Genomic DNA, 288,358 nt, shown 5'->3' on the forward strand with positions numbered 1-288,358 from the left:
CGTAACTGAGGGAGGGATGGCCCTCTCTCCCTTCCCCACCAAGAACTCAAGTGTTATAAAAGCACCACACTAGTTGGGCCTGCTTGGTTTGTGGTCCTGTAATTACGGGGTGGTGCTGGTGGTAATGCTTAAGCCGATGGAAACTAGTTTGGAAATGACTGATCTTTAGAAGAGAAAAAGAATGACCAGACTTTACTAATGATGCTAAGTAGCTTCTGTGTTACCAAAAGCAGCCCCGAAACAGTCCATATTGCAGTTTGCATGACAAGGAATGGGGAGGGGCATGAGGATGAGCTTAGTAAAGGGCCCCCCAAAGAAAGAAGGAGCTCTCTCTCACCCTCCATAAAACCTGGTAGAAACGTAGCCACGGATGCCCAAAGGGGAAGGACTGGGGTGCATTAGCTAAAGCTGGTCTAACTCACAGCTCTTCTTCCCACCACTTCCCAAAGCCCCAGATCTTCCAGGCTGAATTCTCCCCTCTTCTTCTCAACTCTTCTGGTCTTCTAAGAGCTAACTCCAATCCCTTCAGCACGGAAAAGTGGGGGACTGAACCACTTTCCCTCTTCACACACCCCCACCCCCCCACCCCTCGACACTAGACAATGGGTAGGGCCTGGTACCAATGTTTGTGAGTCAGGAAAACGTCCATTTTTGTCCCGGTACCGCAGGGAAACTCCCAGTTCAGACTCCCAGGGACAAGGGTGGCTGGAGGAGATCCAAGCTGCGCCAGGGGGTCAAAGCGACCCACCTCCAGTAGTCGGCAATCACCAAATCCCGCCTGGGCGGCAGGCCTAAGGTTTTCCTCCACTTTTCACTCAGATGTGGCACCGGCCCGTCTTCCGTGTAACCCACGCAATCACCCAGGCAGGAAGGCCTGTCCCAACTCCATCCCCACCCCTCTTTATCCCCATCCCCGGGGAGATTCGGCCCTTTTCGCAGCACTTGAGAAAGCTCCTGCAGTGGCCTTCCCTCGCGCAGGCCCTTCCCCAGACCCCTTAAGGGGAGGCTCCTTCGGACTGTCCCCCAACAGCGCGGGCCCAGCCCTGTCCTTGTTCAACTTGTCTTTTGAGGACCCCGGGCCGCCACCTCCAGCCCAGCCCTCGGCCAGGGGGCAGCGGTGCGGGGGGAAACAGCGCGACCCTGCTCGGAGCGCGGCCGCCCCATTCTCTTCCCCGGGACCCAGTGGGTCCCGGCCCGAGGAGCCCCCGGCCGCTATGAGCGCACAAAGCCCGCGGCTGCCGGAACCCTCGGCCCCGCCGCGTTCGGCCGCTGGATCCTGACACCCCTGGGGCCCCGGGGCCCGAGCCGCTCGGCGCGCTGCGCTCCGGCCACCAGGTGCGGGGAGGACGCGCCGCAGCGCCCGCCTCGGGGCCGCGCTGGTTAGGTAGCTGGGGGGACCGGAAGGATGGCGAGGAAGTAGGAGAGGGTTTCCTGAGATGAAAGATTACTTCCGTCCGGGCTCTGGCCTCTTTCTGGAGCCGGCTCGTTGGGGGCTGGGGAGCGGGGTGCGCGGGGCTCGGGGGCCGCGCGTTGCCACCTGCAGCGCCCGGGGCCGGCGGGACGCGCTTGGCCCTGTCGGGGGCTCACGTGGGGGGGGAATCCTTGCAGGTGGGAGTCGAGAGCATTTCCTAGCGCCCGAGCCATGGTGGCCAAACAGCGCATCCGGATGGCTAACGAGAAGCACAGCAAAAACATCACCCAGAGGGGGAATGTAGCCAAAACCCTGGTAAGGCGGGGGCGGCGCTGACCGGGTGGCGTGGGGCCGGGCCTGGGCTGGGCGGGCGCGGGGCCAGCCCCCCCCTCCTCAGCGCCCCGGGCTGCCCCTCCCGCGGGGTCCCGCACGGTGGGCGCTGAGGCCGGGCTCCCCGCGGCGCAGACTTGTGCTCGCTTGAGCGGAGAGGGCCCTGGTTGGCCGTGGCCCCTCTGGGAGCGTCTGCTGGGGCTACCGCGGAGGCGCAGAAGGCCCTCCCCAGAAGAGAACTGGGCCTTTGTCTCCGGGAAAGACGAAAGTCACATCCTTCAGGGAACAGTTAAACCAACTGCTTGACGCCGGGGCCTGGAACCTAGTTGGTGCTAGCTTGGTTTTGTTGAATGAATGAATGAATGAATGAATGAGTAAAGGGAGGCCCTTTGCCACGTCTCCCTCCTAGGCTTCATCCCCTGCCCTCCATCCCCAACAAACACACCAAGATAAGGTTTTCTTTCCTGCCCCTTTGTAATGGTCTCCGTGTATAAATTGGGGATTCGGAATGCTATTCAGCCCGTATTTCCCTCCATCCTCCTCTTTGGCCTCTCCTGTGAGGCCCCGCACCACTCGGCGAAAGTTTAAAAGCAACATTCCCCTTGTTCACCTCGTCAGTTCCGGCTCATCCTGATAGTATGTCCCAGAACTTTAGAGACTAGCTTGTTGCCAGGCATTCTGCACCTTCAAAACCGTAGACTAAAGCTTTATAACAATGCTTACGTAAAATCTCTGCCTTAAGTACAGGGTTTTGTGTGTGTGTGTGTGTGTGTGTGTGTGTGTGTGTGTGTTGTTTGTTTGTTTGTTTTTAGGAAAGCAAATGATCTTCAACAGACATTGCCAGGCCCGTGGTCCTGGACATTCAGAGGCAGCCCTCGGATGAGTTGTTGAGTCATGCTGGTCTCCAAGTGTATGAGCAAAGGCGCATGGAATCTATTATCCCAGACACTTCAGTGGAAGTTCAGCTGAAACTTGAGGTTTGGCTGGAAGAGCTTGCAGACTTGCTGAGGCGGTTGCCTTTAGCCAAAGGCATGAAGCTGGTTTGCTTAACTGAGCACAAAGCTGGATCTGCAATCTCTACTGCAGAATTCTTGTAGAACCAAGCAGTTTTATGGAAGAGAAACAGCATCAAATTTAGGTCTTTATAGGCAGCTACAAGCTTAAGTTGTGCTGGAAGTTCTGTCATTTGGGAGTTAGATCATTTAGCTGTTCTTGGGCAGTAAAACGCCAATATGCCATTGAATTGGAACTATTTTTCACGTAGAGCTCTGTTTTCCCTATTTTTACTCAGAAAAAAAAAAAAACCTTGCTGTCCAAATTGACATCGAAAAACAATTTTTAATGGATGTTAAAGTATTCGGGGATTATATCCCTAGGAGATCACTTCTTCCCAGGATATCATACAGACTAGCTGATTTACTGAAAATTTCTAGTTGTGTGGTTCCTTTTAGTGAACTGAAAAAACAGAGGTCACTTAATTCTCCTCAGTTGACAACTGATCTGACTGCAGAAGTAACGACAAAACAGAAACCGCTTTGCAGAGCTGTTTTACCCATTAGGCTTGATAAAGTCAGTGTCTGCCACTTCTAGCTTCTCAAGACCACTAGAAAATGTTTGGTACCTGAAACAAAAATGATTGGCTCCAAACTAAGAAAAGAAAATGGAAAAATTGGAGGAAAAGCTGTTTAAATATCTAGGAAATGTAGTCAACTTGACTGCAGTTCAACTTAACTTTCAGGGATATTTTCAAATTATGTTTAATGTATGGTCTGAATGGATTTTTAATAGGTTCTGATATACCATGGAGTGGGCCCTTCAGACGTGCCTGGCGCCTATGAGTGTTTCTAAATGGTCCGACTAACTTTGTAATGAAAGGTTTCCAAACCAAGCCACAATGTATGTTTATTTTCCCTTGGTTAGAAAGGCTTTTTGGTTAACTTTATTGTAAATAGATCAGTATCCAAGAAGAAAAATGAAATTCTCTTTCAAAAAGAAACACTTTAAATCTTAAATCTCATTTTCCTAATTAGAGATCAAATATGATTATACTTTGAAGGAAGTAACTTGTAAGGGGTAACTTGTTCAGAACGAAATTCAATAAATGCAGACACATTAACAGATTCTAACAGAAAATTCAGACGAATTGTTCAGAAATAAACTCCTTTAATTGTATATAGATGCTTGGGTATTTCATTATCAGCTTACAGCTGTGGAGTGGATCAGTACTGTTCTCCCAGATAACAGAAATGGAATAATCATTGCATGATTATACAGTAGTAAAATCTTCAGAATGAAAGGGCAATTTAAATGTCAGAGTTCCGAGTTACCCTGCTGGTATCTTATCACAGGGAAAGCCACCCTCTGCATTTTGGAGCCCAGGGAGTGACAAATTCCTCTGGGAAACGAACCATGTCATTTGCAGGATTCTACTGCTTTTCTTACCTTTCCCAGCAATAGATTCAGGCCTAGGTGAATTGTCCCAGCAGATCTGTGCCGGGCACTGCTTCCCCAAAAAAGTAACTCAAAGCTCTCCAAAAACGATATATTGGTATCATGACCAGCCAACGAGTTCTTGAGCTCTGAACGTCCACAAATAATATTGATTCACTGTGGAATGTCATCAAAAAGGATTTTGTGTTATCGGGATGCAAGCTCTGTATCCTGATAATTTGGGTTTTTCTGCAAAGGAAAAACTAAATGACTCCGTTTGGTATCTGCATGAGACCAAAACTCCACCTACAGGCTCCTGGATTCACTTATTGACTCTGCTGGAGATAGAACTAGATGAATTTTTTCGCTTAGCATCAGTGGGATGACCGCAACAGAATTTGTTTCTGGTCAACCCTCACAAGTGATTAGGAAGTTGGCAAAGGGGCAGAGGGGTGAATGTCACACTCTGTTCAGGTAACTTTATTTAATACCTCTATTATTTACTTGCTCTGATCTTGACCTGGTCATAAGTGCCAAAGAATGACACAGTACAAATGCTGATTAAGGTTATCCTATGCAATTATTTAAGACTGAGTTTGTCTTTCTTCTAGTCAAAAGAAACCATCTATTCCCTTGCAGTGAGATTTGCCACCGTACAAGAGTGTTGGTAGATACAAGTGGTCAAGGTCGGAGAAGTGAGTGGTCTTAATCCTTAGATGCTACCTGCCACTAATCCATACTTCTCTAGTTAGAGAAATGCTGGAATAACCCTGTCACCAATTGGGGAGTTTTAAAAGAGCCAATATCCTTCCTAGACCCTTTCTTTACTCTAGCAGACCTAAGACATGGTATTTAGTGGGGCTTGTATGCTTATTCATTCTTCGAAGAACATTTATTAAGCATCTATTGTGTTTAAGTTCTGGGCCAGACGTTGCTGTACATTGATATATGAAAGAGACACAGTGCCTGCCATTGCAGGGCTTGCAGTCTGTGGAAAGACAGACATCAAACACGGTATCACAGGAATAAACATCGAGATACAAACTGTGATACATGCTGTCTAAAAAAAGTACTTGGTGATTTAAGTGCCAAGTGAACTCCACTGAGGTAGAAGAGAGAAGGTTCTCTAAGAACGGAACAGGGAAGCTGAGAACCGAAGAACTGTTGCCTTGTCTATGATAAAATAAGTTCTTTAACCTATGTTGGCCACAGCCTATTTTGGGCTCATGTCAGTGAGGGAATATTTAGTGAGTTCTTCATTTTTCTTCACTCTACCTTCTCCCTTTTCACTTGAGAAATTCCCCACATTTTCAGATGCCTTTCTCAGAAAATCATGGTTTTCCATTGATTGATTTGCTTGTAAGGACCAAGCCTTACCTGCACACAGACCCAGAGGAGGTGCAGAGGGACCTTCCTCTGACATCTGTGCTTTTGGCTTGAGAAGAGCCGGCGGTACGCAGGGCTGGTCCGTGTGGGAACCACAGTCCCCTTATGCTTCCCGGAGATGCTGAGATTTCTCCCAAGCATAAGCGTCACTAAGAATTAGGAGGTTTATTACAAAACGCCGCTCCCCTCATCTCCATACACAGCTGCTGCGGTGCGTCTACTGTTCCCAGGGTTTCCACTGCAGGGGCTTCCCAGGTTTTTAGCGCTTAGAAAGTTTTGAGAAAATGGCTGTGCTCTGTAACCCTGCTTGGAAGCCACGGATGCAGGAATTCAAGATGAATCTGTTGGAGGAAAATCCCCTGGCTCCGTAAAGAGGGAGACCTAAATGTGAATCCCAGCTGTTGTCCCAGTTAGCAAACCTTGAGCCTCAGGTGGAGGCCCCTTGATGGAGATGATAATACTGGCCTTGCGTGGAGTTGTGAGTGCTAGAGATTGCGGTTGCTGGCTGTTTTCTAGAGCGCCTGGCATGAAGTGTGCTTTCAGCCGACAGAAGCAATGATTAGTAATATCATTTTTGGCTTCCCAAATCACTGTATTGGTTTGTGTATTTATACCTCATCGGTCCCCAGAATATTTAAGAACCACCCAGTTCATTGAATTACAGGGGTGTAAGTAAGGTTATTGATGAATTTTTCCAAACCCATCTTGATCCCTTAAAATTGACTTTGTTCGTCTAGATCTGCCCGCTGGCATTGAGACTGGGTCTGTCTCATTCACAGAGGTGTCTAGTGACTAGCCATACTCAGTAAATGCTTCTTGAATGAATGAAGCTAATCTTACTTTCTCCCATTCCCTTTCAGAGGCCGCAAGAAGAGAAATATCCTGTGGGACCATGGCTGTTGGCACTGTTTGTTTTTGTTGTCTGCGGCTCAGGTATGGGTTTCTCACTGCCCTTATATCCCATGGTCTCCTTTGTCCTATAAAAACACATGTTTTATTCTCAAGGTAAATAGACAAAAACTATATTGGTCTGGGATTCAAGTTAATTGCTGCCCGAAGCCTTCATCTTAATAGGTTTTGATTTCATTGCCATCCCAGCAAACAGAGTAGAGACAGAACTGATGTGCTATCAAATCATACTCATAAAATGATTACAGTGAGCAATTAAATTGGCTGGCTACACTTCAGAGTTCAGTTAAAGCTTTCTCTGAAGACCTAACCTAAAAAGGGCATTTGGAACAGAAAGCGGAGCACCTGTCTGCCTGAGATAATCCACATTCCAGAGAGAAGGAGAGGCCTTATGCCTTAAGGGAAGCTCTGCGGAGGTGCTGGGTGAAACAGAGCCGTTGACCTAAGCCTCAAGGTGCAGTCACCTGATGCTGGAAGGTGGCAAGTTAAGAGAGCTTTACTCACACACACACACACACACACACACACACACACACACACACACAGTGCAGACTTGACCAGAAGGATCATGCAGTTGTTTCTAGTCGACTTCTGTAATTGGGAGCCTTGACTTAATTCCTGGTCCCCATGGGTCGGGTCTCTGAAGTACTGATGAGTGGAGGTCACTTCTATCAACAAGGTAGGTCTTTAGATGTTCCCATCCTCCATCTCCTCACTGTTGCTGAGGGCAGGGAAGGCGAGGAGTACACATCTTCCTGCAAAGATCTAAAACTCCCAGGAAGACGTCATTCCTCCCCAATGGCAAGAGACGCCCATGACTAAAGGTGCCTCTGACCTTTAGGAGACCACTCTTCCGAGGAAATGAAAGCTCTTAGGAGGAAGGAGGGATCCGATGGTCTTGGCACTATTGCCAAACAAGCCTTTGTGTTAGGCTCAGTTTTTTGTTTTTTGCGGTACGTGGGTCTCTCACTGTTGTGGCCTCTCCCATTGCGGAGCACAGGCTGCGGACGCACAGGCTCAGCGGCCATGGCTCACGGGCCCAGCCGCTCCGCGGCATGTGGGATCTTCCCGGACCGGGGCACGAACCCGTGTCCCCTGCAAAGGCAGGCGGACTCTCAACCACTGTGCCACCAGGGAAGCCCCAAGGCTCAATTTTTTAAAGTTGATTCCAAGATGAGAGAAGATCTTCCACTCCAAGAAACGAAAGTGTACACCATCCCTAAAGATGTGTCCTCAAAGGGAGTCTTTTGTCCAATACAGAGATCCCTCATCTTTAATAGAGTTTACCCAGCCACTGCTGGAATACTTCAGGAGCGCTCACTCCTTCAAAAAGCCTATCCCAGGGCTTCCCTGGTGGCGCAGTGGTTGAGAGTCCGCCTGCCGATGCAGGGGACACGGGTTCGTGCCCCAGTCCGGGAAGATCCCACATGCCGCAGAGAGGCTAGGCCCGTGAGCCATGGCCGCTGAGCCTGCGCGTCCGGAGCCTGTGCTCCGCAACGGGAGAGGCCACAACAGTGAGAGGCCCACGTACCGAAAAAATAAAAAAAAAGCCTATCCCATTTCTGTGCAGCTCTGATTCTATTGGAAACATCTCCCCTCCTTTGAACCACACTGTGCTGTCTTCTCGGTAGTTCAGGTGTGGACGCCGAAAATCACACAGCTTAGACTCTTCTGCTTCTGAACGTCTTGACTCTTCGGATATTTTCAAGATGACTGCCTAGTGACTCCTTCTACAAACTCAACTTCCCTAGTTCTCTCAACCTTGTCCTCATAAGATGTAGTTTCTAGACCCTTCTGTACATGCCATGACTCTCTTAAAGTATTGCATTTGCAACTGCAGAAGTTGGTCTAGAAATGGTGCAACTGCTACAGAGATAGTAGGTCTGTCCCTGCTTTTTGTCTCATAACCCTGCTTTTATTAATATGCCCCAAACAGTTTATTTATTTATTTGTTTAACATCTTTATTGGAGTATAATTGCTTTACAATCTATGTTAGTTTCTGCCGTATAACAATGTGAATCAGCTATATGTACACATATATCCCCATATCCCCTCCCTCTTGCATCTCCCTCCCACCCTCCCTATCCCACCCCTCTAGGTGGTCACAAAGCACCGAGCTGATCTCCCTGTTCTGTGCGGCTGCTTCCCACTAGCTATCTATTTTACATTTGGTAGTGTATATAAACCCATGCCACTCTCGCATTTTGTCCCAGCTTACCCTTCCCCCTCCCCGTGTCCTCAAGCCCATTCTCTACGTCTGTCTTTATTCCTATCCTGCCCCTAGGTTCTTCAGAACCAATTTTTTTTTTGGATTCCATATATATGTGTTAGCATACGGTATTTGTTTTTCTCTTTCTGACTTACTTCACTCTGTATGACAGACTCTAGGTCCACCCACTTCACTACAAATAACTCAATTTCATTTCTTTTTATGGCTGAGTAATATATTCTGTATATGTGCCACATCTTCTTTAACCATTCATCTGTCTATGGACATTTAGGTTGCTTCCATGTCCTGGCTATTGTAAATACAGCTGCAGTGAACATTTTGGTACATGACTCTTTTTGAATTATGGTTTTCTCAGGGTGTATGCCCAGTAGTGGGATTGCTGGGTCGTATGGTAGTTCTATTTTTAGTTTTTTAAGGAACCTCCATACTGTTCTCCATAGTGACTGTATCAATTTACATTCCCACCAACAGTGCAAGAGGGTTCCCTTTTCTCCACACCCTCTCCAGCATTTATTGCTTATAGATTTTTTGATGATGGTCATTCTGACTGGTGTGAGGTGATACCTCATTGCAGTTTTGATTTGCATTTCTCTAATGATTAGTGATGTTGAGCATCCTTTCATGTGTTTGTTGGCCATCTGTATATCTTCTTTGGAGAAATGTCTGTTTAGGTCTTCTGCCCATTTTTGGATTGGGTTGTTGTTTTGATACTGAGCTGCATGAGCTGCTTGTATATTTTGGAGATTAATCCTTTGTCTTACAGTTTATTTTTAATAATCACAGCACCTCCTAGACTTACAGAGAGCTAATGGCCAGCGAGGCCCCACCAAGCTCTTCTTCACGTCAACTTCCTGCAAGCTTCAGAGATGCATGTCCGTACCCTCCCATCTAAAGTTGTCCCCTATCTGCATCACACATTGTTTTATTTTATTCATGGCCCTCATCGACATTTGAAATTATTTAATTTGCTTACTTATTATCCATTTCTCTCTACTAGGATATAAGCTTAGGGAAGACAGTATTTAACTTCCACTAAATTTTTAGATACTAGCACAGTTTTTAGCACATAAGGAGTGGTTAATCTCATTGGCTAGATGGATGGATGGATGGATGGATAAAACCAAATATTCCCCATGCTGTAGATATTAAATAGACTTTTTTTTAGACCTAATATAAAGCTCCATGAACATTTCTATTTTAATTTCATTGTTGGTTGTTAAGCTGTTTTTCTACAGAGTAGCCATAAAGTATGGAAACGTAGAAGAACATAAATAATAAATGGCTTACTGATACTGCATAATAATGTACAGTATGGTTAGTGATGTTACATGATGCAGTCAGTGTATTGCCCTGCATTAGCAGTGCATAGTTCAGAGCACTGTGAAAAATTGCAATGGGGCTTCCCTGGTGGCGCAGTGGTTGAGAGTCCGCCTGCCGATGCAGGGGACATGGGTTCGTGCCCCGGTCTGGGAAGATCCCACATGCCGCGGAGTGGCTGGGCCTGTGAGCCATGGCCGCTGGGCCTGTGTGTCCGGAGCCTGTGCTCCACAACGGGAGAGGCCACAGCAGTGAGAGGCCCGCGTAACGCAAAAAAAAAAAAGAAATGAAATTGAGTCATTTGTAGTGAGGTAGATGGACCTAGAGACTGTCATACACAGTGAAGTAAGTCAGAAAGAGAAAAACAAATACTGTATCTTAACACATATATATGGAATCTAAAAAAAAAAAAAAAAAAAAAGGGTTCTGAAGAACCTAGGGGCAGGACAGGAATAAAGACACAGACTTAGAGAATGGACTTGAGGACACAGGGAGGGGCAAGGGTAAGCTGGGACAAAGTGAGAGAGTGGCATGGACATATATACACTACCAAATGTAAAATAGATAGCTAGTGGGAAGCAGCCGCATAGCACAGGGAGATCAGCTCCGTACTTTGCAATCACCTAGAAGGGTGGGATAAGGAGGGTGGGAGGGAGACGCAAGAGGGAAGGGATATGGGGATATACAGGGATATACGTATGCATATAGCTGATTCACTTTGTTATACAGCAGAAACTAACACAACACTGTAATTCAATTTTCTCCAATAAAGATGTTAAAAAAAAAAGTTATCTACGTTTTCAGGCTTTATGGCCAAACTGTAGATTGTTAGATCTTGAACCTTGAGCCTTTCATCTAATTATCTCTCTCTCCCAGCTTTATGGTTTCTTGAAAGTATATTATTCGTCCAAGGCACTGATAAAAGTCTAGATTTGGAGAAGCCCACAGAAAACAATTAGAGACAACTCTCCTCAGGTTGACTTTGAACCTCTCAGCAAAACTCCTGCAAGCAGCCCTCGTGTCTTGAGGGTCGCTGGTGTGCCTGGCGCTGTGCGGGCTTTGGAGATACAAACTCCTTCAGGGGGCAGCTGGCACTGGGGAGACAGATAAGGAACATGTCGTTGCTCCCAGGAAAAGAACACTCTGACAGCAGAGCACCCGGAGGGTTTGGCAAGCGTGGACAAGGGACCGTCTTAGTGCGTTCGGGCTGCTATAACAAACTACCATAGACTGGGTGGCTTGAAACAGCAGAAATTTATTGCTCACAGTTCTGGAGCCTGGAAGTCACATTGGGGTACCAGTGTGGTCGGTTGGGGACCCCTTTCCCAATCTCAGACTTCTCCTTGTATCCTCAGGTGGCATCCACACGTGGTAGAAGGGGCTAGGGAGCTCAGTAGGGTCTCTCTTATAAGAGCAGTAATCCAACTCATGAGGCCTCCGCCCTCAGGACCTAATCACCTCCCAAAGCCCTCGCCTTTCTACCACCATCGCATTGGGCATTAGGATTCCAACATGTGGAGCTCAGAAAACACAGTCAGACTATATCAGGGCCTTCTAACTCATACTGAGCAGAAGAGAAAGTTTCCCAGAGAAGGCGCCATTTGAGCTGAGTTTTGAAGGACAAACAGCCAGACAAAGGGAAGGTTATTCCACATGAGGGAACACAGCATGACAAAGGCACAGAGGCCTGAGATAGTAGGACAGGCTCAAGACTGGCCAAAGCCCAGTCACAGGGATCTGTGAGCCTCGGTCATCACGTAGCCCTTGTTGTCAGGAACTAAATAGATACAGAGCTGGTGGGGTTTTTTTATTTTTTTTCTTTTTGGGCTTCAAGATACACAGTAACTGGGGCCCTCTCCGGTCTGTGCCCTTAGGTAGCATATAGGAGAGGGGGAAAAGCCAATAAGTCATTTAGTCTGGCTTGTTTTTCTCCAACCTGTTCTAGTTCTCAATATCCATCCTTTCCAAAGGGATTAAAAACCTTCCCTAAATTACATCTTAATTAAAATTTTGCCAGGCTTATTGGTTCACATAGTAGGAACTGTATCTTTCCCCCCGTTTGGGTAAATTGGGACATTTGCTGACAACAATCTTTTGGAATCTTCCCAGTCTCCATTAGTTTTTTCAGGGATCGAGTACATTGTCTCTGCTATCCTCTCTGTTGGTTTGTCCAGGGGCGTGAGATGGGAGCCTGCAGGGCCTGGAGATTTGGACTTAAAGTGGCCAAAAGGACACACCCCTTACTGGCATACTACATCCCCTGCCTGCATGTCTGGTGCTCTTCTAAAGACGCTTCTTTAAATCTAGTTTTAAGACCACTAGCTTCTATGGAAAGGCTAGACATCAAACGGGGAGTTGGGTCCTCTTAACTTTATCCTCTGTTAACATGCCACCATGATCCCCAAGAAATGGACCTCCTCCTTTTTAAAATCATATCTAAAAATAATCCACCACCAGCTCCCTTTTTGTCTTATTTTCTTTCCTTTCCTTTTTTTTTTGCCAACTTTAGCATTTTTTTTGCAAGCTTCAGCTCAGGCCAAGCTCTGTTCTCACAGAAATGTGTCACTCTTCTCAGTTCGTCCTTGGTACTGTGCCCTTCCTTCTATCTTTGTCCGTGTCCTTTTCTAAACCAAACACGTCACGAAAAACACAATAGCTCCTTTAGATTCATACCCGTTGCCACGTCTCTGGGATTAGTCAAGATTCAGTTCTTGCAGCTCCTACTCTCCCTCCTGAGTTCCTCCCTTTTCAGAGTCGCAGACCATAGGCTCCTACCTATCTTTTTTATTTAATTTATTTTATTGAAGTATAGTTGATTTACGGTGTTGTGTTAATTTCTGCTGTACAGCTAAGTGATTCAGCTATCTGCCTATCTCTTCTCTTCGTTTAAAAGAATGCGATTATGACCACCTAGAGGGGTGGGATAGGGAGGGTGGGAGGGAGACGCAAGAGGGAGGAGATATGGGGATATATGTATATGTATAGCTGATTCACTTTGTTATACAGCAGAAACTAACACAGCACTGTAAAGCATTTATACTCCAATAAAGATGTTTAAAAAAAATGCGATTTCCTCAAATCTAACTCTTCCCTTTATCAGTTCCTCTGCTTTACGTAATGAGCCTCTCGGTGCCTGGATGATTGATCCCCTTACCACTGCTCTCTCTCGCTTCTGTTCCACTTTTGTAGCACAAAGTAGGAGAGATCCGCCCCATCTAGCGTCCTGCCATCATCTGCAGTGTGCACAACAGCACCTTCACCCCTGCCCTTGCCTGTCACGCTCGCACAAAATGCACTGGAGTCTGTGGTGGGATTTCCATACCTCTGCAGACATACCCCTTCCTGTCCCTGTCCAGCGAGTCCCTTTCCTTTGAACAGGATATACCCGTGTGCCAGGCTTAAGTTCCATTTCACCAAGTCCCTGGGATCCCTCTGAGGTCATTCGCCCTCTCTGAGTTCATGTGCTTAGTTATTCATACTTTGTAGATCTTTATACAGACAGGAAAAATATGAAATCTTCTAATAGTAGTGAAGATGTTGATCACTGATCTGATTCTCTTGCTTTCGTGACCTCACTCTATTAAACCCACTTTTCTAATCGACGGTGGGCTGGGCAAAGTGTTCTTTTTTAGAAATAGTGTCACATAGAAAACAAACTTATGGTTACCAAAGTGGAGTGGGGAGAGGGGGAAGGCATAAATTAGGAGTTGGGGATTAACAGATACACACTACTGTGTATAAGAAGGATAAACAACGAGGACCTACTGTATAGCACAGGGAACTATATTCAGTATCTTCTAATAACCTATAAAGGAAGAGAATCTGAAAAAGAATATATATATATATGTATATATATACTGAATCATTTTGCTGTACACACCTGAAACATTGTAAATCAACTACACTTCAGTTTAAAAAATTATAGAGGGCTCCCCTGGTGGTGCAGTGGTTAAGAATCCGCCTGCCAATGCAGGGGACACGGGTTCAAGCCCTGGTCCAGGAAGATCCCACATGCCGCAGAGCAACTAAGCCCGTGCGCCACAACTACTGAGCCTGCGCTCTAGAGCCCGCGAGCCACAACTACTGAGCCCACGTGCTGCAACTGCTAAAGCCCGCACGCCTAGAGCCCGTGCTCCCCAACAAGAGAAGCCACCGCCGCAATGAGAAGCCCGTGCACCGCAACGAAGAGTAGCCCCCGCTCGCCGCAACTAGAGAAAGCCTGCGCGCAGCAACGGAGACCCGATGCAGCCAAGAATTAATTAATTAATTTTAAAAAATAAAAATTATAGAAATACTGTCAGTGTACCTAGGGTAAATAAATTTTCAGGTGAGGCAAGTCACAAGGAATGCAGGTTTTATCTGTTTTCCTAGTATCTTTGGGGAAAAAATGCAGAATGGTAAAAATGTTGACCTTTAAGTATAGTTTCACTTATGGGTCACCCTTACTCCATTTTACGTGGCAAAACAAGTTAACAAACCTCCAAGAGGTTACGGGACCCCATTATTATGGGGAGTGATGTGTCACAGCAGACTCTTGACCCCTTCCTTCTCGGCTTCTTTCCTCGGCCTTCCTTGTTCTCCACACATGCCTTTTGTGCCAGCAGTGGTGGTGCTGATAAGAGCCAGATAACGAAAAGGAAGGAAGAGGAACCAGGGCAGCAGTGAGGGCCCAGCACACAGGCACCCAGAGCCCCCTGGCACAAAAACACATGTCCAGGGAATGCCCACCCCTCACCAGGGAGACCCCCCGAGATCCCAGTCCAGCCCAAGTCCATGGTTGTAACCAGTCAGAGGACATTATCTAAATACTAAATACACCCCCCTTCAGAGGAAGGAAATTCCCACTTTCCAGGATTGCAAAAGGTCTCTTAGGCAAGACGCTTCTTTGAAAACTGACCAACTGGCAGAAAATGGATAAGAGGCTTCAGAGGGGAGGATAGTTTGGGGCTCCGCCAGATGTGGGTTCAAAGCCTGGATTCGCTAGGTTTCTGCTGAATAACCTTGGACAAGTTCATTACTCTCTCTGTATTGATTTCCTTATCCATCCAATGGGGATAGGGGGAGCCCCTCCAGAGGTTGTCCTGATACTGAATAGTTCCAGGGACGTAAGTGCTGGCCCACAGCACGCTTGAAACCTGCAGCTTCAGTCACCACCATCTCTGTCCCCATCGCCCTCACGTAAATAGTGGCACCATGAATGGGACTGGTGTGTCATGGACGCTTTAAGCTCCCATTGCCTTCCATCCTCCCAGGCCACGCCTTCACCTGGCAGGCTCAGCCACTCATGTTGGTCTTGACCTTCCAGAGAGCTGCAGACCCCGCCTCTTCACTCCCAGGAGAAGTGTGAGCAATTTCAGTGATAACACTCCCAGTGGGTGAGACCATGTTCCCATGATAAAGCATCAGAATCTTTCAGACCGACCCAGGCAGGAAAAAGGAAGCGCCCAGAGGTACACTAAAATCAATGAATAGGGGTTTGTACTTTAAGTTGAATATGAGAAATAAACTAAGTTTTATTCGCTTAAAGCAACCCAAATACACCACCATTTTGCTATTTAAAAAAAAAAGTTTTCTTTGTGAGATGCAAAAGCTTTTGAGACATGGAATTGTCCAGATAGGACATCTCAGGGCCATATCTTGCTTTGTCTGGTTTAATTTGGAAACTAGCCTTATTGTTGTTAGCATTATATACATTTCATCAGAAATCTAAAACCTGTTTCTTAGTCAGATACCTCTTCTGGGTCCCCTCAGTGATTATTGCAAACAGGCCAGAAACTTTTCTTGTTCAGATCCTGACCCAGGACTTTTGCTTGGGCCTTTTTAACTGGTTGCATTTGTCTTTATTTGATCTCCTAGGACCCCAGATTCACACTGAAGCCCCAAGGGTTTAAACACCCGCCTCTTAGAGACTTGGCCGTTTTTATAAAAATATTATCTTCCATTTCTGCAGGCGGTGGGGCCTCTTTCCAGATAAGCAGCTCGTCCTGACTCTCAGTCCCCGGTTTCAAAGCCTGCCTCTTTAGAGAACTGTTGGATAGCTTCTGAAGAGTACTTGTTTTTATCTTGAGACTCAGAGACAAGCGTGACCCGGAATGTCCGTCTGAGGCGGCAGAGATGCCGTCGCACTGATACGCCAGCTGCTATCTGCGCGAGACACTTGCTGTCTGCGTGTGCTTCCCCGGACCGTGGATGAAGCCCGTCCTGCTGGTTGTGCCCACAGCCCTCGGCCCTGGGTTTCCCTCTCCCTTTTGTCCTCATCTCTTTCAGGAGCCTTGTGGAGAAGGGTTCGGAGGCCTCCCCAGAGCTCTGTGATGAGTATGCCGCTGTACATCAGTAATGTTTGACCCGAACACGGCAGTGACAGCAGGGTCCCAACGCTGGCCTACCCATCTTATAGTGTCAGTGCCACAGTGTTCACAGGACAACTGTCTTCAGCATTTTTGACTTTCCTCTTGGACTAGAAGTTTCACCTGGACTCAGTGACAGTAGTTCTTTCCCTTCACATGCAGTTGACCAGACAGTATGTTAGCGCTTACATGTGTCTCGTGATCCTGTTGCATCATTCACCTCTCCTGAGCCCAGGTGTGTCCCTGAGTGTGGACAGGAGGCAGCAAGCTGAGAGCCGTCTTCTCTGTCCTCGCCCCTCACTGAGGTTCCAACCGGGGTCAATGGAACCACCATTTAATCCCCATGATGCTGTGATTCTCAGAGGGAAACTCTTACACACCAGCCACACCCCACCTCCCTCCCTCAGACTGCTTCTCCCTCACCCGTCCCTCATTTCAATTGCATTTCTCTCTCTCTGGCCGAATCTGATACTCACTTCCTAATTAGAGATTATGTGAATTTTAGTCATTCTTGAAGTCTGGCTTTTCTTGAAACTGATGAGCTTATATCCCCCATCAAAGGGAAACCTCTAGGGGAAAAGGATTAACCAGTGACTTATTTCCTTCCTAATTTTCTATAGTTTCCAATTTTGTCAATAAGCATATATTACTTGTATAATCAGAAAAAAATAAGTGTATTTTGAGAGCAAAATTGCTAAACTCTTGGTTTTAGCCTTTTCTTTTTTTCTTCTTTAAAGCAGTAGACTTTTCTTTCTTTTTTTTTTTTTAGAGTAGTAGACCTCTTTGTTCAAATCTTAGAGGGAAACAAAAGAAAAGCTGTTCTGGCTGAAGCAGGATCTGTCATGTGTCTGTGTTTATGTCTGTGTCTGTGTGTGTCTTTGTATGTATGATGTCTGTGTGTGTTTGTGTATGTGTATGTTTGCGTGTATCTGTGTGTGTGTTCATGTGTCTCTGTTTGCATGTGTGTGTCTGTGTGTATTTTTGTATGTGTGTTTGTGTGTGTGTGTGTGTGTGTGTGTATAGGGGTGCCTCCTGTGTTGCTGGATATACTGATTTTTTATCATCCCCAGAAGGGAATACACATCTGGACCCTCTTTGCCCATCAAATAGGAAACTGTGTCCGGCCCGGCGCTGGCCTCTGTGATTCCAGAGTTAAGGCCTTTCCCAAAGAGCCTACTAGGTTCCTTTGGCACCATCAGTTGTGAGTAGCTGCACTGTTTCTGGGCAGGGACGTTCCCTTTGTCTGGCAGTTAACAGACTGTACTCTTCTCCTGTATCTGGTAGGCATTCTGCCTGCCGGGGCAGGACTGGGGAGAGATAACGTGTCACAGCCTGGACCGTTTTTCAGGACAACCTATTCAGAACAGATAAGGAAAGTGATTCCCTGAGACGTTCTAAGCTGGGCCTGAATGCCTCCTGTCCTCACGGCCTCCTGTTTCGGGTGGTCCAGTGGTCTCCGTTTATGTTTGCACTGGAGGCCTCTCCGTTTCTGGAAGAGCCCACAGCCCCACCCTCCCTAGGACGGGCTGTTTTGTTAAGGATGCTGTGGAGGAGGGACAGGACTAAGTGCTGTGTGAACCAGCTCCAGGGACAGCCTCCTTGGGTTGGAAACCCGGCTCTGCCACCTACTAGCCGTGCAGCCTTGTCCAAGCTACTCACCCACACGCCCACTCCAAGCCTCAGTGTCGTCCATTCTTAAAAGGGATAGGTTCCTACCCGAAAACTCCTAGGATCCTCATGAAAATCAATCCTGAGGATGAAATGAGACAACGCATGCCACACGTTTAGTGGAGTCCTGGTAATAGTTTTACAAATGTTTGTCGTTATTGTCATTATGTTGACGGCCCTTAGTTGCACTGTCGCCTTGCCTCTCAACCCGCCTGGCGAGGTGCCGACCAAGATTCTGAATGCTTGCAAGGAAAGAAAGCTAACATTTTGTCCTTTGTGATGGGGAGAAAACTTGGGGGAGCAGAGCTCTGAGATACTGGGGAAGCTGCAGGAACCCCAGCTCCCACCTGGACAGGGAGAGGGCAGGGTTTGCCGGCCAGAGGTCAGTGGTGTCACCTCTGCAGGGACAGCTAGAGCTGGAGCCTCTTCTCTCCTTCTAGAAAGAACTCTTTAAAAACTAGCCAATGGGGGCGAGCAGAATCTATTCATACAACTATTTTGGCTACCGTTTCTTGAGTACCTATTCTAATGCCAGGTCCTACACTTATATTTTCTTTTCTCATCACACAGTCCCTACAAAGAAGCTATGGTACTCATTTTTCCAAATCACAAAACAGAGGTTCAAAGAGGAAATCAACCAGCATCCCGTAGCTAAAAAGAGAGCTAACACCCAAACCTAAACTCCAAACCCATCTGCCTTCTATTATCCTATTATCCTTCTCTCTTACCATTTCCCCCAAAATACCATGGAGCAGATTTTCCACCAACTTCAGGCCTCTAGCATATGACTGTGTATTGAAAAGAACTCATGTTAAAACATCTCCTACTTTCCCTGCCAGAAAATGTGCAACGTCCAGAGATTCCAGCTGGACGGCCATTCTCGGTCTGCTCGCAGGTGGACAAAGCCCTGACCCAGCCACGGGCTGCTTCTTGACTGGGCCACCGGGGTACTCCATCACCTTGCTCTGTCCTGGACGCTTGCTCCAGGACAAATTTGAATTCACCGTGTTTGCAGGTCGACCACATAAGCACTGGCCTTTCCTGGAGACTGCCTGAACTATCTTGAAATTGTGACACCCAGAGGGAGTCACAGCCCCAAGATGCAAGTTTGAGGAACTCAGCAGCCCTGGAGCAACCTTTCCATTCCACCACAAAGGAAAGCTTGAGGACATGCGTCTGCTCTGGAACTCCTGCCTCAGGATCTGAGATGCACGGTCTGGAAAAGATGTCTCATCAGCCATTGGCTCCCTCAAGGTGACCTGCGGCCTCGCTTGTCATGTGCTTCCCTCTGCCCTGGGGCCCTGCGCCCCTGGGGCCCTTTGGGTTTGTGTATGGTTTCCTTCTCGGAAGAGTGCTCTGCTGTCTGCCATCTTAATGTGGAGAGAGCATCCCATTCTTTGCTAATACGATCTCTCTTTCCACAGTGCCCTGCTGCCCTCACCTATCCCTGGCTTCCCTCTCTTTACCCTCTTCTCCATCTCTGGAGAAGCCATGGGGAAGTGACATCTTGCCTTTGACTATCTTTGTGCTAATTCTTTCAGGGAGCTTAATGACCCACCTTGGCGATGTCTTGTCTCCTAACATCTCTGCTTTTTTTTCTCAAGGCCCAGACTTTTCTTACCAATGCTTTCATTTTTTTTAAATGAAAAATAATCAAAGTTGTGTGAATTCTAGAGTCGGCTTATCCTCCTAAAGGATGTTCCTCTGGCCTGTCTTGATCTCTCTTCTCAGCAACTCCCTTGATCTCGCTTATCGTCCACCATTTACTTTCAATAAAGGTGGTTTTCGGAAGGCCCCATTGTCTGGCAGGGTTCCAGCTTTCTGACAGTCTCCTAGGGGATCCACTTGTGTCATCTCTGTGTCCTTTGGGCACTCTCAGTTAGCTGGGGTGGGGCAGTCCCCAGGGAAGCGTGGATTGGGCTGGCCCAGCTCCCGGCCTTAAGGGGTTTATGTTCTCGACTTGTGACTGGACTTCCCCTCAAGAACTGAGCTCTTGGAGCAATTGAATCTCAAGGTCGCCATTTGATGCTGATTCTTTAGGTCTGAAGAGTAATCAGTTGAGGTTTTTAAAATGTATCTTCCTCCACGCTGTTTGCAATTTTTCACCGTTCAGTCCTTCAGTAAATTTTTACTGAGGACCTACTATGTGCCCAGTGCTGAGCTTAGGCCCAGGGGTAGAGCTGGGGGCAAAATCATCCCTGCTCTCCTGGAGCTTGTGGTCTCGTGGGGAAGAAAGATGAGTCAAACAAATAATTATGCTGCAACATGTAAAATTTCAGGCATGAAAATGTTTGAAGGAGAGGAACATAGGGCTGCGAAAGCATAGACAGGCCAACCTTGGAAACATTGCGGGTTCGGGTCCAGACCACTGCAATGAAGCTAATATCGCGATAAAGCAAGTCACGTGAGTTTTCGGTTTCCCAGTGCACATAAAAGTTCTGTTTACATTATACTGTAGTCTATTAAGCATGCAGTAAATAGCATTATGTCTAAAAAAAAGGTATACATACCTTAATTTAAAAATGCTTTATTGCTGAAAAGCGCTAACCATCATCTGAGCCTTTCAGTGAGTCCTAATCTTTTTGTAACAGTAACATCGAAGATCACTGATCCCAGATCGCTGTAACAAATATAAAAATAATGAAAACGTTTGAAATATTGTGAGAATTACCAGAATGTGACACAGAGGCACGAAGTGAGCAAATGCTGGTGGAAAAAGTGTTGCCCATAGACTTGTCACACACAGGGTTGCCACAAACCTTCAATTTGTAAAAAAAAAAACAAAACAAAATGCAATATCGGCAAAGCGCAATAAAACGAGGTGTGCCTGTAATGCAAAGGGCTGGTGTGCTCTAGGGAAGTGGTTCTCAAAGTGTGGTCCCTGGACCAGCAGCCTCAGCATCAACTATGAACTTGTTAGAAATATACATTCTCAGTTCCCACCCCAGACCCACTGGATTAGAAACTCTAGGGATGGGGCCCAGTGCCTGTTTTCAAACATTTTCAGGGGATTGTGAGACATAAGTTTGAGAACTCCTGCTTCAGATGGTCAAAGACGGCTTCTCTGAAGAAATAACTTCTGAATTTTGAAGTAAAACTAGGCAATAGGGTAGGGTGGGGAAAGTATTTCAGAAAGAAAGAATGGCGTGTGTAAAAGCCCAGTAGTAAGAGCAGGGAGCTTTTAAAAACAGGAGGGCTTCCCGTAAGAGAGGAGGAGAGTGGAGAAGGTGAATCTGGACAGGTTGCCAGGGGCCAGGAGATGCAGGTCATGGAGGCTTCACCAGCGATTGGGCAATAGAATGCTTCTGGTGTGTTAGAAACTCAAGGAGGGCACGATCTCACTTGTTTTTATTTAAAGAATAATTCTAGCTACAGCATGGAGAAAGGATTGAAGGCGTAGCAAGAGTAGACCAGTGGAGGTCACCGCAGGAACCAGGGGAAAGATGACGGTGGTTTCGGGAAGGATGGAGCGAAAGACACACAATCACGCGATTATTAGGTAACGCCCACAGGTCTTGGGCATCCATCAGAGGTATCAAGGATGACTCTGGCATTTTTGGTGTACGTGCAACATGGAGGAGGACGATGCCAAGCTTGGCAACGGGAAGAGATCATGAGAAGGTCCTGTTGCATTTGACGTGCCTTTGAGCCACTTGTGTGTAGGTATCAATTAGGTGGTGGAAGGTGTAGGTCTGGAGCTCCGAGGAGAGGTCGGGGCTGGCAACACACATTGGTGAGTCATCAAAAGCTAAGTGGCAACTGAAATTGTGGGCCGGGATGAGATCACTTGGGAGAAGGAATGTAATGAAGAGAAGAAAGCCAGCCATGCTCACTGCAGAACTTCAACATGCTTGTTCACTGGTCAGGAGGAGTTAGGATGGCCCCCATAAACCACGTTTAGTGTAAAGAGCCAAAGACGGAAAACTAGAAACTAGGAGAGTGGTGTGTCACAAAGGCCAAGGGAAGAGAGTTTCCAGGAGGGAGCGCTCAGCGAGGGTAAGTAGGGGTGTATGACAAGAGGCAGCGTCCTTCAGGACGCTAGTTGGATTAAGTGACATGGAAGGTCATTTGTATCTTTAGCAAGAGCTATTTCGCTGGAGTGAAGAGAGAAGCTAGAATGCAGTGGAATGAGGTGGAACCCAAAGGTAAGGAAATGGAGAAAGTGAGGACGTAGACAACGTTTTTGGAAATGGCTATAAAGAGGAAGAGGACAACTGTGGATGGGAGACATGGAGTCAGGAGGGTTGTTCTGGTTGATTTTTGAGTTGCAAGTGCTTCTTTCATGTTAAACCCTAAGAATTTCATTGAAAGGGAACGGCTGAATAAAAGATGTGATCGTCTCAGGTTACCAAGGACCAGGATCCTGTACAGGTGGGAGAGTGCGGAAGCTCCCAGATTCTGTAGTTCCCACTCTAGCCTGGATTTTCCTGAACCTCTGACCTGCCCAAGGCCAGATCCCCTGACCTTGAATGCCTGCCCTCCTTCCCTTTCTTGGCATCCGTCCTCCCTGCTGACTCGCCTGCCCACAGCCCCTTTCCTGCAGCCCGCTCGGCTGTTTTCTCTGCTTTGTTCACCCTCTGTTAAGTTATTAACTTGTCAGGGTCCAGACTCCCCGCTTCCTTTCCCACTTTGAACCCACTCTTGGCTGCCTTCCCGTTCACCGCCTCAGAAAGTCAGCATCGGGGAGGCCAGGGTCGTAGGGCTGGTCATTACTGGCGGGCACATAGAAGTACAGTTAATATAATTGGTATAGGATGGTGAAGGCTTCTTAAAGACACTGACATTGATATAAGCCTTCTTAAAGACAGGGATACAATTCTTAAAGACATTGAAAAAGGAATCATATCTCTCCATTATCTTAGAGGTGGAGGCAAATGGTGAACTTAAAATAGACTTTATTCAAAGTAATTTCTCCAAGAGGGTTCAGTTTTAAAGGGTCACCTGTACACGTGTTAAAGACCATCAGATTTTTACCTGTTAATTCATGGATTCAATTAGGGTCAGGAATGATCTTTCATTAGTTTTTAAAGCAGACTCAGAAATAGGTACATTGTTTTAATATGTGTTGCTACTCTGAGGCCAGCAAACTTTGTCTAAGATTCTTAAGAGAAATTTGCAGCAGTTCCTTAAAAAGAATTGAGTGGTTTCATCGTTACCCAGCACTTTTGAAGTCATGAATTAACTTAATAGGGTCTGATGGACTAAGGGACAGCCTGTTTCGTATTCATTAACTTATATCCTGCTGATAATGATTCCTTGTCTACGAATAAATCTCAGAGAAATAACATTTTGGAGCATCTATTATGGGCAGATATTTTACATATTATCTACAGTTTTATAAATAGAGAAATCAGGGCTCAGAACTATTTAGTGAATTCCGAAAATTCACACCTCTAGAGGGTGGCAGGTAGCACCTGAGCTCTGGTATTCATGCTCATGCAGGGAGGCAGCAGCCATCCTTGTAGTAATAGGAACAGTAATAATAGCAATGATTCCCACGCACCGAAACCTTGACGTGGGAGGAGCCTCATGTATGTCAGATCATTTAATCCCTGTATTAGCGCTGCAAGCAGCGCGGTCCTCACTTCACAGCGGAGGAGACAGAATTGAAGAGGTTGAATTATTCATGCAGTCACACAGCTATTCAGTGAAGAGATGGGATTCAAACCCAGTTCCCTCTGACCCTAACATTCCCCTCTAAAGTAAGCCTGTTTGTCCAAATTAGGGATGTTTTCCTGATCCGAAGAACAAAGCCTGAGGCACGGTAGATGTAAATATTTTTTTCCTAATGTGCTTGAATATACAGCTGTCTTCCAGCACTCCTGTGGAGCCGGAACACAGGAATGTTTATTTAATTTTTATTCCTTGTTAGCTTTGGTAGAGGAGGGTGGAAACATCCGTGTTCCGGCAAGCTTATACCTTTGGGTAAGGTACTTTCTCATCCATCTAGCAACTTCTCCCGTTAAGAGCCACCCCCCAGATGAGAATAAGACAAGAAAACCTCTGAGCACAACCAGAGTTAAATATCACAACTTGTTGAATTAACTCCTTTATCTAGAGAAGACTCTTTCCGACCTTCGCACACAACTGGTTGACTCTTAATTTTATACATAGTTCTAACAGTCTTTGTTTTGGGCTTGGTCTACAGTAGCATAATAATAGAAGAGGGCCCACTGCAGATTGGTGTAGTAGCGCCAGAGATGTGACCAGAGCTAAGAGTCATTGAGACCAAATAACTGCTAAGAAGCAGAAATGAGATCCCAAGAAGTACAGCCAACCGGAGCTATTTTGGGATCACATCAAACACTGCATCCTCTATAACCATATTACAGCAGAGTCTTAGCAGTTATCACTTTTTATTATGGTCACACTGAACATTCATGAAACCTTAATATATTAAATCATGTTGGGTGTATATCCAATTTAGGAAAGTCGTGATGATGCCCACAGTGATTTTTTTAGTTTATGAAAAACCAACTACATTAGTGCTTTATCTACCCTTCAAATCTAACTGTCCAAGAAAGAGTCCCCGGGGCCCTCGGTCTGAATTATCTCTGGATCCCCAAAGCACAATGCCTGACACGTAGTACGTGCTCACTAACGTTGGTTGATAAAATATCAAACACTTTGTTTCTCGAGGGTTCTGGGGTTACTTAGGAAGCAGCATTCCTGGGTATATTCCAGGATGACTTTATGAAGGAGAGAAGGGGTAAGCCCCCTGAATGTTCTGTGCTTGTTCTGTTTTCGCACTTGATTACATGATACCCAGCTGCCCCTCAAAAAAAAAAAAAATCATTCTATATGTGTTCATTGCTATTATTATCATGATTGTCTCCATCACGATTGACCAATATTGTATATGTCCCATCTGGAGAGGATGTGAAAAAGAAGTTGGACCTTCCTCTCCTGGAACATATTTAAACCCTATAAACAAAACCAGGCTGGGTGCTATCCAACCAGCTCTTACCAGAATAAGGGGAGGGAGTCCCAGGAATTGTCTGTGGACGTTCAGGCTACCCACCCCTTCATGAAGGAGTTCGGTCCACTTAGTGAAGACGGTGCCCTGAATAAATCAGTGCTGCTCTCGGTGCATTTCAAGTCGAATTTCAGAAAGTTCCAGGCCGCCTGAAGATGCACTTGTATCAAAGGTTGTCAGCAGCCGGGGGCCCAGCTCCACGTGTCTGCTCCCAGCACCTGGCCTTCCTTCCAGTTCAAGGGCAGCTTCTTTTCCAGGTCACAGCCATTTTGAAGAGGCAGCGTCGGCTGACCTGTTAAATGAGTGCCCTGCGTGCACGAAAGCGCTGTCCGCCGCTGCCCGGCAGCATCAGAACGTTCTGGGGAAGAGGGCCAAACCTCTCAGTGCCTGAGGGATTTCTGGCCTTCACTCCTGGTGGAATTAGCAGAAGTTATCCATAAATCCCCGAGGCATCCATCAGCAGACAGAGCAAGGCTGCCTTTTTAAAGAAGTTCACTGACCTCTTGTTAACTTAACTCCTTGTTAGGAAATATCTAATCAGCTGTGTGCTAACAGGTCCAGGGCCCGGGGTCAGCAGAAGCAGGGCTCGCAGTGGGGCTGGGTTTCCAGCTGTGCGCTGTCTGGTGTCTGAGCCGTCTGTTTTGTTTTCCTCCTTCAGCTATCTTCCAGATCATTCAGAGCATAAGGATGGGCATGTGAGCGGGCTGGGCTTTGACACGGCCCCCTGCCGCTGGAGGGTGGAGGACCGCTTCAGCTCTTAGCCGGGTATCTGTGGGAAGCTTACAAGCCACCCAGAAGAGAAAAAAAAGGCTCCCTCAACTGTTCCCTGATCGCTTCATCGTGGATGTCAGACCAAATTCCTTTCTCACAGGACATCTCGGTACATCCGTGTTCTCAAGCGGAAAGGACATTTTGCTTTGCAGTTGGCAGGATTGGTAGCTCTCCGGGTGTCTGCAGCAGAGCTGTCTGTCTGCTTTTGCCCTGGGTTTCGCTGATGTCTGCATGCGGGCTTCTGAATGATCACCGCTTTACTTTCTATGGATACGATCTCTGCTCCATTGGGAATTGCTTTTACAAATAAATGTCTTTGTTCAACCTTATACACTGTGTGGGTTCCAGTGAGAAAAACCAAAGTGAAGATGATGTCAGGAAAGCTCCGGAGGGATGGGTAGGGTAGGGGACTTGATTACGTAACTGGGGAAGGTCAGGGAATCTGTGGCCGGGGAACCAGGGCTAAGTCTGCCCAGCCGGGCGCTGGCCACCCTCAAGGTCTTTGCCTGGAATGAAGCCCTGGGCAGCTCTGAGGACCTTGGGTTTTTCAAGCATTTGACACAGTGTGGCTCTTCTGGGGTTCTTTCTTTTTTTGGTTCGCTTTTTGTTGTTCTTTTTTTTCAATCCAGAAAAGGTACCTACAATGTGTGTTAAAGTCCAATTAGCCATTATCTCTTCTGGGGGCTGCATCAGGGCTTCCTGCGTCACAGAGGCCTCTTTGGAAAAACCATCCAACCTCAGGCCCAGCCCTGCCCTAACGTAGAGCACCGGGCAGGCAGGAGTCCTGCCGGCTGGGTGGGTGAGGTTCAAGTGTGGTGGGTGAGACCCTCTCCCCAGCCAGCCTTCCCCACAGCGTCTCAAAGCGTGGACGGCCTGCATCCCGTCTCCGTGTGTGGGGGGGCGTAGGAGGATGCATCTCAAAATGCAGATTCTGGGTTCCACCTCAAGTCTGCTAACTCCAAATCCCCACCACTGGGGCTAAGAACAAGTGTTTGGTACCAGCTCCCAGGGTGAGGCTCGTGTCCGCTACGCCGAGATCCTGAAAGAGCCCCGCTGAGGAGCGAATGAAGTTCTGTCCCGTTCCGAGCAGCAAAGGCAGCCGCGCTTGCTCTTAAGCAAAGCATCTCCTGGCAGGGACTGCGTGACATTTGGCCTGCCCCCTGGTTGGGACTTCTCATCTTGCCTAAGGAAGTCCTAGGGACAGCCACTCAGATGACCTGCAGGATTAAAGACGCTCACCGTGCAACTTCAAACAGGCCTTCACTATTTTTTTTTAAAATTCCATCTTTACATCCTTAACCGTTTTTTTCCAGCCCTTAACACTGTGATAGCTTTAAAAACAGAAGCGGCAGAAGGGGCAGGACCTCTTGCCACCGCGTCAGGGGCTTTGTTGTAAGTGGCCCTTTGGAATGGGGGGGGGACGCTTTTTGTCCCCGAGAGTCTTTCACCCCAGACCTTTTAGTGATATTCTTGAAAGCTTTCTTTTCTCCCATACTCTGAGTTCCCCTCCTTCCCCTTTCTTTCCCACTGAGAAGAGGATGACAGAGCTGTTCTGAAATTAGCTGCCCCAGGGACAGGCTACCATCCTTAGGCTTCCCCACTCCCCCTTCCAACCCCAAACCTCTCCTGAGACGGCAGAAGATATTCCCCACCACCTGAGGGCTGCACTGAGCAGATGCTTCGTGAGCTGGTCTGCTCATCGTCCTGGCTCTGTCTGGCCGTCCTCTTCTTGGGGACTAAGATCCGTGTGAGATCAGACCCCAGTGCTGCCTGCCAATAAGCCAGCATAAGGAAGCCCCCTTGATATAAACGTTCCCTGGTCTGTGCTCCCACAAACACCCTCTCTGACACCCACGGGGCCTGGACTTGATCTAAGGGCCTTCCCCTTCCTTTCCTAATGCCAATGACAGTACACCTACCAGACCACTGTGAAAAGCCATCACTGGGCCTGAGCTTTGAAATTCATCCCTTATTGGAGAGAGTCTTTTCCTTCCCTAATTTGGTCTTTCCCACAACAGTAATAGCCAATGGGGTGATATCCCCATTTCAAGCAAAAGGACACTGAAATTTGGCCTCCAGATAAACCCAGCTGTCGCCAGGTGACAGGTGTGGTGGGCTGAGTCGCTTGTCACCCGTAAAACTTCCCATGTTGGATTTATCTCCCCAGAAGATGCAATCATCCACAAATTGGTTTTCTATTAGTTTCCAGGTAGCCTCCCTGGAAGCACTTGTATAGGACAGTCTGCCCACCCTGGTGACTTCTGTCAGCCCTCTGCAAGCGGAGATGGGAGCTGCCCTAAGTAAATTAGGTTCATGGCTGATTTATACTGTACAGTGGAGACTTTTTGCCATGACACATAGTAAGAAACACATGGCAACCCTATGCACAGCACACCCACCAAAGCAACTATAACAGAACAACACATCCTTAACACATGTGATGCGCCCTGATTTTGTTTTCCCCTAGTCTTTTTTTTTTTTTTTTTTTAATGCCGGTTGCACGCTCCTTAAATGACTTTATAACCCACGAGTAGATTGCAACCTACAGTGTGAAAACACTTCTCTTTCTGGAGAAAAAGCAAGCCCTTCATGGGAGACAGATAAGCAGGGCTCACAAGGTAAGAAAGTCTGAATCCCACACTGAGCTCTGATGAGAACCAGACCTCACATCTCAATCACAGTCAGTACCTCCAGGGGCACATTAAGCCGCTTCTTTGGGGACTCAAGGTGCAGATCCTGCAGAGAAAGAACGAGCACCTCCTGAATCCTTTGAAACGTTGTGAGATAAACACCAGATTCCGTTTGTCAGCGTTCACTTGCTGTGCGTCACGGTTATTGGGGGGGATGGGGGCTTTTAAAAGCAGGAATCCACCCCAGGCCTATTGAAAATCAAACTCACCGAGGAAGACGTTCATGCATATTTTTTTTAATATGCAGATGATTTCAATGTTGCCCATCCACTAATTAGTCTTTGGGAACAAGTTCACCAGCAGACTTGCTTTAATTAAATGAAACAGGGACCCAGAGGTAATACCCCTAAACCTAACACTGCATCAACCCAGATGCACAAGAGTTCCTCCCTCCTCTGACATGTTAAGCACCGGGGGTGCTCTGCAGAGCTCAGCGAACATGAGACACCGTGTCTTGTTTTGCTCCGGGTCTTGTGTGTCTTTGTCAAGAACAGCACAGACCGGGGCACAGAGTGCTGAATACTTGGCCCTCAAAAGCTCCGTAAGAGGAAAGCCATCTGCAGTGGGAAGGCAGAGAGCTCTTTCCAGGTCCTCGCCCTCCAGGGCATCATTACAGACCAAACACTCTTTCTGAGAAGGCTGTGCACAGGGAGTGTGCTCGCTGCTTCAGAAGGGAGGGAACGCACACACAGATATGCAGACACTTTGCTGTAAGACAATTCTCATCCCATCCAGACACAAGAACATCCTGACGTAACATCCCTGCAGTTACTCCACACTTGGTCCCCACACGTGGTCACATTTGCTTTGGAGGCAAATTATCATTTGGGTGATATCCTTTATCGTACACGTAGTGATGGCTCTCAGCCATGGGCCCCTTTCCTTGAAAATCTTTAAATCCTCAGGCTTCCATCTGCTGGCTGTGGGTCTACCTTCCACCCTGGCGATCAGCAGACTTTCTCAGTAGAGGCCAGAGAGTAAATATTTTTGGCTTGGTGGACCATAGCGCCTTGAGACGACTCAGCGTAGCTTGGAAGCAGCCCTAGGTAGTACATACACAAGTGGACAGGCTTTGTTCCGATAAAACTTTATTTAACAGGGTTTCCCTGGTGGCGCAGTGGTTGAGAGTCCGCCTGCCGATGCAGGGGACGCGGGTTCGTGCCCCGGTCCGGGAAGATCCCACGTGCCGCGGAGCGGCTGGGCCCGTGAGCCATGGCCGCTGAGCCTGCGCGTCCGGAGCCTGTGCTCCGCAACGGGAGAGGCCACAACAGTGAGAGGCCCGCGTACTGCAAAAAAAAACAAAACAAAGAAAAACAACTTTATTTAACAAACAAGTGGGTCCTGCCAAGACCTGCTCTTGAGTGGCAGTTCTCAGATTGTGACTCACAAGCCCTCACTCAAGAAGCACTGGATCAAGTTGGAAGGTTCTGCACATCCACCAGCCCCTTGTTCATGACAGAAGGCAGACTCTACTAAGAAGGAATTTAGAATTTAAATAATAGAAGTGAAATAGACAATGATCTGCCTTGGCAGAGCTGTGAGGAAATCTTTCAGGATGAATACAAAGGATTTTAATTCTATCGGTGCCAAGGTATGTGTGGGAAGTCGGGGTGGGAGGCTGGGACCTTGAAGGCAAAGTAAACTTGAAGGTTGGGCTGGGAAGTCAAGCTCTTTCTGAGAAGTAACTGGAGAGTGTCAGCCTTGAATGTTCAACACAGAAGCACAGACTGTTACATCATGAAAGCCCCCAAGACACAAGCCTGTACGCAGAGACGTCTATTTTATCTCACTGTGACAGATACAAACTTTAAATATTGCATTAGGAACACAGAGAGATCTGAGCAAAGTTGCACAGAGCTCTGGAAGAGAAGTCCAAATGAATAGTTTAAAAATTGGCCCTGAGGGCTTCCCTGGTGGCGCAGTGGTTAAGAATCTGCCTGCCAACGCAGGGGACACGGGTTCGAGCCCTGGTCCAGGAAGATCCCACGTGCTGCGGAGCAACTAAGCCCGTGCGCCACAACTACTGAGCCTGCGCTCTAGAGCCCGTGAGCCACAACTACTGAAGCCCGTGCACCTAGAGCCTGTGCTCCACAACAAGAGAAGCCACCACAATGAGAAGGCCGCACACCGTGACAATGAGTACCCCCAACTTGCAGCACCTAGAGAAAGCCCACGCACAGCAACGAAGACCCAAAGCAGCCAAAAATTAAAAAAAAAAAAAAAAAAAAAAGTGGCCCTGAGACGTTTATAACTCATCCATTACTTCTTGGTGGGAGCAAGATGGAGGTCGTGTATGAGGGAGAGAAAATACGTTACTACTTAAGAAAAAAGGGCCAGAAAGAAATCAGCATTTGGAGTCATCACCCCAAATTTGCTTCAAAGCATTCTTAAGCATTTAACAAGCTTGCGCACACATTTGTTGTTTTTTATTTCAGTCTCCGCTTAAGGTAGGTTAGACTCACTACTGACACTTATGGCAGGCTTACTCTGGGCCAGATCCTATTCTAGTACCTATGAGTATCTGCTCATTGAAGCCTCATAAAATGCTCCTCAGTGGGGGGCCATAATTACCTCTGTCTTACCGATGAAGAAACAGGCCAGAGGGTTTGAAATGCCAGAGGTCATGCTGCAAGTAGACAGATGAGCTGGGCTGCAGACCCAAGCAGGCTGGCCCTGCATCTGTGCTTTTCCACACTGCACTGACCTTAGCCAGCGCCTGATCCTACGCTACAGGAAGGGCTGATTTTGTTTTGATTTTGTTTTGGTTTTCGCTGCTATGCCTCCAAGACCTAGAACAGTGCCTGGAGCTCAATACCTATTCATGAAATGAATGAACAAATGAGTCAGCAAACAATAACCTCTTGGTGAAGACATAGCTTCGGCAAGGCTGGAAGGCAGAACTGAATCATAGAAACAGCTCCGCACCAGAAGCCAGGCCCCTGGGTTCCTGGCCTCTGCTCATCACTTTGTTCTCTGGTTTGATTTCCTCCTTCATCCATTTGAAGATAACCTGCCCTTCCACATCACAGGGCTGTTGTGGGAAGCAAGTGAGATGATGTATGTGACATCGCTTTGAAAAAATTGTAGAATGCTATACAAATTATATATATAATTATATATATGTACACAACTATATGTGGAATTATTGTTGGCAATCATACAATAATATAATAGTAATTGCTACTCAGGACAGGTGAGGACTACACAGAGAACTGTTGCTATGTATTCAAAATCCTACCTCTGCCAGGGCCCTATCTTAGAACAACATGTTCTCAACAGCAAGAATGCCCTGAAGGAAAAGTGTGGTTGGATCAACACAGTCCATCCCAGATGATGAAGAAAGAATTCAAAATGTATACACTACTGTCAGTGCCATGGTTTTCTCTATTATTACTGTTCCTTGTAGTAATTCCTGAAGGTGGAGTTTTAGGCAAGATTCTAAATTAATCTGGGCTAGGGAAGACAACTGGTATCTGTGAAGAGGCTGACCTATGGCTAGTTTCGTTCTGATTATGTGTTTGTTATCTTCAAACCTCCAAATATGTTAGAATGGAGATAGGACATGCAGTCAGTTCCCACAGCACTGGAGAACTGGAATTCCAAACAGATGGGGAAAGGCGGGAGACGAGGGGGTGGGTAGATGGAGGGAGGGAGAGAAGGAGGAAAGAAGGAAGGAAAGAAGGGAGGAAGGAAGAAGGAAATGGAGGGAGGAAAGGGATCTTCTGTCATTTTAGTGATTCACCTTATCATTCACACGAAGTCACCGGATCTGCTGTGCCTAGGCCAGGTGACAGGGTCCTGCATGTGACCCCTCCCACACTCCCAATCTCCGCTCTCAGAACCACACCCCACAAGGGAATTTGTTTTAGGAGGGATGCTAGAAATTGGTCCAATTCCAAGACCTGTATTACTTTTATATGAGAAAAGCGTTCAGTTTTTCCCTGTTTTTCATCTGACTAGTGTTATTTTGATAAACCATCTTCAGACCAGATAGCTGGGGATGGCAGGGGATGGAGAGTAGAATAAAGATACATTTCCAGTGACAAGGTGTGAATAGGATAGTCAGGGAGCAAGACACACACAGGAGAAGCGCCCTTGGTCCCGTGGACTGGGTATGTCTTAGGAGCCCAGGAGGAGCAGAGAGCAGGGTGGGTTGGGGGCTGCCAGCCCCTTCCTGGGCTCCCAGCCTCCTAAAGGCTCAGGGGGCGTTCTCGGCCCCCTTCCTTTCACACGGGGGCTTGATGCACAATCTAATTTTCCTCTGGGGATGCAAGGTGGCTGCCGGAACACGCCAACGTCCACTATGACAGTGACACAGAAAGTATCTGTATATTGGAGATACGTCCACAAAACTGGCGTTTGCGCTCTCTTCTGGAAGGTAATTTGGGGAAATAAAAGAAAGATGAAAGGTGGATGCCATTGTTCTGTGCTCTGCCTGTGGGAAAATGTGAGCTCTTTACACAATAGGAAAACATTTCATTTGTTCCCTGCCTTTAGGGCAGGAGATCCTGGCTGGGTGTTTCTAGTTTACGGCAAATACTGCAAATTTGCAAAGATGGCAAAGAAGCAGGACGTTCCCCCTGTGAATTAAGGCCACTTACTGTCAGAAGTCACCAAACCTGTATTTCAAGGGCCATATCTGCAGCTCTCCGCAGCCCAGATTGGCCCACAGCCCTGAAACAGACTGAGCTTGGCTCCCATCCCTTTCCATCTGAGTGAAACCCATAAGACGTCTCTCCCTGTTTTCTAATATCAGCGCTGCTACCTGAGATCATCATGTATTTGTGTTGGAAAATGTTCCTGCTGCTTTCCAACCTGGCTGGGCTCCCCAGGGGCCGAGGAGGGGAGAAGTCATTGATGTAATAACCCAGCTTGGGTTTTGCTGCCAGTGGCAACGGGGACCTGGGGGAAGCCGGCGCATAGCCTTGCTGCCCAGCATTGCTGCACAGGGAGGCTGGGCACGGCCCTCTGAGGACCAGCCTTTAAAATAGCCTTGAGTCTTCTCAGGGAGGGCTCAGACTTTTCCCTAGGAAGCTACCCTCAACAACACATCCCTAGGGGATGTCGGGCTGCCTCCTTACGCCTTGGTGTCAGTGTGTCTCTCAAAGGACCAGCAATTTCTACTCTGTATCTAACAAAACGGCATATTCTATGCACTGGCTTTGGGATGTTTCATAGCATTGCCTCTTCACGCTTCTCTAGCTGTGCCCCCCGTGTCCTGTCCTCAGTCCTGCCCTGGGCTGCACACCTCCTTCCCCTGGCCAGGCCAGCCCTTTCATTCTCTCACCAGAGAAGCCCCTTCCCTTTTCCCTCTCCCTGGCTGCAGCCCAGTGATGTCTGCCCACCGGCTGAGAGGGTGTGGGCAAATGGAAGCAATCATTGGGTCTGCCTCTGCTCTTTTCTTGGTGCAAAGGTGAAGGAGAAGGCCGGGTCCATGGACAGAGCCCAGCCTGCCAGCCCTGGGAGGGAACTCTCCTGCAGGCTTCTTGTCAGTCTTCATGGAGAAACAAAATGACTTTTTTTAAACGTGAACCAAAAAAAGTCCCCCTGTGATGACCTGGATTGTAAATCAACGTAGACATCCTGGGGGTCCCACCAGCCTTGTCTGCTCTAAGCCATTCACGAGGGAGTGGGTGCTTTCCAGTCGCAGGTGGGAGATGGTCTCAGCAGAGTTGCACTGGAGAAGCCTTCCCAGGGCTTGGAGGGACCCAGGACCTATCCCAATCCAGGGCCTGGAGGCTGTGGGACCCACCTTTAATCCTACACATCTGGGAAGCAATTTCTTCCTGCCAAAGGTGGGTTGAAGCCCAAACAGTTTGTGGAGGGGAGGGGCAGGCAGGCAGCGAGGGCTGAGGCCTGGGGGTGTTCTTACAGCCCAGGGAGCCGGGGACCAGGGCTGTGACGGACCCCACCGCCCTGTCCCCTCCACCTCCATGCTTGCTGCCAGGGGGGTGAGCATAGCCAGCGTTATGGGAGAACAACCGGGCAAAGGAGCGCTGACCGGATTCTACCTTTTGTTAGATTTCAAGGACCCGTCCTTCCTCCATGCCTCCCACCTTCCCTTCCGCTCCCCGCCTCCCTCCCTCCCTCTCTCTCTCTCTCTCTCTCTCTCTCTCTCTCTGGCCTTCTGCGATAATGAAAATCACCCCCAGAGCCCTTGCTGTTCACCAGGTCCTGTTCCAAGTGCTTTTCAGATCATTTAACCCTATGAGGGAGGTTCTGATTCTCAGTTGAGCTACCTCTGCCAGGGTGGCCCTGAGGTGCCTTGGTGCTGAGACCCCCTCCCTGAACTTGATTAAAGCACTTGGGAGAGGAAAGCTCACCTCCCTGCATATGGGGGCCCTGCTCACTCCATGTTGGGTTGCCCAACCCGGCAGGGGACCAGGGCCAAGGCTGGGTCTAGTGAGGGGTCTGTCCTTTCTTCTGTGCTTGGCACGGCTCTGCCCTTTGAAGTGAGGGACAGAGTCAGGCAGAGGGCGAGGGAGAAAGCAACAGAAGACAATTGCCTTTCCTGGCAAAGGCCATGGTGGCAGTAGCTCTGAACAGAGAACAGGAGAGCGTGGAGTTGGATCCTGGCCAAGCCACTAACTGCACCTGGATGCCTGGCCGGTCACTTCCCCTCTGTGGGTTTCCACTTCTCCCACAGGAAGTTGATTTATACCCGTTTTTATTTTAGGGGCAGTGCCCTCCCTTCAAACAAAATCAGAGAAGCCCGATATATTAAAATACATGCTCAGTCCAACCCACCCTTCGCCCTCCTCCCGGCAGCAGCCCTGTCCAGATTTGGGCATTTAATAAATCCTTCTGGAGGCAAGCTGTGTGCTTTCCATGGCCTCAGGGTGCGGGAATGTTGAATACAGACTCCCAGCCACCAGGAACCTACAGTCCAGAGAGGAGAGGAAGCGCTGGTGCATAATTACCAGGGGCCACCTGCAAAGAAAAGTAGATCAACTCAAGGGGAAAAATGTTCTCAAATGGTGGATCCAGTTCTGGGTATATTCCAGAAGAAATGAAAGCAGGGACTGGAAGAGATCTCTGCTCACCTGTGTTGAAGGCAGCATTATTCACCACAGCCAAGAGGTGGCTAAACAAGCTAGTGTCCATGGATGGGTGAATGGATAGATAAAATGTGGTCTATAGGGGCTTCCCTGGTGGCGCAGTGGTTGGGAGTCCGCCTGCCGATGCAGGGGACGCGGGTTCGTGCCCCGGTCCGGGAAGATCCCACATGCCGCGGAGCGGCTGGGCCCATGAGCCATGGCCGCTGAGCCTGCGCGTCCGGAGCCTGTGCTCCGCAACGGGAGAGGCCACAACAGTGAGAGGCCTGCGTGCCGGAAAAAAAAAAAAATGTGGTCTATACGTACAACAGAATGTTATTCAGCCTTTAAAAAGGAAGGCTGATATATGCTATGACATGGATGAAACTTGAGGACAAGCTCATGGTCAAATGGTCAAATTCCTAGAGACAGAAAGTAGAGCAGTGGTTCCCAGGGGCTGGGCAGTGGGGCACAGATGAGAATGGAGCATTGCTGAATGGATATAGAGTTTCAGTTTTGCAAGATGAAAAGAGTTCTAGAGATGATGGTGGTGATGGTAGCACAACTGTGAATATACTTAATGCCACTAAACTTTACACTTAAACATGGTTAGGAGGGTATATTTTGTGTTATGTATAATTTATCATAATTAAAAATAATTTTTAAAAATCCTTGAGTCTAGGCGTTAAAATAGTGGCCAAGGTTTGGTGCGGTCTAGGGTGCAGAAACTTTCCCCCTAAATATTTCCTTGGCTCAAATCCACTCGGCTCTCTCCTCAGATGTCACCTCCTCAAAGAGCCCTCACTGACACCACTAACTAAAATGATGCTCCCACGTGCACACACACACACACACACTCACCGCCTGGCACGTGCCTTAGCTGTGCCCTCGCTTACCACCATTGCCTGTGCTGGTATCTACATCTTGGTTTATTTGTTCCTTTTCTGATTCCCCCACCAGGACATCAGCTTCACCAGGACAAGGACTCTGTTCACTGTTCTCTCCCTTGTGCCTGACATGTCATAGGCGCTGATAGGAATTTTTGGAAAAACTGACGATGAGAAAACAAATGAACAACAGCTCACCTGTACAGCGGGCCAAACCTCCACTCTGGAGCCATCTGGGTTTGTCGTCTTTGCATTTTTCTCTCTCAAGAAACTTGCAGGGAGGCAATGGCCGGTGGAAGATGGGGTTTAAGGATTTGATTCCGAATCACAGCTAACTAACATCTCTTACCATCTTCTACCCTTCCAAGTTGGCTTCAGACACCAGGAGAATGACAGACGGTGAATTGGGAGGGGAGAGTCAATTTTAGAGAACATAAAAATCAGTTTTTAAAATAGAATCATACAATTTTTGAGGTAGAGAGGACCACAGACTTGGGCTGAGTTTGAAACGGGGAGAAAATATCCAGTTGCAAGTAGATGGCAAGGCCTACCATCTGGTGACACCAGCCCCTGGTGACACGGACTGGCCAGCAGTGTCGTCTTGGTCAAGCTTTACATATAACCAGGGCACTAAGACGTACTTTTGCTGAGGCAGAGACAGAGCTGCTGATGGCAGCGGGTCGCGGAAGAGAGGCCCAGGGATCCGCAGGCAGACACACAAGATTAGCCTTCCTGTTCACTTTGCTCTGAATTCCCAGGCCTGTGATCCCCACACTGACTTTTATGAACCCGATGCTTAAAATTGCTCACATATATCGGTGTGTTTTTTTGTTCTTGTTTTTTTTTTTTTGCGGTACGCGGGCCTCTCACTGTTGTGGCCTCTCCCGTTGCGGAGCACAGGCTCTGGACGCGCAGGCTCAGCGGCCATGGCTCACGGGCCCAGCCGCTCCACGGCATGTGGGATCTTCCCGGACCGGGGCACGCACCCGTGTCCCCTGCATCGGCAGGCGGACTCTCAACCACTGCGCCCCCAGGGAAGCCCCATCGGTGTGTTTTAAGAACTCTCATCTACCCCTTCCTCCAAATTAGTCTAAACCTAAAAAGGCCAACTTTGAGTAAGAGTTCTACGGAAAACGGAAGACAGAATATGGCAATTTTGTTTGATTTTTCAAGGCAATGAAGGCAACTCCCACTCAGTGCATCATCCCTGTGACGCTATTACATTGTCCCTCGTTGTGCGTTAGAATTCTCCACTGGAATCCCAGACTCTCCAGCGGGGAGGAAACGTGAAAGGTCGCTGGGCTGGAGCTTCTTAAGCCGTGGTTGCAACCATTTTGGGGGGCATAAGACAATTTAACAGACCAAAATGAGAATTTGAACTTGAAACAGAGCACAATTAAATACAAGATACCACAGTGCGTTGCAAATAGTAAAATTAAGCATTGCTTCACCAAACTCCTCACTCAGTTATATATAAATATGTATGTGTCTACTGCACTGCAATTTGAGCTGGGTTTCTTACTATGAGTCTTGACCAAAAACTATTTGAAGCCTATTGCCCTGGTCCATTTTCCATACAGAGCTCAACACTCCTAGATGCAGCTGATGCTCAGTCATTCCTTCATTCCTGAATTTGTTAAGTGCCCGTGGTGTGGAAGGCTCAGTGCTGGGTCCTGGGGAAACAAAGATGAATAGAGGACTAGGTCAGGCACGGTCTGGCAGGAACCAGGTGGCACGCTCTAATTGGGTAATACGAGGAGAGTTTAATAAAGGAGCTATTTATCTGGTGTGGAAAAGGTACAGGGAAACCTAAAGAGATAGTGCAGAACCCGCGACTGTGAACAGCGGTGCAAGGCGCCAGAGGGACGAATATCTCAGCCTGACTTTCCTCTCTCCCTCTCGTCTCCTCCTGATGAGCCCCGCTGGCCAAGCAAGGCCCCGGGGCCCGGTTATGCTGTCCCTATGGGCAGGCAGGGGGAAGAGGGTGGAGAGTAAACATGGACGGCAGACAGAAGATGACCAGTACAGACAAAATCCCTGCTCTCCAGGAATTTACGTCTGATGGGTGAGAAGGCATATAACCCAGAAAACCACAGTGATGTAACCCATGCTGGGAGAGAGGCGTTCGTGAGGACTTCTGGATACACCTGGGAAGAAGCACTTGACTCTTCAGGGAAGGTTAGGGAGGGCCTGAAAGAGAGAAGACATAGTGGTGCATCTCCCCAGCATCCTTTCCTTTGGGAACTCCTCTGCTTCCCTCCCTGCGGAAGGTTCCCTGGTCCCAGACACTGTGCCCCGCCCCTCTCTGCTGCAGGGACCAATCAGAGTGAGCCCCTATCCCCTGGTCACAGTGATTGGCTCAGGGAAGGTCCAAAGCTCAGCCCCGAGAGTTTTCCCTGGGGATCTTCGTCAAGGGAGGAAAACTGTCTCTTGCCTCTGAATTCAGGATGCTGGGTGGTTCTAACGTTAGAACTATTGGCTGCCATCTCCCCCTTCTCCCCAATAAGTGTAAATATTCAACATAGGGGAAAATAATCAAGTCAGGGAGGAGAATCTTCTTACTGGAACATGTTTTATATTCAGGGTTACTTTATATTCAGGTATATATTATATTGATCAGGTAATATATTGTTTGTTAGCTGGAGTTGAATTTGTGTTTCAGCACATACGTGGAGAAACCGTATGTGCAAAAGTGGGAGGTGAGAAAGTGCATGGCGTATTGGAGGACCTGTTGGGTTTGTGGCCTGGCCAGAGCTGAGGGTGCTTGTGACGGGGAGGGAATAGGATAAAGCTGGTAACAGTGGGCTTAAGTCAGAGGCTGGATGTATGAGCATTTATTAAGGATTTTCAGCAAGGAGTGGCACGAAATGATGTACATTTGAGAAAGTTCACCCTGAGAGCCCTGCTCAGGCCCAGAAGAAGGGGGCTGCTACAGAGCGTTGGGGAGACACAAGGGGCACCAGAACTCAGCTGGGGACAAGGGGGAACGCAGGGCAGTGCTGGCATCCAAGAGGGATTGGGGGAGGCGAAAGAGTCTAGAATTAGTACCAAGGTTCCCGTTCTTGTGAGTAGGTGAATGAAAGCATAAGTGGAATCTTCCTTCGGTTGTTTCCTTCGTCTCATAGCTTTGAGGGTCTTTTCTCTCCTGGTCACCGTTTCCTGGATCTGTTCTGGGTTCGTCCATCTCATTTGGCAGACATGAGCCCAGAACAGAACTTATTACTCCAGATGTGGTTTGACTGACGGAGGAGAGAAGCATCATGCCCTTATGAATGCAGCCCGTGGGTCCTGAGGATTTCCTTGGAAGTCATTTCACAGTGATGACTTGCATAGAATATATTACTGTGTAAAATCCCTGAAGCCTGTTTTTCATGGAGGCTCCGGGTCATTTTTAATGGGACAGTGAATATTTTTACAAACGAGTGATCCTTTCGAAGCCGTCTGAAGTACCAGCCTCTACTATTAAGCGGAGTGTGCCGTCCCTACATCTGAGAACCTTGCTCTCCAGTCCTCTGAATTCAATTTAATTCAACAAGCAAGTATGATGTGAAGATTCTACGACAGATACTGCGGGAAATGTAAGAAAAGGAAATGTTCTTACTCTTTTCAGGTAGCTTAGATTCCAGTGAGATATAAAATGAAGCTTCTATATATAACATGATTAAAGATCTTTGGACCAATGTCTACTTGTGAAATGTCAGTGTGGACTCCCCTCTATGACTTTTTCCATGAAGTTCACCACAGCCTCTTCACAGCTCAGCGAGTCCAAAAGGTTTCACCATGTGAACTTCTCATTGCCTGGATAATTCAGATTAGTCACTGGCCTTTCACCTCTGTGACCTTTGCCCTAGAATATGTGCCCTGGGGCTGTGGGTTTGTACCATCCTCTGCCTTCTCTTTTCTGGGGTTGATTTTTTGTTTATTTTCAAAAATCTCACTAACGTCTACAGATCTGCCCTGCAAAGGGTGGTAATAGAAAGCAGGCTTCCTAAAATGTCCTTTGTAGGTTTTCTGTCTCCCCTCTCCTTCCCTCCCTTGCAGGAAACTCCTACCTCAGTTCTCATCACCTGAGATTATTTTCTTTAGTGAGTCCTGCTGGAACCACCACACCATCAGCCTCTTTCCATTTCTCCTAGATGACCACTTACTCAGTCCAACCGGCCAGGCTGTGGGCCATGCAGTGTGTCCCCTGCACCGCATGAGGCCCCCTTTCTGAAGATCCATGGGGGAGCCTGACACAGAGATCTCAGGACCAGAAAAGCTGTGCAACTTTCAGTAGATCCATTCATTCTACTGATAATTACTGAGCAACTACCGCGTGTCCAGCACTCTAGGAGGGAGGGCGGGAGCCGTGGGGAAGGAGGTGTGTAACCGGAGAGAAGACAGACCAGCAATTACAGGCAGGAGGTGCAGGATTCTTGGGGAGCAGAGAGCAGCGCTCTCTCACCAGCCTCGGGGTCAGGAAAGTTTCCTAGAGGAAGAGACAGCGAGCTGAGCCTGGAAAGAAAGACTACGAGAGCAGGAAAATGGCTAGCCCAAGAAAGGGAGAAGGTGGGCTGCTCTTGGCCATAGAATGTGAGCGGCTGGTGGCAGCAGAGGAAGCTGTGAGATGCTAAAAGGCACCTGGCTTCTATCTAAGGGCAATAGGAGGCCACTGAAAAATTCTCACCAGGAGTGATATGATCAAACTGATCACATTTTCTGTTTTCTTTGATAGCTTCGAAGCTCAGAACTGAATTTGCAGCCCACTGCTGGCAACTACAGGAGGCCATCCCTGTGCCATTTGGAGATTAATTTACCTTTCTTTCATCTTATTGTCCCTTCGTCCCCACATCCTCATTTATTTACTTCCGTTATACTCTATGCATCTCTGCAAGTCCCATCAAAAATCAAGGAAACAACCATGCTAGGGCAGTTATTCTCGTAACACCCCTTGAGTGAAACGTTTGTATCCCCATCTTATGGGGAAGCTTGAAGAGATTCAGAAACTTGCCTGTGGTCTTAGCATCATTTCATTCATTATTGGGACTTGTTCACTAGCTCACTTTCCCGACAGATTGTAAATACAACGGAGGCAGAGATGCTGTCTGCTGTGGTCGCTGGAGGGGGTCGGCCTCTAGCCCACACAGGGGCCCCAGGCTGGGCTGCCGAGCCTCCCCTCCGGGGCTGTGGGATTCCCAGACCTCCCTCCCACTGTCCTCTCCCCACCTGCTTTGGTCTCTCACCTACTGTGGACGAAGCCTCCCCCGCCCCACATATACGTGAAGATCTACCATGTAACTCTCAAGTACATCAAGTAACTAAAACCAGCCCAATAATTGGTTGCCTTTAGAACTAAACTTTTAGGACTGGAAGAAACCTGAGTGATGACTATGATCTGAGTGACTCATTTTACAGTGAATTAACTCAGATTCAGAAATGGTGGAGGACTCCCCAAGGTCCCACCGCTGGTTAAGAGCAAGTTTGGGATCAACCGTGGTTCCCACGTACCTTAAAAATGTCCTGTATGGTATTCACTGTGTCACTTTGTTCTTTCCGAAATATAAAGAGAAGGGTTTAATTTGGCTTGTTCATAACACTAAATGGTTTGATATATTTAGAAGATCTGATGAGAACTTGTTTTTAAAAGATTTTAAACCACAGCCCCGTGATTTGTTCTGGCCACCATTCTGACTCAGTGACTCAGAAACAGGGGTGGAATGAGAAAACATCCTACGTGCTCAGGGTCACGGCTGTCCTCAGCCTCACAACTCTCTCTCCCTGGCCATCTCGTCCATTCATAAGGGTTCAACCACCACTTAAAACCTGAGGGGTCCCAAACAGTCCTAAGGACAGTAGCTACAAGCTTTGGGCACGTCTGTGCGGCGGGCATTGTTCTAAGCCCAACAGGTAGGTTATGTCATCACATCCGCACCACCACTGCATCCAGTGCAGAGGAGGAAGCTGAGGCCCGAGAGGGAAAGGGCTTGCCCATGGTCCCAGGTGGTAGCACCAGTGGCCCCCAGCTGCCTGGCTCTGCAGCAGGTCCTGTTTACCAGGACAGGACTGTGCGAAGCGAAGCTCCAGCCCAGGGTCCTCTTCTCTCCCGAGCTCCAAATTCCAGCAAACAGCCGTGCCCAGGCTCCCCCCCAAGCATCCCAGAAGCCACTCAAAACTGAGCCTAGCTTCCTGCGACCAAACGTGCGGGTAGCCCGGCACAGCGCCAGTAATTGCTGGCCCTCCCTCCCGTGGTTTCCTTCCCCCCTCCCCCTGCCTACTACCAGCCCATTTTATTCCTAGATATTTCTCAGATCGGGCCCCTCCTCCCAGGATCATCACCACTGCGTGTAGCTGTAGGTTCCCAGATGATCTCAGTGCCACAGCATCAGTCCCACCCCAGCCCAGCCCTTCACCCCCAACCTGCCTTCCCCATGAATGTCAGCTCAGGATTTCCAAAAGTGAATCTCAGTACATTACCTCGGGCCTCAGCCCTTAGTGGCCCCAAGTGTGACGATGATACTCCCAGCCACTAAGCCGGCCACCTCTGGTGCGAGCAGCCTGTCTCTGGCGACAAGACCTGGTTCTGGGCCAGGCGGTCCTGCTTCACACCTCTCTGCTCTTGCTTCCTTGGAATCCCCTCTTCTCTCCTCCTCGCCCCTCCGGGCAGACCTGGTCATTTCCTCCTTTGTTCCAAGCCAGACCCTTTCACTGACGCTCACCTAGCCCTTTTCTAGATCCCAACCATTGACTTTCCTGTCTCTCTTCCCAGGCATCAGGGGCTGTATTTGGTGCCCATAGCTGTATAGAACCTAGAGAAGGTACAAACATAGAGAAGATCTCTTTAGATGTAAGTGGATGGATGCATCTGAGGAAGGGGTGCATGGCATAAAGGCTGCCAATCTGCACCGCGTATAAAGCAGCGCCCTCCTTCAGGGCCGCAGCCCGCCCTCTCCACCGCCTCCGCCAATGGACCCTGCACCGACTACTGGTCACTGGGCCCACATCAATCCCACCAACCCCACCCTCATCCACCCCGGCGCCCTCTGGCCTGCCAGCGGCCCCCCAGTGAGGCCCCACCAGCCCAGGACGTCGGCCACTCCCCTCAGCTCTCCTCTTCCCCACCCCAAGGGCCTCCCTTAACCAAACTGGGAAGAACGGCTGGAATCTGCCCGGATGGCAGACAGAGGGGCCCCGCGGTCTTGGAGGGAGCACGGATGGTTTGCTCTCGCTCACACGAGCACTCAGTAAATATTTGTGGGTCAAAGGCATGCACGGACTCTAAATATTCATTACAATGGAGATGCAATCGATCTCTGAAAGAAAACGTTTGTAAGGACAGAGCAAAGCATCAGGATGTTCAGACATTTGAAGTTAGCAGATTCTAGAAGCGCAGGTTTTCGCCAAAGGGGTGTGTGTTCCTTGCCCGGAGTCACCTGGATCCCTGCCTCTTCTAAGTGACAAGAGGAAGTGAGGGCTCAGGAGTGAGGAGGGGTCCACTGAGCCCGGTGGCCCGTAAGCCCATGAGACACTCGCCACTCCCAGGCCCACGTCCCAGCACGCCTGGCAGTTTGATAGTAACAACACACTGGCTTTTGAGTGGCCGAGGCAGCGTGAACCCTGTCTAACCGCCAGGATTACTGCTTCATGTTGGGGGTCCTCAAGGGGAGGGCCGTGAGGCCAGCTCCCTGCCAGAGAGTCTCGCTTTGGATGATGAGACCGACAAATGCTTCAGACATTTCCTTTTCCTTTTTTTCCCTTCCCTTCCTTTTCTTTTCTTTTTTTTTTTTTTTTTAAGTTGACCTCATTGAATTCACACTGCTAGGAGATTTTGAGTTGCACTGTTGTTTCTGCAAGTTCTTTTTGAAACAAATGCAGTGGTCATTAAAATAAACAGGACAAAAAGAATTCATCTATCCCCTGACAGAAAAACAAAAACTTTGTTCTGAGAAGGGCTCACCAGACACCAAAGAGATCCAAGGAGCAAAAAAAGATTCAGAACCCTGGGGGCGGAAGCCAAGATTTGGGTCCTCTGGGTAAATGACATCTTCTGTTTTATAATCCCAGAATTTCAAAAGATGTCCCTAGTAGTGGAAGGGGAGAGGCCCTTCTGAACCTTTCCTCATCACTCTTTTCCATTTATTCAACAGATATTTATCTAGCATCTAAGTGCCAGACAAATTGAAAGAAAAATGGCCCCTGGTAAGAGCATCACTGACCCCGGCAGGTGAGAGGAGGAGGGCCGGGCAGACACGAGGGATCAGGTCTCTGAGAAAACACAGATTCCAGCTGTTCATTGCTTTGAAATCCACGGAGGCTCCTCCGTAAGGTCGAAATTCCATCGGAATCATTCACGGTTCCCCCAGTATAGCTCTCCTCACCCTATGCCTCTCCACCCACTCTATCAAAATCTTGTTCATTCCTCCAGATCCTACCTCTGCTGCCCCCACCAAGCTGGAGTTAATACCCCTCCCCCAACACTCTCTCATGGATTCCAGCACTGTCACTTTTTATTTGTGTTATTTATGGTCGGCCTCGCCTCCAGGATCCTGGCCCTCAGCGCGGTGTCTGGTGGCTTGCGGTGCAGTGGAGCCGATCCCCGGAGCCAAGAGGTCTGCTTCTGAGCTCTGCCCTCTCCGGTTCTTAGCTGAGTGACGGGTGCAACTTACTCCCCGCTCCACTGGCCAATGTGCACTAGCCAGGGCTCCGAGGGGCAAGGCTGTAACACGTGCTACCCCGAGACCTCGCTCTCTGACGTTGCCTCCAAATTCCCCCACCGATCAAAACATGATTTCCAAGGAGAAGCACTTGCTTTTCCAACCCGAGGGCTGCTTTAGAGCACAGCTTGCTTTCTGACCCGGTGTCCGCTTCCTTTACCGACACATCCTTTCCACTCGTCCACCTCATCTTTTAAGACTGTCAAGTTGCTCCTTTTGGAAGCCTTTCGTGATACTTGTCATCCACCCACTCCAACAACCCAGCCACAAACGGCTCCTCCTTCCTGACCCACTGTAACCTGCACACTTTATTCCAACAGCTGTCTGGGTCTCCTCCCTGGCTAGAAGCTCTTAAAGGCAGGTACCAGGTCGTATTCATATTTGTGACCCCAGCATTTAAAGGCAATACTTATTTGCTGAATGAAGACGTGACTGAAGGAATGAATGGGTGTATGAATGAATGCCCATCCTCTCTTCCTCTCCCACCTCTCACCAACTTTTCCCTTTCCCTCGCAATTGCTTTTGGGTCCAGGGCTGTCTTGGTCACTAACTCCGTGATCATGGAGAAGTGACTTCATATCCCTGGGACTCAGTCCCCTCTGGAAGAGGAGGGAGGGGGTAGAGCCAGAGGCTGCATAGGAACCCCCTCCCCTGTCTCCTGTGTAAGGTAATTCTGTTGTGTAACTTCGTAGGTGTCAGTACTGCCGGGATAGAAGAACCTCCCACGGCCATGCTCTCTGTCCCAAGCATCCCTCCAGGACCAATGTCCTAACTCTGGTATCTAGTTGGTCATGTCATCCTCTCAGTTCTATAGCTTTCATGTCTTTAAGTCCCCCAACCACCCCCCGCCTTTCCCTTAAACCACTGCTCAAATCCAGACCTGCATTTTCTCTCGTGTTTACTCTCTTTGTCACTGTCCCAAGGATCTCCTGTCTCATCCGAGTCCATCTCCTACACAGCCCCAGACCACCAGTCCCAGAGCCCGGTCCCCAGGCCACCTGATCTGGGGGCAGAGGCTTCTTCAGAGACCACCAGGATCCTGCAAGATCTGGATTTGCTATTGGAACCAAAAGTGGTTCTCACTGACAGCTTCCTTCCACAAATCTGTGTGATACTACCTTCATTGTTTTTCTCAAACTCCCAGCCGCTGCTGTCTGAACTTTCTGCGCAGACCCCCACTTCCTAATTCACAGGGGACAAGTTTGGTTAGTAGGAGGGACATTCAGCTTCCCAACACCTGCAAATGCATCTGTATTTGCCTCCACCTTCACTCTCCTGCCCTTTCTCTGAGAAGACCTGATTCCTCCACCTGTGTCGTGCTCCTATAACAGAGGAGAACAAACCTGACTCCATATCGGATCTATCCCTTTAGCTGCCGGCTCTGTACCTTTGTAAAAGATTGTTGCCAACAGCCTGAAATATACAGGAGAGCCCATTCTCAAGTCTCTGACCTTTAAAGGTATGACAGTTTCCCATTCATGCAGAGATAAAAAAGTGGTAGAACAGAGAATAACATTTGTCTTCTTGGAGGTTTATAGGAACGTTGTGACCAGACCTACGTGGACAGCTGCAAGAACGAAGGATACCTGCACCAAGAAGTTAGCAACAAGCCGCCACACCCCCTCCCCTTTTAGTATAAAAGAGCCCTGAATTCTAACTCGGGTAAGATGGTTCTTTGGACACTAGTCCACCATCTCCTCGGCCTGCTGGCTTTCTGAATAAAGTCACTATTCCTCGTCCCAACACCTCATCTCTCGATTCATTGACCTGTGTGGTGAGCAGTACAGGCTTGGACTGGGTAAAAAAATGACACTCAACTCACTTCCTTCAGCTGCGTTACAAACACTCCCCCAAACGCCTGGGGCTCAGCACAAGCCCAGGTCACTCTTCACTCTCCTCGGGGCTCACTCTGAGTTGGGAGGGTGTGGGGGGAGGAGGTGCCCTGCCCCACACGGTCACGCAGGGAGCCCGGCTCCTGCAGTTTGTAGCTCTGCCCTCCCCACATCCTCACAGCCCGCCCCCTCAGCTCGGGGATGGACGCCGAGAGAGCGTGGGCAGGACCCTCGGGGCCATGGCTGCAGGTGGCACACATCCCCTCTACTCACCATCCGTGGGCAGGACGTAGTGCACTCTACTGCAGGGAGGTTGGGAAGGTCGTCTGGCTGTGCCCTGGAAGAAGAGAAAAGCATGGACATCATGAACCTGAGAATCTCTGCCAGCTAGCCCAGATCGCCCCCAGTCCCGGAGCCAGAGGCTGGTCTGGCTAGAGGAAATCTCCACTTGGATTCCTTACAGCCCCTCACTCTGCACATTCAAAACTGAACTCTGGGGGCTTCCCTGGTGGCGCAGTGGTTGAGAGTCCGCCTGCCGATGCAGGGGACACGGGTTCGTGCTCCGGTCTGGGAAGATCCCACATGCTGCGGAGCAGCTGGGCCCGTGAGCCATGGCCGCTGAGCCTGCGCGTCCGGAGCCTGTGCTCCGCAACGGGAGAGGCCACAGCAGTGAGAGGCCCGCGTACCGCAAAAAAAAAAAAAAAAAAAAAAAAAAAAAAAAAAAAACTGAACTCTGTTAGGCTGCCAGACAGGCTCTACCTTCCTATTCCTGCCCTGGGGGTGGCACTATCGCCCACCCACCCAATTCCCTGAGCCAGAGGCTCCCACACTCCTCCCCCGCCCCACCCTGACAAGACTCTACATCCTGGTGTGTTTCTTAGATTCCTCTCTCGCACCTAATCTATTTCAACAGCTCAATAACAGATTTCTCTGTGTACAATCTCACCCCTCCTAAATTCTTCCTAAAATGGACTTTAGAATGTGTTCCTTCCCTGCAATTCCTTAGCGTGATTACAGGGCCCTCCAGGACCTCCCCTCCCCCTCCTGCCTCATACCCCACCAGCCTGCGCTCCAGTTAGAGGAAACCAGCCTGAAGTTTCCGTTCCTCTCGTTCACAAGATTCCTCCCTCCCCTCTTGGCAATTTACCCTAGAAGGCATAGCTCAAGTATCACGTTCTCGGGGAGCCTTCGAGGACCTTCCCAGATATAGTTGAACAACACCTCCATGGAGATTACTGTTGGTCATTTACAGAATGGTCTCAACCATGTGGACCAGTTAAATATGATGTCCTTCATCTACAGTATTAGTAAAAATTTCACACACTAATGGACTCAATTGGAAACCACGGGAGGTGGTTCTCTTTCTTCTTTCTTTCTTTCTCTGTCTTTCTTCTTTAGTTTTTCTTTCTTCTTTCCTTCCTTCCTCCCTTCCTTCTTTCTTTCTTTCCTTTCATTCTTCCTCTTTCTCTCCCTCTCTCTCTCTCCCTCTCTCTCCCCCCCCCCCCCTTCCTTCCTTTATCATGAGACAGACTTATCACTCCTATAGAACTTTGGGAACTCAAAGTATACAGCAAGAATTATTTCTTCCAAAATTCAAAGTATGCAATAGTAATTATTCCTATAGAAAAAAAACCAAACAAACAGAATTCCAATCTGTTGACAAGGAAACAGAGGAAAGATCTGTGCGAGTTAGGGATCCTCTAGTTCACCAGCCACAGAAAACCTAACTTAAATCAGCTTCGGGGAAAAGAGCAATGTCGGGGGATAGATCTGGCTTCAGATCTAGTTGAAAGCAGGGTTCAAATGATGTCACAAAGGTTCACATCTCAGCCCGGCTTTCTTCAGGCTGCCTCATCTTCAGGACCCACACAACGGCTCCTGCAGGTGCCACGAGCTTTCTGCTCATCATGGCTGTGGCACTTGTGAGCGTTTCATTTTCAAACTGCCAATCCCAGCAGAGAGAGACCGGGGCAAGATTCTGAGTCCTTTGAAGGCTAAAGTTCATTCTGACTCAACCAGGTTGGGTCGCCGTGGCCGGGGGGAAGGGCAGATGTCAAACAGGGCCATTTCTGTAGTCACCTTGGGGTTTCCCAAAGGAAGGATGAAAAATGAATTCTGGGCAGCCAACAGCAGACGGTATTCCAACACCTCTTCCCAAAACAAGCATGGAGTGAGACCAAAATATCCTCTCCAAACTGTGTCTCTTCCCACCCTCAGTTACTTCCCAGACAGAATTGATTCTCCCTGCCACTTTGTTCCACGATGCTTCAGTGTGCAATGATTTTGAGAGAGAGAGTCTTTTGCATTATAATAATCCTTTATATGATCTGTCTTTGCTGCTGGACTTGAGCACCTCAAAAGCAGAAGTGTTTCCATTGTTGTACCTACAGGACGTAGGGGGCTCCCTAAGGTTGGTACCTTGTGGGCGCTTAATAAATGCGGTGTGTTTTATGAATGAATGAATGATTGCCTGCTCTAGAGGATCATTTCATTCTCCAGTGATGGCTTTTCTGGGTCAAGTGGCGGGGACACTGGTGTGGGAAAGGTAACTGTCTCCTCTATGCTGTGGGTCCATCTGGTGCTATGATGGACAGGAGAAAGTGGAGGTCTACTTGCCCTGGTGCTGTACATTCCCCTATGGCTCCTCAATCCATACCTAGTCTTGCCTTTGCGCTGTAAAATTCCCTTACAAGGACATAGAATCCCACTGGACCCTGCTAGCCAAGCAGCTTGACACGGCAGGAAGAGTTTGGGGCAGGGTGTTGTGTATTATTGTTTTCTGGAAGAAACAGGATTCACAGGCCAGCCCTGACCTGTGCCACCACATGCACCCCTCTTTGGTGTACACATGGAGGGATAGACAGATTGCCAGCACTGGGGCTGCCACTGGCCCCAGACGTGCTCCACTGGATGAGGCTACCTGGCTTTGGAGAGGGCCAAAATGGTGGCTAAGGGCACTGACCTTGGTGTCAGTCACAAGTGGTTTGCATGACACTTATCACCTCTTTACACTTGACCTGGCAATTCACTTCTGCTCTCTTCTCCTATAACGTGGGATGACACCTTCCTCACGGGGCTGGCGCGAAGAATAAATGAGATACTGTATTTCAAGTGCTTAGCACACAGTAAGCTCAAGAACATGTAATAATAATAATAACAAATGAGTTCCATTTTCTTTTCCCCAAAAGGACGCTGCCAGGCTTCATGCTCTGGCCCAGTTCAATCATGTCTCATCCGTGAAGGAAAAAGCACAACTCTTCTCCTTTCCAACAGCTTGGATCAACAAAGCAAAATAAAACCCAAGAGGTAATAGAACAAGTTCTAGTTCTTTTCTTCTTTAAGGGTTCATACCCTGTGAATCTTAAAAACAGGGTTAAGATGAATTAAGCCACCAAAGTTTAGGAATCAGATGTTAGAGTCTGGGTTTGGAACACAACCTCAAATGCCTACCTGGGCCAGGTATGCAACCAGATGAGTGAGGCATGATGGCAACTGACAGCGTGGGCCATCCCAGAGTGGTGCGCTCTGGCGGCTGGAGGCCCACATCCCAGCTAAAGTCAACAGCAGCTCAACTCAGCAGCAGGTGGAGACTGTCATGCAGGAATTGACAGACTCAAGGTCGCCAGAACTTGGAACGATATCCGCGTTTCAGAAGGGATGTCACTAATTCACTTTTTTGCCCCAAACACTATGTAGATACGTGTCTGAGAGCCAGCTCTGGTCAGGAGGCTTGATACAGCCCAGGGACCATCCGATGGTGACCTCTGAGCCTAGCTGACTCCTTTTGCTCTCTGGGAGGAAATCCTTGGCCCATTACTCTCCAAAGCTCCAGGCTCCTGCGTCTGGGAGGTTTCCTTGCCTGGAATCCTCCTTGTGTGAAGTGGGTGCTGGAGAAGGGTGATCTCCTTGGGAGCCGGACAGCTTTAGATGCCCGCTGCCCCCACTTCCAGCTCCTGTCACTTCTAAGGCCTCCTGGTTATTTGAAGGTTTCAGCAACGTTTTGCTGTTGTCCTTGTTATTATTGAAGTCTGGGCTGGCTGGTGTTTTCCTTGGCGATAGCAGTTCCTCAAAAACGTAGCAGGCGGCTTCCCTGGTGGCGCAGTGGTTGAGAGTCCGCCAGCCGAGGCGGGGGACACGGGTTCGTGCCCCGGTCCGGGAAGATCCCACATGCCGCGGAGCGGCTGGGCCCGTGAGCCATGGCCGCTGAGCCTGCGTGTCCGGAGCCTGTGCTCCGCAACGGGAGAGGCCGCAACAGTGAGAGGCCCGCGTACCGCAAAAAAAAACAAACAAACTTAGCAGGCTTCTCCCTTATTTGTATCCAATCAATTCAATGTGTCAATAACATGACCAAAAATATTTTTCTGGACAAGATGGTGTCATGATTTAGTACTTGGTCTCGCCCACCTCTATCAGCTGAACGGTCAGCACCCGGAAGCCATTTGAAACCAAAGGCATCTACGGAGAGTCCATACCCTTTATCCCATATTTGCTGAACGGGTAGATCATCTTGTTTAACTGAAAGGTCCTAATGGGCCTTAATGGCTTTTTAGTCTTATTTCCAACTCTTTGGGCTCTAGAAGCAACAGGCTTTTCCAACACCAGACCACCCCAAATTTCTTACCTTTTCTCCCCCTTCCTTTCTACTTACAAACTGAGCTCATTCTTTCCTGAGCTCACCTTTTTCTTGAAAGCCTTTGCCAAACACAGCAAAGAACCGGTTACTCACTTTCTGACCCCTTAGAGCTACAGGCTCACTGGGCACTTGGGCGGCTTCTAAGGCAGCACAGGCAACAGTTTTACAGAACGTGTTGCCGCTTCACAGTTCGGGTCTCAACCTCAAGCCTCTGACAGTTTCATCACCCAGCCATAGTCGACGCCACACATTTTGGTTCTGACGGCAGCACCCCAGTTCAGCGTCTTCATTTCCATGTTAGTTGGAGTCAGTCCCTGAGGCAAGCAGTTTCTCAGATGCCTTAAGACTGACACACTCCAGAAAATGGCACTGTGCTGGCCAGTCCCAGGTTAGTGGGGTAGGACGGTCCAGTCTCACACACACACACACACACACACACACACACACACACACACACACACGCTGACAGAGCCTCTGTCACGTCCAAGGGCCCAAGGTCTTTCCCATCAGGTCCGCAGAAGGAGCACAGCAGACTGGGTTTCTCATGGCCAGGTGTTCATCACTTCAGCTCTCAATCCATTGACTAAAACTGAGTCCCATGTCACACCCAACTTCAAGGGGCTGGGAGGTGTGATTCAGCTGTGTGTCCAAGTACAAGAGGAAATGGGATCTAGGGAGACCCATTTGTCCCAATTTGCCTGGGACTTTGCTGGTTTTAGCACTGAAAGTCCCACTTCCCGGAAACGCCCTCAATCCCTGGGCAAACCAGTACAGTGGGTCACCCTAATGTCTCCACCTCTCTCGCCTCTTAAGGAGAGAAACTCAGTCTTCTGTTTTCTTGGTCCCCTAGTCTGCATTGACTATAAACCACTGTCAGGGGATGCTTGAGTGTACTTGATACAACAGGGCAGATTGTTTTCCTGAAATACATGTTATTCCTGGAAATTTGGGGCATGTGCGACATAAGCCTGAAGCACACACATCTGCAAACACCATCTTTGTCCTTAAGTGAGTCAGTTATAAAATGTAGCGGAGGGGTTATACTACCCTAAGGAATTGCTACCAATTTAACAACAGTTCTTAAAAGAACTCCCAGAACTATTTTTGCTGAAGGATTCATCTGAAAAGGAATAGAGAAGGAGTGGTTCAGGTATTATGTCACGTAAGGCAAATTTTGCCAGAAAACAAAGTGCCTCACTTCTCTTACAGGCAATACTTGAGCTGCTCTTCAGGGCAGGGGCTCTATACTACCTTCTAGTAAAACGAACAAGCCACAGAAGGTACTCAGGAAACGTTCTCTGAGTAAATTCACACAGAGCTTACCAGACAGCCTGTTCCCATTTTCTCTACTCAAGAAAGAGGAGGTTTGGTTTTGTTTTATCTTGTGCTGAAGGGATGAGCTGCCATGTAGGGCAGGAGTCTAGTTCTTGAGGCAGATCTAGATAGTAGGGGGCGGAAACTCGCAGCCCGTGGGCCAAATCAGCAGAGTAGCTGTGCTTTTGTTTGGTCTGCACAGTGTCCAAAAATTGGGAATCTTCAGAGCGAGCCTGGGTTTCTGGATCTTGAAAGAGGCGAAGGTCTGGCAACACAGCGCCTGAGCTCCCACACAGCAACAAGTGCATGGAGCTGAGAAGCACAGGCCCTGTGTGTGTGGATGGAGCACACTCTCCAAGGCCACGGTCACTACCACTTCCTATGGTCCCATCTCACTCCACTCAGGGGGCTTCTCTGTCATATCCTACAGACATCTGTGTCCAAAACACCTGGATTAAAGCACAGATGTATATTGTAACAGTGTAGTCATTTTTGCACTCTTTAAAATGGCCACTGAGGGCTTCCCTGGTGGCGCAGTGGTTAAGAATCCGTCTGCCAATGCAGGGGGAGACGGGTTCGAGCCCTGGTCCGGGAAGATCCCACATGCCACGGAGCAACTGAGCCCGTGTGCCACTGAGCCTGCGCTCTAGAGCCTGAGCCACAACTACTGAGCCCGCGAGCCACAACTACTGAAGCCAGTGTACGTAGAGCCCATGTTCCGCAACAAGAGAAGCCACCGCAATGAGAAGCCCGTGCACCAAAACGAAGAGTAGCCCCCGCTCACTGCAACTAGAGAAAGCCCGCACGCAGCAACAAAGACCCAACACAGCCAAAAATAAATAAATAAATAATAAATTAAAATGGCCACTGAACCTTTTAAAACAGCTGTTGATAAAGCCTGATTACTAATCTCAGTGACTTTGGTCTGCCTGGCCTTCCATAGCACTGTTTTACCTAGAACTTTTTTCCATAAGGAAATTAATAATTTAAGATATACATTCCACCTGCAAGTGTGTATTTACTTCTACCAATATGACTTTCAAACATGAACAATTCCCAGTAAATTCTTTCTGACTTATGTAAATCAAATAGTTGCCTTAAGTATTATTTTTCAGATACAGAAGAAATGGTCCATTTCCATCCATATTCTAAACGGCATTTTTTAATGTGTGTTTTTGTAATAAAATTTTAACAGCCACCACTATTATCCATGCTAAATAAAAGCTATTAGAAAATAAAACTGCCACAACTTTATTCCTGAAAAAAATACAAAATTAAATATATATATATAAACATAAGAGGATGAATGACTCAAAAATATGAGAAAGGCTAACATTTCTTGAAACTTTGCTCTGAACCCATGTCTCTGTTTATGGCTTTCCAGCATTACACTTACAAAAAACCCTATGGAGATAGCATGCCCCCATTTTAACATGAGGAAACAGACCAGTAACTGGCAAAGCTAGGATTAAAACCAAATTAATTTTAGCCCAAGAAGTTAAACGAACAAACAAAACAGCACACTCTCCCCAAAAAGTTCCAATGAAATAAAGTCATTGGAAAAAGCAGAGGGCTGTAGCATCTTACGGCAGGACAGAATCTTTGTGATCTGATCCAACTCCATATTTTATAGATGAGAAAGTGGGTCTGAGGTCCCATTCAAAAGGTCAAAGAGCTAGTTACTGCAGGGCCAGGTCTGGCAGCCAGAAGTCTTCATCCTCGGCTCCGTGGCAGGCAATTTTATCTAAGAAGGAGGAAACTTCATTTTCTCTGCCTCCGTTTCTAATCTTTAGGCCATGACTGCTGTGGGAACGCAAGTTGACGGCTAAAAGCAGTCAGGCTCCTGATAGTTTCAACTACTTATTTTACATAAAGTAAGGGCAGAGCAGTGTCTGAGGAAATTAAGTTTTCATTTCTAATTTCAGTTATAATGCACTTTTATACATTTCTTGTGTCAATTAAAATTGATTCTGGCATTATGTATTTATCACATAATGAAAAATAGATGTTTGCTTTTAAACTATGCAAAAAAAAAAAGCACAGAATTACTGAGTTATGAGCATTGTTAATTTGAAACAAAAAGCAAATATTCATTAAAATCACGTAAAATTTCTTCTGTCTCTCCTTCCCCGAAGGGCGGTCTCTCCTGCTGCAATTGCTGATGTCAGGAACACCCAGTGCTGGACAACATTCTGTCCCCCTTAAAAATCTCTCGTGCTCCACATAAGTATGATATAATCAATTACATAACAACCCACAGGCCAACAAAGGCCTAATCAGGCCTGTAAGCAGATAGTAAAATGCCTTTTAAAATGACCTTAAATATCCTTAAATATAAGTCAATCACTTAAAATGTGTTTAGTAATTACTAAAGTGAACATGTACGGAAAAACATCTTTTGATTCTAATCATTCATTCATATTTCACATACAATATTCAGCCCCCAAAATGTCATGGGAGTCTCACATTTTTAATATAAAGGCCCCAAATTCCTTTAAATAATGAAGAAAGTTCTCCCTTATCTTAATAATACATTGACATGACACTTGTCAAATTTCCTCAATTACCACCTTTGCTCTGGAGGATATTAAAAACCTAAAAGATGAAATGGTTAAAGATTTCGATTCAGTAGTTTTTTTTTTTTAAAGGAAATGGAATTACTATATTAATTATCTCTTTATTTAAGTCAAAGTTATATAACCTTCAAACCAATACGACAAAGATTGTTTTAAATCTTCTCCAAATTCCCCAAACCATCTTCATGGCAACCGCCACCTCCCAAGGCAGTCGGCCGTTTACTGCTTCAGCAGGAGATGGGTCGCCCCACCAGTTACTTTGAGCTTCGTAACACATGCACCCAGTCCAGTTCTTTTCGGGGAGCTCTGATGTTCCCTCCATCCACCCATCAATCTCTCAGCAGTTCTACATTAGAGAAGGACTCAGAAGAGTTGAGTCCTGTCCTGCAAGGGCTTCCGTAAGCCTTAGAGCTGGGGAATACCTGACTCCCACTGGGTGGAGTGGCAGATTGCAGAGCTGAAAATCTACCGTTCACCTGCTCACTGGCAGGGTTCCTGCAGCAGAGTGGGACCCCTCAGGCTCACTTCTCAGGGGCCAATTTGCTTTAGGATTCCTTCATGTTTCGAATCTTGACCTATTTTATAGTCTTAGGGAATCAACTGGGAGGGACTCCCTTATCTGGTCCTTCCTTCCTCAAACCCAGAAGAGGAAACCTCTAGAATTATCCTATCTTTTGCTTGGAAATTCCCAGGAGCTGGGAACTCAATCCACACTAGGAAAGACACCCCAACTTAGGGTGACAGAGTTCTTAAAGTGGAAATCAGCTTCTCTAACTCCCATCTTCTGATCCTAGAGCTGCTTGCTGGAATTATACACAGAGTAAGGTTCATTCCCCTAAGCTGGTAAACATTGAGAGATTAAAACTTCCACGGGCTCCTAGAATTCTAAAGCCACAGAGGAACTCAGAGATTCTCTCTTTCAACAATACCCCACATTAGCCCTGAGTGGGGGAAGCCACTTGACTGGGTCACACAACTAGTCTGAAGAGCTAAGCTCTTGCCTCTTTCGTTATGTCTCTTCCCTTACTGCCTGACAGAACGCAACGTCTGATTCGTTTTACTCCTCCAGTCAAACCACTAGCACCACTGCTTTGCCCAACCCTTTCATCCCCCTTCAGGATTTTACTAGTCGAACTGTTTTAACTTTATCTGGAAATAGTTGTGGAAAAGACTGCGATTACGTTAACACTATAACATGGAAACACTGGTTTATCAACATTTTATATGCTTTATTGAAAGTTGACAAGTGCAACAGTTAAATACAGTGACACCTTACAACTGTGTAGAGAACATGCACAGAAACATATGCAGGTAACTACTATACAGGTAATATGCAGAAACCCCTACTGGGAAATCCATTTCATTAGCTAGAACTGATCATATTTCAAAGTATTCAACCAGCTCAATCGAAAGACTTCGGTGAACCGGGACTGACTTCAAGATATTCAGCAGCTGGAAGATTTCAGATTACACAAAGTGACCAACTGTGCCAAATTCTTAAAATCTCTTTAGGTAGGTGTGTTTTTCTTCATGTATTATTTTTTACGTAGATCTCTATATAAAAGACAACCCACACCTCTTCAGACAGCCAATGAAACATCTAAATTGCAATCTGTACAACCTAAATAGTACAGTCCTCTATTGTACAAAAGTTACACTACATACACAAATATACAATAAGCAAAACAACCTTCAGGGTAAGATAGCCTAGATCCCAGCTACCTGTCACCGTTCAGTCACGCTAATAGTTTTGTGTCATCCACTGTTTTGGAAAGAGGCACAGTACTATTGGTTTTTATGAGTGTTGGTGACAGTCGTCATTTGTACAATGAACTATGTTCCTCCTCATCTGAGGTGAGACTAAGCTTCACTCTTGACTTTCACCTCCCCTTCCAGTTCCTGCGGGGGGAGAGGAGAGAGAGGAGAGTCCAGTGGTGCTGCACTGCTTCGGAACCCCATGGAGCACACCACGTGCAAGCAGGAAGAACTCTTGTAAGTGGGGGTGGGGAGCAGGGGAGGGATGGAAAGGCACACAGCTCCTCAGCATGAATGAAACCGTTTCTCACGGATCTGCCAAGCTGCATGAGGTCCCAGTATATCCATGCTAATTCTCTCATTAACCTTTAATTCACCCAACTTAAGAAATTTCTTCAAGCCGAAAGCATATGAGTGTTTAACACTGGAAAAAAGAGATAATGGCATATGTCAGTCTCACGTCTCTTTTGCAGCGAGCAATGAAATGGGTGACGGTGGACGCGGACGCCCCCCAGTCCATCTTCTCCGGTCGGTTCAGTTCAGACAGCAGCAGCCAGTTCCGCGGCGGCACAGGAGGCTACGCGGTTGGTCCTGAGCCCTGGGACGCTGCCTGGGCTGGGGGCTGTGTGGTCCCCTGTGGCTGTGTGCTGGCAGCGGGGGAGCCAGTCTGCAGCTGAGCCTGGAACTGGGCAAGCTGCTCGGGACTGGCCAGTGTCTTCAGCAGATTGTTCTCCTGCTCCAGCTGGGAATTTTTCTCTATTAGTTCTTTGATTTGCTCTTTGAGGACCTCCACTTCCTCTCTAACCGCATACATCAAATGGCTTTTCACCAGATCCTGAAAGGGAGAGAGAGAAGAGGAAAAAAAAAGGTTTAACTTTCTCTTTACTGTTCCCCGGACTCTGAATTTCTAAAGCATCATTTTGCGGGGCTCTCCCTAACCATTTACATATCCAGCCTTTAGAGCTCATTTAACAGGCCCTAGGGGAAATCTACGGAATACAACCACAACTGTACAATACTTCACTTTAACGTCTAAGTCATCAAGCCTTTTTATAAGCCTTTGCTTTCCTTGCAGCCATTGGCCAGGAATGCCTACGCTCAAGTTTCCTATTCGAGATGGCAAAATGCACTGGGGCTCTGGGGCTCCGTGCAAAAGCCCGGCCCAGGGATGTCCAGCCCCGGAGCAACGGTAGCCGCGTCCCCGCCCCCGAGTCCCTCCCTCCGCCCGCCAGACCGCCTCCCTCAGCACCGGCTGCAGCCAGTTCCTACAGAGCGTGTTGCCGCATTTTCCTCCCTCCCCCCATCCCCCCCTCTTTCGTGATTAAGCTGACATCACAGAAACCTGGGCAGCCGTTGCAGCCAATGGGCGCTCGAGTTATTTATAGCTCCGAATTAAAGGTTCGGAGTTTGCCTAGCAACAGTGGGCAGAGAATCCCGTGAGAAGAGCCACAGGCGCTGCTCCAATAACAAAGAACGGCCAAGGCGGAAATAAAAAATAGGAGAAAACCAGGCGCAGGCTGAGAAGGCGAAACTTTTCTCCGGTTCTTTTTCATTGTGCAGTAGCCTCCATCACTGGGGATCCGTTTGGACCCGGTGTAGGAGGCCCCTTCCGGAGATCCCCACTTCTGTGGCCCTCCCCCCTCCCGGCTCCCCGGTAAACCTTAGGATTCCTAGTAAAGCCACATCACTAGAGAGGAGCCCACGACCTGAGGACACGCCGGGCCAGCGCTTTCCTAGCAATTCCCCAGCAAAAAGGGGGACCTCCGCCAAAATCCCGATGGCTGTGTGAAATCGGTCCCGGAAAGAACATCGAATACCCTCAGGGCCCCTTTCTCTCTCCTGAGCAGCTGTGGTATGTGGCTTCACGCTAGCAGAATGGAGACAGTGCCGGCATTTCTAGATGTATGGAGAGCCACCATCAGTTTAACTACGGATGCGCTTGTTCCATCCCAAGACACCTCGCTTTTTGTACTGTGCCCACGTTTAGTACAAACGATTTTTAATCAGTACATACCATAGCTTGCTCGATTTTGTTGTCAATAGCTACCACACTTGCACCAGAAGAGCTGAAAAGGAAAAAAAAAAATCGATCAATGGAATCTATCTTAAACATCCAAGACAAAAAGGATTTCCCAATTCCGTGATGTTACTAGCATCATTTTTTCAATATTCTTTAATGCTATGTAATATATCACCCTCCAGAACACACCAGCCACTCTTTTACTAATGAATATCCAGACATTTCCCAATTTTAGTGAGCCACAAAGGCTAAATTACATAATGTGGTAAAAGCCTGTTCTCTGGCCAGACCTGCAAAAAGAAGGCTATTCTGAACATTTCAAAAAGCAACATCCATGTCACCGTAGCCTCTCAGCAATGGACAAAGGAATTCGCCAGGCTATCTTTCACCTGCATTATTACAAGTATCTCACGAGTAAATTTTTAAAAAACTATCCCAGCCGACATTTACCTATTGTCAAGTCTCACAGAGGCGTTTTCAGTCCCGAGCAAGGATGACAAGAAAGAAATAGAAAAATGTCTCAGTTGGTAAACTCCTAGATCCATCGCCACTGGTCTACACCATTGGGATTTCATGCAATTGCAGCCAAAAACACCCTCGCAGGAAAAAAAAAAAAAGAGGGAATACGAGCAGCCTTGTTTGAGCTAGATAAAAATCTTCTAGCTTTATGTAGCTCAGGGAGAAGTAGAAAACAGCAGCCCTAATTGAAAGAAACCCAGCTTCTGGGGCTTGGCGATTCCGGGAAGATGTAGATCCCACTACCGTGCGGAGAAGGCTCCCACGTCGGCAGCCGGGCTCCACCAGGCTCTAGACTAGGACTCCCAGTCTCCGTGCAAAATATATGCAGGGAAGAGCCGCGCCAATTGGCCAGCACGCCGCTGGAACCGCCCCCTTCTCCCTTCCCCGCCCTCCTCCTCTCTTCCCCGCCTTCCTCACCACCCCCACCCCGCCCCCAGCCCGGCGATCCGCTCCTCGGGTGGGCTGGCCCAGGCCGCAGTCTAAGGGGCCGGGGTGCGGGCCGCCAAAGCCTACGTGATCAAGGAAAGATGGAGCAGTGCTCCGGCAGAAAACGCCGAGGGGCTCCGAAAAATACGATTGGGAACCCGCACGTGCTTACGTTTAAGGGCGCCAGACCCCGTCTCTGGAGCTGCCTGTTCCCGTGGCTGCCGAACGGCGAAAGCTGCTTATTTGCAACCAGACCCGTCTGAGCTACTGAGCATGCCCAGTCCCACCACTAAAGACTTGCAGGAGCCCGAGTGTCTCGATTTCAATTATCTCGTTCTTACAGGCAGCAGTAACTGGAGGATTTTCTAGGCAGTTTTATTTATAAGGATAACACCATACTGTAATAATACTTTTTTTCCCCTTAGCCAGTGAATTTTAGAGGAAAAAAAATCACATTTCCTTTTTGAGAGACTCTACCTTTCCATGAATTTATCAATTACGTGTAGAAACAAAAAACAGTACATATTCTTTGCTAGGCATATACAAATTGAGGCCAAAAGGAAACCACCAAATGTAATCAGGTAGATCTCAAAATGTCCCTAGAGCCATAAACCTTAAAATTGCACCTCCTTCTTCCATTTATAGCTAGGAAAAAAAAAAAAATCAATCCACAGGTTGAATCCTACTCACATGGATCTATTTTCACTAAGTCCGTAAGGCAAGTTTTTGGATGTTAAGTGCAATTCCTATAAGCCTCAATCCTTTGAGCCTTCTTACATCAGAGGAACTGAAATACTGTAGGTATATATGTCACCCTGATGGCCACACTGACCAAATAATTCCCTTCTCTAAACTAAAATTAAGAGATCTGGGTGTAAAATAGCTTAACCCGTTACATAATTTCTTCTATTAATTTAAAATATTTGCAAGGATGTATCAATTGAGGTTGCAGTTTAATATACTATAAGTCTAAGGCCTTAAATTCACTTGATTATTACAGGTTATAAACACTTTGCAATTCAATACATTTAAGAAGGTACATTTAAACCTCTACAATACTGCCCTCTAATGGTATAATCCTATAAAAACAGAAAACAAAAAAACTACAAATACTAAAGACTAATCCATAAACAAGTTGTATCATCACAAATAATTCCAACATAAAATCTGACCATAGAACATGTATATGTACATATTCGATTTACACACATATACAAACACACACACATGGAGTCTTTTCTCTCAACCAAGCATTCTCCCTCAAGCAGCATCCTTTAATTTAGGAAATTTTAGTTGCCAGTGGAGCCTCTTAGACATTCTTTGAAGGTGACCCAATGTTGGCAGAGTGCATTTGGCTTTGGAAATTGTCTGAAGTCATTAGGAACCAAATCTGGTGAATGTGGTAGCTAATGAAAGGGCAATTCTCTGTTGGGTTAAAAAAACCAAGGCAGTATCATCCTTTTTCTACTGTAAGGTTCGTATCGTTCTCTAAATTTTAAGGCTTTGCTTTTGAATAACAAGTGATATTCAAATATGTGTTGGCATATTTATAATTTACAAAAATTAAATATATATTATCTCATGATACAAATTTTGGAAAGGCACCCATTTTTAGTAAAAGGAAACAGAGTAAATGGAACCTCAAAAATCATAATTTGGGAAGCAGACACGTGGTCTCCATGTCTATGAATGCTAGGCACAATTATTACTTACTACACGGTAGTTTCTATATTTTGAAAGTTACAGTGATCACTAAAACTGTCTATGTGATTAAGTCGTTTATATGTTTAAACGGAATGCCAACTGCACAGGAAAAATTAAAGCATCGCTTAAGCTGCAATTAAGAGCTTACAAAAACAAAACTCTAAGGTCATATAAAGAAATGAATTTTAAATTCCCACTGAAGTTTAAGAAGATTACTAAATTAACTGGATTTTATTTATTGGAAGAAAAGCACATGTTGCTGAATTAGCATACGTGCTACCAATATGCAGAAGTGATTGAACTGGAATCCAGGTAAAAAGGCTCTTAGGCAAAACAGAGCAGAATAGAAAAATAAAATCAATAGCAAAGAACCACCACAATCTCAAATGTCCAGGCTTTTTCCTGTGCTCCAGATTCTTGAAAACAAAGATACAAGTTGGCTATGTTTTCATTTCATTCATTTCAACTGATCATCCAAGTATTAAGCTACAGAAGCCAATATCTGAACCACAGTCTGTTTACACCATATCTCCACAGCAGGACGTTATGGTCATCATCAATACTTCGCTATTTTAGATACACTTACAGGGAACATCCTTGTACATATATCCTTGAATGTCTGTAATCTATTTCTGGAGAATTTGCTGGGCTAAAAGATATACAAGCAAAAATATGATTAGAAATCTATTTCTCTTCCTAATCTTTCACATAAATGGGCTAGATTCCTTTAAGATGGATTTTTATATGAAAACTGAAAAGACATAATTTCAAAAAGAAGGTAAAGAAATCGGAGGAAATCTCTATAGAGGAAAACCCATGGGTCAGAAACGTCTGAGGCCCAAATAGCTAAAATTACTTTCTAGCCATTACAAAAGTTTCTTCCATTTCCAAAATAGAACATCTGTGAGTCTAGTGCCCTGAGCTTAACCAAGACCAGCTGATAGGACAGGATAAATACTCCCATGCCTCTAGGAGAGACCCCTAAAGGCATGGATAATACTGGTCACCTTCAGGCACTGGGCAGAGATCAGGAGGTCTCACTCTGCTGGGGAATCCGGAGTACAGGAAAAAGCCTGGACATTTGAGATCAGGGTGGTTCTTTGAGGTGGATTTTGTTCTATTCTGTTCTGTTTTGCCTAAGAGCCTTTTTACCTGGACTCCAATTCAATCACTTCTGCATATTGGTAGCATGTATGCTGGTTCAGTAACATCTGCTTTTCTTCCAAACTTGATCTGTCTTGGCCAATATAGGTACAGTTGGGGATCCACCACTCAAATAGGATAACCTGTTTCTCCCTCTGTCCAAACTCCTTGCAAATCTAAAGTGACTGCCCGGGAAGAGGCTAAACACTGCGAGCCTGACCAAATCACTGCTGCCTAGGGACCCCCTTTCCTGGTTTATTCTTACTAGGCGCTGGGATTAGGGTCACCAGGGTTAGCAAATGAAACTTCAGGACTCCCAGTTAAAGCTGAGTTGCAGATAAGCAACAAATAATGTTTTAGTGTTTGGGTCCCACACACTGTTGGAACAAGAAAGAATGCCAAAGAAATCCAAACAGAAAAATTCAACCATATTTTAAATTTCCTTCATTTCCAAAGAAAAGGTGGAAGATAAAGTTCAGAAAATCTTCCCCAAAGTAGAACAGAAAAGAGATGGAATTGTGAGATACAAGAGACTTAAAAGGATCAATCTAGGAGGTCCGACATCAAAATAGCATGAACTCCAAAAATAGAGAACAGAGGGAAGAAAATTATCAAAGAAATAATTTAAGAATTTTTCCAGAACGGAAGGGCACAAGTCTCCAGATTAAATCAGATGACCAGACGGCTACCACAATCAGTGAAGAGAGCTCTACCCCAAAGCACATCATCACAAGACTAAAGATCACTCAGGACAGAGAAGATCCTAAGAGCGTCCAAACAGAAAAAAACAAGGTACAAACACAGGTACTAGTATCAGAATCTGCTGGCTGCCAGGAAACAATGGAGAAAATGTCTATAAAATTCTAGGAGAGAAAGGTTTTTCACTTGGCCAAATCATTTACGTGTAAATGTAGACCAAGAACATTTTCAGACATTTCAGACACCAGTATGGAGGAGCAAATCAAGGAAAAAGGGTTTACAGCAAGATGAATAAGTTCTAGAGATCTGCTGTACAATCTTGAACCTGAAGTCAACAATACTGTGTTGGTATTTGTTAAACTTTTAGAGGGTGGGTCTCAGGTTAAGTCTTCTTACCACAATAAAATAAAATTTAAAAAATATAAGAAATATTGTATATTCCAAAAGAAAAAAAAAAAAAAGAAGAAGGGAAACATGAACCAGGGACTCAAATGCTGGAGAGAAGGAAGGGAATTAACAGGATGATGGGGGGAATTCCCTGGTGGTCTAGTCGTTAGGATTCCGTGCTTCCACTGCACGGGGCACAGGTTCGATCCCTGGTTGTGGAAGGAAGATCCCGCATGCTGTGCAGCACAGCCAAAAAAAAAAAAAGCAGGATGATGGGGGAAGGAAATCTGGGGATGACAGGTGCTAATAAGCAAGCCTTAGCAGCAACAGGTATGTAACCATGTGGGAAGTGGGAACCTTTGGGAGGCAGCACTTTGGTGGGAATAATCAGAGACAGGATCTAATACATTTGAGCATTTGCAGGGGCAGGGGGTGGTACAGCCAGGTATGGGACAGAACTAATGGAGCAACTAGATAAGTTCAAAGACAGTTTTACAGAAAACAAAAAAAGAAAGAAAGAAAAAGTTACGCTCATAAATAAAATTTACGTGACTATATTCGTTCTTAACACTTTTTACTTATTTAACTTTAAAAAGTTAAATTAACTTTATTGGGAAGCTGGTGGGAAGAAGAAATGTGTGGAGGGAAGAAAAAAACTGTGGTAAGAATGGTTTAAAAATGCTAAATCCTGGGCTTCCCTGGTGGCGCAGTGGTTGAGAGTCCGCCTGCCGATGCAGAGGACATGGGTTTGTGCCCTGGTCTGGAAAGATCCCACGTGCCGCGGAGCGGCTGGGCCCGTGAGCCATGGCCGTTGAGCCTGCGCGTCCAGAGCCTGTGCTCTGCAACGGGAAAGGCCACAACAGCGAGAGGCTGTGTACCGCAAAATAAACAAATAAATAAATAAATGCTAAATCCTTATCTACCATGGCTTGATTATAAAATATCTACAATTGAAAAAGCAAGAATAACTATATCAATATGACATGGACATCTGTGGGTAAATACGAGAAAGCAAAAAAATTAAAAGTGGCTGCCTCAGGAATAGACTGGGAGACGGGAAAACAGGAAACTGCTAATATATTTTTTTCTATTCACTCTATCTTTAGGTATGTACAATTTTTTAAAGTAAAAGAGAGAGGATGGAGAGGGCAGACAGCAGAAGCAAGAAGAACTACAATCCTGCAGCCTGTGGACCAAAAATCACATTCACAGAAAGACAGACAAGATGAAAAGGCAGAGGGCTATGTACCAGATGAAGGACAAGATAAAACTCCAGAAAAACAACTAAATGAAGTGGAGATAGGCAACCTTCCAGAAAAAGAATTCAGAATAATGATAGTGAAGATGATCCAGGACCTCGGAAAAAGAATGGAGGCAAAGATCCAGAAGATGCAAAAAATGTTTAACAAAGACCTAGAAGAATTAAAGAACAAACAAACAGAGATGAACAATACAATAACTGAAATGAAAACTATACTAGAAGGAATCAATAGCAGAATAACTGAGGCACAAGAACGGATAAGTGACCTGGATGACAGCATGGTGGAATTCACTGCTGTGGAAAAGAATAAAGAAAAAAGAATGAAAAGAAATGAAGACAGCCTAAGAGACCTCTGCGACAACATTAAACGCAACAACATTTGCATTATAGGGGTCCCAGAAGGAGAAGAGAAAGGACCAGAGAAAATATCTGAAGAGATTAGAGTTGAAAACTTCCCAAACCTGGGATAGGAAATAGCCACCCAAGTCCAGGAAGCGCAGCAAGTCCCATACAGGATAAACCCAAGCAGAAACACGCCGAGACACATAGTAATCAAATTGCCAAAAATTAAAGACAAAGAAACATTATTGAAAGCAGCAAGGGAAAAACAACAATATACAAGGGAACTCCCATAAGGTTAACAGCTGATTTCTCAGCAGAAACTCTACAAGCCAGAAGGGAGTGACATGATATACTTAAAGTGATGAAAGGGAAGAACCTACAACCAAGATTACTCTACCCGAGAAGGATCTCATTCAGATTCGACACAGAAATCAAAAGCTTTACAGACAAGCAAAAGCTAAGAGAACTCAGCACCACCAAACCAGCTCTACAACAAATGCTAAAGGAAATTCTCTAAGTGGGAAACACAAGAGAAGAAAAGGACCTACAAAAACAAACCCAAAACAATTAAGAAAATGGTCATAGGAACATACATATCGATAATTACCTTAAATGTGAATGGATTAAATGCTCCAACTAAAAGAAACAGGCTTGCTGAATGGATACAAAAACAAGACCCACATATATGCTGTCTACAAGAGACCCACTTCAGACCTAGGGACACATACAGACTGAAAGTGAGGGTATGGAAAAAGATATTCCATGCAAATGGAAATCAAAAGAAAGCTGGAGTAGCAATACTCATATCAGATAAAATAGACTTTAAAATAAAGAATGTTACAAGAGACAAGGAAGGACACTACATAATGATCAATGGATCAATCCAAGAGAAGATATAACGATTATAAATATATATGCACCCTACATAGGAGCACCATAATACATAAGGCAACTGCTAACAGCTATAAAAGAGAAAATCGACAGTAACACAATAATAGTGAGGAACTTTAACACCTCACTTACACCAATGGACAGATCATCCAAAATGAAAACAAATAAGGCAACAGAAGCTTTAAATGACACAATAGACCAGATAGATTTAACTGATATTTACAGGACATTCCATCCAAAAACAGCAGATTACACTTTCTTCTCAAGTGCGCACAGAACATTCTCCAGGATAGATCACATCTTGGGTCACAAATCAAGCCTCAGTAAATTTAAGGAAATTGAAATCATATCAACTATCTTTTCTGACCACAACGCTATGAGATTAGAAATGAATTACAGTGAAGAAAACGTAAAAAACAAAAAAAACATGGAAGCTAAACAATATGTTACTAAATAACCAAGAGATCACTGAAGAAATCAGAGAGGAAATCAAAAAATACCGAGACAAATGACAATGAAAACACGATGATCCAAAACCTATAGGAGGCAGCAAAGCAGTTCTAAGAAGGAAGTTTATAGCTATACAAGCCTACCTCAAGAAACAAGAAAAATCTCAAATAAACAATCTAACCTTACAGCTAAAGGAACTAGAGAAAGAAGAGCAAACAAAACCCAAAGTTAGCAGAAGGAAAGAAATCATAAAGATCAGAGCAGAAATAAATGAAATAGAAACAAAGAAAACAATAGCAAAGATCAATAAAACTAAAAGCTGGTTCTTTGAGAAGATAAGCAAAATTGATAAACCATTAGCCAGACTCATCAAGAAAAAGAGGGAGAGGACTCAAATCAATAAAATTAGAAATGAAAAAGGAGAAGTTACAACAGACACCGCAGAAATACAAAGCATCATAAGAGACTACTAGAAGCAACTCTATGCCATTAAAATGGACAACCTGGAAGAAATGGACAAATTCTTAGAACCTTCCAAGACTGAACCAGGAAGAAATAGAATATATGAACAGACCAATCACAAGTAATGAAATTGAAACTGTGATAAAAAATCTTCCAACAAACAAAAGTCCAGGACCAGATGGCTTCACAGGTGAATTCTATCAAACATTTAGAGAAGAGCTAACACCCATGCTTCTCAAACTCTTCCAAACAATTGCAGAGGAAGGAACACTCCCAAACTCACTCTATTAGGCCACCATCACCCTGATACCAAAACCAGACAAAGATACTCCAAAAAAAGAAAATTACAGACCAATATCACTGATGAATATAGATGCAAACATCCTCAACAAAATACTAGCAAACAGAATCCAACAACACATTAAAAGGATCATACACCATCATCAAGGGGGATTTATCCCAGGGATGCAAGGATTCTTCAATATATACAAATCCATCAATGTGATACACCATATTAACAAATTGAAGAAGAAAAACCATATGATCATCTCAATAGATGCCGAAAAAGCTTCTGACAAAATTCAACATCCATTTATGATAAAAACTCTCCAGAAAGTGGGCATAGAGGGAACCTCCTTCAACATAATAAAGGCCATATACGACAAACCCACAACAAACATCATTCTCAATGATGAAAAACTGAAAGCATTTCCTCTAAGATCAGGAACAAGACAAGGATGTCCACTCTCACCACTATTATTCAACATAGTTTTGGAAGTCCTAGCCATGGCAATCAGAGAAGAAAAAGAAATAAAGGAATACAAATTGGAAAAGAAGAAGTAAAGCTGTCACTGTTTGCAGATGACATGATACTATACATAGAGAATCCTTAAAACACCACCAGAAAACTACTAGAGCTAATCAATGAATTTAGTTAAGTTTCAGGACACAAAATTAATGCACAGAAATCTCTGGCATTCCTATACACTAATGATGAAAAATCTGAAAGAGAAATTAAGGAAACACTCCCATTTACTACTGCAACAAAAAGAATAAAATACCTAGGAATAAACCTACCTAGGGAGACAAAAGACCTGTATGCAGAAAACTATAAGACACTGATGAAAGAAATTAAAGATGATACCAACAGATGGAGAGATATACCATATTCTTGGATTGGAAGAATCAACATTGTGAAAATGACTATACTACCCAAAGAAATCTACAGATTCAATGCAATCCCTATCAAATCACCACTGGCATTTTTTACAGAACTAGAACAAAAAATCTTAAAATTTGTATGGAGACACAAAAGACCCCAAATAGCCAAAGCAGTCTTGAGGGAAAAACATGTAGCTGGAGGAATCAGACTCTCTGACTTCAGACTATTATACAAAGCTACAGTAATCAAGACAATATGGTACTGGCACAAAAACAGACACAAAGATCAACGGAAAAAGAAAGCCCAGAGATAAACCCACGCACCTATGGTCAACTAATCTATGCCAATGGAGGCAAGCATATACAATGGAGAAAAGACAGTCTCTTCAATAAATGGTGCTGGGAAAACTGGACAGCTACATGTAAAAGAATGAAATTAGAATACTCCTTAACACCATACACAAAAATAAACCCCAAATGGATTAGAGACCTAAATGTATGACCGGACACTATAAAACTCTTAGAGGAAAACACAGGAAGAATACTCTTTGATATAAATCACAGCAAGATCTTTTTTGACCCACCTCCTAGAGTAATGGAAATGAAAACAAAAATAAACAAATGGGACCTAATGAAACTTCAAAGCTTTTGCACAGCAAAGGAAACCATAAACAAGACCAAAAGACAACCCTCAGAATGGGGGAAAATATTTGCAAACGAATCAACGGACAAAGGATTAATCTCCAAAATATATAAACAGCTCATGCAGCTCAATATTGAAGAAACAAACAACCCAATCCAAAAATGGGCAGAAGACCTAAATAGACATTTCTCCAAAGGAGACATACAGATGCCAAGAAGCACATGAAAAGCTGCTCAACATCACTAATTATTAGAGAAATGCAAATCAAAACTACAATGAGGTATCACCTCACACCAGTTAGAATGGGCATCATCAGAAAATCTACAAACAACAAATGCTGGAGAGGGTGTGGAGAAAAGGGAACCCTCTTGCACTGTTGGTGGGAGTGTAAATTGATACAGCCACTATGGAGAACAGTATGGAGGTTCCTTAAAAAACTGAAAATAGAATTACCATATGACCCAGAAATCCCACTACTGGGCATACACTCAGAGAAAACCATAATTCAAAAAGACACATGCACCCCAATGTTCATTGCAGCACTATTTACAATAGCCAGGTCATGGAAGCAACCTAAATGCCCATTGACAGACGAATGGATAAAGAAAATGTGGTACATATATACAATGGAATATTACTCAGCCATAAAAAGGAACGAAATTGTGTCACTTGTTGTAACGTGGATGGATCTAGAGACTCTCCTACAGAGTGAAGTAAGTCAGAAAGAGAAAAACAAATATCGTATATTAAGCATGTATGTGGAAACTAGAAAAATGGTACAGATGAACCGGTTTGCAGGGCAGAAGTTGAGACACAGATGTGGAGAACAAACGTATGGACACCAAGGGGGGAAGCCACAGGCGGGGGTGGGGATGGTGGTGTGATAAACTAGGTGATTGGAATTGACATGTATACACTGATGTGTACAAAATGGATGACTAATAAGAACCTGCTGTATAAAAAAATAAATAAAATGCAAAAATTAAAACAAAATAACTAATACTAAACTTTCTTTGGGTTATTTGTATGGAAATATGTTAATATAAATGTTTCAGACATTACATGAAATTCCTAAAAATCTTATATGTTCTGGTATAATGTTATGTCATAATTCTAGTTATTATTTTAAAATGTATATCTCAGAAATAACTACATTTCCTAGTCAACTGCATTATTATGAACTTTCATCAATCTTTACCTGTGGTCATTTTTAAGTCTTTCGTCATTTACAGGCAGTACTGGGTGTACTCTGATGCTTTTGCAAAAATGTTCCTATAAAAGGGTTTCATCTTCAAGGAATTCATGGAAATGACTCTGACAAGTACAGGTTTCTGGTAACTGACTACACTGCTGAACTGAATGAATAAACATTTTCAGAACTCTAATGGAAAACTGATGAATTCATAAAAGTGCTAACAAAAGATCAAGATGAAAAAAAATTAATTACATGGGACTGAGTGAACTGATGAGAATCATTATAATTTTTGTGACTTTCTGTTTGAAAAAAGATAAAAAAAGAGAGAGGGTGGGACCTGCAGGGACTGTGCTCCTCTCCTCCCAGGCTTCCGTGGAGTACTTAGCAGCACACGTGAGGAGACTACCCAAGGCTGGGGAAAGAGCCACCCGAAAGAAGCAGGAAGAACAATTTTTGGAAATCACACAGGGCTGGGAATAGTTGGTCTTACTACCAGCCTGGGTTAAAAAAAAAACAACAAAAACCTTGTAAACGCAGGGCACCAGATATTCAAGGAGGAAAGTCATGAGGAAAAGTTAGTTCTAGACTGAATGGTGTTTTGGTCTTGTGTAAAGCAGTTTAAAAGGAAGCCTTGAAAAGATCAAACTGTTTCCAAGTAACTTATTTTTTTCCCAAAACAAGCCTCGAGGATATTAAATAAAATGCAGCTAGCAACCAATAATTCACAATGTCTGGCATCCAATGAAAAGTACCAGGCATACAAATAAACAGGGAAATATGACTCATAATGAGGAAAATCAATCAATCAAAATGACCCAGATATGACAAAGACAATATAATTTGTAGACAAAGACACTCAAATAATTATTATAACCATATTTTATTTGTTCAAGAAAGTAGAGGTAAACAGCAGCATATTAAATAGAGGTATGAAAGGTATAGAGAAAACCCAAATTAGATTTATGAGGATTAAAAATACAATTTGAGAAGAAAGATATACTGCAGGCGATTAACAGCAGATTAGACAGGGCAGGAGAAATATTAGTGATATATCAGCAATAGAAACTACGCAAAACAAAAGAGAGAGGAAAAAAAGCTGAAAAAAGAAACAAAACAAAAAAAGAAGAAAGTATCATTAAACTCTGAAGCAATTTCAAACAACCAAGTAAATCTTTAGTGAAGTCCCTAAAGAAGAGAAGAGGGAAAGGGAGGGGAAAGAATATTTGAAGTGATAACGGCAATTTTCTCCAAATTTTATTTAAAAACAATAAATTCACAGATCCAAGAAGCTAAACAAACTTCAAGCAAGAGAACTGTGAAGAAAATTGCAGCAAGGTGTATCATAATCAAATGGCTTACAACGAGTGATAAAGAGATCATCTTAAAAGCAGCCCAGAGAAAAGAACTAGATCATACACAGAGAAACAAAGATAAGATTGGGAGCAGACTTCTGGTTGACAGAAGACGGTGCAGCAATATCTTTCAAGTGCTGAAAGGAAATTCTGAAAAGCCTGTCTACTTATAAGTCTATGCCCAGTGAAAATATCTGTCAAAAATGAAGATGAAATTCTTTTTCAGACACACGAAAGCTACAAGGATTCAATCACTGGCAGACCTGCACTATAAGAAATTGTGAAGTCAGTCTTGCAGGCAGAAGGAAAATGATACCAGATGGAAGTTGAGGTGTACACAAAAGAATGAAGAGCATCAGAAATGGTAACTACGTAGTTAAATACAAAAGATATTTCTCTTAACTATTTAAATCTCTTTTAAAAGATAAATGACTATTTAAAGCAAAAATAATAACAATATATGAGTGAAGAGGGGATATATCATATGTAGAAGTAAAATGTATGACAAACAACACAGGCCAGGACGGGAGAAGGGAAGGATAGTGCTGTAGGTTCTTATATTACTTGCAAGTAGATGCGGTAAGTTAAAAATGTATGCTACAGACTCTAAGGTAATAACTGAAATAACAATACAAAGAGTTACAGCTAATAAGCCAATACAGAAGATATCATGGAATCATTAGAAAAAATACAATCTAAAAGAAGTAGAACGGAAGAAAAGAGGAATAAAGAACAAAATAAAAAGTGAATAGTAAGACAGTCATTCAAACCAACTATAGCAATAATCACATTAAATGTAAATGTTCTCAATTAAGCACCTTAATTAAAAGGTACAGATTGTCAGATCAAATAAGAAAAAAACCCAAGACACAACCATTGCTGACTTTAAGAAATAATACTTTAGGACTTCCTGGTGGTGCAGTGGTTAAGAATCCGCCTGCCAATGCAGGGGGACACGGGTTCCAGCCCTGGTCCAGGAAGATCCCACATGCCGTGGAGCAACTAAGCCCGCGTGACACAACTACTGAGCCTGTGCTCTAGAGCCCACGTGCCACAACTACTGAAGCCCGCATGCCTAGAGCCTGTGCTCCACAACAAGAGAAGCCACCGCAATGAGAAGCCTACGCACCGCAACATAGAGTAGCCCCTGCTCTCCGCAACCAGCGAAAGCCCGGGCGCAGCAACAAAGACCCAACAGAGCCAAAAATAAACAAATAAATAAATAAATTTATTTTAAAAAAAGAAATATAAAGGCATAATTAGGTAAAATAAGAGGATGGAAGAAGATCCTCCATGTTCAAATAATCAAAAGAACACTGAAGTGGCTATATGATTCAGAGAAAGTGGACTGCAGAGCTAAAATCATTTCATAATGAATAAAAGGGTCAATTCATCATGAGGTCATAAAAATCCTAAATGTTTATACCCTGATAACAGAGCTTCAAATTATATGAAGCAACAAACCGATAGAATTATAAGGAGAAATAGAAAAATCCAAAATTGAAGTTAGAGTTTTCAACGATCCTCCCTCAGTAATTGAAAGACAGTAAGCAGAAAATAAGTAAGGGTACTGCATACTGGAATAACTCTGTCAACCACTTGACCTAACTGTTTTTTGTAGAACATTCCATCCAATAACAGCAGAATACACATTCATTTCAAGGACACACGGCATTTTTACCATGATAGGCCGTATTCTGAGCCACAAAACAAGTCTCAATAAATTTAAAAGGGTTCAAATCATACAAAGCATGTTCCATAAGCACAATGGAATTAAATTAGAAACCAATTACAGAAAATCAATTACAGAAAATTATCTGGAAAATCTCCAAATACTTGGAAATAACACATACCTAAATAACCCACGGGGGTCAAATAAAAGGGAAATTGGGAAGTATTTTGAACTGAGTAAAAAGAAAACATGGCATATCAAATTTATTTCAGTAAATATAACAACTTAGATGTAATGGACAAATTCCTAGAAAAATACAAACTACGAAAACTCACTCAAGGAGAAATAGGTAACTTTAAAAATAGTCCATTTTTAAAATTAATTTGTAATTTAAATCTTCCTACCCCAAAAAACTCAGGCCCAGATGGTTTCACTGGTGAATCCTACTAAATATTTAAGGAAGAAACTATTCCGATTCTACACAAACTCTCTTCGAGAAAATTGAAGAGACAACACTTCCCACCTCATTCTACAAGGCCAGCATGACCCTAATACTAAAATCAGGCAGACATTATTTTAAAAAAAGGGAAAAAAAATTACAGACCAATAGCCCTAATGAACAGAGACGCAAAAGTTCTTTAAAAATTTTTGGCAACTTGAATCCAACTATATATAATAAGAGTAATAAATACATCAGGACCAAATGGCATTTATCCTGAGAATGCAAGGTAAACATTCAAAAGTCAATGTGATTCACTATATCAACAGACTAAAGAAGAAAAAGTACAGGGTCATCTCAATAGTTGCAGAAAAAGCAATGTGACAAAATACAACGTCCATTCATGATAAAAACTCTCAGCAAAACAGGAATTGAAGTTCTTCAACCTGATAAAGGGCATATACAAAAACTATTCAGCTGACATCACACTTAATGGCAAAAGAATGAATGTTTTCCCCCTAAGATTGGAAAAAAGGCAAGAATGTCCACTCTCAGCAATACTGTTCAATATACTGGAGGTAACAGTAATAGGAAGGCAATAAGGCAAAAAAAAAAAAAAAAAAAAAAAAAAAGAAAGGAAGGAAGGGACAAAAGAAAGGGCATCCAGAGTAAAAGAAAAAAATAAAACTATCCTATTAACAGATAATGTGATTGCCTACACAGAAAATCCCAAAGAATGCACAAAAAAAACTACAGGAACTAACAATAAGAATGTTTATCAAGGTCACAGGATATAAGTTCAATCAAAAAATCAATTATATTCCTACGTATTGGCATGAACAATTAAAAGGTGACATCATAAAAATTTATTTATTTATTTATTTTTGGCCGCGTTGGGTCTTCGTTGCTGTGCGCGGGCTTTCTCTAGTTGTGGCTAGTGGGGGCTACTCTTCATTGAGGTGTGTGGGCTTCTCATTGCGGTGGCTTCTCTTGTTGTGGAGCACAGGCTCTAGGTGCGCTGGCTTCAGTAGTTGTGGCACTCTGGCTCAGCAGTTGTGGCTCACAGGCTCTAGAGCGCAAGCTCAGTAGCTGTGGCGCACAGGCTTAGCTGCTCCATGGCATGTGGGATCTTCCCGGACCAGGGATAGAACCTATGTCCCCTGCATTGGCAGGTGGATTCTTAACCACTGCGCCACCAGGGAAGTCCAAAAGCTGACATTTTTTTTAAGTTCCATTTATCTCATAAAAATACATGAAATAGATATAAATTTAACAAAAGATGTATGAAATCTGTATGCTGAAAACTATAAAACACTGAAGAAAGAAATCCAAGAGAACCAAATAAATGGTGAGATACACTGTGTTCAATTGAAAGACTCAATATTGTTAATATGTCAATTCCCCCTCCCCCAACTAATGTAAAGATTCAACGTAATCCCAATCAAAATTCCAGCAAGACTTCTTATTAAAAAATGACAAAGTGATTCTAAAATGTGTACATAAAAGTAAAAGAAGTGGAATAAGCAAAACAATTTTAGAAGAATAGAGCTGAAGGGCTCCCACTCAAGACTTTCTGTAAAGTAACTCTCATCAAGATAGTGTGGTATTGGTAAAGGGACAGATATGTAGAGCAACGGAACAGAATAGAGAGGTAAGAAACAGGCCCACGCATATATGGCAAATTGATTTAACAAAGAGGTAAAAGTGATTCAGTGCAGAAAGATAATCTTTTCAACAAATAGTCTTGAAACAGCTAGATAGAATATAGAAAACAAAACCCAATTTGATCCATTCCTCCCACCATATGGAACACTGACTTAAAATGGATCAGACTTATATGCAAAATCCAAAACCATAATTCCTTCAGACCTTGGGTTAGGCAAAGACTCCTTGAATGTGACATGAAAAGCACCAACCATAAAAGAGAAAAAAAAATATCAATAAACTGGACTTTATCAAAATGAAGAATTTCTGTTGTTTGAAAGACACTGTTACAAGAATGAAAACACAAACTATAGACTGTAATTAAATATTGCAAGTCACACATCTGATAAAGGACCTATATCGAGAATATATAAAGAACTCTTAAAACTCAATAACAAGAAAACAAACAACCCAATTTTTAAAAAAATGGGCAACAGACACTTTACCAAAGAAGATACATGCTTGGTAAATAGCACATGGAAAAATGGTAAACATCATTAATCATTTCAGAAGTGCAAACTAAAACCATAATGAGATACAGCAACACATCTACTAGAGGGGCTAAAATCTTTCATTTAAAGATTAAACCTAAAAATGTCAACTGTTGACAAGATTGCAGAACAGTTGGAATGCTCATATACTGATGGTGGGAATGCAAAATGGTACAACCACTCTGCACAACAGTTTAGCAGCTGCTTATAAAGTTTGACTCTCCATAAAACCCAATGATCCCAGTCTAAGTCAATAACTTAAGTGAAATGAAATTTATGTTCTCACAGAAATATGTACATAAATGTTTGTGGCTTTATCATAATCACTCAAAACTGGAAACAACCCCAATGTCCTTCAACTGGAGAATGGATTAACAAACCGTGGTACACCTATACCATTTCTTTTTCAGCTATAAAAAGAAATGAACTACTGATACACCTAAGAACATGAATGAATCTCCGATATATTATGGTTAAATGAAAGAAGCCAGACTTAGGCTGCAAACGATGATTCCATTTACAGTGACATTCCAGAAAAGGTAAATCTATAGGCACAAAAAGCAGGTCAGAAGTTGCCAGAGCCCTGGGGCAAGGGAGGGGAGGTTTTTGTAGGCGATGGAACTGTTTCATTTCTTGATTGTGGTGGTGGTACAACCACTGTTTGTTTGTCAAAACCTGAAGAACTGTATACTGAACAGAGAAACTTCACTGAGTTACACTTTAAAAAAATGAAAGAAAAAACGTGGCTGCCTCTAGGTAGCAGGTAAGAGGATGAAAAAAAAAAAAGGAACTGCTAATATTTTTTTTCTATTAATTCTACTTGATCTTTATAAATGCACATGTATTTTCTATTGTGGTAAAACACATATAACCTAAAATTTATCAATTTAACCATTTTAAGTGTACAGTTCAGTAGTGTTAAGTATATGCACCTTGTTGTGAAACAGATCTCTAGAACTTTTTCATCTTGCAAATCTGAAACCATACCTATCAAACAATTCCCCGTACCCCTTCCCCACCTCTAGCCCCAGTAGTCATCATTCTACTTTCTGTTTCTATGAATTTACTACTTTAGATACCTATACATGTATTATTTTGATTAAAAATATTTTAAAGTAAAAGCAAAGAGGAAAAATAAGCTACTAAAAAAGTTATAGGGACCTCCCTGGTGGCACAGTGTCTAAGGGTCCGCCTGCCGATACAGGGAACACGGCTTCGATCCCTGATCCAGGAGGATCTCACATACCGTGTAACAACTAAGCCCGGGCGCCACAGCTACTGAGCCTGCGCTCTAGAGCCCGCGAGCCACAACCACTGAAGCCTGTGTGCCACAACTGCTGAAGCCCACGCGCCTGGAGCCCGTGCTCCGCAACGAGAGAGGCCGCCGCAGCGAGAAAGCCATGCACTGCAGCGAGGAGTGGCCCCCTCTCGCCTCAACTGGAGAGGGCCCGCGCGCAGCAGCGAGGACCCAACGCAGCCAAAAATAAATACGTAAATAAGTAAGTAAATGAAAACATAAATAAATAAATAAAAAGAAGTTAGTTATAATCTAAGGACTTGAATACTTTAATTGATAAGACCTAAAAATGTCTACTTTAGACTAATTAACTGCTCTATAATCATTTGAAATGTATTATTGAGTTTGATTTTTTTTTTTTTCGATACGCGGGCCTCTCATTATTGTGGCCTCTCCCGTTGCGGAGCACAGGCTCCAGATGCGCAGGCTCAGCGGCCATGGCTCACGGGCCCAGCCGCTCCGCGGCATGTGGGATCTTCCCGGACCGGGGCACGAACCCGTGTCCCCTGCATCGGCAGGCGGACTCTCAACCACTGCGCCACCAGGGAAGCCCAAGTTTGAATTTTAAACTATAATTTTGCTTTGTCTTAAAGCTGCCGAATTTGTTGGTAATTAACCTGCAGGAGAACTAACTCAGGTATATTGATACTACAGGTTCCCTAAATCCCACATGAGGATTAAAAGACTTAACAAATTACTTGCTCACGGTGAGAATTTCAAAAATCCTAACAAAATACTAGCAAATTTAAATATAACCTTTTATTTATTTATACACAGACACATATATATATATAGCATATAAGGCTCTCTATAAATATATTTTTCCTATATCTTTCTGTAGATTTTCTCTCTAAACATTTACTATTACTTTTAAATTATTTTACAATTCTAGAAACAATCTCTGGTTCTTCCATACTTGTCTGCACATGCCTCTGTTTCTCTGCTTTATTTAACATAACTATAATTCCAAAAGAATGCCCCTATTCTCAAAGAGTAAACAGGATTCAAAGGGTTAACATTCTCCCTTTTCCTTTATATCTTCATGAAAATAAGCTCCTCAAAGCTAGGTTTCTTCATAAATCACCGCTTTTGCTAAATCATGGTAGATTATGAAAATCAGAAGCCACGGGCAAAAGGGCATCATAGATTTTGAAACCAAATGATAGCCTACATAAAACATCTGAAGAAGTGACAAGTCGTCCTGATTATGATTTGCTATTTCAAGAACCTCGTGAAAGTCTATCAGAAATGAATACTATTTCTATTTCACTTTTGCACAGCTACGCAAGACAGATGCCTCAAACTCTTCTTTCGCTTTTGAAAAGTAACTAGTTACTTTAAGCTATTTTTTCACGTTAAATTCCATAAGATAACAACAATGATAACCGACAGAGAAAGAAGAGCCAGTGGGAACTAGATTAACCATTATTCTCTGCACACAGAACCACTTAGGGCCATTAGAGTCGGTCCTTGGTGATCCTCAAACAATAAGACGAAGGTCAACTGTACAGTTTTATTTACAAAGGCGAAGATAAATTCTAGAGGATTACACAGCTCCTGAATTTCTAATGCAGTACAGACTTAGGTAAGCATTAACAAATTGGAAAAGATAACTCTGCGCTAGGGATACTGCATGTTTACCTTCTGCTTTGATCAAGGGACACATTTCCATATTATGGTCTCTCAGAGTCCAGGCTCTGTGACTTTACTGGGGCCCGAGGGTTTCTTTAATTGGTCTGTTCAGAATTTTAGAGCTGAAATCATCTAGTTCTCATTAGAGATCATCTAATTTAGAGATCATCTAGTTCTAATTTCCTTCATCTGTAGGTTTAGAAATTGAAGCTCAAAGACATCGTGTTCTTTTGTACAGCGTTTATCTCATTCACTGTAGGATGGGGCAGAGAACCATCTTCTGATTCAATATGCTATCCTCTAGACCAGGAATTCCAGATTCATATACAGGGATCTGAACTAAGGAATATTAGTGCGGGAAGAGTAAAGGGGAGATCCCTCCTGCCAATCTCAATGGAACCTCAGTAATCACGTAAAGTTGCCCATTTTACAGATGAAGAAACTGGCCAGGAGTCTGTGTGGAGACCAAAGCCAGAGCCCCAGGTGGCATATGGGCCCGGCAGCCTGGATGCAGAGTTTCCAGGCATAGTCCTGAGTAGAGATGTTGAACTCTTGGTGAAAGCTGGCCCTTACCCGCTTAGTATTATCACCCACTTAGTAGTATTAGATTATGGCGCTGGAGAGGCTGACGGGCACCCAGGCTAGTCCCAGTGCCAATGAGTTCCACAGTCTGAGGAGGTGCTTTCCAACCACTGGGAAGAGGTCCCAGGGTGATGGGGGCCGCCGCAGACACACAGACACAGCCTGCTGACAGGCACGTTACTTTGCAAACGTGCCCAAGATTGATTTTCCAATACCTTTTTCATAAGCCCTGGTAGTTCCTTGGAGAGCCCTCAAGAGCTGTGAGAAGGATCAAAAGGAACCCAAGTGGACCACAGAGAACAATGTACACTCATAAAGAAGGCAGGCAGGGAATTCCCTGGAGGTTCAGTGGTTAGGACTCGGCGTTCTCACTGCTGCGACCCCGGGTTTGATCCCTGGTTGGGGAACTAAGATCCCGCAAGCCACCTGGAACGGCCAAAAATAAAATAAAATAAAAAAGAAGGCAGGCAGGCTGTGTCCCCAAGGCTTGTGGCCGAGGCCAAGACTAGTAGGAGGAAGCGGCCTTGTCAGCACATCACGCCCAGACCGTCCAGCTTCCCATCACAGCCCCACGGATCTTTACTCTTTGTGGACATCACCTGGGATGCCCTTCCCATCTCTCTGCCAGAACGTGACTCTGACGCTGCTACATTCTCCTTCATTCACAAGGAAGAGTGAGAAGACAACATAATGAAAATAACAAAGTACTGCGTGGGCTGCCAAGGCCAGTGGAGTGGGAAATATAAATCCGCAGTGATCATTAGGGTCACTTCTTAGTATCTCAACTCAGTGCCAACCACCGTTAAGGAAATGGTTACTACAACACATCTTAGCTAGGATACGAACTAGAAGAAAAATTTTCTACACATTAGCTCTTCAGGTGTGCCTTTATTCGTTATTCATACTTATTCAGCACTGAGCACCCACAAAAGGCCAGGAACTTTCGGCTTGGCCCTAAAATTATCAAGATGTATAAGGCATAGTCTCTGCTTTCAGTGACCCAGGGGCACTTGGGGGGTGGGGAGAGGAAGATGTGCGATGCCTGGGACCATGTGGGTAGGATGATTAGCAAAAAGAAGCCAGAGGATGTTTCTGAGAGCAGAAGACTCCCTCTGGGCCTTGAAAAGCAAGGGGAAGTGTCCGGTTGGACCACAGGTACAAAGAGAATGAGGACCCTCCATGAACGGGGACAGGGCAGGGAAAGCTTGGGTCTCGGAGCATCACGCCGCGTCCCCCGGCCTCTATCAGTGGTTGACCGCGGCTACGGAGCAGGGAAGTCAGGGTCAGTGGTGGGGCGTAAAGAGAAGCAGTAGAAGGAAAAAAAGGCTGCTCCCAGGCTGGGGCCTCAGAGGCCATGGGGTGGAGACTGGACTTTGGTCCGAAGGCAGCAGGGGTCCCCATAAAAGAGTTGTAAGCAGTCAGGTGATGTGACGGGATTTGTGTCTTAGCGAGACCACCCTGACCGCAGTGTACAAGTCTAAAGGAGATGGGATTTGGAGTAAAAGGAAGGAAATAATGAGGACCAGAACCAAGAAGGGGCGGGGACACAGAGAAAAGGGGGAGGGATTCACACGATGTTTTAATCTGCTGATATCTTACTAGTAATGAGGCTGAACATACTTGCTTACTTCTGTTGACCGTTTACTTTTCTCTTCTGTATGATTGCTGTTGATTTATTTTGCCCATATTTATAATTTTTTCTGAGTCATTTTCTTATTTGTAGATAGTCTTTGAACCTTACAAATTTTAACATCTTTCTTTTAAACATTTGATCCAGGAATAACTTTTACAATGTAAATATGAACTAGTATAAACTAGTATAAATTAGAATTGAAATGTCTTCGTAATAGATACTGTTCTTGGGGCAAAGATATGCAGTGAAAAATTGCTGTACATGGTGACAGTCCCCTCCAACAGTTCTTTGGTTTTCTGGAGTTTTATACCATGAATATTATCGTGCTCTTTGTGACTACTTTTAGCATCCAGATTTTTCCGTTTCCTGTATCTGGTCATTACCTAAAGTGAGTGCTTTACTTGAAATGAGTGGGTATTTGAATTGAGGCAAAAGAGCCTACCAGTGAGTAGTGATTGTATATTTTATTGTTCAGAAAATTAAATCTAATTGCTTCCTCAATCTTTAAAAAAAAAAGAAGAAGATATTTGGGAGACAGGACTGGCTTACGGGGAGCTAAGGGGGGCTGGAGGACCCCCAGGCTCCTGGGTTACATGAATGGGAGGAGGCAATGCCGTTAACCAGGATGATGCTTAAGTCATGGGGAGGAACTGGATCCGGGAAATAATGGTGAGAGGACACCCTAGGCTATGGGAAATGTGGTCTGGGAACTTAGGAGAGATCTGGCTTGAGAGAAAGATTTGGAAGTTGTTAGGTAACAGTAAACAGTCGTCGGGGGGCGGATGAGAATGCACACAGTAATGCATGCAGGAAAGGGACGGCGGAGCTGACGGCCGCAAACATCGGGGCAGTCATCCGTCTTGGCAAAGACACCTCGGTTTTCTGTGGGTCTAGGGGACACCACAAAGGCAGCGAGGCTTGAGTCGTTTTGCAAGAACTTTGCCCAGGAGAGCAGCCTACTAGATGCGGAGACCAAGAAGCAAGAGGACGAAGGTGATTTGACTGTGGAGCAGGGGAATGAGGAGATCACGTCAGATCTCCAATGCCAAGGGTTCCCCAAAGAGCTGCCAGATGTGTTTTACGAGAGCCCACATGTGAATGGCTGCCTCACAGAAGAAGCCAGCAGTCCAGACAGGGAGACAGGGAAGCAGCTGCCACTCACACAGAGGAGTGGGCCACTGTAACTGCCTCTGCTCTTTCCACCCACCCACCCAGCCACGCTGGCCACTGCCTGGGAGACGAGGGGGCAGGGGGCACGCATGTGAGAGCCAAGCGGTACCCACTCCCCCAACGCGCCAGGATCCAGACTAAGGGTTTTTTTTTCTTTGGGGGGTGAGAGTGGGCAGAGTAGAGAGCTTTGATTCCAACATGAAAGTCAGGTTTCGAAATGAGAAAAAGTGTACTTTTAAAAACTGTGACTGTTTCATGGGACTTCCCTGGTGGCGCAGTGGTTAAGAATCCGCCTACCAATGCAGTGGACACGGGTTCAAACCCTGGTCCGGGAAGATCCCACACGCCGCGGAGCAACTAAGCCCGTGAGCCACAACTACTGAGCCCGCGAGCCACAACTACTGAAGCCCGCACGCCTAGAGCCCATGCTCCACAACAAGAGAAGTCACCGCACCACAACGAAGAGTAGCCCCCACTGGTCGGAACTAGAGAAAGCCCACGTACAGCAACGAAGACCCAACGCAGCCAAAAATTAATTAATTAATTTTAAAAAAATGCCGCACATTCATACCCCTGAAAAATTAAGACTTCTCAATTAACTGGTTGTACATGCATTTTCTTATGGAATACTTCTAACAACTCTGGGGTGGTAGGTACTGTTATTTTCTTCATTTAAAGAAAAGAAAACGGAGGCTTACAGTGGCCAAACACAGCCCAAGGTAACATAATGCTTAAACACAGCAGAGCCAAGATCCAAACTCAAGCCAGCTGACTCTCACATGCAGCAAGATGCAACCATCCCACAGAACTGAGAGGTGCCGAGCTGTTTCTAGATGTCTCAGAAATGCCCAATTCAATGAACTTAGTGAAAAACTGATGCCTGTCCTTAAAATAGCACCTGTACTTATAGCCATTACGGTTAGACAAGTTGGAACAATTTATATCTTAAATCTACTATTTATCAGATTATTAGATATGTGTTTCTAATAAAAAAGAAATACTATTAATTGAATATGCTTTAATTTTAATAGGTTCATAATTGGTTTGAAGGTAGTTAAAACATAAAATGATTAATTTAGTCTAATGTAGAAAAATTAAATCCTTCTCTCCATTACACAAATACTACATATATTTGAAAATCGAATCTTATTATGTGGACTAAAACAAGACATTATGCTAAAGTCATTAAAATGGTGTCAGTGACAAAGCATAAATCTCATCACCCTTTTACCCCACGTTAGGATAATCCTGCACAAATTACATAAAATTGAATACTTCAAATACATATTGTGGAAAAGAAACAGAGCCAATTAAAAACAACTATGACTGCCTTTAATAAATGGGGGGCAGGGATGGGGCCAATTAGGTTATATTAAGGGATTTTCTTAAGTCAAGTATCTTACCTAATCAGGATAACTAAATTAAATGAATAATTAAGCTGTTTCAGCACTGAAGTATGCTTGAGACAGAAGCGATTTTTTTAATGAAGCATATAAATACGTGTACCATATATGTAAGTTATGAAGAATAACAGTAGAACAAACACCCCGAAACCCACCACTAAACTAAGAAGGTGACCACCACCACTGAAACCCCTGTACACCCCCTCCCTCCTCCCCCAGTCTCCTACCAAGGGCAGCGCTTCCCTGGCCAGAAAGTGTTAAAAGCCATTCCCGTTTATTTAGTTACTACTATATTTATTGTCTGCCTCCCTCAGCTAGAAACGGTTGGGGCGTGGAGTGGAGTGTTAACTGTTATTTACAGGCGTGTCCTAAACACCTAGATCTGAGCCTGATATATGGTAAATGCTCAATACGGTGCCACTGAAAGAAGGAAAATGAACAGTAATAATAATCATAGTGACGACAATAGCAGCAAACACTTAATTACACTTAGTACTTGCCAGTCCCTAGTCTAAGCCTGTTACATATATTTACTCTCAGTAACCTGCTCATCTAGGTACCATTACTATCCTCATTTATGTAGATGAGGAAACCGAGGCACAAACGAGTTATGTGACTGGATCAAGGCCATACTCATCATCACTATGAACAGCAAAAAATATTTCTGCAATCTTCACATAACGGATGCCGTCATATTGTATATTGGTAACCCTAAGTCTGCTGAAAGACTGGTTATGACTAGAATATACTGAAATCGTTGGAAAATTGATGGAAACCCAACACCTATATATTGAGCACCTGTTCTTTGCCAGGCACTGAGGATTCAGTAATGAACAAAAAGCCCTGCCCTCGTGGAACCTACATTCAAGTGGGATTAAAAAACTAAACAAGACAAACATGCAAATACACAGTATGTGAGATAGGGACAATACTGAGGAGACAAAGAATGGAAGCAGGAATATGCAAGATCAGAGGGGATAAAATTTCAGATAAAGTCATCAAGGAAGGCCTCCCTGAGAAAGTGAATTTTGAGTAAAAACCTGAAAGAAATGAAGGAATCAGTCACGGAAGAGCTTATCAAACAGGGAGAATAGGAAGAAACAATGCTCCTCTGATATTCAAGAGTCTGTACAAAGTCAAGCCATCATGAAGCATCCCAGGAACATGCAGTAAGCAGTATATGATGTAAGAGATGGCCCTGGCTTTCTTGGTATTTCGAAAGACTCCTCTCTTCTCTGGTAGAGAAGAGTATTTACTGAGATCAGCATTATGACACACGGTGCATTTAAGAAACACTGCTGTGCATTTAACAGCAATAGAGCCACTTGGTATGCTCCTAAACTAGTCTCTTCAAAGATTATTTTGGGGTGCTTTTCACCTTCCAATGAAACTCAAAAATTTTTCCTGCCTGGAAGTATGAACAAGTGATATCCTTTTGTGGAATCACCTGCCTACAAAGTTCAAGCACTAGAAATGCAATGACAGCTCTCTTCTGAATCTTGGTTTGGGCAGTTTCATGAAACCATGAGAATCTCACAGGGTTTATTTTCTTCAGCTACGAAGCTGTTTAAAGCTACTTCTGAGTGAATATGGCAGATTGAATACATTCATTTATATTATCTCTCTTGCTATCTACAGACCACTAAAGAGATAAGAGAATCCAATTTTAAACATCCAAGGATAGAGTAAATGGGAGAGATGTCAATTTCAACAGCCTGGAGAAAAGATGGTAATTCATCAAGCTGAAACCCAAGCAAGCCCTAAAGAAGGTCCAGAAGATAGTTGATATGCATTGAAGAATCCAATACTTCTAAAGCACAGGCTTCTCAAAGTACAAGGTGCAGGCAAAATGAGAGTCTGTAGAAAACAAAACAGACCCTTACCTATCCTCACCAACTGAATAACTGAGCAAGGGCTAACCATTCTCTAATAGAACCATCACCCAGGAAAAAAAGGAACCTGGAGGAAACAGAGACAGTATAGGGGAATGAAGAAACTTTAAAGATCCTAAAAGATTACATGGATAAAATAATGAGGATGGGGGGAGTAGACAACAACAAAACACTACAAAAAGCTCTTGGTAATTGAAAAACTGATATGATGAGAGCACAGGTGAAAATTCCCTAGAATGAATGGAAAGTAAAGTTGAAGAAATATCTCAGAACTAGAACAAATACCAAAGAGGGAAAAATAGGAAAGGAGAGAGCAGTTTAGAAGGACGAACATCTGCACAACAGAAGCTTGGAAACAGGACAGAGATTATGGAGGAGAAGAAAGTATCATAAAATAATTCAAGAACATTTCCTAGAACTACAGATCATGCTTTTAGAAATTAAAAGAGCCTATCGAGCACAATCTGTTCTGTTATAAAGCTTGTTGGGAAAACACAAATTTGTTCCAACACAGTCTATATGATAGAGAACAATTAGAGCATAATTCATATTTCACGTTTTGCTTATGCTATGTCTTCAAGAAATACTAGCTGAACACAGGAAACTGCACCCAGCTGAATGAGGCTACCTGGAAAAATACAAACACACACATCTCAAGCACATACCAGCTACTCCGTTCACGTTTGTTATCCTACAAGATTGCTTTGCTATTCTTTTGCAAATGTTAACTTTTCTATATGGAAAAAAGCACTCAATCAAATCCCAAACACATCTAACCACCTGGTTCAAAAATACCAAGCAGTAGTTTGGGATTAACATATACACACTACGATCTATAAAATAGATAAACAAAAGGACCTACTGTATAGCACAGGGAACGATATTCAATATCCTATAATAACCTATAATGGTAAAGAATCTGAAAAAGAATATATTCTATATCTATATCTATATGAATCACTTTGCTGTACACCTGAAACTAACACAACTTTGTAAATCAACTATACTTCAATTTAAAAAAAATACCAAGCAGTGCATAAAAACTTTTAACCATTGAGGAAGAAGCTAAGAATAGGGTGTTTTGAAAAACATGAGAGAACATGTGATATCTCCAGAGCAACAAGCATAAAGGAATCCATGTTGCGGACCACCAAAGATAACACATGAAAATAAAAGAAACCTCTATAGCTAGAGTAACTTCAAGCGCTGTGAAGCCAGTAAGAACAAGCTCTTAAGAAACAGAAGGAATGGAAAGATTGATGGATTGAATGGATTGAAGAACAAATAGCAAAACAAAACAAAAAACCGAGAACAATCTGTTTCACAATCAAAGAGAAAGCACTGTCTATACACAAAGACCTTAAATGGAAATCTCCAGGTTGTCCTGCATAACATAAGTTGCTTCTTTTAGTGCTAGTAATGACTAGGTTAGTAGTCTCAAAAATCTCTATAATTTCAAAGCTTTCAGCTGTCATTCTCTGTGAAGCAGATAAGAAAACGGCTGAAGAATTTCCAGCAATGATATACAAGTTAATTGAAGAAGGAGGTTTTATATATACATTGGATCAAATTTCCAATTCTGATGAAACAGGTATCTATTATAAATGCATGCATTTGGTCTAAGATCTAAGGCTATTGACACTGTTTTATATTATTGGATGGACTTAGAAAACTAAGTTTCCAAGGATTTCAAAGTCTGCTTATATCAAAATGGAAAAGTTCTAGGATCTATTTTCACTTTTCAAATGGATCGGTGAAGACTTTGATTATTTCCAAGTCACTATATTCTATCAAATGTGAGCCTTCTAATGTTTCTCACAAAGATTCTGATAGCAACGAACACTCATCCTCTTAATGGCACACATGATTCTATGTGGCCTAAGGGAGGTAAACCAAAATGGTGCTGACATCCTTTTTAATTCCAATTAAAATATCGCTTCTGAACAACCCTTAAAAGCAACTCTGATGTTATTTTAGTCATTTGACTCCAGATATGTTATGGCAAAACTTCAAGTCTGTTTTGTTTTTTGTTTTTTGCGGTACGCGGGCCTCTCACTGTTGTGGCCTCTCCCGTTGCGGAGCACAGGCTCTGGACGCACAGGCTCAGCGGCCATGGCTCACGGGCCCAGACGCTCCGCGGCATGTGGGATCTTCCCGGGCTGGGGCACGAACCCGTGTCCCTTGCATCGGCAGGCGGACTCTCAACCACTGCGCCACCAGGGAAGCCCTCAAGTCTGTTTTGCTCCCTGATCAGTAATGACTTTTTAATGCTGCTTTAAAGAGGAAATGTCAGATTTTATGCTTTGGAGTTAGACTTTAATCCAAATTTCCAAAAATCATTTCTTTCTATATAAAATGGGGAGATAACACAAGAAAAGACCTGGCATTTCCCACATCAGTCAGATGAGCAATTAAGGTTATGACCTCGTACTCTGAACTACTTGGTTTCAGCCATACCAGGGGTTAATCAAAAGAGGTTATTAGCGGGCTTCCCTGGTGGCGCAGTGGTTGAGAATCTGCCTGCCAATGCAGAGGACACGGGTTCGAGCCCTAGTCTGGGAAGGTCCCACATGACGCGGAGCAACTAGGCCCATGAGCCACAACTACTGAGCCTGCGCGTCTGGAGCTTGTGCTCCGCAACAAGAGAGGCCGCGACAGTGAGAGGCCCGTGCACCGCGATGAAGAGTGGCCCCCACTCGCCACAACTAGAGAAGGCCCTCGCACAGAAACATAGACCCAACACAGCCAAAAGTAAATAAATAAATAAATAATTTTTTAAAAGAGGTTATTAGCACATTTCTCCACTTTTTAAAATAGAAAGTTGCCTGAGAATAGCCTAATTAATAAACGGTATTGTTATAGGTTATATCCAAAAGAAATTTTTTCAACTCTGAGAATCCCTAACACATAAAGATTATCCCAAGAACCAATTCATAATAATATCCCAAGAAAGACGTCACTGAGTTGGTGAAAGGGCAATGAAAGTTTTGCTTTAATCTCTTGTGATATGATGAAATAGTTCAGAGGGTGATTCCTAATATTTTTGTTTTATATCTTTAGAGAGAATCCCCTCTTTTTTCCCTCACCTATTTACTTGACGTCCCAAACTATGTTCCAGTCCTGGTCAGCCTCCTTCATAGAGCCCAGAAATAAACCCACCCATATACAGTTAATCAATCTACAATAAAGGAGGCAAGAATATACAATGGGGAAAAGACAATCTCTTCAATAAGTGGTGTTGGGAAGACTGGACAACTACCTGTAAAAGAATGAAACTAGACCATTTTCTCATACTATATACAAAAGTAAACCCAAAATGGATTAAAGACTTAAATGTAAACCTGAAACCATAAAACTCCTAGAAGAAAATACAGGCAGTACACTCTTTGAAATCAGTCTTAGCAGTATTATTTTGGACCTCTCTCCTCAGGCAAGGGCAACAAAAGCAAAAATAAACAGATGAAACTACATCAAACTCAAAAACTTTTGCACAGCAAAGAAACTATCAACAAAATGAAAAGGCAACCTACTTGAGAAGACATTTGCAAATGACACATCCAATAAGGGGTTAAAAAGAATTCATACAATTCAATATCAAAAAAAAAAATAACCCAATTTAAAAATGGGAAGAGGACTTAAATGGGCATTTTTCCAAAGAAAACATACAGATGGCCAACAGGCACATGGCAAGAAGCTCAACATCACTAAGCATCAGAGAAATGCAAATCAAAACCACAATGAGGTTATCACCTCACACCTGTCAGAATGGCCATCATCAAAAGGACAAGAAATAACAAGTGGCAAAGATTTGGAGAAAAGGGAACCCTAGTACACAGTTGGTGGGAATGTAAATGGGTAGAGCCACTATGGAAAATAGTACGAAGTTTCCTCAAAAAATTCTAAATAGAACTACCATACAACCCAGCATACCATCTGGTATTTATCTGGGTTGTGTGTATTAGTGTTTTCATTTTCGGGAAGAAAATGAAAACACTAATTCAAGAAGAAATATGCACCCTACTGTTCACAGTAGCATCATTTACAACAGCCAAGATACGGGAGCAATCTAAGTGCCCACTGACAGATAAACAGATAAAGAAGATGTGATACACACACACACACACACACACACACACGCACACGCACACACAGGAATATTACTCAGCCATAAAAAAACAATGAAATCTTGCCATTTGCAACAACATGGATGGATGCGGAGGGTATTAAGCTTAGTGAAATAAGTCAGACAGAAAGACAGATACTGTATGTTTTCACTTACATGTGGAATCTAAAACCAAACAAATGAACAAATATAACAAAATAGATTTACATATACAGAGAACAAACTAGTGGTTACAGGGAGAGGGGGTGGTGAAGGGGTAGGGATGGGCAAAATAGGAGAAAGGGATTAAAAGGTACAAAATACCAGTTAAAAAATAAGTCACAGGGTTGTAATGTACAGCACAGGGAATATAATCAACAATACTATAACTTTGTATGGTATGTAATCTGTAAAAATAATCAAATCACTATAGTATACACTAAAAACTAATGTAATATTATAAGTCAACTATATTTCAATTTAAAAAAAGATGGTGAATGTGTCTGGAAATATTTAATATTTAAATATTTAATATTTAAAATACTCTGAAAAGTAAAGCTTATGTTGACATAATATATAAAAATTAAGTTAATGTACATAATTATAAACAAGATTTTAGATGTATGTTACACTTATTGAAGGCTTAAGAAATTTGGAAAATAATTCAAATCACGCCACTCTTCAATAAAAAGGATCCACTTAACAATTTTAGTCCTTATCCCTGCTAATCCTAATTCTGAAAAAACAAAAACAAAACTAAAATTGATCATAAAAAAATATTATACATAAGTTTCTCAAGTGTTTGATCAAAGGGATCAATTTTACTTGACAAAGTAATAAAAACAGACATAATCATCTATGTATAAACATAAGGAAAAAGGTATAAATAGATATAAAAACTACATATATGTGATTTCCTAAAATTATGGAATGTCAGTTTAAAAGTCCATGGAAATTTCTTTGAAGTGCAGTAATAACCTAACATCTGTAAATCGCATTCAACTCATTTGACATGTTCACAAACTTCTCACGTACCTGTATTAACCTTCAGTCTACCCAGAATTACCGAAACAGTAGCTTTGGCTAAACTGCAGCTCAGTGACTGGCTGCACTCTTGACTCTGAACTAGAAGTTAAGGTAACACACTATGGGTAACACACAACGGGTTAGCCCATGGGTAACACACTATGCACTTGAAGTCAGAGACGGGTCAGTGGGAATAAATTCAGATTAACTATTGAATTTCATAAGGAAGTTTATATAAAGAGAATAGTTCTCTCTTTGAAGATGGCTTTTTGAAAGAAATGTCTAAATCCTTAAATCCTTAAATGTCTAAATCCTTAAATTCAAGGATTTCATTAAAAACTTATATTTGCAAATTTATATTCATTTGCTCTTAAGATATACTAAAAGAGAAAAAGTTTAAAAGAATCCTTACCTGCAATCCAATCACAGTAATTGTCAAAGAACAACGCCAGGTAAGTAGATCAAACCATGAAAGAAAAAAGAAAAGAAAAATCAGTCATTTTCCTAACTGTTTACCGTATCCATAATTCAGTTATTTATATTCAGGGATATAGTGGCAAATTTTAAAGGCTTAGCTATGTCCACAGAGGGTTCTCAATGCCTGCTGAATTGAATTTTAGAGAAAATTAAGTATAACTATTACATTTTATAATCTCATGTTTAGAAACAAAAGAAACTAGGGAGTTATAGACACCAAAAATAATAGAAACTAAGTATGAAAATACTTCTATGTTAAGAGAATAAAAAGATGTAGACTATACCCACCCTATGGTGACAGCTATCAACATGAATGCATAGATGTGGTACCCGGCCTTCAAGATGGCCTCCAGTGACCCTCCCCTATTCACACTCTTGTACAGACCCCTTCCACAGTGAAGAGTGCTGACCTGGGGAAAAAGTGCTGCACAAATGATGGTGTGTGACTTCTAAGACTATTTGATCACTCCCTCTGGGAGAAGCCAGCTGTCATGTCATGAAGAGCCTCATGTGGCCCTATGGAGAAGAGGTCCACATGGCAAGGAACTAAGTGGCATGCTGCCAACACCCAACATCAACTTTCCAACCGTGTGCACGAGCCATCTTGGAAGTGGATCCTCCAGCCTAGCGTCGAGCCTTCAGGTGACTGTAGCCCTGGCTGACATCTTGACCATAACCTCCTGAGAGACCCTGCACTAGAACCATGCAGCAAAGCCACTCCTGACCCTCAGAAGCTGAGCAAGATAATAAATGTTTATTGTTATTTTAAGCCACTACATTTTAGGGTAATTTGTTACAGCAATAGAGAACTGACAGAATGTATATTTCAAAAGGCCATGTAATAATAATAATAACAATAATAATAGTACTAGAGTATGATTGTAGAAGAGCAGGAATGATTTCTTCCTCTGCTTTCTAAGCTTTCTGTAAGGTTATGTCACTTTCACTGTTCCATTTTCTGAAAGTATACATTCAATGGGCCTATCTCTAATTGCTCCCACCACTTTCATTAGAGAAGTTCTAAGTCATTCATTCATTCCGCAAATGCCTCCTAGGAGGGATGGGAAGTCAAAACAGTCACAGTCCCTGACCTCAGGGAGCTCACATTCTAGAGGGAAAGAGGGACCTTAATCAACTCATGTCACAAGTTAGTCCGGGATTACAAAGTATGATACAGTCTTTTTTGCTATCACATGTGTTTCTGGAAGGCAAATGAATTCCGAAGTGATTAGTAAATGGAAAAATGATGTCAGTCTAACACAAAAGTTGTGTTGATTCACAAGGGGTTTTCCTACACAAGAGGAGCCAGAACAGCCAGTGAATTACAACCTTTGGCAAGAAAGGAGACAGCGCTAGGCTCTGCTGCTGTAGCAGCAGGAGGAGGCCTTTCATGTGTATTTAACAAAACCTGAAAGCAAGCGCTTCCCCAGGAGTGCCCACTCTGCAGCTTCAGCTTCTGCCAGGGGTGCTGCTTCCTCCTCCCAGCCTCAGGCAGCCCCCCTGGCTTGGAGCTCCATTTCCTTCTGCCTTGTCTTAGCACCTGCCGCCTCTGCTCTAATTAAAATGTTGCCGGCATTTCACTCTACTTTTCTGTGTGTATTTTTAGTATCAACCGTGAGAGCTTCCAGCTCTATATGGAGCTGGTACCAATTTTTTTTGTTTTCTTGGTGCTCTGGTTACAAAAGCCGCCTAAGTGTTGAGTGATCGGCCCCAACTCTGTTTTCTCCATAAGCTGTCTTATTTTTTGCATGCAATTTTGAAAAAATGAAAAGGTCTTGAGAAACATACGTATTGTGGTACAGAAGAAATGCCGGCACTATGAAGGACAGTTTTTACAGTTCTAGAAGACCTTGATCGAATATGGGAATGGCATGTGCGAAGGTCTGAAGCACAGAGACAGGAATACAAGGAGAGTCCATCCGGAAAAACACAGGCTTCGGAAAGCTTTCCCTTTATCACCTCAAATTCTCTGCCAGTCTAGGAGAGCTATGTTCACTTTAGATGGTTGAAGCATTCGCTTGTCCAACAGAACTGCACCCGGGCGGGGTAGATGAGACAGACTAATTCAGGGCTTCTCAACCTCAGCTGAACCTTAGATTCAACTGGGGAAGCTTTTCACAGATCCAGATGCTCAGATCCATCCTGATTTAATTGCTCTTGTGCAAGTCCTGAGCATCGGTAGGTTTTAAAAGTTCCCCAGGTGACTTCAAAGTGAGGTCAGGGCTTAAGAACCACTAGACCAGAGCAAGACACCAGCAACAATCAGAGGATTGGAGAAAAGGTCTTAGGAGGAATTTTTAAAAAACAAAAACCAAAACCTGATATTATTTATGCATTAAAAAAAAAACTTTGCAGTTGTAATTAGTCAATAAGACTGTATATTCATTTTCCCCAACAAAGTTTATAAGGCTATTTCTGAGGGCACAGGTAGGGCTGGAAATAGGCAGAGTTGAAACGTGAGGGCCCAGATCAGGGAGCTCTAATCTAGGCTTCCAGGTGAAGCAGCATGTAGGTCTGGCACCTAAGGGCTAGGATCCTCAATTCCACTGGGTGACCAAGGGGAGAGGAATGGGGGTGGGGAAGGTTTGAAGGAATTTCCAGAGGGATTTAGATAAGCTATTCAAAAGGAGTTCCTGACCTAGCGCATTAAAACTACTGCACATACCATTTAAAAACATGGCCATCCTAGGAATGTCAAAATAAAGGGAAAAAAACGGATAGAGAGGTTTAAATACAGTCCCATTATATGGAGGTAGAAAAGCAGGTTTCAACAAAAGTTTTCAAACTTGGTGATCAGAGCTGCAAGAAGGGATATTTTTAAATATACAGATTTCTGAGCCCAGTGTCAAAGGTATGAATTAGAATCTCCAGAGGTAAGAAATGACAAATTAATAACAACAGTGGCTACCATTTTTTCAGCATTTACAATGTATCGGGCAATCTTCTAAGCACTTTCTAGGTATCATCCGAGTTAGTGCCCATAACAACCCTAATAGTTAACTGGGACACAGAGAAGATAAGTAACTTGCCCATGGTAAACGGTGGATACAGGCTTCAAACCTGTAGACCTGCATAGAGCCTGTGCTCTTAACCATGACATTCTGCATTCTTTAAAACACCCTCCCCCTCCCCAAGAAACCAAGTGATTTTGAGGCTGCTAGCATTTTGAGAACCACCGGACTATGATCTTTCAAAGTCAATTGTAGCACATCGTTCTGTGAAATCAGACTCAGTAACAGCACTGTCTTCCATTATTGGGCTTTATATCAAGTAGCAATATCTCCTTTATTATGAAGAATCTGCAATATGCTAAATGTACAGAAATAGTTTTCCTATAGAAGATGGGCTTGTGTCTAAGACTTGCCTGACAAAAACAGAAATTTTATACAACGTACCTTTTTCTTAACTGCACTTAGCAATTTGCTGTCTTGTCAACTCCTCCCTGCTAATACCTCTGCCTTTAATTCTTTTTCTATTTCTATCACCAACACCCTAATCCAGACCCATATCATAAGACTTCTGGATTATTGCCGAATTATCCCCACTGGTCAATCTGGCTCTAATCTCTATCCAGCTGGATCCAAGCAAATCCATCTTGTATACTGCCTCCAGGCCAATAGTCTTAACTTTCTTGCCTGTCACTCATTCAATTACAAGTCTTTTAATGATTACACACGACCTGTAGGATAAAACCCCAATCTTCAGCTTGACATTCAAAATCTGTAACTAACGGCCCTTACCCATCATTAACTTCTTTTTTAAAAAATTCAACTACAATGTATTTTTAATCCAAAATTCCTTCATCGAAACAAGAATTAAATATATCTTAAAACTACATTTAAAATGAGAAAAATACTTACATTGTGGGCTAACACTTTTAATGAGATTCTATCTTGGGGTTAAATGTTCAAACGTGGTACCACTTCAAATGAGCTTTTACTCACAGTTCTTAAATTTTTTGCAGAACGTGCAGGAGGAGGTTCTTAACACAGCTAACCTCTGGCATCTCACCTTTCAGGTAATCTCAAAGTTACAGTTAATTTCGTTTCAGAGTGTACAGTTACACAAAAACTGCCCCCAGGCAACAGGGAGAGTTCGAGCTGTTTCTTAAGGCATGAATCTTTTAAATAATCCACAAAACCCATCTGCAAATCTTGAAGAAGATCACTTTTACTTAAAAACCTATAATACCTTGCCAGGAGGAAAGTGTACACATCCTTAAATGACAAGCTAGGGAAGTTTATCCATATATTTCAGTCATGAAATGCTTACCTCCTCATCTACTGTAAGTTAAAAAAAAAAAAAAAAAAAAGTACCACTGAGGAGAACCAAGAAGACAGGATCAAGTGTCTAGGCTCTGATATCCATTTCAGATGGAGCTAACTTAGCAATCATTTCCTGGGGCTTCTCTGGAGCCCTTACAAAGTTCTCTAATTACCCCAGAAGGGCTGAATGAAAGATGAGGGGAAAAAAACCAAACCCGCCATAAGTTGATGATCACTAGGGAGAGTAGGGAAGTGGCAGGCAGGTAGAGGAACATTCCAGAGAGCCAGAGGAACACAGGGGTGCTGCTGGAAGCCACGTCCTCTTCCTCTCCCCTTCATCAACTTTACCCGTGCTTATGGGAGGCTAAATGGATTCCTTCTGAAATTTGGTCCAATGAATTCTATACATGATATCTTTTCAAAGATTAGAAAAATATGCAAATAATTAATGAAGGAAACAAATCCAGAAGAAAACCTATCTTTAGTCCAAAACTATTCTGTAACAGGTTCACAGAACAACTCGAGCTGGAAGTGTACAGGAGGGGAAAGAAAGTTTCTGGCAGAAATGCAGCCTCCAAGAGACTGAAGATTTTACCCAACGCTTGTTGTATCGCCAATAAAGACACAGACTGCCTTGAAACAGCTCTCCCGTGACCAGGACAGGAAAACAGAGTCACCATGGAAATACATCCATCCCTAAATACGTCTTTTATAATCAATATTATCTTTCATACAAAGTATGTACAACTCAGAGTCTAAAATATTATCATAGGAAACGTTTCTGAAAGTTGCTCCACAAGCAGCTACATTAGTTTCTAATAACACTCATAGCTACAGAACCCTAGTCCTCAAGGTCTGGGGCTGCCTTTACCAGAGCGGCCTTTGATGAAGACTTTCTAAAGCCTCATAGTTTATTTTCCTCCCCCCCCCCCCCCCCCCCGCCGGGAGAAGGCAATGACTGCCTTCATTTGCTGTTTAATTTTGCAGAAAGCAATTATGTTCTACCACACCGGAGTCTGGCACTTGACATGACTCACTTCACCTTACTAGGAAAAAATGTAGATAAGCAAAAGGCAAGCTAACGCAAACACACGTTTTAAGAGCACAAGTTCTAGAGTCTCTGCTGGGACCAGTCCTCATTCCTCGCACACCATCTTTATCTCTCACTTCATCTTAACCTCGATCCAATATCTGGTATTCAAATGGCTTATTGTAAAGGCTGAGTTATATGTTTCTGCTTAAGAGTTCAGGAAAGCATGGAATGTACTTTAGAAGGTTTTCCATCAGAAAAGTTAAAATTTAAAAGTTCGGGTATACAAAACGCTTAACAGTTAACCACATGGAAAACTTTGATTTTAGATAACCAAGAATTTTCAGTACATCAAAGCAAAAAGGATCTACAAAAATACAATCCTGCCACCTTGTGGTACCTATTCAAAAGCCCTTCACCACTTCCTACTTTAAAACAAATTCTGAGTTTTAAAAAATGTGCTTATGTAAAAAAAAATTCATCAATATAAGACTTATTTTTAAATCTTAAATACTGATTTTAATGATCATAAAATTCGTAAAAATTTATTAAATCGTCAATGTTTAGCTTAAATGAAACTGTTTCTAAGGTAAAAACTAAAATTGTCTCTTCGAATATAAGATGTAGAAATGCAACTGTGAGCACTTGGAGCTCTCAATAAATTCTTCACATCGATTATGGATCATGCTTTCCTTTCTGGTAATTAAATAACCATCTGGTTAAATAAATGGAGCTGCAAAATTTTTATTGCCCACTAGATAGCATTGCTTGATCAACTTTAAATGATGAAGTAGGCATAAAGGAAGTACAGTAAATTTCTGTAGTACCTTGACTTACATACATTCGATAATTCTTAAATTGTTCAGACTCCTTGATGAATCTAAATAATAAATTACGAAATTTCTAAACATCATGTTGACATAAAAAGACTAGTTTTAAAATAGTGGATAAAAATACAGGAGCACGGACATTTTCAGAGCACCATCTGTATTAATTCGTTTTAAGAATATTATTCAATGAGGACTAAGTCTCTTTTGACATATAAAGGATTGGACGTTTATTCTGTGAAAATATGAACACCAATTACAGAAAAATATGATGACGGCAAGATTAGGTTGAAGCATATGAAATTCTATTTATGTAGGTCAAAAATCGTTGAATATTGCTCAACTGTAATTTAGTTTATTGTAATAAGTAACATTTATTGAGTTTCCTATAAATCTGTGCTATGTACTTCACCTGCTCTAGCTCATTTAATAATCCTCATGTTAACCTTGTGAAGGAGTAACCACTCTTATCCCCAAGTTACCAAGAAGGTCGTTGAGGCTTAGAGGTCAAATAACCTGTCCTAAGTGACAGAGCCTGTCTGCTTCTAGTTTCCAAGCGCCCTGACCAATAGACTAGATATTTACATAGATAAAAGTAGAACATCTGCTTAAAATGTATCTGAAAAGATAATGCACTAGATCTTTTTGTTTTCTGTCTTTATGTTAATGATGACTCTGAAGAGCACTTATGTTTCCTTCTAACTACTGAAACTTTCAGGAGAGAGGGCAAAGAGAGACTGTTGCATTTTTCTGTCCTACGGCATCATTGGAATTTTTTTTTTTTTTAAGAGGATTTTTTTTTTTTGGCTGCGTTGGGTCTTCATTGCTGTGCGCAGGCTTTCTCTAGTTGCGGCGAGCAGGGGCTACCTTTCATCGCGGTGCGTGGGCTTCTCATAGCAGTGGCTTCTCTTGTTGCGGAGCACAGGCTCTAGGCACGTGGGCTTCAGTAGTTGTGGCACGTGGGCTCAGTAGTTGTGGCTCGTGGGCTCAGTAGTTGTGGCTCGTGGGCTCTAGAGCACAGGCTAAGTAGTTGTGGCGTACGGGCTTAGTTGCTCCGCGGCATGTGTGATCTTCCCAGACCAGGGCTCGAACCCCGTGTCCCCTGCACTGCCAGGAAGATTCTTAACCACTGCGCCACCAGGGAAGCCCCTGGAATTTACTTCTTTAACAACAGCCGGCCATCTCTTTTATCTCACAGCCCAGGAACTATGCCTTCTCTTTTTTCATAAAAACTAGCAGTTTTTACCTTGCATACTGGTATCAGTCCCTCAGATACTTAAAACCACTGGCATATCTGATTTCTCTCTCCCCTCTCACCCAATCATCCACCCAACAAATACCTGAGAACCTGCTATGTGTACCAGGTACTGAGGACAAAAACATGAAAAAGCATAGTCTTTACTATTAAAAATTTATCTTTTAGTAGGAGAGGCAATGAGACAGTAATGATACGTTTTTCAAGACAAGTATGAAGAGAGTATAATGGAATTGGGGAAGAATGGTAGCTAATTTTGTTCTGAGGTATCTATTTTTGTCCATTCCTTCCTCGTTCAAAGTCATTCTCCAAATAAGCTTCACATTTAATTGTACAGCTTTGCTAAGTGTTTCTTTTTATAGTAGAAAGTCTCATACTATGTTAATAGAAAAAAGTGCAAAACGAAAAGTTTTATCAGGGATTATGATTATGAAATAAATGTTTTCACAATCTTTTTATCTTTTCTGTCGATAAGTTACAATGTCCAAAGAACCCACTGAATGGCTACAGGAGAAACAAGGACACCAGTATTACCTATAAATTCCATAAGTAAACACATAAAACAAACAGCTTTTCTTAACTTTCTTCCTAAATGTCCCTAAAATTGGACATAAATTCCTCTAGAAACACTTCTTCGCTCACACCAGATCAACTTTTTTTTTTTTTTTGTGGTACGCGGGCCTCTCACTGTTGTGGCCTCTCCCGTTGTGGAGCACAGGCTCCGGACGCGCAGGCTCAGCGGCCATGGCTCACGGGCCCAGCCGCTCCGCAGCATGTGGGATCTTCCCGGACCGGGGCACGAACCCACGTCCCCTGCATCGGCAGGCGGACTCTCAACCACTGCGCCACCAGGGAAGCCCACAACTAACAGATTTTAAATTGCCAATAAAATATCAGTTAAATACATGTACCTATGTAAGTGTATATACACACATATGTATATATACACACACACCATAATATACACTATAATTATATATTCTTACTGTACATAGAGATATATAATTATACTTTTATATGTCACAATCACATACAAATGATATCTGTGAGATAATCTTTTTATCTCTCATCAAATGCAATGTCGATGAATTTGAAGATGGCTCTTCCCTTCCAATTTCTTGTATCTTCCAAATTTCTTAAAGTAATTTCTAAGTAAATCATGAATAAGTACAATATATATTGCTTTATGATAAAAATTATTTATCATAAAAATCACTCAACAAATCTTTATTAAGCATACTTTACATGTACTACTACATATATATAAAAAGTACCAACTCAGGAGCTGAAAGACTGGGACTTAGTCTGACTACTTATGCTTCCATAAGTAGCAATCTCTTGACTGCAGTTTCTTCACTTGTAAAATAAGGATGAGGGTAGTTGCCTTACCTCCCTCACAAGTTATTCTAAAGATCCAAATGAGACAATACATGCGAAAACACTTATAAAGTATTAAATAAGCTACTTCTAAAGCCAGTAATCAGATAAGCAAGTCATTAAAAACAGCTGGGCAAATAAGATCACTTAATGCTGTAATTGAGATGAAAGTTATCCTATATATCCAAAATATTTTCAATTAACCATGAATTTCAGTGAGCTATTCATTTGTAAATCATAAGTTCTATTTGGTTTAACAAAAGTGTGTCTTTTTTAAAATCATCACAAGCCAGTTCCTAAAAAATCATATCATAAACTGGTGGTTGTCTATTTAAGCAATAACTAAAGTGATTCTAAGTTACTTCAGTGATTTTTTAAAAAACAATTTTTCCATCTGTATCTATATTGTTATGAAAACAATGGCAATCAGGTACTGAGCATCGACAATTAGTCAGATACTAAATGATCTCTTAGTTCCCTCACGACTTTAAAATTATGGGACTATTTTATTACAAAGTTTACAAACACCTCAGGAATCCATAAATCAAACATAAATTAGAATTTTAAAAAACAGATTCATTAGTTTTTCACTAAAAATAACTACAAAATTTTGCTATCGTATGCAAGAGTTAATTTAGGCAAAAAGCTTGTTTCTCCTTTAAGATTCAAGACATTTATGCTAAGCAGAAAAATTCCCATTTGCAGTTTCAGCTCTAATGTATAATATAACTTTTCTTCAAACTGTTAGTATTGATGAAATCTACAGATTTAATTTTAAAAGACTTAAGAGTTTATTTGTCCATTATCTTTTTGGTTCACCTCTCTTTAAATAAAACTATCGGGCAGCGTGAACACAGCCTGACGGGGCTAGTGCGCCACGGCTAGCCGGGAGGGAGTCCGGAGAAAAGTCTGCAGCTGCCAAAGAAGCAACAGACTTTTTCTTCCCTCTTTGTTTCCTGGTGCGCGAGGAGAGGGGATTAAGAGCGCTGCTTAAAGGAGCCCCAGAGACGGGCGCGAGCCGCGGCTGAAAGCGCGGACCCCAGAGACGGGCATGAGACGCTAAGGCTGCTGCTGCCGCCTCCAAGAAGCCTGTGTGCGAGCACAGGTCACTACCCACACCTCCTTTCCAGGGAGCCTGTGCACCCGCCACTGCCAGGGTCCCGGGATGCAGGGACAACTTCCCTGGGAGACCGCACGGCGCGCCTCAGGCTGATGCAACGTCACGGTGGCCTCTGCCGCCGGAGGCTCGCCCCGCACTCCGTGCCCCTCCCTCCCCCGCCCACCCCGGCCTGAGTGAGCCAGAGCCCCCGAATCAGCGGCTCCTTTAACCCCGTCCTGTCTGAGCGGAGAACCTCCGGCGACCGACACGCAGAGGCGGGGCCAAATCCAAAGCTGAGCCCCAGGAGCTCTGCGAACAAAGAAGAGAAAGGGAAATCTCTCCCAGCAGCCTCAGGAGCAGCAGATTAAATCTCCACAATCAACTTGATGTACCCTGCATCTGTCGAATACCTGAATAGACAACGAACCATCCCAAAATTGAGGCGGTGGACTTTGGGAGCAAGATTTATTACTTTTTCCCCTTTTCCTCTTTTTGTGAGTGTGTATGTGTATGCTTCTGTGTGAGATTTTGTCTGTATAGCTTTGCTATCACCATTTGTCCTAGGGTTCTATCCATCCGTTTTTGTTTTTACTTTTTAAAAAAAGTTTTTTTAATAATTATTTTTTATTTTAATAACTTTATTTTATTTTATCTTACTTTATTTTATCCTCTTTCTTTCTTTCTACTTTTTCTCCCTTTTATTCTGAGCCGTGTGGATGAAAGGCTCTTGGAGCTACAGCCAGGAGTCAGTGCTGTGCCTCTGAGGTGGGAGAGCCAACTTCACGACACTGGTCCACAAGAGACCTCCCAGCTCCACGTAATATCAAACAGCAAAAATCTCCCAGGGATCTCCATCTCAACACCAACACCCAGCTTCACTCAACGACCAGCAAGCTACAGTGCTGGACACCCTATGCCAAACAACTAGCAAGACAGGAACACAACCCCATGCATTAGCAGAGAGGCTGCCTAAAATCATAATAAGTCCACAGATACCCCAAAACACACCACCAGACGTGGACCTGCCTACCAGAAAGACAAGATCCAGCCTCATCCACCAAAACACAGGCACTAGTCCCCTCCACCAGGAAGCCTACACAACCCACTGAAACATCTTTAGCCACTGGGGACAGATACCAAAAACAACGGGAACTACCAACCTGCAGCCTGCAAAAAGGAGACACCAAACACAGTAAGATAAGCAAAATGAGAAGACAGAAAAACACACAGCAGATGAAGGAGCAAGATAAAAACCCACCAGACCTAACAAATGAAGAGGAAATAGGCAGTCTACCTGAAAAAGAATTCAGAATAATGATAGTAAAGATGATCCAAAATCTTGGAAATAGAAAGAGAAAATGCAAGAAACATTTAACAAGGACCTAGAAGAACTAAAGATGAAACAAGCAACGATGAACAACACAATAAATGAAATTAAAAACACTCTAGAAGGGATCAATAGCAGAATAACTGAGGCAGAAGAATGGATAAGTGACCTGGAAGATAAGATAGTGGAAATAACTACTGCAGAGCAGAATAAAGAAAAAGACTGAAAAGAACTGAGGACAGTCTCAGAGACCTCTGGGACAACATTAAATGCACCAACATTCGAATCATAGGGGTTCCAGAAGAAGAAGAGAAAAAGAAAGGGACCGAGAAAATATTTGAAGAGATTATAGTTGAAAACTTCCCTAATATGGGAAAGGAAATAGTCAAGTCCAGGAAGCACAGAGAGTCCCATACAGGGTAAATCCAAGGAGAAACATGCCAAGACACATATTAATCAAACTGTCAAAAATTAAATACAAAGAAAACATATTAAAAGCAGCAAGGGAAAAACAACAAATAACACACAAGGGAATCCCCATAAGGTTAACAGCTGATCTTTCAGCAGAATCTCTGCAAGCCAGAAGGGACTGGCAGGACATATTTAAAGTGATGAAGGAGAAAAACCTACAACCAAGATTACTCTACCCAGCAAGGATCTCATTCAGATTTGATGGAGAAATTAAAACCTTTACAGACAAGCAAAAGCTGAGAGAGTCCAGCACCACCAAACCAGCTTTACAACAAATGCTAAAGGACCTTCTCTAGGCAAGAAACACAAGAAAAGGAAAAGACCTACAATAACAAACCCAAAACAATTAAGAAAATGGGAATAAGAACATACATATCAATAATTACCTTAAATGTAAATGGATTAAATGCTCCCACCAAAAGACACAGACTGGCTGAATGGATACAAAAGCAAGACCCATATATATGCTGTCTACAAGAGACCCACTTCAGACCTAGAGACACATACAGACTGAAAATGAGGGGATGGAAAAAGATATTCCATGCAAATGGAAACCAAAAGAAAGCTGGAGTAGCAATTCTCATATCAGACAAAATAGACTTTAAAATAAAGACTATTAGAAGAGACAAAGAAGGACACTATATAAAGATCAAGGGATTGATCCAAGAAGAAGATATAACAATTGTAAATATTTATGCACCCAACATAGGAGCACCTCAATACATACTTAAATACTAACATCCATAAAAGGGGAAATCGACAGTAACACATTCATAGTAGGGGACTTTAACACCCCACTTTCACCAATGAACAGATCATCCAAAATGAAAATAAATAACGAAACACAAGCTTTATATGCTACATTAAACAAGATGGACTTAATTGATATTTATAGGACATTCCATCCAAAAACAACAGAATACACATTTTTTTCAAGTGCTCATGGAACATTCTCCAGGATAGATCATATCTTGCGTCACAAATCAAGCCTTGGTAAATTTAAGAAAATTGAAATTGTATCAAGTATCTTTTCCGACCACAATGCTATGAGACTAGATATCAATTACAGGAAAAGGTCTGTAAAATATACAAACACATGGAGGCTAAACAATACACTACTTAATAACGAAGTGATCACTGAAGAAATCAAAGAGGAAATTAAAAAATACCTAGAAACAAATGACAATGGAGACACAATGACCCAAAACCTATGGGATGCAGCAAAAGCAGTTCTAAGAGGGAAGTTTATAGCAATACAATCCTACCTTAAGAAACAGGAAACATCTCGAATAAACAACCTAACCTTGCACCTAAAGCAATTAGAGAAAGAAGAACAAAAAAACCCCAAAGTTAGCAGAAGGAAAGAAATCATAAAGATCAGATCAGAAATAAATGAAAAAGAAATGAAGGAAACGACAGCAAAGATCAATAAAACTAAAAGCTGATTCTTCGAGAAGATAAACAAAATAGATAAACCACTAGCCAGACTCATCAAGAAAAAAAGGGAGAAGACTCAAATCAATAGAATTAGAAATGAAAAAGGAGAGGTAACAACTGACACTGCAGAAATAAAAGAGATCATGAGAGATTACTACAAGCAACTCTATGCCAATAAAATGGACAATCTGGAAGAAATGGACAAATTCTTAGAAATGCACAACCTGCCAAGACTGAATCAGGAAGAAATAGAAAATATGAACAGACCAATCACAAGCACAGAAATTGAAACTGTGATTAAAAATCTTCCAATAAACAAAAGCCCAGGACCAGATGGCTTCACCGGCGAATTCTATCAAACATTTAGAGAAGAGCTAACACACATCCTTCTCAAACTCTTCCAAAATATAGCAGAGGGAGGAACACTCCCAAACTCATTCTACGAGGCCACCATCACCCTGATACCAAAACCAGACAAGGATGTCACAAAGAAAGAAAACTGCAGGCCAATATCACTGATGAACATAGATGCAAAAATCCTCAACAAAATACTAGCAAGCAGAATCCAGCAGCACATTAAGAGGATCATACACCATGATCAGGTGGGGTTTATTCCAGGAATGCAAGGATTCTTCAATATATGCAATTCAATCAATGTGTTATACCATATTAACAAATTGAAGGAGAAAAGCAATATGGTCATTTCAATAGATGCAGAGAAAGCTTTCGACAAAATTCAACACCATTTATGATAAAAACCTTCAAGAAAGTAGGCATAGAGGGAACTTTCCTCAACATAATAAAGGCCATATATGACAAACCCACAGCCAACATCGTCCTCAATGGTGAAACACTGAAACCATTTCCACTAAGATCGGTAACAAGACAAGGTTGCCCACTCTCACCACTCTTATTCAACATAGTTTTGGAAGTTTTAGCCACAGCAATCAGAGAAGAAAAGGAAATAAAAGGAATCCAAATCGGAAAAGAAGAAGTAAAGCTGTCACTGTTTGCAGATGACATGATACTATACATAGAGAATCCTAAAGATGCTGCCAGAAAACTACTAGAGCTCATCAATGAATTTGGTAAAGTAGCAGGATACAAAATTAATGCACAGAAATCTCTGGCATTCCTATACACTAATGATGAAAAATCTGAAAGTGAAATCAAGAAAACACTCCCATTTACCACTGCAACAAAAAGAATAAAATATCTAGGAATAAACCTACCTAAGGAAACAAAAGACCTGTATGCAGAAAAGTATAAGACACTGATGAAAGAAATTAAAGATGATACAAATAGATGGAGCGATATACCATGTTCTTGGATAGGAAGAATCAACATTGTGAAAATGACTCTACTACCCAAAGCAATCTACAGATTCAATGCAATCCCTATCAAACTACCACTGGCATTTTTCACAGAACTAGAACAAAAAAATTTCACAATTTGTATGGAAACACAAAAGACCCCGAATAGCCAAAGCAATCTTGAGAACGAAAAACGGAGCTGGAGGAATCAGGCTCCTTGACTTCAGACTACACTACAAAGCTACAGTAATCAAGACAGTATGGTACTGGTACAAAAACAGAAATATAGATCAGTGGAACAGGATAGAAAGCCCAGAGATAAACCCACGCAAATATGGTCACCTTATCTTTGATAAAGGAAGCAGGAATGTACAGTGGAGAAAGGACAGCCTCTTCAGTAAGTGGTGCTGGGAAAACTGGACAGGTACATGTAAAAGTATGAGATTAGAACATTGCCTAACACCATACACAAAAATAAGCTCAAAATGGATTAAAGACCTAAATGTAAAGCCAGAAACTATCAAACTCTTAGAGGAAAACATAGGCAGAACACTCTATGACATAAATCACAGCAAGATCCTTTTTGACCCACCTCCTAGAGAAATGGAAATGAAAACAAAAATAAACAAATGGGACCTAATGAAACTTCAAAGCTTTTGCACAGCAAAGGAACCATAAACAAGACCAAAAGACAACCCTCAGAATGGGAGAAAATATTTGCAAATGAAGCAACTGACAAAGGATTAATCTCCAAAATTTACAAGCAGCTCATGCAGCTCAATAACAAAAAAACAAACAACCCAATCCAAAAATAGGCAGAAGACCTAAATAGACATTTCTCCAAAGAAGATATACAGAGTGCCAACAAACACATGAAAGAATGCTCAACATCATTAATCATTAGAGAAATGCAAATCAAATCTACAATGAGATATCATCTCACACCGGTTAGAATGGCCATCATCACAAAATCTAGAAACAATAAATGCTGGACAGGGTTTGGAGAAAAGGGAACACTCTTACACTGCTGGTGGGAATGTGAATTGGTACAGCCACTATGGAGAACAGTATGGAGGTTCCTTAAAAAACTACAAATAGAACTACCATATGACCCAGCAATCCCACTACTGGGCATATACCCTGAGAAAACCATAATTCAAAAAGAGTCATATACCAAAATGTTCATTGCAGCTCTATTTACAATAGCCAGAAGATGGAAACAATCTAAGTGTCCATCATCGGATGAATGGATAAAGAAGATGTGGCACATATATACAATGGAATATTACTCAGCCATAAAAAGAAACGAAATTGAGTTATTTGTAGTAAGGTGGATGGACCTAGAGTCTGTCATACAGAATGAAGTCAGAAAGAGAAAGACAAATACCGTATGCTAACACATATATATGGAATCTAAGGAAAAAAAAAAAGTCATGAAGAACCTAGGGGTAAGACAGGAATAAAGACACAGACCTACTAGAGAATGGACTTGAGGATATGGGGAGGGGGAAGGGTAAGATGTGACAAAGCGAGAGAGTGGCATGGACATACATACACTACCAAACGTAAGATAGATAGCTAGTGGGAAGCAGTCGCATAGCACAGGGAGATCAGCTCGGTGCTTTGTGACCACCTAGAGGGGTGGGATAGGGAGGGTGGGAGGGAGGGAGACGCAAGAGGTAAGAGATATGGGAACATATATATATATGTATAACTGATTCACTTTGTTACAAAGCAGAAACTAACACACCATTGTAAAGCAATTATACGCCAATAAAGATGTAAAAATAATAAAAAATAATAAACTATTGATATAATCTGTCTTTTTATAGTAAGCCAACTGCAAAATTCCTATAATTATTTTCTCTAATTTTAAGCTAGTGAACAAAACTCTTTTTTGAAACTTAAATGGTTTTAAAATTGTAATTCTTATTTTTAAGAGTTAATACCAACTACTCTGAAGTACTTTAAATTTATGTGGAACTATACAATTGGATGAGCACTTTTCCCAGCATTCAAATCAGCTTAAGTTACAGAAACAGTAATATATATACTGTTATAAAATATACATAACATTATATTTAAATTAAGCTAGGATCCACCAGCTCTTAAGATGCATTCACAAAAATTTTGAACAATTCAAAAGAACCATGCAACTGATGCTTTACCTATGAATCTAAAGACCTCTATTTTGAAAATATACTATAAAGTACAGCCAGCATCATTTTCAAGTATGGATAAATGAAGGCCATATTTTCTGATAGAAAAGCTCAACATAAAATTCTAAGTCATCTACAATTTTAAGTCAATTCACAATAGCTTCACCTGGGGAATCAAAGAAATTAGAAAGCTGTTACACAACTAAGTTTTTAAAGCTCTTAAACTAAAAAAGGACTTTATACAATTCATCTCAGTAAACAAGAGAAGGAAAAACTTCTTCCCTTGATAATCTCCAAATAATCCTCCAAGTGGTTTAAAAAAATATCTTCCAATTAGGGGGGAAAAAAAAGGCTGACCTGAACCTTATTTCCCGCTCCAAGACGAGTATTTAGAAGCCAACTGCCTTTCAAGGTAATAAGCAATGTATAGGACCACTGAGGGGCAATTCTTTCCACAGTTAACTGAATTACAGTTAAGTACTCACAGATCTCTACCAGACTACAGAAAAAGTTGCACGGTACACACACCAGTGTGGCTTTCCTAGGGCCTCTCTTCCCACCCAGGCCCAACTGACACTCCCGGTGGACCAAGGGCTTCCGGAAGCATCCCAAGTTCTGTCCCTCCGCCAGGGCCGTTTCTATTTAAAGGGGCAGTGACCCAATTTCTTTATGATGGCTGGCTTCAGAGAGAACAAAAACACTATCAATTCAGTGACTTGCTCTGTTTCAAGGATTTTTAAAAGGGCATACGAGATTTCCTTTAGGTTTTCTTAGAAGGTAACAAGTCAATGTCATATGGCTCCCATGGATCTCCTTGATCCCAAACTCAGGAGGATCTAACGGGGAAATTTTCCAACTTTTGAAACATACTTGTGTATTGCGCATGAGGGGAGTTTGGGGGCAGACGATGAGGATTTAAGAATGGAAGGAAGATTCGAAGAAGGGAAAAGATGAAGGAAGGGATGAAGAGAGGAAAGAAGGGGGTGGGGAGGAAGGGAGAGAGGCAGGGAGGGAGAGGCAGGGAGAAAGGGAGAGAAAGACGGAACAAAGGAGGGAAGGAAGGAGAGAGCGAGGGAAGAGAGGAAAAATGAAGAGGCCAAGCAAAGCAAAGCTGAAACCAGCAGACATGGAGGTCTCAGAGAGAGATGGAGAAACCTACTGCCCAGCAGCTTTTCCATTCCCAAGAGGCCCCATAGTACTTCCTGCACTTTGCGACCAAGATATTCTACTCTAGTCCTATAAATATACCATTTTACTGGAGCAGAGGTGGGGATGGGATGGGAAATAAAGAGAAACACATAGTTCTTCATTTGTTTTTCTCCTACACAGTCTGCAATGCTACTCCAGAAAGTAGAAAAAGACTGATAAAATCAACCAAAGTGAAAGGAACTAACATCAGCAACAGCGGGATGGATTTCTGTTTTTATCGATTAAAAAAGAGAAAAGAACCCAGTAAATGTCCAAGTTGGAGATTTTTTAAAAAATAGATTAAACTTTAGAAAATCAAGGAAAATTTGTAATAGAAAAATATAATGCAAAGGGATCAACATCACAGATTTTCTATTCAGTTATGAGATTAAAATGAATAACAAATCGTCAAAATTGCAGGATGCAACTAAAGTAACGGGAAATGTATAGTCTTGAACATAAGAATAAAGATTAGTGGGATAAGGCTTTATCAAGAAAACTGGGGGGAAACCCAGCAAAATAAAAGAAAGGAGATAAAGATAACAGCAAAAGCGATTAAAATGGAAAACATACATGAGATCAACAAAGCCAAAAATTGGCTCTGTGAAAAAGACTGTAAAATAAACTGTCAACCCCCCAGTATGATTAATTAAGAAAAAAGAGAAGGCAGAAATAAGCAATATCAGGAATGAAAAAGGAATATAACAATAATTTTTAAAATATAGATTAAATGGGCAAATCGTTAGAAAAATATATTTTACTGAAACAGACTGATGAAGAGATATGAGATCTGAACAGTCCTATATTGCCACTAAATGAAATTAAATCAATAGTGAAAAACCTTTTCACAAAGATTTTTGTAACCAGACAGCTTCACCAGCGAGTCCTAGAAATCATTCAGTGACCCAGCCCTGGGAGGTCCCCGAAACGGCCAAGAAAAGGATCAGCAACAAAAACCACCAAAAGAGGCACTGCCTCGTGATCAGGACAGAACATTAGTGGGTGGCCCGAAGAGATGGAGAAAATTAAAAGGAATGCCATGTGGCTGACACTAGATAAGGTACATAAGCCCATGTGAGATACTCTGTTGGACACTAAAACACACTTGGAGGTGGGGCATCAGCAGGTGAAGGCATAGATTGTACAAACATCACAAACTATGATTCTAACAAGACATGCTGAAGTCCTAAGAGATATGGAGTTTCTAAAAGTTAGCTGAAATGGCATTGCTGACAGAACATGTAAATTAGGTATCACTCAAAGTCTGTTCAACTTTCTACTTTAACAGTTACATAAACTACAAACTACAGAACAACTTGTGTAATTTATTTCTGGGAATATAAGTACAGAAAAAATACACTGGAATTATTATAAAACAGAATGGTTAGTTCTAAATCAGTCCAAAAAAAATCAATTATTTGTAACTTGAAATAAACTTAGAATAATTGATGAAGTGATTCTCCTCCTTCTTTTGATTATCATCTAATAAATGGTGCAATTTACAAAAACAGGGATAATGTGCTCTATTTTTAAAAAAGAAAGTGATAAAAAAAAAAAAGTGATGAAAATTATTCATTAACTACATGATCTGACCCCGACATTATCAAGAATAAATATCTTATACTTGAAATAATCTTTAATATTAAAAGCATTGAATCAAATTTTGATTGTTTTCAATATTTAATGTAATTACAATTTACATTAAAAATCATTTTTTTACATTTTCTTAAACATATTTTATTAAGAAAAGAATAGTTATTGATTAAATAACCATAGTTATTGATTAAAATAAAAGTTTTAGGACTGTTAAACGGATCTTCCTAGATAGAATACATTTAACAGTAAAATACCATAACTGCAAAAAAATAAGAATTCATTAATTTTTAAAAAATACACATTCTTCATATATAATGGTTCCCTTCCATCTCAGGGCACTTAATCAACCATCTCTGCCTGAAATGCATGCCCCGCCATGTCCACTCTGTTTCTAGTTAAAGACACTGATCAGTCTCTAGACTTCATTCTCAAGCTCCTTCCTAAAGGGAGTCAGGTGAAGTCTCCCTGTCAGATGCTCTCATGGATCTGAATACCACTGCTTCAAAGAATTTAATCACCTGTATAACAGAATGTAAGACAGTCTGAGGCCCCTGTATGCTCCATGTATAGAGGACAGGGAACACGTGTGCTTTTCTCACTGTTGTACCCCGCCGGTGCCTAACACTGGCTGGAGGTCAGATGTGTGTGAAGGAGAGAAAAGAGGGGACCATGAAGAATAGAGCAAGTACTGCACCTATTTTTAAATAAAGTCCTTATGTAAGAGGTAAAAGAATTTCACCAGATTCTTTGTGGAAGCTGGGACAGAACTTAAAATTTGAACTACTTTTAGTTTGCTTGAATAGTTAAATCACAACATTCTCTTGGAGATGCCGGAAGATTCCAGAAGTCTTAAGTTTGAAAAAATTTTTAAATTTACCTGAAAAATTACATTTCAAATGCTTGCCACAGGAAAAATAATATAGAAAGAATAACTGTATTACCACTATTGAGTGACTAGCATCCACACACTATTCTAAGTACTTTACATATATAGTATAATCCCCATAATGACTATTTTACAGGCAGGAAAACTGAGCCACAGAAAGGCTAAGAAACATGCCCAAGTTCATAGGCATAAGTGAATGATTTCTGAGTTAGGCTTAGAATCTGGCAGCCTGATGCCAGAATGTACAGCCCTATTGCCTCTACAAAGAACAAATATGACAGTTTAAAATTTGAAAAAAAATAAAATAATGGGGTATGGAAATTTTTTCCCTATTTTTAATACACAGCAATTCTTTATATAATTAAAATAAGGCAATGATAGTAAATTCACATCACATCCCAAAACATAAGCTAGCATCAAACTACTTATGGAAAACTCACACTCAGCTTGTTTCCCACATTCTGTCGGAGTATCTAGTCTTTCCTGCTATGCCCATCACCCAGCAAGAAAGCCCAGTACGCACACACGAACACTGATCTTTATAAAATACAGCACTAGGAGGGGGACTCCGGCCATGAAATAACAGCAACAAGGTTAATGAATACATGCTATGAGTGTATTAAACACAAACACACACATGTACTGTGTGTATGTGTGCAAGTGTTTGTGTATATAGACTTCCACTCAGGCCCTCCATCACCCAAGATTCAAGCCCTCTGAATATTACTGAAAGAAAAGAAATTAAGCCTCTTGCTCTGTCCCAAATGGCTCTATGAGCAGATGCAATGAAATAAACTATCCAAGACTGACTGATTACATTTCAGAAAACACCAGAACTAGGTGAACCATAAATGAACGGGAGGTGCACCCAGGTATCTAGAATCAGCAACCCTAACTAACCTTCAGTACACAGTCTAGAAACTCAAAGAACAAAGACTAACTGAACAATGGAAGAAGCTCCTGTAAAGCCACTACACCAAAGAAATACGCTCTGTTCCTTAGATCCTGTTTGAGAATTACTGAGTCCTGTTCATCATACAATTCTTAAAACCTGATTATCAGGCTCCCTGGGCCTCAGGAGATTAAAAACAACCACATGAAAAGGGCAAACTGTTACCAGTCACACACAGTCTCAAGAAGAGATCACTTTTCTGTCTTGTTAGGCTGAGAGCTTAGTAGTAGCCTCCATGCAGACAAGTCATCAGCCTGGAGCTGAACCTGAGGCATCATCAAACCTGTAACCATCTCAGAAGGTTAAAATAAGGTTAGGAATTTAAAAGTTTGTTTCAGTGAGCCCCATACTTCTCTTAACTAAACACTAGAACCACTGGAAAAACTACGTAAATAAGTTGTAACCATTTAGAATCTGGAACACACCATCCTCTCTTACGCTATTTATTTAGGACTGAAATGGAAAAAGTCTACCCCTCCAAGAGTGGCCCTGAAAGGATAATGCGAACAGTTTATTTCAAAAATGACAACAAACGGAGGGTACAGTATGCATTTAACAAAAATGTAACTATCAAACCACCATTTGAGAGCATCCAAGGAACAAAAATAGTACTGAGAAATATTATTAAACAAGAAAAATTGGATTAATGACATAAGACTGAAGCAATTAGAAGTGTACGAGTTCCAAAATGTATCGATGGCATATAAAAAACTCTCTTGAAAATTGAGAAACTACAAAAGAAAACAACATTTCACTTTAATATAACAAGTTAACGTTCTTTAATATAACATTTTTTCAAATGAAGAGCAGAAGACCTATCGTTTTATAGTACTTTGGTATTTTTTAGTATAATAGGTGATGCTATTCATTCCTTGGGGTCTAGGGATTGTTGCTAAATTTGTTTCTACATATAAAAATATTATCATATAAAATTATGACAGGTACTTGGGACATATTCTAGTGAAAGAAAAAGACATTAATCAGAAAAACATAATATAACGGAGTAAATTGCATCGTAAATGAAAGATACTAAGGCAGTAGTTATCCCAGGACTGGCTTGTTACATAAGATAAGAGAGAAGCAGCAGAGTTTAGGGTGATTAAGGGTTTGGCTCTGATAGAGCGCACGCCTTGGTACTGTTAACTGGCACAACACAGGAGGAGCAGACTGTCTGAAAGGAATGATAAATGAGGAACCCAGCTTGGATGGGACATGCAAGGAGATAGGTTCACAGGGAAACTGAGGCCACTCAAGGGCAGCTCCAGAATTTCCACAGAGGAGCAGTTCAGGGGCAGAAAGGGTTAGAGATACTTCTTGAGGCTGAGTTTCCATAACAAACGTACTACTTCTGCATGATTTTGTGTTTCTCAGTTGTTTGTTTTACACAGATTGTGTTTACTCAGGGAAGCTTTTGTGTGTTGACAGGTGATGGAAGTTATGAGGGGCTAAAGCCCATGCCCTCTGCCCCTGCACTACCAGGGTGAACCTAGGGTCCCACAGATATCATCTCATCTAGGCAGGGTCTCTGCAGTGCAAAGAAAACCTGTAGAGTGAAGAAGGGGAGGCCAACGATATAACCTAAGGAAACACTAACAGTTTAGAGGACTGGGGGAGGAAAAATAAACCAGTAAATGAGACTAAAAAACAGCAGGTCGAGAGACGAAAACTAGGAGAGCTTGGCGCACTGAAGCTGAGGGAGGAGGGCATCAGGCAACGACATCAAAGACAGAGATCAAAGGAGGTTAAGACCGAAAAGCGTTCCTCCGACTTGAGACTGGACAGTTAGGAAGTCACTGGTCGTATCTGCGAAAGAACAATTTCAGGAGCTTGGGTTGCAGGGGGGTGAGGAAGAGGGAACAGCCACCCCGCAGCCCCACTGATGGATGGGGAGTGAGGAAGACGGGGTCTGGGGTGGGGGCACTGGGGGCTTGCTGGTCCACACAAGCTGCCAGTAAAGAGGAAAAGATGAAAGAGATGATGCAGTATCCTGATGAGGTAAAGACCCAGAGGACATGGGGTGGGGGTGGGGGGGAATTAGCTCTTTATACTTATAAGCAGAAATTTAAAGTAGCATGTGAGAAGAACACCGGTTTCAGCTGGTGTTAATACTGTGATGCAGAGGCTTTCATTTGCTTGTTCATGGATTTACAAGCGTGTACCATGTTCAGTGTTGATCAGTTACTACCACGTACAACCCCTGCCCAATCTTGAAGACTTGGTCCATAATGCTGGTAGATAACATGTAATCGGGAAATATTTCTATCAGTCCATGAGTGGATTTTATCTTCTTTATGTCCTCCTAGGATACCCAAGGGGTCACAATTACTAAAATGATGATGATGATGATGGTGATGATGGTGATGATGGTGATGGTGATGAGGGAGGGGGGAAGTAAGCTGGGTCCAGTATATAAAGTATTCCTCCTTTGAATTCCTAAAAACTATTTCTTATATAATTTATTTAACAATCATGTACAAATATTACATTACTCAAATTAAAAAAAAAAACCTTCCTATATTTAGATCCTATCTCCACAATTATACTCCTCCAAGATGTAACAATTTCTTTGTATCCTCTCAAATTCCATGTCGTTCAAACATAAAGATACTTAATATCTTCTTATTTTAGCATGAGCAACATAAAGCAAAATTATAGAAAATGTGCATGTTAGTAAACTTGTAGTATGTTGTTATTGAAAGAGAGAATTAACATTTATGTTCTGTTAGTCTACAAAATGCCAAGAATAATGGCTCTATACATACACTATATCATTTAATCCTCCAAAAACTCCACTTTTCCGATGAAGAAACTAAGCTTTAGAGAGGTTAAATCATTTACTGCAAGTCACACTGCTAGTAACTGACAGATCCAGGACCAGAGACCCAAAAGGCCTTGTACTTTCCACCTACCATACAACATCCTCCACTCTAAATGATGTGCAGAAACAAACAGTAAACATTTTGAACATTTATATTCTTAAGCTACAATTTCATTCAAACATTATGGGTTTTTAAAAAGGTATCAGTGACTAAGATAAAAATATATTTATTAAAACATTATATTCACTTTGAATATATAAACAGTGATCAAAATATTAATGACAAATAATGATAACATTTTTTTTGCGATAACTAACATTTATTGAGTGTTTATTACTATGTGCCAGAAGCTATGCTAAGTGCTTTAGAAGGAATATTTTATTTATGCTCTATAATAGTCCCAAGAGGTAGGTACTATTATTGTATTCTCATTTACAAATGAGAAAACTGAGGCTTATGTCTCAAGGTTAATGTCTCAAGATCACAAGTGGTAAAGTGAATAATAGCATTACATGAAACTATTTTTGTAATGTCCTTTCCATTAACAAATTAAGCTCCAAGAAATTTAATATATTATTTAGACACAGGTTTTCCTTTAAATTACAAATACACTCAATACTGTGCTATTCAGATTTGGACAATTCAATTAATTAAATAACAAGCAACATATGGAAAATAGTTTTCCACGGACAGTCTTTCAACTACAAAGGGGACATTCAATTTAAATCCCAATTTTAACCCACCAGTCTTTTTATAGCAAATTTTAAAACAAGGATGCTATATGGAAAACTAGAATAATCAGCTAGCTTTATTTTAAAATCCTGCACTGTCAAAAATATTAAAGGAAATTCACCACTGCTACTTCAACAAGATTTATGAAGCAAGATCCCCAAAAACTGCCCAACTGTAAACATAGATTGGGTATCATTTGAATGTCCCAAAACACCCAGACTTTACAGAGTTGTCAACTAAGTGAGAATACCCAGAGTAATACACAGGACTTAATAGGGGCTGGGAAAAAAATCCAAGTGTACACAAAGACGTGATTATTGTTACTCAACAGTAGATGGCGCTAACACATCATATCCTATTTAAAAAAAAAATACCTGTCCATTTCCTTCTAGAAGAATATTTTTATGTACACAACCCAGGCTATATTAAATTAAGTATAGTTTTACTTATATAAGGTTGTATATAATTTGATATCTAACCTAGTTTTTTAAAGCTGAACACACAGGCATCTAATACACAAATCTGGACCATTATTTTTTTAATGTATTGCTTAAATACACAATTAAAAGCTACAAAATTTGTTAACAAATTTAATAGACATACTGTCACGAAGTTTGAAAAACTGAGAAAAAAAGAACAGATAAAAGAAACTCAAAAATAGTACATGAATGATTTGAGGTTAGAGTAGCCATAAAGTTTGAAAGTATTTCTCTAGTCAACCATAGGAATGTTCAAACAACCCTCTAAAACCCCTAGTATTTACAATAATGGATTTCCCTATCTTTCTATGAAATCCTTTAAGACTATGCAGAATATTCCAATTTCTTCAACAGGTAAAGGAACACAGTCCTTCCCCCTTCCCATACTAGTCCATTTTTATACATTATAAATAATAGTGCCAACCCAGTAGTAAATAATGTCTCTGAATGTGGGGCTTTAAGGATGTAATAAGTTATTTTAATTAGTCTGGAAGAGAAAAGACACACAGTTATTTATTATTACCTGTCATGTAAATCTAGGATGGGAGCTGGGGTAGGAGAAGGCAGGGAGTGACAGAAATTATAAGTACAAATGATACTCATTATAAACATATTTAATGATTTGGGGCATAAGATAGCTATGTCAAATCCTACAAGTAAATCTAACTGTACACCTTGAAGCAACACAAAATAACCGTACAGCACTCTTTTTAGTTGAAGTGCTCTTCTGCATGTCTAACACCAAGCTACACAGGTGGTTATCCAGTCCACCTACCGATCTGCATTAAGAGGATTGCTTACCATAGGATATCTTAACTTAAATGAGACCAGAATTGTAGAAAATAGCTGAGTATTTGTTTTGACTCCTAGTCCCAACACATATATTATGAAACCTCAGGAAGTCACTTAGATAACTTTCAAACTCAATTTCCTCATTTATAAAATGGAAGTAAGGTGGGATTACAGTGAAAGCTAAAAAGATACGTAGAGTATATAGCTTGAGTGATATACAAACATTCAGTGAATGTAAGACTACATTTCCTTCCTTTTATCATATTATAGAAGTAGCAAGGAGTAGACAGAAATAATAGTAAATCCACTTAAGGCAATAGTTAGAAAATAGGTTTTAAAAACTGAAATGCAGAGAGCCTGCCCTCTTATCACCAAGAACTAAAAATGAGTTTCTGAAAAATGGGTGCTTAGTATAAGCAAATAAAAACTCAAGATCATAAACAATATTAGTATAAATAGTGACCCTAGCTACAAACCTAAGGGCAATCACCACACATATGTGTATAGAAATTTCTATTAGTCATATTTTAATCTTTAAATGTATAGCTATTCTGCCAGTAACCTAATACAAACTTTTTACAAGGTTATTAAGAGGCTTCTTAGTAAGATTATTTTTATTGAGCCCACACATAATAAATATTAGATTTTTGATTACATTTTTCATTAGAAAGACATTTCAAAAATGTCCTGCTATTGCGGAAAGAACAAATGACAAGGATAACCCTCAACCTAGAACTGGGTACCCAAGACCTTTCAAGAACTAGAGTTAAATAAAGACCTTTTCAGATAAATATAAAATAAAAATTTATCACCATTTAACATTCACAAAAAAAACTCCCCAAAAATCTTTAGGAAGAAGAAAAATGCCCCCTTAAAAAGGTCTGAGTTAAGGGCTTCCCTGGTGGCGCCGTGGTTGAGAGTCCGCCTGCCGATGCAGGGGACACGGGTTCGTGCCCCGGTCCGGGAGGATCCCACATGCCGCGGAGCGGCTGGGCCCGTGAGCCATGGCCGCTGAGCCTGCGCGTCCAGAGCCTGTGCTCCGCAATGGGAGAGGCCACAACAGTGAGAGGCCCGCGTACCACAAAAAAAAAAGGTCTGAGTTACAAGAAAGAATAGTAAGCAAAGAAACTGGTAAACATGTACATAAAGCTAAACAAACATTGTCTATAGAAAAATAATAACATCAAATTTATGGGACTTTTTAAAAATGAAGTTAAAATGGTCAATAACGGTATTATGTAATTTGTGGGGAATGGTGCAGTTAGTAATCAGTGTTAAAATATAAGACTTGTATTTTTTCTAGAGGGAGTGGGTTTTAAGATATTGATTAACTTTGTTGACTATACATAGAAAAAAAAACACAAAAACTCTCCCTACACACAGTAAAATCCTACAATATATAGTATTTACAAGAGACACACTAAAATATAAGGGCACAGAAATACTAAAAAAGACGGAAAGTGGAAAAAAGATATCACTGGCAATACGAACTAAAAGAAGCTGGAATGACCTTGGTAAAGTAAGACAAAATAGATCTAAGCCAAAGGCATCATTAGAGATAGAGAGTCAAGACGTAACAGCTTCAATGCACCAGAAATATATACGAATTCTCAACTTGTGTTCACTGAATATACATAAAGCAAGTTTGACAGAATTATAAGGGAGAAAGTGTCAAATCACCTTTCTCTACTATTGTTAGATCAAGCAGACAAAATCAGCTGAGATATTAAAGATCTAAACAAAGCAATTAAAAAATTTTACTAAATGGACACAAAGAGAATTCCCGATTTCAAAATTAAAGAATACACATCCTCTACAAGCATGCATGGAACATCTACATAAACTATTCATGTGCTAAACCATAATTAAAAGACTAAACAAAGTTCAAAGAGTCGATATCACACAACCGAGTTGGTAGACCACTATGCAAATCGTTTATACATAATTTGCTAACAAAATGATAAAAATGTAAAAACACCTACATTTGATCATTTTAAAACACACTTCTAAAACCTTTCTGGGTCAAAAATAAAATCACAGTGAAAATTTAAAAGACTTAAAATGAAAAGAAAATGCAGACTTGTAAGATATGCTGCCAAAGTAATAACTTGGAAGAAATTTTAATAGCCTTAAATGCTTACAATGTTAAAGAAGAAAACTTGAAAATTAACGAGCTAAAATTTCAACTTAATATGATAGAATAGGAACTAGAATAAACCTAAAATGCAGAGGGAAAGAGACAATGAATATAAAGCAAAAATGAATGAAATTTTAAAACAAGATTCAATTTTTACATGTTTGGTTCTTTGAAAAGTCTAATAAAATAGGTAGAACTCTGAAAAGATTAATGAAAATGGGATGCAAATATAAAGAGCATCAGGAGTAAATAAAAGGGGGAGATAATCATATATACAGCAGAAATTAAAACATATTAGAGTACTATGAAATTTAAGGCAACACTTAGAAACATCAGACCTAGAACCTACTACATGTAAATTTTTATCAAACAGCCAAGTAACAGAAGATGACATTCTTATAAAATAAATCTAGTAGTGAATAAAAAGACATCATGTCCAAGTTGAGTTTATTCCAGCAATACAAAACTGGTTTATCCTTAGAAAATCTTAAAGTTTTACTTATCACCTTTAACAAATTAAAGGAAAAAGAAAAGATCATCTCAAGAGATTAAAAAATTGACAAAATTCAATATAAGTTTCTTATTAATAATAAAACTTAGTAACTAAAAATATAAGAAAGCCTCTTTAACCACATAAAAGATAGCTACCCAAACCTACAGACCATATCCTTCTTAACGGTGAAATGTCAGAAGCATTTGTTTCAAAGTTAGGAGCAAGATAAGTCTGCCCAGTATCAGCACTCTAGTAGAAATTCTAGTCCTATATTGACTAATATAGTAGCCACTATGAGCAGTTATGAGCATGTGGCTCTGAGCACTTGAAATATGGCTAGTCCAAAGTGAGATGTGCTGTAAAGGTTAAATGCACACTAGCTTTTGAAGATTTAGTACCAAAAAAAGTTAAATATCTCATTAATAATTTTATATTGATTACATGCTGAAATAACAATATTGGGTTAAATAAAGCATATTATTCCAATTAATTGCACCTGTTTCTTTATATGTTTTAAATGTGACTACTACAAAACCTACGTACCTCATACCTGTTAGAATGGCTATTAGCAAAAAGACAAGAAATAACGTGTTGGCAAAGATGTGTAGAAAAGGGATGTGTAGATGTGTAGAAAATGCAACCCTTGTGCATTGTTGGTGAGAATGTAAATCGGTGTAGCCACTGTGCCAAATACTGTAGAGGTTACTCAAAAAATTGAAAATAGAACTACCATATGACCCAGCCATTCCACTTCTGGGTATTTATCTGAAGGAAGTGAAAACACTGACTCAAAAAAGATATCTGCACCCCCATGTTATTTGCATCATTATTTACAATAGCCAAGACATGGAAACAACCTAAGCATCTATCGATGGATGAATAAAGAAAATGTGGTATACATATACAATGAAATATTGTTCAGCTATGAAAATGAAGAAAATCTTGCCATTTACAACAACGTGGATGGACCCTGAAGACATTATACTAAGTGAAATAAGTAGACAGAGAAAGACAAATACCGTATGATCTCACTTATATACATGGATTCTTAAAAAGCAAACAAACTCATAGATACAGAGAACAGATTAGTGGTTGTCAATCTACTGGACAAAATGAGTGAAGGAGATCAAATGGTACATACTTAAAAGTCACTGGACGTAATGTACAGCACAGTGACTATAAATAATAATACTGTATATTCGGAAGTTGCTAAGAGAGTTGTTCTTAAAAGTTCGCATCACAAGAAAAAAAAATTTTAACTATGTGTGGTGATGGATGTTAACTAGACTAATTGTGATCATTTTATAATATTATATATATAGAATCATGTAGTACACCTGAAACTAAAATAATGTTATAGGTCAATAACACCTCAATAAAAAATTCTGAATAAAAATCATAATCAAAAAGAGAACAGAATGCAGAAATGGAGATATATATATATATATATATATATATATGAGTTTAAGACAAAGACAGCATGACAAAGAAGGGAAAAGGATGGTCTTTTCAAATATTAGTGCTGAGCCAATTAATTAGCTGCCCCCAGATGGAAAAAATTACTCTTGATCTCTACCTCATACCATATTAAAAATAAATAAAGATGGATTATAGCTCTAAATGTAAATGGTAAAACAGTTTCTAGAAAATAACATAGGAGAATATCTTGAGGATAGGCAAAGATTTCTTAAACAGAACACAAAAGCATTAACTTTAAAGGAAAAAATGAACAAACTTGACCTACATCAAAACTGGAAATTTATGTTCATTAAAAGATAGCAGTAAAAGAATGAAAAGATAAATCACATTGTGAGAGATGTTTATAATACATCAAAGAGCTTATTTAAGGAATATTTAAAGAACTCCTAGAATCAATAAGAAAAAGACAGACAACTGAATAGAAAAATAGGCAAGAGACTTGAACTGGTATTTTACAAAATAATATATCCCAATAGCAGGTCTGTCTGCTTTTCTATCTATCTATGCTCAGTCTCATTGTTAACAAGGGAAATGTAATTTAAAACCACAATGAAGTAACACTACACACCCACCGAGATGGCTAAAATAAGAAAGACTGACGAGTAGATTTAAATGTAAGTGATGGATGGAATTTGGAGCAAATGGAACACTGATACATAGCTGGCAGGTGTGAAAATAGGTACAACCACTTTGGGAAACTGGTAATATCTACTAAAGATGAACATACACAAACCAACCAGCAGTTTTATTCCTAGGACTACCCTCAACAGAAATGCAAACATTTGTGCACCAAAAGGATATACATAAGAATGTTTATAGTTGAATATTACAGTCTCCAAATGAAAACAACCTAAATGTCTATCGATAGAAAAATAGAATGCCATATACTCATGCAATGAAATACTACACAGCTATGAAAATGAGCGAACTTCCATTAAACTCAACATGGATGAATCTCACAAATACAACCAGAAATAAAAGCCTACGTAGCATATAATCTCATTTATATAAAGTTCTAAATGGGCAAAAGTAACTGACACTGTTAGAAATCTATACACTAGGCGTCTTTGGGGAGAAGAATGAGGGTATAATTAGGAGGTGGTTTGAAAGGGGATTCTAGAATGCTAGTAACGTTCTATTTTTCTTTAATCTGGATGGAGGTTACTCATCCATTATTTTGTGTAATTCATCAAGTAATACAATATTTACACTTTCTCTCTGTATGCTACACTTCATTTAAAAGATTAATTCTTGGCGGTTAAAGATGTAAATGTGCAAAACGAAACTTTTATACTTTAGAAGAAATTATAGGAAATTGTCTTGATGACCTTGAGGTAATAAAAGACTCCTTAAACCCAAAAATCACAAACCGTAAAAAGAACTTTTTACATTAAGAATACATTAATGAATGTATTAAGAACTTAATGAATGAATTAAGAACTTAATGAATACATTAAGAACTTCTGTTCAAAGGACTTCATAAAGTGAAAAGGCATACTACAAACTAGGCAATAATATTGATAATATACATAGCCAATAAAAGATTAGTATGCAGAGTTCATAAAAAGCTCCAACAAATAAGTATAATACAAACAATCCAATGGAAAAATGGTAAAGGGAATTTTATAGAAGTGGTAATACGTATGACTAATAAACGTATCAAAGAGTACTCAGCTTCAAATTAAAACCACAATGAACTAACATTTACACGCACTCTAGTAGAAAAATTGAAGCAGTATGTAATATCAAATGATGACAAAAATACCGATCAGTGAGATTTTTTACATGCTGCTGGTGGGAGGGCAAATTGGAACAACTGTTGTGGAAAGTCATGGTACATCAACTTGTAAAGTTGAACATGTGTCTCTTCCATGATTCGGCCATTCCACTCCAGCGGAAATACTATACATGTCCTGTGCACATGTATAAAAATGTCCACAGTAGCACCGTTCATGCTGGCAAAAAAAAAAAAAAAATACCTGGGAACAAACCTAAATGCCTCTCGAGAGGAGACTAGGTAAACTGTAGGGCTTCACACGTCTAAATTTTATGCATTCATGAAAATGAACAACAGTTATACACAGAACATGGATACTCTTAAAACAACACTGAGTGAAAAAACATAATCCAGACAAGACTCCCTACAGGATTCCATTTTTATAAAGCTCGTAGACTAACAAAACTAACAACACATTGTTTAGGAATACGTACATATCTAGATAAGCTGATGTGGGATCTGTTTTGTTTTAAAATACAGGAATATAAGCCCCACCTCTCACCCCGCCAAAAAAAACATCACTATAGTAATTACCTCTGAGGGTAAGATGGGGAAGGTGGAGGCTGGGACTGGGGGGATACAAAACAGTTTCAAAGATACTCCAATGTTTTATTTTTAAGTTGGCTAGTAGATTCACAGGTGTCTATTTTGTTTCATAATTTGCTTAAATGTTATATAATGCTTTTACATGAATCCCATAACAAATGACCAAAAAAACTTCTTAAAATATATGAGTTCTAACATTTCCCTTGCAAACTGCTCAAGAGATACACTCTCCCTGGGGAGCTATCTACATCTGATAACTCTCAAATCCCACTTTCTCTTTAGCTCAGACCCCCTTCACCTCTCCCATCAAAGGTATTCCTCCAAAAGCCACCTAGGGAGTGACAGCAGCAAATATGTGCCCCAAGGGCACATCCCTCCAGAGAAACATGCTCCAAAATGAGCAAAACTGTCAGAATCAACTTTGTCAGAATTCCGGAGAAGAGTCAAAGGTTTATAAGCAACAAAGCAAAGAGTGAATCAAAAAAGAGGAAACGGGAAGATGGTAGGTCAACTCTGCAGCATTTTTACTTGTCCACCCAACTCTCTGGCTCTGCCGTCATCTTGGTGACGACAGCCCTCATTCCCAGTGTGGGCCTCCGGTCCCTGGCTGCGTAGGGAGCAGAGCACACCTTGTTCTCAAAGAATCGTGTTTGTGTTGACCTATCTGGGGACAAGCTGAAGGACTGACTCAGACTCACTCACTCAGGGTGGAAAAGTAGCTAAGTAGAGGACATTCCTAGAAAACAATGAAAGGCTTATGAACAACCCGCTGTCACCTGAGGCAAAAGATGACAGGTAAGGTGCACAAAAGATATGCTGGAAGTCTGGGGAGAGAGATTCTTTGGAAAACTAGTATAGTGGAAAGCTACCATACATACCGGGGAATTTAGAAAGCCAAAGTGCACACCCAGGACAGGATGTGAGAAGACCCCGAAATGTCCCCGGGGCTGATCTTCAGGTTCAGTGCAATGAGGAAGTGAAGGCTAAGGGAGACTGTAAGTAGCCTAGCTCGGCTTTAAAGGAATGTCCTAATACAGGGCCAATCTACAAAGACTGGGAGATTTGGGGTTATTTGGTGGAGGAGAAGGTGGGGTCCAGGTATTCAAGGCAACCTCTCTCCAAGTACTAGCTGACCCCAAGCTGAAGTAACAGACACTTCAGAGATCAACCACGACAAAGATACGGAAAGGAGACCCACACGACTCTGGCCAACTGATTTTAGAAAAGGATGCCAAGACCATTGAACAGGGGAAGAACAAGTATCTTCAACAAATGGTGCTGGCCCACTGGATACCGACATGCAAATGAATAAAGCTGGACTCGACTCACACCATCTACAAACTCAAAATAGACCAATGGTCAAAATATAAGAGCTAAAACTAAAAAATTCTTAGAGCAAAATATAGAATAAAATTTCATGATCTTGGATTTGGCAATAGATTCTTAGATATAACACCAAAAGCACAATCAACCACCACCACCACAACAAAAAAACAGGTAAGTTGGACTTCATGAAAATTAAAACTTTTGTGAATCAAAGGACATCATCAAGAAAGTGAAAAGATAACCTACAGAGTGGGAGAAAATATTTGGGAATCATATACCTGATAAGGGTCTAGTATATATTGAACAGACCTTTGGGGTACGTAACTAGGAGTGGAATTACAAATGGCTAACAAGCCCATGAAAGATGTTTCACATCTTTAGTCATTAAGGAACGCAAATCAAAACCATGGTAAGATATCTCTTCACACCCTCTAGGATGGCTGTAATTAAAAGTATAGAAAATAAGTGTTAGTGAGGATGTAGAGATATTAGAACCCTCGTACCTTGCTGGTGGGAATGTAAAATGCTATAGCAACTGTGGAAAATGGTTTGGTGGTTTCTCAGAAAGTTAAAGAAATACCACATGACCCAGCAATTCTACTCTTAGGTATACATCCAAAAAAATTGAAAACAGGTACTCAAACAAATACCTATACATGAATGTTCTTATCAGCACTATTCACAATAACCAAAAGGTAGAAACATTCAAATGTCCACGAACAGACGAATAAAAAAAATGGGGTACATACACCCAAGGAACATTATTCAGCCATGAAAATAAATGAAGTACTGATTCATGCTATAACATGGATCAACCTCGGAGTCATCATGCTAAGTAGCCAGACATCAGAGGTCACATGTTGTATGATGCCATTCATATGAAATATTAGGAATGGGTAAACCCACAGAAACAGAAAGCAGATTGGTGGTTGCCAGGGCCTGAGGGCAGGGGAAAATGGGAATAGCTGCTTAATGGGTGTGGAGTTTTCTCTTGGGGTGATACAAAAGTTTTGAAATTTGACAAATTACACAACATCGTAAATATACTTAATACCATATTTCAGTCGTAGTTTATTGACTTTAAAATAACTGTATGTTGTTTACATTAAATTGAATTTCACCTCAACCTGAAAACAAACCAAAAACCCGTGGCCACAAATTATCTTCAACCCCTTTTCTCCATCATCGCTCACACCCCATCTGGCACTGACTCAAAGCAGATGCTACCTCCCCTTTGGAACGTGACCCTCTCCTCCTCCTTTCCTCACCACCGTCCCTGCCTTAATTCAGGACTATCACTTCTCACTACTAATTACAAAGTGTCCCAGATAATCTCATTGCCAACAGCACTGTTCTCCACAGCTAATCTCTAAGTTGCTGCCAGATCCCTCTTTCCAAAATGCAAATCTAATCATATAATTTTTCTACTCAAAATCCTCCCATGTTTCCCTATAGTTTTTAGGACAAAGTGAAGGTCCTTATCCTAGCACAAAAGGTCTTCCCTATTCTAGCCTCTTCCTATCCCTCTGGCCTCATCTCCTGCCTCCACATCTCCACAAAAGTCTTTTCCCCAATATACAAAGGGTATACTCTTTCTATTTTAAAGACCTATGCTGCTTAAGGGGTGTCCTTTCTCTAAGCGGGAGATCCTTTCCCAAGTGAGTAACTTCCCTCAAAATTCAACTAAATGTCTCATCCTCTAGAAAGGGTTATTCCCCAGCTCCCAATTCACTACTTTCACAGCACACCAAGCATTTATCAGAGCACTTATGACTTCCCACTTAATTGGCTGACTTTCCCATAGACTAGATAACACCCTAGGGCAGGGGCCATGACTTTATCATATTTATTTCCCTGGTATCTCGCTCAGCAAATGTTCATCTATTCAGCCCTTTACTCAGTCAGGCAAACATAAAATAATTCACAGATCTGCTCACCCTTTGCTACTTGATTGTTAGGTCTTCATGGCTGGCCAATATCTGAGAAAATAATTAGCAATTTGTTTATGCAACGTTTCTGCCTAGTAATCCCTCCACAGACTAATTAAAACAAGAGCTTCTGACTTGATTAATGCGTTTAATACATGAAGGAATATTTTCTAATCCTTCTTATTAAAAAAAACTGCTCTAAGTCAATCTAAGGAAATGTAAATCTTTTTCTTATTAAATAAGGCCACCATCGAGGTAAAATCCCTTAATTAGCTTTGAGATGAACAACGTAAATATAAAAATTTAACTAATGGTTCTCTCCCTCCCTGGAAACAACAACTCGGTTTTGGCCTGTGGAGTTGGACATCGGTTATGCTCACTCTTGCACCACTAGCTACCAACTCCCCGGGCACACTGCCGTGTTCTTAGCCTCACCAAAATCACCTGGATGCCATTAGATACTATGCTAGAAACTAGATTCTTTCAGAATATTTTTCAAAGGAAGTATTCTCTACTCTTGTCTTTTACTCGTGTCTGCTGAAAACGCTTGACATCTAAGAATGTTACGACAATCTGCATTTGAAGGTACCCAGGGAAGCCCAAGATAAGCAGGGATATACCTCTAGACTGCCTTGATGATTAGGGGTAAACTGATATTTGGAAACTTACTTCCCATAAAACAGTACTTGAATGACAAACGATAATTACGTGTTTTCACTGGTAATGGGGTTTAGTTTTACTCTATGTGTTCTAATCCAATTGAATTCTGCCCACTTAACAACATCTACAGATTTCCAACACTTGAAAGAATGAGACAATGCTATGAACAGACTTATTTTCTTACGGTCAAGACTGATTTTTCCTAAAGCTACTTCTGCTGACCCAAAACATGTTCCCCATTTTCATTAGTTTATAAATTCCCAGAAAAGACTTCAGACAAATATTTTCTCAATGCCAACAAGTCTTGTGTTTTGCTTAATTAATTCATTTGTTTTACATCGTACAGAGCTGGAATTAGCAATTACTATTTCCATCTTCACATGGGCAGCTAGAAAGCCCACAGCTAATTGATGGCCCACTTCTAGGCTTCCTTATATGTTGCCTGGGTAATATTTTCATTCTGAGCCCCATCTTATCCTTTTTAATGTATATACTTTCAACATATACTTAATTTTATTTTGTCATGCTGGACATATTTTTGTAAGCTTCCTTTAACTCCTTCTGGAATATACTCCTAGAAAAACTTTATATACACACTTGACTAATTATTAGCCAGTCTGCTTCCCAAATGATACAGGAGCCAGACCTAATCAGTCTTATTCCAAAGCTGTTCAGCAAGCCACGTATACATTCTTGTTTGACTATATATCCATTCCCCATATAAACCATTCTATACCTTGTTTTTCATTCTCTTGGAGCCACTGCAATTTATCTCACTGTCAACAAGCAACATTTCTACCTAAATTTCAGAGATGAGGGCTTCCCTGGTGGCGCAGTGGTTGAGAGTCCGCCTGCCGATGCAGGGGACACGGGTTCGTGCCCCAGTCTGGGAAGATCCCACATGCCGTGGAGCAGCTGGGCCCGTGAGCCATGGCCGCTGAGCCTGCGCGTCCAGAGCCTGTGCTCCGCAACGGGAGAGGCCACAGCAGTGAGAGGCCCGCGTACCACAAAAAAAAAAAAAAAATTTCAGAGATGATAAAGCCGATCAATTAAATTCCCTCTCTCTCCTCCCCACACTGCATCCTAAAATTTCTAAATTATAATCTCAACCAAAAGAAAGAAAGGGCTTCCCTCTGGGTTCTTAATGCTAAAACTTGCTCAGTTTTTTCCTATAGCCTTACTTTATCTCATATATTTAATGGTGTCTCCTCTGCTGGCTTCTTTCTTTGCCAGAAGTTTTATTAAAGAACATCTCACCCTCTGCCACTGTCATTTTTCAGGCAGTACCAGTGGTTCCTGCAGTAGGAACCTGGAAGGGATAAGGATTTGGAACTAGAAACTGGGGGGTGGGGAACCAACAGTGGGCAGTGATGGAAAATTTAGCAGGGATAAAACAGATAAAACCCTGAGAGGCAAAGGTAATAATAAGGCAGGAGGTTAGTCTCAGGGAGTTTCAGCATCAATTAACAGATGCCCCAACTGATGGGACACTGCAAATGTTATACATCAGAGAAAGTCCGCCTCTGAGTTTCATGAATAGGCCTAGAGTTATCAAAGGACTCTGCAAAGCGAAATAAAAGTAGCCCAGGTACACAAATTGGGGCGCAAGGTGGGGAGCTGATCATAGGAACAAAGCCATACACCAATTATACATACTACTAAACAACAAAGCATCAAGTTAGCAACGAGTATCCCAACTGCTGAATCTGCCAGTATTGAACTGGACCTCTTTAAATCTGCCCTAAGGTCAGACTCAGTTCCAGAGGCTGGAATGAGGAAGGAGTGGGCATACTAGTCAGGGTTCAAATGGAACAGATGAAAGAAAATGATCACAGGTGTGACAGGCAGGATAAAATGAAGGGAAAAGGGACTCTGAATGTGAAATGATGAGTCTAGCATAGTAAAAAACAACAAACTTCTTAATAAGCATGTTAAGCGTATCAAAGCCATAGGAATTTACAAATATATTGAAACTGTGTGTGTGCCTGTGGGGGGGGGGGAGAGAAAGAGGGAGAGGGAGAGGGAGAGAGCGTGCGCTCTAACACATGCATGGTGGGGTGAACTCCATTGAAATGACTCCCAGTGTCACCAATGATCTTTATACTCAGCAGCCAACTGTTAGTACTTAACTTACCTAAAGTTTTGCTCCCACAGCCCTGTAGATCAAATGAAACAAATGTCTCTCCAATTTGCCTTTATATGCAACAAAAAATAGATATGTAACCACCCAAGAAAAGGTGTCAATTTATCTTTCTGGCATATGGTTAATTTCCATTTACCATCTCTTGCTCACTAAAAACTTTTCTCTCTCATAGTTTCAATATGATATTTATAAATTTATGTAACTTTGATACAGGTAAATGCTTATTAAGAAGCATTTTTTTTCCCTATGTACAACCCTCCTTTCAAATGCTCCATGCTTTTCTGACTGATGACTAAGTTGCTGATTTTCCAAGTCCCATCTCAGTCCCACAGACACAAGTAACTGGATACTTGTTTGAGATGGAAAACACTTTCAGATAACCTTTAACTTCTCTCAGGCTGAAAAACCCTCTACCTCTAATTAAATCCTCTCTTTTTTTCAGAGTCTAACAACAGGAATAATTAACACTTTCAAGCCCTGTTCCACATGATTTATTTCTCATTTAATCCTCAACCAGGGTTCCTTATTGGAACCACTACACACGGAAAATTGTCTGAGGCCTGTTTTCTCAAATCTCCCAAGGATGGTTCGTAACTAGTGCCATTCCAGATGTGTAGGAGAGAAGTCAAGTCAATATAGAAGTAGATGCCTGAGGTCATTAGGGCTGAATTTTCTCAAGAAACCCCTGTTTAGAAAGGCCACAAGTCAACAATCCCAGTAGGTAAGTTTCATTATCCCCATTTGACAGATGAGAAAACTGAGGCAGAAATTGCATTACTTGACCAAAGTCACATTGTAGTTAAGTAGTGGAACCAGGATTCAAATCCAGGCAGTCAAGCTCCAGAGTCCTCACTACTGCAGTAAGTCCAACCCAGTCGCTCTGAATCCACTTAGCTCTTCCTTCCTATGTAAGCAATACTTTATGACCTAATCCTTAATGATTTACTATTTTTATAATGATTTCACACACATACATACTTTTCACAACAAAACTGCAAGCTGTTTAAAATAAGGACCACAGTGAACTCCCCTTGGATTCCCACAGCCCTAGGCTCACAAAAAAAAGCATTCAGAATGTTTAACCGATCATTACAACTAAGTGTAGCCATAAGAAGTCAAGAAACAAAGAGTGAATTCAAATAGTCGAGACTAACTTACTTGACACAAGATTTGCTTGAGCCAAAGTATAGTCATCAGTCGTTAGAGATACGCTAATATGTGCATATTGAACAGAACGAAATTTGAAGATAAAAATATAGAAAAAATGCACACAGCACAGACATATCTACAATCAATAATTTTTAAATTATCATAGAATTACTAATATGAAGGTTGTTTTTTCAGCAATTTTACTTCCTAGCTCCTTTGGAGAGTTTCTAATGGACCCACACAAGATACCTTAAAGTACACAGGAAAAACAGAGGGCAGCGAGGGGATATGGTAAAAGGTGAAAGTCTCTAGAAATCTGCTGGGGCTCTATTTTGTCATATATGAATCTAGACTAGAGTTAACATGGCAGAAGAGAAAGGAAAATAAATGATTTCCAACAAACTCCAGGATGCCACACATTAATACCTTTAAATTTTCATATTGCCATTGCAACTAAGTTTGTAAAACAACTATTTTCCCAAGAATTTTCATCAATTTGGGGGGGGGGGGGGAAGAGGTGAAATCCAGAATGTAAAAATCTTTCAGTATTTACAACTCTAAAGCAGAGAGAGAAGAGTTTACAGCATAAACTCTCAGTGTTTCAACACTAAGGTTATAAAGACAAATGAGACAGAAACAGAGGGTAAGACTTGGCAAGTGGATGAGGTCACTCTACAGCTGATGAATATTTCATTACAATTACCTGATACCTTTCCTCCTTTTACTTAAATGCTGATCCATTACAAAACCTAGTTTTATAGATTCTTAAATATATCTATGTTTTTGACTAGAAATACTTACAACACTTTAACATTAAAAATTTTAAATAAGTTCATAACAAAATTAGGAGACATTAACTGAATAAATCTCACAGCATATTAACATTAAAAGATGGAAATTTAGTTTTCTACTCTATTAAATATGTAAGATAATATACCTAGATTTTATTATAAATAATGATTAGTTCATGGGAATTTAAGCCCCTGGGTTCACTGGCATTGCAAGTGGTTCTCTGGCTGGTGCTTCAAGGTCCTGTAAAATCTACACAGAAAAAAAAGCTGCTTTACCTGATCATCACCAAATATTTTAAAGTGAGGAAAATAACTTTACTTTCTTGGGGCATTTAGCCAGGTTTCTATTTACTGGTGAAAATTCAATTTTTCTTCTCTGGAGCCAGAAAAATTAAGCCCATACTTAATGGATAGTTCTTCCCTTTTTCCCATCAGAACCAAACATTACTCTGTAGTTTACCTGTGGTCTAGTTTTAGAGCTGCTTTAAGTTCCTATTAAAAGTCTCAAGCAGATTGATAAAATTTCAATGAAATGCCCAATGATAATGTTTCTTTAAAACCCTATAAATAATACTACCTGGTATGATTTCAAATATGTAAGCCTGAAACACTGATACCACAATTCACAATTATCATACAAGACCAACAGCAAATATTAGTCCTGGATATCTCTTATTCAATTCAATACTCAAAAACACTATTTAAAAAAAATTTTTTTTAAAAACACTATTAAATATATCTTGAAAAAGTCAAATGCATACATAAGTTAAAATCCCAGGATGGAGCCTAAAACTAGTGTTCTTGAAAGAAAATTATACGTAAGCGACTAGTTCTACTCTGGGGTGCTTTCACTTAGAAGGTTGTCTCTGTTGCATGCAAATTGTTGTCCAACATGATTCTTAGTTGTTGTTGTTGCTTTTTAATTTAAAACACTAAAGCTTATGTTTTAAGAGTTTTAGTGTTCAAAGGTTCACCATTTCATCATTTTTGTGTGATTCTGTTTAGAATATATTTTTTAAAAGTACAGTTGGGTTTTTTTCCAAACCATGTAATTAAACAAGGAAACAGTATACTTTACTACTAAATTATTCCAAAAAAACTCTGTGACCGCACATTATGACTGTTGAAACTCCCCTGTACAAGTTTAAACAATCTTATTTCAAAACCCAAAGTAGCTGTTATTGGACAACTGGATTTTTCAATAAATTTCCATTTCATTCAGTAAATAACTTATTAAATGCCTACTAAGTATAAGGTAACTTGATAGATTCTGTGGGGCATTCCAAATAAGAATAAGATATCCCCTACCCTTAGGGAGCTTATGGAACAGGATAAATCTTTTTTAAACATGTGATAATAGCAAACATCTATATTGTACTAGGCCGTGTTTTAAACATATAGTAATAAGTCGCTTATTCCTCACAACCACCCTGTGAGCTAGGTACTACTACTGCTCACAATTTACAGATGAGAAAAATGAGGCTCAGAGAGGTTAAGTAATCAGCTCAAGGTGTAGAACTTGTAAGAGGTGGAACTGGGATGAGAAGGCAGGCAATGTAGGTCCAGAGTCCATTCTTTTAACCATTCTGCCTGTGATGACTCAAAAAAATGATCAAGGCAGGGTGTGGATGAGTGGCAGTTTTCTTTAAAGTATAAAATACACACACACACATACATGGATTGAGTTTCCAAAAGATCACATCCAATTGGGTAGAACTTGAAATGTGGTCCCAGGAGAGGTAAGCTTCAGGGAAGAGTGAAGTGGGAATTCTAGGTAAAGAGGATGCATAAGAATATGCAGGGGGTTACGTGAAGGTAGGTAGCATTTTTAAAATATGAGTAAGTAGTCAGCTAGAAGAAAACAGTAGGAAGCCACTGAAGATTTCTGAACTGGGTTGAGAGGGAATGTTTTAGTAAGATTAAACTTATGACTGGGAAGGAGGCAGGTAGGCTTGGAGGCTACGTAGTCAATAAGGTATCTCCCACGAGTAGTCCAAAGAGCTAGTAACAGCCTGGACTACGGTGGTGACAATGGGGGTGGAAGGAAAAAGAACAAAAAAGCAAGACATATTACAGAATCAGAGATTACAGAACTGGATAACCCAGAGCGTCTGCTATGAACCAGGCATTGCGGACTCAGGGGTAAGCAGGTGGGGGGCATGAGAAACGGGAGTCAAAGTGAGTAAGCTTTGGGAGCCTAGATGATGGGAACATCAGGACCATCATTAATAGAAGCTCCAAGCTCAGGAGAAGGAGTCCATGCAGAACACGAGGCAGTCAGTCAGCCACACAGGACGGGGCAATGGGAAAGAGGCCAAGGCTGGAGATAAAGATTTGGAGTCGTCGGCAGAGTTTAGAGTTTAAGGACTGTGGCAAATGCTCCAGCAGTTAAGTTGACAGAAAGGAACAGAACTAAGGAGAAAACTTCTATGTACCTATATATAGCTCATGGGAGGAGCGGTAAATAGCCAAGAAATAAGATAAAAAAGCAGAAGTAAGGAGTAAACCAGAGTACTGCAGTGTCAAAATAAGGCAGGCTCAAAAAGGAGTGAAAGACCAAGCTTAGAGAGGCCTAAAAAGGCAACGACTCAGACTAATGTTATACCGGAGAACTAAGGATCTGAATTCCTTTCAAAATTTTACACTCAAAGTAAATATCTTATGTAGTGGTAGGGGATTAAGAGGTACAAACTACTATGTATAAAATAAATAAGCTACAAGGATATATTGTACAACACGGAGAATATAGCCAGTATTTTATAATAACTATAAATGGAACATAATCTTTAAAAATTGTGAATCACTATGTTGTACACCTGAAGCTTATATAATACTGTACAACTCTACCTCAAAAAAAAAGTAAGTATCTTATATTAAATTATTTTTTAACGCTTACAAAGTCTAATCATGTAGGTATTGATGTTATTCCCCTAAAGCCAAGATAGGAAACTTCAAGTTCACGAAATACTATAGAACTGTAACGCCTCACACTGGAGAAGATAATAGTATGCTGAAAATAGAGGAAGTCATAGCTCCGTGTGATGTCAAGCTCACTCAGTGCTCGGTAATTTAAAATACTATTTCATATAACAAAACTGTATTATGGAGTGAAACAAGACTTCACGGAAATTTCACACTTGCCTCAAGTTCATTCAGGTTTGTTTCTCCAATTCCCCCATTTGCCTTCATTCTCCCTTATCTTTATCTTTGTCCTCAAAGAGCCTTATAATTCAGTATAAGAAATGCTTAACATAGGGGAAGGCAAAAGGTGCTACAAAAGCATATAAGAGGGGCCTTCTCCCAGTCTTGGGGAATCAGAAGCAATGACACAGAGGAATCACACGACCTTTTATCTGGGACACCAAAATAATAAATGCCAAAAACATGCATAAAACTCTCAAATTTCACCTATGCCCTAAAGTTATAATGGATTTGGAAGGAATTAAACTAAAAGCATGATGTTGACAAAACGGTGCCTGCAGTCAGGAGAAACTGACAAATGTTTTGTTTTTTATTTCAGTACTTTTAATGACTGCATGTCCTACGTCCTATTCTTCACGTGTAAAATAGGCATATGAATTACCTTTCTGAATTCACTAACTCCTACATAATTAAAGTTCATTTAACCTCACTGGGATGTTCAAAGACAGTTGACAGTGAACTTTGGAGATTCACAGGCAAACTATATTTAGCCTGGGGTTAGCTAGCTTGGTTAAAGTATGATATTAATGAACCCATTGTTCTGAGGTTTATACATTCTGATAAGTCTCACTTTTCCATGGAGTAAACCTGGCAAGTTATTTTCAGTTGTGCTGCAGATGGTCACAACGTGGATTTAGTTAAAAAGAAGAGAGAGAGATTGAGAAAAAGGAAATAAATCAAGATAACAGTGCCGCCTGGATTAGACATCCAGCGTCCCAACACATCTCCCTGCTTCTACTCTTCTTCTAGAATCCATTTTTCCCCATCCAGTAGCCAGTGTTATCTTTCAAAAAACACACATAAGACTATGTTGCTCACTGCAATAGGAACCTAACTCCCATGGGCCCCACAGCATCTGGCCCCTGCGACTTCATCGCACACCAACGCCCCCTTGCCCCTCATACCCAGCCACCAGGCCTCCCTTCTGTTCCTTGAGCAAATCAAGCTCCTTTCCCAGCAGAGCCTTTGTACTTCCTGTGCCCTCTGCCAATACAGAGAGAAAGAGATAAACACACAGCCCCCATGCTCAAGGAGCAAAGTGTCTCGTTGAAAAGAACAAAGCATAGAACTATCTCATGAGGCCCCATGTGATGAGCATAAGTTGGCAGACGAGCACCAGTCTTAGCAGAACAAATTAAGTTTAGGGAAAACTGAAATTAACGCTAATAAGCCATATTCATTGAGGGACTCTAAATTATTAGTAACAACCTAAGACCCAATGTAAACTGGAAATCTCAGCTTCTGCACATAGCATGCTTCTACACCCATAGAAGCCAGCAAATCTCCACAAAGTTATTACAAAAATGGTAACCAGGGGCTTCCCTGGTGGCGCAGTGGTTGAGAGTCCGCCTGCCGATGTAGGGGACGCGGGTTCGTGCCCCGGTCCAGGAGGATACCACATGCCGCGGAGCGGCTGGGCCCGTGAGCCATGGCCGCTGAGCCTGCGCATCCGGAGCCTGTGCTCCGCAACGGGAGAGGCCACAACAGTGAGAGGCCCACGTACCGCAAAAAAAAAAAAAAAAAAAAATAGTGACCAAAAGAATGGTTCACTAAGAATGCTACATGCAACCCCAGTGAAATTTTAAAGCCAACGTTACTATGCTAGCAGAGTTGTAAAAATGACCAAGAGGGTAGGATGACAGTGTTTCACAACAATATGAGTGCACTTAATGCTACTGTACACTTAAAAATGGTTAAGGTGGTAAATTTTATGTTATGCGTAGTTTACCACAATTTCAAAGTGGGGGCAGGAGTAGGAAAGTGTCAGTGCATCTTTAACGCTAAAAAACCTGGACATCCTTGCCCTGGCAAATCATAAAAGCTAAGAGGGTTATGCTCTAAGTTTATTAACTCATGATAGAGAGAGTAAGAATTTGCAAATGCTCATTGAATTAATTACTAGAACTAAAAGAGGAAAAAAAGAAGATACTCAAAAGAACATAATTGTACTTTTAATATGTTTATCTTCATTAATAATCAAAGCACACATTAAAACAAATCAAATTAGAAAATTAGCAAAAAAAAGGTAAACAATAATAATCTGAGTGAGGGAAATGAATACACTCACACACTCCTAGTGAAAGTAGAGTCAAGGCCCTTTTGCCTCCAGTAACCTAAAAACACAACCTAGGGCTTCCCCGGTGGCGCAGTGGTTAAGAATCTCCCTGCCAATGCTGGGGACACGGGTTCGAGCCCAGGCCCGGGAAGATGCCACGTGCCACAGAGCAACTAAGTCCGTGCGCCACAACTACTGAGCCTGCGCTCTAGAGCCTGCGAGCCGCAACTACTGAGCCCATGTGCTACAACTACTGAAGCCTGCGCGCCTGGAGGCTGTGCTCTGCAACAAGAGAAGCCACCACAGTGAGAAGTCCGCGCACTGCAATGAAGAGTAGCCCCCGCTCTCTGCAACTAGAGAAAGCCCGCGCACAGCAATGAAGACCCAACACAGCCAAAAATAAAAATAAATTAAAAAAAAATAAAAACCACCTAGAATTACACTGTCTGATCTACCATGCTCCCTTCTAGTCAAGAGATCAATGAAGTATTTATACACACGTATACACATGTGTTCATGTGTTTGTGTGCTAACACAAATACATGTATATGTATAACATATAAATATAATTAGATCCAGACTGTATGTGTGTAAAATACACACTACACACACACACCACACACACACACACAGCTTTCAGTCATTAGAGGTAACAACTGAAATGGAAGCTAATTTTCAAAACTTAATTCATCATGTGCTATGGCCCATTTCACAAACTAATATTTATTTTCTTACACAGTGTGCACTTATCTATGACCATTACATCCAAAAAACAGGAGAGCAATGGTAATGTCATTGTTACTGTAACAAAAATTAAATTATTTCATACTCACTAAAATATTAAGGAAAAATTGGAGAAAATGAACAGTGAGCATAAATCAGAAGGTTTCCTGGAAGAACTTATTAAACCCTATAATTTCTAAGACACATCAATAACAGAAAATAAGCATTAAATTTGACACTGAAAATGTGCAGGAACATTAAATCTATTTTAAGTGTGCAGGATCTATCAAAACCTGAGCGTTTTAAAGTATTTTCCAGCCTAATGCTGTTATTTTCTTTAAGTGTCTACAAATTAAATCAATCTCATGAATATGTCAACATATTCAAAAGTAGTTTTGACAAAGAATGAAGTTAAATATCCCAGAAGAAAACGAATATCTTGCTCCAAAGTGGAGGTAAACAAATTATATGTTAATTCACAGAGAGTATTTCTAATTAAACAAATTGTTTCTTCCCCCTCAAAAGGGCAAAGTTAAAAACAGATTGCTTATTTAATTCATGGACAGTCCTAACTGTAACATCTAGCTATCAAAGTATCAAGGGTTCATCAAACCTTGCTTTAATATTTATCTAAGACCCTACAATGGTCTAATTCAGAAAGAGTTCAATAACCTCGGAAATGAAAAACTTTGAGGGAAATAAGGTGATGGAAAAAATCGTGAACTGTTAAATGAGGCTGACATTTATTTTAATTGACATGCAAATTAATCTTGAAGGACCATGAGAGAGAAAAACCCAATTTTTAAAACCATATTTTAAAATAGTGAACTCCATAATAGAGTATGAAAGATAATCTACTGATATCTGGTATAGGAAGAAAATATATTTAAAAAATTTTTTAATCTTAAAAAGTTAAGTAAGACACTGAGCTGTGGTGATATTTAATATGTAAATTGGCACTGGCGCCCTCGATCTATCCCTTGGTCAGATGGTCTCATCAATTAGTGCTCAAGCTGTGTTCCAGTTAAGGTTTCCTCAGTGGTAGTTCCACAAAGGTAGAGGAATTTTTAGTAGCACTTTTACTTGATCACTTTTAATGTTTTAAATTTTACCGCAGTTTATGGGCATCTGATTGAGTTTTATTAACTAAATAACCCACACCAAATGGAGAAATGGCTTTAAAATATTCCTGGCAAAGGAATATAGGATTAGGATGATATTAATAACACAAACACAAGCAAATAAAAGGAAAATGGCATAGGTGAATACTTCTTCTAGCACGAACACCCTATCAACCACAAGTTGACAAGTGCACGATGATAATCAGATCTACAAAAAAAGAAGCCCCGCAAAACTATCAAGAATTCATCTGAAATCTGTATGTCCACCACCAAACAGGGAATCACAGTCCTAAATATATATTGTGCTTTGATAATTGAGTATGAAGCCATCACTGTTAGCAAGATATCTAAAAATTGAACACCCAGAACATAAAATATATTTTTTAACGACATGTTTTAAGCCATGCAATACTCAATCCAGTTCGCTCAACATTTTACAACACTCACAAAATATTCCTAACAGATAGTCATGTCACATTAGGAAAATACTTTGCTCTTCCTCCTATGGCAAACATGAGTAAATATTAAAAAAAAAACAAAACAGCATAGTAACAAATTAAAATGCAATCCTTTATCAGTAAAACACTGGAGAATTATAGGAAAGATTGCTTAATGTTCGAAGAAAGAAGTACTGGAGCAAATGATGTAGTCCAAAAGGTTGGATATAAGATAAAAAGACACATTTCTTACACGTCTCAGCCTATGCTATTTGCTAGATTCTGTTTCCAATATAAAACATTGTGTTTTTGTGTGTATGAAGAATTAAAGAAAAGTTTTACTGGAGAAGATGTACTCTCCACAGCAAATTTCTTCTTTTATAAATTGTATGTGTAACTTCTGACGGAACAGATGCTTTCACTAGAAAAGGGATTGTCAGATAAATCAGATAGCAACTCATGTGAAAATCAGTGAGTCATTCCGTACGGGCAAGTTATTGCAGCAAAGGAGTTGAAATAAGAAGTGTGCACTAGTATCATCAATGTGGTTAATTTTATTTTTTTTAAAAAAATCCTTAAAAGTAGAATAATCATTAGGGTATTTTTAATGAGATAGGGAACAGCTAAAAATTCTTTTTCCTCTATTAGGCTTGCTAGCTATCTACTGTAAAGAACGTTAAAGAATTGTTGAACTTAAAAGATGGGCTATAATAGACCTAGAGTCTGTCATACAGAGTGAAGTAAGTCAGAAAGAGAAAGACAAATATCGTATGCTAACACATATATATGGAATTAAAAAAAAAATGTCATGAAGAACCTAGGGGTAAGACAGGAATAAAGACACAGACCTACTGGAGAATGGACTTGAGGATATGGGGAGGGGGAAGGGTGAGCTGTGACAGGGCGAGAGAGAGGCATGGACATATATATACACTAACAAACGTAAGGTAGATAGCTAGTGGGAAGCAGCCGCGTGGCACAGGGATATCGGCTGGGTGCTTTGTGACCGCCTGGAGGGGTGGGATAGGGAGGGTGGGAGGGAGGGAGTTGCAGAGGGAAGAGATATGGGAACATATGTATAACTGATTCACTTTGTTATAAAGCAGAAACTAACATACCATCGTAAAGCAATTATACCCCAATAAGGATGTTTAAAAAAAAAAAAAAAAAAAGGATGGGCTACGGATTTTTTCTTTTACAAAAGGAAAAGCATTCACAATTTGCTGAGCTTTTCTGTGATGACAAGAGGTTAAGCCACCAAGCACAATCTTCTAAACAAACACACTGAACTTGTACCTTCGATGTAAAGGGAATGTTTCAACAGTTCATGAGAGAAAGACTGCTTTTTGGGAGTAACTTCTATGGGAATTTTAAAGATGGATGTTTCAAAACAGCTCCATCATTTTGTGATTGGTACTAAAAATGTTGAGAGAGCAATTTTTAAAAACCTCTCATTTAAAAGCTTGGAACACCCAAAAGCTTGGAAACAGAATTTTCAACCCCTTTCAAAATCTTCCAGAAGAAGCACATAAGGTTTCTAATCCATTTCTTAAAATGATGGAAATTAAAATCCCTCCCATTAGGTGCAAGGTCAGACTATTAGGGGCCAGTCAAATATCACCAAAGCCTCTGCGTAACTGCTGGATGGTATTAAAATCTTAGTATCATGATTTAGGAATCATTGCCATTTGAATCTATGTATCTTTGTGAACCATCCCTGACAGCCATTTAAAAAGTATCAAAATAAACTGACCATGGAATCCGATTCATATTGCTGTCAAAGAGATTAACCAAGATTTTTAAAAATTATGAAGCATGTTACAGATGTTTAGAAACATCCTCACCATTTTGTAATTTGTACTGAAATGTTGAGAGTGATCTAAAAAACCTCTCATATCTGCACACTCAAAATACATACTTATATTAGGGGTGAGCTTAAAAAAACTTCTGATTTATAGAGGTGAACAATAAAAAACTAATTTATGTAACAAATTTGATCCCCCATTTCCTATCAAGCCAAACTTGAATAGAAAATAAAATGAAGCCCAATTGACATATATATACACTAATATGTATAAAATAGATAATAAGAACCTCCTGTATAAAACAATAAATTCAAAAAAAAAGAAAATGAAGCTCAAAAGCAGAGCCAGTAAGTAGTATCCAATTTTTCACTGAAAAATTATCAAGATAGAATTTACGTATAGATATCTCCACTCCTAGTGGAGTCTTCATGTCACAATTGAATACATTTCCAAGAATGTAAATGAGGTGTTAAATCCTTTAGGATAACTTCCTCTTCATTTTAGGTAACCTGACATATTTAGTAGACTAATGAAAAAGGTAATCTAAATTTGGCAATACCGATATAGACCTATTAAGAAACTGTATTATAGGAAGATGAATATATCTAAACAAAGGTTTCGGAATTTAGACTACTTAATTAGAAAACATGCATAAAATGTATGTTCATTCGAATAGTCCTACATCCACCACCAATACCAAGAGTTCAGAGAACAAAGAAGGTAACTGGGAGGAGGTGATTACTGGTTTGTTTTTGTCTTTAATGCACTGAATTGTGCAACTAAAACAGCAAAGCTCTGGTTCATGTGAAAAGTGGAAGCAAAGCTGATCACTGTTAAAAACGTGATAGCCATTACAAGATTGTTTTTAATGACTTTTTAAAGACGATATTGAAAAACACAAGAGTTCATTATTAAGTCATGTTTTCCACGAAGAAAAGGCTTATATTTAGAATAGTAGAAAGCCACCAACTTAAAAATTGGACGACATATTTAAAATGTTTTAAATTACTTATGAAAAAAATGACTGAGCCCTTATAGTTCAAACCAGAAATTTTAGGAAGTATTTTATAAGCTGTTTCATACAGATATATTTTAATTAATGTGATAATAGTGACTGACTTTTAAATATGAAGATTATTCTCTGCTTTCAAAGGACTATTATAAATTTAATTTTGAAAATAAAGAAATGCAGTACCATTCTTAGCGAAGAAATTTGTTTATAAGTTTTTAAGATGCCCAAGGTAATCAGTTCCCTATTATTTCAGACATATTCATTTTCTCCAACTTACCAGTACCTGAGCAAGAAAAAAAAGTTCTATACCTCGGTGTACTTTCTGCTCTACAAAGAGACAACTTGACTGGAAGGGAATAAACAGCTGTTGTCCCACAGTGTCCTTTGGCACCACTCAATTTTCCAAATAAAAATGTACGCTGAGCTCCCAAGTGGCACGGAGCTATTCTAAAGCATCTTGGGCAATTCAAGCAAGAAAAACAAAAAGAATATAATGTACATTATCTCAAAACAATGACTCACAGTTAATGAGTATTTTAAGTGATTGCAAAAGGCTGAAGGGATTAGTTTATTCCAACTACCAAATGCCAGGCTACCAGGAGTGTTTTTATTACTCAGAATCTAGAAAAACAGGCCTTAAAACTACAAAAAGGTTTTTTGGATAGATTTTTAAAGTTTCCTTTGAGAAACATACGATGTTAAATGGCAAACTGAGTTTTTCCATTCTAAATTTCTCTAACGCAAAGCGTAAACCGAGTCAAGGCAAAAATTAAGTCTTAGAGAAACGACCCCTTGGGCCCACTATAGGAACGGTGCAGAGAACCTCGTGAACTGAGGAATGGAAACAGAAACGCTGACAGGGCGTATCTTCCTTTAAGAACGAAAGTATGAGAGAAAGAGAGTAAATTAATGAAAGGAGGAGCTAGACAAACAAGATTCACTTCACATCACTGTAAATTGTTTTTTTAAGTATTGTTCTTAAACTCAAATTCTCACTAAATATCCCTTTCCCAGAGGTGATCACAAGTCAGCATCACTTGGGAGTTCAGGAAGTTATCAAACATGCATTTAAAGACAAATCAAAACTAGCTTGAATATTTTATTTCCAAAGTTAGAAACAAATCTAATTTCTCCGTTTCGGAAGCCCTGAATAATGGAACCATGATTAAGTGTCAATTATTTTCGTACAGTATCAGAGTCTAGAAATAAACTCTAGGCTATTTTTCTCAAATTACATTCTTTTATCATCCAAGAAAGGCAGGGGGCTGGGAGAAAATATAACAGTTCAAGTTAATTCAGCTTTTACAGAAAATTCTTTCAGTAACACTATTGTGAGCTTATCTTCCATTGATTACTTTCCTTCCTTTTTTTTTATTCCTTAGTAGAAGAAAAATAAAGGTGGCATCTTAAGAGTTGATGAAATGAAGGGTACAAGCCACTTACTGTGCGAAGTACTGGCAAATGGTAAGCAAAAGCAAACGAGATCCTTGGTCTCTTAAGGACTTTTAGCTAGAGGGAGAGATGGCACATCAAAATGTAAAACTGTAAGCACGGATACAAGAGGTACATGGCACTATGAGAGCAAACAGGTGGTGATCTGACCTGTTCAAGCACAACCGAGGTGTTCCTGAGGTAAGGAAATGACCACCCAGCTAAGGCAAAAAGGATGAGGGAGAGACAGAGTAAAAACAATAAGAAGTGACCAAGGATGAGAGCAGAGAGGTAAATAAGAACTTAGATTTCACAAATGATATTAAGGATTTTTGTCTCTATTCTACCCGTGGATTCTAAGAGCAATAGGAAGCAGCTGATTGTTTTAATTAAAAGTATAATATATATAAAGGTATAATGTCAATCAAACTCGTATCTTGAGACACATCACTCTGGCTGTACTGTGGAGAATGAATTTGATTAGCACAAGGATGTATATATACAAGGAGACCAATTAGAACTCTTATGGTTCAAGTTAGGAAATAATAGACGAAGCCAGGACACTGACAACAGAAGTAGGTTACTGAGGTTTCAGACACAAAAATCAACAGGACTGGATGACAGATGGGGTAAAGGAGGTGTGAGGAATACACATATGCAGAATGTTACCTAGGATCCCAGCATGCATAACTTGGATGCAGGGGGTGATAGTCACTAAACTGGGGAATGCTAAAGGAAGACCACATTTGAGGGGGGGAAAGATCATAAATTCATACAACATGTTTGAAGTGCCCTTGGGGCACACAGAAAGGAAAAGAGATGCCAAGTAGGTCGTTCGGTCTCTAAAGTTGGACCAGTATTATTGAACTTGAGTCATCAGTATAAAGGTAATTAGTCTTAAGAGTATGGATAGAAACGCAAAGAACTAAGAGGTAACGACTGAGGAAACAGCCTTAGAAACTCCAATACGTAAAGTAAAGCCTGGGTAAAGAATGGGCCTGCAATACAGACTAAGAACAGCCAGAGAGATATGAGGAAATCAGAGTGAAGACTCAGAGTCCGAAACGTCAGAAGAGGAGAATTCCATCGATCACGCTGAATGCTGAGAGCACACGTATGACAAGGTATGGAAACGGTCTGTTTGATTCAGTGATAAAGTCACCGATCACCTCAATAGTATTATTTCAATGAAGTTAATTTAAGAGGTAGAAACAAACTTGGAGTAGACTGAGAAGTGAGTGGCACTGAAAGAAACAGAGAGAATGTTATACAGAATGTTAAGTTTGCATACATACAGGAAGAGGTGGGGCAGTGCCTACAGTTAGATACCATTTTTTTTTAATTGGAGACACTTTAACATGTTTTTGTGCGTATGAGAAAGATCTAGTTGAAAGGAAGAATTATGAAAAGGAATAAAAAAATCATCTGAGATTTTTTTTAGACATCTGAGAAAGCAGAGGTAATGTAACGTACAGCACAGGCAGAGGATAAAAAGGATGGGTGCTGCAAAGGTAAGATTCATGTCTGGCATCAGAATGAAGTCTTTCTCTTTAAAGTAGGAAGGGAGGTATCTGTTGAGAAAGCTGCATATTACTCAAGGTAAGTGTATTCTAAAACAATAAAATTTTAGTTAAATGACGGAAACACTTTTACGTTTATTTCAGTATCTGGCACATGGAAAAATGCTTTATATAGTCTATTTAATCCTCATAACAACCCTGTGCAGTAAGTATGTTTATTAGCTCCTTCACAAATGAGGAAACTGATGCGCACAGAGGTTAAACAACTTGCCCAGGGTGAATGGCAGCAGTGAGTACTCAAAACCAAACACTGACTCTCTAGCCAAAGCTCAATCAGTACGCTGGACCATCTCCTGGTGGGCTTGAGACTGTCCCTAAAGCACCCATACTGTCAGTACAGATCGATGGTTTCTGGAACACTTAATATCCTAAGTCTCGTACTGCATGGATGAAAGTTACGTTGACCCCATTATTAAATAATATGAACTTTATTTATGGCCTAGGCAGCAAGGCTTCATAAATAAGCCTAGGTAGTAAGACTTCATAAATTGACCTCTGTAATCACTACTTCACACTACTGAGAAAGAATCCCACAGGTTTTTTCTGTTTTTAGTCTTCTATTGCTTACTCTCCAGGGCTGCGACAACCATGCAGCAGCATTAAAGCGGCACTGCAATTCGCCTATTTATGTGTGGATCCCCCTCACTAGATTTGGGCATCGCAAACGCTGCCTACGTCTTCCTCACTGAAATATTTGTTCAGTGCCTACTGTGTGACAGCTACTCTGCCAGGTGCAAAGAAACAGTATAAACAAGACAGACGTGATCCCTGGTCTCAGGAAGTCAGGCAATAAATCGATAAACAACATATGCTTTTAAATTGAGAAAAATACTAGAAAGGAATCAGTATCAGAGAATGGAGGTCAAGATGTAGGACTGCATGTTTAGCTACAGTGACTAGGGAAGGCATCTCTGAAAAGGAAACATTTAAGCTGAGACCTAAAAGCAGAGGAAGGGGCATTCCAGTCACTGGGAATCCCCTAAGATAGGGGATAAACAATTTAGAGACTAAATGAAATAAACCCAAGGCTGGCTGGAGAGCAGGAGTAAGGGTAAAGCTGGAGGTGAGATCATAGGCCATGATGAAGAATTTGGATTTTATAGTTTTTACAAAGAAGAGCACTGAGTATTCAGCAGGAAACAGTTACGATTTTATTTATACTTTAAAATCATTATAAATCCTATTCTATGAAGAACATAGAAGTCACGAGGTAAAACAAGGAGACCAGCGAGGCCTACTGCAATAGTTCAGGCGAGGGATGACGGCAGCCTGGAACAGAAGTTGGTAGATGGAAATGGTGAGACGTTGGACAGGTCTGAGAGAGATTTAGGAGGTAGATCTGATCTTTGAAAAAAAGAGTAAAGGCAATTCAAAGGTGAAAGGACAGTCTTTTCAATAAACGGTGTTAGAATAAACATCCACATTGGGAAAAAGATATAATCAATCTAAACACTGGCCTTATCTCAACACAGAAGAGGATATAGAGACGGAAAATAAGCATATGAAAAGATGCTCAATATCATGCCATTAGGGGACTGCAAATTAAAACAGTGAGATACCACCACACAGCTATCAAAGTGGCTACAATTCAAAACACTGGCAACACCAAACGCTGGCAAGGATGTAGAACAGGAATTCTCATTTACTGCTGGTGGGAATGCAAAATGGGACAGCCACTTTGGAATACAGTTCAGTGGTTTCTTAGAAATCTAAGCATAGGCTTACCGTTTAAGATCCAGCAGTTGCACTACTAGGTATTTTCCCAAATGCATTGAAAACTTACGTCCTCAAAACACCTGCACACAAATGTTTACAGTAGCTTTCTTTACTCATAAGTGCCAAAAAGTGGAAGCAACCAAGATGTCCTTCAATAGGTGAAGGACAAACTGGCAGATCTATACCGTAATAAAAAGAAATGTGCTATCAAGCCACACAAAGATAAGGACAATCCTTAACTACACATTGCTAAGTGAAAGAAACCGGCAGAAAAGGCTACATACTGTATGATTCCAACTATATGACATCCTGAGATGGACAAAACTAGAGAGACAGTAAAAACATCAGTAGGTGCCAGGGATTGAGGTGGTGATAAAATATCCTAATGGTGGATACATGAAATTACACATTTAGCAAAACCCATAGAACTGTTGACACAAAGAGTGAACCCGAATGTAAACTATTTAGTGTATCAAAACTGGTTCAACTACAACAAATGTACCAAACTAATGCAAGATGGTAGCAAGGGAAACAAAGGAACGGGAATTAATATAGAAACTCTCTGTACTTTCTGGTCAATTTTTCTGTAAACCTAAAACTGCTGTAAACAATAGTAACAATGTTAAAAAAAAAAAAAAAGTCCCAAAACAAACAACTGGACTAACGAAAAACAAATAGATTGTATATGGGAGGTGAGGAAGAGACCACTCCATGGTTTTTCACATGAGATGAACATCATGATTCTGCACTGAGATCAAGAGAAAAATAGTCCAAGGTTGGACATGTTTTTTAATTTAAGTAGTTTAATTAAACCACTTGATATCCAAGTGGATATCAAGACTGGAGCTTTGAGGAGGCGGCTGGGCAGGGGATAAAAATTGGGGGAGTTAAAAAAAGAACAAGTATTAAGCCATGGGAATGGATAAAATCATCTAAGTGCAAAGGAAGAAGAGGTGAGAGGAAAAACTCAAGGACTGAGAAGGGCATTTCAGAAGGTGGGAGTGTTCAACTACACTGAATTCTGCTAAGAGGTCAGAAGGCACAGGTAAGCATCCAGGGGATCTGGCAACAGGGAGGACCTGGGTAACTTTGATAAGAGCAGTCACAGTGGTCTGAGATGCAAAAGCCACATCGGGATAGACTGAGAAGTAAATAAAATTTGAGAAATTGTAACAATATGAGTAGACAATTCTTGGTAATAAATGTGAGTAGAGACTGCAGTAGAAGTTAGAGGGTGAAGAAAAGGTCAAGTTGGCTTCCTTTTTTATTTCTCTTTTTTTTCCTCTTTTGGCCACACCGCATGGCATGCGGGATCTTAGTTCCCCAACCAGGGATCGAACTCACATCCCCTGCATTGGAAGTGCAGAGTCTTAACCACGGGACTGCCATGAAAGTCCCACTTCCTTTTCTTAAGATAACATATGACAGCATAATTAGATGGTGATGGGAATGATCCAGTAGAGAGGGAAATTTGCTCATAAAAAATACTTAAAGCCACAAAATCCTTGACAAGATACAACAGATAGATCCAGGCTCTAGACAACAATGGGAAAAAGCCTTTGAAAAGAAGGGTATGGGGGTAGAAGCATCTCAATATCTCCAGTGCTTGGGAGATGCATGAAATTTGGTAAGTGGATGCTCAAGAGAATTAAATGAATCAAATTAAAGTAGTGAAATGCTTTTAGAAGGCGCCTAGCAAAGCACCACTACGTGTAATTGTTAGGACTCAAACTAAATTGGAATTATACTTAATATCAAAGAAGACAGAAATAGAGTATAAGGCAAAATAAATTTTAAAAGGACAAAGCCAATGAACAGAAAAGTTACAAACAAGATAGATATAAATCTAACTACATCAATATTGCTTTAAATGTAAATGGTTGAAATATACCAATTACAAGACAGAGGCTGTCAAATGGATTAAAAAAAAGAAAGACCTAACTGTATGTTGTCTATAAAAAACCCACATTAAATACAAAGATACAGTAGATTAAAAGTAAAGGGATAAGAAAGATACTGTGATAATACTAATTAAAAGAAAGCTAGAATAGGGCTTCTCTGGTGGCGCAGTGGTTGGGAGTCCGCCTGCCGATGCAGGGGGTCCGGGAAGATCCCACATGCCGCGGAGCGGCTGGGCCCGTGAGCCGTGGCCGCTGAGCCTGCGCGTCCGGAGCCTGTGCTCCACAACAGGAGAGGCCATGGCAGTGAGAGGCCCGCGTACCCCCCCAAAAAAAAAAAGAAAGCTAGAATAACCACATTAATTTCAGGAAAACCAGACTTCAGAACAAGGAAAAGTTATCAGGGATAAAGAGGGGCATATTACGAAACAATGAAGGAGTCAAGTCTCCATGAAGATATAACAATCCTTAATATATGTTTGCTTAACAACAGAGCATCAATATATGTGAGCCAAAAACTGACAGAACTGAAACGAGAAATTGATGAACCCACTATTATACTTAAAAGACTTCAACACCGCTCCACCAGTAACTGATGGATCCAGCAGGCAGAAAATCTGTAAAGACAGTTGAACTGAACAGCACCATCAATCAACTGGATCTAACTGACATCTAAAGATTACTTCATCCAACAACAACAAAATATACCTTCTCAAGCTCACATGGAGAATTCACCAAGATTAAGGGCCATAAAACACACCACAAAATTTTAAAAGAATAGAAAGCATACTAAAAGTACGCTCTCAGACACAAGGGAATTAAACTAAAATTAGTAAGATACCAAGTATTTACAGATAAATGAAAAACCCTTAATAGTTAGAAATTAAACAACACCTCTAAATGATACATTGGTTTCAAAAGTCTCAAAAGAAACTTTTAAATATTTCAAACTAAAAGAACATGAAAAAAGAATTTATCAAAATTCTGGGATACAGCAAAAACAGTGCTTAGAAGAGCGACATAAACCTAAGGCAAGTAGAAAAGACATAAAAATTAGAGAAGTCAATGAAACTGAAAACAGTAAAACAGAAAAATCAACAAAACCTAAGTCTGGTTATTTTATCAATAAAATTGATAAATCTCTAGCTGGGCTAACAAATAAAATGAAGGAAGACACAAACCACTAATATCACAAAGGAAAGAGGAGCCACTACTACTGATCCCATGGATATTAAAAGGATAGTAAGGAGTATTATGAACAACTCTATCTCCACAAATTTGACAACTTCGATGAAATGAACCAATTCCTTAAAAGATATAATCTACCAAAACTTACACAAGAAACAAGCTGAAAAGGCTTATATCTATTAAAGAAACTGAACTGACAATTAATAACCTTCCCAAGCAGAAAATACAAAGCCCAGATGGTTTCACTGATGAATTCTACCAAATGTTGAATAAAATGACACCAGTTGTGTACAATCTCTTTCAGAAAATAGAAACAACGAGAACAATTCCTTACTCATTCTATGAGGCAAGTCTAATATCAAAATCAGACAAGACATTACAAGAAAGGACAATTACAGACCAGTGTCTCATTAACCTTGATACAAAAATCCTTGACAAAATATCAACAAATTGAATGCAATAATATGTAAAAAGAATTATACACGGGCTTCCCTGGTGGTGCAGTGGTTAAGAATCCACCTGCCAATACAGGGGACACGGGTTCGAGCCCTGGGCCGGGAATATCCCACATGCCGCGGAGCAACTAAGCCCATGCGCCACAACTACTGAGCCTGCTCTCTAGAGCCCGGGTGACACAACTACTGAGCTCACGTGCCACAACTACTGAAGCCTGTGCACCTAGAGCCCATGCTCTGCAACAAGAGAAGCCACCGCTATGAGAAGCCTGCACACCACAACGAAGAGTAGCCCCTGCTCACCGCAACCAGAAAGCCTGCGTGCAGCAACAAAGACCCAACACAGCCAAAAAAGTAATTTAATTAATTAATTAATTTAAAAAGAAAAAAAGAATTATACACCATGGCCAAGTTCCATTTATTCTACATATGTAAAGCTGATTTAGTATTCAAAAATCAATTAGAAACATTAACAACTAAAGAAAAAACATGATCATATCAATACGTACAGAAAAAGCATTTGACAAAAGTCAACACCAATTCATGATTTTAAAAAAACCACACAAACAAAAAACCTTTGAGGAACCAGAACTAGAGGGGAACTTCCTTAATGTGATAAAGAATATCTACAAAAAACCTACAGCTAACATCATACGTATTGGTGAGAAACTAGATGCTTTCCACCCAATATCATGAACAAGACAAGCAAATCCCCTCTTACCATTCTTATTCAACATTGTTGTGGGAAGTCCTAGCTAATGGACTAGCAAAGGAAGTGAAAGGTATAAAGACTGAGAAGGAAAACATAAAACCGTCTTTGTTTCCAGAAGACATGACCATGTATACCGAAAGTCCCTAAAGCAAGGAAAAAATACCTGCAATTAGTAGGCAACTATAGCAAGGTTCCAAGATACAGGTAAAGTTAATTGTTTTCCTATATATCAGCAACAAACAACTGGAATTTAAAATACACCATTTGCACTAGCACCAAAAAAAAAAAAAAAAAAACTTAGGTATAAATCTAAGAAAATGCGTCTATGTGAGGAAACAGTACAAAACGCTGATGAAAAATCAAAAAGATCTAAATAAATGGAGAGTAACTGCATGTTCATAGATAGGAAGACTAAATATGGTTAGATGTCGGTTCTTCCCAACTTGGTCTTTAGATCCAATGCAATCCCAATAAAAACCCCAGCAAGTCATTTGTAGACAAAATGATTCTAAAGTCTATATGAAAAGGTAGAAGAGCTAGAATAGTAGGTACAATACTGAAGAACAAAGTTAGAAGTTTGACACCCAATTTTAAGACATACCGAAAAACTATGGTATTCAACACAGTGTAGTATCAGCAAAAGAACAGACCAATAGAACGGAATAAAGAACCCAGAAATAGATACATACAAATATAGTCAACTGATCTTTGAAAAAGGAGCAAAGAAAATTCAAAGGAAAAAGGACAGGCTTTTCCTAAACACTGGCCTTACACCTTTCACAAAAGTTAACTCAATGGATCACAGGCCTAAAGGTAAAACTCAAAACTGTGAAACTTCCTGAAGATAACATAGGAGAAAATCTAGGTCACCATGGGTTTGACAATGAGTTCTTAGATACTCCACTAAAAGCACAAAATAGAAAAAAAGAAAAAAAATTGATGAAGTTGGCTTCATTAAAATTTAAAACTTCTGCTCTCTAAGAGACACTGTTAAGAGAATGAAGACAAGCGACAGACTAGGGGAAAATACTTGCAAAACACTTATCTGGTATAGGACTGATATCCAAAACATTCAAAAAACTTTTAAAACTCAACAGAAAGAAAACTGATTTTTTAAATGGGCAAAAGATCTGAAAAGACACCTCCCTGAAGAGGACATACAGATGGAAAATAGTATCATTAGAGAACTGCAAATAAAACAGTAAGATGCAACTATACACCTATCAGTGGGACTACAATCCAAAACACTGACACCACCATACGCCTGCAAGGAGATAGGACAACAGGAACTCTGGTTCATTGCTGGTGGGAAGGCAAAATAGTCCAACCACTTTGGAAGACAGCTGGGCAGTTGCTCACAAAGCTAGGCATAGGCTTTACCGTAAGATCCAGCAATTTCACTACTAGGTATTTTTCCCAGTGAGTTGAAATCTGTCCTCCAAACACCTACATATAAATGTTTATAGCAACTTTGTTCATAAGTGCCAAAAATTGGAAGCAATCAAGATGTCCTTCAAAGATGAATGGATAAACAAACTGTGGTAAATCTATATGATGGAATCCCATTCAGTAATGAAAAGAAATATGTTATCAAGTCACAAAAAGACATTGTATATCGCTAAATGAAGGAAACCAGCCTGAGAAGGCTAAAAACAAAACTACAGATTGCCGGAGGTGGGGAGGGGCGGGAAGGGAAGGATGAGTATAGGTGGAACACCATTTGTAGGCAGGTGAAACTATTCTGTATGACACTGTAATCATGACACATGACATTATGTATATGGCAAAACCTGTAGAACTGTATGACACGAGTGAACCCTAAAGTAAACTATGGATTTCAACTAATAATGATGCATCAGTATTAGTTCATTAATTGTAACAAAATACACCACACAAGATGTCAACAATAGAGCAAACTATGGTAAGGAAAATTGTATAAATGGCGGGGGGAGCAGGGGGAGGACTGTACTTTCTGGTCGATTTTTCTGTAAAACTACTCTCAAAATATGCATATTAAATCAAAAATCCCTTTTATCTACTTTAAACACTGAGGTTCTATGTGAAATTTTCCTGAGAATATGCATTCTTTTTGGCAAAGATATTTGACAATCAATGGTGTGATACAATTCTTTAGATTTTGATAAATCTTTTAAACCCCATTTTCATTGCTTGATTATGTGCCCTTGGGCAGGCGTTGTAACCTCTGAGTTTCAGCATCTTTGTGTGTAAAATAAAAAATTACCTTTCTCATAGGTCAACCGGATCTAATGAGATAAATATATGTAAAGCACTTAGCAAAAGCTGCACAGAGTAGGCATGTAAATGGTTGTTCTTTTCCTTCTCCCTCATTTGTCCCCAAATTCTAACTCCGGTAAGGTAGAACACAACCTGTCTCAAACCAGTATTTCTCAAACAAAGGTACGCATACCCTAAAAGTACATGCAACCATTAAATAAACACCTTGTGTCTTCCTGGAGCTCAATTTAAAATCTGGGGGGGAAAAGCTATTTAACTGGTAACTTAAAACACTGTTATACCAAAACAACGTTGCTTGAGTATTTGCACTATATTTCAAGAAGCAACATAAGACTGTGCTTTCATTAGAATTTTGGTCACACTCTCAGACTTCCAGGGCCACTTCTCCACCATCTTCAGCTGTTTGGGGTGTATCTCAAACTTCTCCACTGAAGCACTGACTTTCCTTTCTAGTTTTAATTATGTTACTAAACACAAGTTCATTTTCTTCTCAATGTCAGTGCTGTGTCAACAGTTTAGCTCCAAAGGGCCTGGCTCCTCTTAAATTACTAAGGACAACCTGAAAAATAACATTTTACATTACACAAGCCATTTAATATGGAATTTATAGTTATATGAGTCAAAATTAAGCAATAATTGAAATGAAGATGGTACTTCTTTGATTGCTTTCTCAAGGTCTTAGCTATTACCTTGAGTGAATTTTTTTCTTTTCCTCTGAACTGTGCACATTAGTCTGTACCGGCCTAATTTTTTGAAACAAAATTTTTTGTATATCACTATGTAACTCTTTTGTCCAAGAGAATCTCGTAAAATTAAGCACCTGACTGGCTAAATACGTAAGGATAAACAAAATGGTATGAGTCACAGGGCTAAACACAAGCTGAGCGTGTACTGTGTTGGTTCAGTGTCACACGTTAAGAAGAATAAACTGAAGCATGTTCAGAGATTGACAAAACTCTTAAGGATTTCAAAACCATGCTACATGAATAAGAGCAAAAAAAAAATGGAGGTGTGCTTAATCTGTTGGGGGGCGGGAAACTTGCGCTTGGAATTGATGGAGTATAACAGCCATCTTAAGATACCTGAAGACTATCATATTTGAAGGGCATCGACTCGCTCTACGTTGCCCAGCCCAGAACTAGGACTAACATGATGAGGCAATACTCTACGTTGCCCAGAACTAGGACTAACATGATGAGGCAATAAAGTACAGTTCAGTACAGATCTCTGAGCCTGGAGTCAAGAGACTTGAATCCTACAGCAGACCTTTAATAAACTATGTGATATTAGAAATACATGTATTATTCCCAGATATCAATTATCTTGTATGTAAAATTTTACATACTTTATTTTACAGATAAGGATGCTAATCTAGCTAATTTCTAAGGTAATTTTCAAATAAAAAAATGACATGGAAGCATATTCTGGGTCAACTTCTTACCATCAGAGCATCCCTGAACATGGAATCAGCTACCTCACTGATGTAGTGAGTGCTGTCACTAGATCATAGCAATATGATCATTTGCTCTGCATAAAGGCAAATGCAGAACAGACAGCAAACTATCTTAAATAAAAGCCAAATGTCCACGAGCTGATGTCCTTATAAAAAGAATCAAAAAGATAGGATGGAAGGTTACTGTTTTCTATACTGCCATCTATTGAGTAAATTATACTAGTAATTCTAGAAAAAAATTCTAAATCATTTTTTTAGCTCACTTGTACTGAATACTGCATTTTCCTTTGTTTCTAGATATACTACATATTATGCTAACACTTGATTCTTTGAACCTATTTAATATACCTTACAGAACAACAGTATAACTTTCTTGTCTGAACAACTTTATATACTAGCCAACAATATTATTTCTTAATCCTTAATATAACAGATTCCCGAATTACAGTGTAAGTGAATGTTTATAAAACTCTAATTTCTCAAACCGAAGTTAAAATTACTCAGTACAGCTACTGTTTTCTAAATTCTAGGTTTCATTGAACAAAAACAGGCAGACACAGCAAACATGAAGCCAGGCAATAACCTCAAGGAATCTGTACTCAACTTTCCATTCGAAGTACAATATTTTAACAGTTCTCAGGGCTTAAGAAATACTAAATTAAACATTACGAGAGCAAGGGTAGGAGATGCCATGGGATATATTCAGGCCAGGTACCAAAAGGGTACAACGTCTGCAGATATTTGTTTCTAAATGCACTCCAAAGTCATGCAAAAACAAATCTGTGGTTTATCCATTGCTCTTCTCTGAGATTCTTAAGAAAAATTATCTTCCTAATTCTACATCTGTCTGAAAATCAAAGGATATCTGTTGTAGTTTACTTTATCATCAGACATTGCACTGAACACATTTTGAACACTTTTTCTACCTATGCCATACCTTACCTCTTGAGTAGAGATCCCTTTGATCGTAATTCCTGAAAACTCCGATGCGCCCTTCATAGTTCCCTAGCGTTTTTTTTACTGCAGTGATCTTATTACCTTAGATGTACATTTAGTGGGAAAAAACTTTAAAGAGCACCTATGTGCTTATTTTGGAAACACAAATCTTTCACATTTCAGGACTGCGTTAATGTGAATTTTTTTCAATGGGAAATAAAAATACCTGAATTTTTAAAAATCAAGAAATCGCTTAGGACATCTAGGCACCGACATTTTGCTCAACTGTTTCAATACAGCAAAATACAGTAAGATCTGTGCACATATTTAACAATAAGCCACAAGGTCAGTACTTTGCAGTCACACTGCTTATGTTACCTTTACCTTTTTTAAAACAGAAGCTATGTTAACAAAAACTGTTTCCACACTAAAGAACAAAACAAAACTTTTTCCTATAGCTAATTCCATGAATCATGGTGAAACAATAAGCCTACGTTCTTACACCTCGGAGATAAAGCCATGTTCAACATTCTGTAATGTTTTTATTTTGAAGCTATTGACAGTGTAGGGAAAAGTCCCTGTAATGAAAATTATTTAAAACTCTCATTTCACCATTATTTTTACAATATGTTTGAAATTTCCAGTGCAAGATTTTTATTTAACCCCCCAACCCTACCCTTCTATACACATACAGTTAAGACTTATAAATTTTTTTGTATTCAAGGAAAATACAGCCTTCCATCTTCCATAGAAATGCATTATGTCTGTAAACCTTTTAATAGCTTTAAATCTAAAAACAAAATTTTATCCACACAATCTTTACTCATCTTTCCCAAACTTACCAGACTAATAAAGCCAAGAATTTTAGCTCCTCTCCCGCCACCACCCCCCACAAATACAGTAGCTATTCTAAATCATAATTTCCTTTTATAATTCTCATTTTTCAGAGTATAATTTCTTCAGGGAGCCAAATTCTTTCATTTTAATCCGCAAATTGTCATTAATCAAACTTTTATTTCTTGCCTAGGACCCTATCATAATGTTCATTTTTAATTTTAGGAGTCCACTTCTCATGAGTTTTCTTCAAATCAAAAGGGAAATCTCCTCTTGCTTCTAGCAGACTCTGCATAGGAAAGGTAAATTGTTCCAGTGGCTTTGATTAAGTTTATGTAGATATAAAGACAAGAATCATTAAAACCCTATTTTATCCTTTTCCATGTTGTTTTGATAAGGTTAAAAGCAAGAGACTCTAAGATTTCCCCTCCTACAATTATTTGTTCAAGGAGAACATTAAAATATAAAACATTTTCTTCTCCTATTAACAGCACCCACAAATTGGGTAGCTCTCCAATCAGCCGTTATTTTCAACTATTCTTTTTCTGAATAGAGGAACTGTCTTTTGTATGCTATTTTGTGAGGGTCTTTGTTTATCAAGATCTCACTTTAAAAGATGTGACCATATTACTCCTGATATTTATGATATTAGCTCAAGAGTTTTAATGGTTTGCAAAACTGGCATATAAAAACGGCATCTAAAACAATCCAATTCTGGAAACAAAGCTAAGATGAAGCTAATCAGGAAAATGCAAAAATAGACTAAATAAATCACCTATTTCCTACATTTGGCACTGGGTGACCCAATGAGAATCATTTTAATTCAACAGTTTAAAATAATTTTTTTTCTCAAAAGAGTTCAACATATACAAGGATAGGATATATATTCAGAAATACTTAGAGGAAGACACATAAAATTAAAATACACTTAAAAATACTGTTGTAGTTTCCATTTTCTACTCCTGAAAGAAAAATAAGCCATTTATCAGTAAGTGCATTTTTTTATGGAGAAAATATTTATTAGTTTTTCAAATGATCACATAATACAAATATTACACAATTAGTCATTCTAGAAAAAAATTAGCTTATAGTAATATCCATAAAATAAACACTGAAAAATATAGGATTGCATATTGTGACACGAAATATTTAAAAATCTGAAAGGAAAATGTATCAAAATAGAAGTTTAAACACATCAGTTCACATCAATATACATCAAGTTTCACTTTTAAATAGCTTTTAGTGGCATGAGATGAATAGAAATGCACTTCATTTCTTTTGCACACTTTAAGGAACAAAGCTAAAATTTAATCAAAGCATGAGATTAATGGGATTAAGAGTTTAAATCACTTCTTCAAAACTGAAACAAAAGGCTAATAACCTCACAGGCCATAAACTCGTTTGTACTGTGGTTCAAAGAGTTCAACTAAATTTCCAAGCAAATCTCACTTTCAGTTCCCTGAGTTCTTTCTAAAATGTTGAGTAGTTGTTTTTTAATTTATATGTGTTTGTAACAACTATCTTACTAACTTTTAACAGAAACAAATCAAGAGTAAAAAGCTGTAATTGTTTATGGGAATTCAGAGCTCTCTAGGGAAATTTTAGTTCAAATTGATCTTTTAAACTTACTTTTAAGTACTGTACATACAAAAGTTTATTTATAATAAATGAGGGGAAAACAGGCCTCACAAATAGCCGAGACGACTAAAGGCCAGGCTATAGTCTAGCAAATGTGGGTTTCCAAAACCTTTAGGATTCCCTAAGACATTTAGATGCTTCCATGTTATTATCTCTAGAATTTCTATTCTTAAAATTTATACCAAATAAAACAAACTGGCAGCATTGCATAACTTTTAAAAACTTCTTTAACAGCTTTCGACTGACCAGTTAAATAGATACCAAAAGAGAAATAAAACATTTTGATCACTACCGCCATCAATTTATCGATAGTCTGGATAACTATCTTGCAACACTTACTCACACATAGAGGCTTATCCTACTACTACTAATTGCTTTTGCTCTATAAAATACCTCTTTTTTTTCAGTTATCATTCAACTTTAGAACGCCTGCAATGCAGAACGATACCTCAAGTTTAACAGGTATTTACTACTTTAGAAGACTGAACTCAAAGACGTCTCTACTCCTATGCTGGAATCTTTGTTGATTTGACAAATAAGAATAAGGCCCAAGACTAGAAAAAGTTAAAAAAGTGCATCCTAATATTAAAAGTAATTTGGGAATAATTAAGAAGTTCACCCTTTATATTTCCTAGTTCCTTTCAGTGTCAGGCAACAAAAGACAGTTTCATTACGATTTTTGGATCTCCCAGACTACTAAAAAATAAAAAGTCTGCCTGCTTCATTAAGGTGATTTTCAATCCCACAAATCTTTTAAGTGAAACAGATACAGAGAGCTGCTTTTTAAAGAAAGGTGTCTCTCATGCTTCCTCTATTTCAGTCTTCTGAATAAAAAGGAATTATTTTCATGGCCATGTAAAATTCCAATCTGAAAAAATTACGTCATTATTTGAGCCTTTCCGTTTCCAGACCAAGAGTACACCAGAGTAAATCTTAAAGTTTATCAATGGCAAGATCAGGTGGCTCTCTCATCCTTGTGTCTTCTAGATATAATGCATGGCTCCGTTCACCACTGCCTTCCAAACTGCAGCTGCTGCATGTGTGACAGATATCATCCATGAAGGCTCTGCTAGAAGAGTTCCTTTTGCTGAAGTATGATGTTTACCAGTTGAAAGAAATCTGGGCAATTAGAGAACAAATAAACCGGTCTCCCATTATCAAGATACCTGGAGTCACAGAAGGGATCCACCAAGGAGAAATGAAAACCTGCCAAAGGCACCAACTTCACGTTCTACCCACTGTAGGTGATAAGAACTTCCTGGAATCAAATCCTACCCTTGGCATCAAAGAAACTAAGAGAAAACCATCTTAATGCCATGGGGAAAATCTAGGAAAAGGCTCTTTTGCCTTGTTATATCCTGAAACTCATATTCATTCGTATGTATCTTATTAAAGAATGAAGCCTAGACTTGACAGTAAAACCGTAATGGTACTATCATTGCATCTTGTTTAAAGATCTACTTAATTTGAAGTCCTAAAGTTCGAGGTAGGAAAAAGACCAAAAAGTTCTCACTAACAGGGTAGGATAACACCTGGACATCAGACTGTGTAAATTAGGAGAATTCAGATGCCCAGCTTGCCCAAAGACGAAATAAAGAAACTTCTTAAATACTGGAATATAAAAGAGCACTTAGTACACTAATACCAGTAAAGGCTAAAATGGGCAAATATTTCCTTTTAAAAATTCCTGTGGACTACACAGGCATTCACCAAATCAAGTACCCCCAAATCACCCACTGCTTTAGTTATCTGGAGAGAAAATTAAAATAAATTTTAGGTCTCTTTTCTGAACGGGCACTAGTTAGCATTCTTAGAAAAACAAACAGATTGCAGCCCCACTTGGTTCTTCTATGAACCCAAGGAGTTTAACAGTAGGATTAAATGGGCAATGGAAGGACACTCCAATCTATAAATAAACCCAAGTAAATAATGGAAAGCACCCACTTGTTTATTATCCTTTCCCAACTCTCTCCAGAAGCTGGATATTCTGCCTCCAAGGGTTCAGTGGAGAAAGTGGACCCCTGACGTCAAAAGCTCTCCGTGGTCTTGGCTGTATCTGTGGTTCTAGGATCACTCCTTGCACCTCTGGTAGGAGAGAAGCACTGAAATAGAGAGCTGAATATAGATTTAAGAAAAAATTCTTATTAAGAAATTACATTCTCTGGTCATTTGAGCTTGTAATGACTTATCCTCAGGATAAAAAGGAGCTACATTTGGGCATACTTTCCTTAGTGCCTTCTTAATTTGAATTTTAGAAGTCTGTCACCACCAATGATTCATTCCTCAGTCACTATTAAGAAGGGACCTATCTTGGTCTAAGCCGTAACATGTTCTGTGACAAACCACCCAACTTCAAGTGGAAGACCAAATCCAAAAATGATCAATTAGGACTGGAAAACAAGATCAGTTGTCTTAAAGGGACAGGGAAAGGCACTCGACCTCAGATATATCAAGGAAGTCCCAATTAACTCTTCTGTCAAAGAGAAGAAGACGGATTGCAAAGTAGAAACAGAATAATCAATCATATTAACGGGAATACCACTAAACCTTGGGAATTGTCTAAGAAGCTGGATTTGTTCTCAGTTTTTAAGTTTTCAGTAATTTAAAGAGTTAATCAGACTACAGTCCCATATTATAGCAATATAAAACGAAACCTGAATTTTATCAAGCTATGACTACTGTCACTGAAAAAGGTTTATTCTTCAAGCACTCATATTTAAAAGCGGGAGGGCAGAATTGCGGATACAGGCAATACAGACTAAAAATCTTTTTTCAAACATATGATCATTTGGTTTGGGGTCAAGAAGGACCAGGAAATAATCATTAATGGCTACAATGCAGAAACTTAGCAGTAAGATATACCCAAATAACAGATGATGATAAAGATACTGGAAAATAGTTTACTTTATTATAGAGATTAGGTAACTAAGAGAAGGAAGTTCAAAGGACACAGCATCTCAGCAAGGAAAAGCTGAAAGGAGAATAAGACAGACAGATAGGTATTTAAAGTTACAGGGACTGCAGGATAAATTTTAACCGTAGAAAACAGATCAATTATACTTTGTGGTACAGAGTGATACATGAGTATTAAATTTCAGATCTCACTCTAAACAGAAGGGTGCTGCGTATTCCTGCTGGATGGAACACAGGCAGTCACACTATGCGACTTCAGGGACATGTTATATTTGGGGATAAATTAAGAAAAAATGCTATCAAATAATGTCTCTCTCACACCAACTGGTCATCACAAGGGTTCCTTACCTGTTAGTGGAACGAGGATTGTGCTCTCCTGTTCTCTATCAATCAACCAACAAAGGTTATAGTCTCAGCACTAAGAAGGTGGCAACCAACCAAAGTTAGTTTTTAATGCCTTCATTTCCTCCTGGCTCTGCCGGCCAGTTTGGAAATATGCCAGCAGCTGAAAAGGAATGGTTATTCCATTACCTAACAACAGTTAGACTAAATGTTGTTTTTTTTTTTAATGCCTGAAGATGAAGGAATGAGCTAATAACCCTTCTGTACTTTAGGAATATATTCAAGTCTCTACAAGTGAAAAATGTAAACAGTTTGGACTAAGAAAAGAAAACCTACAAATTTAACCATCAAATCTGTAATTTCCAGAATTTAAGCAAAGAAATGAAAAAACAAATCTAAAGAAGGCAAGGGGGTGAAACTGCCATCCAACATGAGGTACCAAACAAATAACTACAAAAGCTATGAGCCTACGTGGAGCTATTTTCCATTGTAAGTTTCCAACAGATTTTAAATCCTGAAGTCTTTAAACAGTATTCTGCAGTAGAATCACATTGAGTAGGAACATGAGGGACGGCAAGAGGAAAGGAGCACAAAAAGGAAAAAGATCTGAATACTGAATGTCTCAAGAAATACAATCTAACTAGGTACTTGCAAGGGTCCAAAACTCACAAATCGAATAGCAGAGTATTCCACAGCTGGAGTTCTTAAGAGGTGGCTTTTTAACAGATGAGAAAGAGCTTAAAATTGATACATCAGAGCTATTTTATTTATTTTCATTGGACCTATACAGTGGAAACAGGTGCTACAAAAGTGCTTTTAAAATTATTAAACAATCATCCTCCAGCCTTTTCTAATCAATTTTCTTGACAAATCATTCTTTTTCATATCTAATAATATTTCAATATAAACCGTGAAAATTATTAAAGACTCCCAAATGAACGAGATCTAAGTAAAACTTAACTACTTTGATTAAGATACAGTTTAAAATATATTCAGAAACTATAAACAAGATATGATTTTCCAAATTTCCCAGTTTTCCTTCATTTCTTAAATACTAATTAGTAACAATATATCTGATTGAAAATACAGGCAAAAGGGGAGCATTCCATTATGGAACAGAATTATTTGGTAATTTAAGTTCAGAAGCCCACTTCACTTTGAAAATGAAAAACAACTCCCAAGAAATCGTATCTTGCTCAGATTAATAATGGTCTAAGTTTACAATTTCTCCTTCAGTAGGAGCTCCAAACCCTTGACTTATTTACCAGACCCCACAGAGTATATAAATTAAAAATGCAACAAACTTAGATTTAAAAAAAAGTCCTTAGGTTAGGTTATAGGGTAAGTTAAATATGAGAGTTGGCTGAAGAAATAATAGATCCACTTATAAACTTCTCCCAAGTCAGATTACTTTCAGGATATAACTTCTTTGCTCTGCCTGAAGTATGCCAAAACTTGTGGATTCAACATATTCATACTCAAAAAAAAAATTAAACAAATTTCCCTAAATAGAAATTATTTTGAATCATTGAGGACAGCTGCATCTCTCTTGCTTCAGGAGTTAATAATCTATGAAGACTGTGGATTAGTGTATCATATCACTTATGCAGAAAAATGTAAAGGCACTTTCAAAATGAGATCATTATTCAAACAAGAAAGGACAGCCTTTGCAAGACTACTACTGATGGAGGCTCACAAGAATGACGTAGTAGGACCTACCCTAATTCTGTTTCTTCTATGTGATGTTTCAAGAGGGAAAAAAGAAATTACTCCACTGCAGGGCTTGCATTTCAACCACTAAAGAAGAAATTCCAAACCAAAGCTAATAAAATCAGCAATGCTGAAATGCCACAAAGGAACTCAAACAAGGTGTTAGAAGGTCTATTCATCTACGATTTTAATATTTTCCATTAATACTTAAAAGTTTAAAGATTCTTACTGAAAATCAAGTCACATTCAAATCAGAAACAATCTAAGTATTTTATATATAAATACCACTCTGAGAAATTCTCCCGAAATGTACAAACTAGACTATTTGCAATATTTGTTCTCAATACTAAATTACTAAATGAGCATATACTGTTTATTACTTTTAAGCGTTTCTAATATCAATGAAAGAGGGAAAGCTACACCTGATCATTTTTAAGCAATGAAATTGAAGGTAACACATTTCTACAAAGACTATGATTTCTATTCACTTGTGTTATAGAAGACCAATCTGAAGTCGGAATTATTAAGTTATAGATTTACAGATTATTTATAAAACAAAACATTCTACTACTCTAAACTGGGAGCAGGACACAGTAATACCTTTTTCTTATTCACCTTTTATCATTCACTGTTACCAGTTGTAAGGCACTTCTAAAAAGAATAAGAATTTCCCACAAATCCCTCCAAGTGTCCAGATCAGCCCCAGATGGCATTAAGAAGAAAATGAAAGAACATCCTTAAGAGAAGCAGTGAGTCTTTGCATCTCCAGCCCCTAGACTATACACCGAATTAAATAAATTCAGTAAACGTTTTACAAATGAACGGAGTCTACCGGTCAAGAAACAAAAAGTAAGCAGAATTTTGTCAAGTGGCTGGTATCTAAAGTTAAACTTTCTTATCCTAAAGGAAATAAAAACTATTGAAAGTGTATTAGTTCCATGGATTCTCTTTTGGGGCCCATCAGCTTCTAGGATTAATTTCTAAATATGATCAGCAGAAACGTCAAAGGTATTATCCTGAGGTGACACAAATTTTAGCTAAATTACAACACCCGTTATAGATTTTCTAATGTTCTTTTCCAGACCTAAAATTAGTAAAAAACAAAAAAACACACCGGATATTGCCAGAACACCCAATTTCAATTTTTCAATTTTAAAAAGTGAGAGATCTTGTCAAAAAGCAGACAGACAAACAAAACCCAGCTTGCTCAGAATTAGTTAGCCACGGTATTGTACTGACTCTGGAGGAAAAGGCTCTATCTAAACCAGAACCTTGTATATATTGTCAAACGGGATACACCTTATAAACACTAAAATAAGGAAGAAAGCCTGGAACTTTAAGGAATGCACAGCATGGAAAGCAATTACCTAACAGAGAAGAAAGTTGTAATGAAAGTGAAAAACCCTATTAGATTGTTTTAAGAAATCAATATCTAACCAAATTCCAAGATTTACCAATATATTTTCTCTTCATCCTTTTGGAAAAGATACTATCCCGAAATGTTACTGGGATTCAAGTTACTCCACTAGGTTTAAATGTCAAGTGTTTGTTCAAAGATAGAAAAGAAAAAAATAGCTAATCCTGGGCTTCCCTGGTGGCACAGTGGTTGACAGTCTGCCTGCCGATGCAGGGGACACGGGTTCGTGCCCCGGTCCGGGAAGATCCCACATGCCGCGGAGCGGCTGGGCCCATGAGCCATGGCCGCTGAGCCTGCGCGTCTGGAGCCTGTGCTCCGCAACGGGAGAGGCCACAACAGTGAGAGGCACGCATACAGCAAAAAAAAAAAAATAGCTAATCCAATTATGTCCTCATGTTCCACTGACTATAAGATGAGGAAGTAAAACAGGTAAAAAAAAGAAAATGCACAATACATTTTTAGAGTAGTTAATGCTCTATAGAATAAAAGATAAAAGGCAATCATAAAAATATATATCGACTATAAAAAAAATTCAGAATCAAGTTGCCTTTAAAAAGGCAACTTCAGGGTCAAGATGACTAAACACAGAAACATTTAAATTGACCACTGCCTCCTTTGAATGAAAAAGGCTCTGTTCTTTGAAACAAAGAAAACCTTAGTGAACATAATTTTATGTTAAAATTAGTGGACGTATTTTGAGAAACAGTATTTACACAGTCTTAAAATATCATCCCAAAGACACTTATCATTTACAAAGGGAAAAAGAGTAAATCAACAGTGTAGACACCTGGCAGTCACCTCCTTAACCAAATCATCTTTTATTGCCACCAGTAATGGGACAAATCGATATCATGTAACTCCTGATATAATGTACTGACACAGACATAACATCATTTCAGTGGAATCTTTTCCAAAAATATATAATTCTCAATCTGACCAAGAGAGAACATCAGACACACAAGTTCAGTAATATTCAAACTAGCTAGTACTCTTCAAAATTGTCAAGGTTACAAAAGGCAAAGAGAATGAAGAACTAGCCCAGATTGAAGGAGACTAAAGAGACATGACAATTAAGTACACTGTAAAATTCTAGATAGGATCGGACCAAAAAAGGGTGATTTAATGGACAATGGTCAAAATGCAAATAAGCTTACAGACTGGTTAGTATTAATGTTAACTCCTGATTTCTATATTTCTTCTATGAATATTAGGAAAAGCTGGGTGAAGGTATACGGGGACTCTATGTACTATTTTCGCAACGTTTTGTTAAGTCTAAATTTATTTTAAAATAAAGTTAAAAATATAAAACAAAAGGTTCTGAATATGTGACATACCTATTGAATGTTCACTGAGAAGAAATATAAATCTACAATTTTTATTGATAGAAAGTTCACTCCGATCTTTCTTTAAAAACTAATTCTAGTGGAAATGACAGCATTATGTTCTGTACTAATATCAGAAAAGTAATCAGATGGTGACAGTCTTGCTTATGCTTTTGTTTTTGCGGTACGCAGGCCTCTCACTGTTGTGGCCTCTCCCGTTGCGGAGCACAGGTTCCGGACGCGCAGGCTCAGCGGCCATGGCTCACGGGCCTAGCCGCTCCGCGGCATATGGGATCTTCCCGGACCGAGGCACGAACCCGTGTCCCCTGCATCGGCAGGCGGACTCTCAACCACTGCGCCACCAGGGAAGCCCTTGCTTATGCTTTTTAATTTCTTTGATAAATAGTTCTCTATACAGAGAACTTTGATTCAGAAGAAAGTATGAGAGATCAAAAAATATCTTCTCTCCTACAAAGAGAAAAACTGAATTATGTTTATGTTAAACTAGAGTGGAAATTAACTTTAGACTAAAGCAAACATATAATAGAGTAAGTAGCTTAAAAAGTCTTCAAATTTAAATTACCATGTATGTATACACACTACTATGTGCAAAATAGCTAGCTAGTGGGAACCTGCTGTATAGCACAGGGAGCTCAGCTCAGTGTTCCGTGGTGACCTAGATGGGGGGGATTGGCGGGGTTGGGAGGGGTCGGGGGTCCAACAGGGAGGGGATAGATTGTACATATAGCTGATTCACACTGCTGTACAGCAGAAACTAACACACCATTGTAAAGCAACTATACTCCAATAAAAAAATAAAAATAAATTACCATGTATGAATTTTTATTCCTGCATAATAAAAATGGAAGGAATAAAATTTTCTGCTCATTTTCCCTAAAAACTTCCATAAGAAACAATGTATAGCACCATAAATATCCCTCTAACATTTTTTTGCTAAAAGTCAAATTATAAAACTCCCAAATAATATACCTTCACTTATAAAATCAGTTACAATATTCATACATAAACTTTTGTTTAATTTTGTTAACATTTATTGAGAGCTTAGTATACAGCAATATATTATGCATTATATATATATATATCTTCATTCGATCCTCACAATAACTCAATGACATACACAGTACAATCATCACAGTTTTACCGATAAGGAAACTAAGGCACAAAGTAGTAAAGTAACTCGGCTAAGATCACACACCTAGTAGGCTGTAGAGCAGGAAACTGAAAAACCAGTTTGTCTCCAAGATCCTCAGTTTTCACTGATTTTATACTTTTCCAAATCATATTATTTTGATTAACAATTATTTTCTTTCAAAATACTTAGTATATGATAAAATGCTAGATTAAATGTTTTAAGTAGAATTCTGAAATTCTCTCCCTCTATTTCATTTAAACATAGATCAGTTGACAGTTATTTGCTTTGCCATTTCTATCAACCCAGGAAAGTTTGACAAGGCAATAAGAGTTAGAAATAAAATACAGCAAAACTCAATATCAACAACATAAATATCTAGGAACAACAGATGTTTCTATTGAAACTGAAAGACCTGTATCTAAAACTTCGTTGAAAAGGTAATCCAAAATTCCTCTCATCTTTAAAGTATCTACAAAAAAGCAAAATGCAGAATTTTAATTACTAGTTCATATGTCACATATCTATTGACCTGCCTAACAAATAAATATATAGGATACTCTCTTAAATGTATAAAAATCTCAGAGTTTAATGAGTTCAATTACCTTAATGTACTTTAAAAATTATATAAAATTCTATAATTTAAGTCATCATTTCTGTTACAAGCATGATTAGAATAATGATCTAGCAATAACAAATTGCATTTTATTCTCTACTAATTCAGAGCTCAATTCTGCTACCCAGAGAACAGTCTTCAGTTTGTCACTGAGTGTATAATATTCAGTATGGACGCTGTAGTTGTCCTCAATTTTAATATATTTTAAATATTATTTACAGATAGCTTTCACTATATCTACTCAAATTCTTCTGTACACAAAGACAAAATCAAAGGAAGGTCACTCCCTTCTTCATCCCAACCTGAGTCTAATAAAAATCAATATAAATACACTCATCTCAATGGAAGTATGGTATCAGAAGCACTCAGCACTTTATACAAGAACAGGATGCTTTCAAATTCTTTATCAATAAAATGGGGTAGGCTTTTGAAAAGACAGGACAAATGTCTAATTACAAATAACACCTTTAATCTACCCTATTCTAAGTTATATAACTTGTCTGGCCATTGAGCCTGCAGTGACAAAAAGAAAGTCATAAGGCCAACACATCCATAAGTCTCAGAGAGAGGGCATCCTGAACTTCAGGGCCCAGGTCAGTAAACCATCAGAAACTAAGAAAGCCTGTGTTTGTCAAATACTCATCAGGTAGTTAATATCTACACAGTAATGAAACTACAAACCAGAAAAATAAAAAATGCCTAACCTGATATGCTATATACTAAATTTAAATCCTGGAACAAACCTTTAATCCTGGTATTTTACCAACCATTCACAGCTTTCACAGCCGATTCTAATTTCCAAACATTTTGTAAATAAGATTTTACAGTCACAATCCAGGTCTTGAAAAGGAAAATACTGCCAAAAAGAATATGGTGAAAAGGTACGAAGGGAAAAGAATATCACCACCATCAATAATCAACAATTTAAGAAATATGATTTGATATAAAACAGATACATGAAGTTTAGTTAACATTGTATGGGCTATCAACACAACTTTGCAAAGCCATCACAGATCCTGGGTTAAGGCCTTGAAAGTGCCACTGCTACCAGAACTCAAGTTTTCAATTCAGCAAGTGAGAAAACGACAAATGTGGACATACCTCCTCAAAGAAATGAAATTCATGTATATTCCTTCACATGTTTTAATAAGGCACTCCTTTAAATTTTACTCAGAATACCAGATTACAGTATTTCTGAGTAGGAAAAAAACCTTTTTCCGTTCTTCCTTCAAAACTTGAATCAAATCTCTGATACTGCCGAATGCAGCTAGTATTAATACTCTAAAAGTTCTGACTTCCTGCAGTTTTATGGTGGTCTATCTTCAAAGACATTCCCAAAAGAGCCAAAAAGACCTTAATCTACTAATACATCTTCAGGAACATCTCCAATACCCATTCTTTTCACTCCTTTGACAAATCCTTTTAGTCCCCAGAAGACTTCAATTTTTCTCAGAATTTGACATCCCTTTCGGTACTCCTTTCTTATTCCATTGCTCAAATAAGTGTAACATGGGAAATGGATAAATGGGAGATGAGACTGTTTAATTGGCTCCTTTGTTAGCAATGTCAAGCTTTAACTCTAAAGCATAAGAAAAACAAAGTTAGTAAAATTTCTATATTTTACTAATGAAAGCATAGAACCAATTCTGATTAGCTTCCCTATCTTTGAATGTTTATGGAGTTAACTAGATTTCCCCCAGGAATATAGTAAACTCGTATGAAGGCCATCCCTAAGATCTGCAAACCATTCACAATGACAGGGCCAATTAAATGAGGCTGCAAATATGTCAGTGCTATACTTCTCAAAATATGTTCTTAAACTTCTGCCAGATGGTATATACTTGGTATATACTTTCACATGACAATTATATTTTTATTTCTAAAATAAATCAAATACTTACAGAAAAGAGGGTGGTATAGCAGAAAAAGAACTGTTCACGTAGAATAATAAATGTAGAGATGGGATCCAGTTGAGGCCTGCCATCACTTAGCTATATGACCCAGAATATTCTCACATATAAAATGAAGCAGATCAATATTTCCCGAAGTGTATTCCAAAACACACTGGGTCTATAGGACATTAACAGGTGCTGTATGTTCAAAGGAGTTGGAGTCAATAAGTAAAACTGTCTCCCTTCTGCAGAATTTCTCAATCTTCAATAAACTAAAATGCAATGTCCATCTCTAAGATGTGTAAGTCAAAAAGCATTCCCCCAAATTCTTGGGCTCTAGAACTTTTTTTTTTTTTTACTTGAAGAACTAGTATTCCCAAAACACTAGTTTTGAAACTTTTAAACTAGATTTCAAAATCCAGTTCAATGAATCTTTGAAACTTAAAAAACAGGTACTGACTCATTATCTTATTTAAAATAAACTGATTAACTCCATTCATTCTAAGGATGTAAGTGTTCAGTCCCATATGGGACCGAGCATGGAACAGATGGTCTTCAGGGCATTATGCCTGTCTAAAACAATCTTTACAATGAAAGAGTTTCAGAATCATTTGATTAGGGAAATGGTTGTATTCTGGAGTATCAACAAACTGCTACATGACACTACATTCCTTCTACATATTCCCTGCCCCCATTAAGAAAGAGGAAAGTGTGCTTTGTAACAACCTTTATTTCCGTAACTTTCAGAAGTTTGAAGCACTTCTCCAATAGTCAGATATAGTCCTAGCATCCTGGGATTCAGCAAAAGAATTAATCCCTGATGCTTCCATTATATGTAATACACTCACTACGCTTCCATTACATGTAATACATTCACTACTCACCTTATGCATCTGGAATGGTGATACTATATACATTATTCTTAAGAGAAATGAGAAAGTAGTCACTCTTTTCCTGTAGGCATTAATTCTCTTATGGAGCCCAAGGTGAGAAAGGCTACAACCAAAAATGTCACAAAGGCGCAGAATCACTTGTCTCGAAGGCTATAGTAGGGAGACAGTCTCTAAATATGTAGACAAGCTTTTAGTTTTAATTTACAGTGGGTAAGAAAGGAATGGAATCATTCTTATCCGGCACAATAAGAGCAGCCACCGTTTACAAAACTAAGAACTGAGCTAGGTGCATTACTTACTTCATCTCCTTTAATCCTCCCAACAACAGTGTAAGGATAGCTATTACTCCCATTTAACAGGTAAGGAAACTGGGCTTACACGTACATTTACAAAGGTCATACAATGAAGAGGTAGCATAAACAAGATCAGACGCCACATCTGATGCCAAGGCTAATGCTCATTAAACTCTACCTCATTATGCTCTATGCTCATTAGTCTACAGCCTAGATTAATCAACTTGTGTGAATAAAAAAGCTGTCATGCACATCACACACAGAACTAAGCATAATATAACTTGGGATAATTCGGAAGATATATCAAGATCTTAGGATATTTCTTCAGGGTACTAGATAAAACTCTTTAAAACCAAAATCATGACTTTCTTTTCTTTGCATCCTTAGTACCTTTGCTCAGTGTTAACATACATAACAAGCATTTAATAAATATTTCTTAAATAAATAAACCAACACAATACCAAAAAAGTACAGAAATACTGTAAATGTAAAAAGTCTCCTGGGCTAACAGACAATGGCTTAACTAGTTTAGGTAATTTTTCTAAAATGCTTTATATAGCTAGATTTACAGATGGAGGCAACAAAACTGTTTAATAAATTATGACTATCACCAGATCCTCCTCCTTCCCTACCATCCCCTTTAATGGTCTTCTACTACCTTTCTATTTCTCTGTTTTTTTCTCCCCTATTCATGTTTTGAGCCTCTAACTCAGACCATTGGTATCAATGGCATTTAGGTCACATATTCATAAGCCCAAATATAGCACAACTAGGTTTTTGTTAGGCCAATGTGTCTACTTGTTTTTGCTTTTGCATATTGGATCGATTTCTTAAAAAGCTAACTGAAGCTACTGGTAGATCCTCATGGGCTAAGAATCTGAATATAACTGGAAACATAACTAAACCTTTACATAAAGAAAAATCCCAAAGTGAGTCTGTTAGTTTGCCTATCCATTTCACAATGGTAACCTCACTTTAAAACACTCTCTCTTCAATGTGACCGCCTCATGGATTGGGAAGAGTGGCAGATTTTTTTTAGGCTGTTGAAAGCATGTCAATAAGTAAAATGTCTAGAAATGCAATCAACTGTACAAGATGTGAAAATTACTGACTTTCAGCAGCTTTTCGCTATTTCATCTTACTGGAAAGTAAAATTATGGAACATGTGAGTAAGATTTATACTACATTACTATTAAATGATTAAGCTACTATATCCTTTAAGATAAATCTTTACTGTTAACTACAATTCAAAAAAAATTCCAATTGCTTCTTTCTATAGTTCCAATGTTTGTAAATCAGGAAAAATATAATACAAATTAAGGAAAGTAGCTTTATAAAAACTTTGAATTAACACGTAATACAATTGTCTTAGATTTAAAAAAAAATTACACTTCCCCTTCTAGGTTAATGAGCGAAAAGACTAGATAAATCCTGTTTTTCAACTTAATATAAAAACCTTCATGTAAATTAGCATTTTCTTGTTCCAATAATAAGCATGTGATGTGAATCTAAGCTGTAACTGTACAGAATTAAAGATCTGAGTCACAATGTGCTATTATGATTGAAGTGATTAAAGTGAGTTTTCTACTTTAAAAAGTACTGGAATGTAATTTGATCACATGAAACAAAAAAAATAACCTAAATATCAACAGCTTGTAACACTTAAAGCTCACTGAGACCAATGGAAGGCGGTATACCAGTCTGATTTATTGAAATGTTCATGTCATAAAACTTTATCTCTATATCAATTTATTATTCAGAAATTGATGCCACTTAAGCAGATTTCCCAAATTAAAAGTTTATTCTTCAGCAAAAACTTGGAAAGTTTAATCATTTTGAATAGACAATGTATCGAGAAAAAAATAACTAAATTCAGATTGCGAGGATCATCAAGCCGCTGCACCACAGTGAGGAACCAACGAGAAGTGTCTAAGGCCAAATGGCTCCATGCTCGCAGGCTAAGGACTGTTGTTTACAGTTGTCCACTGTCACCTCTTGCTGCTTATCAGTGGGCCATGGCAACCTCCAAAATGCTTCAGAATACAGTCACTGCTCGGTATCCACGGGGAAATCGGTTCCAGGACCACCTGTGGATACCAAATCCACAGCAGTATCAATACTACTGGCCCTTCCCATCTGTGGATTCCGCATCCTCAGATTCAACCGACCAGAGAATGGTTGAATCCATGGACGCAGAACCCACGGATACAGAGAGCCGAGTGGTACAAGCTTGGGAATCAAACCACCTAGTAGAATACTAGCTCCATCACTTAGTAGTTACGTGACCAAGCTACTTGACAATATTTCACCCACAGTAATATATCAGCCAGTAATACACTGAAAGAAATCTTAGAATCATCTGTCGTATAATCCTCAGGCTCCCAATGAATTTATCATCAATTTTATACAAATTTACAAAAAAGAAGAGTTAAAGAGGTTGCTAACCCAAATATTATTTACCTTCAATAAGCATTAAATATACTTGTTCCTAAAAGGATTGGGATGCAGTTTCGTGGTTTATTATTATGGGATTCAAGAATGGAGGCAGAAAACTAGTTACGATACCTAGTTTGGACTTACCCTACCCTCCTCATTCTGGATCCACCCTTCTTCCCCGGAACCTCAAAATAGGTAAAATTCCTCATAATAAAATATATCCAGTGTACAAACATATAAATCCTGATGTCATATCAAAGAATAACTGGCAAATAATGTTTGGTAGATCCCCAAAGAGGAGAATAACACAATGAAGATAAAGAACAGCTTAGGAATCAGTCCAATCCCTTATTTCAAAATTCTGTGATATTATGGAACCTCCACCAAAGACAAGACACGGCACCATGCTTGACTCTGAAAGAGAAGTTAAGACAAACTGTACAGTGATCAAGCCTTTTAAAACAGGAAGAGAAGGAACAACCCAGACATGTGATGGCTCATTAGCACATGACCAGTGGACAGCACTATAGCCAAAACCAGGCATTCACTCAATTCGCCTCACCACGCTGCACCCAAAACAACACACTTGAAGAAACAAAAACCAAGCAAAAACAGTAACTACAAAGCAGCATTTCTTCCAAAATAAATTGGCTAATATAAGTTTCACTGAATACCATCTTTCAAAAGTAATTTTTAAAACATGAGTATGTCCCTCAATAGAAAGAGAATCCTTGTCATTGTTGAAAATACCAAAACAAAACTGTCTAAAAGGTCACAACCAAGCAAACAAAACTATATTAAGCATAAACAAAAACTTCCTTATGAAAGAAAGTAAGTGGTTTGGGTTATCCATTTCTAAAAAAAGAGATTAAAAACATCTGAAATGAGAAATCAGCTTTCCTAGATACAATTATTTGATTTACTGTGTTGAAAAAGGTAATAAAGATATTTCAAAGGAAAAACTCAGGGGGGATAGTATTATAGCAAAATAACTAATAAGTAGGTATCTATACAATACCTCATACAGAACAAGTAACTGTATATCACTTATTCATCAGTAATTTCACTAAAACTACAAATCATTAATAATAATTACTTCAATCTTAGCATCTATTAGGGACTTTTAATTTTACTACTGGAAATATTCTCTCTAATTTCTATCTGTAAAGGTCTAACATTTATTTATAAGACATTATGAATTTCTTACAGAATAATCTTACCAGACTGAAAGCTAGGAAAACATGAAACACTTGCCCTTACTTTAGAATAGGAAAAAAGCAACATGGAGCAGCATATTAATTTGTTGATGGTTAAATGATACAATGGAGGCAGACAACTAAAAATACTGTATCTTTATACTTATCCATAGCTCAGTAGTTAACACCATTGGGAATGCATTCGTGTTCATGCTTCCTTAAAATAATATACAAAACATAATCTAACTTTCAACTGGTGAACATTCAATACCATATCAAATTTCTTTGGGGTTTTCTTAAAATTTCTAACTCCTACCTTGCTGTCAGGCTATAAACTGCTACTTTCCCAATGTCACCTTACATGCCTCAGAATCCCCTTTTTTTTCCCTTCTCCTCCCCTCATCTGCTTTAAAATGATAAAGCTAGTAAAATATAAGACTTGAAAAAAAAAGTCTAAAAAGGACCAGAAATGCTATGCAAAAACAGTAAGGGAAAAAAACAAAACAAAACATAGCTTTACTTTGTGACGGCAATTTCAAGCAGTTTTGGAAGCCAGAGCTGTGTCTAAAGGATTAGGTTATCCACTCTGGATAAGCGGAGTGTTACCATGTGTGGACTGCGTCCTTACCTTCTTAGCTTTCTTAATGAGGCCAGGGTCACTGGTTCGAACCATTACCTCAGATTACAACCACAAAGAAAATGTGCCTCTATTTCCACCAGTGACAGAAAAGGAATCACTGAACTCCTCACACCCCATTAAGGAAGGGAGCAACTAGACATCCAAAGTAGGGTCAGCACTTTTCTAAAACACAGCACGGATCAGGCCACTCTACAAAAACAAGAAGCGTTCTCCATTCCAAGTCCAATTAAGTCCAAACTTCGCAATCCTGCCTTTAATTAAGGCTTTTCAAAGTTAGCCTTGCCTTCTACATTCCTGTATACAGACACTATCTCTTACTTATCTCTTAGACTATCTATGTCCTGTGTTCTCTTCTATAAATACTCCTCGTACCTTGAACCTTTTTGGTATGTTTTCTCCACTGAAGTGACTTACTAATCCCCATGGCTATCAAACTTCTCTCAAATGTCACCTCCTCAAAAGCATGTGATCTTTACCTTCTGTCTCCCAATACTGTTTTATTAGATCTCTCATGACACACCATATTCTACCTTGCCATACTTTTCCCATTTATTGGCTTTCTATCCCAAGTCATTCCCTAAAATGATTCAAGAAGCTTACAAAGATAGATATAAATACTCTAAGATACAATAACTTATAAATGAGTGAGAAAACTTGACACAAAGGACCAGAAACAGAAGAGTCATATAAATTGAATCTGTTACCTGTTAGCTTTTCCTTTCATGTATATGTATACGTATATATACACATACACTTATTCTTAAATTCAACGTAGGCTCTTCTTAAGGATATAAAGAGTGCTATGCATATACACAGTCAATAAATTACATCCTTTCAAATACCCAGGAGATTCCGTAATCTAAGGACATTTTCAAAACATCCCTTTAAAAAATTACATTCCTTTGTATGTGTACCCACACATACATGTATATATTCTCGAATTTTTTAAATGGCAAGCAAAATGAAACAATGCACCAAAATATAAAAGAGTAAGTTTTGTGGCACTTTAAATGTCAGTAAAATAATCAAATTACTCACATTTATTGTCAATGATAGCATTAATGCTTTTCTCATTTAAATAAATCTCTACCATTTCCTTTTTGGTACAGACCTAGGAGTGCTCAGGAGATAGGAAGAAATAATTCCACCTCTTTCCAATGCCTGGAAGAGACTGGCAATGGAACCTCGTTAGTATGAAAAGAAAGCAGCTAGATCACTAAAGTAAAGAACCAATCCTAAACACTTAGTTCACCTTCACCTGGATTTCTATTCACTACTAAATATTTTGGGGACACATCTGCTTTGGATTATAGACACAGATAAACCCTATGAAAAGATTAAATTGCCAAAAATCCTACCTGAAGGTTATAACCACTTATCCTCAGACCTTTAAAACTGCAGCTATAAATAATAGCTTTCCTGGGAAATTAGGTTATTTTTTTTCTTTTTCAACACAAGAGAAACAAAACATTGCTTCAAGGGAAGAGAAGGTAGGAAGGTGAATACAGTATTTTTATAAACTGAGAAATTTTGCTAACCAAAGCATTCCTGTACTGAATCATTTTACAATGGAAATCACTCTCCCCCTAATTTCTTTCTTTCATTCATTAACGAATAACAGAAAAACATAATTTCCTAAGTTCTCCTCCCTGTTCCAAGCATACCCCCGCTCCAATCCAGATTACGGATTCCTTTGATACTAATTTTCCCTGAACATCAGTTAGTTAGCAAGTGTTGAGGGCAAAATCACTCCCCAATTTAATCTTCAGTCACTTCCTTTCACCTCCTTAACTTACTCCATTAAGCCCAACTGTTGCCTTAATTATGCCCACACTGTTCTCCTTATTTCCTCCCATTTTTATTAACCTTCTCCTGCCTCAAACTTTCTCCTTCAACTCAAGACTTTTGAAAAGTCAGTTCAAACAACACTGCTTTCCTAACCTACCAAAGGTCAATTCTATCCCATCTGTGAACTCTGAATGCAATTTCCTGTGTCATTTTGGAGGCTAGCGTTCCAGGTACAGTCTAAGAAACGTTTTGTAGCACTATGTCAGGAATTCACGTAGCCTCTCTGAACTTGTTCCTCTACCTATAAGCCAAAAGTTGAATGGGATCCAGATTTCCAGCTCAAAATTTCTGATTCATTGATTTCGTGTTGTTTAAAAGCGTTATTTAGCTCTTATAATTTCCCCATGTATATGCAGCATACACTGCTTGAGAACAAGAACCATGTTAGATTCCATCTGTGCCCACACCATTACTAGATATAATGATTTACACCTAGTACCTACTCAATAAATATATCCATCTGATAGGCCAGTGAGGGGGAGACAGAGAACTTAATGTAATAGGTACAGTAACATATCCGAGAAGAACTGAACCTTACTCCTATCAAAACTGCTATGCAATAATGGTAACAGGATGGCAAAGTATTTGGCAATAATTATATCCCTTTCCCAGATGATTGTGGGGTATGTTTTTGCCACACGTCTGCACTCACTTATTCAACAAATATTTCAGAACATACCATGAATCAGGTTATACTGCATGCAGTGGAAATACAGAGGTAAAAACAGATGGGTGACATCCTTACTCGCAAGGAGCTTACATTCTGGAGTACAAGAACAAGAGGAGCGTCCCTACCCGAACTTCCAAGATCAAAACAAGAGTATCTGAGGATATAATGAGTTAAATATCTGCAGCTCCCAGTGCCTTCCAGTGTAGGAAACAACAGTCAGAACACCTTGGTTTTGATCATATCCTACAGAGACGGCAGAGCACAGAAGTCATTAAGAGCACAAAATCTAGACCCAGACTGACTGGATTTAAATCCCAGCTCCCACTTACTAGCTATGTGACCTTGAATAAGTTAATCATTCTATCCCTCAATTTCTTTACCTGCAAAATGCGGATAATAATGGTACTTACACCTCATAAGGTTGTTCTGAGAATTAAACAAGTTGATATATGCAAAGTGCTTAGAACAAGCATATAACGAGTACCATAATTTTCAACTACTCCTACTACAACTGTTACTACTACTATTATTACTAAATTGTTGTAGTCTGTCCATGAAAAGCTAAAAACAGCATACGACATATGGTAGGAACTCAATATTTAATTACTGACGGAATAAATGAACCCAAGACTCAGTTTCTTCCTCTGTGAAAATAGAACAAAAGCATCCTGTCCATTTTAGGACATGGGCGTCCCTGGTGGCTCAGTGGTTAAGAATCCGCCTGCCAATGCAGGGGACACGGGTTCAAGCTCTGGTCCGGGAAGATCCCACATGCCATGGAGCAACTAAGCCCGTGCACCACAACTACTGAGACTGTGCTCTAGAGTCCGCGAGCCACAACTACTGAACCTGCGTGCCACAACTACTGAAGCCCGCATGCCCAGAGCCCGTGCTCCGCAGCAAGAGAAGCCACCGCAATGAAAAGCCCGCGCACGACAATGAAGAGTAGCCCCCGCTCGCTGCAACTAGAGGAAGCCTGCAAGCAACAACGAAGACCCAACACAGCCAAAAAAAAAAAAGTCCTGAAAAAAAAAAAAATTTAGGACTGCTATGACTCAAGGGTATATAATCTATTTCAGAGTTTTGCTTAACCCCCCCCAATCATACAAGAGGCAGGTTTTATTACTATCACCACTAGAAATTTATCACAGCCATGTGTTAGCAAAAAATTAATGCTAGATAGTATTTCAATTGTACGTTTATATGTTCCTAACTAGTCAGTATGCTGTTTGTTACCATATAAATATACACTAACCCTAATAACCAAAGAAATTAGATAACTAGGTGAGCTGGGAGAGAATGAAATCTTATCAACAATGAGTAATTTTATAATCAATCCATCCATCTACAATTTACTCAAAAAAGGAATACTCAGGCATGTACACAGAGTGTCAAGAGTTCCTCAACTTAAGTAGTGACCTGATATTACAAAAATAATCTGGGATGCCTGGGAAAATAAGATGCTATCTCATCTGTCTCATCCCCATGAAGCTCAAGAGCACCCTTTACCCTATGGCTCAGTGAACGAGAAAAGGCAATACCATTCACCATGACCTAAAGTTAATTCTTTAACAAGATCAAGCCACAGTCGATCTTCTCCCCAGTCAACACAAATATGGTTTTAAGCCAAACAAGGTTTAACACTGGTATGTCCACGAAAAGAATATGACAAACGTTTAAAGACTCTCAGAACTAGCCTCTGATGATCACCCCACTACAACATCAGATTCTATATTTTCCCTTCTGTTTTTAATTACCCCAACCTTAAAAGTAAAGGCCTCATATCTTAATACTTTTTACTCCCATTTAATACCCATATATAATCAATTAAAACGATTGCTAATTCTCATCACTGCGAAATCTCTTCCATGGTTCTTTTCCCTTCATAGAATCCATAACTTACTAGTTTAGTAACAATCACTTGTTGTCACTACAACGACCATAAGTAAAACAGATCAGTCAGGAATTTTAAACAAGTAATTAACTCAATGCTTACTATACTGTCTAACAAAGAAAACTCCTTTAATACAAACAAGTGGCATTTCACCAGTTAAATGCTTATATGTTAAACAGCTGAAACTGCAAAGAACTTCCAAGGTAATACTTAGATATTTGAGAATCATTTATGCTAAACAGCTGAACCAGTCAAACGGAGATAAGAATACTGACATTCTAATTTAGAAATAAGTGGGGTTTTTTGTTTGTTTTATTCAAGTTGGAGAACTTCTACTGTCATAAACATATGTAAATACAAAATAAACATACAATGCTTGTTAAAAGCAGCAACTAAGCATTGCTTTTTTGCTCAAAATACAGCAAAAAGTAATCAATTCTCAATCATCTCTATTAAAGGAGAAAATAGTGATAACACATGATCTATAAAGAACTTATTTAACTTTCAAATATATCATAATAGTGTTTTTAAAAAGAAGCTGAACTTATGCCAATATTAAAAAATTTTTTCTTCAGTTATCCATTAAGCAGATTTTTACTGAGTACCTACTGTAAGGCACTGAAATATACTTTGGATATATAGTAGCAAACCAAACATCTCTGTTCATGAAGCTTAAAATCATCAAACAGATAATCCCCCAAAACAAAAACTAATTATGCAATACAAACTGTACTAGCACTATAAAAGAACAAGGTGATCTTAAACAGTATTAACAAAGAACCTAAGTTTAGGTTGGTATGTCACAGAAGGCCTCTCAAAGTGACAGTGAGGCTTAAGGAGGAATGGAGGGAAGGTGACACAGCGCACGCCAAAGCCTGGAGGAGAGAGCAAGAAAGGATGGCAACCCGAGGAATCGAAAGGAGGCAGCTGGGACACAGAAAGGGAGGGGGAAAGTGGCATGTGAGGCCAGAAGTGAGCAAAAGCAAAATGTAATTACCTTGCAAGAAATGGGAAGGCTTCGGGGTTTGGGGGCAAGTGAGAGACCTGAACAGCCTTCCGTTTTAAGAACATCACTCTGACTACAAGACATAAAATCAGAGAAAGGCAAGAGTGTATGCAGGAAGTTGGTGAGGAAGCTACTGCAGGGCTTTAAGAGCTGACTATGTTACCTTAGACTAGAGTGGTGGCAACACAGATGGGGAAAGAAAAGATAAATTCAAGATATATTTAGAATGTAATGGTCAGAATGCAGAGGGTGGGGGAAAGGAAGCTATCAAGAACGACTCAGGTTTCTTAAGTGAAGAATTAGAGTAAGAAATATTTATTAAAATGAGCACAACTAAAAGAGAAATTTTAGAGGGTAGGTAATGAAGAGGTTAAGCTTATGATCTGTTGAGACTGCGAGGCTGTGAGAATATAAGCAGAGATAACAGGAAGGCAGAGGACCGTAGCAGTCTAGAGCTAAGAAGAGAAGTGTGGGCTATGATGTGCATTCAGGAGTTGAGAGCATACAGACCATGGAACAGCAGATCACCTAGGGAAAAGGGAAAAGGCAGTAGGTGGGAAGAGGACTCAAACCCAAACAAACTCCAATGTTGAGAGTCTGATAGAGGAGCTGAACTGAAGGAGAATGAAAAGGAGTGGCCAGAAAGGTGGGAAGGAACTAAGCAGGATATCACTGAAAGCAAAAGAGAGTGGGTGTTTCAAGGAAGGAAAACAAAGATCAACTAGACCTATTGAGACTGAAAGGTCAAGTAAGATTTTCAGGTCAAGCTGACTAGTAAGGAAGAAGTGAAGGGTTGGGGAGAGTGGGACATTTGAATATATGTGACACTAGGAAAAAAGTCAACCTGGAATCCAAAACATTATAGATCATTCTTTTCAAATAATGTAAACATCCTTTATCATTTTTTTCCCTCATGTAATTTATTTTAATAAGCCATTAAAGCATATTCTTACCATGATATTAAAACCTAACGACACGGTGACACAGCAAAAACCAACCAGGGTTCTGATATTGTCACACCAGAACAGGGCATGCTCTGCAGTTTCATATTTTTAAATTGAACTTTCTAAATAAGAAATAAAATCTACATGTTTTGCAATTCTGAAGTCAACGTTACAAAGACAGAATTTAAATTATTAGAAAAGTAAAATGGTTTTCCTGAAGAGATAATTTTCATACAACTTGCCCCAAAAATGTTAAAATTAATTCATTTAACATGTCTGCCTACTGTATTCCAGGTACACCACTCTTACGACTTTACCCAGTTTTTTCTCACCAAGGGCTCATACGTAAATGTTGGTATGTTCTATGACAATCCCATTATTTGTACTAATACACAAGTCAATAAAGCCTGCCCTTTTTCGGGTTTTCAGCCACTCTGTTACTACTTATGGGCATCACCCTTACCTCTCTGTTGGCTTTATGAGTAGTAGAAACAGCGCCAGATTTTGAATTGGAAAAATGGCTTTTAATCCCACTGTTTACTGTTATGTATACAACTTTACTGTTATGTATATAACCTGACACAGCTTACTTGGCTTCTCTAATAAACTAAATAAGCTTCAGTCTATTCACCAGTAAATTAGAAAAAAACTTAATTCACAAGGTTGTTGAGTGGTTAAATGTGACAACAAATATTAACTGAATCTAATCCTAACATTCTTAATCACTTCTGTGAATTGAACTACCAAGTTATATGCCATTATTACTTCTGCTGAATATAAGCCAAGCAATTCCACTCAAAATTTACGTACTAGTTATAGATCAAATCTTGGAGCATGAGTTGTTAAAATTAGTAATATTCTTTACATTTAACAGTGCAATATTCTACAACTGAAATAGATATGTAATGTTAAATGCACATCTATTTTACACTCCTTTCCTAAAAACCCCACTGAAATGACAGAAAAGGAATTTCTTAAGATATAAAGCCATAAACCCACAAAAACTGAGAGAACGGGTAGAAAAGACAATAGCAACAAAAATTTGGAAGCTGGAAAGCAGATGGTTGAGTGACAAATGACTTATTTAGCAAACACTAGGAAATCAAATCTTTAGCAAACAGTGGGGAAAGCCAAGAACAAACCCAATTTAAACTGTAAAATCCCCAAAAGACTCAGGAATTGGCAGTTACCACATACATCTGAAGTGGGATGTGGGAGAGAGAGAGTGCTTAAAATAAGGAAGATTGTTTAAAAGTCTGTTTAAGAAGCAACCAGCCCTACAAATCCCAACGGCCCCTCCCCAGCCCCAACAAAAAACTGAAAATATATTGTCTGGTGAATATAAAACACAAGATCCCAGGACTGAGGAAATGAGGCACAAAAGTATGCAGGAGAACATACTGAAAACAAGCTGACTGAGTGAAGAGACATATACAGGGATGCTCCACCAGGTGACCATAAAGCAAAGCTAACGAGACTCTCAGAATTTTGAATCAGCATTTTACTCCCCTACTCTCACCCACAACCACCATCTAAGGAAAGGCTACAGCACAAAAGATGAAGACCGAACAAATAAAAACTAAGAAAGCTAAAACTGGAGGACACAGATCACACAGGGATCAGACAGCTAAGAGAAAGTACTATTGTTACTAGAACAGGACAGATATTATTTAAAAGGACCAAAGACAAAAGCTCTTGGAAATCAAATACATGATAATAGATGGAAACTCAACAGAAGTAAAGCAAAAAGAAAAAGAGATGGCAAATAGGAAAGAAAATATGAGAAAATTAGAAGACTGGTCAAGAAGGTCCATTATCCCAATAAAAGGAGTTTGAGAAAGAAAAAAGAAATTGGAAAGAAATAATCAACAACCTCATTCAAGAAAAAGTCTCAGAATTAAAAGATGTTTCCAGACTGAAAGGGGACACCAGTACTCAGCACCCTGAATGAAACGAAACCCACATAAGAACCCATCATCGTAAAATTTCAGAACACTAAAAACAGATACAATTTTAAAAGCGTTCAGAGATTTAAAAGAAAGAAGGGATGGAAAGAGAGAATAAACAAGAGTATAGGGGAAAAAAAGAAAAAACAAAACACATACACACAGGTCACATGTAATATATATAAGGAATCTGAATGGCTTCAAACTTCTCAAAAGCAAAGTGGAAGCTAGAAAGCCATGGAGCAAAATTATAAAATAATACAATTTCCAATCCAATATTCTTTACCTAACCGAAGAATCAAACAAGTAACAGGGTAAGCTAAAGCCATTTTAAAACATCAAGTGAGCCAAGAATGAATAATGACATGAGTCACTGGAAAATGGAGATCCAACCACAGAAGACAGTGAAAGGAATCCCACAAATATTAATAGTTGCATACCAAGTCTAAAAGGCAATCAGTCCAGAATGAAGCTCAGAGAAATATCAGAGAGACTTCCTCAGGAAGATAAAATTGATAACAGTACCTGATATGTCTGAACATCTCAAGGGACATTTGATGAAATGATGAATCAGTGATTACTACAGAGAAAATTAAGGGGGGGCCGGGTGGGTGGAGACAATGAATTCCAGCCAAATCACCCTATGGTAAGGCTAACAGTCAGCAAGTTACATTGAGAACTTCTTATCAGCTCTTTAGTCTCCTACACTTAAGTACAAGCAGAGAACCTAGAATTGCCAGACATCTGAAGAAAGGCTCTATCATAAAAGGTTAAGCCCAAAACATACAAAAATGGGGAGAAAGGCAACTTGGAGGAAACAGATGATGACAGATGAAACCTTGGGGTGGGGGAACCCACTGACATTTCTAAATGCTAAATAGTATAAGAAATATATATATAAGTGTACCACACATACTAGATGGCTGGGGTGGGAGGAGGGAGGCAAGTGCAGGACATTAGACAGGATAGGAAAAGTAATCATATTTTACAAGAACACTGAATAATCAATAGTGATGCAATCATAACTATTAAGAGGAGGAGGGACCAGGAGGAAGGAGGACCAACTGAGTAGGTCATGACAAAGTTAATCTTCATTTTCTACCCACAAAGTTAATAAAGCCAAAAACAAAAGCAAGGATGGATTTCCCTGGTGGCGCAGTGGCTAAGAATCCACCTGCCAATGCGGGGGACACGGGTTTGAGCCTTGGTCTGGAAGGATCCCACATGCCACGGAGCAACTAAGCCCGTGTGCCACAACTACTGAGCCCGCGCGCCTAGAGCCCGGCTCCGCAACAAGAGAAGCCACGGCGATGAGAAGCCCGAGCACCGCGACTAAGGAAAGCCCGCGCACAGCAACAAAGACCCCATGTAGCCAAAAATAAAGAAAGAAGGAAATGTATTAAAAAAAAAAAAGTAAGGAGTATTTTATTTAACACACACACATATATAGGGCATATGAGTTAGAAACAGTTCTAAGGGCTTTGCAAATGCATTGAATTCTTATAACAACCCTATGAGGTAGGTACTATTTTCCTCACTTTTTAAAATGAGCAAACTGAGGCACAGCGAGGTTAAGCAGCTAGTAAACAATAGAGGATGGATCAGACCTAAGCAGTCTAATTCCAGGGTCCATGCTCCTAACCACCTGGCTATGTTGCACATCTAGTAGCAACACAAGCAGTTAGAGACTAGGAGGTAAATATCACAGTCATCATCTAAAAGAGGTGAAAGTGATTGCTTCTGGGAAATGAAGCAGGCAGGAAGCTTCTGTTTGTTTTGATAACCATGTAAACTATTTGGCTCTTTAAACGGTGCAGGTACAACCTAAATAAAAATTAAAACTTATAATTTAGTATTTTACAGTTAAAAGTATTTTATCTGATGCTACCATCCTAAGAAGTAGGCAAAATGAGTATTATTCCTACTTGATAAGAAAACTCATTCCTCTTTAGTAAATATGAGGGCCAACTCTGTAACAGGCACTGCATTTAAAAGACAGACATCAATTCACCTCAAGGTATGAAAAGGCAAAAGAGGTAGAAAAAGCAAGTATTTTCATTCATTTCTTTTCACTTTGTTGCGTTTAACTATATGATCCTACAACCTGAACAGTTGTGCTTAAGGTGAGAGACAATACAAATTTTAAATCATGATAGAAAAAGCAGAGAAAGGTCTGCTCATTAATCGGTTCAAAAAAGATTTAGCTCTTGCCCTTGAGGAACTCAGTCTTGTGGAGAAAATGGGTAAACATAATTCAGACTGAATGTGTGCAGTGCCTTGACTAGAGGAACACTAAAAAGGGCTAAGGAAACAACATTCCCTGGGTGAAGAGACTGCTTCAGAGGGAACATCTGAGCTGAGCCTTGAAGGAGGAATAGAAGTTTGACCAATTAATTTCACAGAAGAGGCTGTACTAACAATCACAAAACACTAGACTATACATCAGTGTGAAATACCTGTGTCTTCCCTGTGTTGTAAAAATAAGTTCACATTAAAGGTTAACGTGAGACATTAAGAACTTTTTAATGAGACTGATTTTTAAAAATCTAGATACATAATCTTAATGCCTGATCCATGTTTCTAATCTTCATAGTCTCTACCAGTAGCCAACTGAAAGCATTTTCCACATGTGTCAGAAATATTTTAAAATGTAAAGTGTTAGAATATTATTTCAAAAGATGACTAAAGAACAACGAATCTTCATTTGTCCTACCATCCAAAAGTTGTATTGTTAACGTGTTTTCTAAGTCGTAATACTGAAATTACAATGTACTCTTTTCTCCTATGGGAGAAATAGGTGACCAAGCCCAGAAGACACAAGTGACACAGAAACTAAAATGGGAAGAAAAAGTAAAAAACACTTTAAAAAAATAAATAGAAACTCATTATCACTTTTTTCTCTTGCAGATATTCTCAAATTCCCTTCCAAGAACCAATTTAAATGAAACATTTCTTTTTCCAAACTACAGTGGTAAAAGAAATAATCTGCAAGAAAGCACAAAGAAAATAATATACAAATTTACCCTATCTGACCTTTACAGGTATTTTAGGGGTCATTTTGATTTCTCAGAATTTAAAGGATACCTCTGAAAAAAAATTTTCTGGTCTTGATGACTTGACTTTGATGTTAACAAAGGCTCAAATATGTAGCTCACTCAAAACAGGTACAGTCAACTCAAGTTACTTTATACCAATATTTAATCATATGTCTCAGTATCTGTTTTTGTCCCTTTAATTTCAAAGCTTCCTACATAATTTGCCCCTCATTAATGTTCCCCTCAGTTACTATATGGAAAAATTAATTTTGTAGTAATATCTTAAACGGGGACTCTATCTCTACAGTTAAAAACCGAGCTGTAAAGTCTCCTGACTTTAATCATCTGGAACAGCATGTTGTGGAAAGCTCTATCATGCCCCACCACCAGGAGGAAAACAAAAAAGGAGAGAGTCATGCCAGGAGACCACAAACAGTAATTGGCAAAAATCATGGCAGGTCTGAATTCAAAATATGTGGTTTTCATTTGTGTATCTGACCCATCCTTTATTTCTCTAAATTTAGCAACCACATAATGGACCCGTGGGCTTTACTCAGATCACACCCTTTAAATTTAGAACTTATTAATATTTGGGGTAAATAATTCTTTAAAATTACAGATAAGTATTAGCATGATTTGATACATTTAAAGGTTTAACAATAATTATAACAGGACTCTTAAGGAAACCACCTCCTAGAAGAGGTCTATCTTTTAATGTACAGTTTTGTACACATGATACTGAATACATTTGGCTAGGTAATGACATTTTAATTATATGACTTAGAAAAGTAATACAAATCTTGAAAGACAAGACTTTAAATTATTTCAATTAATCATGCCTTTACCTTATATCTTCTAAGTAACTAAAAAAAAACAAAAACAAAAAACATGAAAACCTCACTGAAACATTAGGTCTTTGTTTTTCTAAAACTGCAATTCTTTTGAAATATGCTCAATATTTCCAAAGGGAAAACCACAGATATACATTTTGAATGTAAATGTTCCAACTGGTTTGATAAAAGTTCAATCTCAAAAATCTCCAACTAATACTAAAATAATTAAGTATCTTTCAAGCTTATTCAAAGTTCCACAGTGAAAATGAATAGCCTTTGTCATAACTCCTATATTATTTTGATCAAGGTTAGTCAGACTGGCAAATTTGTGAAAAGAACATTCCTTTAAAAATCAACTTAGTTTAAAGCCATGTAGTAGCATGAGAGATTTCACAACTTTTCTAGCTAGCCAGCTTCAAAGACACAATTGGATTCAATAAACATGATTATCACATTATTTCCAATCCAATTAAGAAAACGCTGGTTTAATAATGTACTTTAGGCTTTATGTATTTTTTTGGTAAGAGAAGAGGAGAACAGGTGGAGTAGACTGTAGGAGCGCAAAGTCGGTTTCATGTCTCTATAAATTCAACCCTCCAAGACTTTGTTTCTTTACCCTTTAAAATGGCTACCACCTTGATCTACTATGCAAAAGGAAAAATGCACAGCATACTACTATCAACGATAAATCCGGTTATTTTTAAGAGTGTATGGCCTCCTACCCAACGAAACACTTTTTAAGATTCCCATTCCTTTACTGTTCCAATGAAACGACCATTAGATAAGTACACAAAAGTTGGGCAATTAGTTTGAGGGCAACCTGTATAACCCAGCTTAGGTCATCTTTCCTGTAATATCTGATGAGGAAAAGCAGCTAACGTTATCTTTCACAGACTAAGAGCAAACACAGTAGAACTTTAAAGGGTTGTCCTGTCCAGTAAAGGAGAAACAAATGTGGGAACCACAACCTCCCCTCCCGTCCCCAAGAGATGATCATAATGATTTTAGGAACTCAAAAGAACAGATTAACTATTAGATGGGTCAGCAAAAACTAGTAACTCTAAAAACCATTTTATAAATAACAAAACCACTTGGTGCTCCCAAACCTATTCTTAATGCTCAAAAACTATCCTGTCAAATAGTGTTTACACAAAACTTACACCACTTCCTGGCCAACTAGTTTGAGACGGCTCCATCACACTCTTGCTCTAGAAAACTTACCAGAAAAATGCAGTTTCACATACAAAAAGGAAGAAATATATAACGCTTTAGACTGATCTTGTGCATATACATAGCTACTAAAATAAATTGACTCTGCATCTGCTGAGTGTCTGCAGAAACATGGCATGACCTTACCTCTCATCCTCGCCATCCACCAGGGGTGTCGTCAGCGGTAGCACCTTCAACGGGAAAAGAGAAGCAGAGGCTCCTAGGCTGCTGCTACTCCCATCGGAAACTGCCGACATGCCCCCACTGTCACCACTGATAGTCTGAGGTAAGCCAACTAAGGAGGGTTCCGCTGGGCGCCTGGCATCTTCAATTTGGCTTCCAATTGCCTGAGCTAATGATTGTGCAGAGAACTGAGTAGAACTTGGTATCTGCTGCGCCAAAGGCAAATTTATATTAGGTGCTGCCATCAAGGGAGGCTGACTAACACTTTGAACCAAATTACCATTTTGAGTGGCAGGGGCTTGTGCTATATTCTGTGATGGAACCAAGTTTGTTGGGACAGAAGGCATTCCAGAAGGCCCAGCTGAACTAACCTGATTCGTAACAGAAATACTGCTAGCAGAGGGCAAAGGACTGACTGCAGGCAACTGCTGCGAAACAACTCCTGGAGCTACTGACTCTACTCCTTGCGGCTGGGGAGGCACAGTTAACAAGGTACTCTGGGGTGCAATGACCAACTGTTGAGGAAGGCTTGAAGCACTAGCTTGAACTCCCTGATGAAGAATCGCAGCCTGAGCGGGTGGAACTACCTGTGAAGACGGAGGAGCACCTTGCGGGATAACTGAAGGTGTGACTTGGGCAGAGGGCTGCTGCACTGCCGTAGGTAGGTTTGTCTGTTGACCAATATTTGCAATTTGACTGCCAGGAGGTACAGCAGATACTGCCGTCTGCGCCTGGCCAGCGGGTTGGCCAGCTGCCCCGGCGGGCTGCGCCTGGACTGCTGCGGGCTGCACTGGCAGCTGGATGCCCTGTGGCTGAGCCACAGGAATCCCCGAGGTTCCTGCTCCCACCCCCGCAGAAGTGGGCTGTCCAGAGGACACTGCCGCTTGCAGAATCGGCTGCTGCTGAACATACTCGGAAGCAGGATTCGGAGTCACTGACGGGCCATGGCTCGGGGCCACCGACGGCTGCTGTCCATAGTGTAACTGCTGGGGTGATGTGCCTGGCAGAGGTGCTTGCGCCGGAGGGGCCGCCTGAGAATACGGCAGTTGGGGCTGAGCCAGGCTGGAAACGGAAGGCTGCTGACCTAGAGCTGAAGTTACACCCACCACGCTCACAGGTGATGGCTGGATACCAGCTGCAGCACTGAGAGCGGCTTGCAGAGGTACTGGCTGAAGACCCTGCTTCTGCTGATAGCTCAGTTCTTGAGACTGCAACTGCACTTGCGAGATCTGTGACTGAGAAATACTCTGTGGCATACTAACTGCTGAAATGCCCGCCGGAGCAGCGCTACTGAAGTCCATCTGCGGGAGGGCGACACCTGGAAGAGCGGGCGGCTGCTGCACCACGGCAGCTGGGGCCCCCATCTCTCCGCTTCCCACACTCTCCGTGTAGTGGCTCAGCGTGCTGACACTGCTGCTCACTGAGCTCCCGCTCGTGCTCTCCCTCTCAGAAGTCACTTCTGTCGGGTTTTGTTTTACGCTTTCCACTGCTTTATTTATCACCACCCCTTCGGTGGCGGGGGCAGCGTTTTCTTTCTCATAGAACTCGGTGCAAGTCCATCTACCTTTTTTGAAGGGCTCAGAACTCGAATCTAACTTCACAACTCTGAACCTGGACGTGTTAACTGTTGGCTGTTGCTGCTGACTTGAAACTGATCCTACAGTCATCCCTGCAGCTGCACTGGCAGTGCTGTTAATGAGAACGGAGGACGAAATCGTACCGTTGCCCAGGCCGCTCAAGACAGTCACGTTAACACCGCAGCTCACTCCAGGCCCAACGCTCACACCGGCAGCACTGGGAACGTTGCTCACACTTAAATTAGCATTAGCAAGCATGCTGCTGGTCACGTTAGGATTAAAACCGCCCACAGCCGTAATGTTAACATTATTCATCGTATTAGTACCTGTAACAGAATTTACACCTATACTGCCGCTTGTACTCGGAGCACGGATACTAGTCATTACAGATGCAGGTGAGCCACTCGATGATACGGCAGAAGTTGGTGCAACTGGCATAACAGTGTCAGAGCTTCCAGTTGTAGACAGTTTTCTGGATACTGGGCTTGCGGGCGGCCCTCCCGGAATGGGTGTACTGGCCACACTGGCATGGGATGGATGGTGGTGCCCGTGATGGAGGTGGTGCCCATGATGAATGTGAGGGTGGTGATGGAGGGAGTGGGGATGAGCATTCCCATTGATTACAACATTCTGTTGTGGAAGGTGAGGCAAATGAGGCTGAGGAAGGGGGGGCTGGTTGGGAGAGACTGCCCCAGGTGTCTCGGCTTCCTGGAAGTTATTGAGAGTTTCTTCTGAGGAGCTGCGTTCAGGCTCCCCTAAGTCGGTAGCCCTGGAAAGTGACACATCAAGGATCTCGGAAGACGACAGATCTTCTGTGTGAGATTCATCCAGATCATCGTAGCTTTCGGTGTCCTCTGCGATGCTGTTGTTAGAGCTGATGCTAGCGGAGATCTGAGCCGGGGTCACGCTCGTTATCTGGAAGCCACTTTTCTTTTTCATTTGAGTTCCGCCTGGCGCAAGAGGCTGTGCCTGCAGCTGAGCCTGCGAAAGGAGGTTCAGGCTTTGTGGAGGCGGAGGCTGTGGTCCCGACAGAGAAGATGCTGCAGGAGGTGGCGGCTGGAGCAGCGACGGAGGCGGAAAATCCTCGGAAGATGGGGCACTACTACCAACGCCGGTACCTGCTGCACTGAGAGCAGAGGCGCTGCCACCACCACTGCCCCTTCGAGGCAACATTGCCGGGTGCGCCATCTTCCTAGCACTAATGTCTGCAGCGGCCGAGGCCGCGGTGGACTCGGGCGGCTGGTGCATTGTGCTGGGTACCGGGGGGCGGAGGAGGCGAGTGCAATTTCCTTCGGCACCGTAATCTTTGTATGCAAGACGCCGAGGAGGAAAACGGGACCTGACGCTCCGCCCGGCGCGATTCCTCCTCCTCCTCCTTCTCAGCCGAAGGCGCTGGCCGCTTCTGCCTTCGAGGGCGAGCTTCGGGAAGGGAGGATGAACGAGGGTGAACAGAACAGCCGGGGACCCGAAGGGGGGACCCCTTCAGTCCTTCGCCATTCACTTTCCCCTCTAGCCTCACACCCCCCTTTATATTCCGCTTCACGTGGGGTGCGGGGAAGGAGGGAGGGGAAGACCAGGGGAGGGGGGAGGCTAGGGGAGGGGGTGGGAAAGCCGAGAAATGCCCACCTTCTCCGGACAACTCCGAAGCCACCTCCACCCCTCCTCCCGCCGCGGCGGCGGCGGCCGCTGCAAAACCCTCCCGGTCGCTCTGCACGAAGGCGGCGGCGCCGAGCGAGTGTCGCCTTCCCCTCGCCACCCCCAGCCCCGCCGCCGCCGGCGAACCCTGAGCTCAGTGTGGCTCAAACCTCCCCTCCCGGCCCCGCCGGCCCCGCTCGGCCCTCCCCCCACGCCCTGCGGACCCTTTCAAACCCCCTGGGCTCGAGGCGGCTGCTCCGTGAGGAAACGCTGGCCGCGGCTGGGGCCGGCGCGGCGAGGCTCGAAGCGGGGCGGCGGCGGGGCGCCGGGTACGGTGAGCCCAGCAACGGGGCGCGGGCGGGCGCGCAGAGACGCCGGGTCCTCGCGGAGCACGGCCGGGGCGCGGCGGCGGCGGTGGCAGCGGGAGCCCAGGGACCTCTCCATCACTGGCAGCCATGGAGCCCGAGCATTTTCCTCCCTCTGGGCAGGCGCCTCGGCTCGGCACACGTCCTCGGGGAGGAAGGGGCCGGCGCCCGAGCCTCCCCGGAGGGCGGCGGGACGTGCGCTAGCGCCGACGATGCGAGCCGCTCTAGTCCTCTTCCTCTGCAGCCGGTTCGTCCGCACCCCGCTGCTCCCGCGGTCCGGGCGGGAGGGGGCCGCAGGCGGCGGCGGCGACTCCTTTCTCGGCGGCGTTGGTGGCCAGAGGGGCTGCTGCAGCCGACGCCGTTCAAAGGAACGAGAGGTGGGGTTGGTCGGTGTCGGCGAACGGGGCGGGTGAGTGGGTGGGTGCCGAGGGAGGGCGGCGGGCGGAGAGGGGGCTGTGGTGGTTGTTACTAGTGCTTTTCTCCGGCTCCACCGTATCCCCGGGTCTCTCGCGGCATCGGCAGAGGAGGGACCAGCGCCCGAGCGCAGGAGGAGGAGGGGCGACCGCCGGCCAGAGGAGGCGGTGGCGGTGGCGGGGGGAGGGGGCTGGCTGAGGAGAAGGAGGGAAGATGGCGTCTGCGCATGCGCCCCGGCGCCGCAGACATAAAGCCGGGTCTGGCGGAGGAGGAGGCGGCGGGTCTTCGAACCTCGCCGAGCGCCGGGTCTCCTGGCGGAAATTTCCGAAGGCTGGCGGAGGCGCCGACTACGTCGGCGGCGGCAGGGGTGGGGGGTGGGGAATTTCGGCCGGGGGAGCGAAACCGGGTCGGCCGGAGAGAGTCGGCCTGATGGGGGTGGGGCAGGGTGCGGGGCGCGCGCAGGTTAGGTGTGTCCGCTCCTTTTTCACACGCGGCCGGCGCGCGCGCGCAGGCACGCGGCAGGGGAGGGGGCGCGGCAGGGAGGGGCTCGAGGAGGCCGCCGGCGCCCGGGTCTCGGGTGTAAGCGCTCTGGGTAGTGTCCCCCGCCTGCGGAATGGGTAATGAGGCTTTTCTCCGCAGCAACAGCATCACGAGTTTCAGTTCCCAGGAGTCCGCCGCCGCCACGACATGAGTCAGGCTTTCTTCCTCGGCGCGTGGAGGAGCCCTCCTCCTCCTCGCCGCACCTGGGCTCGACCCCGGCCCGCGCGGCCCTCGCCCCCTCGGAGGATGCCCCAGCGCTCGGAGCCGCAGGGTCCGCGGAAGGCCGGTGGCTCCTCGGGATAGACGCTCCCTTTTGTGCGGCGCAGTTGCAGCTGCCATGCGGTCCCCTCGCCTTTCGACGGCCACGGGCTAGCCAGCCCGGCAGATATTGCAGCTGTTTGCAGTTAACTGCCTGAGCTCTTCTCTGGAGAGGGAGCGCTTGCAATCCGTCGTTACCTGGAGGGAAGCAGTAGCCCGGCCTAGTAAATAACTGACCTCAACAGGTGGAGCTTATCTCCAGCAGGGATAGCATTTCGTTTAATTGTCCAGGCTGTAGCCTGCATAGGTTTGACTTAAAAGACAAACTGGCCTAGTCATGGTGGCAACACGATGATCAATGAAGACTACCCTTTAGGGTTAGAAAAGAGAAAGAACCATCTGCAATTCCAGTTTAAAAAATAGTAATAAAACCTGCATGGATCTGAGCGTGGTGCTACAGAAGGAATGTTAGGTTTGATGGGAGGCAGTTTACTGGAAGTTGCTTCCCTGGCATTAAACGTCAAAACATTCTAGCTCTAAGCATTGTTTACTACTAGGCGAGAGCGTACTTCTCGCCCAGGAATTAAAAAACAACAAAGTATTATAATATAGAAAACCCTAGGGAGAAATGTGGTTTTATTTCAGCTTAGGTTGTTGAGAAACTGAACGTTTATGGTTAGACCTATGCTTCAGTAAGTCTCACAGACTTCCAGATCTACAATCCTATTTTGAGCTTATTAAAACATAAATGGCATAATTGTCGATTCAACACGTTACTTTAGGTTTCTCTAGACTTTTCCCCTCATTCTGTCCCCCAAAAGGTTAGGAATATCACCATTCTATTACTGAATAGAAACGCACCCTCAACACCCCCGTATAGCCTGTATCAAAGTTTTGCTATATTGCTTTTTCTGTGGTGTCCCCCACTAAACCCAAAAGGTAGGACTACGTGTTTTTAATGTGGAGTTCCGGAGTAGGTACAAAGTAGGTGCTCACAAATATTGAAAATGACATGGTAGTAAAAATCAAATTCACTTGAAAAGATCGGACTTGGTTTATGTTACTCATGAATTAATACGTGAATGACTGGGGTTTTTTTACATAACTATGGCCATTTGTGTATTTTACAAAAATAATTTCTTTTTTAATGTTACAACAGCTTTTGTTGCAAGAAATACACCTGATTAATGGCCGCCGTTCATTGTTGAAATGCAACTCTGACATGCTTTTTTCCACAGTTTTTGAACGGAAAATAGGAAGTATCCTAATGAACTGAAACTGCAATAGAATTTAGTAGGGCAAAATGTGTTTGTGAGCTAGTGTGAAAGAAAATGCTCTAGATCTCTCAAAATCTTGCCTTAGGTCAAAATTTTAAATTACCCCAAACAACAGCCCAACACCCCCTGGTGTGTTGAGCTAAATACCTGCCGCCTAAATACCAACTATGATAGGGTTTGAAGCAGAAGAAAACCATGTAATAAAGTCTTCCGGACTTCCTTGGTGGTGCAGTGGTTAAGAATCCGCCTGCCAGTGCAGGGAACACGGGTTCGAGCCCTGGTCCGCGAAGATCCCACACGCCGTGGAGTAACTAAGCCCGTGCGCCACAACTACTGAGCCTGCTCTCTAGAGCCCGGGAGCCACGACTACTGAAGCCCACATGCCTAGAACCCGTGCTCCGCAACAAGAGAAACCACCGCAATGAGAAGCCCGCGCACCACAACGAAGAGTAAACCCCGCTCTCCACAACTAAAGAAAGCCTGCGTGCAACGAAGACCAACTCAGCCAAAAATAAATAATAAATAAATTTATAAAAAATAAAAAAATAAAGTCTTCCAGAGTTGACAGAATGAGTCATTGAGATAACCCTGTAAAAGCAGATACTTCTAATAACAGGTAGTAATTAGTATTGTTACTTTGGGCTGTTTTGATGTTGGGGGTTAGTGGGTATATTATTTCTTTTAAAAGAAAGTTGTTATTGTTTTAACTTTTCCAGGATAACATAAGACACAGAAAATACAGCCTTTTGAAATGTGTTTCACTTTTATCTGCCATATCACCTTCAAATTCCTGGTTAGGCTGCATCAAGTCCCACTGAGATATGACGAGCAGCTCTGCAATTACGGCAACCTGCGTTTGAGAAACATCGCTCTCTCTCCCTCTCCTTTCTCCAGTTGCCAACATTTCTGTGACCAGCAATACATAAATATAAGTCCATAAAAACAAGCAGAAGCACTTGAACAACCCCATGTTGTTATCATGTTACCACCTTTTAGTCTAAAAGGTCTGGATTTTTTTTACATTAATATCAAATGCACACTGCTATGTGCAATTAAGTCATTAATTCCTTTGAACCCAGTACTTGGAGTTACCCTTTGTCTTTTGAAGGACTGCATTTCACCTGTTTACATTCTAAAGGTATAGTTCTGAATTACTCTCTATTGTGGAAAAGATTAGTCCATAGTGCAGTGTTCACTTAAATCTCGCTATTGTGACATTGCAAACCCCATTGTTACCGAAAGCTCCACCTCTCTGTACACCGGTGCTGAATCGAATCTTGGGGACAGAGTTTGGGTGAAGTAGAAGATAGCTTTATTGCTTTGCCAGGCAAAGGAAGACACACTGGGCTTCTGCCTCAGAAAAATGTCTCAGCCCCAGATGATTTGATGAAAGGATTTTGTAACAGGGGTTCAAAGGCGGGGTCTTTGACAAGATTAGGGTGTGAGCAGGGCCTGCACTTCCTCAGTCTCCTCTCAGATGCTCGTGTCCTCATCTTGATGAGCTTCTCTGGTCCCTTTAATCTCGCCTCAGGTGGTTTCTTGGTGGCTCCTCCCTTGATTAGCAGCTGTGCGAATCCACCCTTTGGAACTCAAGGAAGGTCACGGAGGTGGAGTCTCTCCTATAAGAAATGGGGACATATATACACTACCAAACGTCAGGTAGATAGCTAGTGGGAAGCAGCCGCATAGCACAGGGAGATCAGCTCGGTGCTTTGTGGCCACCTGGAGGGGTGGGATAGGGAGGGTGCGAGGGAGGGAGATGCAAGAGGGAAGAGATATGGAGATATATGTATATGTATAGCTGATTCACTTTGTTATAAAGCAGAAATTAACACACCATTGTAAAGCAATTATACCCCAATAAAGATGTAAAAAAAGAAGAAAAAAGGGGGGGGGGGGACAAAAAGGGCCTCTGTGCCTGGGAGCCCCACAGGGTGCCTGCTCAGTTTCACTATGTTTAGACTTTGTTCTACCATAAAATAGAAAATTTCCTGACCATTATAACTCAATTTACCTATTTGTGAGAACTGTGAAATAGATCTGTATTTAAAACCAATTAATTCTCCAAAAGTAATGCCCTTAAAGAACAGGAAGGGAATACTCGGACTCAGGATGGCTGTGAGTGCAAAGATAAATACTAAAGAGAAGTGGGTGCAGAAAATACACCACTGATCCACTCCAGTAATTTTTCTGGCTAACCAGTGCTTCAGTCCTGCAATAGTACTTATCTGTAACTTTTAAATGTCATCTGAAAAAAAAAAAATCAAATTTTTCAATAATGAGTTAAAAACATGAAAAAAGTCACACATTTTTACCTATGAAATTTATGCACAGGGATATTACAGCATGTTTATAAATCAATTTGCTGCCTAGAAAATTCTTTACATGAGACCAGGAGTCGTATGTGCTATTTGACTTTTGTAAATTGCACAAAAATACTTACTTTGAAACTTTTCATTCAAATTTCAATGAGTATAGCTTAGCTTGTAACTGATTAAATTTTGCAGCACTTGTTAAATTTTCAATATAAATGTTTCTGGTCAGCTAAACAATTTTATATCCTCAAAGGAGACACGATTATAAAATGAAAAAAGTACAGAAATTTGAATTTATGGTTCAGAAGGCACACTGGTATACATTAGCTTGTTAAATTCTACGCTTTGAGGGAGGAGGTATTATCGTTCTCATTTTAGAAGTAAGTGATCCCAGAGAGGTTAAATAACTCATCCAAGGTTTATGCCTAAATCTGGGTACTCAGGCCCTCTTAATTTCAGATTCTATGCCTCTGTGCTGAGGGATTTTTCTGAAAAAGCAGTCTGACCTCTAGAGACTAGTATTTTTCAAAGCTTTTTTGGAAATTAGGGAGTGTTCTTTTAATGCTTTTGAATGCCAGTGAAGATACACTGCACACACACTGATTGCACATAGAATTTCTTCTACATGAGGAGGATAAAAGACTTCTTCCCTGTTTGAACCAATGTAAATGTTACACATGCTTCCAGTCGGTCTTTGCTGACTTACGAATGTGTTAATTTGGAGAATTTTCTCGCAACTCAAAAAAAAATCATTTCTAACTTCTGCTACAGAACTGTGAAGTGACATTGAAAAAAGAAATAATTTGTTAATTTAGGGGTTTTTTTAAGTTTATAATCAAATAATCCTCCAGATCTCCCCAAATGATAGCTAATATTTATTTAATGCCTACTCTCAACCACACATTTTCTAACAGCTTTAAGTGTTTTATCTCTAATTCTCACAACTGTATAATGTATGAACTATAATTACCCCATTTTGCAAGTGAGGAAAGTGGGGTACAGAGAGTTTGAGGCCTCACAACAACAAGTAGTAGGGCTAAGACACAAATCCATACCGTGTAACCACCTCTTACTTCACAGCTGCCTCTTGAGACACATTGTTAAATCAGGTTCCTGCCAATTCTAGCTCCCAAGTTAAATTTCTACATAATACTCACGTTTTAATTTTTCCAAAGAATCTAGGAGCACCATTTTCTCCTGATGCAGAGACATTCTAGGAAAGAATGAACATTTTAGAGTCTCTACTGTGGCTGCGTAGGAATTGGACATAAATGAATAGAACAACAGCTTGATAAGTTGGATGATCCTTCACTGATCAAAAACAGATGTCAAATGCTTGGGGAAAAAAAGGCATTAATCACACATAATTGAGGAACACTGTCTATACAGGACAAGATAAATGTTTTCCCATTTTAGCAATTAGTGTTCATTTAACATGAGAGCCTGTGAAATAGGGACAATAATAATCTAGTCTTTCCAACATGTTCTAAGGACCAATTTGTATTTGTACATGTTTTTGAATACTTAAAGTTACCGAAATAAACAAATTTGTTATTTTTCTCTGTATCATAGTTCCAAGAAGACCTCTGTCCTTCCACCATACATGAACCAAAACCAGTTAAAGAAGTACAAACAAATCATGGCAGTCAGTATTTCTTTGTATTTAAGGATTAGGTTCACAAACACTTAGGTATATCTCCAGTCTCAAAGCTCAAGGAAAAAAGAATGGCTGTTGAAGTCATTCCTCAGTGTGGAATTTTCCTTTGGTCATTCATTTTTCTCCTTCTACTCTGGGTTATCTTTTAGGAGAAGAAAAACAATAAAATCGTTTTCGGTAACTTATACTTAAATTGACATTCCCAGTTAATTTCATTGTAGAAGAAAAACAAGAAATCAGTAGTCATAAAGGCCAAAATCTTTTCGGATTAATACGTTTGAATAAAATGAAAAGAAAATCGTAGATACGTGCAAGCTAAATTAGAGTCAGAAACACAAGATAAAATCCTTTTACTAGGATGACCGTAGGACTTCCCTGGTGGTGCAGTGGTTAAGAGTCCGCCTGCCAATGCAGGGGACACGGGTTCAAGCCCTGGCCTGGGAAGATTCCCCCATGCTGTGGAGCAACTAAGCCCATGTGCCACAACTACTGCGCCTGCCTCTAGAGCCTGTGAGCCACAACTACCGAGCCCATGTGCTGCAACTGCTCAAGCCCGCGTGCCCAGAGCCCGCGCTCCGCAGGAAGGGAAGCCACAGCAATGAGAAGCCCATGCACCACAACGAAGAGTAGCCCCCGCTCGCCACAAGGAAAGAAAAGCCCACGCACAGTAACCAAGACCCAACGCAGCCATAAATAAATAAATTAATTAATTAATAGGATGACCGTAGATCATTAAATGTACTGTTTGCCTATGGAAGGTGTTTACAAAACCTTCCTATGTGAATGATAAAATTAGAACAATTAAAGGGGAAAGGTTGGAATTTCAGAGAAAAGCGTGAGATGGGATTTAGAAGAAAGAGCCTAACAAAACTGATTTATTACATGCATTATATGCACACTTGTCAAATTCAAGAAAATTAAATGTATAACTGACTCAGCCCCTTCACGAAGTTAAACATAAAGATAATTGCAAAGATGCCAGCAAAGCTTTCCATCAAAAACTGGAAGCAAAGGTCCAGGTGCTTTCTTGCCCCAGTTATTTATAGACAGGAATGGGATCATACCATAATGCCAACTCAGTGGTTTAAGTTTGATGTTTTGAAAGAGTTTCTAAACACCCTATTTATCCAAGTCATAACTGACACACAAAAATGGTTGTTGAATTACACCTCTATGAATACATATTTTGAATTAAATGGGGTAATAATACTGTATGGTACCCAGTGTTGATCCTAAATTATTTAATAAAGAAAAACAAACATTTTCAAAGGAATACTTCCAATGAAAAGCATCTTGGAAAGGGAGCTAAGTTCTCTTTATTGTCAAGCATATGATAGTAACTCAATAAGTACTTGTAAAGAATTTCTTAAATCCCACATTACGCAATAATATTGTCAACATAATTTGTCATATGAACTTTCACTACTGAACTTCTCACAAGATGTTTCTGCAGAACATTAGGTTCAGAAATTATGACATTAGGAAACAAGCTCACTATTAAAATTTTGGTCAAGGGCATACAATGGTATTATATTTCCTTCTCCGTTCTTTACTTGATCTCTGTAAAATTCTCCTTGCCCAGCCTAAGCTTATAACAACTTGCTGGTTACTCTTTTTCATGGAACATCATGCCCCAAGCAATTTTTTTTTTTTTTTTTTTTAAGAAGCAAAGTTCAGTGAAAATGGTAAGAAGATACGAGTTGAATCTGCATCCTCTTTTCTGGTAGCTTTGCATTTGTTTAGGGACAGAGCATTATGTTAAATACTGTTTAGAACTGGAGTCCTTAGCCTCTGTGGATTCTGGAAGTGCATTCCTTACATTCTGGCTTCAGGATATGGAGAATTCATGTGCTTCAGTCCACTCAGATGAGCTCCAGAACTATCTTCTAAGAAACTTACTTGGCATGACTAGTCACAGAGCTCATACAAAGACTACAATGAATAATTTCAGATGAAATGATCAATTTTTAAAGTCTGACTTAGTTAATACATCTAAAAAACTTACTACCTGTTTATTGGTCAAAACTTCCATTTTGAAGTCTTAATACCAAATGAGGGTCTGCTATTATTTTTGCATTTCTCTCCACATGAAACACTTTTTCCTTTTATTAATGATTGTGAAGGGTAGCAAGGCATACCACCCCAAAATATGCCACTTTGGTATATTATTTTTTTTTATTTTTATTTTTTTTGCTGTACGCGGGCCTCTCACTGTTGTGGCCTCTCCCGTTGCGGAGCACAGGCTCCGGACGCGCAGACTCAGCGGCCATGGCTCACGGGCCCAGCCGCTCCGCGGCATGTGAGATCCTCCCGGACCGGGGCACGAACCCGTGTCCCCTGCATCGGCAGGCGGACTCTCAACCACTGCGCCACCAGGGAAGCCCCACTTTGGTATATTAATATTTTGCGCTGTAGGCACTTGAAAAACAACAAATGCAGGGAGAGGCTTTCTCTGAACTTCCCTTATCTGGCTAAAGACAGATCCTCCAGAAGGAGCTCAATTGTTATAAATCCCCTCCCCGGGAGTTTCATCAACCAGGGAAGATGGACTCATCACAGGAGAGAGAACTAGAAGTCGGCACCACACTCAGACAAACTTCATCACAAACTACCACACCTCCCATCTGTGCTTCTAAGGGTCCATTCATCTTTCCTAAAAGTCACTAACTCTGCCATAAGAGACCTATATCCCCCCTACCCTTTCCTATTAAGACGGTATTTAATCCTGAATTTTAAGCCACCTGGGAGAGTTACTCATTTTTCCTGGGCATCTCCCATGTATGCATAAGGTATACATGCTAATAAACTTCTAGGTTTTTTTCTCTTAATTTTCAATTCTTGTTTGTAGTTCTCTTAATATTAATCTGTCTTTTATAACAAGGGCCTCATCTAAAAACTCAGAAGGGTAGAGGAAGAATTTTTTTCCTCCCCTACAATTGTCAGTATAATAAAAAGCAACCTTCTTTCTATAACTAAGGTTAAAATAAAGAAGCTACCTTGTTTATTATTATGGATATGTTTTTAAAATTAAGTACATGGGACTTGCCTGGTGGCGCAGTGGTTAAGAATCCACCTGTCAATGCAGGGAACACGGGTTCGAGCCCTGGTCCAGGAAGATCCCACATGCTGCGGAGCAACTAAGCCTGCGCGCCTAGAGCCTGTGCTCCGCGACAAGAGAAGCCACCGCAATGAGAAGCCTGCGCACCGCAACAAAGAGTAGGCCCTGCTCGCCGCAACTAGGGAAAGACCGCATGCAGCAACGAAGACCCAACGCAGCCAAAATATATATAAATAAATAAATTTATTTTAAAAAATTAAGTACATAATATTTAGCCCTGTATACAAGCGTTCAATAAATTCTTTTTTAATGTTAATGATTCTGTAGCTGAACCAGTTCTGCATTATTAAAATGTCCAGAGAGAACAGTCTTTGGCACTGTTTCCAGTGACTCTGTTCTAATAAGACATTAGCTTAACATTCATCTTATTACTAGTTGTACCAGACGAGTCACTCTGTTAAGACTCAGGCCTTGTAGGCCTTAACATATTTTCAAATGGCTTTGATCTACAAGTCAAAAATGTTTTGGAGGCTGAATAGATTTTATAATAGACATCATTCCCCATACCTCTTTCTCTTCCCTTCATGTCCGGTGCTCCAACCTGCCCCTCCCTCCACTCCCATTTCCCTCACCATACCTCAGAAATTGAGATTACAACCATCTTCACTTTAATGAAATCCCCAAATAGTAATATCTCATTTTCTTCCTGGTGACAATTGTGCAGCATCAGTCAACTGATAACACCACTTGCTATTTTGTTCATCCTAAGTACGTGATGAGTTGTACTTCATGAATAAGAAACTGTTGCAAAAACATAAAATATAAAAGCAAGTAAAAGGACATCAACTAATTTGTTTTTTAATTTAACATTCCACAAATACATATTGACAGTCATGGCTGATCTCATGTGAGTTATATTGCAGGTATTTTTCACCTTATTGGGTTAAAATGTTTTTCCCTGGAAAGTAAGTAGAATTAACTCAAAATATATAATAATTTGTGGTCTGCTATACTGGTAAGGATGAGATAATGGGAAGTTCTCCTTAGAAGAACTAGAAATAGGAAAGATAAAATTGACCCAAGTTCAATATCATTAATTGAATACCTACTGCCTGTTCTGTAGGAGACAAAATTGCCTGTTCAATGGTCTTTTATACATCAGTGAGGGCACAAAAGGAGGCAACCTTACCCCGGACCCTCACCCCCCAGCTCGAAGGTATATTTATATAACCTTATTTTAAACAAAGGACAAATGGAAAGCAGCAGGAGAACAATTTGGTTCACGTTTCACCAAAGACATTTTTCCTCCAGGTTGAACCTAACCAGAGACTTCCAAGTCATTGCAAGCACCTCTTAATCCAGCAGTTACCTATAGGCACAATATGGATCTTCAGAAATTAGATGAGAAAAATTTTAATGTGAAACAATAGCAACAATGTAGTTTAGAAACCATGCTGCCTCATTGATGCATACATCTGCTGGGGAACAAGCCTATGGTAGTGCCCAATACAGACGTAAAAAACCCTGCAATTATGGCTCTTTAGTGTGATAATTGATTCTGAGTAAGTGTCTGAGTTTTGTTGGTTGTCTTAATTTTTTGTTGTTGGGTTTTTGCTTTTGTTCATTTTTTAATGGCAGACATTTGGGAGGAGAAAAGCCTCTGGGTTCCTGGTGTAATTAAATCTAGCAATATTACTAATAAAATACACCAAACTTAACAGAAAGAAGGGGCAATAACAACAGACAAAAGGTTCTTCGAGGCTACTTATCCCCTGACAAATGTCATGATAGCAAACACCCAAGCCTAGGATGAAACTATGTCCGTATCTCATATGTTTAACATTCACTGATTTTTATTCTATGGCAGCCCACTATCTATATAGTGACAGAATATTCCATAAGGAGAAAGACTAGAAAGGGGATTTTACGTTTAAAGATAAATGACAGTAATAAGTTATCAGCTTCACATTTAAAGCCCTAAAACGAAGTTTTTAAAACAAAAGCTTGAGCTCCATTTTCAACAAGGAAGCTAAGGACCATTTTAAAAGCTTAAACTTCCTGGTCCTGTTCATGAAAGGTCCCTCTCCTACTAACTTGGCTATGGCAGTCCCAGGGCCAGAAAAGCAGAGCCCGAAGTCTATTGCAGAGATTGAAGTGCATTTTAATCAGTATTGCAGGGACAACCATCACCTCATTATCTGCATGTGAATTTCCTGTGGGCAGTTTGCATTCCCAGACCATCTTGAACCTCTCAGTCAACTCCAGTCGGGTCCTCCATTCCCCATTACAGTGTGTGCATGAGGGATGGCAAATCCTTTAGAATTTGGTCTAGACCAAAAGAGGAAAAAAGTCTAGTCTGGTAACACTATTGAGGGGGTCGTCTAAGTCTATTATACTTTATCCAATAAATCCAATAGATACTGGTCTGATGGTGTTCCACACCAATGAGCCAGACCAAGAACTGTCCTCTCACACTTACATAAAGTCAGTCAAGGCCTGTGTGGCATTAGTGAGTGGTCTAGTAAGAGACAGGTCCAAGAGGAACTAGACGAGGTGTCTGGTTATCACAGTACCTCAGAACTGATTGCCACAATTGGAATTAGAATATGATTTTCTAATTCTGACCAAATATCTTTTAATTAGTATTTTATAGACGCATTAAAATTTACCAAGAATAACCTCATTAACACTTTTGAGAACACAGTGATACGTCACTAGTTCAGACTACATTAACCACTGTGACTCATGGACTAGAGTAAATTTGCATTGGTATTACCTATTTTTTGAAGAAAGGATATGCTTATAAATTAACCTATAAACCTGACTCCAAAGAGCATTTTTAAGTATTTACCTGTACCATCACCTCTATACAGACAATTATATGTTGGTGGTTACCTCTAAAACTGGCCATAGTAAACATTCAAAAATCAATTGCTGAAAGAAATAAAATTTGAAACGATAGTTACAAAGCAGCTTAATCCATTAATTAAGCAATGAGTCTTCTGTGATCCACTACTAGCCTGTGTATTTTAAATTTATAAAATATGTTTTAGAGAATTAGTCTATAAATCAGGTATTCCTTTACATCTAAATGACTCCAGGAAGTCTGAATTAATGACGCGTCTCTTGATAAAAACAAGGAAAATCTAAGGATAGGACAGTAAGATTCTGTTGGCTATTTCTCAAGTAATCCTAATAGATTTCTCATACCTGTTATGTCTCTTCAAATTGAGATTGTGTGTTTCATCTGGCTAAAGTCTTTTAATCTGTATTTTTTAAACAACTGAGATATCATTTATATGCCAATAAAATCCACCTGTTTTAAGTAGAGCATTCAATGAATTTTAGTATATTTACAAGGTTGTACAACCATCGCCTGTATCTAATTTTAGAACATTTCCATCACCCTAAAAGGAAACCTCATGCCCATTTATAGTCAATCACCATTCCCACTCCCAATCCATTTAATCTACTTTCTGTCTCTCTATATTTGCCCTTTTTAAAGATATTTTGTATGATGAGCATAATGCTTTTGAGGGTCATCCGTATTGTTAACTTAGATCTTTTACAACCAATATTGTTGTGTATGTTATCTCCTAGTCATCTTACTACACTTTCAAGGCAAAATTTCTGCCTTGTTAAATAAAGTCAGTTAAAGAATTATAGAATAAGGTACAAAAACTCAAGTGGACATTCCTAACGAGGAAAAATCTGTCTTTTTATACAACATTTATTATTAGCCAATTATTAAAATAACAGGCTTAGCATGTTAAAATCCTGAAAATGTGTAACTACAGAAAAGTATAAACGTTTGTCTTAATTTTACTCCAAAATAAAGCTGTTCTTACTATCTCGATTCTTTCTAGGGTTGCATTTACTTTTTTTTTTTTTTTTTTTTTGGCTGCATTGGGTCTTTGTTGCTGCGCGCGGGCTTTCTCTAGTTGCAGCGAGCAGGGGCTACTCTTCATTGCCATGCGCAGGCTTCTCATTGTGGTGGCTTCTCTTGTTGCAGAGCACAGGCTCTAGGCGCATGGGCTTCAGTAGTTGTGGCACGCAGGCTCAGTAGTTGTGGCACACAGGCTTAGTTGCTCCGTGGCATGTGGGATCTTCCCAGACCAGGGCTCGAACCTGTGTCCCCTGCATTGGCAGGCGGATTCCTAACCACTGCGCCACTAGGGAAGCCCTGTATTTACTTTTAAAAGATTATTTTCTTCAACTTTCAAATCATTTGAAAAATTGCAAGAATAGTAAGATGAACACTTTGTACCCTTCACCTAGATTTACCAATTGTTAACACACACACACACATACACACACACGCACACATATACACGCAAGAGTTATCTGCATGACACTTCAACTCTAAAGACTTTAGCATGGATCTCCTAAGTACAATAACAGTCTTCTCCATAATCATAATAGTATGATCACATTCGGGAAATATAACGTTGATACAATGCTGTTATCTAATATAAAGTCCATGTTCGAATTTCCTCAGGTACTGTTCTAATATACCTTAAAAAAAAAAATCCAAAAGTTAATCGAGGAAAATCCATTGCATCTTCTTTTAATTGGAAGCAATTCTCTAGTCTTTTTCTGTCTTTCCTACCACTGACATTTTTAAAGATTGCAGAGCCATCATTTTGCAATATGTCCCACAAGCTAGATTTGTTTGATCATTTCTTCATAATGAGACACAGGTTAAACTTTTTTGGTGGAGTAGGAGGGGTGAGTGCTTGGAATATTACATATGTGTTATTTTGTCTTCTCACTGCATTAAAGTATACCCAATCTTTTAAAAACATAATTATGTATGCATTTTAATGTTTACATAGTATATTCTATACAAATGTTTATGCCTTGCCTTTAAAAAAAAGCATTATATCATCATTTTCCCATTATATGAAAATTCTTCAGAATCACTCTTGATGGATACATAGTAGTCCATCATATACTATTACCATTTGTTTGATCAATAAATCCTCTGTTGGGCTTCCCTGGTGGAGCAGTGGTTGAGAGTCCCCCTGCCGATGCAGGGGACACGGGTTCGTGCCCTGGTCCGGGAAGATCCCACATGTGGCGGAGCGGCTGGGCCCGTGAGCCATGGCCGCTGAGCCTGCGAGTCCGGAGCCTGTGCTCCGCAACGGGAGAGGCCACAACAGTGAGAGGCCCACGTACCGCAAAAAGAAAAAAAAAATCCTCTATTATTACACATTTAAATTATTTCCATATTTTACTATTATAAAAGTGCTATAGTAAACACGCTTGGGCATAATATTTGTCCACATATATGGTTATTCTCTTATAATAAATTGCTAGAACAGTAATTAATATTACTGGACCAAGGGGTAGGTATAAACTTTTAAATATTGACAACTTGCTTTTAAAAAATGTGGTAACCAGCTTTCAAGAGAGCCCCCAGTGGTCCCTGCTTCCTGGTCTTCATACCCTTATGTAGTCCTGATCCATATTTTACCAGGATTGATTTGTGTGACCAAGAGAATACAGCAGAGTGATGACAGGTCACCCGCAAGGTTAGGTTATAAAAGACACCGTGGCTTCTGTCTTGGACGCTCTTTCAGGTCACTGGCCCTGAGAGCCGCCACCTGCCATGTTTTAGGTATACGCCGGCAGCCAATGGGGAACTCCACATGGCAAGGAACTGAGCTTGTTGGCCAATAGCCATTAGCCGCGGAGGCCAGCCAACAGCCACGTGAGTGAGCCTAAAAGTAAGTAGGTTCTCCTCCCCTGCTTGAGCCTGCAGTGACCATCCCCAGCTACAGACTGCCCTTCCTGAGTGGCAAGGTAAGCAGTTCCTGGATCCCGACCCACAGAAACTGTGAAATGATAGATGTTCATTGGTGGCCTTGAGCTACTAAGTTTAGTAGTAACGTGTTACTCAGCAATGCATAACTAATGTAAGAAAATATTCATCATTTTATATTCTCACCAGCAGGACATGAGGACCTGTTTTACCACATGGAGTTGTATTCCTTTTAAAATCATTTTATTCCAAAGATTTTTGTTTTTAAAAAAGCATCTCTTTAAATTTTGCATTTCTTAGAATACTTGTGAGGTTGATCTTTTTTCAAAAATTTAATCAATTCATGTTCTGTAAATGGATTGATCTGTCCATGTCCTTTTCTCACTTTTTCCTGCTAAAAAAAATTTCTTATTTGTACTTATGAACTCATTCCCTTTCTCCAGTTATATTGATGATAAATATTTTCCCCTGTTTTTAAACTTGGCTATTAATTTTGCTTATTATGGTTTTTTGGCATCAAGAAGTTTTACATTTTTTTTGGATTGCAATATTTTGTGAATTATTTATTTCATAAAGTTGATATAATATATACAGTAAAAGTGAACATAAGGACCTTTCAGGCATGTCATCTTTAACCATATCAGTTTGATTTGAAAGAAGTGAAGTAGAGTTAGCAAAGACAGAACAGAGCGAACTAATGTGACCTAACTTCTCAGGGAGTGTTGTCAGAGAGTTTGAGATGCTCTTTATATGTAATTTTCATTTGGGGAATATATCAAAATAAGTGACCTTGGAAAGTGTTTTAATGTGTATTTTTTTTTAATTATAAAAAGGAAAATGTTTTGTTAAAAAACAGGCTTAGAATTCTTTTCTGGGTAAATCTTAATAGTTGGAGTGGGCTTTTTAAAAGAATTTTATTTTTTGTACAATTTTTAAAGGTTACACTCCATTTACAGTTGTTTGTTTTTTAAGTGGTAGCACCGAAGATAGCTCCAGTCATTTTTATTTTTTAAAATTTTAATTTAAAGGGTATACTGTACAGCATAGGTAATTATACCCATTATCTTGTAAAAACCTATAGTGGAATATAATCTGCAAAAATACTGAATCACTATGCTGTACACCTGAAATTAACACAGTATTATAAATCAAGTATACGCCAATAAAATATTTAAATTTTTAATTTATTTATTTTTAATTTTTATTGCAATATGGTTAATGTATCATATTATGCTAGTTTTAGGTGTACGACATAGTGATTTGACTTTTTAAAAAATTTTTATTGGAGTATAGCTGCTTTACAATGTTGTGTTAGTTTCTACTGTACAGCAAAGTGAATCAGCTATATGTATACATATATCCCCTCTTTTTTGGATTTCCTTCCCATTTAGGTTACCACAGAGCATCGAGTAGAGTTCCCTGCACCATACAGTACGTTCTCATTAGTTATCTATTTTATACATAGTATCAATAGTGTATATATGTCCATCCCAATCTCTCAATTCCTTCCACCCACCCCCTTTCCCCCTTGTGTCCATATATTTGTTCTCTACATCTGTGTCTCTACTTCAGCTTTGCAAATAAGGTCATCTATACCATTTTTCTAGATTCCATATATATGCATTAATATACAATATTTGTTTTTCTCTTTCTGACTTACTTCACTCTGTATGACAGACTCTAGGTCCATCTGTGTCTCTACAAATGACCCGGTTTCATTCCTTTTTATGGCTATGTAATATTCCATTGTATATATGTACCACATCTTCTTTATCCATTCCTCTGTTGATGGACATTTAGGTTGTTTCCATGTCTTGGCTATTGTAAATAGTGCTGCAATGAATATTGGGGTGCATGTGTCTTTTTGAATTATGGTTTCCTCTGGGTATATGCCCAGTAATGGGATTGCTGGGTCATATGGTAGTTCTATTTTTAGTTTTCTAAGGAACCTCCATACTGTTCTCCATAAGGAAGTTTTACATTTTTAAGTAGTCAAATTTCTCTATTTTTATCTTTGTGATTTCTTCCATTATCTTAATGCCTGGGAAGTACTGCTATGAAGAAATATAGAGCAGGGTTAGAGAATGGCAGGGTGGGCGGGTGTTAGTGTATGCAGGATGGTCCCAAAAGGCCTCACTGATAAGTCAACATTTGAGCAGAGACCTAAAGGAAGAGAAAGAAAAGCCACATAAATCATAGAGAAGAACATTTCAAGTGTTGATTTTTAACAAAGTTTTCCTGTATTTATTGATCCTTTTATCTGTTAATATGGTGGATTTTAGACCAACAGGTATTGGGATAAACCTTACTTGGTCACAGTGTTTTTTCTTTGTTTTTAACGGTCTATACTTATCCTAATTTTGATAAGAAACTAAAGAAAAGTAATTTACCCAAGGTTACATAGATAAGTGGTAGAACTGGGACTGGAACCCAGATCATTTCCCTCCAGTGTCTGAGTGTGTATATATATATATGTGTGTGTATATATATATATATATATATATATATATATATATATATACACACACACTTTTTGGTATTCTTTTCCATTATAGTTTATTATAGGATATTGAATATGGTTCCCTGTGTGATACAGTAGGACCTTGTTGTTTAACCATCCTATATATAATAGTTTGCATCTGCTAACCCCAAACTCTCAGTCCATCCCTCCCCCACTGCCCCTTCCCCCTTGGCAACCACAATTCTGTTCTCTATGTCTGTGAGTCTGTTTCTGTTTTGTAAATAAGTTCATTTGTGTCATAGTTTAGATTCTACATGTAAGTGATATCATATGATATTTGCCTTTCTCTTTCTGACTTACTTAGTATGATAATCTCTAGGTCCATCCATGTTGCTGCAAAGGCATTATTTCATTCATTTTTATGGCTGAGTAGTATTCCATTTTATATATTCCATTTTATATATATATATATATATATATACATACATACATCTTCTTTATCCATGGACATTTAGGTTGCTTCCAGGTCTTGCTGGTTTTTTTCAGTTGTGGTAAAAAACACATAACATTAAGTTTACTATCTTAACCATTTTTAAGTGTACAGCTACGAAGTGTTTAGTATATTCACATTGTTGTACAGCAGACCTCTACAACTTTTTCATGTTGCAACTCTCAAACTCTATACCCACTGAACACTAATTCTACTACTGTCCTCACACCAGCTCTTGGTAACCACCTTTCTATTTTCCGATTTTATGGTTTTGACTACTTTAGATACTTCATATGAGTGAAATCATATGGTATCATCTTTTTGTGACTAGCTTATTTCATTTAGCACAGTATTCTCAAGGTTCTTCCATGTTGTAGTATGTGATAAGATTTCCTTCCTTTTTTAAGGCTGCATAGTAGTCCATCGTATATATATACCACGTTTCCTTTACCCATTCATCTGTTTTTGGACGTTTGAGTTACTTCCACCTCTTGGCTATTGTGAATAGGGCTGAAATGAACGTGGGTGTGCAAATATATCTTTGAGATCCTGCTTTGAATTCTTTTGGATATATGCCCAGAAATGGGGTTGCTAGATCATATGGCAATCCTATTTCTGATTTGTGGAGGAACCTCCATATCGCTTTCCATAATGGCTGCTCCTCTGATCACAATGTATTTCTTATACATTTTTGCATGTGATTTGTTAGTATTTAATTTAGAAATTTTGCAACTAAATTCATGAGATTGGCCCATTACTTTCTTTCCATAAATTGCCTTGTCTGGATTATTTCCAAAAACCAGCCTTTGGTATTGCTGATAATCTATATTTTTATTATTTTTTCTGTTTCTTTAATTTCCATGGTTAATTTCATAATTTTCCTTTTCTACTTTGTTTTTTCCTAGCTTTTTGAATTGCACATGTAGCTCAATCATTTTCAATCTCTTATATTTTAAATAAATTCATTTACATATATACATTTCATTCCAATTACCATTACCTTTCTAATTACCCACAAGATTTGATACATTGTTTTACATATAAAAATATTTTATAATTTCTTTCATGATTTCTCTTGCATCCATGAGTTCTTTTTTTTTTTTTCTTTTTTTTTCGGTACGCAGGCCTCTCACTGTTGTGGCCTCTCCCGTTGCGGAGCGCAGGCTCCAGACGCGCAGGCTCAGCGGCCATGGCTCACGGGCCCAGCCGCTCCGTGGCATGTGGGATCTTCCCGGACCGGGGCACGAACCCGTGTCCCCTGCATCAGCAGGCGGACTCTCAAATACTGTGCCACCAGGGAAGCCCCAAGTCCAGTGTATTATTAATGAAGTTGAAACAAACAAGAAGAAGCCAGAACCACTGTTGAAATGAGCTACAATTCCATGGTCAAAAAAGGGGAAGTAGAAATATGTGAAAACATGAAAATGAAGTATAAATGACAATAACCAACTTTCATGAAACATCTGTGAGAAACAGATTTTATTACCTATACTATATAAATGTGGAAAGGGAACTGCAGACAGTTTGGGTCACTTGCCCAGGTGACAGAGCTAGAAGTGACAACCTCGGATTGGAATGTAGTTCTGTCAGACTCCACAGCCCATCATCTTAGCAATAAATCGCAGTCTTCTCCAGGTCCCTTAACTGAGCTCTTTCCTCCCAGCTCTAGCCCAGGTCCAGCCCACCCCCGTGGATGTAATTGGGAAGTGAGAGATGCTCTGAAGCAAAAGGGAGGGGCTGGTAGTATCAGGATCAATCTCCAATGAACACAAAATATTTTGCTAGAGATTAAATATTACCACTTTTTGTTGTTGTTTTTGTTCTTGTGAATGATCTTTGGTGGGGTGTGGGGGGAGGAGTTGGACAGTTCTGCCATTAACATACTGCCCACCTCTTTTTCTAAGTCCTCGCAGAACTCATGTAGGGAATCTGTTAGAACCTGCAATGCCATGTTAGGAATATCATACAGTTAATGAGCTCCTTTATGCATAGTTTCTCTAGGCATCTTTTTAAAATGTAGGCATTTCCCTTTTATTATTTAGTAAAACTACATTAACCTCACCAATATAATTTGGTGCTGCACAATAAAAGTTATTTTCTTGGTATTTATATGTTATGTCTTTGCTAACAACTATCTTTTCGCTATTTTATACGTTTATCAAAGTAGCTTCATTCCTTTTTTACTAGTTTCTAATTTTTTCTTGAACATTTTCCCCCATAACCTTTAGGATTTGAAAATCAGTAATTGGAATGATCATTCTTTCATCTTCAACTTTGAGATTGTTTACTATTTTCTCCTTCGGTTTTGTGGTTTCTCCTTGATCTCTATAATCATTATTTTTTATGGACTAGATGTATGTGGTGATTACAAAGAATGTTTTTATGACATAGAGAAATGTTCACAATATAAAGTTAAGTTTAAAAAAAGTAAAGCAGGACTCAAAATTCCAAGTACAGTGTGAACCCAAATGAATATTTAGATTAAACTTTTTTTTTTACACAATATCAAAATATTGTCAGACATCACTCTGGGTAGTGAGATTTTTTTTTTTTTTGGTTGCATTGGATCTTTGTTGCCGTGCGCAGGCTTTCTCTAGTTGCGGTCATCAGGGACTACTCTTCATTGCGGTGCACAGACTTATTGCAGCGTCTTCTCTCGGTGCGGAGCACCGGCTCTAGGTGCGCAGGTTTCAGTAGTTGTGGCACGCATGGGTAGTGAGATTATGAGTGATTTTTTAAAAAAGATTTCTGTGTATTTTTTATGTTTTCTACAATGGGTATGTATGTATTATCTGGGTCAGAGCCAAAAGTTGGAACTGAGGCCAAAGGAACAATTTTGGTGAAGGGTTCCTGCTGCTGCCAGCAGTTGTACATCCATAGAAAGACTTCCCTTGACAGACCTGTCTTGAGACAGCTGTTTCTGGTGGGCAGCTGGTAGGTTTGTGTACAGAGCATGAGTGTGGGAGTGTGTGATCGGGGGGAGCAATCCAGGGGAGAAGTCTGACGGTTTGATTTCTCCAGGGAGAGACCAGAGCTCTCTTAGTCTGTGGTTAAAAGCAGTGCTACTTAGAGTAGAATGGAAATAACATCTGGATCCAGATGGAAGCTATCTTGTGTCTATATTGTCCATTTCACTCCCCATCTTACGTTCATTTCCCCAAACTAGGTTATTTGAGCAAGTTCCGGTCTTTTAATTCAGATTAATAGTGTAATATTCAGTATATTTTTCAGCAGCCCTTTGCCTCAATTTTCCCAATCATTAAGGGTGAAATAATAATATTCTCCTGCTATCTCATTAAAGTGTCATGAGGATTTAGGAATAAATGTCTCCTATTCACTTCGTATGTAGCTCTTTGTGACAAATTATGTTGCAAAGACATACGTTAGAAAGAAGTGGTGTGTGTGTGTGTGTGTGTGTGTGTGTGTGTGTGTGTGTGCAACACGCTTTCCTTTTCCTTTTAACTTTCCAGATTTTATTCCATTATTCTTCCTTCTGGGAAATGAGACAGAGTAACTGAATTCCTGTCATCCTGAAAGGTTTGCTTAATGACCATCCCATGTGAAAATATGCAGTCTTAGCTGAGAAGCATGACTGATGTGACAATATAGGCCCATCAGACTGACTCGTTTATCAAATATTAAAGAGTCGTTTCATAGAATGGCTTTTCCAGTCACTTTTCAGTAGAATTAAAGCCTGAGCAACTATAAGAAAAACAAAGAACCCTTAGGTTTTTTTACTGAAGGGTCATCTAACCATTTGGGAGCCCTGACATAATAACCTCTGTGATTTTTTTCCCCCAAGCTCAATTTTGTCACACAGAGCAAAAATGTGTGAGCAAAAATAAAACCAAAAAAAAAAAAAAAAAATCCCATGGCAAATAAACATAAAGAAAAGACATTTTAAAGGGGCTATTTTATGAGAGTTAATATCTGGAGCTCAATTCTTGTCCATTGAATCATATTCCATTATATCCAGCCTCAAGCTTCTGATGAGCTTGTAGATTAACAGATGAAAGTTGAGACAATACAGTCCTGATAATATATCACTCTTATATGAACCCCTTGATCATCATGTCTAAACTGGCAATCAATGTAGTTTGGCACAATTTATGACTCCACACACCAATTGCAAGAATATAAATTTAATGTAAGATATTCCATACTTGAGGTGGAGAGAGTAAGGACTGATAAAATAACAAGGTAATAGTTAAGGTCTACAGTGTGCTCTGTTGGTCCTTTTTATTTGTACTCATCACATGTGATGTTTCACATTGCAAACAGCACTGTGCCTTTCGTGTGTGTAGCTTGAGGAGGGAGCAATGGATCTGTGCTACTGTAGGCATGTGGGGTTGTCTTCTGATCAACCAAGCTATGACCCAATAAAACCAGCATCCCAAGCAGGATTAGGACTGAGTTCTAATTCAGCCTTCTATCTTGAATCGCTCACCCACCCATACAGAGCTGGTATAACTGGGCTGTTTTGAAAGTCTGGTGTGCTCACCAGATATTGGCAGCAAGCCATTCTCTACGGAGATGTTTGTGTGGTGTTTTAAGCATGCAAAACTTAGCATCTTCGGTAAAGTAGAAGAATAACAGTTTCTTATTCAAAAATGATGATACTTTCCTCACAAAAAACGTCAATAAAAAACTCAGTTTGGAACCACACTTTTTTCCAGTATGAATAAGAGTTCAATTATTTTCTCACTTAAGCTTTGGGATTGCTTCTCTCTTTTTGGACAGTTTTGTATCTCATTTCTAGTACAGATGTCTGTTGCCTTCAAGGCTTTCACAGGGAATTTAATCCTCTGCAGTGAAAAGAAAGAATCCCAGGGGGCCAGTCAGGGGAAGTGGGAGGGACTAGCTAAGTTGAAGGAGTTTGATTTGAATTGAAAATCCTTTAGTCATGCCAAAGATGTGAAATCATCAAAGACACAAAGATCTTACACAGTAAAAACAGAGCTAAACCTCTGCCTTTCAGGAGACACATTCTCTTTTCATTACTCGAAATTGTGATGTCAATCTTACAGTAGGTTATCCTTGAAAAAGAATATTACTCTCACCTTTTGGAAACCCTCTGCTACTTTACAGTGTGATTATATTTGCTCCTAGAGAGCTGAGATGATTGAACACTAACTTGCACACTTTTTTCCAGGTTTAAACCAGAATTGTTTGTCCCCAGTACCTACTGTTTTAGGATCTGAAAATATATGCTCAGTGGATCTCACTCCAGATCTTAATTTCCACATTTATTTTCACTTACCTTCTTCCTTGACTCTGTCAGGTAGAGTTCTTTGGCTGCAAGCAACAGTAACTGCCTCTGGTAAACTTAAGTAAGAAAGGAATTTATTGGGCAAATTGGGGAAGCTCAAAGGGTTGAGGAGAGAAGGCTGAAGATCCAGTGTTGGAAAGGACTGAACCGGGCCCCTCACGTGAGTCTCCACGGCATGAACATCTCAACAGCTGCATCTAGAAGGAATGATTCAGATTCCAGGAAGAGAGCATTTGAGTGGTTTAGCTATGGTCAACTCTTCTTTCCTTGGCCCAGGGAAGGCAGCCCCCTTCTGAACAACAGTCCCACCAGATTACATATCCAAAAGGGAGGATGTAATCCCACAGGGTAAGTGGAGGACGCTACTACTGAAAGAGCGTGGACTGAAAACTAAAAGAAATAACCCCAAAATAACAGCAAAAAACCAAATGGGTACCATTCTCTCCCCTTTCCATTTTACTCTGTTTCTTCTCCTTTTGTATATGTTTTCCTCCCTTCTCTTCTCCTTTATCTTCTCTGTCTTTCTTGCCTCTTCCTTTTCCTTGCCCTTTAAAATGTATTTGTTATCTTGGTTGGAACTTTTGTCATTGTGCTAGCTTCTTTACTAGAGACCCTAATACCAAAATTGTATCACCTAGGGCTTCCCTGGTGGTGCAGTGGTTGGGAGTCCGCCTGCCGATGCAGGGGACATGGGTTCGTGCCCCGGTCCAGGAAGATCCCACATGCCGCGGAGCGGCTGGGCCCGTGAGCCATGGCTGCTGGGCCTGCGCGTCCGGAGCCTGTGTTCCGCAACGGGAGAGGCCACAACAGTGAGAGGCCCGCATACCGCAAAAAAAAAAAAAAAAAAAAAATGTATCACCTAAACAACTGATCTTTGTGGGCAACTGATGTTAGCTGAGCAGGAAAATGTCTACATGGTTTGAGTTTTGACGATATATTCCTGAATGTATCTCTTCTAAACTACTAGCTCATTCAGCTGCCTACATCATACCTAGAATTTAGTGGCTATAAATTAATTTCTTTCATTAAAGCTTCAGGAATTTGCCATTGAAAGGATATTAATCTATTATTTACTATTTCCATCTTTTCATGAAATCAGCCAACCTGTTATCAGAGGAAGCCAGGGAACAGCCCACCCGGTCAACATAAATGTGGCAGAATAAACTGAGCATTTACTATGGAGGCAGAGGTTATAGGTCACACCCCACATCCATATCTGACTGTGTGAACTTGGTGAAATTATTTCTCTTCTTCAAACTTTATCTCATCTGTGAAAAGGAGATAGAATTCTTAACACATTTGTTTGTTATGAAAAGTCAATAAAATTATATTTGCAAAGCGCTTACTGCACTGCCTGGTATATAACAGGTGTTCAGTAAAGGTTAAATTCCTCCTTCTTTCAACAAATATTTAATGAACACCTACTATGCCCTACACACTATGCTAAGGTGCTCTGAATACAATGGGAGCAAAACAGACATGCCTTCTACCTTCTTGGAGGTTACATTCCAATGGGAAAGACACACATTGATCAAAATCTATTGGTACCGGGACTTCCCTGGTGGTGCAGTGGTTAAGAATCCGCCTGCCAATGCAGGGGACACGGGTTCGAGCCCTGGTCTGGGAAGATCCCACATGCCACGGAGCAACTAAGTCTGTGCACCACAACTACTGAGCCTGCGCTCTAGAGCCTGTGAGCCACAACTACTGAGCTCATGTGCCACAGCTACTGAAGCCCACACACCTAGAGCCCGTGCTCTGCAACAAGAGAAGACACCGCAAAGAGAAGCCTGAGCACCGCAACGAAGAGTAGCCTCCCGCTCACCGCAACTAGAGAAAGCCCGCACGCAGCAACGAAGACCCAACATAGCCAAAAATAAATAAATAAATAAATATATACATATATAAAAAAAGAATGAAGCTGAAATAAATATCCAGACAAGCAAAAATTGATAAAATTCATTTTAGCAGATTCACAGTAAAGAAAATGCAAAGGAGATAGATCTAGATTTAGATTTTTTTTGACAGAAAAAAAAGATCCCCAGAAAGAAAATGATCCCAGATGAAAGCCCAGAGGCCTAGAGATGTAGGACAGAATAAAGAACAATGAGAAGGGTAAATATGTGGATAACATAAATATTGACTGTATAAAATAATAATTTCTTGTGCAAGTTTCATTAAACATGAAATTAAAATACAACAATAAGTCAGAAGAAGGATAATTAAAGTTAAAAGTTTCTAAGGCTTCTGTCTGGTAAGAGGGTAAAAATACCAATTAATGTTAGACTTTGGTAAGCTAATATTGTAATCCTGCAGTAAAAGAATAATAAAAGAATGTATAACTTCTAAGCTAATAGAGGGAAGAAATTAGAATACTACTACTAATAAAATAAATCCAAAAGATGACAAGAAATGAGAGAAAACAGAACATAGAACAGAAGAAACAAAAAGAAAGCAAATATTATGATGACAGATATAAAGCAAAATATATCGATAATTATATTAAATGTAAGTGAACTAAATGTTCTAATTAGAGTATAAAAGTTGTCAAACTGGATAAGAAAACAAAACCTAGGGGACTTCCCTGGTGGCGCAGTGGTTAAGAATCCGCCTGTCAATGCAGGGCACATGGGTTCGAGCCCTGGTCCAGGAAGATCCCACATGCCGCGGAGCAACTAAGCCCGTGTGCCACAACTACTGAGCCTGCACGCCTACAGCCCGTGCTCTGCAACAAAGAGAAGCCACTGTAATGAGAAGCCTGCGCACCGCAATGAAGAGTAGCCCCTGCTCTCCGCAACTAGAGGAAGCCCGCGCGCGGTAATGAAGACCCAACACAGCCAACAATAAATAATAAATAAATAAATATTTTAAAAAAACCACACAAAACCTAATTACATGTTGCTTACAAGAAGCACATCCTTAATATAAGGATACAGAAAGCTTGAGAGTAAGATGATGGAAAATGGTCTACCATGCAAATATTTTTAAAGAATCATTCTGGCTGTCATGAGGATAATAAATCAGAACTATGGGCAAGAAAGGCAACTTGGACAGAAAGATGAGATTTATTTTAAGTGGGAAGTAACTGAGGTCAAGAGGTTGCAATAGTTTGGAGGCACTGTAAGGTGCACTTAGGTGCACTAAAGCATGATAGAAAGAGTATAAATATAAAAGAAAAGAATGCTAGGTGCAAGAATTAATATCTCCCCTACTATATAGCCCCCTTTGTTACCTGTGGGCTATTACTAAAGTTAAACTAAGGACAAAAGAGTCCTGGCAAAAGGACAGAGGACTCCTGAGACTCATAAAAAGGGACCCCATAGGTTGTAAGAAATCCTAGGTTAGAGGCCATCCTACTTCATGTTACTATTCAAACCTCCCATAGACTCTGCACTATTGTAGCAGTGCTCTTGCCAAGCTACTCTAAAAAGTCAAATTTTAACCCAAAGATATTCTTTCTGAAAGACATGTAACTTTTCATTTTCAGAAATATTGGCTTGCAGATCCCTGGAATAATAGGACTGTTCTTTAATACTTACTCTTTCTAATCCTAGCAATATGAATATTGATATCCATAGTGAATGCTTAGCTCTCAATTGCCAACATAGAATGGAGAACATGTTAAGTCATTAATAAAACAGTCATCAAATGATGGAAGATTGAGGGGAAGAATAAAGAAATTCTTTATAAATTCTACTTATTTTTCCAGTCATATTATTAGGAATATCAAATTTGCTAGTGGATGACATCTTTATTAGTGCATTTGTAAAATAATCTCAAAGGGATAATATTTGACATATTCACAGATGTTACAAGCATTGTTCTGCAACTGATGCTGCTTGCTTACCCTCCCTTTCTGAACACCAAATCTTGGCTGCAAAGACATCTGGAGTCAATTAGTTCACATACCTTTCTACCAAACAACATATAAAAGGATTCTTTTTTTTTTTAATTTATTTTTTTTTTTGGCTGCACTGGGTCTTTGTTGCTGCTTGCAGGCTTTCTCGAGTTGCGGCGAGCGGGGGCTACTCTTCATTGCTGAGCACGGGCTCTAGGTGCACGGGCTTCAGTAGTTGTAGCACGCAGGCTCAGTAGTTGTGGCTCCAGGGCTCCAGAGCACAGGCTCAGTGGTTGTGGCGCACGGGCCCAACTGCTCCGTGGCATGTGGGATCTTCCCAGACCAGGGCTCGAACCCACGTCCCCTGCATTGGCAGGCGGGCTCTCAACCACTGCTCCACCAGGGAACCCCCTATAAAAGGATTCTTGAGTTAGGACTTAAGAAAGATCACTAAGAGTTGAGAAGAGAACCCAAATTGTGGAATAAACTAAGCTCAGTCAACTTAGGTATAAACATACACTATGGAAACCATACTTAAAATATAGCCAGGCGAGGGAATTCCCTGGCCATTCAGTGGTTAGGACTCTGTGCTTTCATTGCCATAGCCTGGGTTCAATCCCTGATTGGGGAACTAAGATCCCACAAGCCGTGTGGCGTGGCCAAAAAATATAAATATAAATGTAAATGTAAATATAAATGCAAATATAAATAGTGCCATGCAAGAGTTTTGGTGAAATACCCAATCTTCCTCATTAATTATATCAATTAGAAAATTCTTGGTTAATAGTTAACAGAAAACTCTGATTTAAACTGGCTTGAATATAGGGAAACATTATTTCACATAAATGGAAGTCCAGAAGTAGGGTAGGATTCAATACTGGCTGATTTAGTAATTCAACAACTTCATCAAATACTGAAGTTCTTTCCATCCACTCTGCCAACTTCTGAGTGTAGGTTTGGTTGAGTATGAAAGCAGAAAATCCATATTTTCCTCTAACTCTTTCATAAGAGTGAGAAAACCTTGCCCAGAAAACCCTCAGCAGATTTTTTCTCATTGGGTCACAAACCCATGCCTAGACTAGGAGCTGGCAAGGCTCCTAGTCCAGTTAGCCTAGACTGATCATCTGGTGGGAGGAAAGGATACTGACGAGTCGACCGTAATGCACACTATAGCAGGGCATGGCTGACAGAGGAAACTGGTTCTCACCTGGTCTTGCCCACATCCTGTGCTTCCTTTACCACTTGATTCTGTCATTCCTGGTTCTCCATCCATTCCGAACTGGTCCATACTAGAATGTTTTCTTTCTGATGTGATAACTGGAGAACGTTCTCATTTTTTTATGTCTTTGTCTGCAGTGAGTAAAATACAAACTTTAGATGAGAGTGTCTTCATCAGTTTGGTTTCTGTACCTTGTTCCTTCTGTTCCTGTTAGTTGTTAAAAAGATTTGTGCAGCAGGACACCTCAAAGAGGGGGACTCTTTTGCCTTCTCTGCAAAAAAAGACCTACAGCATCTGCCTTTAAAAGTAAAATCTTGGGGCTTCCCTGGTGGCGCAGTGGTTGAGAGTCTGCCTGCCGATGCAGGGGACACGGTTTCGTGCCCCGGTCCGGGAAGATCCCACATGCCGCGGAGCGGCTAGGCCCGTGATCCGTGGCCGCTGAGCCTGCGCGTCCGGCGCGTGTGCTCCGCGACGGGAGAGGCCACAACAGTGAGACGCCCGTGAACCAAAAAAAAAAAAAAAAAGTAAAATCTTGCTGTGGAATTTGGAAGAAAGAATAAGTGCTTCCTCAAGGAGCTACTTTATTATCTCCCCAAAAAGTTTTCTAAGATGTTTTCTATATACTGGTTGCAGATGTGCTCTTTGGCCTCAGTAAATGCAGTCAAAACTAACCAGTGGCTACCTTGTTGAGGTTTTGTTGTTTAACTGTTTTATGTCCACTTAATGTGTGCATTTTAAAGAAAAAATGGTTATATTTTAAATAGTCGCAATAAATTCTAACTATACAGGATTATCAAATTATATGACTTAAGGGCCAGTACGTCAAATTATAATTATTTTTGGCCTAATCATGAATGAATTTTGCCTAAAAATGAAAAATAATAATTTTATTACTTCATAATAAATAAAAATGATTTTTTTGTCTAAGCAATAAGCTGAAGGTAAACATTTTTCTTATATTTTATATTTTAATTTATATGTGATGTTACACCTATAAGAAATTAAGTAATGATTTTTCTTCTCATATTATGAAATACAATATAATACCTATCAACCTCCTCAAGGAAACAGATTTCCCTAAAAGGCTTACTAGTGTGAACTGAGGTCTGAGGAAAGGCTGCAAAGCTTCTAAATTCAGAAGCAGTCAGGAGAGTTTCTTTTTTACTGTCCCTGTCCACTTTTACTGTCTGAGGTCATTATTGCTTTTTCTTTGTCCCCTTCTGGAAAGCAGAAAAAACAGTGCTTCCTAGTAGCCCCTTAGGGAGACTAGGTATAATTAAAGTCTGAAAAGCACATTTGAAAATGAGAAATATTAAACCAGAAATAAGTTGTGAAGTGTTTTACCCCAATCTGTATATGACATGCAGTTGAAAAAAGGAAAAAAAAGTGGAATAAGAAAAGTAAAGAAATTGGGGAAATATTAAACCTAGTGGTCAGTTATCAACCACAGTCAGGAATAGGGTTCCCTGGACACCACTTGGTGGGAAAGGATGTGAGGCCCTGTTAGCCATTAGGCGGTTGTTCTGGAAAATCCAAATTAAACATTCTTATAGACGCTGCTATGGAAAAAACACATGGTCATCACATGTAATTGAGTGTATCCTGCACGGACAGCAGTAAAACCATCATGAGCAAAAAGCTTTTGCACCAAAGTCATCTGTATGTGCGAGGTGACATTCCATGCCAGTCAAGGCAAAGTGATGAGGTGGTCATCTTATATCATGTGCCACATTTCTGGAAATGTCTATTTCTTCTTGTCCTCTTCTATAGGAGAGGCTACAAAGCAGTTCTTTGAAATCTGTATTTTGTGCTATTGTCATTTTCTTTTTGTTTTCTCTTTGATTTTCTCATTTTTTTCCACTCTATACTGAAGTTAAGCCTCAGAATTAATTTATCAAGCGTAATATCCATTAGTGGGATTGCCACTTGAGAACAGCCCAGTTTTTCAATATATTCATCAATCTGTTAATTGAAGAGTTGGCAGCCATAGTGTTTGAAGCCATTGTATTATTGAACCCAAGGAAGATGCCATTATCCAATGAAATTTTTGAACCATAAGAGATTGGTAGTCTCCCTGACTTCAGACTATACTACAAAGCTACAGTAATCAAGACAATATGGTACTGGCACAAAAACAGAAATACAGATCAATGGAACAGGATAGAAAGCCCAGAGATAAACCCACGCACTTATGGTCAACTAAGCTATGACAAAGGAGGCAAGGATATACAAGGGAGAAAAAGTCTCTTCAACAAGAGGTGCTGGGAAAACTGGACAGCTACATGTAAAAGAATGAAATTAAAACACTCCCTAACACCATACACAAAAATAAACCCAAAATGGATTAAAGACCTAAATGTAAGGCCAGACACTATAAAACTCTTAGAGAAAAACATAGGCAGAACACTGTATGTCATAAATCACAGCAAGATCCTTTTTGACACACCTCCTAGAGAAATGGAAATAAAAACAAAAATAAACAAATGGGACCTAATGAAACTTGAAAACTTTTGCACAGCAAAGGAAACTATAAACAAGATGAAAAGACAACCCTCAGAATGGGAGAAAATATTTGCAAACGAATCAATGGACAAAGGATTAATCTCCAAAATATATAAACAGCTCATGCAGCTCAATATTAAAAAAACAAACAACCCAATCGAAAAATGGGCAGAAGACCTAAACAGACATTTCTCCAAAGAAGCCATACAGATGACCAAGAAGCACATGAAAAGCTGCTCAATATCACTAATTATTAGATAAATGCAAATAAAAACTACAGTGAGGTATCACCTCACACCAGCTAGAATGGGCATCATCAGAAAATCTACAAACAACAAATGCTGGAGAGGGTGTGGAGAAAAGGGAACCCTCTTGCACTGTTGGTGGGAATGTAAATTGATACAGCCGCTATGGAGAACAGTATAGAGGTTCCTTAAAAAACTAAAAATAGAATTACCATATGACCCAGCAATCCCACTACTGGGCATATACCCAGAGAAAACCATAATTCAAAAAGACGCATGCACCCCAATGTTCATTGCAGCACTATTTACAATAGCCAGGTCATGGAAGCAACCTAAATGACCATCAACAGACGAATGGTTAAAACAGATGTAGTACATATATACAGTGGAATATTACTTAGCCATATAAAGGAATGAAATTGGGTTATTTGTAGAGACGTGGATGGACCTAGAGGCTGTCATGCAGAGTGAAGTAAGTCAGAAAGAGAAAAACAAATATTGTATATTAATGCATATATGTGGAATCGAGAAAAATGGTACAGATGAACCAGTTTACAGGGCAGAAATAGAGACACAGATGTAGAGAACAAACATATGGACACCAAGGGGGGAAAGTGGCGAGGGTGGTGGTGGTGGTGGGATGAACTGGGAGATTGGGATTGACGTGTATACACTAATATGTATAAAATAGATAACTAATAAGAACCTGCTGTATAAAAAAATAAAATAAAAATAGATCGGTATTACTTTCATGTTTAATCATTGGTATCCAGTGCATACTAGAGGGTCCTGGAAACTTGGTTCATGGGTCCTTTTTTGGATTTGACCTTCTTGTTTTAAGAACAGTTCCAACCTGTAGTGGGCAACTTTGCATTGGCAACATATCTTGTCTATTATCTAAGACTTGGTTTCCATGAGATTTAAGCAGGCACATACGTTTAAATTAACAAAGATATTAATAAGCAAGAAAGTAATTAGAAATAAAGGGCAATCATGGGCTAATACTCAGTTTATAAGAAATTATCTAAAATAGAGATTGAACGGTGCTCTAATTGTACCTTGGGTGTCCTAAGCAACAGTATTTGGCTTCGTAGATAAAGCATAAGAACGGCACAGAGAAGGTGAAACTAAAGTGTACATTTTGGAGGTCTTTGCTCACCTAAATGTCTTCTGCTTTATCCCTCCTTAAAGCTAAGGGAATAAGAGTTTTCAAAACCTAACCTGAGGGTTTCAAATTGTCTATTTTGCATGAAAATATTCTCATCTGTCACTTTCTTACCTAAAAACCTAATACAGCTCGCATGAAACAACGCTTCACGAATTATTTACCCTCTGAGGAAAGAGAATATTCCTAGTCCATACAAATGTACACCTTATAGCAACTGATTTATCCTTATATGCCTTAGGGACATTGATAAAGTGTCAGCAAATTCAAACAAAATATTGTTGGCGAAGGTAATGAATATGAAATGCTGGTGAATTTGCATAAGATGCTGGACAGTCTATCGGAATTCAACTTACAATGATGGTTAGAAGGAAGATAACATTGTGCCTCTTCTTTACATGTGCAAAAGAAAGTTTCATAAAATGATTTATGCAATCATAAAATTTGAAATCTTGTGACCATTTAAAGCAATGAAGAGCAATTAACACCATTCCTATATTACTATTTACTTCCTATATACACCAGACACCGAAAGTCTCTAAGAAAGTACTTAAATGTCATCAGAGATAGGTTAGTGAGTCTCATAAAAACACGATTTTCATTTCTGTTCAAGGAACTGTTCTGTCTATGACTGTGCATTTGAAAATGATTGTGAAGTTGACGGAAGAATATGATTTGCCAAAGTTAATTATCTTTATTTTCATTGGTTTCATCTTTATTTTTTAGGCTAGAACTTATTTTTATATTGTAATGAAGTCTCTCTCTTTAATAAAATAATTGGCTCTAACAAATTATACAATTGAAGCCTTTATTTTTAAAAACTATAAGCAAATGGTTACTTTGGGTGGTTTTTTCCATTTAAATTGTGCCACAGGAAAGGGAAAAGAGTATCTCTCTGGTTTACAAAGTAAATTGCTCCCTGGTCTCCAGGAAAACATGAAGCGGAAATATGCAGTGTCAGGGGCAGCCAGGATCGGTTTGTAACTGAGACACATAAATCCTGGCTTATATTTCTAATTACAGTAGTGACCTATCTCACAAGAATCTCACCCTGCCTGTCTTGCTGTCTCAGTCGAATAGGGTTATTTCCACTTGTTCAGATGTAGCGGCATAAGCCTAAGTCCTGGAAGCACCAAACAGGAACCATGGCAACCTTGAGCAATGACAAGATTAACATGTCTTGAACAAAAATGGAACTCCTCCTTTCAGCTTTTAGCCCCTAGAGGAAATATTTACATCTTGAATTTAGATTCAACCAAGGCAGACATAGTCCAGTTATCTACAGGGTGTAACACATTTCATTTCCATTGTTATTTCAACCACAATAGGTTGGGGAATAGGAAAACAAACAATTGCACAAGCAACAGGGAGCAAGCAGGAAGGAGTGCAGTGTATTTCAGAAAGAATGAACACTGCCCAGCCAAACTTAGAGTTTATCTAGAAGAGTGAGAGAACTTGAGGTTGGAAATGCAGATGGGAGAGATGACAAAGAGCCTTTGAACGTCAGCCTGACAATGGCAAAAAAAAAAAAAAATGAGCGAAAGTTTATACAACACTAAGTGTAGCAAGCATAGTGCTTAGACGTCACATGGGTTATTTCATTCATTCTTCACAAGCCAGGGCTGTGAATCAGTCAGTAAGCACCATTACCATGAGAACTATTATTTATCCCCTTTTCACAGTTTGGAGAACTCAGAAAACTTGCCCAAGGTTACATAGTTGGTAAGTGGCAAAGCTGGTATCGGAACCCAGGACTCTGACTCCGTAAGCTTGACTCTTAGACTGCCAGGAGTTTGGGTTTTATGCTATTTGGGAAGTTTTTTTCTAGTTTTTGTTTTCATTAAAATTGTGTATATACAAGAAGGATCAAACAGTTCTACAAAGCTCATTAGGAAAAACAACAGTCCTCTCCCTGTCTCCACCATTAATTTTTTCCTCCCAGAGACAAGCCCTTTTAACTCTTTGTTTTTTTGTTGTTGTTAAATCTATTTACCTCTAAATCTATAAATAACATTACTGGACTGCTACTGAAGTAACTGTTTCTTGATTTTTTAGTATTTCGTATTATCCATTTCTATTTATCAGACAAAATAAGGATTTAGCTCTTTCTCCGCTTCTCTGCCTGCCCCGCAAATATGTTAATTTTATTAAACAATATTTAATATTGACATTTTTTTAACTAGGTAAATACGATTTATAATTGAGCCAAGTAGTTCTAACTGACATTATTACTTTTCCTTTCTTCAATAACCTTTTGCTTTTCCTGGATTTGATAATTTCTTGGTTTGTTTTTGTTTTTATTGCTTAGTTTTCTATCTCAGAACCGTTCCCAAGTTATGTAACTCTCCTCTTAATATGTTCAAACATGACAGGTGCCCCATCAGTTTCTTATCCTTGGAGACATCTCTCCCAGAATCCTCTGAGCTTATTCAGTTTGGACTGGCAACTCTCTCTCTGTCTAGGGCAGCTGTGTCCTGGATCTCCCCTCAACATTCCGCTGAGTATTCTTTTTCCCGCTCTCTTTCCTTAGATCCGTTGATTCCTGAATTTCATGTCCTCTTCTTTCTTTGTTTACTCCTTTTTTGGGGAGGAATATATCCTTCACTTCTTGCTGAGAAAAAGTGGTTGGGAAGTGAATTTTTGGAGAACTTTCATTTTTGAAAAGATCATTCTTCTACCCTTAAATTTGCTAGGTTGGGTTGGTAATAGAATTATGGGTTAAAATATTACTTTTTTGTTAGAGTTTTGAAGGCGTGTTCCATTGCCCTCTGCTGATGCTGTTAAGAAGTCCGAAGTTGGTCTGATCTTGTGTATGTAAATCATGTGTATGTAATCTGTTCCTCCTCCTCACCCAAGCTTTATTCTCTTTGTTTTCTTAAATTTCATGATGCGGTGGCTTGGTGTGGATATAGATTTAACCACTAGGCTGGGAACTTGGTAAACCTTTTCTATCTGGAAACTTATGACCTTTAATGTTTGGAAACTTTTCTGAATTATTTCTTTGATAATTTGTCCTCCTCCATTTTCTCTGTTCTCTCTTTCTGAAACCTCATTTAGATGTCAATCCCTCCAAACTGATTTCTCTCTCCCTCTCTTCTTCTTTTTTTTCTATTGTCTGTTTTCTGTCTCTTTGTCATTTTGTTTCACTTTCTTGGAGATTTCTTCACCTTTATCTTATAACCCTCTTACCAAGTTTTTCATTGATGTTATAATTTTTATAATCTCCAGGAGCTCCTTTTTGTTCTCTGAAGTCTTTTTTTCTCCAATAGTTTCTTTCTTGTTTCATGATTGAATTGTCTTCTCTTAACTCCCCCAAAGATATTAATGGTGGTTTGGTTATTTGTTTTTGCTTTTGTTTGTGTTTGTTTTTTTTTCTTCTCCCTGAATTGTTTTTGTTTCCACAAAGTGAGTTTGCTCAGACGTCTGTTGATTCTTGGTTGACTATTATTTCTTTAGCATGGAGCACTTAATAAGGGGACTCGGAGGTCTGTGCCATGGTGGGCCTTGTTGATGGTGGGCTTTGGTGTTGGGGTGATCTGGTTGGGCAGTTTCTTTGGGGAGTGTGAGGACTGAATTTTATGTGTCAACTTGGTTAGGCTATGGTGCCTAGTTGTTTGATCAAACAGCTCTAGACATTGATGTGAGGGTATTTTGTAGATGTGATTAACATCTACAATCAGTCGACTTTAAAGAAGATTAATCTCAATCATGTGGATGGACCTCATCCAATCAGTTGGAGGCCTTAAGAGCAAAAAACAAGGTTTCCCAGAGAAAAGTGATTCTTCCTTAAGACTGTAACGGAGAAATCCTGCCTCAGTTTCCAGGCTTTTGGCCTGCCCCATAGATGTTGGGCTTTCTGGGCCCCATAATTGCGTGAGGCATTTCCTTAAAAGAAATCTGTTCATGTGAATACACATATATTCTATTGATTCTGTGTTTCTATAGAGATCCTTTGACTGGCACAGGGAGCCCCTGTTGTCTGATATTTAGGCTTTTCCTCTTGGCCTAGTCAGATTTCTTTAAAAAGACTCATGGTCTCTTGACTAAAAAGGCAGCCTGGCTACCAGTGGGATAAAAAGGCTGCAGGATTTTTCTTAATCCCCTGTTTTAAGCTTTGGTACCTCAAAACTTAAGCTGTGCCTGGTAACTCCTAAATCAGAAACCCTCTGATTTACTCTCTCCAGAGAATAGAAAACCTTGTCCTAAAAAAGTTATGACCTTCATATGGAGAGAGAAAAGACATTACCTCCTGAACCTCCAAGGCCATTCATTTCCAATGCTACACTTAGAAGTTCTTGAATATATATTTCAAATATCTTTTAGAAATAGATGTCCCTGTAAATTAAATGAAAACTTTCATGAGTTTTGGTAGAATTTCTGTTATAGTTTGGTGGCTCTAAGAAAGTAACCTACTTTCCCCTCATTCTTAACTCTCATCATTATAAAAGCAGAAGGCATGAACTGCCCCCCAAACCTCTTTCTGCTTCTTCTTTATTACTTCTCATAAATTCCTAGGATTCTTGCAGTAATTCTCTCCTGAGCACATGGACTCCTCTTTCTTCCTTTTAGTCAATTGGCCAACAAATCCCTTCCTTTCCCCCTTTTCAAAGGTCTTGCTCTTTCTTTTCATTCTCTTTGCCGCAACCATATTTTAGACCTTTAACTTTCTCCCTTTTGGATTTTTGTGTGCCCTCCTGGCTCCGTGACTTGATTTTCTACCCGTCTAATTTGTCCTGCATTTTACAGATGATCTGAACTTCCTAAAATAATGTTTTCACTATGTTGCTCTCCTTGGCAAATACTCTCATAGTAATTTCTGGTTTAAGATGATGGATTGAGTGTACTTTACTTCAATTTCTTTCCCCAACCCCCCAAATGACAGTAAAAGGTTAAAAATAAATAAATCTAAAAGATAGACTTATGCCCATGGAGACAAACATCATCAACATTTTGAAAACTGTAAAGCAGATGGATGAGCCATAACTGACACAGGAGACTTGTGAAAACTGAATCCAAAACCGTCAGTGAGAGTCTAGAAGTGACTTGATTTATGCCATAAAATCTCTGAAATGCTTAGGAATTGGACTCACAGGGACCTTGGGCATTGACGATGAACATGCAGCTGAAAACCAGCCGATTGCTTGAAGGTCCAAGTAAGAAGCCACTGGAACAACAGGTCCCCTCCCCTACTGCCCACAGCAGACAACTCTCCCCTCTTTATTCATCCCAGCAGCCATTCAAGTCTTACCAGGACACTGAAGGGCTTTTTCCTCTCATTTCTGTATAGCAGCATCAAAACATAGGATGCTTTCCCACCTTATAACCTGGCTTGTGGTAATATTTTTTTTGCCAGAGCTTGGCAACGGTTTTAGGAATATGAGGAAAATGCTTTGAGGGAACAACTCAGCAGGGCAGAGCTGGGCCCTGGCCAACTCCAGCCTGGAAGAGAAGTTCCACAGACAAGCCATCATACAAAGACTGGTACAAGCTTAGCCTTCATGCAGGCATGAGCGGCTTCCAAGGCTCACAGTCAGGCAAGGGGAGTGAGTGGACCAACTGGCCAGGGACGCACAGGGAGTGAGTTCTCAAGGGACAAAACTTCAGCCTGTGAGGAGTGACACTTATACCTTTAAGTACCTTAGCACCTGGAGTTGGTCGTAATAAAGCCCTGTTAACAGGAGCCATACTCAGGTGTCTAACGGACTTTCTCTAAGGCCCTTCTTTCGCTTCCATTGCAATCTTACTTTGTGACTCTTGCATCTGGACTTGACCTTGCTCAGTGAACATGCCATCCTGGCCTGTTGGGACCAAAGCATCCTTGGTGCTTTTGTCACAAAGCATGGAGCTGATCTCCCTGTGCTATGCGGCTACTTCCCACTAGCTATCTGTTTTACATTTGGTAGCGTATATATGCCACTCTCTCACTTCATTCCAGCTTACCCTTCCCCCTCCCTATGTCCTCAAGTCCATCCTTTGCCTTCCCAGCTTCTGTCTCCTAAGCTTGTCAACTGTCCAACTGTCCATCCCAAGATAGCCCCGACTTGCCTCCTTTCTCTTTGCCCCTCTTCATCCTTTTTTTTTTCTTTTTTTGGCCACACCACGCATCATGCAGGGTCTTAGTTCTCTGACCAGGGATCGAACCCAGGCCCCCTGTGGTGGAAGTGCACAGGTTTTTATTTTTTTAGAGTTTTTTTTTTAACTATAATATAATGCTGTGAAAACTTCAAATTTGGAATGCTTATAAATTTACTTATAAATTTATAAATTTGAAGACTTGCATAAACAATTTATCAAAAGAATATAACTTGCCAGGCTGACTCGCAAACGAATTAAAGATATGATTACACTTACAACTATTATGCATATTTAATCACTATTTAAAAACATACTCTATCCATATATCCTCAAATTACAGACCTAGGCAGTTAAAAATAATTCCACTGATGCTTTAAATATAGATAATCCCAATTTTATGTAAAATGTTCCAAAAATAGAAAAAGAGACAAAATTTCTCAACTATTTTAAAAAGGCTATTAGAGAAAAAAAATTATAGATTGCCATTAAGTTGGGTCAACCCAAGTTTTAATACTAGAGAATATACATTAATGTAATTTCTCATGAGAAATTAAAGATGAAAGAAAGAAACATAAACACATCAATAGATACAGAAAAATCCAACATATATTAATGTTAAAATAAAACTATAATCAAAATAGGAATAGAAAGAAAATTCCTTAACCTGACAAAGTGATATTCACTAAAACTCTAGTAAATATTATACTTAACAGTGAAACATTAGAAGCTTTTTATTTACTAAGTCAGGATCAAGACAGGAATGCTTACTATCATTACTTCTAATTCATTGCTTGGAGGGACTAGCTAATATAAATAAATAATAAAAAATAAAATATATTTGGATAGAAAAAGGAAACAAAAATCTAATTTTTCAGGGACAATATGATTGTCTGCATAGGAAACCCAAGAAAATTTACAAACTATTAGAATGTATAAGATCATTAAGTAAGTATTCTGGACACAAATTCAATATAAAAGAAGACTTAGAAAATGTAATTGCCCAAATCTTCTTGGTTTTTGCTTTTTTTAATAACACTTTATTGGAGTATAATTGCTTTACAATGGTGTGTTAGTTTCTGCTGTATAACAAAGTGAATCAGCTATACGTATACATATATCCCCATATCCCCTCCATCTTGCGTCTCCCTCCCACCCTCCCTATCCCACCCCTCTAGGTGGTCACAAAGCACCGAGCTGATCTCCCTGTGCTATGCGGCTGCTTCCCACTAGCTATGTATTTTACATTTGGTAGTGTATATATGTCACTCTCTCACTTCATTCCAGCTTACCCTTCCCCCTCCCTATGTCCTCAAGTCCATTCTCTATGTCTGCGTCTTTATTCCTGTCCTGTCCCTAGGTTCTTCAGAACCTTTTTTCTTTTTTTTAGATTCCATGTATATGTGTTAGCATACAGTATTTGTTTTTCTCTTTCTGACTTACTTCACTCTGTATGACAGACTCTAGGTCCATCTACCTCACTACAAATAACTCAATTTCATTTCTTTTTAAGGCTGAGTAATATTCCATCGTATATATGTGCCACATCTTCTTTATCCATTCATCTGTTGATGGACACTTAGGTTACAGCAGTTTTTTTTTTTTTTTTTTTTTTTTTTGCGGTACGCGGGCCTCTCACCGCTGTGGCCTCTCCCGTCGCGGAGCACAGGCTCCGGACGCGCAGGCTCAGCGGCCATGGCTCACAGGCGCAGCCGCTCCGCGGCATGTGGGATCTTCCCGGACCGGGGCACGAACCCGCGTCCCCTGCATTGGCAGGCGGACTCTCAACCACTGCGCCACCAGGGAAGCCCAAGGTTACAGCAGTTTTAACCAGTCTTTCCCCCTGCAGTGGAAGCGCAGAGTCTTTATTTATTTATTTATTGGCTGCGTTGGGTCTTTGTTCCCGCATGAGGGCTTTCTCTAGTTGTGGCGAGCAGTGGCTTCTCTTGTTGCTGAGCACAGGCTCTAAATGCACAAGCTTCAGTAGTTGTGTCACATGAGCTCTAGAGAGCAGGCTCAGTAGTTGTGGCTCACGGGCTCTAGAGTGCAGCCTCAGTAGTTGTGGCACACAGGCTTTGTTGCTCCGCGGCATGTGGGATCTTCCCGGACCAGGGCTCAAACCCATGCCCCCTGCATTGGCAGGTGGATTCTTAACCACTGCGCCACCAGGGTAGTCCCAGAAGCCCAGAGTCTTAACCACAGTCTTTCCCCCTGTAGTGGAAGCACGGAGTCTTAACCGCGCCATGGAAGTCCCTCTTCATCCTTTTTTGATGCATGGGCCATGACAGAAGTCCACTGAGGTGACGGGGAGTTGAGGAGGGACTCACTCTTTGCAGCAAAATGGGTAGAGCCTGAGGATTACTGGAAAGGTGTCAACTTACCAGATGTAGTAGAAAGGAAATGAGACAGATTTTAAAACATTGCCAAGCAGTGTAAACATCCAGGCAAAGGTTCTTCATTTATCATCTGGGGAAAGAACTGGAGGAAGCAGATAGAATGATCCAGAAAATCCTGTGTATATGTACAAACATATAAAAAAAAGTCACCAAAAATGTTAATTTTAGATATCTCAGGGATGGGATTTCAGGTTTTTTGCTTTCTTCTTTATACTTTTATGTAGTGTAACTTTTATGTATAGTTTAAATTTTTTTAATAGGCAAATATTGTATACAATTAGGAAAATAAGGTATTTCTGCTGAGAGAGAGAACAAAAAAGAGTTTATTAATAGCGGAAGAGGAAGGAAGTGGCCCAAGACTTGCGATAAGCACAATGAGTACTTCAAGACATCAAAGATGCAAAAAAATGAAAATGGGGTGAAGGTAGCACTGGAGTACATTGAACAGGCAATCCAATAATAGCAAAGAGAACTGATGGACTGAAAAATTTGGGGGACTGACTGTCCCAGTCAGGACAGCCACTAAGCTATATAACAGATTTATATAAGCTTAAAAAAAGACACCTTTTTCAGCCATCACTCAACTCCTTGGCCTGACACCTTTGTGCAGTGCACGACCTGCATAACTGTACCATATGATACTGGATTCAGTGAGGAAGACAGGAAGTCTAGCAGGAGGATGATAAAGACTGTGGAGAATTAGCTCAATATGATGATATAGTTCAAAGAACTAAAATGAAGTTCTGAGAAGCCATTGTTTAAAACGGCTTAGTCTTATGGATGTGAGGGAACCCAAGGATATTCCAGTTATGTTTTGTTGCATAACAAACCATCCTGAAAGTTAGTGGCATAAAACAACAAACTTTTTTTATTATGCTCATGATTTGGTGAGTCAGAGACTTCAGCTGGAGTGGAATAAATTGTTGGAGATGGCTAGGATATCTCTCCTGGGGCTGTATGTCTGGAGCCTCTTTTCATCTCTTTAGGGCGTCTGATGGGAGTGGAAAGTCCAATATGGCTCCTTGACTCATATTCAGTGCCAGGCTGGGGTGGCTAGAACAGTTGAAGTCTGGCCAGCATGCCTCTCTCTCTCTCTCCCCCCACAGGTAGTCTCATGGTTAGTTGCAGTTCTTACACAGTCACTGGTTTCCTCTAAAGAGAGAGAGTTCCATGAGGGAATATGCCTATTAGTATAGGCAGAAGCCACAAGATTTCTCATGACTGAGTTTTGAAAGTCACAGGGTGTCACTTCTGCCATATTCTACTGGTCCAGCAAGTCACTAAAGCCATCCAGATTCAAGGAGAAGGTAGGAAGAGATTCCATCCTTGATGAGGAAATGGTATGAGTGTATATGGATGGAAAGAATTCCCTTTCTTTGGTAACTTGTCTCCAAGATGGTGGCCATCTTGGAGACAAGCTACCAAACTGGTGCTGAAAGGAATTGTCCAGAAGGATAGGAGTGGACTCTAGGAAATGATCCTGAGGGAGTGGTTTACACTCTAAAAAACAAGGCAGGAATTTTAAGTGGCAGGAATTTTAAAAGTAGGAAAGCAGAGAGGTTGATAAACCAATGGTTTGAATGTAGCTTTCAAGTCTTCTTAACCTCTCCAGCCCTTTCGCTTCATGCTTCAATCAGGTTGAACCTCTTCTAGCTTCCCAGGTTAGGTTATTTTCCTAATTTATTTAGCCAAGATTAGATTGGGTCCAGATTGGGTCCTTTAAGAAGGAGACTTCAAGAGGGAATTAGATACACAAGAGATTTATTAGGAGAAATAGCTATGACGGATAAAGGGGAGGGAGAAAGAATTAACAAGAAGAGCTTTCAGACCATGTTGCAAATCTGGTGCTTGTGAAAAAGAGCGTCAAGGAAGGAGGCTTGGAGAGGAAGACTCTCAGATGCTGGATAATTCTAAGAAAGTTTCAGCCAGGCCAATGGGGAGTCCTCGGGCCAAAGTCGCCTGTTGAAGGAGGCCTTCATCTTGCAGGAATGGGTCTGCGTTCCTTTCCCTGCCATACTCGGTCATAGACTCAGAGCGTCCCATAGGAAGGATAGCCTTGCATGAGCTCGGGGGTGGGTCCAGAAAGGCAGCACCTGCAGCCATCAGTCAATTATGCTCCCTGGAGCAGGAGGTCTGAACCATACATTATAATGGCTACTTGAAATGTAGAATCTTATCAGGTAAGTGATTGCGTCATGAAGGAGTAGGTAGTCTCTCTGCACAACACACTATGTGCCATAATGCTCTGTATACATTAGGATTGCTTTTAGCTGCAAGTAACAGAACACTTAGTTAAAGGTGGCTCAAATGAATGGGCATTTCTTTTTTTTCTACATAAGAAGTATGGTGAAAGTCAGTTTAGGCCTTCACTCCGCAGCTCAACAACTTTGCTGTCTGCACATCTCTTAGTTTTTCACGTATACATATCTCCTCATAGTTGCAAGATACCTGTGGCGTCTCCAGATAAGACATTCACATTCAAAGCAGGAAGAAGGAAACAGAGCAGGTAGTGCAGCCAAGTCAATTTCCTTTTATCAGGTTTTATAGAAACGCCACACACTCATTTCCACCTAGATCTCACTGGCCAATTCTGGATTATATGGTCATACTAGATGAAAGAAAGGATGGGAAAGCTGGGATAAAATTGTTGTGTGGGCACAGAAAAGTCTTGATCCATCTCCCTGGCTGGGGACATGAGTGACCTGAATAAAACTGGAATTCTATCTGCAGAAAAGAAGGGAAGAGGTATTGGGTGGGTAACTAGGAAGTTACCTTATCTTCAGCAATGGAGTTGATAGTCTCATTCCTGACCTGTACAAAGGCAGAGGAAGATGTTTGAAGATCTGCATTGTTCCGTCAGTAATTCTTTCTTTTTTTTTTTTTTTTTTTTGCGGTATGCGGGCCTCTCACTGTTGTGGCCTCTCTCGTTGCGGAGCAACAGGCTCCGGACGCGCAGGCTCAGCGGCCATGGCTCACGGGGGCAGCCGCTCCGCGGCATGTGGGATCTTCCCGGACCGAGGCACGAATCCGTGTCCCCTGCATCAGCAGGCAGACCCTCAACCACTGCGCCACCAGGGAGGCTCAATAAACAATTCTTGAGTAGGACTATTTTCCTGCACAGTGCTAGGTGCTAGGTTCTGGGAGAAACAACTGCTGATCCCTAGCAGAACTGAAATTGTGTAATTACACAGTGCTTAGCAAAGTGCAAATATTTGTTTTATAATGAATGAACAGAGCAACTCTGATGCTATCATTATACAAAACAAGGCAAAAGTATTATAATAAGAGCTCAATATTTCCCCTTTTTCTTTTAAAAAATAATTTTACATTCTCCATCACAATCTATCATTTGCCAGAGACTAGAGCAGCAGTGCCCAGCAGGACTTTGCAAAGATGAACATGTTCTGTATTTGCACTGTCCAATATGGTAGCCAATCATCTATTACAGAGCTACTGAGCATGTCAAATGTGGCTAGTGCAAATGAGAGACTAAATTTTAAATTTTTATTTAATTTCTAATTAATTAAAATTTAAATAGTTGCATCTAGTGGCTACTGGCTGCTGAATCAGACAGTTTTAAAGGGCTTGAGTACATGTTATTAATTCTGCGATTTAGTAAAGGTAAGAATCTATTGTTAATCCGTTTCCTTCACTTCAGTTGCTATTGGAGCAAATTGAGACTACCTTAAATCTTTTCCCTCTAATAGTCTCAACATCTACACGTTATTGCTTTTCAAATGAAGTTGTTTTATCAGATCTTTTCAAGCTTAGAATTAATTATTTACAGGTGCCAAAAGTAGGTATCACAGATCTGATAAGAATCATGGATTTGGTTTATGCATTTTTTTGTTTATTTGAAGTTAACCATAGTTTTTATATGATTAAATCAGATTCCAAATACAGGCTGTTAGTCCCTGTGTGGGAAAGATTATTTTCCATTTGCAATAAGCATACACTCTGCTTCTCGATCAAGAATGATAAGTTCCTCCTGTGTGATGCTTGCTCTCTGCCCTACACGTTAGGCATTTAAACACTTACTACCCTGTAATATTTCCCAAATAGCTGTTTTGCTTCGCTATCTAACTCTTGTTTTTTCATTCTAAATGTATGGATACCTCATCTCCCGGATTTTAGATCTAAAAGCAAGGTACAAGGGCAAGATACAATTCACGTTTTGGTGGAAAGAACCCTGGACTTGGAGTCAGGTTACGGACATTTGGACAACCTTTTTTTGAACCTCAAATTTGTCATCAGTAAAATGGAAATGCTAATACTGATTTCTCTGAGTTCTTGTGTCCATCAAACTGTGCATGTGAAGCTTTTGGTGAATGCTTGAGAACTAAGTCACTGCTAGATACTCCATTTCTTTGTGTCCTTCCCAGCAAGACCATAGTAAACGCTAACTGAATAGTCATTGAATGAATGAATGAATGGATATTTCAGAAGAATGAAAAATTACAGTTTTCAGTGATTTTTTTTTTTTTTTTTTTTTGCAGTACGCGGGCCTCTCACTGCTGTGGCCTCTCCCGTTGCGGAGCACAGGCTCCGGACGCGCAGGCTCAGCGGCCATGGCTCACGGGACCAGCCGCTCCGCGGCATGTGGGATCTTCCCGCACCAGGGCACGAACCCGTGTCCCCTGCATCGGCAGGCGGACTCTCAACCACTGCACCACCAGGGAAGCCCTCCCCTTATTTCTTATTTAATTACCAGTTGGCCTGGGGAAGGGGAATCTACCTTACTGAAGAAAATATTTGGCATATATGCCCAATTAAACTTTCAGATTAGCAATTTTGAATTATTTGCATAAGTCATTTGCATAATTTGTGCAATTGTATAAGAGTAACATTTATAGGATTGGTGTGGTGCCCTTTGCACTACATGCAATTCATAAATCCTTATAAATAATAAAATTAAAGCAGATTTCTCATTGGGAGTCAGTCTCTTTTGGTATAACTATCTTCAATGCAATTAGGTATTGCATGAATTTTTCTAACGTGTCTTCACTCCCAGCTATACACGCAGTGCTACAAATAGAAGGGAAGTAGATTTCTTGGAGAAAAATGGAATTAAAACATGAAAATCTATGCAATATGAACTATTCCACTATTCTTTTCTCTAACGAGCAAAGAAGAAATTTATCTCTTATTTTTAAAGATTTTTCTTGTCAGGGCTTAAAATAACCTTGAAACCAAATCACACCTTTATATAAAGCTATTCACTTGGACTTAAAAATGCACAAACCTGGATGTGGATTTTCAGCTGGTCCTCGTTTGGTGACTTTAATTCCTGCCTGGACTCCAGCATCCCTCTGCCACATGCCTTGCCTCCTTTTGACCATCTCTACAGACACCAGGAGTAAAAACTTCAGAAGGAAAATTATTTTTATTCAGTTTGATTTTTTCTGTGGTGGATCCAAAGAAGAGGCTGTTCCCAGGTGGAGGCAGGAGCACATCATTTGTGTTTATGGTCAAGGTGTGGAGAGTGGGGACCTCTTTTCTCCTCTTGGGACAAGCAGAGTACTTCTCCTCATGGCTGCCTTTGCTGCTACGATTTCTAGGGTACCACCTACTCCCCAGAGCCCAGAAGGGAGCCACTGGCCCCAACGGTGATGATGCCACTTTTGGGTAATGCCTCTGAACTCTGAAAGATTTCCCTCTCCTGTAACAACACCTACATAGCACCATGTGTCTTACAATGAAAGAACCCAACATGCACCTCAATGGCATAAAGATTATTTTAAGCTAAAAACATCTGAACAAACAGCAGACACAGAAAGAAACCTTCTCTAAACTTATTTTGGGGACTTAAGCTGGAACTCCCCCAAAATATAGCCGTCATAAATCCCCTCTCCAGGAGATTTATAGCTGGAATGGGGACTAACCATTATCACTGGGATGAGTAACTGCTCAACAAACTTTATCTGAAACTGTCAGACCTTCCTTTGTTCTTCCACGGAAGATCTTTCTCTTTCCTCTCTCCCTCCTATTAAGTTGGTGTATAAACCCCTATCTCTTGCAGTTCTGGGCCATTCATCTAAAGCCTCTGGTGAATGTAAATAAACTTTGTCTTTTCTCCTGAGGAGCTGAGCTCATGTTGGAAGAGGAAGTTTTTCCTCCCAACAGCATCATCTCACTTAACCCTTACAACAGCCCTACTGTATTCCCATTTTCCATGTGAGAAAACTGAGCCTTGGCAAGGTTAAGAAAGTTTCCCAAGGTCACACACTAGTTAAATGGCAGAGATGGGCTTTGAAAGCCGATTACTCGAAAAAAGAAAAACACAGCCAATTTTCTTGACATACTACGTACACCTGCAACACAACGCTGGTGGCTCGGAACAGCTGGGTGATGGGTTCCGTTTTCCCTTTCTCCTTGGATGCCTGGAGCTGTGATGGCAGAGCTGGACAAGTTGGGGGCAGCAGCCTGATCCAAGACAACTCAGTGAAAGGAGGTTTCAGAGGAAACTCATGGGAAATAGGAGTCAACTGAACACTGTGTTGTGTACCTGTGGTCCAACTGCAAGGTGAGAAGAAGGAGGAGAGAAAGATGTCACACATAAGCATGGTCAGGCACCAGCTTAGAGGCCCAGAGGTCTCCCTGAGAGATTGCTCTTGGACCAACAGTTCTCAACCTTACTCTACTCAAATGGCCACCCAAAGTGGCAGTTATGCCTCTTTCCCTCTCCATGGTCTGAGCTCTCTGGGCATCTTCTCCCAGCTTTTGTTCCTTTCCACCATTGCAAAGACAAACCCCAGCCTGAAGGGGAGCCTCTGGTATAGAGCTATTACCTGCTTCCCTAGTCTTGAATATGGAGGACAGATTACAGTCAACAAAAGAAAGTTATCAAGCTCCTGATGTATGCCTATGATGCAAAGAGCAGATTGCAATATTCAAGAGGGAAACTTGGGAAAGTCTTAAAATGAGCAACGGCTTTTGTGGCCCTAGGGGTTGCCTCTGAAGAGGCAGTTAATCATCTGTGAGTCCATTTCCATGACCTTTTGCTTCGGTCCTCTTTCTCCTGCTGCCCCTCCTCTCCTGCAGGCAAAAAGATGATAATGGGATCATTTCCTTTAGAAAGTAAACACTAATCTAAAGCAAGTGTATAACTATTTGTTATTAAAATGACATCTTCTAGGGAAATTTTGTTTAGGTATCAAAATTAGAAGGCTGTTATTTGGTATTATTTGTAGCTGATAATATCTTCGAGAGTATCGGTTTATCTGATCTACTATAGTTTCTGTTACATTGTCTCACAGAGCATGCGGAATAAATTTCTTCTGGAAGAAGGAAAGTGCTCATTTCTGTATCCTGGATGGGTAGAGGTTGGGCGAAGGATAAGTTAGCTGATTAAACTTTCACAAGTCAGTTCACTGAGCAGAATATCTTGTATCCTCCAGAGCATATTATAGTCATATCTCTATTGACATGTCTGGAAATTGAACTCAAAATACTCAAAACTTGGGTTATTTCCTAAAGTTCTTTGATATCCTTGAAAACCAAAATCAACTCCGTTGTTTCTCAGAGGCATCTGTACCTGCAGGAGAGGCCCACACTCTTGGCCTTCTCAAGTTTCTCTTTGAAGAGACAAGAAACAATCCCTCCCTGAAAAGAAGTGAGAATGTGTTTGCCTCTCAAGTTAAAAGGAGATGGGAGGTGTGGGGCGAGGTCAGGGAGCACTAGGGCAAAGGTTGTGGCTGAACTTGAAACCCATCCAACAGATATGTGTTACTGTCCACTGTGCTTGCAAGACAGAAATCCCAAACCTAGAGGTCCTCACATTTCAGGGAAAATGAAGAGCTTCCCTTCTTTGCCTGCAGCAAATCACTGTTTTGATAAGCAACATGAAACCTTCTTATGACTAAACTTTTCTTGGCCATGAGCAGCCGTGACTGAGCGGATAATTACCTATTTAAACAGGGGCTGGTCATCTGCTTGGTGATCTTTCAGTTGTCTGTCCAGGAAGTCTTCCTTGCGTTTCCAGCAGAGGCTGACCATCCCCTCTCTGAATTCTTGTAGCACTCAGCCCTCACCTCTCAGCTTCACTATGTCATATGGAGATGATCAGGTCACGCGAGGTCAGTTTCAAGGGGGGTAGATTGCTCTGTTGACAGCACAATGGGAAGACAGCAGAGACAAGGAGACCAGGGAGATATAAAGCTCTTATAACAGAGAGATGATGAGGGTCTGAACGAAGGCAGCGGTAATAGATATGGAGAGGAAATGACCAATCAATTTAACAGAAATTTAGAACCTAAAATCCACAGAATGTGGTTACTGGTCGTATGCGCAGACATGAGGGAAAGGAAGTGGGGGTACTTAGATGATAGAGCCACATGCTGAGGCAGCGGATGTAGAGAATATGAAAGGGGCGAGGCCCTTAAGGAGTTCAGTGGTGGACATGCTGAGCTTGAGGTTCCATGGAGGTGGGATGGACATGGGAGACAAGCAGCTGGGGGTAAGGCTGGAGTTCAAAGACAGGTTTGCATGGAAAATGGGGACTGGGGCTTGGCGTTGATTAGGGAGGTGTACTGCTCATGTTTCCCATCAAGAGAACCTGGTGCGAGGAAGTAGGCTAGCAGACAGCCTTCTGCTCCTTCACCTTCAAGTGTGACAGCGCTCACACCCACCACACTCTCCTTGGGGTGCTCCCACCTGGTGACCAAGCATGGCCACGCCTCACGTGCTTCTCTAACACAGGCTTCCTCTGGGCTGTACTGGGAGCTGAGGTTCTCCCTACCCAACGTCCTTCCTTCCTGTTCTTTCATCAATGTCCATCAGCACAAAGGTCTAAGGCTCTCCCTCTCTCCTGTATCCCCTACAGTCATTTCTCCCAACTAATCTCTTGCACATCCAGTTCCATTTTGGTGTCTGCTTCTTGGAGATCCTGCACTCACCTAGGAGTCATCAGTATATAGGTATGCAATCATTGAAAGAATGGGAGTAAATTAGATATATCTGGGAGAACCTATAGGATGAGGGGGAAAAGGATTGAAATGTTAAAATGGATAGAAAAGGTTAAGGAGAAAACTAAACTTTAGGTAGTGATAGGAGGGGCTCTGGGGCTGGGCTATCTGAGTTTGAATCAGGCTCCACTTCTTATTAGTATGTCCCTCTGGGCAGATTTCTTAGCCTTTCTAAGCCTCAGTTTCCTGTGTATAAAAGGGGGAAATATTAGTACTCATTAAAGGTTTGTTAAGATTTAAATGCGATAATTTATATAAAGTACTTAGAAAACTACCTTCATATATTGAGGTCTCTGTAAACGTTGGTTATTATCTCTATATTGGAAAAGGATGTGAATAAGAATGAATATATGTATATGTATAACTGAATCACTATGCCGTACACCTGAAACTAACACAATATTGTAAATCAACTCTACTCCAATAAAATTAAAAAAAAAAAAAAAAGTTGGTTATTATCATCAGGCATAAAGGATGGGGAGCCCCTAGAGTAGCCAGGAGTGGCCAGGGAAGGAAGAGGAAGACCAGAATCACATACCACAAAGCCAAGGGAGCAGCAGTTTCCAGAAAGAAAACAGTTTCAAAAGTCCTAAAGAGCCGTGAAGAATAAGGTGAAAAATACCCAATAGGCTTGGAAATGAATGATGACTTTGGCAAGAGCTGTCCCCATGGTATGAGGAAGACAGAAGCCAGAGGATAGGGATTTGAGGAGTGAATGGTGGGTGAGAAAGTGGAGGGAGTGATCCGTCTCCCATCCTTCCAGAAGCTTGGCTTTTTCTTTTTTAAACAGTTAACTTTATTTTATTTATATTTATTTTTATTAATTTTTTTCTTTTGGCTGCATTGGTTCTTCACTGCTGCACACAGGCTTTCTCTAGTTGCGATGAGCGGGGGCTACTCTTCGTTGCGGTGCACGGGCTTCTCATTGCTGTGGCTTCTCTTGTTGAGGAGCACGGGCTCTAGGTGCGCGGGCTTCAGTAGTTGCAGCACGCGGGCCCTCAGAGCACGCGGGCTTCAGTAGTTGTGGCACACGGGCTTCATTGCTCCACGGGAATGTGGGATCTTCCGGGACCAGGGATCAAACCCATGTTCCCTGAATTGGCAGGGGGATTCTTAACCACTGCGCCACCAGGGAAGTCCCCAAAAGCTTGCCTTTGAAGTCAAGGAGAGAGAGACCCATGGACGGAGGAGCTCAAGAGCCCAAGAGGAGAGTCAAGCCTTGTTTATACACTGAAAGTAAAGTACCCAAGGACAAGAAGAGAAAGAAGTTTTGGATGGCAGGAGGTCTTTTGGAATTGGGAAGGAATGGGCTCCAGAGCACAGAAGGCTGAGTTAATCTGTCCAGAGAAAGGATGGTGATGCTCTGAGACCAAATAAGTAAAGATGAGGACACATTGAGGAGAGGTCAGAAGACAGGAACGTGAAGGCATTCCCAAGCAATGACCTCTATCTATTTTCTAAGGAAGTCTCCAAGGTTGCAGCTCTTAAAGATGAAGAGGGCAGAGGTGAAGAAGGCAACTTGAAGGAAGTGTGAAAAAATACATCTTTTCCTTCTCCCCTAGAAGTGAAGGAAATCCACGTTTACTGAGTACCTCCCCTATGTGTGCCCTGGCCTGGGAACTTTCACGTAGCTGCTGTCCTGAATCCCCACCACCCTGCGAGGTAGGTGTCCCCATTTCACAGATGAGAAAAACTGAGGCTCAGAGAGATGGAGTCATTGGTCTCAGAGGCAGGTCTAGCAGAATACTCAAAAAATATTTGTTGAATGAATGGGCTGCCCAGACCACGCTCTTTCCGATCTCCAATAGGTTGTAGGCTTGTGTGATGTTTTTGCCAACAGCCTTTTGGCTATTGATAATATCCTTATGTCGTTAAGCCATGGATGAGTCATAACTTCCAAAAGTGTCGCAGTAATGAAAAATGCAAAAAGTGGCTGGGCAAATACATGCCTATGCTTTATTTATCCCCAAACAGAAAAGCTACTTAAAAGATTACGACTGATTGGGAAATGAGATTTGGTTGGGCAAGAACACCTGAAGTTGCAGTTGCTAACATTCCCATCAAGGACCCCCCTGAGAGTCAGAATTGATGTGTGGATTGTTTGTGTTTTGTTGCTAATAATATCTGGATGAAAATGCCTGTCAAAACATTTCACTGGAGGATTTAGGATATACTTTCCAAGTCTACAATTGAAGGGCAGCCGCCGATGTCACGATGCTGGCATTCACCACTTCATCTGGCTGAATGAAAAAAAACCAATTGTGTCTTCAAGAACACTGCGTATTCTTGACACTTTTAAGTCAAAGTCTAATTTGTGTTCCTCTTGTAATGATACTGGTTGGAAAGAGAAGGATACAAATAATCATTTAAGGTAATAAATGAATAGATCACTGGACTCCAAGTTCCTTCGGGAAATGTTTGGGTCTTGCTTAAATTCTCCAAAATTCATTTTAGAGGATTAACACCATGCTTGGCACACAGTGTGAGCTAAATAAATTCTTGCTAAAATAAACTGAACTACATCAACACACCGCAGACAGCAGAGTGGGTGGGGATCAGCGAACCATTTAAATCTGTTTCCGTTTTCTTCTAGAGCAGAGCACAGAACTGTCACACAAAGATGCTGTGTGCGTGAACACTTGAATTCATTATTGAGGTTCAAAATGAATTATTAATCCCTGAGAATAATCCAGAGGCAGGGTTGTCTCTTACTGTAGCCAGAGGAGAAAGTAATCTTCCTAAATTGTGTCCTTTTTTCCCCCTCTTCAAGTCTTTGTTTTTGTAGCTCTTTGGAGCTGTGGTTCTAATTCCCATTCTATCCCTGATTTACTGTTTGACCTTAAAATGAGTCACTTAATCTCAGTTAATAGCTTAAGTTTCCCCTTCAGTGAGAGTCAAAGGGGCCTGGCTATACAGTTAGCAAATATCAAGTCTCAAAAATTGGATGTGGTACTTAGTGCCATCCATCATCTGTGTGAGGCTACCGGAAGTGAATCACGAATACAAAGCCCCATTCAAACGCTCTCGACTCCTCCTAAATTAGCCCTTGGAGGTCGTTCAGTCACTGTGTAGTGTAGGAAGGGGAGAAAGACAAGGAAGCTGGGACAAGTTGCCCCAAACCCAAAGAAGATACCCTGGCAACAGAGAGCAACAAGAAAATTCAGCTCACTAGTCAGGGTGACTGTAATCTCCTGATCAACAACTTGCCACCCCTGGAAAAGAATGAACTAGTCTCTGCTTTTGAAAATAAGTGAAAAAGACAGCTGTTCACTCCAGCCTCAAGTAAAGTGAAATAAGATGCAAGTTTACAGAATAACTCAATAATGCTATAATTATTCACATTTTTCCAGGATTTGCCACTTGCTTTCTTCAAATCCTAAGTACTCCCCAGAGACTTTAAATAAGATAAACTTTAAAGATTCGATTTAGGCACTGTACTTCAATAGCAATAGGAGAGAAAGAGAAATGCACATCTTGTCAAAGAGGGGGATGGCTTAAGAAGTGAAGCAGAAAAAGGAGAAGTTACGATTTTTTTCCACAAGGCTGCAGGTGCTCTCCTACATTTCCCAGGGAGGAAACAGATGCACAGAGGTGAAAGTTCAAATCCCTGTGGGAGAGATATAGAAGGGCCCTGGGTGGATGACCCACCTCTGTTACAACAGAACTTAGAGCACTTCATCCAATGGGTGGGCTCATTTGCAGTGGCCATGGTCACAGTGCACCTAACATTCTTCTAAGGACATAGGCCAATCCAAAACCTTGGAGATACTGCACTGCCGAACTCCTCTCTAGCACAGGGGCCCATGCAAATTGAAGGGTCAGACCTTGAATCTGGCTACATCCTCTTCTCCTACTCTGTCACAAGCCCACACGTTGACCTCTACAAGCACCAGGAGAGAATCTTTGGGTCCCCACCCACCTTGCCACTCAGCACACAGCACCATCTGTGCACTTACTGAGTAACAGATATAATGGATGGACACTTCAATCACATATGAAAGCCTCGAAAGCTTCATTTGCAAGAGCTGTAAATCTTATATATAACATTCCTGAATGACTGATGAGATGGGTTCTCCACACAGCATAACACTTCAGGAATCTTTGTGATAATAGTAGTTTATAAATTTGTTTTCCTGTGACAGTATTTACAAGCTCCATGATTTTACTGTAGAACTCAATAAATATTCAACATGATGAAACCCTGAAATTGGAAGTAATGACTTGCCCATGGATAGAACAGAAACTGCTATTTCTCAATGTGTAGAGGGGAAAAGGGAACCATTAATGACTCTATTTGAAAACAACAATATGCTATTTAAAAGAACAGTCCAATCTCACCAGTAACAAAATATTCCAATTGAGTTTTAAGCAATGTTGGGACCAGGATGTCCTCAGTGGATCCCTACCGATGGTACAGATCCCATGAATAGCAATATGATTGCAATTTTTATTTCATTCATATGTCAGGGTCTACTAAGAAGCAGGCAATCTTGGCTTCAGATACAGTTGCAACAAACAGTTCCTTCAAGTTAACTATTTGAGATAATTTCTATCCTCTTAAATTTGTTGAGATTTGTTTTGTGGCCTATCATGTGATCTATACTGGAGACTGTTCCCTGTGCACTTGAAAAGAATGTGTATTCTGCTGTGATGGTGTTATCACCATATCTCTCCAACATAGAGGTATATTTTCCCCTTTAGGACTGATAAGTAATCTATGGGGTGGTGTTTTGAGACCATGTGACTATCCTGTTACCTTGAACATTTCCCCCAGTGTTGATAGCCTCTATTGATGATTCTTGTCTGAATCAATTATTACATTGGGGATTGCAAAATGACAATGTTCTACTTCTTTCATTTCTTCTGTATTTATAACCTAGCAACAGAAGAAGAGTCCCCATCATTTACACACACTCTCTCTAATTTTATTGAGATAAAATTAACACACAGTAAATTGCATACATTCAAAATGTATAAACTGATGAGTTTTGACAAATGTTTGTGAAACCATTACCATAATCAAGATAACAAGAATTCCCAACACCCCCCAAAGTTTTTTTTCATCCTCTTTCCTCTAACCCCATCCACAGGCAACTAACTACCAATCTGCTTTCTGTCACTGTAGATTAGCTTTCACTTTCTAGATTTCACATAAATGGAATCCTACAGTATGTACTCCTTTTTGTCTGAATTTTTTCACTTGGCTTGATTTTGAGATTCAGCCATGTTGTTTGTGTGTTTCAACAGTTTGTTCCTTATTATTGTTCAGTGGTATTCTATTGTATCTCTTTTTTAAGTCTGCATAAGCTTATTAATTTTTTTAATTCAAAGTGTTATATTCCCATATTCTTTTTTATACTTTGTGTGTTTTGCACTTAATTAAAAATGTGTTCAGGAAACCCTGAAGTTCATTCCCATGGTACTTTGACATTAACCCCATTAGAGTTTGAGCATTTCTTTGCTTTATGGAACTACAAGATGTTCCATGTTTACCTTAAACCTTTATTGTACCAGACTTGAAATGAGCCATTTCTCAAGAAACCCTGGTTCTTTTTATTGGAGAATGGTAAATAGAAAACAAAATCTGAGTGCTAGATATGGTCATTTCTACCGGGCAGTCATTGTTTTTAGGCCCTTTCAGTGGACAAGACAAACTAGGAAATCTCTTTTAAGAGAGAGAGAGAGAGAAGGAGGGAGGCACTATTAGTAGCCATTTCATTAATTTTTTAATTCATTCCTTCTATGTTTCATCATGTTTAAAAAAAGCAAATACGATACTATTTAAACTTTTTCTTTCTTTTATAGACAAAAGTTAGCACATTATATACACTTTTGTACCTTGCTTCTCTTTTCTCTTAACAATATTATATTGGAAATCACTTCATTCAACCTATAACAATCTTCCTCAGTCTTTTTATGTAGATGTCCCATAATCTATTCTACCAGTCTCTTAAGGATGGATCATTAGGTTGTTTCCTAATTTTTCTATTACAAAATTTCCACAGTGAAAAACCTTGTACATATGTTGTTTCATATAGATGGAGGTCTATTTTTAGGGTGAATTCCTAGAATTGGCATTGCTGGGTCAAGGGGTAAATGTATATATAGTTTTGTTAGATGTTGCCAAATTCCCTTCCATAAGGATTGCTAAAATGTTTTGGGGCACAATATTCTACCGTGTCTTTTAGAAATTTAATTCTTATTTTATATTCCCCACAATTTTTTGAATGTCCTCAAGGCACAATCTATTATTTATCCTTGTGTGCTCCACAACACCTAACATAATGTGTTGTTCATAGAAGGTTATCAATAAGTGCCGAATGAGTGAGTAAATGAATGAATAAATGAATTAATGGGCGATTCTTTTCCATGATATCAGCATTGCTAACCCACTGGACAAGAAACTGGGACCTGACTAAGGTAAGAACATTTTTCAAGGCCACTGTACAAGTTAGCATAGAGGACATGAAGGATTGATGAAAATGCAAGCAAGCAAGAAGAGGTGGGAGGCTAACCTTGAACTTCTGAAATAGCAAGCAAAATACATTTGATTAACCTCTACGGTGTGCCAGCCAAGGTAGATACAAAGTTTATGAAGATATGGTGATGATGTCATGGAGCTCGAGGAGCTTACAACCTTGTTATATCTATAGGAATATGGAGAAAGGGCAGTGGGTCATAAAGATCAAATGGATGGTACAGACATTCTAATGCGACAGGAGTTAAGAGGATGGAAAACAAGATCTATAGTTTGGAATAAGGGAACGGGGACACAGTGAGCAGACTTCATTTGAGTCTTGAGACTTGATTCGGACGAAGCAGGATTCAAATCAGAAGGGCTGAGGAACAAATATGGGAATTTATGGTGTGTTCAAAAACAGGAAATAAATCAGTCTGACTGAAGCACGGAAGTTATATAGGAGAACAGTGGGTATTGGAACTCATTGTTTGAGGCCAGATTTGGAGGAAGCCATGAATACACTGTAAAGGAAGATGATAGATCATGGTAGCTATAGTTTTAGTTGGCAGTAAGTTTGCATGCTTTTTCATGACCCTCTTTCTTGTTTCTTCCCCACACTCTGGGGTGATATGGTTCTGTTGAGTCTGTGAAAATGGGGTCAGTACCCTCCCCACCTCCAAAGGGCTAAGCAGTGTCAATCAAAGGACCTCAATGTATAATCACAGATGTTGTTTAGGGATGGACACTTTACCTCAGGCAGAGGCACTCAGAATCATCATGGGATTTGTATATGGACTTGGGGAGAGAGAAGTGTCTTCTTCACTGGATTGCTGAGCTGGGAGGATGTGGTGTCAGACAGTCAGTAGTGGTACTGACCACCTCGTGGTGAGAATAAAGCTTAGCAGAGACAGACAGAGTGGAATGCTGGAGGGACAGACAGAGCTCTCACCAACCCTAGAGCTCTTGGGTCCACCCATGCCTGAATCAGCAGTCCCTTTCTGACTCACCAATTATGTGAAATCCAAAATAATTCTCCTTTTGTTTAAACTAGCTTGAGACCGGTTTCTGACACTTTCATTTGAAAGAAGGTTGACTGATATAAGAGGCTTGGATTCCATCCCACAGATCAAAGTCTCCCAGTTTGGTTTCCTTTGATCACTCGTCCTAAAGATCCTACAAAAATGGCATTTTGTGATAAAGCTAGTTTAGGAATACTGCCTTCCAAAGCCTCCTTTGTAGGGTCATTAGCCCATTAATATATTAAATACTCTATGAATTCCTCCTGTAAAGTAACTGTTTGTGCGGGAAACCTCCCATTTGTCCCCCCTCATCCCCCCATGCACCTGCTCTGTGCCTTGGGAGGCTATCTTGACTTTCTCTATCAATGGACCCCTTTGCCTTTGGCCTTGGCTGGTTTGAACAGGAGGTGGGGAGGCAGGAGAGTGAGGTGGGAGTATTTATTCCCCGGTCTGTGCCCAGACACCACAGGGCTGCTGTAATTCAAGGACACAGGCCATGTTGAGCATCCCTCACCAGGTACAGTAACCTTTCTCTCTCCCTCCCTTCAGGCCTAGGGATAGTTAATGGCTCCCCACTGGTACCATCCCTGGGGCACTCACCTCTCCTTTATGGTTTCCTCAAACCCTGCCCAGCCATTTACTAAACCTCCCTTAAATTTGAGTGTGCTGTTTCCCACCAGGACCTGATGACCTGACTGCAATCTTAATGTTAATTATTCATTATTTCCCAATTTATTAAACCCATAACTTTTTTCTAAATTGAGGAATACTTACCAATGTCTGACAAAGCACAGGTTTCGACCGTATACTTTGGTAAATGCCTTCCTAGGCAGTGGCTTCAGTGTAGGATTCTGGAAACATGAAGGCAGGCTGACAGCTTTTCCACTCTCACCCTGGAGCATTCCCCTACAAAAACCTGATGTTTCCACCCAACTGGCATGTCTGATGGCTTTCAGTTAGGTCTTGGGCTTTACGACCTCTGTGTACAGCACCTTCTCTCCCTGGGAACCCCTCTCCCTGCTCTTCTTCTATCCAAAGCCCATCCTTTAAAAACAAACAAACAAACACAGCTCACATCACCATATACCCACAAACCTTCCCCAAAGTGTTGGAGCTCACTTTGTCACTCACGTGGCCATTGCCTTGTGCCATGGTGCACGGCTACCCACATATGTGTCGGTGAAGGTCATATTTTATTTTATTATTTTTTAAGGTCATATTGTCAACTTTTGCCTTGATAGTTAACTTTTCTTGAGTTTTATTTGTGTTTCTGGAGCTAGATTTTAAGTTCCTGATGACAGGGAAGATGTCCCTACACATACCAGGACCCCTCCTCCTTCTTGTCTCTACCGACCCAAGGGATACGCCACTTTTTCACAGTCAGTTAAAATCCCATCACAGTATAAAGCATTCCCTGGTCATCCCAGCCAAAGGGGATTTCCTTAAGCTTCTGAAGGGCTAGCGCTAATTATCCACCAAAGAAAACGCTCATGCACTCTGACATCTAGTGTCACCTGGAACTATTGCTCATGTCCGAATATTAATTATGCTTTTGTGTACTTCTTTCCTGGAGCTTTAACAGGTTTAACAACCCCACTGTTATGGGTTGAATTGTATCCCCCTCGCACCAAGTTCATATGGTGAAGTCTCAATCCCCAGTACCTCTAAATATGAACTTATTTGGAAATAAGGTTGCTGCGGATGAAATTAATGAAGATGAGGTTATACTGAAATGGAGGAGGACCCTATGGTCCTTGCCCCCCATGTCCTCAGCCTGCCTTTTGTCTGTGGAAAAACTTTAGCCAAAGAATAAGTTTAGGGCTTCCCTGGTGGCACAGTGGTTGAGAGTCCGCCTGCTGATGCAGGGGACACGGGTTCGTGCCCTGGTCCAGGAAGATCCCACATACCACGGAGTGGCTAGGTCCGTGAGCCACAACTACTGAGTCTGCATGTCCAGAGCCTGTGCTCTGCAACGGGAGAGGCCACAACAGTGAGAGGCCCAAGTACCGCAAAAAAAAAAAAAAAAAAAAAAGAATAAGTTTAATCAGAGAAGTGAGAAAATGCAGAAACAAAGGAAAACAGTCCAACAAGACTAAATAATAATAGTTTAGTTATTAAGCATAGTCAAAGACCTTTAGTTCCTCTCCAGGTGCTGTAGATAATATTCTGAGCCCTATCCTGTGAGCCGTCTTATAGATACTGAAACCCCCATCAGGTGGAAGAAGTTAACTACATGATGACCAGACTGTAGCCATGACATAAGCTTCCACAATTCTGAGAACTGGCCTCAGAGAAATGGGCACAAACCGACCCTGGAACTAAAGACTAACTGTGCTTAAAACAATCAAGATGACGCTGATCAGGCCACCGAATGACCAATTTCAAGATGAGAGTCAGAGCTGCCTGTGCTGTTTCCGCATGGAGCCCCCTCCCTCTGCCTATAAAAGCTCTTGCTCACTGGTTGTCAGTGGGGGAAGTCTGGCCTTTGGACAGGAATCTGAAAAATAGAAACTTTCCTTTCCACCAACCTTGTCTCTTTATTGGCTTCAGAGAGGTGAGCATCCGGACCCCACTTTCGGTAACAATACTGGAGTTAGAGTGGACCCCTAATCCAATATGACTAGTATCCTTATAAAAAGGGGAGAATTTAGACACAGACATGCACGCAGGAAGTACACCATATGAAGACTGGAGTTATCCTGCCATAAGCCAAGTAATGCCAAAGACTGACAGAAACCACCAGAAGCTAGGAGAGAGGCATGCAACCATTTCCCTCAGAGCTTTAGAAGAAACCGACCCTGCCAACACCTTGGTGGATCCCAGACTTCTTCTTCCAGATCTGTGAGACAATCAATTTCTGTTTCTTAAGGCAGTCATTCTGTGTCACTTTCTATGGCAGCCCTAAACAAATGAGTACAAGCACCGTAGGGAAAAGAATTTTATCTTGGAGCCCCATACAATAGGGTTCCAATTCCAGATCCATCACTAGTTCCTTACATCACTTCTGGCAAGTTAATTTACTTTTCTGAGCCTCCAATTTCTCCTGTGTAATGTGGAGATAGTAATATCTACTTTGGAAAGTTGCTTAAAGAATTAAAGATAATACATTAAAATACCAGGCACAGTGGTTGACACAAAGTGTTCAATATGTACTAGGTCCTACAGTCATAATCCTCTCTTTCTACAAATGGGGAACTGGGACCCAGACATGTAAAATGCCTGTCTAAACCCACACAGTTAAGTAGCAACAAGCTTGCCCCCAAAACTCCAAATAGATTTGCTTCAACTCCTATGTATAGCCTGTCATTGCCTAAGAGAACAATTAGCGTGGTGGCATTAATTTAGTGGCATTTTGTGTGTGTGTGTGTTTTGGCTTTTTTGTTTGTTTGCTTTTTGTTTCATTTTGTTTTGTTGTTGTTTCTGCTTACTGCTCTTCTATAGGTGAGGCCTTTGAATTTGAGGAGTGGGACCTCTGAGGTTTTCTCCAACCACAGATAACTAAGCCATACCTTAAAGCAAACCATACCTCCTTTTTTGGTACAAAATTAAATTTCTTTGCTTAAGAATGGTATAAATCACATCATTTATTTGTATGAGAGATTATAATTAAGAGCACTAATTAATGAGCAGAATATATAGGAAGAGGCTAATGGAACACCCCTGCTTTATATGCACAGATATTCTCTGTATGCTGTTAATCAGATGACGCTTGGATTAATTTTAAATCCGTATTCCTCCGAAATGCAGAATCCTCACCTTACGTACATCTCTTGATACCTGCAATCCTGGTTGCAACTTGTTTCCCTCTCATTTTGAAATGACTGAGTGTGAATTCTGCGTCAGAATGCTCGGTTTCTTCCCAGGTTTATCAGAGGAAATACATGCTATTCCTGCCCCATGATCATACTTATTCTGGTGACATAAATCAAAATTGGTGATGTCTGTTAAGCCATGATGTTCTTATATAATCGGTCATCAGTGATCATGCTTTTTATGCATCAACATGTGCTTATCCAACTAGACATCTCTCAACATGTTGAGAAATCAGTCACGAGCCAAACAAATGGGGCCCAGGAAAGGTTACATCCACCCTATAAAGAGGTTGAGGACCCTGTTTCAAATGCTGGATGGATCTCGGTGAAACGATCACATTAAAATGGCAGATTACCCATGAAAAGAGTGAAAGGAAAAACCGTGAAAGGGGGAGTGAGTTCTGAGATCTCAACAGATTTTTCTGTTCTCTTCCATCATGCCATGACAACTTGTATCAGAGAAACCTCTTATTTCATAATTGCAAAGGATATTGAAATCTCTCGAAACAGAAACTTGGAAGCCCTTATTTCTGGGATAAAGCTGCCAGGAAATTAAACTAGAATCCACATTTGACAGGTTAGTTTCCTTTCTTATATTTGAGGACCTAATCCCCCTTCTCCTAGCAACCTTTCCTATGTGTCAGATCCACACACGAGTTTGAAGCTGAAAAGAGGGGGAAAGTAATCTTCAAAGAAAGAAAGAAAGAAAAAAGGGCTCCTTGGGCTCAGAATCAGCCCTTGCTACCAACAGATCCTCCAAGGACAGTTAGGAGTTCCCAGGGGCCAACAGGGTTGGGTGGAGGCAATCTGGTGTCCTCTCTCTCATCAGTTGGCAATTTCAAAAACACCTGCCTATTTTTCCAGGCTTCAAGAGGGGTCGTCCAGCCAATCCATGCTTGTTTTCCATAATCGCAGGGCAAAGACCACTGTTGACAAGAGCACAAAATATACTGTGCCCTGCCTCCCACGTGTTTGCTGTTTTCAATCTCCAAATGGGTATTGAGGCACTGGTCCTCTGCGTTCTTAAATGCTAGGTGGCAGGGCTTAGGGCAGGAGTGCGAGGGAAGAATTACGGCAGAGCCTCTTAGCTGCAGAAAACCTTTATTTGTCTCCAGTAGAAAATTCCAGGCCTGACTTTCATCAACGTTAGGGGTCTTCATGGGCCTTCAGGGAATTCCTGAATCCCTTGAAATCATATGTGAGATTGTGCATACGTGCAGAAGTGCCTTTCTGGGGATGACGTTCATAGCTCTCACAGAGTCTGCTACTCTAAAAAAATGAAGACACACTGCCTACTAAAAGGTTTCTTAACTTAAAAAAATATGAATTTAAGGGCTTCCCTGGTGGCGCAGTGGTTGAGAGTCCGCCTGCCGATGCAGGGAACGCGGGTTCGTGCCCCCGTCCGGGAAGATCCCACATGCCGCGGAGCAGCTGGGCCCGTGAGCCATGGCCGCTGAGCCTGCGCGTCCGGAGCCTGTGCTCCGCAACGGGAGAGGCCGCAACAGTGAGAAGCCCGCGTACCGAAAAAAAAAAAAAAAGAATTTAAGCCTAAAGTTATAACTCTAAAATAATAACTAATGTGAAAGATTGAATGGGGTAGATTTTATAAGAACATTTTAGTCACGTGTAACTCTTGGGTATCTGATTATTAAAGAATAAAGTAGAGAAAAAGATATTGCTTTAAATGTTCAGGATATTGAATCCTTATAATGACTGGGCATGTGAATATAGACATAGAACACTTGGTAGAACACTATCGCTGACCATCTCAAGGGACTTACTTTCTTTGATGGAACAGAATATGCAAATAACTGAGGCAAAAACAAGAGGGCTAATCCTGCTGCATTCTATAGTATGAATTGAAATTGGGAGAGATTGGAGAATTGGGGAGTCCTTTTGGTTTACTTGAGAAATAGTGAGGCTATGAACTTGTATGGTGGCAAAGAAAATGGAGACAATGGATAAATTACGTGATCTAAAAATAGATTTGTTCATTCATTCATTCATTCATTCTTACTTTAATTCATCTCTTTTGTTGTATCAGGCACTTGTTAGAGATACCAGGCAAAAAAATGAGTAATGTAGAGTTTCTGCCCTCACAAAGCTCTCTGACCAGCCCTGAGTAACTTCTTTAATCTAGCAACTCAAAAATTAGTCCCACCCCCTGAGAGTGATAGCCTCCAGTCAGAACAATTTACCCTGCATCCTTTCAAATTCTGCTTCCTAGCCTGTTCCCAAACCTCCCAATTTCTGATCACATCTCATTTCCTTGACTATGGTTCCACCTCACTGCCTTGGCAGTACTCCAACCTTCATCTCTAGCTTCGCTTCTTAGGTTCACTTCCTACTTCCTGTTTGGCGTTATGCTGATTTCATGTATTTTGGGTAAAGTCTTGCCTAGTCTAACCAACCCCTACAGTCTTGGCAACTTGGTACAGTCCTCATGGCTGCCTCCCTTCCCCCCAAAATGCTCAGACCCAGACACTCAGAGTCCAGCCATAAAGACAGGTGGGTGTAAATGAATGAACATGCAATGTCATCACACTACTCTTATGGGTTGAGTAATATGCTTTTGGGAGCACAGAGGCAGGAGTGGAACCTGGTGAACTCAACAGGGTTCCACACTAATAGAATTACCTTCTTAAAGGAGCATCCATTGATTTAAACCAGTAAGAATTCCTCCAGATGATTCATTGACCAACTCTCAGAATCATAAAGCATTACAGCAGGAAGGAGCTTTTGAGATCATCAAATTCAGCCTTGGCATTTTTCACTGAGAAGAAATCTGAGGCACATTATCTTAAGACTCACAGGGAGTTTTTGACAGATTCCTACCTGCCCTGTGCATTTTTCCAAACAGTGCACTGCTGCATGACAGTTCAGTTATCAACGGAAAGAAAAAAAGTGTGTCATTTTGTTTCTAAAACTGTCCAGAGGGAACCACATCTTGAACATATCCATTACGTGATCTATCAGAGTCCTAGACACTGATGTACTTCTTTAAGGATTCCCGAGGAAATAGCAACAAGGTCAAGGAGAAATATGGGTTTGAGCAGAGGTGAAGCAGACAAGATAAATCTGAGATGTGCCCACTGTATCAAGCAAGTAAAATGGAGATGACTTTGCATAGCAATCCTGAAGAGAGGAAGTCTAAATTCACATCAGGAAGAGTAAGTATCTAATAGTCTAGATCCTTCTTATGCAAACTGTGGTCTGGGACCATCAGCATCAGAACATCTGGGAGCTTCTTAGAAATGCAGCTTCCCAGGCACCTCCTCAGACCCACTGAATCAGAACTTGGATTCTAACAAGATCTCCCTGGCGATTTATCAGCACACTAAAGTTTGAGAGGCAAACAATGAATTAATTGCTTACTTTGGCTCTTTTCCCTGACGATTTTAAATTATACTGAATATTAGACAGCAGAAATTGAAAAGTAGGACAAATGAAATTTGCATGGGTACATGGATGGGGGTATATAAGAAAGCACAAGAGACAATCAAAGCTACATCGCGGTAAGAGTTTTATTCCTTGAGTGGAGTATATACCTTTAAACAACTATTTTCTTCTGAGCTTTAATTCATTGTTCTGCATTGGTTCACTATGTTGCAAAAGGGCCTGTGTTTGCAATTAAGTGGCTCTGACAGATGGCACAGAATGATTATGTGCTTCTGCTCAAGAGACAAGAAAGTTACCTGTGCCCAAGAGTATATTTCTCCCATATGAGAGGTGAACCCCCCACTTTTTTTAAAGAACACAACAGTGTACTTTGCTTCCCAATGAAATTCCAGGCAAACAGTTCAAACCTTTTTGAAAAATCATTTTAAGGAATAAATGTAAAAATAGGATGGTGAACAAACAAACAAAAGTTGGATGTCAGCCACCATTGTTCAGATTGTATGTTACATGGGTAATTTACACATTTCCCGATTCCAGGGAGGGAATGAAGACAGGAGTTCCAATCCTGGATGTCCCTTTGTAAACCTGTATAGTTTAAAGCTTCTAAATCCCAATTAGGCTGCTTGAACCAACTGAGATGCCACAAATGCAACCTAGTGGCTTTTCCCATGGGAAGTCAGAGAAGTGGAAAATATTTCAAGCAATTTGGACATGCTTGCATAACCCTTTTGTGGAAATTCCTGCACTAACAATTTGCAATTAAAGTGAAAGTGAGTAAAAATAGAATGACCTCTCGTTTCAACAATGACTATATTTTGTAGACTCTGGTGTATGAATGTGCTTTACATCTGACCCATACATAATGACAAAGAAACCAAAAATCACCAACTTTCTACATCCCTAGCTGTATAGAGCATATATCAGGAGGCAGGTTGCCGGTATAGCCTTCATGACAACCTTTAGCTAAGACATAAGGCGTGACTGTATAAAACATAAGCAAGTCAAGTGAGGACAGAAAAAACACATTCTCAGTCCAAATTATTGCTGTAAACTTACATTATCTGCAACAAATGTCGTCTCCTGGTTAACCTGATGCCCGAAATTCCCGTACTTTTGAGTCACTCCCTAATTTAGCATTAGCGGCTCGATACCTGGGATTAGGAATTAATTTATCAACCTAGCCAAAGCTACTCTGGAAGATGGAAAAACAATAATGTATTATACAACAAAATAGTGTATTTCTATACTTAATGCTGTAAGTTATTTGTACTATATCCTTCCCTTAGCTTAGACAAATAAGAGTTCAACGTTAACTGGAAAAAGTTTTGCGAATCGCTCTGCTGACATCATTATGCCATTGTTCTATCAAACATTTCTGAGATGCCATCAGGTAGTTATAGGTTTGCTCTAAAATTTTATAAACTCTATGATTAATGCATAGAGTATTTCTGTCATTTGATGACTAAAAATATCCACCCAAAGAAATTTTCTGAGATTGAATCACCTGCATACGCTAAACAATTCAAGCAGAGCTGGGCTGTTCGGCAGAAGAGAGGCCGTGTGACTGAAAGTGATTGGTTGATGAACTGAACTGCAAACTAAACAGAAACCACATGGCACTCAGCCTGGGTCCCAGGGACATTCGGCAAGGGGTGAGCATCAAAGGATAAATTGTGAAGGATGTGGAATGCTTCACTGATGATTTTTGGCAAAGGACATTTGTCAAAGACTTAAGCAAGGTGGGATTGTGAATTCTCTGTTTTAAAAAGATATCTCTGATAAACAACAAGGTCCTACTTTATAGCACAGGGAACAATGTTCAATATCCTGTGATAAACCATACTGGAAAAGAATATGAAAAAGAACGTATATATATTTATAACCGAGTCACTTTGCTGTACAGCAGTAATTAACACAACAGTGTAAATCAACTATACTTCAATAAAGAATAAATTTTTTTTAAAAAAGAAAGATATCTCTAGCCCAGGAGGGAGGGTGGCTACGAGAGAGACCAGTTTGGAGGTTACAGAAATTGGACGAAACATTGTGAGAGTTTGAACTAAGCATAGTGAAAAGATGGGAAAGAATTAAAATTGATAAAATGTAGAGACAGATGGAATAAGAGTTGGGGCAGTAGGAAAAAGCAGGGTCGGTGGTCACTGAATTTTCTGCTTTGGCGGTCCGTGGGTGGGTGATGGTTCCATTCACAGAGCTGGGGAACACAGGAGGAAGGAAGTGAACAAGATACGGTGGGACGTGTGCAGTTTGAAGGCCTTCTGGGTCTGGAGTTAGGGAGGACTTGTTACAGTGGTTCGGGAATTATCAGTTTCTAGATCACGGCTACCGTTGTTAAAGTGCATAAGGTTGCTTAAGGGAGAAAGTAGTATAAAAAGACCGAGAGGCTACCAGGGTACTGGGCATGAGAAAAGGCAGAGAGAGAAACGGGTGTGAGGCAAATCAGTCACAGTGGGAGACACTTCAAGAGCCGAAGTGCATAATGACATGCTGCGGAGAGATGGGAAACAGACTCAGCTCCTGTTAGACGGGACTTTGACCTTTAAGAGAGGAGCTTAGTTTTGATTTGCATTTCTCTAATGATTAGTGATGTTGAGCATTCTTTCATGTGTTTGTTGGCAATCTGTATATCTTCTTTGGAGAAATGTCTATTTAGATCTTCTGCCCGTTTTTGGATTGGGTTGTTTGTTCTTTTGTTATTGAGCTGCATGAGGTGCTTGTAAATTTTGGAGATTAATCCTTTGTCAGTTGCAAATCAAAACTACAATGAGATATCATCTCACACCGGTCAGAATGGCCATCATCAAAAAATCTAGAAACAATAAATGCTGGAGAGGGTGTGGAGAAAAGGGAACCCTCTTGCACTGTTGGTGGGAATGTAAATTGATACAGCCACTATGGAGAACAGTATGGAGGTTCCTTAGAAAACTACAAATAGAACTACCATACGACCCAGCAATCCCACTACTGGGCATATACCCTGAGAAAACCATAATTCAAAAAGACTCATGTACCAAAATGTTCATTGCAGCTCTGTTTACAATAGCCAGGACATGGAAGCAACCTAAGTGTCTATCAACAGATGAATGGATAAAGAAGATGTGGCACATATATACAATGGAATATTACTCAGCCATAAAAAGAAACGAAATTGAGTTATTTGTAGTGAGGTGGATGGACCTGGAGTCTGTCATACAGAGTGAAGTAAGTCAGAAAGAGAAAAACAAATACCGTATGCTAACACATATATATGGAATCTAAGAAAAAAAAAATGTCATGAAGAGCCTAGGGGTAGGACGGGAATAAAGACACATAACTACTAGAGAATGGACTTGAGGACATGGGGAGGGGGAAGGGTAAGCTGTGACAAAGTGAGAGAGTGGCATGGACATATATACACTACCAAACGTAAAATAGATAGCAAGTGGGAAGCAGCCACATGGCACAGGGAGATCAGCTCGGTGCTTTGTGACCACCTAGAGGGGTGGGATAGGGAGGGTGGGAGGGAGGGAGACGCAAGAGGGAAGAGATATGGGAACATATGTATATGTATAACTGATTCACTTTGTTGTAAAGCAGAAACTAACACACCATTGTAAAGCAATTATACTCCAATAAAGATGTTAAAAAAAAAAAAAAGAGAGAGGAGCTTAGGTCCTGAGAAATGACTGCGTTAAGTCTCAGCTTATAACCAGGGTTGAGGGTGGGCTGGTCCACTTACTGGGACAAAAGAGAAACTGGAAATACAGGCTGCTGGGGATTTCGGGTTGTGTGGGAAAGCGGGGTGCAGGGTGGAGAGGCAGCTGGCACCTTCGGCCCAGTGGCACATGGCAGCCACATCGCATGAGCACAGCCTCAGATCTGGGAGACTGACTGATGGAGAGTCAGTCTCTCCATCCGTGGGATGGGCGGGCAGGCTGGGGCGGGTGTTGCCGTTCGTTTTCTACAGTCCAGAGAAGTTAGCGCTAGCAAGAGCTACCTTTGCTTACGTGCTTTTTATGTGGCTTCACATCATTATCTTATTTAATCTTTAGAACGCCTTTGCAAAGTACAGCTCAATAATGAGGAAACTGAGGCTCCGAGGCCACGTGATTGCCCCACGTGGGGAGATAGGTTATAACACTGAAGCATTAGGCAGATTAACAGCATCCGAATTACTCCATCGATTTTACAGAAGATGAAACGGATTCCAGGGACGTTAAGGGCTTTTCCCAGTGCCATCCGAGGTCAGCGAGGCAGCAGCTGAACTTAAACACGGATCTTCTGGCCCCAACTCCCCACGGTCCTGCCACACACGCTTCTGCACAATGCAACATTAAATAAATGAAATTGGAAAAGGAAATGATAACGTGAACAAAACAAAAACAAACAAACAAAACCCCTTATCTTCTTCCTTTTAATTCTTGTTCACAGAAAAACAAAATCATATCTATTTGCTAGCTTCAGCGCTTGAATTGTTCCCTTTCTAGTGTGGTACCCACTAGCCTGGAGAACAAATGGGCCGTTACAACAGGGTGAAATTAAAGATGGTGGAAAAGGGACAAGGACTTGATTCAGAGGTAATATCATCACAATATCAATTTCAAATGTTAACACTAAGAACTTTTCAAGAATACACTAAGAAATACTCCATGGAACCAGATACGTGTGGCTTGGAGAAGAGACAGCTCAGGGAAGGTAACAGCACCGTCTACAATTTTTGAAGGGCTGTGTGTGGAAGAGGGGCTAGATTTGTCTGCACGACCTAAGGAAACAGTTAGAAGCAAGTAATGTAAGTAATAAGAACTTGAGTTCAAGATAATGAAGTCTAATCATCTAATAGTCTTGATTCAAAGACAGGATGAGACAGCTTTTCAAGTAGTGAGTTCCCCGTCACTGAAGGGTTTCAAGTACAGGCTGGACAATAACTTGGCAAGACTGTTGTAGAGCATGAGTAGGGCAATTTTCTTGGAGCTGGATTTCCCAGTTTGTGAATGAAAGACCTCCAGGGATCGGGTGGTGAGCAGTGGAGTTATTTTAAGAGTCTGAATCCACAGACACAAGTGTTGCTTTTAGACGGAATGAAAAATATGTCTGGTGAGTACATACACTACTCTTTTTCAAATTTTGCAGATGCTTTTATGATTAATAGAGTACAAATTAATTATGAATGTCACTAAATTTATAAAAGTCTTTTGCCATTTTGCATTTTCTCAAAGAACAGATATTAGAAGTACAACTACTAGCGCGTGGAGATCCTTGAAGCCTTTTTTTTTTTTAAGGTTAAAAGGGGTTCTGATTCTCAAAAAAAGTCAGGAAATACTTCACTAGAGAACTTCTAAAGTCCTTTCCAATGCAAATGAGTACGATTTCACGACTCCTAGGGGTTCTGAGGGCCACGATTGGATCTGGGGGAGATAAATCCCCCCAAGCCCTAGCAGGTGGTTAAATTCAACTCCTGATACTTTAGCACACGCAGGCACATTAAAAACACTCTGAAATGCCATCCACAGAACAGAGTCACCAGCTGTGGCTCATCAAAGTAGTGTTTAGAGACCCATCATTTCCTTGTTCCATAAGCTGACACATCTTTGTTTGCTGCTCCAGAGAGCAAGGGTATATTTTTGCCACTGTATGTATTTAAGCAGTCATCCCATTTTTGTCATTTCCAAATATCCTGACACTACTACCCTTTCTACGTTTCTTTCAATCTTTAAATATCTGGTTTATATTCTTTTCGATTGGTTTGCTAGTGAAATGCTTTCTATTTAGAAAGAAGCACTCATGTTTTCACCGCTATCACCATCATAAGCATCTACTAAAAGGGGATATTTTCTGTTGTCCCAAGTAAGGCAGAAAGGTTGAGTCCCCCGAAATCTGCTCTTTTTAAAAAATTACTATGTCAGAGAGTTGAGAGAAAAATCTGATTTTTTTTACACAATTTTCTTCTTTTTAAATTGAAATCTCGCTGACGTACAGAAAATCTGGTTTTTAATTCACAATTTTTCTTTCTTTCCACAGAAATTATAGCCTTTACCCTCTGAAAGTACTTAGTACAAGAAACTATCGGGGCTCCCTCCAAGGAAAATGGAGGGGCAGATTCAGTTTTTCTTCCGAGTTCCTCACTTCCTCCTCTGTGCATCTCCCCCAACCCTAGACACTTGTGGTGTTTCAAGCTACTCCATGGTAGGGTCCCTCGTGCAGCATCTTTTTGCTCATCCTGTGGATGGGACCATGTCTTGTAAACACTGGTAAAGTAGGCAGACTCAGCTCCATCCATACCGTAAGATTTAAAGTGGCCCAGGTAAGACTCCCTGCTCGAAACTCTTTCATCCAGATGCTCCAAGATCTGAACTCCTTACGTGAAGGGTCCTATCTCTGAATTCTTTCCCCTTATCTTCTTTTCTTTTTTCTTTTTGCGGTACACGGGCCTCTCACTGTTGTGGCCTCTCCCGTTGCGGAGCACAGGCTCTGGACGCGCAGGCTCAGCGGCCATGGCTCACGGGCCCAGCCGCTCCGTGGCATGTGGGATCTTCCCGGACCGGGGCACGAACCCGTGTCCCCTGCATCGGCAGGCGGACTCTCAACCACTGCGCCACCAGGGAAGCCCTCCCCTTATCTTCTTTAAAACACCTCTAAAAGAATAACTCATTCAAATAAATCTCAAAAAGCTGTTATATATTTAAATATATATTAATAGACTTTCTCCTTCTATTGCAATTACAGTTTTGTGTGATTAGAGTCCAGTAGTTCTTCAGTAACAGAGGTCCTAGACACGATGAAAAAAAAGCTGGCAATATGGTTAAATATTTCCTATCTTGTTTGAGGCTGACATCTGGAGGTGATGGGGACCGGACAAGAAGTATGAGCTAGAGCACCAACATCCTGTACAGCACTGCCTGACGTACAAGTAAACTAAGAAATCCATTGATAGGTCAGCCTAACGTCATAAGAGCAGCCATCCAACATCTCAGTTCCGCAAAAAAGATAGGAAGTGCAGAATTCCTAGTAAAACTGGAAAACAGAAGACTCTCCTAGCAGACAAATGCATAGCAGCCAAATTGATCCTTCCTTAGAAATAGTCACTAAGAGGGACTTCCCTGGCGGTCCAGTGGTTGAGACTTCACCTTCCAGCACAGGGCGTGCAGGTTCGATCCCTGGTCGGGGAGCTAAGATCCCACATGCCTCGTGGCCAGAAAAACCAGAACATAAAACAGAAGCAATATTGTAACAAATTCAATAAAGACTTTAAAAATGGTCCACATCAAAAAAAATCTTCAAGAATAAAAAGCCCTTCATAGTGTTTAAACAATGAAATAGGTTATTAAAAAAAAAAAAAAGAGTCACTAAGAACCTTGGTGTTTATAAACAGAATTTGAAATTAAGGATAAGGCCAAGAATCCATGGCCAGTTCAAAACAAATTTATCGAATATGTAGGGTTTAATGCTAAGAACTACGGTATCACATCAAAGCGTCAAAGCAAAGAGGAGGGGCTTCCCTGGTGGCGCAGTGGTTGAGAGTCCACCTGCCGTTGCAGGGGACACGGGTTCGTGCCCCGGTCCGGGAAGATCCCACATGCCGCGGAGCGGCTGGGCCCGTGAGCCATGGCCGCTGAGCCTGCGCGTCCGGAGCCTGTGCTCCGCAACAGGAGAGGCCACAACAGTGAGAGGCCCACGTACCGCAAAAAAACAAAAAACAACAACAACAAAAAACAAACAAAGAGGAGGTCAAGTAATTGAAGACTGAACAAGTCCTGGAATCTTTGCAATGTTCTTTCTTGGTTCCTTACTGAGGATGGGCAAGCAGGAAGGGGAAGCCATTGTACTGAGGTCTCCAGCAACGGGTGGACCCACTGGGAGCTGGGACCTGCCATGATAAGACCAGGGAAGGACAGAGGACCTAGAGGTGTTTATGACCTTTCACCTTAGGACTGCATCCCATGTCCTTAGAAGGAGTGTCAAGTAAGGGAATTCTTTTATGTTCCATTTTTCATATTAATCAGGAATCTTTGGACTCTGTGATTTTTTTCAGAAATTTCATATATCTGTCATACTTTTTAAACCATCACAATTTCTGCCAATAGAGAAGTAGCATAAAATAGAGATAAACAATATTCTCCTTTTCAGTTAAGCAGAAGAGAAATTTGAGATTGAAAAAACAATTGGATGACTAATCCATCATCTTTTTCCAAACTTCTCCCTTGCCTCCATCACTAGGGGTTTGGAGGGAGTGGTTGTGTGTCATAGTTTTGGCCAAAAATGTGTCAGCAAAAGTCTGCTGGGGGCTTCTGGGAAATTTTGGCTTTCCTGGTTATATCAGTGGATAAGGCTGATGCTGTCCTTATCCCCCTTTTGCTGTCATAAATCTAAGATAGTGACCCTGACATCACAGAGCTGCTGAACCGATACTAGGCCACCTTCCTCCAGGATTCTTGCTATGTGGGAAAAGTAATCCACCATCTGCTAAAGCCACAGTGGGCTGGATTTTCTGTCACTCACAGCCAACTACATTTATAACTGACGCAAGGAGATTTTTATAGGCTTCACAGAAGGGAGATAACTTTGTCCTGAGTTTCTTCTAATAATATATAGCATTTAATTAAAAATAAAATATTTCCTAACCATGAATATCAGTCTGGGAGCAGGCTGACATAATGGTACGTTAAAGCTACCCAGCACTCACTGAAATCCAACGCAAAAGGAAAATAAAATCACTCACTTCACTCCTAAATTATTCCATTTATTGGTTTACCACCAAGTAGAATTAAAATTAATTCAGAGTTTCTAGAGTTATCTATATTGAGTCTTTGGCTGTTAATCTTATAGAAACTTCGTACCAACTAGTGGTATGAAAAATCCCTATAATACAAAGATCCTTTGGGTCTGGTGAAACTTTCTTTCTCTCCGATTGAAACGAGATGGTTGTAATCTGTTTAATCTGCTTAGTAAGTCTCTGTTCTATTTCATAGAAGCCAAAATGCCATGGTCCCAAGCAAAACACAGTGTTAAGGCAACTTTCCAGTAACTTAGGGCAAACCATGGACAGTTTGCCTACTCTGAGTGGCGTCCCAGAAGAGGGCCGGCAGGCCCTAGACTCAAACTTCTCAAACTGTGGGCCACGAGCCAGGGGGATTGGATGGATCCTGGGAACTTGTGAGAAATGCAATTTCGGGCCCCACTCCAGACCTATTGAGTCAGAATCTGCATTTAAGCAAGATCTACAGGGATCTGCATGCACGTCACAGAGTGAGAAGCTCTGCCTAAGTGTTCCTCAGCCCTCTTTTTGTCAGACCATCTGGGAAAGTTGGACAATGACGTCTCTGCATCCAGGGCAGGAGCTGATGGGCTGTGGGTTGGTCCAACCACACATGGGGCAAATGGTGACAAGGGGTGAGGAGGAAAAGAAGGGAAGAAGCCTGGACTTGGGGCTCAGGATGGCCTTTCTGTCCCAACCCAGTGATGCTACCGTTCTATCTCCCAGGGGTCAGCCTGCTACAGAAGCACTCTGTAAGGCAGTATTTCTCAAGCTGTGGGTTGCACGTGTTTCCTTAGGGTCTGGGGTCTTTTTTTTTTATTTTTAATATTACATTTTAATTTCAATGATAATCTAAAAAAAATTACTATCACCAGAATCACGCGGAATTCCGAGTATATCCATGCAACACGTGTACTTCCAATGAGGATGCTCTCAGACAAAAATTTTGCAGGAGTTTGAAAAGAGGAAAGTGCTGAGAGGGTTGATTCATTAATCCCATAGTCAAAGTTTTACATTCAAAAGAATCCCCTCTACTGCAGTCAGTACCAAGTTGCAAAAATTCATTAGCAGCAGGCATAATACTAAATATACAGGGAAGCATTTTCCTGCTCCTTATTCAAGCAGTAATTGGTTTTGTTACCCGTTTAACACATATTCCAATTACATTGTGACGTTAATTTTATCTTAGAAGGGGACAGTTTTACAGAGCTACTTTTAAGTTTGACATCCGTGGAATTCTCACTGATAGTTTTGCTTATGTATAAGATTGTTTTGAAGTAAAAAAGTTTTGAAAATGTTAATACTGTCTTGAAAAATATACTTAGGTGAATAATTATTAGCAGTAGTATCATTGAAGCCACATTAGTACTATGGAAGACACAAAATAGGAAACCAAAAAATATATAAATTAGAAAGCTGCACTTGAAATTTAATTTCTGCAAAATGGCATCCTTCATCACATTAAAATTGTGAAATTTTAGTTTTGTAGCTTTGCTGGTATTTAATTAATACATTTGTTTTGGCTTTTAGTTATATAATAACTATATATATAAGGAACTTTAATCTCATTTTATGACTTTACATATTTAGGTAATATTATAATTAAAATGTCAGTAATGAAGGTCTGTGATAATGATTTTCTTTTAAAAGAGAGGCATCTATTATCTAAATTTGAAAAACATCCCTGTAAGAGGGCTGCTTATCTGATTTTGCCTACTCTGAGATCTAGAATATAGAATCTAGACTGAGGAGTCAGGCAAGTTCTACCTAGCACGCGTGTCTGCCTACAAGGTTCCTCCAGAAGGTTCTTTCATGGGGCATTTTATTAAGAGAACAAAATGCATTGGCTAAAATAGCTGAACTCACCCTGTAAAATAAGCACTATTTGTTCATTTATATTCTGCCTTCTTCCAAAAAGGATTTAGGTAGTTTTCAAATATAAGTAAAACATTGCAGGATAAAAATAAAATAGATGAGAGAAGCAAAGCAAAAAAAAAAAAAAAAAAAAAGAGGGTATGAGAGTCAGAGGGAGCCTGAGTGAAATTGGTTCAGTCCTTCCTCAGTATCCTGGGGATTGCTTCCAGGACCCCACCTTGGATACCAAAATCTGTGGCTGTGCACATCCTTTATGCTGGCCCTTGTGGTCTAGCTGTTAGGGTTCAGTGCCTTCACCACCGCACCCCGGGTTCAATTCCTGTTCAAGGGTCAGGGAACTAAGATCTCCTTTCAGACTGCAGTACCCCTGGACACCCTCTCCCCCAGATCAGTATGAATAAAGTCAGTGCACTAGTAATCACAAAAGAAGTGATATTGGCATGCCTATGTAGCCACTAAGAGTATATGGTATTACCCTATGTCTAACATTAACCAATTAAAATACATGGTCAAATATTACTCTGGAAGTTTCTGAGGGTATTTCCGGATGATCTCAGCATTTACGTAGATGGACTTAAGTAAAGCAGATTACCCTCCATAGTGTAGGTGGGACTCATCCAATTAGTTGAGAGGCTGAATAGAAAAAAGACTGAGTTCCCCCAAGAAAGAGGAATTTGAACTTCAGTATCGGCTCCCGGCCCATCCTTCAGATTTTGCACACACATTTCATTGGTTCTACCATATTTTCTATCTCTTAAAGAAAGAGCATTGGTAGTGGAAGAGAAGGTGGAGAGAGAGAGACAGAGACAGAGACAGAGAGAGAAAGAGAGAGAGAGAGAGAGAGAGAGAGGCCAAATGATATTTGAGTCCCTAGGTCCAGCTCTCCTGGACTTTCGCTTTTACATGAGCCAGTAAATTCCCTTTTTGCTTAAGTTAGTTGGAGTTGAGTTTCTGTTATCTGAAAACAGAGGCCTGACTAATACAAATTTCAATTTCTTTTCTCCTCTCTTTCTCTTTCTTCAAATTCAATGGCAAAGGATAAATGTACTGGTTATTTTTGTTCAGAATAAATATCTCTGGAACTTCCATCTAAAAATGAGTCCCAAGCCACAGCCATATGTTCTCCCTATATTTGACATAACACAATACTTTCTTACATTGGCCTTGCATTTTTAACATTCAAAATATTTTTCACGGAACTTCCCTGGTGGTGCAGTGGTTAAGAATCTGCCTACCAATGCAGGGGACATGGGTTTGAGCCCTGGTCCAGGAAGGCCCCACATGCCGTGGAGCAACTAAGCCTATTCGCCACAACTACTGAGCCTGCACTCTAGAGCCTGAGAGCCAAAACTACTGAGCCCATGTGCCACAACTACTGAAGCCCGCATGTCTAGAGCCCGTGCTCCGCGACAAGAGAAGCCACCGCAATGAGAAGCCTGCGCACCGCAACGAAGAGTAGCCCCCGCTCACCGCAACTAGAGAAAGCCCGCACACAGCAACGAAGACCCAACACAGCCAAAAATAAATCAATCAATTAATTAAAAAAATATTTTTCACATGTATTTTGTTATTTGGCCTTGGAGTTTATTTTTAATGGGCTTTGACCTGTATAAAATAATGCTACCCAGATCCTCCACTAGCTAAAGATGTTGATGAGTAATCATAACATCAATTGCATCTACCTAGTAAAGTCCATTATATGTGTACATTCAGAATGCCCTGCTTAGAAAGTCCATTTTCCAAAAGTTTAGAAAATTACAGTGAAAGTGAGGCTCAGGACCCACTTTACATTTCAGGTTATAGGACTTACAATAGTTCTTTTCCTTTAATAGTTTAGTTTCTTGTTTTGTGCTAGAAAGAGATCTCAGCTCTTTTCTCCCATGGTTGTTCATTTGTTAATATGAAAAGGTTTATCTTCTCCATTGCTATGTTCCTGATCTAGCTCTTAAGAGGAATAGATTTCCCTGTATAACATTTCAAGCCACTTGTGTTCATTAACGATGTAGATAACCTTGACATTAGTCAGTTTTGAAGCAAAGCATGCTCTAGAGAGGCCATAGGAGTAAAAAAAAAAAAAGAAAAAAATTTTAATTGCTTATGACTAGTCATTAGGAGCAAAGCCTCAAAGACAGCAACACAGAGCAACCAGAATTACTCTACTTTCATATGGAGAAGGAAAAAGACATATGAGTCTTGTGGTTGTATTCAAAAAGAAGAAACTCAGCTTTGAAAACCCTCTTGGTTCCTCCCCAACTTAAAATTTCTTGTTAATTTTTTAAAAAATATTTATTTATTTGGCTGCATCAGGTCTTAATTGCGGCACGCCGGATCTTCGTTGCGGCATGCGGGATTCTCTCTAGTTGGGGCGCGCAGGCTCTAGAGCACATGGGCTTAGTTGCCCCGCGGCCTGTGGGATCTTAGTTCCCCGACCAGGGATCGAACCCGTGTCCCCTGCAGTGGAAGGCACTTAACCACTGGACCACCAGGGAAGTCCCTCTTGTTTCTTATATACACATTATAATGCAATTGCTTCTGGCGTATTTAGCATTAGCTGTAAAATACATGAAGTTTCCCAAAGCACAACATATTAATACTTGTAGTAGAGCAAAAAAGAGTTTCGCCAGGCTTCCCGTGTTGCGAATTATTATTATTTAATTTATTATTTATTTTATTTATTTTGTTTTGGCTGCGTTGGGTCTTGGTTGCTGTGCACGGGCTTTCTCTAGTTGCGGCGAGCGGGGGCTACTCTTCGTTGCGGTGCGTGGACTTCTCATTGTGGTGGCTTGTCTTGTTGCGGAGCACAGGCTCTAGGGCACGCAGGCTTCAGTAGTTGTGGCTCGCGGGCTCTAGAGCGCAGGCTCAGTAGTTGTGGCACACGGGCTTAGTTCCTCCGCGGCATGTGGGATCTTCCCGGACCAGGGCTCGAACCCATGACCCCTGCATTAGCAGGCGGATTCTTAACCACTGCGCCACCAGGGAAGCCCCACGAATTATTTTTTTTTAATCCTGGTGATCGGTTTTAGGAGTTTGTTTTGCCACATTCTAAAAGAACATCCTATAACAAAATTTGTTGGGAAGATTAAAGTAATATTTTTAACCCCAACATGACTGATCTTGGATTTTAATAATCTGAATTACTTTGATGTATTTTGTTTCCAATTTGAAATCTATGCTGTTCTGACTCATTTTTTTCCAAGAGTTTAGACGGAGGCATTTGGATTATATATACGTGTGTAGAGAATTCGGCTGAAATAGGGGTTTTTTTGTGACGTATGTTTTTACAGAGCAGAAAATGGTCATATAGTCAAATTATTACAGTCAGTATTATAGGAAGGCAATTACCACACTATCCACTTCCATTCACCCATCTTTCCTAATCGCATCCTCTCTTTCTCACCTGTCAATCAGTTTTCTGCAATGTGTACAAAGCCCTCTCCCAGTTAGAAGATGAGTAGTTTATGAGAATAATGTCTACATAATAATTTGATGTCCTTTTTACCCTAGATGGGATTCTCTCCACTCTAAGCCTTAAAATTGATACTTTAGCAATTTTACAAGCAATTTCTACAATGGCAGCATCTTCACTCTCGTGCAGGGTGATTAGCAGCCCAGCTCTCATGAATTCTGGCTACTATGAGTTAGAGGTCATGCCACACACATAGTCATGAGCTTTTCTTTCTTTTTTTTTTTTTGGTCATGTCCTCACCCAAAATGTAAAATAATTTTGCATTAAGAGAGAATTGTGACACCATTTTACAGATGAAAGGACTGAAATGTGACCTGAAACTTAGTCAACATCTGAGTTCTATGTAGAGGCAGATATTTTGCAGACAGCCCGGAAAAGAATAAATAAAATAACACTTAAGTTTCATTAACCCTAATGAAAGTTTCTGAATATGGGTGAAAATGAAGAGTCGGGGATACTCACATTTAAGAATTCTGTTGCGCGCACGCGTCTGAGCATGCGCCCTTGGGCCGCGGCTTGGCGCCAGCTCCGCCTTCCGCTTGCGACGCGCAGTCGGTAGAGCCGGTGTATGTGCGGCAGTAACGTGTCGGCCCCCCTGCCCGCCATCGTGCCCGCCGTCCGGAAGGCCACCGACGCGGTAATTTTCCTTCATGGATTGGGAGACACGGGGCATGGATGGGCAGAAGCCTTTGCAGGTATCAGAAGCGCCCACATCAAACACATCTGCCCGCACGCACCAGTTATGCCTGTAACATTAAATGTGAACATGGCCATGCCTTCTTGGTTTGACATTATTGGGCTTTCACTAGATTCCCAGGAAGATGAAACTGGAATTAAACAGGCAGCAGAAAGTGTAAAAGCTTCAATAGAGCAAGAGGTGAAGAATGGCATTCCTTCTAACAGAATGATTTTGGGAGGATTTTCTCAGGGAGGGGCTTTATTTCTGTACACGGCACTGACCACACAGCAGAAGCTGGCCGGCGTCACCGCTCTCAGCTGCTGGCTGCCCCTGCGGGCCTCCTTTCCGCAGGGTCCTATCAGTGGTGTGAATAGAGACATTTCTGTTCTTCTGTGCCGTGGAGATTTGGGTCCATTAGTTCCCCTAATGTTTGGTTCTCTTACTGCTGAAAGGCTAAAAACATTGGTAAATCCAGCCAATGTAACCTTCAAAACCTATGGAGGCATGACGCACAGTTCATGTGAACAGGAAGTGATGGATATCAGGCAGTTCATTGATAAACTCCTACCTCCCATTGATTGATGTCACTAAGAGGCCTTGTGGAGAAGTGCACACCAGCATCATCGTCGTAGAGTAAAACTTTTTCCTGTGCCCAATCTTGAAACCTCTAATGTTTGCAGTGTTAAAATGTTTTGCAAATACACAGACTAAATAAATCTCCTCATGGGAAATTTATGATCATTTAAGTTTCTATGTATGTATTTGTATAATATGATCCAGAATATACGAGTATTAAAATAGGTGAAGCACTAGCATCTTCTCCCAAATGTAATTAAGAAAAATAATAAAATACGGCAACCAGACTTTTTATTACATCACTTGGAAATGATTAGTATGCTTAATGAAAACTTGTTCAGGTATAAGTGAGCAGTCAAGACATAAACAGTTTATGCATGCTGTGACTTAGTCTCTGGGCTTATTCCCAAATTACTTAGTCACCATGCAGTATCTGTATTTTTATTATATGTGTTCATATGTACTTAATGATTATAAAACATAATAAGAATGAGGTGTTATTACATTATTCCTAATAATAGGATAATGCTTCTAAGTGTCAATAAATAGTAATATTGCTGTCTTCAAAAAAAAAAAAGAATTCTGTTAACTCAGCAGTGGGGCGTTTCCTAACCATCATGGGTGGACAAAATGACAGCTCATTCAAAGCCAAATGCTACCCTGGAATGCCACCGCAGAGCAGCGCGAAGAAATGCAAAGTTTAATTAAAAAGAGCTCCTTGAGAGTGCCAAGATCAACCCTGTTGTTTAATTAAATTGTTGATATTTTGGAGAACTGAATATTCAACTGATCTTATTTCTCAAGCACCCTTTGTCTCATCTTAGACTCTCCAAAATGCAAAGCCAGTGAGATGGTGGATGTCTTGTTTCTCCCCAAGGACACTGCTCGGTGCTCTACAATTCTACCTGCTAGTCCTCTTGCAGGCCTTGAAGAGTGGGAGCGTGGTGGCGTTTTCACCCCATGCTCCTCAAGGGGGCTTCGCTCTAGACCGTTTGCACATTTGGAAGTGGCATCACGATCCAGTCTTTAAAAGGCCACAGGAGTCATCCTGTGCCAAGGTGACTCCTGGATGGTTCTGGAGATGCAGAGGGAAGGATAATGGTGGGACTTCAAATCTTTGCTTTTCATGTTTCCTCTTACGTCATGACACTGAGGCAGGCAACCTGTGAAGAGCTAGGTTATCCCTCTGGATTTAGCAGAGACCTGAGGATCCTTTCTGCCCTCTGGGAGCTAGAACACAGGAATGATGTCTGGTGATGACTTTCCTATTATCTTGACTCTCCACCTTCTTCCATGGGAGAAGACCCTTGGATGGTTATTCTTAGACCACTGGGGGCCGGGGGGTGGGGGAGGGTGTGGCGGGGCAGGGCTCACAACCAGTTAACTGTAGTCTTTCATGTTTCCATCAAATGATCCCCACTGGAATGAGATGTACCCTATGGGCCTGAAGCATAACGCTACTTTATTCGATTGTTCTCACTGACCTATCCCCAAATCCTTTCCATTTAAATAACTGGTCCTCAGGGACCTCCCTGGCAGTCCAGTGGTTAAGACTCTGTGCTTCCACTGCAGGGGGCACGCGTTTGATCCCTCGTCAAGGAACTAAGATCCCGCAAGCTGCACCAGGTGGTGCGGCCAAAAAGTAAAAAATAAAAAAAAGCATCCGGGGCTTCCCTGTGGCGCAGTGGTTAAGAATCCGCCTGCCAATGCAGGGGACACGGGTTCGAGCCCTGGTGCGGAAGATGCCACATGCTGCGGAGCAGCTAAGCCTGTGCACTACAACTCCTGAGCCTGCACTCTAGAGCCCATGAGCCACAACTACTGAGCACACGTGCCACAACCACTGAAGCCCGTGCACCTAGAGCCCGTGCTCTGTGACAAGAGAAGCCACCGCAATGAGAAGCCGGCACACCACAATGAAGAGTAGACCCCGCTCGCCACAGCTAGAGAAAGCCTGTGCGCAGTAACGAAGACCCAATGCAGCCAAAAATGTTTTTAAAAATAAATAAATAAATTAAAAAAAAATTTTAAGTATCTGTAATTATAAAAAATAAATAAGTAACTGGTCGTCACAGTCCTGACTGTAAATGGATGTCAGTGGAGAAGGTGGCTTGAGGGCTACTAGAGTCTGGACTCCCTGAAGTAGTATACTCCCATGGACCTGCCTCGATAGTTACATACAGTCAATATGGAAATAAACCCTTTGGAATAAGGGAAGACAAAATTCCTCAGGGCACCCAAGGTAAACTTCAAAAATGTGACCTGGAAGAGGAAATATATTAGCCCAGTTAATACCCACTAGCATTTTACCGAGGTTTGGCTCCTCGTATCAGACTGGTTTTGTTGAGTGATGAGGACATTAATGTTCATCTAAACCATGCGTTTTTCACAAGTGGAAAGTGAGACTCAGCATTGAAGTGACCTGCTCAAGGCTTGGAGTGGCACAGAACCGGAATCCAGGTCTTTTACTCTAGTCCAGAGATCTTCCCATACCTGTTTCTTGTGACTTGGGAAAGCTTGGCACAGCTGGAAGAGGCTGGAATCAGCCATCCACAGGGAAGAGGCAGCACTGGGGGACACACTGAGTTCTAGACCATGGGAAGAGGGGGAGCCACGTCCAAGAGTGGGAACCTGCATCCTCACCTGTTAAGGACTGAATTGTTCCCACAATTCCCACAGGCCCTGTGCCTATGGGTGACAGCTGTAGGACAGAATGTGGGTCGCACGCATCTCTGAGGCACAGTCCCCAGGGAACGGGAAGCCTTTCCACATCTTGAGGGAAGAGATTTAGGAAAGGTGGTCCGCATGCGAGACCCTTGCAAAAAACAGGTTCAGGAGATCCACTTGAGTCTGCAAGTGCCTTACAAAGACATGAAGCAGCTCAAGACCAATTGTTCTCCACATTTTTATCTAGAACGGGGCCTGTCATATAATAAAGACTCAGACTGGTGCTCTCAGGGGCCAAATAAGAGCCATACTGAACCCAGAAGTGGGTAAAACCCCACCCTGATGCTTAACACCTTGAAACTGTGAAGCAAGTTGTGGTCTCTTGGCTCTTCTGTGAGATTTTTCACACAATTTTCCTGTGAAATAGGTCAGCAGTATGGATTTCAAGTTATTTCAAGAAAGGGAAAAAAAAAAGAGAGAGAGAACAAAGTGGCCAAAACTTGCCCAAGAACATAAAATGCTTGAAGGCTAGCGGTGGTCTGTACTTCAAGTCCTTAAATCCAGAACTTTGTCCATGGCTGAACCATAGTTTCAAGTGGAATTCTGGGAGTTGCAGCAGTCTCTCCTCCTCTGTTATTATTTGTGTTACAAAATTAGGTTTTTTAAGTACAAAATTAAGGCACATTTTCTAATTAAAATTCTTTTTTTAAATTGAAGGATAGTTGATTTACAAAGTTGTGTTAGTTTCTGGTGTACAGCAAAGTGATTCAGTTATATATATATATATATATATATATTCTTTTCCATTATATGATAAACTATTATAAGATATGATATTCAATATCTTATAATAAAATATTGAATATAGTTCCCTGTGCTATACAGCAGAACCTTGTTGTTTATCTATTTTATATATAGTAGTTTGTATCTGTTAACCCCAAACTCCTAATTTATCCCCCCACTTTCCCCTTTGATAACCCATTTGTATCATATTTTAGATTCCACATATAGGTGCTATCATATGATATTTGTCTTTGTCTGACTTACTTCACTTAGTATGATAATCTTTAGGTCCATCCATGTTGCTGCAAATGGCATTATTTCATTCTTTTTTATGGCTGAGTAATATTCCATTTTACACACACACACACACACACACACACACACACACACACACACACACCCCACATGTTCTTTATCCATTCATCTGTCATTGGACACCTGTGTTGCTTCCCTGTCTTGGCTATTGTAAATAGTGCTGCTATGAACATTGGGGTGCATGTATCTTTTCAATAAAATTCTTTCTTTCTTTCTCAGTATTTCTTTAAACATCTGTACTATCTTCCTGCCTCACTAGCTGCTGCTTTACAGTGAGTTTTGCCAGCTCCTTCCTTCTCTTCAGACCTCAAAACATTGCCCTCCAGAGCCATAGATATAGTCTCTCCTTGGGTGATCTCATCCTGTACCACGACTTTACGGATCCACTGTATACGCGGGACCCTCAAATGTAGTTCTCCAGGCCTTATCCCCTTTCCAAGCCCCACACCCATACCCAGCTCTCCACTCAGCCTCCCCATGCAGATGACTAGTAGGCATTTCAAATTCAACATGTTTAGGAAGGAACTCTTGGTTTCACAGACCCTTCACTTCCCACCCCCAAACCTACTCCTCCCCAGCCTTCTCCATCCTGGTAAGTGTCACCACTATTCACCTATTTGCTCTAAACCTAAAAGTCTTTCTTCTCACACGGCCATATCCCGCCAAATTCTGTCGGTTCTGTCTTCCAAATACATTCATAATCGTGACCTCTTTCACCACTTCCACCTCTACCATCATCTCCCAACTGCCTGGCCATTTAGGATCTCCAGGACGCCACTCTTCACCTCAACAATCCTTTTCCCACTCAGCAGGCAGAGTGGCCCAATACTTAAATCAGATCATGTTGCCTCTCTACTCAGACGCCTCCCATAACTTCCCACTGCCCATAACATAGAACCTCAGCTCCCCATGTGGCCTTTCTAGCCCTCATGACCTGGTCCCCACCCACCCGGTCCAGCTCCACTACTAACTTGCGACTTCACTGCGGTCATGCTGGCCTTCTTGCTTTTCTCTAACCTGTGAGTTCTTAGCATTTTCCATGCCATGGATCCCTTCGGCAGTCTGGTAAAGCCCATGGATCACCTCTCAGAGGAAAGTTTTTCAATGCATCAAAGAAACTACATAAGGTTACAAAAGACAATATTATGTTGAAATATGGTCATCAGAATATTAAAGATCAAATTTGTGATACAGAATATTAAAGATCATATTTGTGCTTCTTCAGCCACATATTAAATAACAGGATGGAGCAGCAGCTCTGATAACTATCATAATTTTGAAGTCATGATGAGCACCCGTGACATTTGCAAATATACATAGCAACTGTAACGTGATATGAAAATGTCCGTGATTTCTATTAGCAACAGGTTCACAGATGCTGTTAATACTCCTGCAGTTTGTTTGCCTGTATTCACTAGCGGAGGAAATGCTACATTTCAGTTAGAAGTTAGAGAAAATAGTGATGTACCTTTTCCCCCATTCAAGCTCAGGGACCCCTGATTCTATCCATGGACCCCCCCCCCCCGCCCCGCCCAATGAAGAACACCTGCTTAACACGCCAAGCTCCTTTCTGCCTCTGGGACTTTATACTTGCTATTTCCTCACCTGGAATTCTCTTCCCCCAGATCTCTGCATAGCTCACTCTCACCTCACTCAAGCTTCTGTCCAAAGGTGGCTTTCCCAGAGGGTCCTGCCCTCATCCCCCTAGGGAAGACAGTACCCCCAATCTGCCTGTCACACCCCTTCCGCTTGTTCTGCTCCATCTCCTGACCTTACTTACCACTCTTTGAGGTCACGTCACTTTTGTGTCTGTTTGCTTGTTCACTGATTTCCTGAAGGTAATGTGTGCCTTGTTGTTCAAGGCCTCCCAGCATCTAGAACTGGACCTGGTATAAGAGAGCACTTAGCAAATCTCTGTGGGATGAGTAAATGGCTATAAAGGGATGAACATGGTCTAGACTTTTATACACATAAAAGTATGTCTCTCAGGAAGAGATGTTCTGTTCCAAATTCCAATCAAAATGAACATATTTCTACAGGTTTTCCTTTTTTTTCCAATATCAGATTTCTAACAGAGAAAATTATGTTCCATATTTTATAGTCTTATAAATATGGTTCATGACACAGCTGGGGCATGTGCCTGGATCCCTATCCAGAGGATTGACTAGTAGACTACCAGAAGGTTGGTAAAACTTTATCACAATGAGTAATGACTTGGTTTGACTACCTCAATTCAAATATAACAGATTACTTTGAATAATAGCTATTTTCTTTTAAACTCACTCTTACCATTTTGAATTTGGCTGACCCTGAAATGGGAATTTCATGGAATTGGTATTATGTTCACTCAAAAGAAAGTAAAATTACAGAGCAAACATGATGGCTTCTCACGTTATGTGGAGGCAAATTAATCCTTTATCAGAAAAAGGGGTTTAATACTGGATACAAGTTTGAGGCACTGGAAGACTTCCTGGTGGTAATTCATTAGTCATTAAAAATATAGGTCTCTGGACTTCCCTGGTGGCACAGTGGTTAAGAATCTGCCTGCCAATGCAGGGGACACAGGTTCGAGCCCTGGTCCAGGAAGATCCCACACGCCGTGGAGCAAATAAGCCCGTGCGCCACAACTATTGAGCCTGCTCTCTAGAGCCCATGACGCAAAACTACTGAAGCCCACGTGCCTAGAGGCCATGCTCCACAACAAGAGAAACCACTGCTGTGAGGAGCCTGCACACCACAATGAAGAGAAGTCCCTGCTTGCCGCAACTAGAGAAAGGCCGTGCGCAGCAACGAAGACCCAATGCAGCCATAAATAAATTAATTAATTAATTAAAAATATGGGTCTCGAACTCAGGAATGTAGACACGGCCTTAGAGATAAACAGATGTCATTCTTGCACTGTGATGCTGGAGCAATGGCTGTGGGTGGGATTTCCCAGGTAGAATGGGTAGAACAAGAGAAGGAACTCAAATTAGCTCCCAAGGAATCCACAGAAGAGAAAAAAACCAGGAAAGAAAACTTGGGATCAGAAATACGAAGTTGTGGGAATTTCCTGGTGGTGCAGTGGTTAAGAATCCGGCTGCCAATGCAAGGGACATGGGTTTGAGCCCTGGTCTGGGAAGATCTCACATGCCGCGGAGCAACTAAGCCCGTGCACCACAACTATTAAGCCTACGCTTTACAGCCTGCGAGCCACAACTACTGAGCCCGTGTGCCACAACTACTGAAGCCAGCATGCCTAGAGACCCTGCAGTGCAATGAGGAGTAGCCCCCACTCGCTGCAACTAGAGAAAGCATGTGCAGCAACGAAGACACAACACAGCCAAAAATAAAATAAATAGGGAGACCTTCAAGATGGCGGAGGAGTAAGACGTGGAGATCGCCTTTCTCCCCACAAATACGTCAGAAATACATCTACATGTGGAACAACTCCTACAGAACACCTACTGAATGCTGGCAGAAGACCTCAGACTTCCCAAAAGGCAAGAAACTCCCCACGTACCTGGGTAGGGCAAAAGAATAAAGAAAAAACAGAGACAAAAGAATAGGGACAGAACCTGCACCTCTGGGAGGGAGCTGTGAAGGAGGAAAGTTTCCACACACTAGGAAGGCCTTTCACTGGTGGAGATGGTGGGTGGGCAGGGGGGAAGCTTCAGAGCCATGGAGGAGAGCACAGCAACAGGGGTGCAGAGGGCAAAGCAGAGAGATTCCCGCACACAGGACTGGTGCCGACTAACACTCACCAGCCCGAGGGGCTTGTCTGCTCACCCGCCGGGGTGGGCGGAGGCTGGGAGCTGAGGCTCGGGCTTCGGAGGTCAGATCCCAGGGAGAGGACTGGGGTTGGCCACGTGAACAAGCCTGAAGGGGGCTGATGCGCTACAGCTAGCCGGGAGGGAGTCCAGGAAAAAGGCTGCCACTGCCAAAGAGGCAAGAGACCACTGTTTAGGGGACACGAGGAGAGGGGATTCAGAGCACCGCCTAAATGAGCTCCAAAGAAGGGCGTGACCCGTGGCTATCAGCGAGGACCCCAGAGATGGGCGTGAAATGCTAAGACTGCTGCTGCAGCCACCAAGAAGCCTGTGTGCAAGCACAGGTAACTCTCCTCACCTCCCCTCCCGGGAACCTGTGTAGCCCGCCACTGCCAGGGTCCCAGGATCCAGGGACAACTTCCTCAGGAGAACGCACGGCGCGCCTCAGGCTGATGCAACGTCACGCTGCCTCTGCTGCCGCAGGCTCACCCTGCATCCATACCCCTCCCTCCCCCCGACCTGAGTGAGCCAGAGCCCCCGAATCAGCTGCTCCTTTAACCCCGTCCTGTCTGAGCAAAGAACAGATGCCCTCAGGTGACCTACACGCAGAGGCAGGGCCAAATCCAAAGCTGAACCCCAGGAGCTGTGTGAACAAAGAAGAGAAAGGGAAATCTCTCCCAGCAGCTTCGGGAGCAGCGGATTAAATCTCCACGATCAACTTGATGTACCCTGCATCTGTGGAATACATGAATAGACAACGAACCATCCCAAAATTGAGGTGGTGGATTTTGGGAGCAACTGTCAACTTGGAGTTTGCTTTCTGCATCTAATTTGTTTCTGATTTTATGTTTATCTTAGTTTAGTATTTAGAGTTTATTATCATTGGTAGGTTTGTTTAGTGATTTGGTTCTCTTCCTCCTTTTTTTAAATATATAAATATATATATGTTTTTCCTTTTTCTCTTTTTGTGAGTGTGTATGTGTATGCTTCTTTGAGTGATTTTGTCTGTGTAGCTTTGCTTTTACCATTTGTCCCACGGCTCTGTCTGTCCATTTTTTTTTATTTTCTTTTTGTTTTTGTTTTTTTTAAGTATAATTTTTAGTGCATGTTATCATTGGTGGATTTTTTTGGGGGGTTGGCTGCTCTCTTCTTTCTTTCTTTTTGCTTTTTTAAATTACTTTTTAATTTTTGTATTTTTAATAATTTTTAATTCTTTATTTTAATAACTTTATTATTTTTTCTTTCTTTCTTTCTTCCTTCCTTTCTTTCTTTCTTTCTTTCTTTTCCTTTCTTTTTTTTCTCCCTTTTCTTCTGAGCTGTGTGGCAGACAGGGTCTTGGTGCTCTGGCCAGGTGTCAGGCCCATGCCTCTGAGGTGGGAGAGCAGAGTTCACACATTGGTCCACCAGAGACCTCCCAGCTCCACGTAATATCAAACGGCAAAAGTTCTCCAGGAGATCTCCATCTCAACACTAAGACCCAGCTCCATTCAACGACCAGCAAGCTATAGTGCTAGGTGCCTATGATAAGCACCTAGCAATACAGGAACACAATATTAGCAGAGAGGCTGCCTAAAATCATAGGGTCACAGGCACACACCATCAGACGTGGTCCTGCCCACCAGAAAGATAAGATCCAGCCTCATCCACCAGAACACAGGCACCAGTCCCCTCCACCAGCCAACTGAACCAACCTAACCCACTGGGGGCAGACATCAAAAACAATGGGAACTACGAACATGCAGCCTATGAAAAGGAGACCCCAAACACAGTAATTTAAGTAAAATGAGAAGACAGAGAAACACACAGCAGATGAAGGAGCAAGGTAAAAACCCATGAGACCAAACAGATGAAGAGGAAATAGGCAGTCTACCCAAAAAGAATTCAGAGTAATGGTAGTAAAGATGATCCAAAATCTTGGAAGTAGAATGGAGAAAATACAAGAACCATTTAACAAGGACCTAGAAGAACTAAAGAGCAAACAAACAATGATGAACAACACAACAAATGAAATTAAAAATTCTCTAGAAAGAATTAATAGCAGAATAACTGAGGCAGAAGAATGGATAAGTGACCTGGAAAATGAAATAGTGGAAATAACTACTGCAGAGAAGAATATAGAAAAAAGAATGAAAAGAATTGAGGACAGTCTCAGAGACTTCTGGGACAACATTAAATGCACCAACATTTGAATTATAGAGGTCCCAGAAGAAGAAGAGCAAAAGAAAGGGACTGGGAAAATATTTGAAGAGATTATAGTTGAAATTTCCCTAACATGGGAAAGAAAATAGTCAATCAAGTCCAGGAAGCACAGAGAGTCCCATACAGGATAAATCCAAGGAGAAATACGCCAAGACACATATTAATCAAACTGTCAAAAATTAAATACAAAGAAAACATATTAAAAACAGCAAGGGAAAAACAACAAATAACATACAAGGGAAAACCCATAAGGTTAAAAGCTGATCTTTCAGCGGAAACTCTGCAAGCCAGAAGAGAGTGACAGGACATATTTAAAGTGATGAAAGGGAAAACCTACAGCCAAGATTACTCTACCCAGCAAGGATTTCATTCAGATTCAATGGAGAAACTAAAACTTTTACCAAGCAGCAAAAGCTAAGAGAATTCAGTACCACCAAACCAACTTTCCAACAAATGCTAAAGGAACTTCTCTAGGCAGGAAACACAAGAGAAGGAAAAGACCTACAATAACAAACCCAAAACAATTAAGAAAATGGTAATAGGAACATACATATCAATAACTACCTTAAATGTAAATGGATTAAATGCTCCAACCAGAAGACATAGACTCGCTGAATGGATACAAAAACAAGATCCGTACATATGCTGTCTACAAGAGACACACTTCAGACCTAGGGACACATACAGACTGAAAGTGAGGGGGTGGAAAAAGATATTCCGTGCAAATGGAAATCAAAAGAAAGCTGGAGTAGCAATTCTCATATCAGACAAAATAAATTTTAAAATAAAGACTATTACAAGAAACAAAGAAGGACACTACATAATGATCAAGGGATTGATCCAAGAAGAAGATATAACAATTATAAATATTTATGCACCCAACATAGGAGCACCTCAATACATAAGGCAAATGCCAACAGCCATAAAAGTGGAAGTCGACAGTAACACAATCATAGTAGGGGACTTTACACCCCACTTTCACCAATGGACAGATCATCCAAAATGAAAATAAATAGGGAAACACAAGCTTTGAATGACACATTAAACAAGATGGACTTAATTGATATTTATAGGACATTCCATCCAAAAACAGCAGAATACACTTACTTCTCAAGTGCTCATGGAACATTCTCCAGGATAGATCATATCTTGGGGCACAAATCAAGCCTTGGTAAATTTAAGAAAATTGAAATCATATTAAGTATCTTTTCCAGCCACAATGCTATGAGACTGGATATCAATTACAGGAAAAAATCTGTAAAAAATACAAACACATGGAGGCTAAACAATACATTACTTAATAACCAAGAGATCACTGAAGAAATTAAAGAGGAAATCAACAAATACCTAGAAACAAATGACAATGAAAACACGATGACCCAAAACCTATGGGATGCAGCAAAAGCAGTTCTAAGAGGGAAGTTTATAGCAATACAATCCTACTTCAAGAAATAAGAAATGGGCTTCCCTGGGGGCACAGTGGTTGAGAGTCCACCTGCTGATGCAGGGGACACGGGTTCGTGCCCCGGTCCGGGAAGATCCCACATGCCGCGGAGCGGCTGGGCCGGTGAGCCATGGCTGTTGAGACTGTGCATCTGGAGCCTGTGCTCCACAACAGACAGGCCACAACAGTGAGAGGCCCGCATACCGCAAAAAAAATAAAAAGAAAAAGAAACAAGAAACATCTCAAATAAACAACCTAATCTTACACCTAAAGCAATTAGAGAAAGAAGAATTAAAAAAAACCCAATGTTAGCAGAAGGAAAGAAATCATAAATATCAGATCAGAAATAAATGAAAAAGAAATGAAAGAAACAAAGATCAATAAAACTAAAAGCTGGTTCTTTGACAAGATAAACAAAATTAAGAAACTGTTTGTGAGATTCATCCAGAAAAAAAGGGAGAAGACTCAAATCAATAGAATTAGAAATGAAAAAGGAGAAGTAACAACTGACACTGCAGAAATATAAAGGATCATGAGAGATTACTACAAGCAACTCTATGCCAATAAAATGGACAACCTGGAAGAAATGGACAAATTCTTAGAAATGCACAACCTGCCAAGACTGAATCAGGAAGAAATAGAAAATATGAACAGACCAATCACAAGCACAGAAATTGAAACTGTGATTAAAAATCTTCCAACAAACAAAAGCCCAGGACCAGATGGCTTCACAGGAGAATTCTATCAAACATTTAGAGAAGAGCAAACACCTATCCTTCTCAAACTCTTCCAAAATATAACAGAGGGAGGAACACTCCCAAACTCATTCTATGAGGCCACCATCACCCTGATACCAAAACCAGACAAAGATGCCACAAAGAAAGAAAACTACAGGCCAATATCACTGATGAACATAGACGCAAAAATCCTCAACAAAATACTAGCAAGCAGAATCCAACAGCACAATAAAAGGATCATACACCATGATCAAGTGGGGTTTATCCCAGGAATGCAAGGATTCTTCAACATACGCAAATCAATCAGTGTGATAAACCATATTAACAAACTGAAGGAGAAAAACCATATGATCATCTCAATAGATGCAGAAAAATCTTTTGACAAAATTCAACACCCATTTGTGGTAAAAACCCTCCAGGAAGTAGGCATAGAGGGAACTTACCTCAACATGATAAAGGCCATCTATGACAAACCCACAGCCAAGATCATCCTCAATGGTGAAAAACTGAAACCAGTTCCTCTAACATCAGGAAGAAGACAAGGTTGTTGTCTCTCACCACTATTATTCAAAATAGTTTTGGAAGTTTTAGTCACAGCAGTCAGATATGAAAAAGAAATAAAAGGAATCCAAATTGGAAAAGAAGAAGTAAATCTGTCACTGTTTGCAGATACCATGATACTATACATAAAGAATCCTAAAGATGCCTAGAAAACTACTAGAGTTCATCAACGAATTTGGTAAAGTAGCAGGATACAAAATTAATGCACAGAAATCTCTGGCATTCCTATACACTAATGATGAAAAATCTGAAATAGAAATTAAGGAAACACTCCCATTTACCATTGCAACAAAAAGAATAAAATATCTAGGAATAAACCTACCTAAGGAGATGAAAGACCTGTATGCAGAAAATTATAAGACACTGATGAAAGAAATTAAAGATGATACAACCAGATGGAGAGATATACCATGTTCTTGGATTGGAAGAATCAACATTGTGAAAATGACTATACTACCCAAAGCAATCTACAGATTCAATGCAATCCCTATCAAACTACCAAAGGCATTTTTCACAGAACTAGAACAAAAAATTTCACAATTTGTATGGAAACACAAAAGACCCCAAATAGCCAAAGTAGTCTTGAGAAAGAAAAATGGAGCTGGAGGAATCAGGCTCTGGGACTTCAGAGTATACTACAAAGCTACAGTAATCAAGACAGTATGGTACTGGCACAAAAACAGAAATATAGATCAATAGAACAGGATAGGAAGCCCAGAGGTAAACCTATGCACATATGGTCACCTTATTTTTGATAAAGGAGGCAAGAATATACAATGGAGAAAAGACAGCCTCTTCAATAAATGTGCTGGGAAAACTGGACAGCTACATGTAGAAGAATGAAATTAGAACACTCCCTGACACCGTACACAAAAATAAACTCAAAATGGATTAAAGACCTAAATGTAAGTCCAGACGCTATCAAACTCGTAGAGGAAAACATGGGCAGAACACTCTATGACATAAGTCACAGCAAGATCCTTTTTGACTCACCTCCTAGAGAAATGGACATAAAAACAAAAATAAACAAATGGGACCTAATGAAACTTCAAAGCTTTTGCACAACAAAGGAAACCATAAACAAGACAAAAAGACAACCCTCAAAATGGGAGAAAACATTTGCAAACGAAGCAACTTACAAAGGAATAATCTCCAAAATTTACAAGCAGCTCATGCAGCTCAGTATCAGAAAAACAAACAACCCAATCCAAAAATGGGCAGAAGACCTAAATAGACGTTTCTCCAAAGAAGATATACAGACTGCCAACAAACACATGAAAGGATGCTCAACATCAGTAATCATTAGAGAAATGCAAATCAAAACTGCAGTGAGGTATCATCTCACACCAGTCAGAATGGCCATCATCAAAAAATCTATAAACAGTAAATGCTGGAGAAGGTGTGGAGAAAAGGGAACCCTCTTGCACTGTTCGTGGGAATGTAAATTGATACAGCCACTATGGAGAATAGTATGGAGGTTCCTTGAAATACTAAAAATAGAGCTATCATACGACCCAGCAATCCCAGGACTGGGCATATACCCTGAGAAAGCCATAATTCAAAAAGAGTCATGTACCACAATGTTCATTGCAGCTCTATTTACAATAGCCAGGACATGGAAGCAACTTAAGTGTTCATCGACAGATGAATGGATAAAGAAGATGCGGCACATGTATACAATGGAATATTACTCAGCCATAAAAAGAAACGAAATTGAGTTATTTGTAATGAGGTGGATGGACCTAGAGTCTGTCATACAGAGTGAAGTAAGTCAGAAAGAGAAAAATACCATATGCTAACACATGTATATGGAATCTAAATAATAAAAATAAAAAGGGGGCTTCCCTGCTGGCGCAGTGGTTGAGAGTCCACCTGCCAATGCAGGGGACACAGGTTCGTGCCCTGGTCCGGGAAGATCCCACATGCCGCGGAGCGGCTGGGCCCGTGAGCCATGGCCGCTGAGCCTGTGCGTCCGGAGCCTGTGCTCCGCAACGGGAGAGGCCACAACAGTGAGAGACCCGCGTATTGCAAAAATAAATAAATAAATAAATAATAAAAAGGTTCTGAAGAACCTAAGGACAGGACCGGAATAAAGACGCAGACGTAGAGAATGGTCTTGAGGACACAGGGAGGGGGAAGGGTAAGCTGGAATGAAGTGAGAGAGTGGCATGGACATATATACACTACCAAATGTAAAATACATAGCTAGTGGGAAGCAGCCGCATAGCACAGGGAGATCAGTTCGGTGCTTTTTGACCACCTAGAGTGGTGGTATAGGGAGAGTGGGAGGGAGACGCAAGAGGGAGGAGATATGGGGATATATGTATATGTATAGCTGATTCACTTTGTTATATAGCAGACACTAACACACCATTGGAAAGCAATTATACTGCAATAAAGATGTTAAAAAAAAGGCACACACAAATAAGTACATTAAAAGGTGTTCAATGTGATTCATCGTTATGGCTATGGCAGTGCAAGTTAAGAACATGATGAGCTATCACTATATACCTATTAGAAGAGTCAAATTTTTTAAAAATAGCAATAATGGCAAATTCTAGCAAGAATACAGAGAAACTCGATCTCTCATATATTGTTAAAATATAAAATGCGCAGTATCTGTAGAGTGGTTTGGTGGTTTCTTAAAAAATTAAACACACACTTTGCATAGGACCCAACAATCACACTTTCATGGAATTATCCCAGAAGAATGAAAACTTATGTGTACACGAAAACCTCCCCACTAACATTCAAAGGAGCTTTATTTGCTATAGCCAAAACCCAGAAGTAATCAAAAAGTCCTCTGAAAAGAATGGTTAAAACACCTGTGGAATATCTATACCATGGATTACTACTCAACGATAAAAAGGAACGAACAATTGATATACACAACAACTTTGATGAAATTCAAAGGATATTAGGCTGAGTGAAAAAAAGCCAGTCTCAAATCAGACATACTGTTGGATTCCAATTGTATAACATTCTCAAAATGACAAAATTATGGAGATGGAGTAGAGATTAGTTGCTGCCAAAAATTACGGATGGCGAGGACTGGGGGGTATCATGACAAAGACTTTGTGGTGATAGAGTAGTTCTGTATCTTGTAGTGGCCGTTACACGAATCTACACGTGACAAAATGACAAAGCACACCACACATTATAAGAGTGTTATATCTCCCGGTTTTAATCTTTCTGGTCTAGTCACATAATGTGGGGAGGTGACTCCCCTATCTAGCCACAGGAAAATCACACATGACAAAGACAACTATGGCTTTTCTAAGTCTTTAAGGACTGAAGATGAGGATTTAGGGCCTTGCTTTCAGTAAAGCCTTTGGACGATCTCCATCTGCTGTTGCCACCAGCTAACCCAGGGCTCAGGAAATTGGATGAAGGGGACATGGGACCTTGCTGTACTCTTTTTGCAATTTCCTGTGAATATATCATTATTTCCAAGTAAAAATGTTTTAATAAGTACAAAAATAAAATAAATAAATAAGAAATACGATGTTGTTCAAGTATCTACTTGTTCAAGTCTAAATTGACTTACTAATTGCCTAAGGTATGTAATTCCTGACTAGTTCTTGAAGATAAGGAAGAAGAAAGAGGGAAAGGTAATACACGTCCTATGACCTTTATAAAGAAAGAGAATGAGATATAGCACAAAGGTAGCAAACAACATCTGAAAAATGCTAATCATTTCGCAAATTATCTTACAAAAGCAAACACCTAAATGGAAGAGCTGGCAGAATG

At 40.9% G+C, this 288,358-nt stretch overlaps 4 protein-coding genes across 13 annotated transcripts; 3 read left to right on the top strand and 1 right to left on the bottom strand.

Moving 5' to 3' along the window:
• Positions 1-1,206: 1,206 nt before the first annotated feature.
• Positions 1,207-36,611, top strand: SERP2 (stress associated endoplasmic reticulum protein family member 2). Of its 4 annotated transcripts, none has more exons than XM_049701229.1 (4): positions 1,207-1,335; positions 1,609-1,726; positions 6,418-6,490; positions 16,282-20,827. In XM_049701229.1, the coding sequence occupies exons 2-4, from the start codon at positions 1,643-1,645 to the stop codon at positions 16,356-16,358; spliced, it is 234 nt and encodes a 77-aa protein (XP_049557186.1). In that variant the 5' UTR covers positions 1,207-1,335; positions 1,609-1,642; the 3' UTR covers positions 16,359-20,827. The 4 variants fall into 4 exon arrangements, with proteins under 4 accessions (XP_049557186.1, XP_049557187.1, XP_033292655.1 ...); XM_049701230.1 differs by having other exon boundaries at positions 1,301-1,384; XM_033436764.2 differs by lacking the exons at positions 1,207-1,335; positions 16,282-20,827 and adding an exon at positions 25,664-26,105 and having other exon boundaries at positions 1,461-1,726.
• A 20,032-nt stretch (positions 36,612-56,643) lies between these two features.
• TSC22D1 (TSC22 domain family member 1) lies at positions 56,644-191,463 on the bottom strand. 7 transcript variants are annotated; one of them, XM_004274568.4, is made up of 3 exons: positions 188,603-191,463; positions 59,205-59,256; positions 56,644-58,025 (listed from the first exon to the last, which is right to left on the bottom strand). In XM_004274568.4, exons 1-3 carry the CDS (start codon positions 191,461-191,463, stop codon positions 57,768-57,770), a joined length of 3,171 nt encoding a protein of 1,056 aa, XP_004274616.1. In that variant the 3' UTR covers positions 56,644-57,767. The 7 variants fall into 7 exon arrangements, 6 of the variants coding, with proteins under 6 accessions (XP_004274616.1, XP_004274617.1, XP_049557166.1 ...); XM_004274569.3 differs by lacking the exon at positions 188,603-191,463 and adding an exon at positions 59,661-60,028; XR_004485706.2 differs by lacking the exons at positions 56,644-58,025; positions 59,205-59,256 and adding exons at positions 157,598-159,369; positions 160,195-160,365.
• On the top strand, positions 190,768-193,858 carry LOC117203121 (SH3 and multiple ankyrin repeat domains protein 1-like). The gene is made up of 3 exons (XM_033436949.2): positions 190,768-190,857; positions 191,047-192,592; positions 193,269-193,858. The coding sequence occupies exons 1-3, from the start codon at positions 190,768-190,770 to the stop codon at positions 193,583-193,585; spliced, it is 1,953 nt and encodes a 650-aa protein (XP_033292840.1). The 3' UTR covers positions 193,586-193,858.
• Positions 193,859-271,405: 77,547 nt separating this feature from the next.
• LOC101287398 (acyl-protein thioesterase 1-like) lies at positions 271,406-272,159 on the top strand. The gene has a single exon (XM_012534751.3). The coding sequence runs from the start codon at positions 271,467-271,469 to the stop codon at positions 272,157-272,159; it is 693 nt and encodes a 230-aa protein (XP_012390205.1). The 5' UTR covers positions 271,406-271,466.
• The last annotated feature ends 16,199 nt before the right edge of the window (positions 272,160-288,358 follow it).

This window comes from Orcinus orca, chromosome 18 (assembly GCF_937001465.1).
Source record: "Orcinus orca chromosome 18, mOrcOrc1.1, whole genome shotgun sequence".
NCBI classification, from domain to species: domain Eukaryota; kingdom Metazoa; phylum Chordata; class Mammalia; order Artiodactyla; family Delphinidae; genus Orcinus; species Orcinus orca.

Coding starts and splice junctions, on each gene's coding strand:
- LOC101287398 (XM_012534751.3), top strand. CDS start 271,467: ATGTGCGGCAGTAACGTGTCGGCCCCCCTGCCCGCCATCGTGCCCGCC.
- SERP2 (XM_049701229.1), top strand. CDS start 1,643: ATGGTGGCCAAACAGCGCATCCGGATGGCTAACGAGAAGCACAGCAAA. Junction 1,727..6,417: donor GGAATGTAGCCAAAACCCTG/GTAAGGCGGGGG, acceptor ATTCCCTTTCAG/AGGCCGCAAGAAGAGAAATA. Junction 6,491..16,281: donor TTTTGTTGTCTGCGGCTCAG/GTATGGGTTTCT, acceptor CATCTCTTTCAG/GAGCCTTGTGGAGAAGGGTT.
- TSC22D1 (XM_004274568.4), bottom strand. CDS start 191,463: ATGCACCAGCCGCCCGAGTCCACCGCGGCCTCGGCCGCTGCAGACATT. Junction 59,257..188,602: donor GTGGATGGCGAGGATGAGAG/GTAAGGTCATGC, acceptor TTTCCTTTTCAG/CTCTTCTGGTGCAAGTGTGG. Junction 58,026..59,204: donor ACAAAATCGAGCAAGCTATG/GTATGTACTGAT, acceptor TCTCCCTTTCAG/GATCTGGTGAAAAGCCATTT.
- LOC117203121 (XM_033436949.2), top strand. CDS start 190,768: ATGGAGGTGGTGCCCATGATGAATGTGAGGGTGGTGATGGAGGGAGTG. Junction 190,858..191,046: donor ACAACATTCTGTTGTGGAAG/GTGAGGCAAATG, acceptor AGATTCATCCAG/ATCATCGTAGCTTTCGGTGT. Junction 192,593..193,268: donor GCCGTTCAAAGGAACGAGAG/GTGGGGTTGGTC, acceptor TTTTCTCCGCAG/CAACAGCATCACGAGTTTCA.